The 288,044-nt window shown below is 43.1% G+C and overlaps 5 protein-coding genes, 1 long non-coding RNA gene and 1 other non-coding gene across 11 annotated transcripts in view; 3 read left to right on the forward strand and 4 right to left on the reverse strand.

Annotated features, from left to right (window-relative positions):
- The window catches only part of mfap3l (microfibril associated protein 3 like), a 23,048-nt gene extending 10,814 nt beyond the window's left edge, over positions 1-12,234 (forward strand). The window contains exon 3 of the mRNA XM_060940287.1: positions 10,435-12,234. Coding sequence (XP_060796270.1) covers positions 10,435-11,333 — 899 coding nt within the window. The 3' untranslated portion in view covers positions 11,334-12,234. The remainder of the gene's footprint in view (positions 1-10,434) is intronic.
- Positions 12,235-36,463: 24,229 nt separating this feature from the next.
- Positions 36,464-141,169, reverse strand: clcn3 (chloride channel 3). Of its 4 annotated transcripts, none has more exons than XM_060940482.1 (14): positions 141,086-141,169; positions 74,054-74,223; positions 73,332-73,431; positions 72,959-73,146; positions 65,971-66,093; positions 65,628-65,834; positions 65,423-65,503; positions 65,077-65,329; positions 59,870-60,162; positions 57,483-57,669; positions 53,773-54,171; positions 51,413-51,629; positions 48,048-48,123; positions 36,464-39,078 (listed from the first exon to the last, which is right to left on the reverse strand). In XM_060940482.1, the coding sequence occupies exons 2-14, from the start codon at positions 74,207-74,209 to the stop codon at positions 38,914-38,916; spliced, it is 2,445 nt and encodes an 814-aa protein (XP_060796465.1). In that variant the 5' UTR covers positions 74,210-74,223; positions 141,086-141,169; the 3' UTR covers positions 36,464-38,913. The 4 variants fall into 4 exon arrangements, with proteins under 4 accessions (XP_060796465.1, XP_060796399.1, XP_060796364.1 ...); XM_060940416.1 differs by lacking the exon at positions 141,086-141,169 and adding an exon at positions 133,512-133,693; XM_060940381.1 differs by lacking the exon at positions 141,086-141,169 and adding an exon at positions 108,943-109,224.
- Positions 141,170-141,563: 394 nt separating this feature from the next.
- On the reverse strand, positions 141,564-178,946 carry LOC132898942 (uncharacterized). Its single transcript, XR_009656610.1, has 4 exons — positions 178,685-178,946; positions 160,620-160,672; positions 156,868-156,953; positions 141,564-142,855 (listed from the first exon to the last, which is right to left on the reverse strand). It is a non-coding gene; the product is annotated as an uncharacterized LOC132898942 (long non-coding RNA).
- Positions 178,947-182,185: 3,239 nt separating this feature from the next.
- nit1 (nitrilase 1) lies at positions 182,186-204,673 on the reverse strand. Of its 2 annotated transcripts, XM_060940748.1 has the most exons (7): positions 204,473-204,540; positions 201,947-202,156; positions 198,204-198,434; positions 194,851-194,954; positions 186,855-186,991; positions 186,638-186,763; positions 182,186-182,599 (listed from the first exon to the last, which is right to left on the reverse strand). In XM_060940748.1, the coding sequence occupies exons 3-7, from the start codon at positions 198,431-198,433 to the stop codon at positions 182,339-182,341; spliced, it is 858 nt and encodes a 285-aa protein (XP_060796731.1). In that variant the 5' UTR covers position 198,434; positions 201,947-202,156; positions 204,473-204,540; the 3' UTR covers positions 182,186-182,338. The 2 variants fall into 2 exon arrangements, with proteins under 2 accessions (XP_060796731.1, XP_060796671.1); XM_060940688.1 differs by lacking the exon at positions 201,947-202,156 and having other exon boundaries at positions 204,473-204,673.
- Positions 204,674-204,904: 231 nt separating this feature from the next.
- On the forward strand, positions 204,905-224,475 carry pfdn2 (prefoldin subunit 2). Its single transcript, XM_060925351.1, has 4 exons — positions 204,905-205,010; positions 221,146-221,234; positions 221,656-221,779; positions 223,537-224,475. The coding sequence occupies exons 1-4, from the start codon at positions 204,936-204,938 to the stop codon at positions 223,723-223,725; spliced, it is 477 nt and encodes a 158-aa protein (XP_060781334.1). The 5' UTR covers positions 204,905-204,935; the 3' UTR covers positions 223,726-224,475.
- A 16,245-nt stretch (positions 224,476-240,720) lies between these two features.
- trnas-gcu (transfer RNA serine (anticodon GCU)) lies at positions 240,721-240,802 on the reverse strand. The gene has a single exon. It is a non-coding gene; the product is annotated as a tRNA-Ser (tRNA).
- A 646-nt stretch (positions 240,803-241,448) lies between these two features.
- b4gat1 (beta-1,4-glucuronyltransferase 1) lies at positions 241,449-247,967 on the forward strand. The gene is made up of 2 exons (XM_060925366.1): positions 241,449-242,873; positions 246,802-247,967. Exons 1-2 carry the CDS (start codon positions 241,767-241,769, stop codon positions 246,991-246,993), a joined length of 1,299 nt encoding a protein of 432 aa, XP_060781349.1. The 5' UTR covers positions 241,449-241,766; the 3' UTR covers positions 246,994-247,967.
- The last annotated feature ends 40,077 nt before the right edge of the window (positions 247,968-288,044 follow it).

A 288,044-nucleotide genomic window follows, 5' to 3' on the forward strand; every position in this document is an offset into this window, starting at 1 on the left:
GTCGCGGAGGCAGCAGTCTAAGCATGGAAGCCCAAACTTCCCTTTCCCCAGACACCTCGGCCAGCTCCTCAGGAAGAACACCGAGGCGTTCCCAGGCCAGCCGAGAGACATAGTCCCTCCAGCGTGTCCTGGGTCTTCCCCGGGGCCTCCTCCCGGGGGGACATGCCTGGAACACCTCCCCAGGGAGGTGTCCAGGAGGCATCCGAAAAAGATGCCCGAGCCACCTCAGCTGGTTCCTCTCGATGTGGAGGAGCAGCGGCTCTACTCCGAGCTCCTCCCGAGTGACTGTGCTTCTCACCCTATCTCTAAGGGAGCGCCCAGCCACCCTGCGAAGGAAACTCATTTCAGCTGCTTGTATCCGCGATCTTGTTCTTTCTGTCATTACCCAAAGCTCATGACCATAGGTGAGAGTCGGAACGTAGATCGACCGGTAAATTGAGAGCTTCGCCTTTTGGCTCAGCTCCTTCTTCACCACGACGGACCGGTAAAGCGACCGCATCACTGCGGAGGCTGCACCGATCCGCCTGTCGATCTCACGCTCCATCCTTCCCTCACTCGTGAACAAGATCCCGAGATACTTAAACTCCTCCACTTGAGGCAGGACTTCTCCACCAACCTGGAGAGGGCAAGCCACCCTTTTCCGGTCGAGAACCATGGCCTCGGACTTGGAGGTGCTGATTCTCATCCCAGCCGCTTCACACTCGACTGCAAACCGCCCCAGTGCATGCTGAAGGTCCTGGTTTGAAGAAGCCAACAGGACAACATCATCCGCAAAAAGCAGAGATGAAATCCTGTGGTTCCCAAACAGGATTCCTTCCGGCCCCTGGCTGCGCCTAGAAATTCTGTCCATAAAAATTATGAACAGAACCGGTGACAAAGGGCAGCCCTGACGGAGTCCAACATGCACTGGGAACAGGTCTGACTTACTGCCGGCAATGCGAACCAGACTCCTGCTCCGTTCGTACAGGGACCGGACAGCCCTTAGCAAAGAGCCCCGAACCCCATACTCCCGAAGCACCCCCCACAGAATACCACGGGGGACACGGTCGAATGCCTTCTCCAGATCCACAAAGCACATGTGGACTGGTTGGGCAAACTCCTATGAACCCTCGAGCACCCTATGAAGGGTATAGAGCTGGTCCAGTGTTCCGCGACCAGGACGAAAACCGCATTGTTCCTCCTGGATCCGAGGTTCGACTATTGGTCGAATTCTCCTCTCCAGTACCCTGGAGTAAACTTTCCCTGGGAGGCTGAGAAGTGTGATTCCCCTATAATTGGAGCACACTCTCCGGTCCCCTTTCTTAAAAAGAGGGACCACCACCCCAGTCTGCCACTCCAGAGGCACTGTCCCCGACCGCCACGCGATGTTGCAGAGGCGTGTCAACCAAGACAGCCCCACAACATCCAGAGACTTGAGATACTCAGGGCGGATCTCATCCACCCCCGGTGCCTTGCCACCGAGGAGCTTGCAAACCACCTCAGTGACTTCGGCTTGGGTAATGGACGAGTCCACCTCTGAGTCATCAGCCTCAGTCTCCTCAGTGGAAGACATGACGGTGGGATTGAGGAGATCCTCAAAGTATTCCTTCCACCGCCCAACAATGTCCCCAGTCGAGGTCAACAGCTCCCCACCCGCACTGTAAACAGTGTTGGCAGAGTACTGCTTCCCCCCTCCTGAGGCGCCGGACGGTTTGCCAGAATTTCTTAGAGGCCGACTGATAGTCCTTCTCCATGGCCTCCCCGAACTCCTCCCAGTTCCGAGTTTTTGCCTCCGCAACTGCCCGAGCTGCAGCACGCCTGGCCTGCCGATACCTGTCGGCTGCCTCGGGAGTCCCGGAGGTCAACATGGCCCGATAGGACTCCTTCTTCAGCTTGACGGCATCCCTTACTTCCGGTGTCCACCACCAGGTTCGGGGATTGCCGCCACGACAGGCACCGGAGACTTTGCGGCCACAGCTCCGAACAGCTGCGTCCACAATGGAGGTAGAGAACATGGTCCACTCAGACTCAATGTCCCCCGCCTCCCTCGGAAGCTGGGAAAAGCTCTCCCGGAGGTGGGAGTTAAAGACCTCCCCAACAGAGTGCTCGGCCAGACGTTCCCAGCAGACCCTCACCATACGTTTGGGCCTGCCAGGTCTGTCCAGCTTCCTCCTCCGCCAGCGGATCCAACTCACCACCAGGTGGTGATCAGTTGACAACTCAGCCCCTCTCTTCACCCGAGTGTCCAAGACATAGGGTCGGAGATCAGATGACACGACTACAAAGTCGATCATTGACCTCCAACCTAAGGTGTCCTGGTGCCACGTGCACTTATGGACACCCCTATGCTCGAACATGGTGTTCGTTATGGACAAACTGTGACTAGCACAGAAGTCCAATAACAAAACACCACTCGGGTTCAGATCGGGGAGGCCGTTCCTCCCAACCACGCCCCTCCAGGTGTCACTGTCATCGCCCACGTGAGCATTGAAGTCCCCCAGTAGCACAATGGAGTCCCCAGTCTGAGCACCCCTCAGTACCTCTCCCAGGGACTCCAAGAAGGCCGGATACTCTATACTGCTATTTGGCCCGTAGGCACAAACAACAGCAAGAGCCCTCTCCCCAATCCGAAGGCGCAGAGAGGCGACCCTCTCGTTCACTGGGGTAAACTCCAACACATGGCGGCTGAGCTGGGGAGCTATAAGGAAGCCCACACCAGCCCGCCGCCGCTCACCACGGGCGACTCCAGAGAAGTGGAAAGTCCAGCCCCTCTCGAGGAGCTGGGTTCCAGAGCCCAAGCTGTGCGTGGAGGTGAACCCGACTATCTCTAGCCGGTACCTCTCAACCTCCCGCACAAGCTCAGGCTCCTTCCCCCCCAGCGAAGTGACATTCCATGTCCCAACAGCCAGCCGCTGTGTCTGGGGATCAGGTCGTCGAGGCCCCTGCCTTCGACTGCCACCCAATCCACACTGCACCAAACCCCTACTGCTACCTCTGTGGGTGGTGAACCCACAGGAGGGGTTACAGTCTATCTTGCCAAATGGTAGTAGGGATCACTTTTTTTTTTTTTTTGATGGTCTTTGGTATGACCCGACCGCGAGTAGAACTAGCAATCTCCCAGTCGAGAGGTGGACACACTGACCACTAGGCCAACTCGTGGTTTGCGTGGAAATAACATGTTTTTTAAAAAAATATGCTTATGTAAATTGTCCATCATATACACAAGTTCGTTTGAATGAATCATTACTGTATTAATATAAAGTTGTGATTGGAAATGGAGCAGGAGATATTGTCAGCGCTGCTGTTAGAGAAAACGGGCCAACGCTTCCTTCCGAGTTTGAGAGTTAAACAGTGCTGTGGTGTGTATACAACATGCCGATTTAAAAAGCAAGGCAGTTTAACGCCTCAGGCTCATCACCTGTGAAGCACCATTGATGTGAAAGTATCTGGATAAGGTGAGACCAACATGCTCATGCCTGTTCTTAAACAATGCTATTAAGTAATAAGTCAGAACAAAACTTCCCCGCTTAGCCCTTTACGCCCATGCTGCTGTAGTGTGTTGTGTCCAACCTGTCTAAACTTGCTTTAGAAATGTTTCTCTGAGCACAGTGGAGATCACCATAAGAGCTGACTGCACACGTTATGCAGAACCAGCTGTGTAGCTCTGGTTTATGTAGTTGTGATGGATTGCCTGCTGTTTGATCATAGTAACGTTTAAATCCCACAGTGTAGTGCTGAGTACTTGTAATTCAGACCGTTCGGGTTTTCTAATGCAGGGTATTTGTTGGGTTTGTTATTCAGCAGTTGAGACGTTTTAGTCTGATCACGCCTGGTGACGAAGATTAAATGTGCTCCGTTTCAGCATGAGTACATAATGCATTAATTAAAAGCTACTTGCTGAGGCATTCGTTTTCAGGTCACGCTAAATGGACTCTGCTGTCCATATTAACGCTGGACTGCCTGCTCTGTGCTATAAAAGGAAAGTGGTATAGATTCAGAGCACATCAAACCTCTGAGCAAGCACAACCATAAGCTCAAGCTGTGCTTTATAAAGATCAGGGCTTATTTTAGATAAAGGCTACCCAAGTTTAAAAAAAGTAGAGGCTTAAATTGGTCTCGTTTCTGTACGTTTGGATAAAAGTGATCGTTTCCTTAAACTTGGATGTAGATGATCCTGTTTTAATATCGGAGGCGTACGGTTCTAGGGAACATGGTGTGTAGGAAAAATGCTTTTATATCATTAACCATTAGTGTTGCACTAAACAATCAGAAAAGTTTAAAGTAAAAAAGGAAGGTTATATAACTGTTCTCAGAAATGTGCTGATATGAGGAAGTTTGAACGATAATAGCACCATGTAATGGTTATTGTAGCACAAGGTGAACCTGTGAAAACTAAAATGCATAACTTGTTTTCCATAACCACGTTCCATGAAAACACAATTTTTCCCCGAAGAGAAGTTAATCTACAGCCTAAAGAAGTTAAAGGAATAATCCGGAGTGAAATGCTTTTTAGGGCTATTTTCGCATGATTGGGAGCGCATACGTTGAGTTGGTAGCACAATCACGTCAATCGGTTGTGTTTTGAGAGAGGTTTTTTTTTTTGTGTGATTTAAACCGAAAGCGCTAACATAGCAGTGCGAGGGGCATGTCATTTCACCGATACAAAACGCTGTTTTTAAAATCATTGCCAAGGTCCAAACAACATTACAGTTCAGTGGAAGTGAGTACAGGGTTCCTACACACAAACCGAAGTGTCCCTGGCTCTGTAATGGGCCTTTTCCACTACCCTTTTTCAGCTCACTTCAGCCCAACATGGCTCGCGTTTCGACTACCTCAGAGCAGCACGACTCGGCTCACTTCAGCCTTACTCAGCACCCAAAACTTGCACCGTTTTGCAGCGGGGCTGAACTGAGCCAAACCGAGCTGAGTGGGGCTAGGGGCGTGAGGAGACACTCCCCTGTGCACTGATTGGTGAGGAGGAGTGTCCTCACATGCCCACACATGCCCTGCGAGCACTCTGGGAACCACCTTCTGTAAACCCGGAAGAAGAAGAATTACAACAAATTATGCGCCTCGCCTCATCTATACGCTCTTGCTGGTATCTGTTGGCATTGTCGGTGACAACAAGCCACAGCACCAAGACCAGCAACACTAACGACTCCATGTCCTCCATGTTTATTGTTTACTATCCGGGTCGTGAGACTACCACTTAAAAGGTCACTGATGTCACTGTTTGCGCCGCCTAACGACATCACGTGACGTCCACCCACTTTCGCTAACTCCACCCAATGTGTCCACCCACTTCCAGCCAGCACGGTTCAGCGCGGTTGTAGTCGAAATGCAACTCCAACAGCCCCACTCAGCCCAACTCAGCACCGCATGGCTCAGCCCGACTCAGCCGCGTTGGTAGTGGAAAAGCACCATAAGTGTACGGACAGATCGTCTAGAAGACTGAATACAAAACGTGTCCCTTCCCGAAAGTAGTTGTTCTCCAGACGCCATCTTCAGGGTACAGTCCGTAAAAGCCGAGTGCAGAGCTAAATCCGCTGGAAATGCACAATTTCGTAGCATCACATGACCTCCCATTCAAAATTCCAACCCGCTTGGACTATAATGTTGTTGCATGCAGTTTCCTTTTAATTTCGAACTAAACACGAGACTGTTTCTCCATAAAATGCTACGAAATTGTGCATTTCCAGAGGATTGAGCTCTGCACTCGGCTTTTACGGACTGTACCCTGAAGATGGTGTCTGGAGAACAACTACTTTCGGGAAGGGACACGTTTTGTATCCAGTCTTCTAGACGATCTGTCCGTACATTTACAGAGCCAGGGGCACTTTGGTTTGTGTGTGGGAACCCTGTACTCACTTCCACTGAACTGTAATGTTGTTTGGACCTTGGCAATGGTTTTAAAAACAGCGTTTTGTATCGGTGAAATGACATGCCCCTCGCACTGCCGTGTTAGCGCTTTCAGTTTAAATCACAAAAAAACAACTTTCTCAAAACACAACCGATTGACTAGCCTGGCAAGCCAGACTAAATGTGAATATTTAGTCTGGCCTTGATCCGTAGACATTTCCGACGGGGGTAGGAGGAACAAACCACTGTCTTTCAAACTGTCTCTGTGCGTATAGGCCAACGCTCTGACCAATCAGCGCAACAGTGACTGTGACGTAGTCAGAGCGACAGAAAGCAGTGGGGGAGGCCTTGAAATAAATAATTTTTCAAAATGCGTATTAATTAATAAACAGGTTCTAGATATTAAGAAGTTTGGAGATGATGACCACAAGTTTGGAGTCTGTACCACATACACATTTTTTTTCCAAGTGTTTTTCAAGGGTTTGCTTAAACTGTTTTTGAGAGTTTTTATTTAGTGGTGTTTGGTGAAATAATTTCCCTTACATTTAAAATAACGGGAAAATAAGAAACAATCAAAAAGTAATGTTTCAAAGCTGTTTATTAATTCTTCGTACTGCACAAACTAGCCCCATCCTTTTGGCTACGAGCGGAGCCAGCTGGTAGATCAGACTTTTGCCATAGCCGGTCGGCAAAACGGCGAAAACGTCCTTCTTGAAAAGGAATGAGCAGAGAGCCCCTTCCTGCTCATGTTTCAACGAAAACTCCAAGTCTAATTCTTCTAAAACTGATTCCAAAGCGGAGTCAAACGCGCGCTGTTCACTAGCCTTAGTCATCTTTCCTGCTGTGCTTTCTCCAGCGTCGCGCAGCTTTGTTGTCACTCCTGCAAAAGCCCGCCCAAAGAATCCAAACAAAAACCTTGCGTTGTGATTGGCGGGCACGATTTGATGCCCGGGGTGTTTTTGTTTATATGGTGCGAGGCTAGACCCACTCGCTAGGCAAAAAATATTTTTGGCCGCTAGGCGGGTGGGTCTAGTTTACTAGGCTACCGATTGATGTGATTGTGCTACCAACTCAACGTATGCGCTCCCAATCATGCGAAAATAGCCCTAAAACGCATTTCACTCCGGATTATTCCTTTAATCTTTAAATTATATGACTTGCATAGCCGCCTAACCTCTCTTAGTACTTCCTGTTTTTGCGCAATAAACCCAAATAACTCAAAATTTGCCTGTGGCTGTAACCTGATTAGATTTCACATGCTCAGATGTAAAAGGAGAAATATTCATAATACAGAATGGGCCACTTACTGATGTGGTGATCAGTTGTTATTTATACTTTAACGGGGAAGCCATGTCATAATGGTTAGAGAAGCAGCTTTGGGACCAAAACGTTGCCAGTTTGATTCCCTGGACTGGCAGGAATGGCTGAAGTGCCCTTGAGCAAGGCACCTAACCCCCAGCTGCTCCCCAGGCTGCTCTGGGTACGTTGTACAGCGCAACTGGATAAGGGCATCTGCTGAATGTCAGTAATGTAAGTCTTGTTGACACAATATGCAGGAATCTCACTGAAATGTAACAATGGACATTCCTGGCACCATTACTACACTACCGTTCAAAAGTTTGGGGTCACCCAGACAATTTTGAGTTTTCCATGAAAAGTCACACTTTTATTTCCCACCATAAGTTGTAAAATGAATAGAAAATATAGTCGAGACATTTTTCTGGCCATTTTGAGCATTTAATCGACCCCACAAATGTGATGCTCCAGAAACTCAATCTGCTCAAAGGAAGGTCAGTTTTATAGCTTCTCTAAAGAGCTCAACTGTTTTCAGCTGTGCTAACATGATTGTACAAGGGTTTTCTAATCATCCATTAGCCTTCTGAGGCAATGAGCAAACACATTGTACCATTAGAACACTGGAGTGAGAGTTGCTGGAAATGGGCCTCTATACACCTATGGAGATATTGCACCAAAAACCACACATTTGCAGCTAGAATAGTCATTTACCACATTAGCAATGTATAGAGTGCATTTCTGATTAGTTTAAAGTGATCTTCATTGAAAAGAACAGTGCTTTTCTTTCAAAAATAAGCACATTTCAAAGTGACCCCAAACTTTTGAACGGTAGTGTATTTGGATTTTAAAAGCATAATTTGAACGCCGTAAGCGTTTCCCCTCTGCAATGTGTGTGTGGATGCTCTGTGACACAGGCAGTACAGGTCACACTGAATGAGGGACACTTTGAATGTGCTACAGCTGGTGTGAGCCATTACACGCCACGTTTAAACATTAATTTATTTTCACATCCTTGCAAGGCAGAATGTTGAACAAGATGTGTTAACTGTCTCCTGTCATATGGCCATAGTCAGATGATGAGTAGCAAGATCTCTTCGCAAACACAGAGAGAGAGAGAGAGAGAGAGATGATCGAGAGCTGTTCCTGCTTTGGACTTTGATTAATAGCGACTGCAAAGTGTAAACTTGAGTTTGACTGTGTTTACTGCTTACTCTGCAAAGCTCAGCCACTGAGACAAACCGCTACGCAAGGAAAAAAATCTCAGCTCAAACAGGCAGTGAGGAAATTACACGCTGCTACAACACATTCACTGTGATACCGGGCTAAAAATAGGGCACAGTGGCCTGTTCAAGCCAAGTGGGTTTTTATTCTCATTCCTTTATTTAGCTAGTATACATCAGAACAAAATGCAATTTCCCAAGGAACACGATGCCACATAGAACAGTACAATAGTACGATTCACAGGACTACATAAATTAACAGGGAGACAGATTGAAATTCAATGTGGAAAACACTCATAACCTGCAGGTAGTCACACACCTCCACACTAATAATTAATCTGACAGAAAAATTCAGAGAGCCTAATTGACTTTTTTTTAAATTAATTTTAATTTTTTTTTTTTAGTTTTTCAAATATTTTGAAAATATGTACAGTGTCTTGCAAAAGTATTTATCCCCCTTAGTGTTTGTCCTGTTTTGTCGCATTACAAGCTGGAATTAAAATGGATTTTTGGGGGATTAGCACCATTTAATTTATAAAATACGCCTACCCCTTTAAAGGTGCAAATTGTTTTATTGTGACACAAACAGTAAGATGAGAAAACAGAAATCTGGAGTGTGAATAGGTATTCACCCGCTGTCAATACTTTGTAGAGCCACCTTTTGCTGCAATTACAGCTGCAAGTCTTTTGGGGTATGTCTCTATTAGCTTAGCACATCTAGCCACTGGGATTTTTGCCCATTCCTCAAGGCAAAACTGCTCCAACTCCTTCAAGTTAGATGGGTTGCGTTGGTGTACAGCAATCTTCAAGTTATGCCACAGATTATCAGTTGGATTGAGGTCTGGGCTTTGACTAGGCCATTCCAAGACATTTAAATATTTCCCTTTAAACCACTCCAGTGTAGCTTTAGCAGTATGTTTAGGGTCATTGTCCTACTGGAATGTGAACCTTCATCCCAGTCTCAAACCTCTGGCTGACTCAAACAGGTTTTCCTCCAGAATTGCCCTGTATTTAGTGCCATCCATCTTTCCTTCAGTCCTGACCAGCTTTCCTGTCCCTGCAGATGAAAAATATCCCCACAGCATGATGCTGCCACCACCATGCTTCACTGTAGGAATGGTGTTCTCAGGGTGTTGGGGTTGCGCCACACATGGCATTTCCCATGATGGCCAAAAAGATCAATTTTAGTCTCATTTGACCAGAGAATCTTCTTCCATGTGTTTGGGGAGTCTGACACATGCTGTTGGGCAAACTCCCAACACGTTTTCTTAAGCAATGGCGCTTTTTTTTTGGCCACTCTTCCATCAAGCCCCGCTCAGAGATACTCCCATCTCTGCTGTGGATCTCTGCAGCTCCTTCAGTGTTATCTTTGGTGTCTTTGTTGAATCTCTGATTAATGCCCTCCTTGCCCGGTCTGTGAGTTTTGGTGGGCGGCCTTCTCTTGTCAGGTTTGTAGTGGTGCCATATTCTTTCCATTTTGCTATAATGGATTTAATGGAGCTCCCTGGGATATTCAAAGTTTGGGATATTTTTTATGACCCAACCCTGAGCTATACTTCTCCACAACTTTGTCTCTGACCTGTTTGGAGGCTCCTTGGTTTTCATGTTGCTTGCTTAGTAGTGTTGCAGAGTCAGGGTCCTTCCAGAACAGGTTGATTTATACAGACATCATGTGACACTTTGATTGCACACAGGTGGATCTTAATTAACTAATTATGTGACTTATGAAGTGAATTGGTTGGAGCAGCTCTTATTTAGGGGTTTCACTACGAAAGGGGGTGAATACATATGCACACTCCAGATTTCTGTTTTTTCATCTTCTTGTGTTACAATTTAAAAAAAAAACACCTTTAAAGTGGTGGGCATGTTGTGTAAATCAAATGGTGCTAACCCCCAAAAAATCTATTTTAATCCTTGCTTGTAATGTGACAAAACAGGGCAAACACCAAGGGGGATGAATACTTTTGCAAGACACTGTATTTATCCTTGTTAGAACAAGATCAAAGATGTATATATCCTGGAGTTTCAAGAGTTCACTCTACCTTGTGATAACTTTGTGCTCTCATTGTGACTCTCTCAGAGGGAAAATGGTGGCTTCTGGAGAACGGGGTCCTCAATATCACCAGCATCACGTTTGCAGACCGTGGCAAGTACACCTGCATGGCTTCTAATGTTCACGGCGTGGCCAACTGTACGGTCACGGTGCGTGTGGTCTTCACCAACGGAGACATGGGCGTGTACTACATGGTCGTGTGTCTGGTGACTTTCACCATCATCATGGTGTTGAACGTGACTCGGCTCTGCATGATGAGCAGTCACCTGAAGAAAACCGAGAAGGCCATCAACGAGTTTTTCCGCACTGAGGGAGCAGAAAAGCTCCAGAAGGCATTTGAAATCGCAAAGCGCATCCCCATCATCACGTCAGCCAAAACGCTGGAGCTGGCCAAAGTCACGCAGTTTAAGACCATGGAGTTTGCACGTTACATTGAGGAGCTGGCACGCAGCATCCCTCTCCCGCCGTTGATCATGAACTGCCGTACTTTCATGGAGGAGATCCTGGAGGTGGTGGGAGTCGAGGAAATGAGGCACACCTTTGTTCGGCAGGCGCCCGAAGGTCAAGAAGGCACTTCTCGTGCTGCTGGTGGGGCTGCCAGTAATGTTTTCACCATTCTGCAGGTTCGAGACCGAGCAAGAGACAGGGAGAGAAGCGGATCTCCTACAGCGGATTCAGATGACGCTTCACTGCACGAGCAGCCTCAACACATTGCCATTCAGGTCTCCGTTCACCCACCACTCGGTGAAGTAGGCTGCAGTGTCGAGGCTCCGCCCCTCACAGATACGGATGCCTGTCCCACTCCTTCAGCTCAGGTGAGTGTGGAGGCGGAGCCTGGAGAACAGGAGATAAAGGTGGAGATGGAGCCAGAGCAAGAAGCAGGAACATCTTCAACAAGCCAGGTCATCTATGAAAGTCACGTGTAATCTCCTAGAAACAGGATGATTCTCTTGCTATGCACTTCACTAATTAAAAAAAACATCAGCGTGTTTTGTCTCAAACTGTTACATGTTCACAATTATTCATCTCAAGAGAACACAGACATTTAAGTTTCCTTTTCCCAAGATGATTCATGTTGAATGTATTTTGGGAGAATGTATCAAGTGCTGGTTTTATATTTATGACTCTAGTAGAAACTAGGGCTAATCTTGGACAAATGGCTCTACAGGGCTGCTCCAGATGTACATGTAGATTGACCATTTCATAATCTGCTGATTGATGACATAACTAAACATTTCAGGTGTAGCGTATTCATCATCACTGAAACTGTAATGAGAGTGGGACTCCGTATGAGTCACTTTCTGTTTAATGCATGAGAAACGTTGAGTTCTGAGGTTTTTCTCTAAATGTTATCCACTGGGCAGGACACTGAAGACGATATTCTCTTTCTGTATTTACAGGGGAATAATTACTCTTTACACTGAACCATCGCTGTAGTCCTTATTTAATATAATAAGTATTAGTGGTTTTACTTTACGAAATGTGTTTTTCTTTTAGCTCAAATGCTCTTGTTTGGTTTTCCTTTTCATTACATCTGTCTTTTCACTTTTAGGGTTGCAGATGATTCTACATTTATTCCTTCACTAGAAACATCAGCATGCTTCCTAAAATGTTAATTTTGCAGTCTTAAATCTCTAATTTAATTTCACTTTCATTGTAGCCTCAAAAGCATTTCAATCCTCACTGCTTGTAAAAGAAATATTGAGCTGTGAAGAAAACTGAGAGAGATGAGTGGGCATTTGGATTTCTCCCCTCATCCGGTGCTCTTAGGTTTGTGTGTGTTTTTTTTTCTTTTTAAGAAAATAAAAGGCTGCTGTGTCATTCTCAGGTCTGAGTATGTGGTTCTTGCCTTTTGGTACCATTTTCAATTACGGTCCATGAAATGATCCGACCATCGCAATCCTGATTTATTCCCCCTTTTGCTGTTATAATGACCAACTGTTCTGGGAAGGCGTTCCCTAGATTTTGTTGTACGGCTGTGAATTATTTGCTCATTCAGCCACAAGAGCGTTAGAAAGGTCAGGTACTGATGTTTGTTGAAGAAGCCTGGGGTGCATTTGGCAGATTCCACCATAACCGAGGCCAGTTAAGTCCCATCTCCTTAAATTGCTGAATTGATTATTTTGATCATTCTATTAAGTTTTTCTAGTAGCATTTGGGGTCTTGGACATTCACAGTAAATTTTAGGACAGTAGTCCTGGTAACTAATTAATAAAAGTCTGACATGACAGACATGCTAAATGACAATAGAAACACATCGGTTTCTATCATCAAAATCTGACAGACAAACTAACGTCTACCATCATATTCTGACAGACACTCATAGCAACAAAACTGTTTCTTACATTATTAATCTGACAAATTTAGTAATAATATTAAATACCTCATCACTAGAACCAAATAATAAAATAAAATATTGAAATAAAAAAGAAATTTATTTTCAAAATTGAAATATCAACAATAATTGTCAGAACAGTGACGATAGACACGACTGTGTCACTTTCGCGGGGAAATAACACATTGAAATGGCCGGTCGGCTGAAAGGGTCCCAAATGGCTCTGATTTATCTCAACTTACAATAGTTTTCCTCCAGAAAAATTTTAAATATGAATGCACAAATATATTCTCAATGTTTCTATCGTCAAAAATTTCTATCGTCAGGATAACTGACTGAAAATCTTACCTTGATTTATTTGATGAAATCTAGCTGTCAGAACTCCAAGTCTTGCCCGGAAGTAAATGTCTGCTGTCACAAAAATCATGCGCAGTAGAATTTCCTCTTTGCGTCAGTCAACATGTGCGTGGTGAGGGCTTGAATTTTGCTATCGTCAGGTGCATTTGACTGACAATAGCATTTTTTTAAAAATAACTGTGGGCTTCTCTCGTGAACGAAATAGTTTTTTCGCTGTTGATCTATTTCAACTCTATCTGTTGACACCCAAAAATGATAAAGCCTGCTTCCACACGATAACTACCAAAGATCCATAATGGCGGAGTCTATCGTCAGGTCATCTGACAGAAATTCACTGACTATAGCAACAGGGATAATGAAAGGGATTTTTAAAATGGGAGTTATGTCTGTCAGATATGTCAAAGAAGTAGAACTTTATTCTTTAAAAATCTTTTATTGATATACTCAGTGTATTTTTAAATGACGTGCTGTTTTAGAAGACCAAATACCATATTTTCAATCTTGAAAATATTACCTCACTGAAAAAAGGACAAGAAAAATTTATTTTGTGGGCAAGTGGTTAATGGATCCAGTTACGGTAGAATCTGCCATTTGGCATTCCAGTTCAGTGGAGTTGAGGCCAGGGCTCTGTGCAGGACTCTTCCACTCCACCAAGTCTTCATGGAGCTCGCTTTGTGCACATTGTGTCCAACATTGTCAGCGGGTCTAGGCCTATTAGTTCCAGTGAAGGGGAAATTGTGATCTGACAACATACAAAGCTATTGTGTACAATTGTTTGCTTCCAACTTTTGTGGTAACGCTAATGAAGAAACACAGAGGGGTGTGATGATCAGGTGTCCACATACTTTTGGACATACAGTGTATATTTGACACTCCTGCTTTAAAGAGTGCTCTGAACAAAGGCTGATAGGACAATGTTAGGAAAATGAGAGGTTTTATGCAATATACATTTCTTTTAAGGGTGAAATGTTTCAAAACGGGTAAAAATGCATTAATTCAAATGCTATAATTGGCCATTTCACAGTACTACACAGCGCACTCTACAGGTGCAACGTTATATCTAAAGTGATCGGTGAGCAAATTAGGTGTGAATGGGAGACCACAGGCAGTGCACTGTTTAGCACTGTCACCTCACAGCCAGAGGGTTTGAACCTCATGGCTGCCTGGGATCTTCCTGTGTGAAGTTTATGTTCTCCTAGTGCTTCAGTTTCCTTTGGTTTCCTCCCACAGTCCAAAGACATGCAGATTAGATTAGATCAGCTGGCTACTCTAAATTGTGCATAATCATGAGAATGTCAGCATGAAACATTCATCTCTGTATTATCCCTGTTAGCCTTCTCTCAGTTAGTGTGTACCCCAGCTCTTGACTGAAATCATGGTCTAATGGTTAGAGAAGCAGCTTTGGGATGAAAAGGTCGCCAGTTTGATTCCCTGGACCAGAAGGAATGGCTGGAGTGCCCTTGAGCAAGGCACCTAACCCTCAACTGCTCTCCAGGCCACTCTGGATATGTTGTATGTTGCTCTGGCTAAGAGTGTCTGCTGAATCCTGTAATGTAAACGTAGAGTAAATACAGCTTACAAATGTGCAGCATAGAAAACAGATGGATGGATGTGTCTTGTGTGGAGGCAGAGTATTGAAAGAGCTGTTTGTGAGTTGACTGCAACCACAGTTAAAGTGGGACAGCAACTATCCCAAAAATAAAGTTTTATACTGCATAATATGCCAGAATATTAAGAAGTCAGTATTTTCATTTCACACCACTTTTTTTTTCTTTTCTCACTTATCCCCTGCCTCTTGTCCTGATTAGTTGGAAGATGAAAAAACACTTTTCTGAGGGGGAAAACTTATGGTATAAATACATTTTCCCCATTTGACCCATGCATTCAAATACATGTGTGGCTTTAAAATCCTTCCTCCAATGTCTCACTGCTACACAACATCTGCACAAGTCTGGACTGTAAAATAGCTAAAAAGACGACATTGAGTTATGGAAGTTATAACTGGCTATAGATCCAGATATAGTTATAGAGCCATCCAGGATCACCTGGAAAGACCAGACATGTACATCATCTTAGACTTCTGTTCAACCTTCAGCATGATTATTCCCAACTGACTGGTGTCCAAACGCCATAGCCTGGGCCTGAACGCAACTATTTGCAACCTGGACTTTTTGACCAATAGCCCCCAGACTGTCAGGTTAGGTAAATGTACATCCTCCACCCTCACCATGAACACTGGTGTTCCACAGGGATGTGTGCTGAGCCCTCTCCACCCATGACTCTACCTGTCCAAGCAACAAACACCAAATTCACAGCCAACACAACAGTCATGGGCCTGATCTCTAACACTGATGAGTCAGCATACAGGGATGAGGTGCGAAACATGATAGCCTGGTGTTCTGCCAACAATCTCATTCTTAACAAGAAGACAAAAGAGATTGTAGTGGACTTTAAGAAGATTAGAACCGATCCCAGCCCAGATGAGGCAGCGGAGAGTCTCTCTAGGTTTAAATTCCTGGGGAATTCACTGAGGACATCACTGAGGACTTCTCCTGGGCCATACACACCTCCATGGTCATTGGGATGGCACAACGATGCGTCTACTTTCTAAGGAAGCTGAGGAGAGCCAGACTGCCTCAGAACCTTCTTGTGAGCATTCACTCGTGTACAATGGAGCGCATCCTGACGTGCTGTGTCACAGCATGGTATGCCAGACCCACCAGGAAGGACCAGAAAGATTTAAGGGTGGTCATCAACTATATGGCTGTAGGTGCAATTGGTCTTAAGTGATCAATCTCATTAAATCAGTCTCATTAAATCAGTCTCATTAGTAATACCATTAATTTTGGTGCTTAATAATAAATTACCAAACAGCTAAATTATGGTATATTCCAAATTATTATGATCACTTACCGTATTACATAATTCATATGCACCTTGGAATTCTTTGAGATTGGATGACTTCAAAAATATGGAAGCAACACAGACGCAGTTTAACAATTAATTGAATTTATTATGACAATGATAAAAATGAAAAATGGCAGTTGAAATCTTCAGCAAACAGTGAGGTATGTGTGTACATGGGAGAGTGTGTGTGTGTGGTTTTAACTGTGGTTGCAGTCAACTCACAAACAGCAAACACAAAATGTGCTGCCTTTTATGAGAGACGAAGTGGCGGAAATAGGTGGTACAAATCCAAGTCTGATAAGCCCCGTCTTCTCAATAATGAACAATCCCATCCGCCTGTATGAACGTCATGAAACATATCCCTATCTAGGGCATAAATTTAATGTGGCTGGTGACTGGGAGGAACAAGTTGCGGAGCTGTGCCAGGAGTACACTCGAAGACTGGCACTGATAGATTCTTCTCCCCTCCCTATTATGATGAAAAGCGAGGCCATTAGTGCTATAGCAGTAGCTAAAATACAGCACCTTTTTCCCAATGTCCATATCGCCCAAAATACGCTGGCACTGTTAAACAACGAAACTGTGAGGCTGGTAAGAAAATGGATTGGACTAAATAGTCACACAACACGGGACATTATCTTCCAATCACGCAGAGACGGGGGCCTAGGTGTCCCGAATGTGGAATGGGTGTATACCTCTACGAGAATAGGTCATCTTATCAACATGCTAAACAATGATGACACAGCCGTCAGAGAACTGGCACGCAAATCGCTGTTGTTACATTTGCAGCGACGTAAAATACTGCCCGCCTCCTCAAATGAGCCCCAGTTTCTTGGTTTCAAACTGAAACACAATGGTAAGCTTGACATCAAGGCAGCTGGATTTGGGGTGCGCTCCAATTGGATAGATCTCAACGACCTTTGCCAACGTGTAGGACTTGAACTTTCCTGGCTGGGAATTGACAGAGCACCAGCAGCGCTTGAGGATATTATAACAAACCCCCATATTTCATCTTTAGTGGTTCTGAAAGAAAACAACACATTGCGCCAGTTGCAAATAAAGGACATCAGAGCATCACTTCTACACCATAAAAAAACCACAGGGTACACAGCACTGGAAAAGCCTAAAATTACAAGGGAAACTAGCGCTCCTACAGTCTGCTGACAAATCGGTGTCCCATTCAATTTTCAAAAATCACTCCATTCCAGAAGAAATCATTGTCTTTGCCATTAAAGCACGACTGCAATGCCTTCCAACGAGACACAACTTGGCAACTTGGTATCCATCAAAGCACGACCCCTTTTGTATATTACACACAAACCATCAAGAAAACGAAACAGTGTCCCATATACTGAATGGATGCAGTTACTATAAAGGACAGTATGTGGCCAGGCACGACCGTTTGGTTGATCTGGTTGCAAAGGACTTACAAAAAATAAACCAAGGACATGATTGCAAGTTTTTTCTACATAGTACTGTAAAAACGAACTGGTTTCAACATAACATATCTGATCGTGACTATTTTAAAGACATTCCAAACACACCGGATATTGTAATTGTAAATTCATCTGCGAATTCTGTATGCATTATTGAGGTTGGGTGCTGTTTCGATTTGTATATAGACACTTATTATTCCAAATTACTGAAATATCAGCCCTTATTAGGATGTATTCTGCAATTGGGATATGAATACAGGCTTGTAGTACTGGTTTTTGGAAGCTTAGGCCATGTACATAAGAATGTAGTCAGAGGGCTGCAGTTGGGGGGAATGCAAAAAAGAGGAGCAAAAAATTTGGCAAAGTTCTGCTCTGCCTCAGCTATTATTGGTAGTATGCACATATGGAGACGGAGATGTTTTGTTTATCCTTTAATGTTGAGTATTACATTAATAAGAGTACTGGTATAAGTGTGTAGCCTTTAAGATCTGTCATCCTATCAAAGACCTTTTCCAGAATGTTTGGATCTTTGTATGTCTCTTGGATCCAAATAAAAGTAATCAAATGTGTGTGTGTGTGGCCTTGTGGTCCCTTGAGACAATACAATTAGCCCTGGATGCTAATGAGACAAAAGAATTAGCCGTAGCAGCTAATTCCACTAGCTTATAACATTACTAAATCCACTGAAATCTTGATGAGGTCAAAATATGTGTAATGATGAAATTAAAGGTTAGAAAGGATAGCAAGAGCATGCAAAAGCCTATCTATTAACAAGTGAGAGATCAACACAAATAGAACAATAATCAATTCAACACCTTAAGTGTTTACAGTGTACACAATTAAACCGTTCCTGAGTTTAAATTCACAGTACTTCATAAAGCTAATTCCTAAGACTAGTCTTTGTGCCCAAAAAATGCCAGTCTTACTTTCCAGTATTTTGGCTCTGTGTAGGATACAGAAATGTTCCAAAATTTCTGGAGTCCACCGGAGCACGTGGGGCTTTCCGTGAAAGCAGAGGATTTCTTGGTCCGAACGCTTCGTGGTTCTTGGAGAAGTCGTCTCTGATCGAACAATGTGCACAGCGCTTTTAGTCAGAAGGAATCCAGTCGCTTCTAACTTTTAATTAACTGCTTTGGGCGGCAGTCATATGTTACTATAATACGAATAAAAAACCGGTTGTAACTCAATCTGAGTTTAAATCGCGTGATTCAAGTAGTTCTACCATGGCCAATGGTAAATGAAAATGAGCTGAATTCTTACTTGCAAAGCAGACGTCTGTATCTTGGATGCTCTGGTGAGCGGGCCTCTTTATCTCTGTAGAACGTGCCAGTTGCGACGAGATCACAGCACCAAAGAGACAGAACGGAAGTTTACTGAGTCACTTATAGCTTCATGGAGGATGTGACGTAGGTGATCCCGCCCAGGCGTGACGTAGGTCAACGCGGAAGTTGGTTGGTGGGATCTGTAGTTCTTAGACGGACTGTGGTTGAGTCACTTATAGGCTCATGGAGGAAGTGACGTAGGTGATCCCGCCCAGGCGTGACGTAGGTCATCGCGGAAGTTGGTTGGTGGGATCTGTAGTTTTAAAAGGGACTGTGTGTACCTACATGGCACAAAACATCATTGGGGACAGATGCTGGCAGCTGAGGACATCTAGTAGGCCTGATGTTAGGGTCAGCCCTCAATTCATTCGTGACCCAACCCACCTTGCCCATTACTCCCCTCTGGCAGGCGATACAGGTCAATAGGACAGTGGTTAGCACTGTCTCCTTACAGCAAGAAGGGCTCTGGCTTCGAGCCCAGTAGCGGGGGGGGGGGGGGGCTTTCTGGGTGGAGTTTGTATGTTCTCCCCATGTCTGCGTGGGTTTCCTCTGGGTGCTCTGGTTTCCCTCACAGATCAGACACATGTGGTTAGGTTAACACGGGGCAGCCATGGCCTGAGGTTGGGCTGAAGTGCCCTTGAGCAAGGGCACCTAATCCACAACTGCTCCCCGGGCGCTGTAGCATAGCTGCCCGCTGCTCTGGGTGTGCGCGCGCTCATTGTTCATATGGGTGTGCATGTGTCTGTTCACTGCTTCAGATGGGTTAAATGTGGTGGAGAAATTTCACTGTGCTTAAGTATGTGCTTGAGTGTACAGTGGTGCTTGAAAGTTTGTGAACCCTTTAGAATTTTCTGTATTTCTACATAAATATGACCTAAAACATCAGATTTTCACACAAGTCCTAAAAGTAGATAAAGAGAACCCAGTTAAACAAATGAAACAAAAATATTATACTTGGTCATTTATTTATTGAGGAATGTCATCCAGTATTGCATATCTGTGAGTGGCAAAAGTATGTGAACCTCTAGGATTAGCAGTTAATTTGAAGGTGAAATTAGAGTCAGGTGTTTTCAATCAATGGGATGACAATCAGGTGTGAGTGGGCACCCTGTTTTATTTAAAGAACAGGGATCTATCAAAGTCTGATCTTCACAACACATGTTTGTGGAAGTGTATCATGGTACGAACAAAGGAGATTTCTGAGGACCTCAGAAAAAGCGTTGTTGATGCTCATCAGGCTGGAAAAGGTTACAAAACCATCTCTAAAGAGTTTAGACTCCACCAATCCACAGTCAGACAGATTGCGTACAAATGGAGGAAATTCAAGACCATTGTTACTCTCCACAGGAGTGGTCGACCAATAAAGATTACTCCAAGAGCAAGGCATATAATAGTCGCCGAGGTCACAAAGGACCCCAGGGTAACTTCTAAGCAACTGAAGGCCTCTCTCACATTGGCTAATGTTAATGTTCTTGAGTCCACTATCAGGAGAACACTGAACAACAATGGTGTGCATAGCAAGGTTGAAAGGAGAAAGCCACTGCTCTCCAAAAAGAACATTGCTGCTCGTCTGCAGTTTGCTAAAGATTGTGTGGACAAGGCTATTGGAAAAATGTTTTGTGGATGGATGAGACCAAAATAGAACATTCTGGTTTAAATGAGAAGCGTTATGTTTGGAGAAAAGAAAACACTGCATTCCAGCATAAGAACCTTATCCCATCTGTGAAACATGGTGGTGGTAGTATCATGGTTTGGGCCTGTTTTGCTGCATCTGGGCCAGGACGGCTTGCCATCATTGATGGAACAATGAATTCTGAATTATGCCAGCAAATTCTAAAGGAAAATGTCAGGACATCTGTCCATGAACTGAATCTCAAGAGAAGGTGGGTCATGCAGCAAGACAACGACCCTAAGCACACAAGTCGTTCTACCAAAGAATGGTTAAAGAAGAATAAAGTTAAATGTTTTGGAATGGCCAAGTCAAAGTCCTGACCTTAATCCAATCGAAATGTTGTGGAAGGACCTGAAGCAAGCAGTTCATGTGAGGAAACCCACCAACATCCCAGAGTTGAAGCTGTTCTGTACAGAGGAATGGGCTAAAATTCCTCCAAGCCGGTGTGCAGGACTGATCAACAGTTACCGGAAAAGTTTAGTTGCAGTTATTGCTGCACAAGGGGGTCACACCAGATACTGAAAGCAAAGGTTCACATATCTGTGAGTGGCAAAAGTATGTAATATTGGATCATTTTCCTCAATAAATAAATGACCAAGTATACTATTTTTGTCTCATTTGTTTAACTGGGTTCTTTTACGTGGGGTGGCCTTGGGCTGAGGTGCCCTTGAGCAAGGTACCTGACCCCTGACTGCTCCCCGGGCGCTCTGGTGTGGCTGCTCTGAGTGTGTGATCTCCTTTGTTCATGCCATGATACAGTTCCACAAACGTGTTGTGAAGATCAGACTTTGATAGATCCCTGTTCTTTAAATAAAACAGGGTGCCCACTCACACCTGATTGTCATCCCATTGATTGAAAACACCTGACTCTAATTTCACCTTCAAATTAACTGTTAATCCTAGAGGTTCACATACTTTTGCCACTCACAGATATGCAATACTGGATCACGTTCCTCAATAAATAAATGACCAAGTATAATATTTTTGTCTCATTTGTTTAACTGGGTTCTCTTTATTTACTTTTAGGACTTGTGTGAAAATCTGATGTTTTAGGTCATATTTATGCAGAAATATAGAAAACTCTAAAGGGTTCACAAACTTTCAAGCACCACTGTATATGTGATAAATAAAGGCTTCTGGGCTTGGCTTATTCTTAAAATACATGCACCAAACAAGACTGAAAAACAGCTTCTTCCTCAAAGGTGTCAAATTGCTGAACAGTGCAATATGCCATACTTTATTACACTGTATTGTACTGTCGCTAAATGTCCTGCTAGTTGTTTATTTGCACACCAGTCTGCACGATGAGCACTGCTCTTTTTGGCTAGTTAATTATTATTTTTTTTATATTGTTTTATATTCAGGAAGTTCCATCGTAATCTCGTTGTATTGTCTTGCACAGCAGTACAATGACAAAGTTTCTCATGTCTGATGTCTTTGCAATAATGTCAGACATACTATTGTGTGAACACTGAGATAATTCACATATGACACCTCAGTGGAGTTTTCCTTCCCTCTGCTACTAATAATACCACCATCACCACCACCGGGTTTTCTATAGTTACTGGCAATGCAAAGTCATTAAAAATATACTTGTGAGTGAAATGAAATGTTGAGAAAAAAAAAACCACTCCCTAAAAGTACAATCAAAACTAAAGGCATTTGTCCTCAGCTGAAGAGAAATGATGGACTGATTTGCATAGCTGAAATATGTTAATACTTCATCTGACTGAAGTTAAGAGCCCGCTGAGCAAATATGGCCCCATGAGACCACAGTGTACATGGGTCAGCTCTGTAAATAGTCTTGGTTAGATTTTGATCATGTGACTGGACTAATGAAAGCAAGTTCCTAAGCCCTGAGGCCTCTCAGAGAGATAAGAATAACAATAGAAACAGTACAAGGTGATGGTTTTCATGCATGGAGCCACTGGTTGCATAAATTCAGGCAACTCATGGTCAGTGGCTCATGCTGATCTCATCAGATTGATTTACCAGCAAATGATGAATTATGAAATTAGAAACGCTGATGTACTTTTTAATCCAGTACGACATCCAGTGTGCGCGTGCGTGTGTATGCACGCATGCCCACTTTTTTAAGCAGTTGAAATGTAAACAAACTCATATAAAAAAATATTTGGACCTTGTTTCAAAACCAGGGTCCTAAAATAACAGAAATGGCATCACTGTGGAAACAAATGAGTAATTTGGAACTGGGGGAGACCATGCAGTTGCACCGTGTGGACATCAGGCATCTCATGGCAAACAGACCTGTAAAACACACCAGTATGGTTCAAGCGATTGGAGGTGGTCACTATAGACCTTGGGTTCTGCCTTGAAGCACCAGATGATCATATTAAATATTAGTTACTGTTTACTGTATAGAAGTGTATTGTGCCCACACACACAAACTGCACTTCACAATTATTGCCACCCCTTGTAAAAAAGATTAGTAAAAAGGCTTGGAAAAATTCCACCTTTTGGTGAAGTTGCTTCATCTACCGCTGAGAAAAATCCAACCTTTAATTGAAATAAATTTATTCAGAGAAAACAAATCCCTCATCAAGAAATAATTATTTTTCAACAATAACACACATAGGCGGCACGGTGGTGTAGTGGTTAGCGCTGTCGCCTCACAGCAAGAAGGTCCGGGTTCGAGCCCCGTGGCCGACGAAGGCCTTTGTGTGCGGAGTTTGCATGTTCTCCCCGTGTGCGCGTGGGTTTCCTGCGGGTGCTCCGGTTTCCCCCACAGTCCAAAGACATGCAGGTTAGGTTAACTGGTGACTCTAAATTGACCGTAGGTGTGAATGTGAATGGTTGTCTGTGTCTATGTGTCAGCCCTGTGATGACCTGGCGACTTGTCCAGGGTGTACCCCGCCTTTCGCCCGTAGTCAGCTGGGATAGGCTCCAGCTTGCCTAAATTGTATCCCTGTAGAACAGGATAAAGCGGCTAGAGATAATGAGATGAGATGAGATAACACACATGCCACTATTATTGACACTCCAGGAAATGATAGTGAGCACAATATACAGTGCCTTGCAAAAGTATTCATACCCCTTGAACTTTTTCACATTTTTCCACCTTACAACCACGAACTTAAAAGTCTTTTATTGAGATTTTATGTGATAGACCAACACAGAGTAGCACATAATTGTGAAGTGAAATGAAAATGATAAATGGTCTTCAAAATTTTAAACAAATAAAAATCTGAAAAATGTGGTGTGCATTAGTATTCAGCCCCCTGCGTCAATACTTTGTAGAGCCACCTTTTGCTGCAATTACAGCTGCAAGTCTTTTGTGGTATGTCTCTACCAGCTTTGCACATCTAGACACTGAAATTTTTGCCCATTCTTCTTTGCAAAATAGCTCAAGCTCAGCCAGATTGGATGGAGAGCGTCTGTGAACAGCAATTTTCAAGTCTTGCCACAGATGTTCAATGGGATTTAGGTCTGGACTTTGACTGGGCCATTCTAACACATGAATATTCTTTGATCTAAACCATTCCATTGTAGCTCTGGCTGTATGTTTAGGGTCATTGTCTTGCTGGAAGGTGAATCTCCTTCCCAGTCTCAAGTCTTTTGCAGCCTCCAACAGGTTTTCTTCCAGGATTGCCCTGTATTTAGCTCCATCCATCTTCCCATCAACTCTGACCAGCTTCCCTGTCCCTGCTGAAGAAAAGCATCCCCATAGCATGATGCTGCCACCACCATGTTTCACAGTGGGGATGGTGTGTGCAGGGTGATGAGCAGTGTTAGTTTTCTGCCACACATAGCGTTTTGCATTTAGGCCAAAAAGTTCAACTTTGGTCTCATCTGACCAAAGCACCTTCTTCCACATGTTTGCTGTCCCCCCCCACACACACACGGCTTCTGGTAAACTGCAAATGGGACTTCTTATGCCTGTCTTTCAACAATGGCTTTCTTCTTGCCACTCTTCCAAAAAGGCCAGATTTGTGGAGTGTATGACTTATAGTTGTCCTGTGCACAGATTCTCCCACCTGAGCTGTGGATTTCTGCAGCTCCTCCAGAGTGATCATGGGCCTCTTGGCTGCTTCTCTGACCAGTGCTCTCCTTGCTCGCTCTGTCAGTTTAGGTGGACGGCCATGTCTTGGCAGGTTTGCAGTTGTGCCATACTTTTTTCCATTTTTGAATGATGGATTGAACAGTACTTCTTGAGATGTTCAGAGCTTGGGATATTTTTTATAACCTAACCCTGCTTTAAGCTTCTCCAGAACTTTAGCCCTGACCTGTCTGGTGAGTTCTTTGGTCTTCATGATGCTGTTTGTTCTTCAGTGTTCTCTAACAAACCACTGAGGCCTTCACAGAACAAGTGTATTTATGCTGAGAGTAAATTACACACAGTAGGACTCTATTAACTAATTAGATGACTTAAGGCAATTGATTGCACTGGATTGTATTTAGAGGTATCAGAGGACAGGGGGCTGAATACTAATGCGCACCACATTTTTCAGATTTTTATTTGTTTAAAAGTTTGAAGACCATTTATCATTTTCATTTCACTTCACAATTATGTGCTACTCTGTGTTGGTCTATCACATAAAATCTCAATAAAAGACTTAAGTTCGTGGTTGTAAGGTGGAAAAATGTGAAAAAGTTCAAGGGGTATGAATACTTTTGCAAGGCACTGTAACTGAAGCATGTTTCCCATTTAAATTGTACATGTTTTGAGTGTGTAGGAATTTTCAAGCTGTAATCTATGACTTCCTGATTAACTGGGGAACAAATATGAGGTGACACAGAGGCCAAATTCCCTTAGTCATCCTTCACTGTGGGAAAGATAAGAGAGAACACAGAAACCAAATGAGGGCGAAGCGTGTTGACCTTCATAAGTCGGGGAATGGCCATATTTATCTCATCATCTCTAGCCGCTTTATCCTGTTCTACAGGGTCGCAGGCAAGCTGGAGCCTATCCCAGCTGACTACGGGCGAAAGGCGGGGTACACCCTGGACAAGTCGCCAGGTCATCACAGGGCTGACACATAGACACAGACAACCATTCACACTCTCATTCACACCTACGGTCAATTTAGAGTCACCAGTTAACCTAACCTGCATGTCTTTGGACTGTGGGGGAAACCGGAGCACCCGGAGGAAACCCACGTGGACACGGGAAGAACATGCAAACTCCGCACAGAAAGGCCCTCGCCGGCCACGGGGCTCAAACCCGGACCTTCTTGCTGTGAGGCGACAGCGCTAACTACTACACCACCGTGCCGCCTGGTCATATTTATATTAAAAAAAAAAAAAAAGCTACTCACCTCTCATCTCATTATCTCTATCTGCTTTATCCTTCTACAGGGTCGCAGGCAAGCTGGAGCCTATCCCAGCTGACTACGGGCGAAAGGCGGGGTACACCCTGGACAAGTCGCCAGGTCATCACAGGGCTGACACAGACACAGACAACCATTCACACTCACATTCACACCTATGGTCAATTTAGAGTCACCAGTTAACCTAACCTGCATGTCTTTGGACTGTGGGGGAAACCGGAGCACCCGGAGGAAACCCACGCAGACAACATGCAAACTCCACACAGAAAGGCCCTCGCCGGTCCCGGGGCTCGAACCCAGGACCTTCTTGCTGTGAGGCGACAGCGCTAACCACTACACCACCGTGCCGCCAGCTACTCACCTGAAAATGTCAATTTCTACTTTTAGGGCAATAATGAAAAAGTGAACGCCAACTGGAAAGTTCCATGAAAGTTCCTACACACTCAAAACGTACAATTTAAATGGGAAACATGCTTCAGTTATATTGTGCTCACAAGCTTGTCTGGTGTAGTGGTTAGCAGTGCCGCCTCACAGCAAGAAGGTTCTGGGTTCGAGCCCAGCGGCCAGTGAGGGCCTTTCTGTGTGGAGTTTGCATGTTCTCCGGGTGCTTCGATTTCCCCCACAGTCTAAAGACATGCAGTTAGGTTAACATGGGGTGGCCTGGGGCTGAAGTGCCCTTGAGCAAGGTACCTGACCCCTGACTGCTCCCCAGGTGCTGTAGTATGGCTGCCCACTGCTCTGGGTGTGCGCGTGTGTTCACTGCTTCAGATGGGTTAAATGCAGAGGATGAATCTCACTGTGCTTGAAGTGCACATGTGACAAATAAAGGTTTCTTCTTCTTCTTAAAAGGACCCGAGTTTATTTAGCCCCCATGTTCAGTAAGGAGGAGGGTAAGAGAGGTGGTTGTTTAAAAAAAAAAAATCTAAGGATCACTATTGGTGAATTACAAGAAAAAGTAAAATCTTGGGGTTACCAAGTCTCCAAACCCACCATCAGACTTCACCTCCATACCAACAGATTATTTGGAAGTTTGCCAGAAAAAGCCTTTTCTGTCAGTTAACCACAAACATGAGCACTTGAAGTTTGTGAAACGCTACTACAACTTTGACTGGAACCGTGTTCTCTGGTCTGATGGAACAAAAATGGAGCTTTATGACAATCAGGGATGAGAATGAAAAATATTAAAGTCTGAAAAAAGCCAGGGGTTTGGGGGCCACAGGCACCCAGTGGGGCCCAGGGGGCGGGAGCTAATGATTTCTGGCTATTTTTTTTTTTTAACCCCAAAACCATTAATTTTATCAGCAAAAAGTTGCAATTTATTTGGAAATAAATTCCCCTTCTTGGTGGACTACCAGGTGAAAATGATTAAAAACAAGTCTCTCGTACCATATTAATCAATTCACATTTGATGTCAAAAAAAATCAATGCACCTTTTAATATAAACGAGCTCTACAGTATTATATTTCTGCATTTTTGCTATTCATGTCTTTGAATACTCTAATCCTTTAAAATGAAGTGCAAGCCAGAAAAAAGTTCTATCATATAATTCTCTTAAGCTTTCTTCTGATGTTATCATGGTAGCAGGAGCTCTTGCATATTAAGCAGGCAACATTCAACATCACTCATCACTTCCCTTTCAACTGTTGTGTGTACTAACTAGGTTTTATCTGGACAGGATGTTGTGTAATGTAATGCATATACCATATGGTCAGATGGTGATTTTGAATTAAAGAACAGGCATGTACAATTGGCATTACATATTGGAAATGTTTTTAAAATCAAAAACTAAGTTCACCTCAGCCTAAAAAATTTAGGCAGACACTCCCCGTCCCCCTATGAAATGAGCAATAAGTAGGAGAGTTATACATGGTATCATACCTGAAATTTCATCAGAAATATAGATATGATACTATGATTCTCCCCAACATGCTACATTAGATAAGCTAACCCCATTTATAAAAGACACACCATGGCATTGAGTCGTGCGATATACATTATAAAAATAATGAATCATTGAACAGGCAAAATAATTTTCGCCTTACCTTTGTGTTTTTTGGTGTATATGTGAAGTTCAATAGTCCTTGCTCCTCTAATAGCGTAGTTTATCATCATGTCAGAACACAATGAGCAAAGTGCTTTTCCTGGGATGTCTATTTTCCGGATGTGATCACCGAGCTTCGTTGTGACAGTCTGCTTGTCGATCTCGACATTCAGTGTTCTTTCTAACCAAGCCCATCGAAAACAGTTCTTTATTCCTGCACCTTTATCAATCTCCCTCGCTTGATATTCTTCTTCTTATCTAGGACTTTTGCCATTGTCGATATGCTAAAATATCCCACCTGAATACATGTGCCTTTCCGATGTTACCAATGCGTATCGTCAAACAGTGTGTACGGTCGGTGAACGGCGATTGCAAGCCACGCGTGGAGAGCATGCACACTTGTGTTTATACACTGCACGCGATGGAATTTCCCGAAAATTCTACCGCAAATAAGTCGAACATTGTCGCAAAAGTGAATGTTAATTACGACATGTCGAAAGACTCGAGTGTGTTAACCCGGAGCCCACCAAGAATCAAGACGTTATAAGGTGACCACAGATTGTTAACCATACCCCCCCGAACATTTCTCAACGGATTTACATCGATCTCAAAAACGATCATTTTGGTCTGAAAAAGTCGGAAATCTGCCGATCGGCGGAAAATTCTCATCCCTGGTGTGTGAGAGAAATCAGTAACATCCAGCCAACTAGTACAAGGAAGAGTCTCACCTGACCTGGGGTGGGTTTCCCAATAGCATCGTAACACAAAGATCATTGTCAAATGATAGAGCAAGCATTACAGTGAACACTCTCTCTCCTAGTCAAGATGCTCTTAGCGTTAAGAGGCTTTTGGGAAACCCACCCCCAGTTCAGAAAGCTCCGCCTCATGTTTCAGGGGTGTGGCTTTGAATGAAACCTAATGGACTACAGTTTGAGCTTCTATTTACTCAATTCATTGACCATTTTTAAACACTAACCGTTCAACATATGTCGGGTCATATAGTACTGTGCAAAAGTCTTGGAACAGGCAAAGAAATTCTGTAGTGCAAAGATGCCTTCAAAAATAATTAAATGTTTCTCAATTAAAAAAAAAAGCTACCATAAAGCACAGTAAAGAGTAATAAATGAAGCAAAGTCAATATTTGGTACGAGATGAACCTTCGCTTTAAAAAACAAAAAAAGTAGTAGTTTCAGTTACAGTGAGTGCAGTTTTATGCGGAAATGAGCTGTCGGTTTTACTGAGCATCTTACAGAACCAGCCCCAGTTCTTCTGGACACTGACTGTCACACTCACTCAATTTTGCACCAAACCCCAGCAGCCTTCATTATGTTTTCTTTTGTCTGAAAAGTGTCTTATGTAATCCGCTGCTTTCTTTATCACAGGCAACCTTCGATCTTAAAGATCATGGTATACGCGTTCATGTTTTAGTCCTGATGAGTCCGCATATGGCCAAACAGTCCAATTCTTGAACGGCAGCGCTTGTTGCAGTGTTCACAAATAAACGCATCATCATTGACATCCAGATTCGTTAAAGGCTGCTTTCTTCTTGTCCTGTTCTCCTTTCTCTGTATAAGGGCTTGTTCATATCTCTTTGCTCCCTGTGTCACCTTTTCTTTCCAAGATGAACGTTGTGTTGCGCACTCCTCCCAGCTTTCTACAAACAATTTCATGTCACGCTTACAATTATCATGATATCTCAACAGCGGACGTCCTTGTTTCCTGGAGCCATCACGAGTTTCACTGAAAAGAATTGTCTTGGGAATACGGCCATCATCCATCCAGGGATGTGATTTGAGGCTGGTGAAATTATCTGAAAATTTTAGCTGGGGTTCTGGGGTTTTCTGACTTAAAAATTGTACTAAAATGGCAAGCAAACACAAAAGAAAAAACTTGTCATGATTGACAAATTCAAGCCAATTTAATGGTCAACATGCAACTCTGACCCCCTATAGTAAATTCAATGATTCTTAACTGACAAAAAGCCAAAACATGAAACCTAAAAATGTCATTCTAAATTAAATCATCTGCATTAGAATAAATAGAAAATTGTATAAGGAAAAACAAAAAATTATACTTTCAATTACTGTAGAAGTTGAACATACCTAAAATGTGCCTTTTCAAACAAACATGATGCAACATAAGAATTCATCCACAAGTCTTCAGGAACTCTCAAAGAAAAAAGATGCTAGCATCCATGTCCAGTTCCAGCAGATCAGTCACTTTTTTTCTGCAGTTTCTACTCTAGCAATGTCAACTTCATATACATAACACTATAGTGTTCACTCACCAAAGGATAATCATAACTCCACAGTGTTCACTCACTTAAGGATATTCAAAACTTATTGCAGTGTTCACTCACTTAAGGATAATCGTAACTCCAGTGTTCAGAACGAAATCGCTGAACAAATGTCTCTCAGTCTTATGTCCAATGTCTGTAGCAACCTCTTTCTCCAACCATTCCCAGCGGAACTTGTTTTTCACTATTCTGTCGATTTCTTTAACTCGATTTGCATCTTTATGCTCGATCACGGAGGCTGCCATCTTTCAACTCTTTGTTTGAAGCGAGCTTATGTACAGCTATCTAACAAGTGCGTTCGTTGGTTGTTACAGAGCGATGGGCCAATCACGTACCTCGTTTGAAACGAGGTACGTGATTGGCCCATCGCTCTGTAACAGATTGGGCAGTTTCCCGCCTAATTGGGCGGTTTTAAGTGCATTTCGGTGGGTTTTGAACATATTTTGGGCTGGAAAACGTCAGCAGTATCTGGCAACACTGCTCGTTTCATCTCAATGACGGAAAAAAATTTTTCTTCAAGTTTTGCGATGAAAAAATCGGAATTCCGCGAATTCGCGGAAAAATCACATCTCTGTCCATCCTTTTGATGTGCCCAAGCCATCTCAACCGTTTCTGCATTATTATAGTTCCCACGCGTGTTAACCCTAATCGCTTTAGTACCTCTGTATCGGGTATCTTGTCTTGCCATTTAACTTTTAACAGTTTTCGTAAGCATCTCATGTGAAAACTATTCAGCCTTTTAATGTTCCTAGCATACCGTACGTAGTCCATGTCTCTGAGCAGTACAGCAACGAAGAAAGCATGCAAGTTTCGTATATGCGAACCTTGACCTTGGTGGAGAGTTTATTTTCCCACGCTCGTTTCTTTAATAACCCAAAATTCACAGCTGCTTTGCCAATTCGTTTTGAAATTTCATCGTTTAGATCCAAGTTCTTTGTTATTGTGGAACCAAGGTAGCAGAATTTATCGACACTGCTAAGCCTATTTCCATCTAAGGTAATTTCAGAATTGAATCCCGTAGATCCCTGATGCATTATCACAGTTTTCTTTAAACTTATCTCGAGTCCAAAACTCTTGCATGACTCTGAAAATCTGTCCAAAAGCCTTTGCAAGGGTTCTTCACTGTGAGCAACTCGCGCCGCCTCGTCGTCAAAGAGAAGTTCACGCACAGTCGATTCTCTCACTTTGGTCTTTGCTCTGAATCTAGAGATGTTAAACAGTCTGCCATCATGTCTCGTTCTGAGATACAGTTGTGTTCAAAATAATAGCAGTGTGTTTAAAAACGTGAGTAAAGCTCAAAATCCTTATAATAGTTTTTATTTCCATGCATTGGGAACAATGCACATTATATTCTACATCAAAACATGAAGAAAAATGTATGAATATTTTAATTACTTTACAGAAAATGAAGAAAAATGAACATTGGGCTGTTCAAAAAAATAGCAGTGTCTGCATTTTTCATTACAAACCAAATATTTACTGTATAAACTGAAAAAATCTTAAGGATTTAGTATTCCTGTGAATCACTAAACTAATATTTAGTTGTATAACCACGGTTTCTGAGAACTTCTGGCACCTGTGAACAGGTATTCCAGCCCAGGATGATTTGACAACATTCCACAATTCCTCTGCATTTCTTGGTTTTGTCTCAGAAACAGCATTTTTGATGTCACCCCACAAGTTTTCTATCGGATTAAGGTCCGGGGATTGGGCTGGCCACTCCATAACTTTCATTTTGTTGGTCTGGAACCCTGATGCTGCTCGCTTACTGGTGTGTTTGGGGTCGTTGTCTTGTTGAAACACCCATTTCAAGGGCATTTCCTCTTCAGCATAAGGCAACATGACCTCTTCAAGTATTTTGATATATGCAAACTGATCCATGATCCCTGGTATGCGATAAATGGGCCCAACACCACAGTAAGAGAAACATTCTCAGATCATGATGCTTGCACCACCATGCTTCACTGTCTTCAGAGTGTACTGTGGCTTGAATTCAGTGTTTGGGGGTCGTCTGAAAAACTGTCTGCGGCTCTTGGACCCAAAAAGAACAATTTTACTTTCATCAGTCCACAAAATGTTTTTCCATTTCTCTTTAGGCCAGTCGATGTGTTCTTTGGCAAATTGTATCCTCTTCAGCACGTCTTTTTTTAACAGTGGAACTTTGCGGGAGCTTCTTGCCGATAGATTAGCTTCACACAGGCATCTTCTAATTGTCACAGTACTCACAGGTAACTTCAGACCGTCTTTGATCACCCTGGAGCTGATCATTGGCTGAGTCTTTGCCGTTCTGGCTATTCTTCGATCCATTCGAATGGTAGTCTTCTGTTTTCTTCCACGTCTCTCTGGCTTTGCTGTCCATTTTAAAGCACTGGAGATCATTTTAGCTGAGCAGCCCATCATTTTCTGCACTTCTTTACAGTATACGTTTTACCTCTCCAATCAATGTTTTAATCAAAGCACGCTGTTCTTCTGAACAATGTCTGGAACGACCCATGTTTCTCAGGTTTTCAGAGAGAAATGGATGTACAACATGTGCTGGCTTCATCCTTAAATTAGGGCCACCTGACTGACCTCTGTTTTTTCACAGAATGAATGACCTCACTAATTAAACTCCACACTGCTATTATTTTGAACACGTCCCTTTCACTTAATTATTCGATTACACAGACTCAGGAGCATGCATATCATGAATGTTGGGTCTGTTGGTTTTCTATGACTCTACTACACCTACTGGTAAATTATTTGCCATGCAGTAATATAATTTCCACCAAAAACAGTGACTGATCTGGTTAGTCATGTTGGACTGCTATTATTTTGAACACAAGTGTAGATCCCTTCATCATTTCCTTGGAATGCATGCCTTATTAGGTAAGAAAAAACAGGAGCTAGGATGCACCCTTGCTTTACTCCATTATTAACTGCAGATTATTTGGATTCTTGATTTGACTCTCACACTCGCTTAATTTTGCACCAAACCCCAGCAGCCTTCATTATAGGGGTGTTCACACAGCACATATTTGCATCGATGTATTTTTTTTGCGATATATCTTACACCGGTGTAAATTTTGTGGAGCGTTCACACGTCACAAACCTGCTTACTAGAGAGAAGCGTGTTAGCACCGGTGCAGCCCCACTTGCGTTCACACGGCAGTTTTTGCGACCGTGCTATACGATAGTAATAATGCGGAAATGAAATATGCGCACGCGTGAAAACGTACTTCCTTTTCCCGGTTGTCATGGCATCACCAAGCGCCAGGAAAACAACGTGGATGAAGACACCAGTGTTGCCAGATACTGCTGACGTTTTCCAGCCCATGTTCAAATGCACTTAAAACCGCCCAATCTGGCAACACTGGAAGACACGCAGTTCTGTTGTTGTTGATATTCGCCATTTTGGAAGCGCAAAATACCAGGATGCAAATTATGCAATGCCCGTATGTAATCAACTCTCCTCACGCATAGCGAGTCTACCCCGTAGCGTTCAGACGTCCCATTTTATATCGGTGCTGCCCCGCAAATTAGCATTTACTCCGGAGTAAATTTCTTAAACCACCTCCCGAGAAGGGTTAGATTTGCACCGGTTTAAGCAGCTTTCAGGGGCTACACCGGTATAACTTTGTACCGTGTGAACGCTGTACCGGGGCAGCCCCGGTGCTACACCGGAGTAAAAGTTGCTGTGTGAACACCCCTTACGTTTTCTTTTGTCTGAAAAGTGTCTTATGTAATCCGCTGCTTTCTTTACTGACACGCAAAACATTTTTCTCTACCAGCAATTGTGTGCTGGAAAACTAATGTTTGGAAACAGGAATGTTTTGTACGGACTTGATATAGAAGTCATAAGTAAATCCTATAGAGGTTTTCGACCTGACGTCATAGGGTCACGTGATACTGTTTACGCCGGCATTTTGGAGGTCAAACAAAGCCACGCTTATCAGCAAACAACGCTTGTAATATCCATCATCTTCATCACTTACTTTTATCGTAGAATGCCTGATACGTGTTGTGCAGTTAGCTGCCACAGCAGAAGAGGGGATAAACCTGGATTAACGTTCCATAGGTTCCCGGCCGATCGACAGCGTCGCGAAAAATGGATTGCGGCGATCAGGTGAGAGAATTGGCAGCCCACTGAACACACGCGTTTGTGTGGCGAACATTTTGTCTCGGGTAACTTTTCCAAAAGTTTAAAGATATCGTATACGAGATAAATGACAAATTATACATGTAGCCTAGGACCTAGCCTACACGTAAGCCCTGTTAGGCGGCGTTCAGGCTACCTGGCACCGAGCCCCACTAGTCAGGCTACGATGGTTTTATCTTTATACATCCGTGGTTTTATATACGTGAGACGGGGACCGCTCGGCCTCATCAATGGGGCGACCTGGCACCGGGCTTCTTACTAGTGTTTGGGCGGCTTACGTGTAGTCTAGGTTTAACATGCACGGTGCCCTCAGGCAAGGCAGAGCCATGTTGTTGGGTGGGTTGTACTTTTTAGATGTGAATATGCAATGGACAAAACTAGAATTCAATACTAGACATATTAATTATTATGCATTTTTCTATATGATTAATGTAACTCTCTCAACCTGGACACTATTTTTCTAACTGCAATGAATTTACTTTTATTTGGTATCACGTTGAAGTAGACTGTTATGGAATTTTTTTGCCATAAAATGTTGTTGGAAATCTTTGCATATGTTGTCATGGCAACCATTCAAACAATGCATGCTGTGAAAAGGGAAAATACATATTTTTTGACAAATCTCTGACGGCTAGCGGGAGTCACCATTGTTGTGACCGCCAAAATGGCGCCATCTACTTGTCAACATGGCAACAGTCACGTGGGTCGAAAACCTCTATGGACCCTTTTCACGTGGCATCACGACAAACGCGGCCGCCATTTTGGACATGTACTACCAGTAGTTTACCACAGCCAGCATTGAGGAACGGCAGCAAAAAAAGGTGTTTATTTTCAGCAAGACTTCCATCATGCCACTATATTGTTGTGCACCTGGATGTAGTAACCATCAACAAACAAGGCAAGGGTTATCATTTTATCGGATCCCGACAGAGAAGATGGATAGCGGCCATTAAAAAAAATTAACAGATTGGCAGCCCTCGGCATACCAGCGCTTGTGTAGTGACCACTTTGTTGGAGGTAAGACGAATAAAATTAGCCAGAAAAGGCATTACATTGCTGTTAACATTCTGTGGCGGTGAGTGTGTAACCAAATAGGCTAAAATAACCCACTGTAACCTCTTTGTTCTTCTGTAGTAGCTATTAGCTAACGACATTAGCTAGCGTTGTGTTCCTTTGCTGTTGGTAGACTGTAGGACAGATCAGAGGCAGTGTCCTACAAACAGCGCTTAATTTGAGGGGGAGCAAGCCGGAGCGCGCTCCGGAACCTCGGGCGTTGGCTCCGGCAGCTATTTACACTGGATCCAGTGATCCGACACCTCTCTTGACTATGTAACAAAAAAAAAAACAAAAAAAAAACAAATAATTAAATTTAAAAAATGCAAGTTTATTTAGTGTTAATGTCTGATTTTGATATCTGTCTTGTTGGTGATTTTCTCTCATGAAACGACATCCACAAAATATCTGCAGATGAACTTAATTTGCAGTGTTATTACAAAACATGCCCAGAAGCGCAGCGCAGCGCCCCGCCCTCTTTTTTTCCGCACCGGAGCCGCTCATCCTCTGCGCTCCGGGACCTCCCACTTTACAAATTAAGCACTGCCTACAAATAAGTGTTCAAAACAATAGGAGCATGTATTTGTCTCTTAAATCCAGGCCGTTCCCTGTAATCTGTAACACTGGGTTGGAGAAAGTAATGGCAAATAGTGAGTGCACAAGCCATAGAAGGTAAACTGTACACAGCGCCAGGGCAGTGTGATGGTATGCCTACTTTTAGATTGTGTTAGCTTATCAATGAACACACTCGTCACTCGACGAGTTTCACGTCTTTACGACGGATACTTAAATGTGTGTTAGGTATTATTGTTGCAGTCTAAGCAGTCATTGTAGCAGCTAGATGAGCGAGAACCGAAAGGGTCTGTGCCATAAACCGTTATTTCTGTACGGCGTTGCTAATGTGTCGTTACTGTTGTTATTTCTCCCTCTGCTCGCCCTGTAAATGCCCTACGTCGCTGGATAGCGAAGGTGTTTTCTGCATCTCGCTCCTTTTTCTTGTATGTTGTCCGTTTGTCGCCTTCCTCGCATTCAAACCAATTCGAGCTGAAGTCTGCTACATGTCCAAAATGGTGGTCGCGTTTACGAAGGTCACGTGACTGAAAAGGGTCAATAGCAAAGTTTCCACAAAATGACTCCCTGACCTTCAAGGTCCTGTATCACTACAAACACCCTGCAGTAACCATGCCTGAGATTTAACACCAGCCAAACAATTCATTTTAAACAATTTAATTTTACACCTTTTAAATGTACAATCAAACCATCAATCATATGCAACTGTACTTAAAATTTACAGTAATGTACAAATCTAGTGCTAATATAAATTAAAAAAAAATTGAGAGGAACATTGAGGACAGTCATTTTAGCTTTTTTTTTTCTCCTTCATAACCTGATGAACACAGACTGCAGTAGAGATGCGAGACTAACAGCTTAGCTTAGGATGAGGACATCAGTAGTATTTTAGAGGACGTAACCTTTTTCCAGAGCGCGGAGATGCAAAAACTGAATTGTTAAAAATGATTAAAGATAAACAATGAGACGCAGCAGTACTGAAGGAAGAAAGGACAAATCTGATGGTGAAAAAAAAAAAATCAAAACCCAGTGAAAATCTGCCAGTCCGCTGAGATTGTGCCATTAAACATTGGTTTTACCAGAACATTTAGAGCTTTCAGATTTACAAATGCACTTTGATTATGATTTTAAATAAAAAAAAAGGAAGCACAGCAGTGTGTGTGCTGTCAGAGAAAAACAATCAGGACCGATGCTGTGCTGTGACCTCACAGAGGAACTTTAGATCCATGGAGGAGTTTGAATGACGGCGTTTTCATCTTCCTGTATAAGGTTCCAATTAATCCTCAGGGACGAGCAGAGCAGACGGCTGGGCTTGATATCCTGATTTATTACACCACAGTACACTTTTCTGAGATGTCGTTAGCATCGTTAGTTATTTTACTAACTAACTGCACCGATACTCACCATAGCAAGCAGCTGATTTGATATTAAAAAAAGATTTTAGTGCACAGTATTACATTTTTCTACATTGTTGGCGTTTCTCATTTCAGTGTCGACAGAAACACTTTATTCCACAGGTCGTATGCTATTACCGTTGCTGGAAAAATATCCGGAAATCTAAATAGGATTCCAAACATCATGGATACAGACCAGTCTCTCTGGCTGACCAAAAAAAACAAGAGAAAAAAAAAAATAGCCCAAAAGTGTGGTGTTTTTTCTGTCTGCATCCTATACCAAATCTAAGAAACCATTTAAAAAAAAAAAAAAAAAAAAACCACCACCATACTGCACCTAGACGTGCTTCCTTTCTTTTTTTACCCTTGCCTTGGTTGTCTTCCTGTTTTGTAAGGAGCCAGGCTAATAAAAACACAGGTGTGTGTGTGTGTGTGTGTGTGTGTGTACACATATCTGTGTCATTTCTCATGCCACCACACACTTGCTCTACTCCCCACTCCGACTAGAGCATCTCTCAAAATCTCTCACACTGTCCAAAAAAATAACCGCTATTGCATGAGTGCTGTTGAGATTTCTGACTGTCAACTTTGAGCGTTGAATATTTTTATGATCCGATTCAAGATAAAAGCCGGGCTCAACTTTTACTCCGTTCAACACGGGGTCATTTTTCAAGCTGCAAAATAATAATAATAAGCAGAGGAAACATGCGCTGAGATGAACTGTGAATATTTGCTCCAGTTACACACGCCTGCCCGAAAGCGAGTGGTGAAAGTCGGACGCTGAGCCGGGAAGCGAGGGGACTTTCAAACCCGAGTGCAGCATCTTTAAAGGTGTCACATTTCTTACTAAAACTCAGAGGATGGACTTGGTACGTTAAACAATTAATAAATACGTCTAGCTTTTGTAGCAATACACATCCTGAAACTAAATTAAAAAAATAATAAATAAAAAGAACCCAAATGAATAGATAAGTACCAAAGAAACGTGTCAGGAAAACGGAACTGGCCTCCTGCCCTTATTTCCCTGACGATCTGTAGTGATGAAAATTAAACCGAGAACCACTTTAGGCAGCTTTGCACATGGTGATGGTGTCAAACTTCCTTTTGGAAACGGGATCACTGCACAATGATCAATCACGGTTTCAGCATTCACACACACACACACACACACACACACACACACACACACACACACACACACACACACCAGATGCTTTTTGTCTTGCTTCAGATGGAACACAGAGTGACATCCTGACTGGAATGTAGGGGAAATTCTCATTTTCTCACTCACTCACGCTCATGTGTTACAGGTAAACAATGTTTGCGGAGTCTTTAGTGGGAACGCAGCAGGGTTGGTTCAGGTGGCAAGAGTCAAAGTGATCAAAGTTTTATCCTCAAGGTCCCTCCTCGCACTTGTGCGGCTCATCATGACCTTTCACCCCACTGAGATCTAACAAGGTGAGACCGAGCCGGGTCAGCATCAGCCCATGTGCGAGTACGTTAGCATTAGTGCATTTATCATCATCAAGCTCTGGATTATCTTTCAAGCATTTTTCAGGGAAGTCCTTCTTCCTTCATTGTTTTCTTCTTCCTGAAGGCCTGGATGGAGATCTGGAAGATTCCACCAGTGCAGCCGGTCCCCAGTTTGGAGCCATGCGGGACAAGGGGGGTAGGGGGCAGGGCAGGACACAAACGGGTCAGTGGGACATATCGTCCAGTAATCGGACCTCCTCTTCACTCTCCTCTTCGGTGTGTCTGGTGTAGGAGGGCACTAGTTGAACATTATGGACTCGGGATCTTGGTTTGCCATCTGGGCCATGTGACGGAGGATATCTTTTTTTGTGATGATACCAAGGAGACGCCTGTGTAGAAGGAGACAGAGAAAGAAAAGGGGGGTGCGGGGGGGAGAAAGAAAGAAAAAGAACATCAGGAATGAACTGCAGATAAGAATAATCATGTGTGGAACAATTAAGTGTGGGTCTTTTTGTTGGCACAGAAATTTAAAAAAAATAATAAAAAAAGGAAACAAAAATAAAATGATCATATTAATTGAGATGCAGAATCAGATTTTTTTTTCCTGCCAAATCACACTGGTGGTGTAGAACAGTGCCAACAAAAAGAAGCCAGTGTCTATGTGTGACACACACACACAGGAAGATGTTAAAGTGATGATCAGTGACCTGCAGCACCTAGAGAGAACCAGAGAGGTGAAATGAAACACAAGAGACAGAGTGCACAGCGAACACACCACCACTCATCCGTGATTTCAGCCTCAAGAAACTGATGCGCGCACACACACTCGAGCAACACTGGTCAGCGTCTTCATCTGAATTCAAAAGCACATATGAAGCAGTTAGTGATCTAGGGCATTAAGTGTAATTAAACAATGTAATCAGTCTGAGATCTCATCATTAAGGAAATAAAAATGTGCTCTTGAATTGCATCATGAAACAGGCTCGAGGTCCACAGCTGTCCATGTGAAGGTGTAACAAGGAAGAGAAAGAGAGAGAGAGAAACTAAAAAGTGTTGAGAACAACAGAATCGTTTCTGAACAGTCTGAATCCAGAGTGACTCCCATGTTTTGGCCACGTTTACTAAACAATGTCCAGCTGTGCCAAGATGAGCAGTGACTGGACGATGCGACAGTACAAACACACACCACTTAATGGTTTTGCATCAGGCAAAAATAACTAATGTGCTTCGGTTAGGCTGCTTGTGTACCAGGCGTTTTTTTTTTTTTTAAAGATTTTTTGGGGGGCTTTTTTCACTTTTATTGGATAGGACAGTGTAGAGACAGGAAATGAGCGGGAGAGAGACGGGGAGGGATTGGGAAATGACCTCGGGTCGGAATCGAACCCGGGTCCCCAGATTTATGGTATGGCGCCTTATGCACCTGAGCTACGGCGGATAGAATAAAACAGTTATTCCACTCAATCTCGTCGTACACCGCTTATAGCCAACTCCGTGCTACGCGTCTCATCAGCCATCAGCTCATGTACGACTCGATTTCGTGGAATAACTTAAATATTACCTCAGCCTCCTTGGTGATGTTCTCAGTGCATTTCATTTGTCTGTGAGCTGGATTGTGCAAAACCTACCAACCAGATTTCCATGAAACTTGGTGGAAGGGTGTCGCTTGGGTCAAGGAAGAACCCAGTAAAATTTGGAGCAGATACGAGTCATAGGGCAGATCCAGGAGTTTAATTTTCACATGCTAATAATGCGAGATAGTGCATTTGGCCTTGACAGATGTCTGCACTCTTCAAATGCCCCATCAGTAGTAGTTGTTAATAATAATAATAAAAATCTGACAGTAGTTCCAACTGCAAAGTTTAAATACAGCCCCAATTCCAAAAAAGTTGGGACAAAGTACAAATTGTAAATAAAAACGGAATGCAATAATTTACAAATCTCAAAAACTGATATTGTATTCACAATAGAACATAGACAACATATCAAATGTCGAAAGTGAGACATTTTGAAATTTCATGCCAAATATTGGCTCATTTGAAATTTCATGACAGCAACACATCTCAAAAAAGTTGGGACAGGGGCAATAAGAGGCTGGAAAAGTTAAAGGTACAAAAAAGGAACAGCTGGAGGACCAAATTGCAACTCATTAGGTCAATTGGCTATAGGTCATTAACATGACTGGGTATAAAAAGAGCATCTTGGAGTGGCAGTGGCTCTCAGAAGTAAAGATGGGAAGAGGATCACCAATCCCCCTAATTCTGCGCCGACAAATGGTGGAGCAATATCAGAAAGGAGTTCGACAGTGTAAAATTGCAAAGAGTTTGAACATATCATCTACAGTGCATAATATCATCAAAAGATTCAGAGAATCTGGAAGAATCTCTGTGCGTAAGGGTCAAGGCCGGAAAACCATACTGGGTGCCCGTGATCTTCAGGCCCTTTGATGGCACTGCATCACATACAGGCATGCTTCTGTATTGGAAATCACAAAATGGGCTCAGGAATATTTCCAGAGAACATTATCTGTGAACACAATTCACCGTGCCATCCGCCGTTGCCAGCTAAAACTCTATAGTTCAAAGAAGAAGCCGTATCTAAACGTGATCCAGAAGCGCAGACGTCTTCTCTGGGCCAAGGCTCATTTAAAATGGACTGTGGCAAAGTGGAAAACTGTTCTGTGGTCAGACGAATCAAAATTTGAAGTTCTTTATGGAAATCAGGGACGCCGTGTCATTCGGACTAAAGAGGAGAAGGACGACCCAAGTTGTTATCAGCGCTCAGTTCAGAAGCCTGCATCTCTGATGGTATGGGGTTGCATTAGTGCGTGTGGCATGGGCAGCTTACACATCTGGAAAGACACCATCAATGCTGAAAGGTATATCCAGGTTCTAGAGCAACATATGCTCCCATCCAGACGACGTCTCTTTCAGAGAAGACCTTGCATTTTCCAACATGACAATGCCAAACCACATACTGCATCAATTACAGCATCATGGCTGCGTAGAAGAAGGGTCCGGGTACTGAACTGGCCAGCCTGCAGTCCAGATCTTTCACCCATAGAAAACATTTGGCGCATCATAAAACGGAAGATACGACAAAAAAAAAAAAAAAGACCCAAGACAGTTGAGCAACTAGAATCCTACATTAGACAAGAATGGGTTAACATTCCTATCCCTAAACTTGAGCAACTTGTCTCCTCAGTCCCCAGACATTTACAGACTGTTGTAAAGAGAAAAGGGGATGTCTCACAGTGGTAAACATGGCCTTGTCCCAACTTTGAGATGTGTTGCTGTCATGAAATTTAAAATCACCTAATTTTTCTCTTTAAATGATACATTTTCTCAGTTTAAACATTTGATATGTCATCTATGTTCTATTCTGAATAAAATATGGAATTTTGAAACTTCCACATCATTGTATTCCGTTTTTATTTACAATTTGTACTTTGTCCCAACTTTTTTGGAATCGGGGTTGTAAATGCACTTGTTCCAATATATTATACTTGGTGCAATAACTTCTATATACAGGGACTTGTATGGTAAAGGATATGCTTAAATTTATTTATTTATTTTTAAAGAAGTGTGTTCAAGTTTTCTGTGAGGAGCTGCTTACTTAGCATTTTTTGGAATGAGTGTTCAGCGTTGGGGTATTTAACAGGAACTTTAAATGTTCTGAAACAGGAAAATCTTCAAGATGGGGTTTAGCTGTTTCTCTTAATTAACATTTATGGCCATTTGTGAAGGCTGTAGTAAGCTTAAACAGAAAACTACCTCCTTTTTCTTCAGATTTCACCAGTCTGTAAAAACAGAGCTCCAATTTCTTGTTAATCTATTTGTAGTCAGACAGCAGCTCTTTCCCGTTTTAGATCTGTTTTTTTGTGTGTTTTCTCATGGCATTAGAGCTGTGTTACTTCTGCCTAGGGTGAAGTCATGTGAATTCCTGCTATTGTACGGTGCCCTCTGCTGTCTAAACACCATAATTACAGCTAGGAAAAACTAAGATTACATAGCCTGATAAAAATCAAGATTTATTTTTCATTTCATCGATTCGAATCACGAATTACCCTCACACAATATGCTGACTACTATACAGTATTAACCTTCTGCAGGCTCAGTGATGAGTCTTTTCTCTACAGGCTCTCGGTCCTTGCTGCTTTTTCTCATTTACTCAAGGCTTTTCTCAAGATGTGGCCTGATTGGCTGAGGAATGCAAAAGACTCTTGTCACATTTCTAAATTGAAGTCAAGCTTTTTGCTTTTTTCCTTTTTAGCTTCCCAGAATATTACATATAAAGCGCGTGCTGGGGGCTAAACGGAAAACGCCTGGTGTGAAAGCAGCCTAAACAGCTTCAGTAAATCTGGCACACGGCAAATAAAGAAACCACGCATGTACTGCATGTTACACTGCGTTTTAACCTGGGGGTCACTTTGTAAAGCAGACAGGAAGTAGCAGCAGCTGGCTCTGTACAAGAGACTGGACGGAGAGGGATTAGTACAGAGAGCAGGAGGAGCATGAATACAGTTGTGAAATGTTGGTGAATCGGCACAGACAGTCAGAGGAGGTGGAGTGGAGGGACGTACTGAGCGGAGGACGTGCTGGTTTGAGGATGGTGCTGCTACAGTAACGCTTATACACAGCCATGAACAAACCACCACACAACAGTCACCTTACTACTGACTACTGCTACTACGGAGGGCTCTACTCAGGTACAGGAATAAAAGGAAGACATGAAGGCAGAGAAGAAATGCTTAGCTACACAGCCTGTTACTCGCCAATCGTTTATGAGGCGGCGCTATGAGTGGGATCACACTTCAATCTGTTGCCCAGTGGATGCTGACCCCGAGCCCAGAGGAGGAATTTAGAAAATAAAGAAAAACAAACAACAGATTTAGATGGATATTATAGCCCAAGATATGTATCTGAGAGATGTGTGTGTGTGCGCACTTTAAGAGTACACATGCACAGGACACAAACCACTTGCTCTACTAAAGAGTAGGTGATACAGCCAGATCTATCATACTCCCAAGGTTTTATATCTCAGCGTATTTTTTGAAAGACTCTCTGCAGAAAAAGGTGGCTTTTCTCAATCCAGTGAGTGTTTCTTATGCCTCGGTCACAACCGGCCGTACGTGCTCCTACGGCCGGTCTACGTGCAAAAAACGCAAGAAACGCACGGAGGGCGCGTGTGTGACGTGCTGATTTTCAAGCCGTAGACTGGCCGCAGAGGTTCTTTGTCATGTCAAACTCACTCTACGGGCGCTTACGTTTTTTTCAGGTTGCAAGACAAACTTACGGCCAACGTGCGTCTTTCTCCACGAACAAAAAAAAAAAAAAAAACGCAGCAATTTGGGAAACGCCAAAAATTGTACGGCCAAAAAAATCGTACGTCCGGTTGTGACCGAGGCTTTACTTGACTGAAGAAATTGGATTAAAACCCCATCAGCTAAAGTCATGTGGATAAATGACAGATTAAACAGGAAGAAAAACATGGATTATTGCCATTTTCCCTGGTGTCAGGGAACATAGAGCTGATAACAAAATGTCCTCAAGTGTTTTATTCCCCTCATACCGCATCATTTTGACCGTGATCACATTTTTAAATGAAATAACAAAATGCCACACGTCAGTTTACAGTTACATTTACTGTTGAGCCAAACAAGTTAATTCCTGTTATCATTCACACTACAGCAGCTATAAACAGCCTCCATTTTCTTTCAAAATTTATTTATACCCCCAAAAAAAACAACAACACCCAAAGTCCTCAGTCAGAAAATGTAGTTACTGCTTTACCTCTGTTACCAGTGCTGACTCCTTCCATAAACATTAAATAGTCGTCTCCAAGCTTCACTATATCAATTATTCTATCCACATTCACTGGATATGAGCAATCGAGCGCTCTGATTGGCTACTCCACTACTAGGCTATTAGCTCATATACCAAGCCTATAGAGGCGCCTGTTTAACTGAGTTCGAGCATGTTTAAGAATGTAATTGGCATGCCAGCCTCAGGTAGCGATCCCATAGTCGCGGTGTGGCGCGACTGTGTACTGACTACGTAAGCGCCATGTTACATAACTTCAGTTCATATTACGTGGCCAAATGGTCTAGACTGCTGCTCAGGAAAGGAACAGATTGTGGAACGCTGGTTTGAATCCTGGCACCGACGCATTTCTAAGCAGGTTATTTTTTCTATTTAGCTTCCATCTCCTGATCAGACAAAGGCTGAGCTCAGACCTGCACAGGTCTCGTTCACAATCATTTGGTGGACGTTTTGTGTATACACTACCGTTCAAAAGTTTGGGGTCACTTTGAAATGTCCTTATTTTTGAAAGAAAAGCACTGTTCTTTTCAATGAAGATCACTTTAAACTAATCAGAAATGCACTCTATACATTGCTAATGTGGTAAATGACTATTCTAGCTGCAAATGTGTGGTTTTTGGTGCAATATCTCCATAGGTGTATAGAGGCCCATTTCCAGCAACTCTCACTCCAGTGTTCTAATGGTACAATGTGTTTGCTCATTGCCTCAGAAGGCTAATGGATGATTAGAAAACCCTTGTACAATCATGTTAGCACAGCTGAAAACAGTTGAGCTCTTTAGAGAAGCTATAAAACTGACCTTCCTTTGAGCAGATTGAGTTTCTGGAGCATCACATTTGTGGGGTCGATTAAATGCTCAAAATGGCCAGAAAAATGTCTTGACTATATTTTCTATTCATTTTACAACTTATGGTGGTAAATAAAAGTGTGACTTTTCATGGAAAACACAAAATTGTCTGGGTGACCCCAAACTTTTGAACGGTAGTGTATATATTAAAAGAAAAAAAAAAAAAAAAAAAAAAGTTTGTTATTCATTGAATTTCCAAAAAATAAAATTGCTCCGTTTCTCAAAATCCAGTGAAATGTGGATAGAATAAAACGGTTATTCCACTCAATCTCGTCGGATATCAGCTCATGTATGACTCGATTTTGTGGAATAATTGTTAAATTATACAGTTCTTCACACCATGGTTTATTTATTTATTTAATTTTATTTATTTATAATTGGTCATGATTATGCCTCGGTCACAACCGCCGGTCTACGTGCAAAAAACGCAAGAAACGCACAGAGAGCGCGCGTGTGACGTGCTGATTTTCGAGCCGTAGACTGGCCGCAGAGGTTCTTTGTCATATCAAACAAACTCTACGGGCGCTTATGTTTTTTTCAGGTTGCAAGACAAACTTACGGCCAACGTCCATCTTTCTCCATGAACAAAAACAAACAAAAAAAAAAAACGCAGCGATTTGGGAAACGCCAAAAATCGCACGGCCAAAAAAAAATCATACGTCCGGTTGTGACCTCGGCTTTACATGGAGCGTCCATACAAGTCGCTGTGAATTAGCTGCTACTATTTATTTATTTTTTTAAACCCTCTCTGATCTGTGGGAGTCCTTATAGAAAATCAATCAACAGTCAGATTTGAGACATCAGCAGCACTGTAGTACAAGACAGAGTACCGTATTTTTCGGACTATAAGTCGCACTTTTTTTCATGGTTCGGCTAGCCATGCGACTTATACTCCGGTGCGACGTATATATGTTTTTTGTTTTTTTTTTTCACCGCGGAATAACTGGAGCTGATGCTGAGTCTGACGACAGCCACGCAGAAGAAGATGAAACGGCGCTTCATCTGCCGCTGGAGGCAGAGCTGTTCAGAAGCGACACCGAGGATGAGGAATTCAATGGATTTGCTGATTTGGAGTGAAATCATCAGCTTGATAAACTTGATTGACCTGTGTTTTATTATTAATGATAGGCCTATAGTTATTTAAATAAGTTATGTAGTGATTTTAGGCAGTGCTTAATTTGTGAAGTGGGAGGTCCCAGAACGCAGGAGGTGGGTGGGTCGGGCGACTCAAAAAAAAAAAAAAAAAAGGCGGGGGATGGTTTACTATAACTTTACGCACACGCGCTTATTGTGTGTGTAAAATAATAATAATATCAGACATTATGATCTTAGAAAACACTTTAGTGACGAACAGTTACAGACAGTAATATGTCGTGATATGTTATAAAATATTATTTTTATTAGGCTCTATATTAAATTATATATTAAATTTATCTTCTAAAATAACAGACTACTCATATCACAACCGGTTTATTTCACCATTGGAGATCAGATCACACAAGACATGAGTTAAATGACTCTTTTTAAGGATTTAAGTAGGGGATTTAAAAGCGGTTGTTGTCGTTTTGTTTTTTTTCACTAGACGGTTGTCTTTGGAGATGATATACCTATAGCCTACTTGGCCTCTGATTTGATGAAATAAAATTCGACAAAAATGAAGAATGACACTCCTCGATGATGACTACAGCTTTAATAACACAGATGAAAGAGCCATGGGGCGATAATAAGCCCTACCGGTAAAAAATATTCTAAAAGCAAACTGATTAATGCATCAGTAATAGGCTACTAATATTAGTTATAAAAATAATAATATAGGCTATTAGTAATAACGATAGTGATAGTATTAAAGATAGTAGTAGATATTTAAAATAATCAGACTAGGCTACTTACAGGGCAAAGGGCGCGTTATCACTGCTCAGCTGTTCGTTTATTAAATAAACAATGCAGTCGCGCAGTAACCACGCGCCGCTTATCAGATACAATCACAGATTCTATGGATAGAATAACCCTTCAAAAAAGTGCGACTTATAGTCCGGTGCGACGTATATATGTTTTTTTCGTCTTCATAATGCATTTTTTGGCTGATGCGACTTAAACTCCGGAGCGACGTATAGTCCGGAAAATACGGTAACTAACATTCTGGCCAATCACATCCAATAATTAGGAAACACCCACATGATTGAGAAAAGCCCACTTTTGTTTTGCAACAAGCACCATTTTGGGGGCAAATAAACAAATTGCGTTTGTAGTTCGTTTCGTTGAGCTGAGATAGAAACCATGTACCCCCACCACCACCACTGGCTGTGCTCTTCTGCTCTGGTCAGGTATTACAGACTCATCACACTGTAGCAGTAATGATCTACACTGAAGGAACACCACAAGGTCAAAGCAGTGACGCTCGACAACCCGGTGTTGATCAATATATTCTCGTTAATCTGACAGTTCCCCAAACTTTCAGTCATGTTATCAGATATGTTCCTTGCACTGTGACCTAATGTGTAATACTTGCGAGTATCATGTTCCCAGACCAACATCGTATTCAGGGAAAGTGGCTGTAGGGAGCAGAAGAGCTACTTTCCGGGGAACTGCCCACTACTTTGTCTTTTGTTTTGTCCACTCAAGTTTCATGCATCCCTCCTAAGAGACGGGGCCTATAAGCTCAAGTGGGCGTGATATGAGTGGGGCTAATCACCAGGGGCTCCGTGTGCTGCTTGAGCTCCTCCAGATGCTCTAAAATATTCTTCTTAGTGATGATGCCCAATACAATCCTGCAACACACACCGTGGCGACCGTCACTTAGCAAAACACTCACACAGAGACCCAAAGAAAACAAACAAACCAAACATCCAACAGAAAATAAACACAGAACAGCAAAAAATACTCAAAACAACTTAAGATTAACAAAGAAATGAATACAAACACTTATAAATCTTTAAATTAATGAACAAAAGAAAACTGCCATGCTTGATGAGAAATTAAGGTTATTTTACCCAAGATGCTTGCATCATGTTTTCAAAGTGTACCTGAGCTTTTCCAAGATCTCTAATGCACGATATGGACACAAGGAGGCGCTCTATTGCACAGGGTAGTTGATCGGAGTCAAGACAGTGAGAGGCTATTGCGAATTGTGACTGGAAACCAGTCTTTCCAGTACAAGACTATGTGGCCTTCTGCGTTTCGCCTTCAAACCACACTGCACACTCTCAGAGGTCTGAGTTTAACTGGTGGAGGAGGAGGAAGTCACATGACTGAATTAGTGCCATGGAGGGACTGACGTGCGTGTGTGTGTGTGTGTGTGTGTGTGTGTGTATCCGTTAGTAGCCACAGAAAGGGGAAATGCAAAAAGTAGACAGAGCCGCTGTTTCTAAAATGTGTAGCTACATTTAATTCCCTGTGGCTCTACAGTAGTTTCTCTTGCACCCTGCAAATTCTGCCTCATTGTACCAACAAGTCCTTCAACCGAACCTGAGCCAAGTTTGGAAATGCTTGGTTCGTAAAAACATACTTTAACCAAACGGGTGCCGTCTCGTACAATTTCCAATCCCTCCACTGTTCTTTTGTGCTTAAGGAGCATTATTTGATTCTTAAATCTAAGGCTACCCGAAAAAACCCAGAACACAGGATTAACGGTTTAATTTATAAATAACACACTATTGTCTGACAGCACCACTGTGTTTGATGACAAGGTGCCGGTGCTCGTTCAGCGACCCACTGGGCTCCGTTTCCACTAGTTTGAGCAACAGAATATTATATAATCATGTGTGGGTGTTTACTAATAAACAGGATAAAAATAACCGTGAAGGACTGTGCAAGTGGTACTTATTTTATCATTAAAAGGTAAAATCCTATTATGTCTAAACACAACACAGGGAACAGTTACACACTGGGTGATGGACAGTTTTTATAAACTGATTTTAGTGCTTTTGAAAGAGAGTGTGTAGTAGGTATGAGTCATGATTTTCAAATGTTCAAAGTCATTAAATGATCATCTAAAAATAAAAATACCAAAAAGGAAAAAAAAAAAAAAAACCCTCAAAAATAGTTTGTGCCCCATCGTCTTTATAAAAACAAAAAGCAACCCCCCACACACACCAGTTTATATGCGCCTATCGTCTTTAAAAAAAAAAAACCCTGATAATGTGCCCCATCGTTATTAAAAAAAAAAACCACAAAATAAATAACAAAATCAAATCAAAATCAATCCCAAAGGAAAAAAACCCTCAAAAATAGTCTGTGCCCCTATTGTGTGTGTGTGTGTGTATATATATATATATATATATATATATATATATATAAAATATTAAAAAACCCACCCCACACACCAGTTCATATGCGCCTATCGTCTTTAAAAAAAAAAACCCTGATAATGTGCCCCATCGTTATTTAAAAAAAACCCACAAAATAAATAACAAAATCAAAATCAATCCCAAAGGAAAAAACCCTCAAAAATAGTCTGCGCCCCTATTGTGTGCGCGTGTATATATATATATATATATATATATATATATATATATATATATATATATATATATATATATATATATATATAATATTTAAAAAAAAAAACCACCTCACACACCAGTTCATATGCACCTATCATCTTAAAAAAAAAAAAAAATGCGCCCCATCGTTATTTAAAAAAAACCAAAAAAAAACCCCCACACCCACCACAAAATAAATAAAAAAATCAAACTCAATCCCAAAGGAAAAAACCCTCAAAAAGAGTTTGTGCCCTTATCAGTTTTATATATATATATATATATATATATATATATATATATATATATATATATATATATAAAACCCCTCAGTTTATATGCCCCTATTGTCTTTAACACCCCCCCCCCCCACACACACACACACACACACAACAAACCCCCCCCACAACCCCAGTTTATGTGCTCCTATTGTTATTTAAGGGGAGAACAAGGGGAGGGGGGAGGAAAAGAAAAAAAAGAAAAAAAAAAAAGGCTACCCCGAAATAAATAAATAAAGCAAGCCCTTAAATAGCTTATGTGCCCCTATCGTCTTAAACAAATAAATAAACCATCAAAGTTTGTGCCCCATTGTCTAAAAAAAATAATAAAATAAAAATTCAATAAAAAAACCCCACCAAAAATAAAATAAAACCTGAGTTTGTGTGCCGCCATCATCTTGTATATTATTATTTTTTACCTCCTCATTTTTACTGGCACCTGGTAATAAGTAATGGGCCACTACCCGCCAGAAGGTGGCAGTATCTTTGAAGAATGGTCCAATAATTGCCCATGAATACGGAACAGCATTTCTGCTTGAAAATGTCCATACCTCACGCGCAGCTGCTCAGATTGAAATCCTACAGCTGAGAAACAGTGTAGTTTTATTGCACTGCAAAAACAGCCGGTCGTTTATTCCTCAGACCACCAAATCAGCACTGCGGTATTTATTTAACAACTCTTTCAAAAAACTATTCAACAAGTTGGACGAGTTACCATTTCAGAAAAATTGCCGCCGCCCTGAACTCCGTGACATTGCTAGTTCTTAATGGTTCCAGTTTAAGCACCAGTTAGTGGGGAAAGAGCTACGAGGATGTGGGTTTTGAGTGAAATTTAGTACTAATCACCACCTGAGGCCTAATGATGTTCAGGAACACACTGTGAAACTGATCCATGCAGTATGATTAAGTAACTATTCTGTTGCTCGTGCTGCTTTTCTGGTAGTTTTCTAATAGTGACCAGATTTATATTATAAGCTCGGACGTCTTGCCAGTTATCATTTTCATTTGAACTGCTGACTACTCATCACAGTGGTTGTAAACGTTAGGAGTGAAATATGTCCCGGCTACTGGACAAGCACCATGCACACAAGCTGAACTTCACTACAGACACTGGAAGGGTGGAACTGGATTACAGAGGCAGCTTACTGACCACCTCCTGAGGCTGACATCAGAATTAACAGAGTGCATTCTAGCAGTTTTGGAGCTAAATCAATGACCAACCAAGCTGTAGGACTTGTTTGTTTTGTCCCCACACTATATGACGCGCGCGTGCGTGACCCTGGGTGTTTTCCGTGACTCACCCGTTGTGCGTGACGAGGCACTGGCGCAGGCCAAGCTTGCGGAAAATGTCCACGACGATCTCCATGGGCGTGTGGTCTGTGACGGTGAAGGGACTCATGTCCAGGATGCTGCGCAGCTTCAGAGGACGCGGGCTGTCAGCAGGAAGCGTTGGGGCGTGCTGCGTGAAATACACACGCGAGTTTAGCACGATGCCTTCCTGCTTCCTCCGTGCATTCTCTGCAGGAAAGAATGAGGGGGAAAGGTGTTTTTTTTTTAGCAAACTTTAAGTTAAAAAAAAAAAAAAAAAAGGCAGCACTGTACTACGCAAGGAAATGTTACCTTTAAATAAGCTGCATACAAAGCATTAGCTTTAAAAGTAGACGGCCTTTCGATTTCATAAAAATCGGTGAAGTTTAGTTCCCTCTGAAATTTGGTCATATGTTTATTTCTGTAATCTCACAAAACCAGGCCATTCTGTGGCTGGGAAGTTACTTAATTTGAGGGGATTCCTTAGCAAATAAATCTGCATGAAATCGCTCACTTCGCGCAGTCAAGCAGACAGAGGAAGTCCGTCTGCGCAGGTTTACCTTCATTGTGTGGATTTTTACAGGAGCTGGCATCCACAGTGTTGCATTACTGCCATCTACAGGTTTACCTTTGACCGTGCACTGACCTGACAGTTCCAACATTCCGCCGCTAAACGAACAGCTGATCACACCGAGGTGCTCGCTGACCGCCGATATTTATTAGTTTGGTCCCGTTTTTCCTTTCCTTCGCAACATGACGTCTTTTCTTCTCGCTTTCGATTACTGTAGTCGGTCTTTCACGTTTCATTCGCACACTCACGCCCTCCATTTTTCTCTCCTGTTTCCAATTTGTATCCCACAATGCCTTGCGTGAACAGGGAAAGCCCACCACATAGTATCTTGTATTGCGTCACGGTGAAGCAGGAAAAAAATAGCGGAGAATTTAGGGCCACGTGGCCCTAAATTCATTAATTGTTCAATTTAAAAAAAAAACCACCCTAATAAAATTGGGAGTCTGTGATTCAAATTCGGTAGCTTTCAATCCACTAAACAGAAATAATTGGGTGTCGGGGAAAATTCCTTTTATGACCCAAACTTGAAAAATCTGAAAGGCAGTCTACCTTTAGGTTAATCTGCTACTCATCTGCATTAGCTGCATCACTGGCTGCTACAAATACCCCTTTTCCACCAAATCAGTTCCAGGGCTGGTTCGGGGCCAGTGCTGGTGCTGGTTCACAACTCGTTCAACTTGCGAGCCAGCTGAGAACCAGTTTGCTTTTCCATAGCTCGGGGTGCTAAAGGAAGCCACGTCATTACGTCGCTGTCAGTTACGTCGCTACGTTTGCATAAACCTTGGCACGAATATTGAAGCAAAAACAACACAGAAGCAGTAGCAGCAGCAACAACAACAACAATAATAATAAATGACTTCATGTTTGTACAGCTGTGGCTTCTCATCGCTTAAAAATGGCGATCTTTCGTGGTCTTGTTATTGTTGTTGGTCTAAACAACTCCGCCCCCCGCTGACGTAAGCGGTTCTTTCCTCTGGCCCAGCAGAGAGCTGGTGCTAGCCTGGAACCGGTTTTTCTGGCCCCAGAGCCAGGTCTTTGTCAGTGGAAACAGAAAACCCGGTTCCAAACTAAGCACTGGCCCCGAACCAGCCCTGGAACTGCTTTGGTGGAAAAGGGGCAAGAGAGATTAACACGGGGGGGCAGGCGGCGTCCATTTCCCCCACTTTGTCTATTGAATGTGCCGAGGTAGAAAACACCAACCAGTGAATTACCATTAGGATCGAACCCATAATTATTTTACATAAAATAACGCTGCCTGTTCATCTTGGCAGTTGTTTTTTTTTTTTTAATGTGTGTGCTGTTTTTGAGAGTAGCGCAGGCTACAGGAGGAATATATCAAGTTAAGAAGGCTGTTTTTCCTTTGTATTGGTTTAAACTTTTAAATAACATTTATGGCGGTTTTAATCCCCCCACAATTTTCTCCCTAATTTAGATGTGGTTAATTCCCCACCCAGCCACATGACAGCTGCCAAGCAGGGAGGGTGAAGGTCACGCCAGTCAACCACATCTTTTTGAACTGCTGCTTATGCGATGTTAAAGCGCAGTGTAACACACTTGGAATAAAGTGCTATCCACGCACTTCCATACACCTGATTGGCGAGCGTCAATGTAATCGACACGGACGGAGCGGATTCTCTCTCACTCCTGAGAGCACAGGCCAACTTTGCACTCTTAGGCTCCTGTGGCATCATCGGGATTTGAACTAGAGAGCTCCAGATGATGTTAATGTCAGGATGGACTAAACAAAAACGACAGCTTTGCACACTACTAGCATCACCTTACCTATAGCTATGGTGATGTCCCTGCGCAGGGCGAACCCCACCAGTCTCTGGGACTCTTTGGAGACGATGACAGGGAAGCCGTTGTAGCTCGTATCGTTGATGATGGTCTGCAGTTCCCCCAGCGTCAGGTCGTCCTGAGTCAGCACTGCTAAAGGTGGCTCGTTACGTCGAGGCCGCATCACTTCACGCGCAGTCGTGGTGTGTGTGAACTCTTCTTTCGCGTCCAGGAACGGGTAGCCATTGAGGCGGATGTGCGCCTCGTAGATGCCCTCGCGCCCGAACGCGTCTCCCACCCACTTACTGGTCATCACTGCAGCCATGAGGGGCACGATGTACTCCAACCCGCCAGTCAGCTCGAACACAATGACCACCAGAGACACGGTCATCCGCGTGACACCACCTGAGATATACCACACAGCATCAGAACATCAACACGACCGTGCCTTTCCGGATACAAAGAGACATTTAACATCAGGTGTTCTTCATAGATGCAGCTTGTCTGGAGTAATATCATAATTTTACTGCAAATCCGAGCATTTCAGATCAGTTTATTTATTTTGCTGGGAATTAGCTATACTTTACGTTTCTTAAAGTGCATATTCTGGACCAATTTCGTGTTTGTTTTTTTAATATATATATGAAACAGGGTGCTTGCTCTTTTTCCAAATCAAAATTCCAGACTTTTTCAAAACTGATATTTTTATTCCCAAGACCTTGACGTTTATTGAAAATCCTGTCTAATGGCCACCCCACACTACAGGATAATCGTAACGATTTTCGTCCCGATCAAACCCTTGCGAGAGTCGGGGGTGGCGTTACCATGGCAGCTTGGACCGGGCCGATTGCCCTGTCTGGCCGAGTGTTCTAAGATTGAATCCTAGCCGTTCCAAAAGTGCCCGATCGTAAAATCGGGGGTATCAAACATGTTTGATATTTCAGGCTGGACATAGAACGCCGTCAGTGCAAGAGTCGTTCTATTTCATTCATGCCTGAACTGAAGGTCTATGCGGAGCAGCTGGCACACAGGACACTTTTGCACCACTGTGAAACACCTTTTCTAGTTCTTTAATAGCCTAATTTAAAATAAAATGCACCTTCGTTGCTTGTTTTGACTGTAGAACACGATAGACATCATGACTTTCACAGTCCTGATTGTTTCTTCGTCAGTTGCCTATTTAAAAATCTACTGTTGGCAAGGAGGGCAGATCTTATCATTGAGGCATTCCTATACAATATGGTTATGTTTTCCTCCGAAAAGAATGAAAGAAGGCAACGAGTGCATGAGCAACTATAGAAATTCGGAGGATTTATCTCCATATGCGCCCCGCAGGTAGCCGCTATTAGTATCCTGATTGTTATTTCGTCAGTTGCCTATTTAAAAATGTATTTGGACGAGGAGGGCAGAGCTTGTAGCCTGACAAGCCAGACTATAACATATAGGCTACGTCTAGATTTCTAGGCTACAGAGCTTGCTTATTTCACTGTGGTATTCACCTAGCCTACAAAACTGGAAATTCAGGGGAATTTCTCTCCATAGTTATGTGCCCCGCAGGCAGTGGCGTAACAGTGAAACCGGGCCCAGGTGCAAGTCTCTCGCATCGCCCCCCCCCCCCAACACCCGCCACCAGTAAACCCCCTTTCACGTCAGCTCAACAAAAGAACAACCAAACCAATATGTCTTTACTTCCCCTTTCAAACATCTGACATAGCTTGCTTATCACCAGCTTGTTAACAAACAGCGAAATAATTTGTAGACTGTATAGCCATGGTGAGCATGGACAGCCGATGCGCGCTACTAAACGTTTCATCAACATGCACCAACACAAGCAAATAGCAGCTACCAAACGCACAACACGAAACGCGGGCACAATCGCCATCCTCATACTGTACGTATATCAAGCAGTGACAGATGCTGCAGTAAGGCTATCTTGACTCGACTCCACAATAACGTTCGCCTATTTGATTACATACAGGAAAGCTGTCTGTAACTCACCCTTAGAAGTTCCCTTGTCCTTCCATTCAGCGAAGTCACTTATTTCAGGCTACATGTCCACATTGCGAACACCTCAAGATGGGGAAATATCTTCCCTAGATTTAATTTGCAGCAGCTTTTCCAGCTGCCTTTTCCTTTCTCTTCTGTGCGCAACTTCGTTTGCTTAGCATTAGGTTTCCAATTTTATTTTAACCTCATGTTATGTATGGCAGTGTTCTAGGCGATCTCAGACCTTAGCCTACTCGATTGTAACTTATGAGAACAAACGAAGGTCCGGGTTCGAGCCCCGTGGCCGGCAAGGGCCTTTCTGCGCAGAGTTTGCATGTTCTCCCCGTGTCCGCGTGGGTTTCCTCTTCTATCTGAAAAATTTTGATCGTTTTAGGCAACTTAAGATTATCCTATCAGAGTGCTAGCAGCAAATCACATGACCACCTGAGTGCTTCTGAAATTTCCAACAAAGACGGCGGCATCTCCGGCAGTGGCGTGAAGAAAAAAAAAAAGACAACTTGTATATCTTTTTACGCCGGTACGTTGTTGTGTAAACCCAAAGTGGTGAATTTACCTCATTGACCAACAGACATCTATTTTTATGAGCTCAGGTTGTAATCACGTCAGTGATTTTTTTTCAGCCAAGTGTAAACTGCCGTTAGCAGTTTTTGCTAACATAGTGAACTGAAAGTTATCACTAGCTGTGTAGGGATAACGTTAGCTCTCTTGCATTAAGTGATGCGCAGCCCCTGATTTTTTTTTTTGAGAGTTGCAATAGAGATTCTCATTCTCATCATCTCTAGCCGCTTTATCCATCTACAGGGTCGCAGGCAAGCTGGAGCCTATCCCAGCTGACTACGGGCGAAAGGCGGGGTAGCCATTCCCATTGGCTAACTTGTGTTTGACTGACAGCTACGCTCAGCCATTCCCTACTCGGATTCTGGCGGACTGTTTGGCGAGTGACCGATCCATTGACGGTAAACAAGGATCGAGTGGACTTCAGTGGCGACTATGATATTGAATTAATTCAACAAAGTGTAAGTGCGGGACAAATGTGTTGTATGTGTTGCAGTAGTACAAAATCCGAGTAGGAAATGGCTGCAACAGCTTCCGGGGGACTTGCTGAGCGGGCGGAGCTGTCAGTCAAACACAAGTTAGCCAATGGGAATGCATTCCTGGACAGCCCACCCACACGTCAAGTTTGTGCCAAAACTGCAAGCAAAAAGTCAGGGAGCGCAAACGAGAAAGCTGGAATCGCAGCCAAAATAAATTACGTCAAACAAAACTGAGAGACGCGGAACAAAAATAAAAGGTTTCTGAAGAGTAATAGACTGATATTTTGCACGATTACACGAATAATTTGTTTGCCAGTCTAAAAAAATTGACTTTTTTTTTTTTTAGTATTTTGATGTGTCGTTTTTGTTTGATATTTCAAAAGTATTGTATGAACATTTTGGCACAAAATTGATTCCATACTCTACTGCAAAGCCTTGAACAGATTATTCTGCCAGCTCCGGTCTGGAACACGTGATGTGCGTGAAAGTCTGTCAGACTCTACGTTCAGGTGTTTATTTGCATAATTAACTCTCCAGACAGCAGCTGATCTGATTGCGTGATCCGATTTATATTTTAAGGCCAAGCTTAAAGCTGAACAAATCTCACAAAGACGGTGTGAAACTCTAACAAGACGTTGTTCTAGATATCCTGAGCGCTCCTTCTCTCACACTTACCCAAGCAAGCTGCAGCTCCTACCATGGCATAGAGACCTGGAGTGATGCAATCTGCCCCCACCTCACACCACTCCTTAAACAGGAACCAGTCATGGTGGTAGTAAGCGAGCTGCTCCACAGCAATGCCCACAATACGACCCGCTATTGCTCCAATTGCCATGCTGGGAATGAACAAACCAGAGGGAACCTGTCCCAGGAACACAAATGCACACAAAAGCTTTTTTATGCAACCAGATTTATGTAATGACCATCAAAGAGCATGTGATCGTGTTCATCATAGTGATGCATATTACAGTCCCTGACAAGAGTCTTGTCACTTATCCATTTTGTAGAAACAGCAGCTTATAACCTGACTTTTAATTAATCCATTGGTTTTAGAAATGGCTCAGCTAAAACCCTCCCAAATTATGTTTAATATACTAAAATAAATTTGCTTCACTGAAGAAAGATTGATCATTTAATGAACACAGAAAGGTCAGATTTTGGCAAGACAAAAGTTTTGTCGCCTACAGAGAGTAATGTGAAAACTGAACAAATAATTTACTTCAAATACAAAAATATGTTGCATAACATCGCTGAATTAAGTAGTGGTGCTGTGAGATCCATATTTAATATATCTTGTATGACTTCCATGAGGGGGCGGCACAGTGGTGTAGTGGTTAGCGCTGTTGCCTCACAGCAAGAAGGTCCGGGTTCGAGCCCCGTGGCCGGCGAGGGCCTTTCTGTGCGGAGTTTGCATGTTGTCCGCGTGGGTTTCCTCCGGGTGCTCCGGTTTCCCCCACAGTCCAAAGACATGCAGGTTAGATTAACTGGTGACTCTAAATTGAGCGTAGGTGTGAATGTGAGTGTGAATGGTTGTCTATGTGTCAGCCCTGTGATGACCTGGCGACTTGTCCAGGGTGTACCCCGCCTTTCGCCCGTAGTCAGCTGGGATAGGCTCCAGCTCGCCTGCGACCCTGTAGAACAGGATAAAGCAACTACAGATAATGAGATGAGATGAGACTTCCATGAGCTTGAAGGACTGCATCCATGCGGTTCGACAATGATTCATGCAATTTATTGATGAAGTCATCAGGAATAGCAAAGAAAGCAGTCTTACATGCCTCCCAGAGCTCATCAAGATTCTTTGGTTTCGTCTTCCATGCTTTCTCTTTCATTCTACCCCAGACATGCTCAATGATGTTCATGTCTGGTGACTGGGCTGGCCAGTCCTGGAGCACCTTGATCTTCTTCGCCTTGAGGAACTTTGATGTAGAGATGGAAGTACGCGATGGAGCACCATCCTGCTGCAAAATTTGACCCCTTTTATGGTTGGGAATGTAAGAGGTAGCTAATACTTCTTGATATTTTAAGCTATTGATATTGCCTTCCACCCTGCAAATTTCTCGCACACCCCCATACTGGATGTAACCCCAGACCATGATTTTTCTGCCACCAAACTTAACTGTTTTCTGGGTGAATCTTGGATCCATGCGGGCTCCAGTAGGTCTCCTGCAATATTTGTGGTGGCTGTGATGTAATTCAACCGAAGATTCATTGGAGAAATCCACCTTGTGCCACTTTTCCAGTGTCCATCCTTTTAGCAGGCTGTGGGCCTTGGCAAATGCCACACGTTTTCATAATTGCCTTTTGTTTAGGGCTGGTTTCTGGGCACTGATTCGACCATGGAGGCCATTTCGAGACAGAATTCTACAAACTGTTCTGGTTGACACAGGGACTTGAGGTGACCAGGCGTGGTGGAGCTCTGCTGCAGTGGAAAAGGGGCTGGCCTTGGATTTTCGAGCCAACAAACGGTCCTCCCGAGCAGTTGTCTTGCAGGGTCTGCCGGACCTGGGCTTGTCAAAAACATCTCCAGTCTCTTCAGATCTTTTTCTTTGTACTTGACGCTGAGACACATTGAAGGTGTCAGCCACCTCAGCAGTGGATCTGGTCTTCAGCCTCTTGAAAATCAACGCTTTGGTCTCAGGGTGAATCTTAGGCATGTTGTCAGAGGTCAAGTTGCAGTTGATGTGAAGGTCTGGTGTGCTGGGGTTCTTTTTATACACACCCACTAATTGATTGATCAATTATTGATCACAGGTGAGGCTGTAATCTAGGATTGGGTGCATCATATGACAAGGCGACAAGACTTTTGTCTTTGCAAAAACTGACTCAGTGGGCTTTACCAAGCTGTGAACATTAGAATGCTTTTCAGCAGTTTCGCTTGGCACCAAAACATTATTTCAAAAGCTGTTGGGATTGAAATTAGCCATTTCTTGTAAAAAAAAAAAAAAAAAAAAAAAAAAAAATTGATTAGACATATATTTGAGGGGCACTTAAGGTTAACTTGTACCCAAGCGACAAGACGTTTGTCAGGGACTGTACATTCAAAAACACGTCTTTATCACCTTTAAGCCAAAGGTGAAGATGGTCATGATGATTTTAAAGATGAGCGCCAGGCTGAGTTGCCACATGGCGGAGTAAACTCCTGGAGTGGTGGTGGCCTCTGCGCCCTCTGAATACGCCCGGCTCCCGTTCATCTGGCTGCGATACTGGCACAGCTGCGACGATTCCAGCGGCCCACAGTCCGTGAACAGCTCCTTAATCAGCTGACTCGTGTTCTGCCGTGTGTACGGGTTGGGGAAAGCCACGATGGCTGTGATGGCTGCCACTGTGATCACCTCCAGGACTGGGTACTTGCCTGAAAAATCAGAAACGGAGGAACAGGTCATGAGATCAAATTACTGATCCACAGGAAAGCAACAGGCTTTCGAATGGAAAATAACCACAGGCTCCCATGGTGTTGTCATGATACCATTTGACTGAAAATTCACTTTAAAAGATCATTCAATGCCCCTAAACCCCACTTTTTCCCTTGTACAAAGCAACAATCATTATGTTGATTGACCGTGTGTTTTTGACCCATAGCTGATCCAAAAGGCCATAAAATGATGGAAAATCAATAAAATCAGCCAATTTCCATGGAATCTGCTGAGACTGAACCGGAAGATCCCGAAGGGCTGCATGACGTCATACGTGTAACAAAGATTCAGGTATCAATTTCGTTCCCGTGCACAGCAGTGGTTAAACTGGTCTCGATATGGAATCACATTTTGGAGAGAATTCTGATAGTGATTGGGATTCTTATTTGTCAGATGAACTCATATCATCTCTAGCCGCTTTATCCTGTTCTACAGGGTCGCAGGCAAGCTGGAGCCTATCCCAGCTGACTACGGGCGAAAGGCGGGGTACACCCTGGACAAGTCGCCAGGTCATCACAGGGCTGACACATAGACACACAACCATTCACACTCACACCTACGGTCAATTTAGAGTCACCAGTTAACCTAACCTGCATGTCTTTGGACTGTGGGGGAAACCGGAGCACCTGGAGGAAACCCACGCGGACACGGGGAGAACATGCAAACTCCACACAGAAAGGCCCTCGCCGGCCACGGGGCTCGAACCCGGACCTTCTTGCTGTGAGGCGACAGCGCTAACCACTACACCACTGTGCCGCCTGGGCAGATGATTATCAAGGATATTCCGGAGTAAACGGTTATCTTTTCAAGCCCCCAAGATGAGAAACTGCCAGTTCACGACAGTCCCGCTCACCGCCGATAGCGCACCACCAGCCAGAGAGAACTGGAAACACAGATTGGTTTGTGGATTTTTATTCTAAACTGGCCGCTGCAAAATATAGGGAAAATATTTACATGTAGCTCAATAAATGCAGAAATATAATCTTTAAACCGTACACTTATTCAGTGTAATTATTGAAAGAAAATATGAAGCTGGCGATAATAAGAGAAATCGACTAACTGTCCAAATGTCAGATCAAAACGTCATTTATTAAATCAACAGGTTTCTTTTTGCTCCAGTAATTCCCATGTGGTTGTTCTGGTGGTGACGAACACTTAAGGAATCAGATTTATTATTAGTAAGCGACACAAAATCTGCCCACTTTGTTTGCACAAACCTCACCCACTGTCGCTTTAGATTACTGTCATTTCTCGGAAATTTGTGAACTGAATGCCCTGTTGTGTTTGGATGTTCAAATCCATATACAACACAGCGCTTTCACATCGTTATTTTTGTAAGATTCTGACAACAATATCCAGTTTCAGCGAGTAAACAAGCATGGAGTCAGATGAACCGAAATGACCCAGATGACATCATGCGAGACTAGCCCTGAGGCAAGGCTGCCTTTTTCCGGAAGCCGCAATTTATCGATTATAAAAAAAAACAAAAACAAAAAACAAAAAACAAATAATTAATATTATCCCCCTGCTTTATTAATTCATTTTGGTTGTTACTAACGACGTATATTCATTTTAAAGCGTTACAATAAGACATTACATTCACTTTAAAGCCAAAAATAAATAAATAAATAAATAAATAGTAAGACCGGTGGACATTTTTATTCCTTTCACAAGCAAAATCAAGTGACATCAATAAAGACAAAACAATGCAAAGGATTTTGAAGAATTTTGGTCAGTGGTCTAGGAAGACAAGTCACAGATGTTTAAGTACTTGATACTGAATAGGAAAATGTATTTTATCCGCATTCAATGGATATGAGCAATCGCGCGCTCTGATTGGCTACTCTACTACTAGGCTATCCGCTCATATACCCCGAGTAGAGAAAAACAAAAATGGCAGAATGTGTTGTTGAACCTAGAGCCCTGCACTCCTGCGGGAATCGCAAAGCAGTGCGGCGCGGGACAAATTTTGAAAGCTCATTGCGGGCGCGGGCGGGAGCAGGAGTGCACATATGCGGGTGCGGGCGGGAGTGGGAGTGCACATATGCGGGCGCGGGAGTGCACATATGCGGGCGCGGGAGTGCACATATGCGGGCGTGGGCGGAAGCGGTGATAAGCTGCAGTCCCGCTAACTAAAAACGTGTTTAAAATAAAATTTATAAAATTATTAATTTATGTCCATCATATATAATTTGTGCTGGATATTTTATTTGGCATTAATAAAAACATTTTAAGATGCCTAAATTTGCAGAGAGAGTCAGATTGCCAGATTGAGTGAGGAATGGCATCTTAAATTTGCCATTGATCACTCTAATGGGCAATCCTTTGATCACTCTAATGACTCACCGTTCACACCCAGCCTCCAGTGACCCACATAACATGATGCCTCAATGACACCTTAGGCCAAGTTTACATTAGACCGTATCTGTCTCGTTTTCTTCGCGGATGCACTGTCCGTTTACATTAAACCCCCTGGAAACGCCGGGAAACGGGAATCCACCAGGGTCCACGTATTCAATCCAGATCATGTCAGCTCCGGTGCTGTGTAAACATTGAGAATACGCGGATACGCTGTGCTGAGCTCTAGCTGGCGTCGTCATTGGACAACGTCACTGTAACATCCACCTTCCTGATTCGCTGGCGTTGGTCATGTGACGCGACTGCTGAAAAACGGTGCGGACTTCCGCCTTGTATCACCTTTCATTAAAGAGTATAAAAGTATGAAAATACTGCAAATACTGATGCAAATACTGCCCATTGTGTAGTTATGATTGTCTTTAGGCTTGCCATCCTTCCACTTGCAAGTGGTAAGTGATCTGCGCTGGGATCACACACACAGCGGCTCAGTCCCGAATCACAGCTTGTGCACTTCACTCGCGCGCTCTGTGAGCTGTGCAAGGCCGGAGTGCGCACCCTCCAGAGGGCACTCGCTGTTCAGGGCGGAGTGATTTGGAGCGCAGGATGCCTGCGGAGCCGAGCGTATCCGTGTATTGGTGTTGCTGTGTGCATGCAAGTCGTGTATTGGTGTTGCTGTGTGCACACTAATCGTTTTAAAAACGTTAATCTGATGATCCGCTGATACGGTCTAATGTAAACATGGGCTTAGATGAGCTGGTCATCAGAATTCTGATTCTGATCCAGGAGAGGATAAATAACTCTCGTACGTTTCCGATTCCTTTCCTCTTCCGTGTTTGAGATCTCCGATCATGGCAGAAGAGCAGAGCTCCTTTACTGAAGTAGGGATGTTAACCGATGACCGTTTGACCGGTGGTTGACCGAATCAACGTCAACCGGTTAATTTTTTTTGGTTGTCGGTTAAAAAAAAAAAAAAAATCAATCGTTTTGAAGCTGCCGATTTTGGAGCGGACAGCTGACAAATCAGAAACACCCATTCAGTCATGTCCCGCCCCAGTTAAAGACAGCTGACAAATCAGAAACACCCATTCAGTCATGTCCCGCCCAGCTGCCACTCGGTGAAAGAAAAGTGTAGACACCGGCTTTTTAGCTTACAAATTACTATTTTTTTTTTTTTTTATTATTAGAAGGCACATGGAGTTTAGTCCTGCCTTGGCCAGTGCATTCTGAAAGTATGTTTCGGTCTGTAGCCAACAATGCATGTTATTGCAGATCATATCTCTCCACACAAACTAAAGGCGCAGATGCCGACTTTTTTTTTTTTTTAATCGCACAGATCCGTTTTTTTTTTTTGGGGGGGGGGGGGGGGGGGGCGTTGGAGTGTCTGATTGTAATTTCAAGGTGGATTCTGTATTAAAATTACTAAATAGGCGGGTGCCGTTGCAGTCCATGAGGCGTGGGGTGTGTGAAAGGAGGGCAGTGGATCGGGGGGCTGCGCGCGTTTGCGCGGAAGCTGTGTAATCAGTAGATCAGAATGCGCAATGCCAAACCACATACTGCATCAATTACAGCATCATGGCTGCGTAGAAGAAGGGTCCGGGTACTGAACTGGCCAGCCTGCAGTCCAGATCTTTCACCCATAGAAAACATTTGGCGCATCATAAAACGGAAGATACGACAAAAAAGACCTAAGACAGTTGAGCAACTAGAATCCTACATTAGACAAGAATGGGTTAACATTCCTATCCCTAAACTTGAGCAACTTGTCTCCTCAGTCCCCAGACGTTTACAGACTGTTGTAAAGAGAAAAGGGGATGTCTCACAGTGGTAAACATGGCCTTGTCCCAACTTTTTTGAGATGTGTTGTCATGAAATTTAAAATCGTCTAATTTTTCTCTTTAAATGATACATTTTCTCAGTTTAAACATTTGATATGTCATCTATGTTCTATTCTGAATAAAATATGGAATTTTGAAACTTCCACATCATTGCATTCCGTTTTTATTTACAATTTGTACTTTGTCCCAACTTTTTTAGAATCAGGGTTGTAAGAACACATCTATTTTTCAAGAATTATTATAGCATTTTTCACAAATTGCTACATAAACCACGCTACACTTCACCGGTTTGTTTACATTCTAAGCGGAAATTATTTTGTCTAACGTTTTGTATAAAAAGTTATTTATCGAATTTGCAAAAAGCAAAAAATAAAAATGCTCCATTTCTCAAAAACCAGTGAATGTGGACAGAATAAAACAGTTATTCCACTCAGTCTCATCATACATGGCTTATAGCCAAATCGGTGCTACGCGCGTCATCAGGTATCAGCTCATGTACGACTCGATTTCGTGGAATAACTGTTATATCTTCTCAAAGCCTGAGACAGAACTTGTAAAATCCATTAAGGCTGTTATGATGCTGTTCATTAATAAATTCCCACATTTCGTTAAATTACAGTTTATTTTTTGACGCAAATGTCAGTTAAAAGAGGCCCTTACCAAAACGTGTGGACTTGCGCCGGCGGCACCAGGAGATGTTGGCTCGGATAAAGAAGGCGCCCCACAGACCACCAAATACACCGAGCAGGATGAACGGGAAGAGCTCAAACAGGTACCAGGGTGTGTGGTACTCCACATAGAACAGAACCAAGCGGCTGTTCCCAAACGGGTTAATGGACCGAAGCACGAATGCTGCCACCAGGGCAGCGAAAAAGGACCGCCATAGGGTCTTCAGCGGGAAGTAATAACTCACCTGATACAGAGAGGAAAAGTTTATTTTAGAAGCCCCATGTTTGATATCAAGTCGTTAAATGATTGAAGTCTGTTAAAAAGTTGTTAATCTTGCCTCCTCGAGACTGAAGAGCACTCCTCCTATAGGAGCGCCAAACGCCACGGACACACCCGCAGCTGAGGCTGCAGACAGCACCTGTGCAAACACACACCGTGTTCACGGTCATGAGAAATACTAAAAATATTTTACCACCCGTAACCGTCACAGGAGAGTGCGAGACAGACGCAGAGATGACGTGTCTGTATGATCGGAGGGTTACCTCTCGTTTCTTGGCCTCATTCTTGCTGTACTTGGGGAACAGGTATGAGAAGATGTTTCCACAGCAGCAGGCCACGTGCACCAGTGGACCTTCTTTCCCCAGACTGAGTCCTGATGCCACAGCCAACACCAGAGTAATGGTCTTGATCATCAGGGTCCATTTGCCCAGGTAACCCCGGATTATAAACCCGCTCAAGATGGTTTTAATCTGAAAGTGAGAGTGAGGATGACGGAGAAGACTACTGTTAAAGGTCCAAGATGCACATTCACTAAAGAGGAGACTATACACCCTCTTGAGCCTGTTGTAATGAACGCAGAGCGTCTGTAACGTGTGGAAGACGTACCTCAGGGATCCCAGAGCCACAGGCGTACGGGGCAAACACTTTGACCAGAATAACCGCAAGGAAGGCAAAGGTCAGAGCCCAGTACGTGTACATGAAGTAGTTCATAATGTAGGAGCCAGGACCCTGAAACACATCACACACCAGAAGAGATCAGACTTGTCAAAGAAAAAAAAAAAATGTGGGGGGAGGAGGGGGAAAAAAAAAAAAAAAAAAAAAGCTTTATACATAGACAATTATAGCATTAAAAGTGTTATAATTCTCACTCTGTAAACAAATATTTACATTTTCAAGATTTCAGTTTAGTTCTAATTTAGTTTTGTTAGTTACCTTTTTTTTTTTTTTTTAAAGACACGCTAATTTTTCATACATTTTCATTTCATTTTAGGCTGTTTTAGTTCTTGGGACATTCTGAGTTAAATGTAAACAGCGAGTTAAAGGAACAGTCCACCGTACTTCCATAATGAAATATGCTCTTATCTGAATTGAGACGAGCTGCTCCGTACCTCTCCGAGCTTTGCGCGACCTCCCAGTCAGTCAGACGCAGTCAGACGCGCTGTCACTCCTGTTAGCAATGTAGCTAGGCTCAGTATGGCCAATGGTATTTTTTGGGGCTGTAGTTAGATGCGACCAAACTCTTCCGCGTTTTTCCTGTTTACATAGGTTTATATGACCAGTGATATGAAACAAGTTCAGTTACACAAATTGAAACGTAGCGATTTTCTATGCTATGGAAAGTGCGCACTATAATGACAGGCGTACTAACACCTTCTGCGCGCTTCGGCAGCGCATTGATATCTGAGCTCAGATATCAATGCGCTGCCGAAGCGCGCAGAAGGTGTTAGTACGCCTGTCATTATAGTGCGCACTTTCCATAGCATAGAAAATCGCTACGTTTCAATTTGTGTAACTGAACTTGTTTCATATCACTGGTCATATAAACCTATGTAAACAGGAAAAACGCGGAAGAGTTTGGTCGCATCTAACTACAGCCCCAAAAAATACCATTGGCCATACTGAGCCTAGCTACATTGCTAACAGGAGTGACAGCGCGTCTGACTGCGTCTGACTGACTGGGAGGTCGCGCAAAGCTCGGAGAGGTACGGAGCAGCTCGTCTCAATTCAGATAAGAGCATATTTCATTACGGAAATACGGTGGACTGTTCCTTTAAAGTTAGAGAGGAACACACACACACAGCACACCTTAGAGCAAGCAAAACATTGCTAATGCCCTCGAAGTTAAAAATATACGGAAGCCGAGAGAGGCCCTTCATATAATCCTTTTTTTTTTTTTTTTTTTTAAATTCACCTTGTTATCCCGAGATAACGACATAATTCAGGATCTCGAGAAAACAACACAACTAATTCGAGATCTCGAGAAAACAAAACCGTTATTCCGTGATCTCGAGTAAACAGCTGAGAAATGGTTCATTCAGGTGCGCCAAGAGACTTGTGATATGCTGACTCTGGGGTTATTTCTCATTCCGTATAGACGCAACTTTGGTCATTAGAATGTCTGGAATAATCTCCTCTGGGACCCCCCTCTCTCTAAAGGCATCGTAAAAAGCCATTTCTGCTCTGTTACATGTCTGCCAATTTCTAAGTCTTCGTTGTCTGACCCACAGGGGGCGCAGCTCTGCTAGAAATCTCAGCTGTTTTCTCGAGATCATGAAATAATTATTTTGTTTTCTCGAGATCCTGAATTAATTATGTCGTTATCTCGGGATAACAAGGTGAATAAAAAAAAGATTATATGAAGGGCCTCTCGCGGCTTCCGTAAAAAAAATAAAAATAATAATAAAAATAAATATTGGGGGGAAAAAAAAAAAACATTCACTATTAAGCTCATCGCCTATCAGCCGGATGAGCTATGCCATTGTGTGTTGTCCATCCGGCGTCGTTCATATTTCATGAAAATCCCTTCTCCCAGTTCTTCACTGATTTTTATTCTTTTTGGCAGGAAGGTAGATCTGCCTGAGGTGCATATAGCGTCTACCCAAATCTGCATAATTGTAATTAATAATGACGATATGGAGTAATTAAACCCTAAGGGTGGTATCTCACTGGGCTGCGACAGCCTGCGACTAGTTGGAGACACAACAATTGCGATAAAATATGCGAATTATCAACAATTTTCACTTGGAATCACACTGAATTGATATTCGCATACTTTATCGCAATTGTTGTGTCGCAGCCCAGTGAGATGCACTCGCACTTCCTGTCTCACGGAAACCGACTTGAGAAGGGTTCGCGACGGCTTTGCGACACCAGCGACGCGTTTGCGGCCGTTTTGAGAGAAATTGTGTCGCATGAATTTTTTGAACACGTTCAAAATTTCAGCGACGAAGGAGCGACACTTTGCGACTCATGCGAGGAAATTGAGAAGCCCCGCGAATGTTTCAAGACACTTCTGAAACACTCTCGCGAATGGCGTTCGCAATTTGTCACAGCCCAGTGCGATACTGGTTTAACGGGCAGTTTCCACACAAATCACTTCACTGATTTTGATTCTTTCTGGCATGAAGGTCGGGGTACCTAGGGTGCATATACAGTAACTTCTACCCAGATTTGCTTAATTATAATTATTAATGAAGTTATGGCCTAATTAAGCCTTAATGAGCAGTTCAACAAAAATTGCTTCTTCTCGGTCAATTCCTCGCCGTTTTGAGTCCTTTCTGGTAAATAGGTCGGCATTCCTAGGGTAGATATCACTTCTATATAGCTTGCATCATCTATTGCGCAAGGTGGCCTTCTTTAGATCGTTCCTTCTGGACTAGACGGAGCCGGAGTGAGCTACGCTGTCACTGACTGTCTCGTTAAATTTTAGATAGATAAATCAGTACATTTTCTTAAATTTACGGCATCTTCTGTTTTTTTTTTTTTTTGTTAACTGTACAGCGCCTTGCATCAGTATTCATCCCATTGAACTTTCCCACATTTTAGTGTTACGCTCTGTAAATGAAATAGCAATTATATAAATACATCTATAAGAATCTCTACAAAATGGCTGCTGTATTCAGACAGGATGCACCGTTTCCAGTCTAAATCATGGCTCCTGTTTAGTAAAATGATTTGTGAAAGGTTATTTCTGGATTTATTCCTTTTATATATATATATATATATATATATATATATATATATATATATATATATATATATATATATATATATATATATATATGAGTGATTCCACGCTTATGGGTGCTGAAATGGGGACATGAACTTATTTTTAAAAATTCACCTAAAACCATTTCTTTTTTTACCATCAGGTCACAAAACATGTAATCTTTAATGAATGATATGTTAAAAGATAACTTTAATTTTCTGAGATGTAATAAAAACATTTATATGCCAAAGTCAGAACGTAACAGAAGTGTTGTGGACATATAGATTCTCAATTTTAACAATGTAGAATTACTTTTTGAAACATAGGAAGGTGATGTTTTAGCAAATATAATTAATAAACATGTGTAGTAGAATAAACATACACATTCTTTCAATAAGATTAACATGGTATAGAGCTAGACTGTAATTAATTTGTAACAGACGCGAGATGGACAATCGTAACAGAAGTAATGTAACAGACATCATTTTGGAACTCATAGGCTTGACTTTGGCATATAAATGTTTTTATTACATCTCAGAAAATTAAAGTTAGCTTTTAACACATCATTCATTAAAGATTACATGTTTTGTGACCTGATGGTAAAAAAAGAAATGGTTTTAGGTGAATAAGTTCATGTCCCCATTTCAGTACCCATAAGCGTGGAATCACTCATATATATATATATATATATATATATATATATATATATATATATATATATATATATATATAAAATTTTAAAGGAACTGCACAAGATGTCCTTTTCCCATGTACAGCCCTAATAGCAGAAGGACATGCATTATTTATTGAATGAGTACTATTTCATGGGAAGCTATTACTACACTAGACCAAGTCTATTTTTTTCAACCCTTCCATCTATCCAGGTTTTCCTCAGTAAATAAACAAAAACGCACACCTAACCCAGGGGTTTTTCTAGAAAAATTTAGTATGAGGGCGCTCATCATGGTGAAGGAGCGAAGCGACTGGGGTTTGGGGGGAAATGATGGTGCCGGTTGTCCGTCCCCCCCGCCCCGCCATGCGAAGCCTTTGAAAAACTGAGGCTACAGTGGGACATTCTGAGGCCATCTGAGAGGGAAATTGTAACAAATTGTCAACATTGAAGAAGTAATCATCTTCTGCCCCGGACAGTCTTTGGCATTCTTCGTCATGAATAACGCTGCACTCGAAAATACAAAACCGAATCCTTTCGACCTAGTCGGAAACTAAGGAAGGTCTACTCAACTGCGAGTTCAGCGAGTGAAGTCAGATCAACAGTAAACCAAACAAACACTGACCATAACTACACCCTTCAGTGTACCGAGGAGGAAAATACACATCGCTCACCACAGTCAGCTGGCGAGCATGTCGAAAACAAAAGACAGACAGGGAGGTTAGCGCAGAGGTCTAAAATTGCATAACTCTGAGCTTTTGTTACAGTTTCCCTCTCAGATAGCCTCAGAATGTCCCATTGTAGCCTCAATTTTTCAAAGGCTTCGCATGGCGGGGTGTGTGCGCGCGCCGGTTGTCCTCCCCCCCGCCATGCGAAGCCTTTGAAAAATTGAGGCTACAATGGGACATTCTGAGGCTATCTGAGAGGGAAACTGTAACAAATTGTCAACATTGAAAAAGAAAAGTAATCATCTTCTGCCCCGGACAGTCTTTGGCTTTCTTCCGCTTCGTGCCGCGGGATGACATCTTTAAATGCCCAAGTGTCAACAAAAACAACTCGCGAACTACTTCTGTCAAAAGCTCCCGCGCCGGTGGGTGAAAGGTCATTCAGTCTCGAGAAATCTCGCTCTACAAGTCAGCTGACCTTGTATGTAACCCATGTCAAATCTCGCGAGCGCAGCCGCGACAAGTAAACAACAGTCTGGAAAACGCCAATTCGGATTGTTTTTGCACCGTCTGGCGGTGTATCTATTATGATTGGAATATTTTTGGAGTAATTATAACGTATTTGATGATCAGACACATTGTCACGTGGTGTTGCTGGGATGTTTTCACGGAGAAAAGATCGTTTTGAGAAAGACTGCATGTTGTGCAGTAACATAAGTGCATGGCCCAAGTGTGACTTGGGGTTCAATCGCAGGGTTCCTACAAGTTTCTTCAAGTCAAATTCAAGGCTTTTTCAAGGCTTTTTAAGACCAATAATCCACAAATTTAAGACCTTTATCGCAGTTCACCATAATTCACCGGAAACAAACATCTCAAGTTGTGTGTACTCGTTTCTTAGAAAAATGTGAAAATGCGCAAAGGATGATGTACAGAGTACTCACCGAACACCACCACAATACAAAATCATGTAATGTTCAGCAGACGATGCTTAATTAAGAGACTGTTATTTATTTTCGGGGTCAATGGAGGATGTCCTTTTGTGTGATAACTTTGTGTGACACCTTGCTGAATTAATTTCTGTCTCTAAGTTGTCTTTGACGTTAAAAGATTCTGGATATTCTGAGTCACTGATAATACATTGCATAGGCTTCACTTCCAAATTCTGTGAATGAAAAACACATTTAAGTTTACCATTAACAGATTTATTAAAATTATTAACAACAGTTATTAACAACAGTGACTTACCACAAGAGCTATGCCTTTACATCCATTCCTGCCTGCTAGTTTGTGCTTACTTTTAAGTGTGACAGAAGGTCTTTGGCGGTGGAATGACCCATGAACTGGGAGCCAAAATATCTGGACCTAACCTGTCCTTCTGACCAAAACCGCACATGGACGTCCAGCTGTTTTGTTTTCGTGGTTACATTCATGCTCTCGTCGAACATCAATACGAACGGCGATTGGTTGATTTTCGACACCAGCTCGTCCTTGATGTGAATGGCCAGCCCATACTTGGCGATGTAGGCCGTCTTGTCAGCACCACACCTGAAGCTCTGGGCAATGTCTGAATCCGGGAACATTAATTTAAATAGCTCGGAGACACCTTCGTTGCCATTGTAGGACTGGTGTTGGGCTACTGTGTGTAGCGTCCACAACACCTCAGCCTTCATCGTAGGTGTTGAACCGAGTGTTGTCCGCAAATCAACTCTAGTACTAGGGACTACTGTAGCGGCAACAGACTGGCCATCCTTAGCCGTGCTAGGTAGTTGGCTAGGTACCAGCTGGCTAACGTCAACAGCTGGCCGAAACACAGATGAAACAGACGGCGTTTGCCGTTTATCATTGAGAAGAGCCATGTGTTTTGAAGACTGCGCGTGAGAATCCAGCGCCTTAACGCCCATTGTGCCCAATTTAAACGTCCTTTTGCAAACTGAACAAAAAGCTGCGAATATGTCACCATCCACTGGTTTAACCCATTCTCGAAATGAACTATGATGTAGCCATAACTGGTTAAACTTACATTTGCCCATTTTTACACCGTCGAGTTATCGTTTAGCCTGCTTCCACCTCCCTGACTTTCCGAATTTCCATTAATCGCCAGCTGTAAACTATTAGCAGCTACCTCAGTCGGTGTGCGCGCGTAATTGTTCCGCCCACAACTCCAGTTCCACCACTATTGGCTACTTGGCCACTCGTGCCTCATTTACTAAAACAATGACGAAAAAATAACGCCTGCTGGGGTATTTAAGTAATGAACAATGCTAAAATACAAATTATCATCGGTGCACAAATTTAAGACCTACACATTAAAATTCAATGCTTTTTCAAGGCTTTTCAAGGTATTATTTCCAAATTCTCGAATTCAATGCTTTTAAGACTTTTTAAGACCTCGCGGGAACCCTGCAATCGGCATTTCGGTAAGAGGGCGCAGCGCCCCTGTTCCCCGGTTTAGACGAAAGCCTGCCTAACCGACATAAACATGTATTTATCAGCAGCTACCAGTGAACAGATTGCCCATATTTATTTATGCATTTTCTGTATTGTTTTCACCTCAGCCTGGCCCAGGATAAGTTCGGCCCACGTTTTCCATTGGGGACACTTGTCTCTCTCGGCGAATGTGGTCTCGTTGGAGCCCCAGCAGCACTGCTCATGATTAAACCACAGGGCACTGAGACACACACCCTCCTTCAGGTCATTCATCCAGTCAGCAGCGATGTCTATCAAACCCGCCAAGGCACCTGACACACACACACACACACGGAATATTTAGGAGCAGTACACCATTAACAAGCATGAGACCTGATCATCATGTGACAGAGCTTAAGTAAAGTTCAGCGAGTGTGAGAGTCAGTGCACCAGCTGCTGTGTGTGTTTGCATCATGGTTTCCAACACTAACTCCTTAGAGTACTCTGTGTGTGTTACCTGAAGCCAGCCCTGTTAATGTCACCACCAGCCATCCAGACCAGGCGTCGTACAGACTCTTTGTAAACTCCCATGCTGACTCCTTCTTCCTACTGTTAATCTACAGAGAACACACACAAAGTAAAACACACACAAGCAAATCCAATTATTTCTGCATGATTATGTTCAAGACTCTGATACCCCTTTTCCACCAAATCAGTTCCAGGGCTGGTTCGGAGCCAGTGCTGGTGCACAACTCGTTCAACTTGCGAGCCAGCTGAGAACCAGTTTGCTTTTCCATAGCTCGCAGTGCTAAGGGAAGCCACTTCATTACGTCGCTGTATACGTCAGTTACGTCGTTGTATACGTCAGTTACGTCGCTGCGTTTGCATAAACCTTGGCACGAATATTGAAGCAAAAACAACACGGAAGAAGCAGCAGCAGCAGCAGCAACAACAATAATGGACGACTTCGCGTTTGTACAACTGCTGCTTCTCGTCGCTTAAAAATGGCGATCTTTCGCGGTCTTGTTATTGTTGTTGGTCTTAACAACTCCGCCCCCCCCCGCTGACGTAAGCGGTTCTTTCCTCTGGCCCAGCAGAGAGTTGGTGCTAGCCTGGAACCAGTTTTTCTGGCCCCAGAGCCAGTTCTTTGTCAGTGGAAACAGAAAACCCGGTTCCAAACTAAGCACTGGAACTGCTTTGGTGGAAAAGGGGCATGAGGGACCCAGCATGGCTTGGTACCTTGCGGTGTCGCTCGCGGTCTTTACACTTTTCTCTGACCCAGTCGATGGTGTGGAAGTCATCGTAGGTGCCCACTCCCGGAATCGGCTCTTCCAACAGATCCAGGAGGTGGGTGGAGCTACTCACCCCTCCGGCTCCGCCCCCGCCGTTAGACATGTTGTAGATGGAGCCTGTGGAGTAACGAGACGAAGACAGAGCGTCATGAATAACGCTGCACTCGAAAATACAAAACCGAATCCTCTCGACCTAGTCGGAAACTAAGGAAGGTCTACTCAACTGCGAGTTCAGCGAGTGAAGTCAGATCAACATTAAACCAAACACTGACCATAACTACACCCTTCCGTGTACCGAGGAGGGAAATACACATCGCTCACCACAGTCAGCTGGCGAGCATGTCGAAAACAAAAGATGGACAGGGAGGTTAGCGCAGAGGTCTAAAATTGCATAACTGAGCTTAGACGTCCCACTTCTGAGGTCAAATGTACCATGTGTTTGTGTATGAGAGGGAGATTGAGAGAAAAAAGGAGCTTAAGGTAGGATACATGAATTTAAAAAAAAAAAAAGGAAGACATGGGGGAGGGGGGAAAAACAGGAAGGGAAAGCAGAACAGAAAAATTGCATGTTCTTAGAAAAAACAGAAATTCACTAAGAACAGTCTAAACAAGTGCTCACATGTAGGAAGCAGGAACAAAAACAGTAGGGATGTGAAAGTTCACTCGATATGCTTGAGCCTGCCAGCATTTCTACATCACTGTGTTCAAATAAACAGCTCCAGCTTTTCAGTCTCGGACTGATCAGTACACAGCTCACCACCATACAGTTTTCATTAAATTGCAAAATTAAAAAAAAAAAAGCCAGAATTTATTGCATGGTCATAATGATACATTTTTTTTTCGTGGTCCGGTTTCCATCAAATCCTGCACTCTGATTGGCTGGCATGCAGGTCTGTATCCTACGATACGGATCCCAGTTATGGACCTCTGGCGACTCGCTTGTTCACAACAACAACAAACATAGTAGCATTTTTGTCAACATTTATGAGATTAGGGCAATTCCATGTAAATGTCAACCTCACCATGCAAAAATAAAGCAACATGTAAAACATCGAAACCACTCCCAGAGATATCACCTAGGCCTGTATTTTACAGATGTGAATAAGTTGAACCAATTTGTAACCAACCTAATATGTCACTGTCAGTCTTTCTTTCTTATAATGTAAAACCCAAGCTAAAATCAACTTTGATCATGTACAATTCTATATTATTGCCACAAGCCACAGAAATGTATGCTAAAATCCACAAAACAGCAAAACAATAGCCATCCTAAATATTATTTAAGAACTTTGATAGTTTTAGCTGATATTTAGAGAGTTTTTCAAAGGGTTATGGTGGTTAAATTGCTGATTTTCTAAACATATGCCATGTCTATTTCAGACACGTCACATCCATAACGGAATTTCGTCACATCCATAACGCTGACTTTTCCTTCCGAAACTCTGCATGAAATACAAAATATTTTAAACAAAGATTTTTTAATATTCACCTTGGACCCCTCTATCAAATGGATATCTCCATTTCGACATTAGGTTTACAATTTCACAGAGTTTGATAAAAATGTACAGTCACCCAAGAAAAGTGATACTTTTTCTGTCACATCCATAACCCATCTTTTATTGGCGTTTTCTGGCATGCCCTAGATGTACTATGGGAATTGTTCTTGTTCTATCACTTCTCCAGTATGGTACAGCCTTAAAATATGCAACACCTGTTTAAATACTGGGAGACAATAAAACATGCACTGGGTCATTTGTTGCCATTTTGAGTTCAAGTGTCACGTCCATAACGCTGGAATTGCTCATTATCAAAAATCTTGTAAATGTTTGCCAGCATTTCTCAGGAGAATAACATTAATTTTACAGCGTGGATAGCGATAATGACCGTATTCACAGCGAAAGCGAATTTTACTACCCTGAGGAAGAAGAAATAAAAGAAAACATTACAGGAGAAAGCTAAAACCTGTAATTTGCTAACACCGAGCAAAAACATGGCTGAATCCTGAATGACTCCTATTTGTATAAATAGGGGACTACATAGGCGGCAAAATGTAGATTTTTCCTGCCATGGAAGTGCACTTGTATTACATTTGCATTACAGCCGTGAATGAGGATTCAAAATAGCATTAATTTTACAGCATGGATAGCGATAATGACAGTGTTCACAGCGAAAGCGAGTTTTACTCCCCTGAGGAAGAAGAAATAAAAGAAAACATTTCAAGAGAAAGCTAAAACCTGGAGGCTTCCGGTTGGGCTCCAGCTAAGATGGCCGCCTAACATTGAACTTGCAAGGCCACCTTCAATATTTCATTTTCAAACTGAGTCAAAAGTGCTTTAACGGCAATTCTATTTGTTGACAATTATAATGGGATCGGCGGAGAAGAGAACTGTGGAGGAGTTAGACCCCCAAACCCCTTCTCCGCTATCTAAATCGGCAAAGAAGAAAGCTAAGAAACAGCTCTTTGGTGAGCACACGGATTCCATTTTGGATGGCAGCGCTGAGAGCCCTGTGTTAGCCACGCTAATCTATGAGATGCGGGGAACTCTACGCGAACTTTCCCTTGATGTTAAAGCTATACGGGGTGATATGGACACTTTTCGAAAGAAACTCTCCAATGTGGAGACCGAGGTCTCAGCAATGAACGCCTCTTTAATGACTTTGAACAAGCGTACTGACATTATCCAAGCTGCCCAGCGCGAGGACAGGTCACAAATTAGGGAAGCTACCTCAACGATTGCTAAATTACAATCCAGCGTGGCGGAGCTGGAAGACCGAAACCGACGAAACAATCTGCGTCTTGTTAACCTTCCAGAAAATGAAGAGGGGGACGACGCTATTGCTTTTCTACAACGCCAGCTCCCTATCTGGTTCCCTTCACTGGCTGATCGAGGGATCATCGAAATTGAGAGAGCTCATCGAGTCTACAAGAGAGGTGAAAACTCATCAAGCAAGCCCAGAACCCTCATCTTCAAACTTCTGAGGTACAACGATCGCCAGGCTATCATGAAGGCGTACCGACAAGCAGGCACGAAGGCACAACATGGTCAGTCCCAGCTCATGCTATTTGCTGACTACTCCAATGCCACCGCCGCGAAACGCAAAGCTTTCTCATCCTGCATCGCTTCGCTTAAACAGAAAGGGATCCAGTTTTTCCTTCTCTACCCTGCCAGCCTGAAGGTAACATTCGACTCAAACAACACCCGCATTTTCTCTTCTCCCGAAGAGGCTCAGCATCACATTAAAGACATTTGATTTCAGCACTTGCCTCTCCTACGAAAACATCCGTTATTGCACTGGTTAGCGACCTGACTATACTGTATTTGGAATGCGGAAGTAACGTTGTCTTCAACATGGATTGTAACCTGTGTTTTTCCGCTATTGTACTCGTTGGGTCACTTCTTTCATAAACAATGACTCGTGTTAAAGCAACCAAACTGAACGTGGTTTTGCAAGACTGTCTTAGCTCGAATCCAAGGAATGATGATTACTTTTGTTTTGGCTAGGCCATGCAGGGATGTTAGTGTTTTTCCCTGGCAGGCTAGCAGCGTTCTTGTTCTTGTTTTAATGCAATGCTTCAAGCCTGGGGGGGCTTTTGCTCATTTTTACGTCAGTTACATGGCTGCATATTTTCATATGGCTACATTTTCTTTTGTCTTCAAATTATCATTGTGTATGCTCATAACAGTTAATAATTGACAACTATAATTTCATTTCATGGAATGTGCAGGGAGTTAATGAGCCTGTTAAGAGGGTTAGGTGCCTTGAATTTCTACGTAAGAAAAGAATACACTTTGGAATTTTGCAAGAAACGCATTTAAAGAAACAGGATGTGCATAGATTTCAAAATAAGCTTTATAAAATCCTTTCTTTTTCATGTGCCCCAAATAAAAAAGGGTGTTCTACTCTTAGTTGACAGAAAGCTAAATCTCCATGTTGATGAGCTTGGCAATGATTCTGATGGTCGATTTTGCTTTGCTTTGATTACCTTAAATTCAGTTAAATATTGTTTAGTCTCCATATATGCACCACATGTCTTTGAGCCACAGTTTTTTGATGATATCAAAGCCAGACTCATACATTTAAACGTTCCTATAATTTTAGGTGGTGATCTCAATTTAGCAATTGATATCCTGGATAGGTCCAACTCTGCCCCGCCTACTTTCAACCAGCTCTTGTCATCTAACTACATCACAGATTTCATGAAAGACTTGAATGTGGTGGATGGCTGGCGTATCAGGAATCCTAATGAAAGGGACTACACATTTTTCTCTTCACGCCATAAAACATTTTCTAGAATTGATTACATTTTTGTTTCAGCTGCCCTGCTGGAGTCGGTTTTAAACACAGAAATCCTACCTATGCTAATTTCTGATCATTCTCCTGTCAAAATCACTGTCAAAAGCTTACTCATCATCTCGTTTTAAGCGTTGGCGCTTTAATGTGTACCTGCTACAGGATGAAAGATTCCTAGAACATATTAGGAAAGATTTGGACGAATTTATCTCCCTAAACAATCCAGATGATGTAAACCCTCACGTTCTCTGGGAGACTACAAAATGTGCAATCAGAGGCAGTTGTATATCATATGCCTCCAAAATAGTCGCAGACCGTAAGAGGAAAATTTGTGACCTGGAAAAAGAAATTCAGCAGATAGAAATATTGCAGAAAAATAAGTATGATGCTGCCAGAGCTAGAGCAATGAATTCTTTAAAGGCACAATATAAGGATGTTATTAGTGTAAGGGCTGAGTTTAATTTACTTAGAACTAGGCAGCTTTATTACGAGCAGTCAGATAGACCAAATAGACTTCTTGCATTGCGCCTTAAACAGTCAGAACGTCTTGCCTCAGTGGATGCAGTAAAAGATTCTTCTGGCGTAGTCATTACCCACCCACCTCTAGTGAATAATGTTTTCAGGGAATTTTATTCTGAACTTTACAAGTCTGAAACACCGGATGACTTGACCGATATGCATGCCTTTCTTAGTCCTTTGGAGCTCCCGTCTCTATCAGCAGAGGAAGCTGACCAATTAGATGCCCCACTCACCTTAGAAGAACTTAGATCAGCAGCTGTTTCCATGACTAGGCACAAGTCACCAGGGTTGGATGGGATACCTCCAGAGCTATTTGTAGAACTCTGGGACTTGGTTGGGCCTTTGTTACTTAAATCCATCCAACATTCACTAGATGCTGGCTACTTTCACAGAGACCAAAGAACAGCTCTGATTTCCTTGTTGTTAAAGACTGGGAAGGACCCACTGGACTGTGGAAACTATAGGCCCTTGTCATTGTTAAATTCAGACATTAAGATATATGCCAAAGTTCTTTCCAACAGGCTAAACAAATACATCTCTCATTTAGTACATGAGGATCAGACAGGCTTTATCAGGGGTCGCCTGGCCTCAGACAATGTTAGACGGCTTTTGCATGTTATAGACGCCCCCAAAGATGAAGCTGACTCCTATGCAGTCTTTAGTCTAGATGCTATGAAGGCCTTTGATAGGCTGGAATGGCGTTATCTGTGGACTGTGCTTAGGAGATTTGGATTTGGAGACACATTTATCCATATGGTTCAAACACTTTACAATAAACCCACTGCGTGTGTCTCTACAGGTCATAAATTGTCTTCACAGTTCTGTCTGGAGAGGGGCACTAGACAAGGCTGCCCTCTTTCTCCAATTTTGTTTGCTTTATCCCTAGAACCCTTAGCTCAAGCAGTCAGGCAGAGTCCATTCATTTCTCCTATACACATTAAAAACACCACGCATCATATTTCACTTTACGCTGATGATATTATTCTTTACCTGTCTGATATCACTAACTCAGTTCCTCAAGCCCTAGCTTTATTCCAAAGATTTGGTTCTTTTTCCGGATACAAAATTAACTGGAGTAAATCTATATTAATGCCTCTTGATTCAACCCCTCCTCATTTTAATCCCCCTGTGTCTTCACCTATTCAGATTCAAACCTCTGGTTTCACTTATCTAGGTGTAAGTATTCATCCTTCCCTCACTCAGGTTTGCAAGCACAATTTCAATGTGATGTTACAAAAAATCAAGAACGATCTGAACAGATGGTCCCCACTCCAAATTTCTGTCTGCGGTAGGATTTCTGTGTTGAAAATGAATATTCTTCCCAGGGTTAATTTTTTGTTTTCTGCTATATCACTGACTCCTCCACCACATTTTTTTAGGGACATTGACAGGCTTTGTTCTAATTTCATATGGAATAACAAAAGATCCAAAATTCGTTTAAAGACATTGCAGCTTCCCAAAATTTATGGTGGTCTGGCTGTACCTAATTTTAAGCATTACTTTTGGGCTTTTCAGTTAAGATTTTTAAAAGTATGGTTTGATCCTTCTTCCAAAATTTCCTGGAGATCCATAGAACAAGGATTAGTTCATCCCCTCCGACTACAGGATCTGCCTTTTTCAGGTATCACTCAAAGAAGCTCATTACTACGACTGGGTCCAATTATCAACTGCTCTCTTGAAGTATGGAAACAGTCCTGTAAGTTTCTGGGTTATAATCATAAATTTCATAAATCCTCCCCCTTATGGCACAACAACCACCTCTTAACAGGCTCTAAACCTTTTGTTTCTCCTTCTTGGTCAGATAAAAATAACCATACTCTGAGTGATATATTTGACTCTGATGGCTTACGTTCTTTTCAAGACATTTGTAACTCTTTTTCTCTCCCTGGCACATCCTTTTTCTTTTACCTAAGATTACGCTCTGCTCTTAAGGCATATGGGGTTCCATGGGATAGACACTTGAATAATCATCCCCTTCTTGAACATTTGCAGAAATTTAAGTCAACCAAGGGTTTGGTGTCATATTTATATGATGTGTTTACTGCAGAAAAGCATCCTCCCATAGGTGCTGTTTTAGTTTGGTTCAGGGAGTTTGATAGATTTGGTGTGGAGCCTGACTGGGAAACTATCTGGACCAATATTTTCTCATCTTCTAAATGTCTGGCCCATCAGCTAATACATTTTAAGTTTGCTCATAGGGTCTATATAACTCCTTGCAGAGCTTATTTAATGAAATTAACTGATGATAAAGTTTGTAAAAAATGCACCACAGGCTCCATAGGGGACTATTTTCATATGTTTTGGGAATGCCCATCTATTGTCAAGTTTTGGAAACATGTTGTCAAAAAACTCTCTGAATTGTTAAGGTATGATGTCCCTTTATGTCCAAAGTTACTTTTACTTGCTGATGATTCTAATGTAATGTTTAGCCTTCAACAGAAAAGGATATTGATGGCGGCCCTGACTGCCTCAAAAAAGGCCATTTTGAAAGGTTGGTTTGAGTCTGACATAAATCTGGCAGCGGTTTGGCGTTCCTATATTTTGGACATTTTAATTCTTGAGCGTGCTACAGCAAGGTATCATAAAGCCACGCCACGGACAATTGACAACTGGTCAGCTGCCATATCTTTCTTTTCTTAAAATACTTCATGTATCTGATGTCATGATTTGTAGCCTATGTTTTGCTCTTTCCCTGTAACTACCTGAGTTTCAAGAAGTGTAACCCCCCCCCACACACACACACATACTTTTAGTTTTGTTTTTTGTTTGTTTTTTTGTTTGCTTGTTTGTCTTTTATACATTATGCATTGCTGTTTGGTGTGTAACAACGGTTTCTATGTGAAAGCAATAAAAATATATTAACAAAAAAAAAGAAAGCTAAAACCTGTAACTTGCTAACAGTTTGAGCTCATTAGTTAATGAGGCCCATTTTGGACCATGTTATCCTAATACATAATATTACGTTAGGTAAAAACTTTAAACCAGTACAATCTCTTCTTCAAATGGCCCTTTTCCACTACCCTTTTTCAGCTCACTTCAGCCCGACACAGCTCGCGTTTCGACTACCTCGGAGCAGCACGACTCAGCTCGCTTCAGCCCTGCTTAGCCCCTAAAACTCGCACGGTTTTGGAGTGGGGCTGAAGTGAGCCAAACCGAGCCGAGTGGGGCTAGGGGCGTGAGCAGACACTCCCCTGTGCACTGATTGGTGAGGAGGAGTGTCCTCACATGCCCACACACGCCCCGCGAGCGCGCTGGGATCTGTAAACACCACAAACCCGGAAGAAGAAGAATTACGAGAATTATGAAGCCTTATGTGCCTCGCCTCATCTATACGCTCTTGCCAGTATCTGTCCACGTTGTCGGTGACAACAAGCCACAGCACCAAGACCAGCAACACTAACGACTCCATGTCCTCCATGTTTATTGTTTACTATCCGGGTCGTGAGACTACCACTTAAAAAGTCACTGATGTCACTGTTTGCGCCGCCTAACGACATCACGTGACGTCCACCCACTTTCGCTAACTCCACCCAATGTGTCCACCCACTTCCAGCCAGCACGGTTCAGCGCGGTTGTAGTCGAAATGCAACTTCAATAGCCCCGCTCAGCTCGACTCAGCCCAACTCAGCACGGCACGGCTCAGCCCGACTCAGCCGCGTTGGTAGTGGAAAAGCGGCAATAGTTTCACCAAATGGTTTTATTTATGCAATATAAAGGTCATAATACTGTATTACTTTGGTCGAGCTAAAACATGGCTGAATCCTGAATGACTCCTATTTGTATAAATAGGGGACTACGTAGGCGGCAAAACGTAGTTTTTTGCCCTGCCATGGAAGTGCACTTGTATAGTGAGGAGAAAGCAATTTGCATTACAGCCGTGAATGAGGATTCAAAATGGCGGCTCGGCTCGGTTTTCCCTTTCGGGCGCTCTCGTTTTCTGATAGAATTTGGTAAAGAAAAAAATAAATATAATTATTTACCAGCTTAAGGTCGGTTCATATGGTGAAATACCGTGACATCGGCCCAGAGGGCGTCGCTCAGTACTTTCAAGACCTCTGTCACGGTATTTCACCATATGGACCTCCCAGCTGGGAAATAACATACTGTATATATATTTCTGATTTAGACATGACACAGTACATCATCTCGAATATCAACAGGAAAGAATCAGGTTGTACACGAGATGCAGGAGGTGTTCTGCTCCGAAGTGCACACTGGCTGCTGTAGCTCCATAAGCTCTGCGGTAATGAGCTTAAATCAGCTTTTCACCGCTCTCTGGAGCGACCATAAGAGCTGAAACACGGCCCTGCAGTTGTATTTCTACGACGCTTTTCATTACACTCAGCACTTCACAACACTGCAGTCTGATTTACTACTCAACATCTGTAGAGGAGTTAAAGCACTGTTTGCTTTGTCATGCCTCTTCAGATCGTGCGATAACCTGTCAGGCTTTTCAGAGGTACAAGTGAGAGACGCAGCAGCACCACATACATTTTTAATACTGAACGAGACATACTTGGTGTTTATCTGGACTTTGAGTGACATTTAATATTCGTGTCCATCACTAGTTATCACTCGAGAATATCCAGAGAAACTCTTCTTACTTTCATGAATAGGAGTTATGTGATGGGAACCCCCCACACACAGTAAGGATAAGTCCTGGGTATGGATCTGTTGTAGAATCATTCTGCTTGATGAAACACTAAAATCAAACTGGCTTTAAAAAAAAAAAAATCACCACACATCCACTGAGAAGAATGCAGCATCCAGACGCTCATAAAAGTCAATTTCAGCAGCTGTTTCCTCTCTGAGAAAAAGAAAAGAGGAAATGAATAAAATAAGCTGATGCAAGCTGCTTCTTTCAGATAGTGACGGAGGGAACACGACACTGTAAGCTGACGGTCTTAATCACACACACGCACGTGATCTGGCCTAAAGGGCTTACGCTGAATATCACGGCACTCAACAGAACCATGGCCATTTTGGTTGAGCAGCAGCTCCTTGAAATGTCTGTGTGCATTTGTATAAAAAGAGTCTCCGAGATGAAGGGGATGAGTGACACCCGCACAGAGTCCAATAGGAAGCTAGAAACCAATATTAAACTACAGCAAGATGAGATAGGACCCAACCGAGCAACCTGGAGCTGTGAGGCAGCGATGCTACCAACACCGTGCAGCTCTGAGCTGGGATTCCTGAATATGTGTGTGAGATTTAGTAGTGAGAAACAAAATGACACTCATTCATTTTAAAAATCACACACAGGGCTCGACATTAACGGTTGTCCGGGACAAGTGATGCTTTATGTCGGACAAGTTCATCGTCTCAGTTACTTGTCCGATCGAACAAGTGCCAAAATACGCCGATATTCAGGTTACAGATCAAATTTATCAGTTTATTCACATGATTTCCGAAGCATCTCACTCGACATATTGTTTTGATGAATGGCCGGATGTTTCTATTCGGAAAGAGTGATGTGCACATGCGCAATATTCCACTTGCGAAACTGGCCAATACCGCTTCGTGTATTTGAGCTGAAAAGTAAACGGTCGTTAATCGTGTCATACACGTGGATTTGTTGACATTTCTGTTGGCGGGATCATTATTCAACTGTGTATTTACGGTGAGTGTGTGGTAATTTCCAAATCTTTGAATTGTTGTTGATGGTGTTCGTTATATAGCCGAGCGTGTGCTGGCGGGGAATGTGCGCCTGCATGCGTGTGGATTGACAGGGAGTGAGGTAGGAGTGGGGAAAGTTATCTATCAAATATCAAGCTGTCAAATGGCTGCTAATTAGGTTACTGGCTGTATTAACTAATTAGTAATGGGAGTTTAGGGACTTGAAACATAGGGCTCTATAATTTAGATATAAATTATGGATTATTCGAAATTAATTATTTTTTTGACCATTAAATACCATACAGGAGCCACACTGAATAATTAGCCAACAATTAAATCAGTGGAGGATATATATGCTGCTTTTCCACTACAAACGCGGCTGAGCCAAGCCGTGCCGTGCTGAGTCGAGCTGAGTGGGGCTGTTGGAGTTGCATTTCGACTACAACCGCGCTGAACCGTGCTGGCTGGAAGTGGGTGGACACATTGGGTGGAGTTAGCGAAAGTGGGTGGACGTCAGGTGATGTCGTTAAGCAGCGCAAACAGTGACATCAGTGATCTTTTAAGCGGTAGTCTCACGACCCGGAGAGTAAACAATAAACATGGAGGACATGGAGTCGTTAGTGTTGCTGGTCTTGGTGCTGTGGCTTGTTGTCACCGACAACGCCAACAGATACTGGCAAGAGCGTATAGATGAGGCGAGGCGCATAAGGCTTCAGAAATTCTCGTAATTCTTCTCCTTCCGGGTTTACGGTGTTTACAGATCCCAGCGCGCTCGCGGGGCGTGTGTGGGCATGTGAGGACACGCCTCCTCACCAATCAGTGCACAGGGGAGTGTCTGCTCACGCCCCCAGCCTCACTCGGCTCGGTTTGGCTCGCTTCAGCCCCACTCCAAAACCGTGCGAGTTTTAGGGGCTAAGCAGGGCTGAAGCGAGCCGAGTCGTGCTGGTTTTTGGTAGTCGAAACGCGAGCCGTGTCGGGCTGAAGTGAGCTGAAGCGAGCTGAAGTGAGCTGAAAAAGGGTAGTGGAAAAGGGCCAATATATTCAAAGTTAATAATTTAAAAATGAAAATATATATAATTTTAATTTTCTGGTTTTCAGTTTCTCATAAATTAATGATTGATGGAGTCCAATTTTTTTCTCATAAGAAATATTTTGTTTAAGATATATTATCTTGTCATTTGATAACTAGATTTCAGTGTATAATAGTTTCATCTTCTCATCATATGTAGCCGCTTTATCCTTCTACAGGGTCGCAGGCAAGCTGGAGCCTATCCCAGCTGACTACGGGCGAAAGGCGGGGTACACCCTGGACAAGTCGCCAGGTCATCACAGGGCTGACACATAGACACAGACAACCATTCACACTCACATTCACACCTACGGTCAATTTAGAGTCACCAGTTAACCTAACCTGCATGTCTTTGGACTGTGGGGGAAACCGGAGCACCCGGAGGAAACCCACGCGGACACGGGGAGAACATGCAAACTCCACACAGAAAGGCCCTCGCCGGCCACGGGGCTCGAACCCGGACCTTCTTGCTGTGAGGCGACAGCGCTAACCACTACACCACCGTGCTGCCGTGTATAATAGTGATTTACAGTATTAATCAGTCAATTTTGTCATCAGTTATTTGTTTCTCTTGTCCAAACTAGTGATATCTCAAGTCATAAATTTTATGATAATGTTAGTTTTTGTGATATTTGTTACTGAACTGCAGAGTACTGATCTGTGTATATATAACGGTTAGTGTTTCTGGATCTCACAGTATAGATATTTTGTTCTTAAAATTTTATGTTCATAATTTCTACTCTATTGGGATATATTGCTTCTGAACTTCAGCAGAATAATTGGTGAATTATGGTATCAATCAGTCTGTTTTACTATATTTTTGAACTTTTGCCTCAGTATATCAAGTACTGATTACTTTTGATTCATAGATATTATGCACATGTTGTGAATTCGGAAACAAACGCCATAAAGATTGTTGGGTTACAAATAGTTTGTGGGTTTTTGTCCTCAAATATTTCTTCAGACAAGTCAACTTCACATTCGGACAAGTAAATTTCCTTTCAACTTGTCCGACAGGACAAGTGGTTTCAAAAGTTAAGGCTGACAACCCAGTCCTCGCAGATAGCGTCGCAGACAGTGTCTGCGTAGCCCCCCCACCTTCGCAGACGCTCTGCGCGGACCTCCCAAAAATTATGACCACCGCAGAAGCCTCGCAGACAGCGTCGCGGACAAGAGGGCTCCGATTGGTCCACTCTACATCCGCTGTTAGACTTGGATGTCTCGAGACCAGTCTCGAGACCAATTTATCGTGGTCTTGGTCTTGTCTCGGTCTCGCATCACTCTTGTCTTGGTCTCGCAGTTTCAGACCGATAGTGGTCGAAAAATTTGCAGCCAACAATATCCACAGTAAATATAATGTTGGATAATGCAACATTAATATTATTAGGCCTATTATTATTATTATTATTATTTTATTCCGCCTTTCTCACCCTTCATATAGGCTAACCAATCAATGTCATCCGTGTATTTTGTTGCGATTTAGATATTGGTGCTCACCCAATCAAAAGACTGCCACCAGCATGAAATGTTACGTGAACTCTGTCAGTCTCTCACACTAAAAGAGTTTTTCAGTCAGACATAGCCTACACAGTGATGTCCGCAAATTCGTGCATTATCAAATATGCATACACAGAGCACAAAGAGTTCCTCGCCACAGGTGGAAGGAAGAAACATTCTGCAAAATGCAAGTTTTGCAAGGTCTCGTTGACAGAGACAGCCGGGACAACATCTACATTCACCCGGCACCTGGAGCGGAAACACCCGGAGAGGTAAGTTAGCCAGATGGTACTGGCCTCAAACTCTTTATCTCACTTTTCAGTCTTAGACGACCAGATCATGTATGCGTGGTGTTTTTATCGTGTGCTCCCTCACACGCCCAGTATAGATTATTAGGGACGGATTTTTTGGCAAAAGACTTAGGTGCTAAGCTAACTTTTCTGGTGAAGAAGTGTAACTACATGCTAAGTACAGATATGCTAATTAAGTTTCATCTGTGGCTCTCGGCTACTTAAACATTAACAGTTTTCACCAACGTTGGATATTTTGGCAAGTTCATTGAACAGAAAATGTCGAAACCGTGTTAGTGAGCACTTTAATGGCTGGTGTAATGTGGTTTGTTGTCGACTTATATTTGGCATAATGGATGAGCCATTAAGGGTACCTAAGTTTAGGAGTCTTCTGTGTTGAACCAGTCCAGTGTGTAGGGACTACTAGCATGTTATTATGAAACACAATACTATTGTATAGCCTAGGTGTGAGCCTAATTACAGACTTAATTGAGTAGTTTTTTCTGTTCCATTTCTTGTCAGTACAGTAATGTGTGATTCCTGTGATGCTCTCATTCTGTCCCTCTTACTCTCTCTAATGTTTTGTATTATTGTTTTTGCCTTACTGAACAACAGGCTTTATATCACTAGCAGTGATGTGCACATTTCTTTATATTGTCGGTTACAATATTTTATTTAAATGATATTGTTTTACTAAATAAATGTAACCATTTACTTTTGAATATCATCTGCATATCAAGTTGTTTTGACTTCACGAGCCTAATCCATTTCAGGATTATAATTGTGTATCTTCAATTTAATCTACAAATTAAGCATAATTAAAATCAGCTACATATTTCCCACAGTTGTTGAAGGTGTTTTATCAGATGACTTTTGGACCAGTCAGTACCAGTCATATCAGTCCTCAACAGCACACAAAAGTACTATAAAGGGAGTGTCAATCCTCTAAGGCTACGTTTACATTACGTCGAATCAGCGGATCATCAGATTAACGTTCTTAAAACGATTCGCGTTTACACTAAAACCGTTAGCCGTGCACACAGCAACACCAATACGTGGATACGCTCGGCTCCGCAGGCATCCTGCGCTCCAAATCACTCCGCCCTGAACAGCGAGTGCCCTCTGGAGGGTGTGCACTCCGGCCCTGCGCAGCTCACAGAGCGCGCGAGTGAAGTGAACAAGCAGTGATTCGGGACTGAGCCGCTGTGTGTGAGATCCCAGCGCATATCACTTACTACTTGCAAGTGGAAGGATGGCAAGCCTAAAGACAATCATAACTACACAATGGGCAGTATTTGCATCAGTATTTGCAGTATTTTCATACTTTTATACTCTTTAATGAAAGGTGATACAAGGCGGAAGTCTGCGCCGTTTTTCAGCAGTCGCGTCACATGACCAACGCCAGTGAATCAGGAAGGTGGATGTCACAGTGACGTTGTCCAATGAGACGCCAGCTAGAGCTCAGCACAGCGTATTCGCGTATTCTCAATGTTTACACAGCACCGGAGCTGATACGATCTAGATTGAATACGTGGACGCTGGCGGATTCCCGTTTCCCCGCTTTTTCAGGGGGGTTAATGTAAACGGACAGTGCATCCGCGAAGAAAACGAGACAGATACGGTCTAGTGTAAACGTAGCCTAATAGTGCAGTGACAGCCATCATGCAATTGTTACACATTTATCTCACTCAGTCTGCGGAACATTTACAGTGAGTGAGCTCAGTCATACACATTCATGACGTGCTCTTCTCAGCATTGTCTGTAGTTAGAATAATACCTTCTTTTACTGAACCTCTGACCTCAGTATGCTGCTCTTATTCTATTAATGCAAGTAACATCAACACTAGTTTTTTTCCGGTCTTGGTCTTGTTCTCGTCTTGACTTTGTCTTGGTCTTGACTCGATCTGTCTTGGTCTTGGTGTCGTCTTGGTCTTGATACACTCTAGTCTTGGTCTTGGTTAAAGCAGTCTTGACTACAAGTCTATCCGCTGTACACGCACTTCCGCTTCCCTACTTTCCCGTTTTGTTTTGTTTTCACGACCGCCATTTTTAAAAACATGAGCAAAGATGGAGCAGCATGAAGAGCGGTTGATTGAGGAAGTACATTCATCTATACGACTCCAGTTCTAGTCATTATATAAAAAAAGTTCTAGTCATTATAAGTAACCGGAGGATAAACACTCCACTAACCACACCCACCAACTACTCCTAGCGACTTCGCGCCCCCTTGCGTTGTGCCGGTGAATAACATGGCGCACACCTATTACTCCCCGCTCAACGATAAATTACAACTGTCTGCGAAAAGCTATCTGCGAAAGCCTTGTCGCAAGAGCATCCAGAGGCCTTTAATGTACAGCCCTGACACACACACACACACACACACACACACAGCCGGCTCATGCTAGGATCAGACAACATATTTTTGTCTTTCACGATGGTCACCATGACGGATTAGTGCCAAAAATTTTTGCTGTGTCTTGGTCGGGAGACTGGCCACACTGCAAGTGTGACCCTGACCAATCATGGTGGTGTTGGAGAGGAGGGTCTAGAAACTGTCAATCATGGCTACAGAAGGAACACTTTGAAAAGAGATGTCCACAAGTGACAGCGACCGGTGGTTTTCTCCACCTACACAGATGGTCTACTTGATCCCAGAAGGAAAAGAAAAAACCCTTCCCTTTCAATGTTCAAGCGATTTATATCGTAAAATGTAATAAAGGCGCGGCACCGACTTGCGTCACTTATCAACACAAAGTCACATAAAATACTTTGTTTTGAAATCGATAAAACGAAATCATAACTCCACCTTACCTTTGAATAGTTTTAGACCAAACTTCATATCGTCTTTAGTGCTTTTAGGAACGGCGTTTACTTTCATCATTTGTAATTCTTCCTCACTTACAGCGACAAAGCGATTGGCCGCCATTTTGCCGAGTCGCTTGGGGTGATTATTAGTCTGGTTAACACCAGACCATATCACAAGTGCAATATGGTCTGGAATCCGCCTATTGAATTTCTCGTAGGGGAGGTGTGGTTTACGATTGTCAACGGCCGTTTATTGGATGTTGCGAATGTCTATCATTTGGCGTATACGTAGCCCATGGCCAATCATGGCAGTTGTACCCGGTGACGTAGTTAGAGCGACGAAGAGGCGAAGACAGACTGTAACGCCAAACGCTGTTCTTTTTTTAAAACAAACTTTCGCTCTAAACTATTCAGAACAGTGTCTAAAGCTTGATCGAAAGTTTGGTTCCTATCGCTCGCCGCCATGTTAAATGTGATCCGTAAACAGTCCCAAATAAACTACAAGCTTCCGTTTGTCGAGTAGTACGCGTCACCGTCTTTCCACCCCTCCCCACTCTCTGATTGGCTCCCTAACTCAGGCGAGCCTTTAGACCATAGTTTCCATGCTGTCTTTTCAGATCGGAACGATTGTGCAAAGCAGCATGGGATTTCCCAGGCTAGGTGATTATCAGGAAATAGTCAGAATTTCTCGTCCAAATCAGCGTGTGGGATTTTCCATAAATCACCTCCGTATTTATACTAAAACATAGCATGAGAACACACACTCGGACTCCTAAAAAGCGAAGCGCACGGAAGAGACACAAAAATCAAGGCCCTATGGTATGTACGGTCAGCTCCAGAAATATTGGCACCCTTGGTAAAGGTGTGTAAAACGGTTAGGAAAACTGTGTTTAATATAAATATGAACACCGTGACTACTGCGCTTTCCCCCCCGACGTTTCTCAGAGTATATTTATTTACTATGTGTGATTAAGCTAATTATCCAAAGACGGTATTCATAATCATTTTAGCACAGGTGCTCGTAACCCTACAGCCGATTATACACATTATTTTGCTAATAGAGCCGTCTCATTCCTTCTTATCGATTGCAGAATCTCCTCCAGTACTACGTCAAAATCAATTCTGAAAGGTCTGGCACACACGCACACACACACACACGCACACACACACGCACGCTAGCCATAAGGTTTAATTAAAGAGACAAACAGGTGGAGGCACAGAGGCTCGAGAGGTCATGGGTTCAGTCGCACCTGGTGCACCGTATCCTTGAACAAACGAGCTACTTGACCCTGTGTGGGTTTCCTTGAAGCCCACAGAACACGCTGTTATCAGAAGAACAGTAGAATACGAGAGGGGAACAGAGCGAAAGAGAGAACATCGACTCACAACCACACGTCTGTGTGAACATCCAACAGCGCAGCAAAATGAGTCACTGAAAATGACTCAGATCAATACGAGGTGCTTCACACCCAGACACTCGCAAAGCTGCAAACACTGACAGGGTTAACCGGGAGAGAAGAAGTGTAAGAGCTTACTACACACACACACACACACACACACACACACACGAATGCTTGAATCTGATTGGTCAGAAGGTGATGACATTATAAATTGCATCACTGATGAAAGCTATACTTGAGCTCACATCCTTTCATCAGGCTTTGCCATGCACACGCGCAATAAAACGTTTCTTCAGGAAGCAGCATCGTCATCTCAACATACCCTGATTGGTTTAACCTTGTCGAAGCTGATCTTTGTAGATAAAAATGCACTTTTTTGGCTTTTTCTATTCGACGGTCAGGGCTGTGAAATGGAAAAAGTAAACTCCGAGGGCAAAAATAAAATTAAAAAATTATAATAATAATAGGGCTGGGAATATTAACGCGTTAATCGCGATTAGATTAATGTAAATTGTGATCACGAATATTTTTTTTAATCGCGATCAGAGTTTACCAGCATTTTCCGCACTTCTACCATCCACATGCAGCTCCTCTGGTTGTATTAATTAAACTCATTTTCGGTTAAACGCGCTATTTCGAGTTTGCTAGTCTTTTGTTCCTTCTACGCATCCGTAGGCAGCTCGAGCGGAAGCGTGTGGTTTCCATCGAGTCGTTGGCATTGGCATGGAAGGACACGCTGTTGTCTTCAGTTTAGTCCTCTTTTGTGATGGATAAGCAACGGTTTTCTGGACCTCTGAATGGTTTGTTTGAATTTAAGTTATGAAGTGCTTTGTATGGTTATTTATTTTTTTATGGTGACATTTTATTTTTGAAGAAGAGAGTGGCCTGACATTACATTGTTCATAGTCAAATCTGAAGTAGAGACAAGTGGGTCTACATGGCACTTTTTCTGATTTTTTTCTTGTGTTCATTTATTTACAATTTCTCCAAAGTAGCCAGTCATTCATTCTTAATACTTGTTTTCCTTTCTCTACACTCTTTTTGAAATAAAAAAGGCCAAAAGATAAATTCTGTTTTTGTCTCTGTCTTCATTTTATTCCAATTTAAGACACAATGGTCAGAAATACTTTGCATTGTGGGTTTAACTTTAGATTCAAACGGTCTTACTGCAAAATATCAATTTTACACATGCAAAGTAAATCAAGATTAATCGCGATTAACTATGAAATTTCTGAGATTAGTTGCGATCAAGAAAATTAATCTTTTGACAGCCCTAAATAATAATAATGCAGGGGGTCTGGGGGGGTGGCTTTTACTGGTACCGATATATTTGGGAGCAAAATCCCTTAAGTCACATTATGTTCTTAATGCAAAATTAATCTTTTATACATCTGTGTGTGGGGCGGCACGGTGGTGTAGTGGTTAGCGCTGTCGCCTCACAGCAAGAAGGTCCGGGTTTGAGCCCCGTGGCTGGCGAGGGCCTTTCTGTGTGGAGTTTGCATGTTCTCCCCGTGTCCGCGTGGGTTTCCTCCGGGTGCTCCGGTTTCCCCCACAGTCCAAAGACATGCAGGTTAGGTTAACTGGTGACTCTAAATTGACCGTAGGTGTGAATGTGAGTGTGAATGGTTGTCTGTGTCTATGTGTCAGCCCTGTGATGACCTGGCGACTTGTCCAGGGTGTACCCCGCCTTTCGCCCGTAGTCAGCTGGGATAGGCTCCAGCTTGCCTGCGACCCTGTAGAACAGGATAAAGCGGCTAGAGATAATGAGATGAGATGAGATATCCATCTGTGTGTATGTATGATCATGCTAAGGCTATCATGCTAAATGCATTTACATGATGATCAGCATGCCAAATTAAAAATAAAACACTAATAAAAAGTATTATACATGAACAGACAAATATGAAAAGATATACAGTGGTGCTTGAAAGTTTGTGAACCCTTTAGAATTTTCTATATTTCTGCATCAATATGACCTAAAACATCATCAGATTTTCACACAAGTCCTAAAAGTAGAAAAAGAGAACCCAGTTAAACAAATGAGACAAAAATATTATACTTGGAAAACCCCGACTCTAATTTCACCTTCAAATTAACTGCTAACCCTTGAGGTTCACATACTTTTGCCACTCACAGATATGTAATATTGGATCATTTTCCTCAATAAATAAATGACCAAGTATAATATTTTTGTCTCATTTGTTTAACTGGGTTCTCTTTATCTACTTTTAGGACTTGTGTGAAAATCTGATGTTGTTTTAGGTCATATTTATGCAGAAATATAGAAAATTCTAAAGGGTTCACAAACTTTCAAGCACCACTGTAAATACCTGGTAATCTGTAATTTGACAGCTTTAATTTCACCAGTTTCTTTCCCTGCACATGATCGACCGGGCGCGTTCTTCCTCCTGATCCGTATTTTCCTACATCCTGATGGCATGACGTGCAGTACGCCTTGCCTGGTCCCTTGATCTTTCAGATGCGTTCATAAAGATATTCGCTTCTGACTTTAAATTCCACCCACCACCAATTCCACGGATTCTTTACTTTTTTCACATTGTACAGAGGGAGGATGGCGATAATGACAATGTGTCTCCGTGACACAGACATACCGAAAAAATCTTTTATCATCACTTAATCGCAAGCTATATTGTCAACACGTGTTTGAAAAGAGTAAGCCGAAAATGGTAAGAACGAAATGGCGCCGTCATAAAACGGTCTACGATGTCGTATATGGGTCTGTCTCAGAAACTGGGTACTGTGGGGGTACCCCACTAAATATACTTTTTGAACGGTGATGGTTTTAATTTGAAATAAAATGATGAAAGAAATAATACAGATAAAACTAAATCTTTGATGTGAATATTCAGAATTTGGCAAAAATTCTGCAAATTTGTGGAAAAATGGCGGCTTGATCTGGGACACGATAAATGGTCCACTGTAGTCCACTGAAAAGTCTACAGTTATCACTAATTGTATTTTAAAGTTGTAACGTTATACACCTAAGGATTGGTGCGCTCACAGAATAATCATAACCGTAATAAAACATCAGGCCAAATATTTCATCACCGTCATAACTCCATTTTCCGCAGACCCAAAACCAATACGATCGTGTGTTTTGATCTAAACGGAAAGCCTCAGGGTCGAGGTCACGACCTCACCAAAAGTAGTAACTTAAAATCACTACACCATATAAAAATGTAGTTATAAATCTGCGATTTTGTTTTTTAAAACGAAAGCTGAAAGTTAGATATAGAATATGTTTCTTACAGAATATGTTACCATGGTAGCTGGTCTTGTATAAATTTCTGAGCTATAAAATGAGTTGTGGTCTATTTTTTACCGTAGCGTGTTATTTGTGTGCGGGGAAGGACACACATTAACAATTTGCATGTGTAGAATGGAATTTTCCACTCCAACAGTTAGAAGTTGATCGTGCTTCCATTTGCGGTCTCTCTGTTACGCGGGTGATCTGTTCGGACGTTATCGCTGAAAAGGTGAGTTTTGACAGTTTTATTTTGTTTTAGTCTTGCAGTATAAGGCAATAGAATGTTTCTTTTCCATCTTACTTTTGTATTTCATAGTGTTTGCGTATTTTTGGCCAATATTTTGCAACCATGGTCAATTTAGATCGAACTTTTGATAGAATCTACGGCCAGTCATTTTGCCCCGCCCCCGCCTCGCGCTCCGTCCGGTAGTGATGCCCCGTTGCTCGCGCGCCGCAGCAGAGACCCGCGCGACCTTCAGCCGGTACAGTCGCTGTTCTTTTACCACCGCCGTTATTCTCATCTTTCCGGTGTGTTCTTGATTTTTCCATTGTGTCCTATTTCGCCAAATCAAATACCCAAACTGTATCATATTATTCATATTTAAAGTGCTGATGACACGTTTTTGACATCTTTGGCGATGTTTTATAACATAAAAAGTAATTCCCGATGATCCATATATTAATTCACGAAGGCGCCTATTTTACAAGTTATGATAAAAAACGCGGCTATTTGGGCAAATTTGACGGGGCTGCAGCACCCAGGAGACGGAGGAGGGGCTATATGACGTCAGCGAAAGAACCTTCCTCCTAACTTACCAGTTTGTTGTTGATGCGACAGGTGTTCAGTTTGTCATTATTAGTATTTTTATTATACATTATTATATACAGTTATTATGCCTTCGCGTTGTGTTGCCGGCTTTTGCTCCAAAACCTACAAGGATGGGGTAAGTTTATTCAAGTTTCCCAGAGATCCCGAGCTGCATGCGAAGTGGGTGAAGCAAGTCAGGCGCGCTCGTGACAAGTGGGAGCCCTCACCAACATCCGTCCTGTGCTCTGAACACTTCGATTTGGATTGTTTTGACACCCTTCCCAGCTTAAAAGAATCTCTTGGGTGTTCAGTTCAGCACAAATGTGTGCTGCTACCATCAGCAGTGCCTACACAGTGTTGCCAGATTGGGATTTTTCACTCCCAGTTGGGCGATTTCAAGTGCATTTTGGTGGGTTTTGAACATATTTTGGGCTGGAAAACTTCAGCAGTATCTGGCAACACATACTGCTGACGTTTTCCAGCCCAAAATATGTTCAAAACCCACCAAAATGCACTTGAAACCGCCCAACTGGGCGGGAAAAATCCCAATCTGGCAACACTGCCAGTATTCCGGAGGGGATCTACTAGTAGCTATGCCAGATCCAAAGACAGTCCTCCTGTCAGAACATGTGTTGTGAAACGACATAAGATAAAGGTACGTAGAGTTATAGATTCTACATGATGATCATAAATGTAATCATAAAGTCGGCGTGATATCAGTCATGTATTTGCTTGTGAAAGCTTGTGGCTTTCATGTAACTGCCGCCTAGCAACGAGAGGCAAAGGGTAAAGAGGGTAGGCTATCATAGATTCTATTCGGAAGAGATCAACACAATTCTAGACTCCCAGAAGAGGAAGAGCTAGCACTAGAGAGTTCACTGGCGTTTTCATGCGCCATTTCCATTGAGTAGAACCAGCAGAACAGCCAGTGAACCGCAGCGAGTTCTCCCGCTGATGTCACAACATGGCCGCAAGCCACGGACCCAGTTTTCTTGCGCTGTGCAATTAAAAGTTGGATATTTGCGTAACAACAGCTTCTTTTCACGTAATTATAACAGAAATCTAACATGTTTGCCATGTTGTATAGTTTATTTAAGAAATTGCATAGAGTCATGTTCGTGTCATCAGCACTTTAAGTGAATAATCAGTTCAGTCATCATAACTTGGCATTTTTAACCCAAGCAATCAAAAAGAGGAAATTTATTCAATATTTTCACTCATCTGTGAAGGAGGAGCTTTAATTCTTCATGATGTAGTTATTTTATATGGAAATCAATTTTACAAAAGCATTTGAATTGTAATTAAAAAAATAATAATTTCCACAGTGGAGGCCAGATAAAGCAAGATATTATCTTTATTCTTATTGAACATGACAAAAGAAACATTGAGTGTTTGGTAAATGCAAAAAAAAAAAAAAAGTAAAATTAGAAAATTTATTTTTTGACCATAATGTCCGAAATGAGAGACCAGTTTCTGAGACGGACCCTTATATAACTTGTATGATGATGTAAAATACAGAGACACCTGGCGTTAGATTGTCCCCTCTATCCAGTAAACAAACAACATACTCATCAGCAATTACAGTCCCCAACTGTTAGCAGAGTACCCCCACCGCCAACGTTTTTTTTTTTTTTTTGCGCAAAAATGCACGATTTACAAAAATGGTATTATTGCGATCAAATCCACGGAATTCCGTGAACCCACAGATTTTTCACAGCCCTGATTGCGTGCGACTGAGATAGACCAGGTCATGTGAAACACTTTCACAAGAACACACTTAAGTACATTTTTAAGTATTACTTTTTCCAAGAGCAATTCAGCACTGCATTTTGCAACATTCAGTATTTTCCAATCCCTTCCTTCGTATTTATTATTCTTATAAGAACAAAGTAAAAAAAAAAAAAGCGCACCTCCACAGAGAGGCTTACAGTAGGGCTGTGCAATTAATCGAATTTTGATCACGATTTCGATTTTTGTGTCAAACGATCTCAAAATTCATACATATAATCGAGTTGAAACGATTATTTTGCCATTTGTCGGGGACGCGCACACGCAATACATTTCCTTCCCGCGGGCCCATGTGCAGACTTGCCGACAACACTCACGCGGCGGAAGCAGTGTGTGTGTCTCTCCGGCTCTCCACTCACGCAGCTGAAAGGAGGAGAGATTGTGAATTGTTTGGCACGAGGTAGGCTCGCAAGATGACAGAAGGAGGGCAGAATCGGTTGGTCGACAAAAAGGGACGAAAAACGTCTGTAATATGGGATCACTTTGGATTCGAAGAATCCGACGTGGAACAGAAGCGCATCGTGTGTAATATTGGCAATAAGGTAGTACCGTATTTTCTGGACTATAAGCCGCTACTTTTTTCCTCGGTTTTGAACCATGCGGCTTATACAAAGGTGCGGCTATTCTGTGGATTTTTCTTCCACCGCTAGGGGCGCTCTAACCGGAAGTAGAATCAAAAATAAGATAGACGAAAAATCAATGCAAAGAAGAATTAGCAGATCTTTAGCAGATAGAACACGCACGACAAATTACTAACTGGTAATTATTTTCAAATCCAGCGAAGATGATTAAAGTGACTTGTGGTTTCAAACACAGGAGAAATGAAGGTAAATAAATAGCGGTTATTTTCTCTTGGTTCTGTTCCGTTTTAATCAGCAAAGTTGCTGCCGTGTTAAAAGGCACTGTTCGGAAAGAATCTGTTCAGGTACATACATGTACATTTACAGTACAAAATCGTTCTGTACATGCAGTAAATATCTAATTTTTCAACATAGATATCTGCGGCTTATAGCCCGGTGCGGCTTGTATATCTTTTTTTTTTTTTTTTAAAAATAGAGCGGATGCGGCTTATATACAGGTGCGCTCTATAGTCCAGAAAATGCGGTATCTGCGCCTCTTGGCAACGCTACAAACCTCTTCAACCACCTGAAACTGAGCCATAACGTTATGCACGACGAAACAATAAAAAAACAAACAAAGATAAAGCCGATGCCGCCACAACCAGCAAGACAATGCAGCCATCCATTTCAGCCACTCTCTACAATGCCACGAGTTCGGAGAGGCACAACGCACTCACAGCATCCATCGGATATTATTTCGCCAAAGACATGCAGCCCATCAATGCAGTAGAGGGTGGGGGATTTAAAAAAATGATAAACGAATTTGACAAACGTTATGCACTGCCCTCTCGACATCATTTTAGCAGAACGGTTCTGCCAATCATGTACGAAAAACGTCGAGGTGAAGTCGCAAAAGAAGTGTATGTTCAAAGTGGATGACTTCGCAGCGACGACAGATCTTTGGTCTAGCCGTACAGCAGAGCCATATATCAGTCTCACAGTTCACTTCATCGACGCAGAATTCAATTTGAAAGTGAAGTGTCTCCAAACGGCGTTCATGCCTGAAGACCATACCGGACAAAACATCGCGGATGTACTGAAGGAAGCTCTGGCGGAATGGAGATTAAATGAAGAAAAGTTGGTCTGCATTACCACTGATAATGCCGCTAATATGAAGCTGGCTACCGAAATCAATGGATTCTTTATATAAATAAGTACATTTTATTAATTTTTTTTTTAATATAGAGATTGTGGACAACTGGATAGAATGTACATTTGTTTTTCTCTGTCTTATGTCAAAAAATATTTTTATTTTGTTTTATACATCGCAAACTTAAGTTTTTCTAGACTATATTTATTTTCAGTTTGAAAGAAAGGTGAACGCAAATGATCAATAACAAAGAGGGGTTTGTTTTTTTGTTTTAAAGAGAAATGCTGAATAAATGCATTGTTTCAAAAAATCGTTTGAATAATCGTGATTTCAATATTGACTGAAATAATCGTGATTGTTTTTTCCATAATCGAGCAGCCCTAGCTTACAGTGATGATTTTTACTGAAGCAGCACTTTATCTGATTTTCATCCTGCATTAAAGACCCGAGGGGAAATCGAACGCAAACAGGTTTCACTTTTACAAATCAGCAGAAGATAAGATGGTGCTGCGAGAGTGACAGCAGGAGAGGAACGGCTCACCGCAGAACCTACAGCCTGAGACTCCACGAGGGTGAAGCCGAACCTGACGTGATCAAGCAAACAGCAGTGAAGAAATCCACACCGTCTGCATCTCAACACCACAACCCATTTTAGCAGCTGTTCTGAACGTTCTGGTTTAGAAGAACAGCTGGAGGTTGGAACGTGATCTTCGTGAGCTCTTTCAGTAAACAACTCATGTGACTGAAGACACACACACACACCAGGAACACGTAGATTATATCCTGCACGACAGCACAAACCTACAGTGCACTCTCCAAAAGTAAGTGCCCCCTCAGACAAGATACATGGCAGGATGACCGAACACTTAAGATTTTTAGATTGTAAAAGCTGTCCATATCTTCCACAGCCATCATTTTTACTCCCAGTCCAACCGACATTCAAATAAATCAAATCATCAGTCTCGCTTATTTGACAAATAACCCTCCTGAGCAAATCAACCAAGCAACACTGAGGATTGAAGAGTGCTGTGGGTTTTCGGCTTGACAACAGATCAGTGTGTTAGACAATGGCTTAGAAAAACCCTCTGGCTCGACGTCATCACCTTAACACCCAGTTCACACTGGAGACTGGAGGAAGTGCACAGTGGGGATCAGTGTGTTGGAGCCAAGTGTCAGATTCTGTGTATAATATATACAGTGTCTTGCAAAAGTATTCATCCCCCTTGGTGTTTGTCCTGTTTTGTCGCATTACAAGCTGGAATTAAAATGGATTTTTGGAGGGTTAGCTCCATTTGATTTACACAACACGCCGACCACTTTAAAGGGGCACATTGTTTCATTGTGACACAAACAATAATTAAGATGAAAAAACAGAAATCTGGAGTGTGCATAGGTATTCACCCCCTTTCATATGAAACCCCTAAATAAGAGCTGGTCCAACCAATTCACTTCATAAGTCACGTAATTAGTTAATTAAGATCCACCTGTGTGCAATCAAACTGTCACATGATCTGTCACATGATGTCTGTATAAATCAACCTGTTCTGGAAGGACCCTGACTCTGCTACACTACTAAGCAAGCAACATGAGAACCAAGGAGCCTCCAAACAGGTCAGAGACAAAGTTGTGGAGAAGTATAGATCAGGGTTGGGTTATAAAAAATATCCCATGGAGCACCATTAAATCCATTATAGCAAAATGGAAAGAATACATGTCACCACTACAAACCAGACAAGAGAAGGCCGCCCACCAAAACTCACAGACCGGGCAAGGAGGGCATTAATCAGAGATGCAGCAAAGACACCAAAGATAACACTGAAGGAGCTGCAAAGATCCACAGCGGAGATGGGAGTATCTGTCCATAGGACCACTTTAAGCCGTACACTCCACAGAGTGGGGCTTTACGGAAGAGTGGCCAGAAAAAAGCCATTGCTTAAGAAAACGTGTTGGGAGTTTGCCCAACAGCATGTGGCAGACTCCCCAAACACATGGAAGATTCTCTGGTCAAATGAGACTAAAATTGAACTTTTTGGCCATCATGGGAAATGCCATGTGTGGCGCAACCCCAACACCCTGAGAACACCATTCCTACAGTGAAGCATGGTGGTGGCAGCATCATGCTGTGGGGATATTTTTCATCTGCAGGGACAGGAAAGCTGGTCAGGACTGAAGGAAAGATGGATGGCACTAAATACAGGGCAATTCTGGAGGAAAACCTGTTTGAGTCAGCCAGAGGTTTGAGACTTGGATGAAGGTTCACATTCCAGTAGGACAATGACCCTAAACATACTGCTAAAGCTACAGTGGAGTGGTTTAAAGGGAAACATTTAAAATGTCTTGGAATGGCCTAGTCAAAGCCCAGACCTCAAGCCAACTGATAATCTGTGGCATAACTTGAAGATTGCTGTACACCAGGGGTCACCAAACTACGGCCCGCGGGCCAGATCCGGCCCGCCACCCCCCTTTGACCGGCCCCCCAGCCCCTCTGCCCCCCATCACTTGAACCGGCCCTATGATGCAATCCCCAAAAGTGGTCATGGCCTATTTTTTTAAATTGCTTTTCGGCAAATAATAACATGTCTGCATCTTGTATTTTGTTGATTTTATCAATTAAATTGATATTTAGTTATAAAATGAACTATTCATATTTTCCAAATTTTCGTCATATGCTCGCAATCAAGCAGTGACAGGCAGCGCACGCGCAGAGAACTGTCAGTGTTCAGGACAGCAAAATGGCGAGCGGTAAGCGAAAAGCTGACAGAGTGCAGAGTTTTTAAAGAACAGTGGACCACCGATTATTTTTTCGTTCAGTGTAAGCAGGGTTCGAATTATAAATTTGACCCTATGGGGGTCTCTATTTAAAAAAAAAAAAAAGCAATGCATACTCGCTCTCCTGGACCAGCGCACTTTTGCGCACTGCAGTGCACAGCTTTCACACACAGGCGCGCGCATGCACGCACACACACACACACACGGTGTTGCATATATATATATATATATATATATATATATATATATAGTTAAACAAATTATATATATATTGTGTATATATATATATAATTATATATATTGTTAAACAAAGGAAGATCGTTGTGAGATAGAGGACAAGTCTTCTTCGGACTTAACTTCACATTCGATTTCGCAGGCTGCAAATTTCAGTTTGCGCGCATAGTGGTGTGGTGGTGAAGTACAGCCGCACATGTTGCGGTTTAATAACACGTTCAATACAAAGTTATGGCTGCATGGTGATCTGAAATGATATAGGCTATTCAAGCTTATTATGGTGATATATGACGTATTTGAGAGACTTCCACAGAAAATTAAGTTTGCTTCTTTCATGGGAGCCTGAGGGAATGGGAGCTCAGCTCCCATTGGCTCCCACGTAATTCGAACTATGAGTGTAAGGACCGTGCAGTTTGTCTTGTATGTAAAGAAAGTGTGTCGGTTTTCAAAGAATATAATCTGCGTCGTCACTACGAAACCTGCCACAAAGAGTATGTTAGTTTGCGAGGGCAAACAAGAGAAGACAGGATTCGGAGGATGAAATGCGGACTGGCTGCACAACAGAATGTATTCCTTCGCCAAACCCAGATCAACCAGGCTGCTGTCCGAGCTAGCTATAAGGTAGCTTACCTACTAGCTACCCATGGAAAGCCGTTTACTGATGGGGACTTTGTTAAAGTATGCATGCTTGCTGTGGCCGAGGAGGTGTGTCCCGACAAGAAGGATGCGCTCAACGCGGTGAGTCTCTCCGCACCTACTATGACCAGGCGAACCGAAGATTTGGGGGACAACGTGTATGACCAGCTGAATGAGAAAGCGTCAGAATTCGAGTTTTTTGCTTTGGCCATGGATGAGAGCAATGACGTGCAGGACACAGCACAACTGCTGTGATCTATTGATCATATTATTATAATTTCACTGTTTTTTAAAATGTATTTATTTTATAGGCCTATTTATTTGACCTTTATTAAGTGCTGCATACAATTATTATTTATATTATTAATAATATCAACAGGCCTACCTACAATTTATAATTTTCCACTCATCTTTGCCAGTGTCAATCACCTCAACTAGGCAGATGTTTCTTACCTTGACAGCTTTGATGTTATTTTTATTAGAAAACAAATAAATGGAATATCTGTGGTATTTCAAATTAAAACAAAGTGTGAAGACTCAATTACTACTTTTGCAAACCACTAGTAAAGATAAACAAATATGTGCCAGGAATCAAGTGTTGATATAGTAGTGGGGGATATAGTAGTGGGGATATAGTAGTGTTGATATAGTAGTGTGGGTATAGTAGTGTGGGGATATAGTAGTGGCGATATAGTAGTGGCGATATAGTAGTGGGGATATAGTAGTGGGGATATAGTAGTGGGGATGGCCGTGCCAGGCTAGTAATCTCTACTACACAATGAGGCCTGCTGGTGGTCATATTTGTCTGGGTCATACAATTCTATGTGATATAGCTGACCTGACCCCGGCCCCCCATCACAGTCAGGAACGACAATGTGGCCCCCAGAGAAAAAAGTTTGGTGACCCCTGCTGTACACCAACGCAACCCATCTAACTTGAAGGAGTTGGAGCAGTTTTGCCTTGAGGAATGGGCAAAAATCCCAGTGGCTAGATGTGCTAAGCTAATAGAGACATACCCCAAAAGACTTGCAGCTGTAATTGCAGAAAAAGGTGGCTCTACAAAAGTACTGACTTTGGGGGGTGAATACCTACAGCCTGCACGCACCACATTTCCGTGTTTTCATCTTAATTATTGTTTGTGCCAGAATAAAACAATTTGCCCCTTTAAAGTGGTAGGCATGTTGTGTAAATCAAATGGTGCCAATCCCCCAAAAATCCATTTAAATTCCAGCTTGTAATGCGACAAAACAGGACAAACACCAAGAGGGATGAATACTTTTGCAAGACCCTGATTATATATGTAAACATATGTAAATGAAGGGATAACATGCAGAAAGGCTTGAGTGTGAGGTGTAACTGGAAACCAGTGTGTAACAATCCTCTCCTGCTGAAGGGCTCATGAATTAATGAATGCATGCAGACGCAGTGCAATGATTCAGTCATTCATTAAAAGGCTGGATTTGCAGGGGTCTTCCAGCACGGTCGCGCGCACACACACAGACAGAAAGAAAGAAGAAAGAGAGAGAAAGAAAAGAGAAAGAAAGAAAGGAGAGAAAGGCAAGAGAAAAAAGGAGAAAGAGGAGAGAGAAAAAAGAAGGAGAGAGCGCGAGGAAAGGAGAAAGAGGAGGAGAGAAAAAAGGAGAAAGAAGAAAGGAGAGAGAGAGAGAAAGGAGAGGAGAGAGAGGAGAGAGAAAAGAAAGGAGAGGAGAGAGAAAGAGGAGAGAGAAGAGAGAAAGGAGAAAGAAGGAGAGAGAGAGAAGAGAGAGAGGAGAAAGAAGAGAGGAAAGAGGAGAGAGGGAAGAGAGAAAAGAGAAAAAGAAAAAGGAGAGAGAGCGAGCAAGAGAGAAAGAGGAGAGGCGAGAGAAGAGAGCGAGAGCTCCTAGTCTCCCAGGTTGAGGCCCCGGGTTGAGGCCCCGAGTCGAGGCCCCGAGTCGAGAAAACAAGGCATGAAACCACTCATTACTTTAACGTGCGCGCCGATGCTTTTGCAGCGCAGGACTGAAACACCTTCAGGCGCTGTAACCTGGCGCGCGCACTGAATGGTAACGTAAAGGCGGCCAAGGTTAGTGAATTATTACCGCAAAGCTGCTAACGGCTACACTACAGCGGCTACACTACAGCCCCAACAGCGGCTACACTACAGCCCCACGACAGCCCCAACAGCGGCTACACTACAGCCCCGACAGCCGCTACACTACAGCCCCGACAGCCGCTACACTACAGCCCCACACTACAGCCCCAACAGCCGCTACGCTACAGCCGCTACACTACAGCCCCAACAGCCGCTACACTACAGCCCCAACAGCCGCTACACTACAGCCGCTACACTACAGCCGCTACACTACAGCCCCGACAGCCGCTACACTACAGCCCCGACAGCCGCTACACTACAGCCCCGACAGCCGCTACACTACAGCCCCGACAGCCGCTACACTACAGCCCCGACAGCCGCTACACTACAGCCCCGACAGCCGCTACACTACAGCCCCGACAGCCGCTACACTACAGCCCCGACAGCCGCTACACTACAGCCCCGACAGCCGCTACGCTACAGCCCCAACAGCCGCTACGCTACAGCCGCTACACTACAGCCCCAACAGCCGCTACACTACAGCCCCACACTACAGCCCCAACAACGGCTACACTACAGCCCCAACAGCCGCTACACTACAGCCCCAACAGCCGCTACACTACAGCCCCAACAGCCGCTACACTACAGCCCCGACAGCCGCTACACTACAGCCGCTACACTACAGCCCCAACAGCCGCTACACTACAGCCGCTACACTACAGCCCCGACAGCCGCTACACTACAGCCCCGACAGCCGCTACACTACAGCCCCACACTACAGCCCCAACAGCCGCTACGCTACAGCCGCTACACTACAACCCCACACTACAGCCCCAACAGCCGCTACGCTACAGCCCCAACAGCCGCTACGCTACAGCCCCAACAGCCGCTACGCTACAGCCCCACTACAGCCCCAACAGCCGCTGCACTACAGCCCCACCAGCCGCTGCACTACAGCCCCGACAGCCGCTGCGCTACAGCCCCGACAGCCGCTACGCTACAGCCCCGACAGCCGCTACGCTACAGCCCCGACAGCCGCTACGCTACAGCCCCGACAGCCGCTACGCTACAGCCCCGACAGCCGCTACGCTACAGCCCCGACAGCCGCTACGCTACAGCCCCGACAGCCGCTACACTACAGCCCCAACAGCCGCTACGCTACAGCCGCTACACTACAGCCCCAACAGCCGCTACACTACAGCCCCACACTACAGCCCCAACAACGGCTACACTACAGCCCCAACAGCCGCTACACTACAGCCCCAACAGCCGCTACACTACAGCCCCAACAGCCGCTACACTACAGCCCCAACAGCCGCTACACTACAGCCCCAACAGCCGCTACACTACAGCCCCAACAGCCGCTACACTACAGCCGCTACACTACAGCCCCGACAGCCGCTACACTACAGCCGCTACACTACAGCCCCAACAGCCGCTACACTACAGCCGCTACACTACAGCCCCGACAGCCGCTACACTACAGCCCCGACAGCCGCTACACTACAGCCCCACACTACAGCCCCAACAGCCGCTACGCTACAGCCGCTACACTACAACCCCACACTACAGCCCCAACAGCCGCTACGCTACAGCCCCAACAGCCGCTACGCTACAGCCCCAACAACCGCTACGCTACAGCCCCACTACAGCCCCAACAGCCGCTGCACTACAGCCCCACCAGCCGCTGCACTACAGCCCCAACAGCCGCTGCACTACAGCCCCACCAGCCGCTGCACTACAGCCCCGACAGCCGCTGCACTACAGCCCCGACAGCCGCTGCACTACAGCCCCGACAGCCGCTACACTACAGCCCCAACAGCCGCTACGCTACAGCCGCTACACTACAACCCCACACTACAGCCCCAACAGCCGCTACGCTACAGCCCCAACAGCCGCTACAGCCGCTGCACTACAGCCCCAACAGCCGCTGCACTACAGCCCCACCAGCCGCTGCGCTACAGCCCCAACAGCCGCTGCGCTACAGCCCCACCAGCCGCTGCGCTACAGCCCCACCAGCCGCTGCGCTACAGCCCCACCAGCCGCTACGCTACAGCCCCACCAGCCGCTGCGCTACAGCCCCACCAGCCGCTGCGCTACAGCCCCACCAGCCGCTGCGCTACAGCCCCACCAGCCGCTGCGCTACAGCCCCGACAGCCGCTACACTACAGCCCCAACAGCCGCTACGCTACAGCCGCTACACTACAGCCCCAACAGCCGCTACACTACAGCCCCACACTACAGCCCCAACAACGGCTACACTACAGCCCCAACAGCCGCTACACTACAGCCCCAACAGCCGCTACACTACAGCCCCAACAGCCGCTACACTACAGCCCCAACAGCCGCTACGCTACAGCCGCTACACTACAGCCCCAACAGCCGCTACGCTACAGCCCCGACAGCCGCTACACTACAGCCCCAACAGCCGCTACGCTACAGCCGCTACACTACAGCCCCAACAGCCGCTACACTACAGCCCCACACTACAGCCCCAACAACGGCTACACTACAGCCCCAACAGCCGCTACACTACAGCCCCAACAGCCGCTACACTACAGCCCCAACAGCCGCTACACTACAGCCCCAACAGCCGCTACACTACAGCCCCAACAGCCGCTACACTACAGCCCCAACAGCCGCTACACTACAGCCGCTACACTACAGCCCCGACAGCCGCTACACTACAGCCGCTACACTACAGCCCCAACAGCCGCTACACTACAGCCGCTACACTACAGCCCCGACAGCCGCTACACTACAGCCCCGACAGCCGCTACACTACAGCCCCACACTACAGCCCCAACAGCCGCTACGCTACAGCCGCTACACTACAACCCCACACTACAGCCCCAACAGCCGCTACGCTACAGCCCCAACAGCCGCTACGCTACAGCCCCAACAACCGCTACGCTACAGCCCCACTACAGCCCCAACAGCCGCTGCACTACAGCCCCACCAGCCGCTGCACTACAGCCCCAACAGCCGCTGCACTACAGCCCCACCAGCCGCTGCACTACAGCCCCGACAGCCGCTGCACTACAGCCCCGACAGCCGCTGCACTACAGCCCCGACAGCCGCTACACTACAGCCCCAACAGCCGCTACGCTACAGCCGCTACACTACAACCCCACACTACAGCCCCAACAGCCGCTACGCTACAGCCCCAACAGCCGCTACGCTACAGCCCCACTACAGCCCCAACAGCCGCTGCACTACAGCCCCAACAGCCGCTGCACTACAGCCCCACCAGCCGCTGCGCTACAGCCCCAACAGCCGCTGCGCTACAGCCCCACCAGCCGCTGCGCTACAGCCCCACCAGCCGCTGCGCTACAGCCCCACCAGCCGCTACGCTACAGCCCCACCAGCCGCTGCGCTACAGCCCCACCAGCCGCTGCGCTACAGCCCCACCAGCCGCTGCGCTACAGCCCCACCAGCCGCTGCGCTACAGCCCCAACAGCCGCTGCACTACAGCCCCACCAGCCGCTGCGCTACAGCCCCAACAGTCGCTACGCTACAGCCCCACCAGCCGCTGCACTACAGCCCCAACAGCCGCTGCACTACAGCCCCAACAGCCGCTGCGCTACAGCCCCACCAGCCGCTGCGCTACAGCCCCAACAGCCGCTGCGCTACAGCCCCAACAGCGGCTACGCTACAGCCCCAACAGCGGCTACGCTACAGCCCCAACAGCCGCTACGCTACAGCCCCAACAGCCGCTACACTACAGCCCCAACAGCCGCTACGCTACAGCCCCACTACAGCCCCAACAGCCGCTGCGCTACAGCCCCACCAGCCGCTGCGCTACAGCCCCACCAGCCGCTGCGCTACAGCCCCAACAGCGGCTACGCTACAGCCCCAACAGCCGCTACGCTACAGCCCCACCAGCCGCTACGCTACAGCCCCAACAGCCGCTGCGCTACAGCCCCAACAGCCGCTGCGCTACAGCCCCAACAGCCGCTGCACTACAGCCCCACCAGCCGCTGCGCTACAGCCCCACCAGCCGCTGCGCTACAGCCCCACTACAGCCCCAACAGCGGCTACACAAACAGGGCCGCGCCGGTACCTCTCATGCGGATCTCCTGCAGAGGAATCGTGTCCCCTCCGCCGTCGTAGGGTAAATAAGGGTCGGCGGACTCGTCCTCCATTACGCCGCCTGCAGCTCGCAGCTTACTCTCCTCTAGCAAACCTGCTGGCGGCCATGTTTACCAGCCGCAGTCTCTCTCACTCGCTCTGCCTCCCTCGCTCCCTAGTGCACTAGTTTCCTTCTCCTCACCAGCTGACGGTGATGATGTCATCGCGAAGAAAGGCTGTGTCCCAAATCGCGGCCCCGACCTAACCACGTCGCCAAGTCATAGTACAAAATGCAGCAGTATTTCAGTCTGTGAATATTACACACTTCATATACAACTTCTTTTTTTTTACACGCACGTGGACCTCCGTACAACTTCCACACACTCACTAAACACGGTAATGTGATTTTGAACAAAGCCAGAGATAAACCGGTTGCTATGGTGCGGGGGCTGATGGACGAGTCCACTGAGGAACAATCCGGCGGGGGGGGAGCGAACCCGAAACCCGTTTATTTTTGATTTTTTCTCCAGGCGACTGTCTAGTGACTAGTGTAGTTTGAGTCCGGCGAGTGTTCAGATATGCATGTCTGTATATATGAATGAGTCACTCTTCAAACACAGAAGCAATAAAAGCTTATCCAGAGCTCTGGGATTGGAACATGCCCTCTGTGTGTACAGTGACTTGCATTAGTAGACCATTCCTTAAACTTTTCCATAAATAATTGTCAGCATTATGTGTCATGAATCTACCCAAAAAAAACCCAGACATGATATTGAGAAGAAAAAAAAATATTAATCTAAATTATTTACATAAGTATGCTTTAAAATATTCAACCCTGTGACCATGAAAGGCCTAAATGAGTTGTGGTGCAGCCAGTTACCATCATAAATCACTTACTTAGCTGAATTTAGTTGGTGGTGTAGTGGTTAGCACTGTCTCCTCACAGCCATAAGGTTCTGGGTTCGAGCCCAGTGGCTGACGGGAGGTATTTCTGTGTGGAGTTTGCATGTTCTCCCCGTGTCCACGTGGGTTTCCTCCAGGTGCTCCGGTTTCCCCCACAGTCCAAAGACATGCAGGTTAGGTTAACTGGTGACTCTAATGGCCCTTTTCCACTTTCCTTTTTCAGCTCGCTTCAGCTCACTTCAGCCCGACACGGCTTGCGTTTCGACTACCAAAAACCAGCACGACTCGGCTCGCTTCAGCCCTGCTTAGCCCCTAAAACTCGCACCGTTTTGGAGTGGGGCTGAAGCGAGCCAAGCCGTGCCGAGTGAGGCTGGGGGCGTGAGCAGACACTCCCCTGTGCACTGATTGGTGAGGAGGAGTGTCCTCACATGGCATGCCCACACACGCCCCACGAGCACGCTGGGATCTGTAAACACCGCAAACCCGGAAGAATAATAATTACGAATTACGAGAATTTCTGAAGCCTTATGCGCCTCGCCTCATCTATACGCTCTTGCCAGTATCTGTCCACGTTGTCGATGACAACAAGCCACAGCACCAAGACCAGCAACACTAACGACTCCATGTCCTCCATGTTTATTGTTTACTATTCGGGTCGTGAGACTACCGCTTAAAAGCTCACTGATGTCACTGTTTGCGCTGCTTAACGACATCACCTGACGTCCACCCACTTTCGCTAACTCCACCCAATGTGTCCACCCACTTCCAGCCAGCACGGTTCAGCGCGGTGGTAGTCGAAATGCAACTCCAACAGCCCCACTCAGCTCGACTCAGCACGGCACGGCTCAGCCCGACTCAGCCGCGTTTGTAGTGGAAAAGCGGCATAAATTGACCGTAGGTGTGAATGGTTGTCTGTGTCTATGTGTCAGCCCTGTGATGACCTGGCGACTTGTCCAGGGTGTACCCCGCCTTTCGCCCGTAGTCAGCTGGGATAGGCTCCAGCTTGCCTGCGACCCTGTAGAACAGGATAAAGCGGCTAGAGATAATGAAATGAGATGAGATGAGTTTGCATGTGCTCTGTTTTTTCCTCCACAGTCCAAAGACATGCAGTTAGTTTAACTGGCTACTCTAAATTGTCCATCGATCAAGCTTGGAGAGAGATGGGCTCTGCCAAGTTTAAATGCCCTAGACACACTAATGATGGACTGTTAAAAGGTCATCAGTGGTGCCCCTACGGCCCTTGTGGGCTATGGGAAAGAAGAAGAAGAGTTGACAACAATAAGAAGCCTTTTCTTTATCACACAAGCACAGACTTAAAGGTCATAGGCAACGGTCGGAGGTGGAACGTAGAATCATTTCATCTCATCTCATTATCTCTAGCTGCTTTATCCTGTTCTACAGGGTCGTAGGCAAGCTGGAGCCTATCCCAGCTGACTACGGGCGAAAGGCGGGGTACACCCTGGACAAGTCGCCAGGTCATCACAGGGCTGACACATAGACACAGACAACCATTCACACTCACATTCACACCTACGGTCAATTTAGAGTCACCAGTTAACCTAACCTGCATGTCTTTGGACTGTGGGGGAAACCGGAGCACCCGGAGGAAACCCACGCGGACACGGGGAGAACATGCAAACTCCGCACAGAAATACCTCCCGTCAGCCACTGGGCTCGAACCCAGAACCTTCTTGCTGTGAGGTGACAGCGCTAACCACTACACCACCGTGCCGCCCCCAGAACGTAGAATATCAACTTTATTTTCTAGAAGAACGACCCAAAAAGCAAATTCAATCTTCCTGGTGTCTAATTTGAACCCTAAAATTGAATAAAACGGTTAAAATATATTGGTTTGCACAAGTTCCGAAGGTTTGTTTACATCTCACTTATGCACACTTTTACCGCCAGGGGGCAGTCGTCGTGACGTCATTCAAGGCAAACAGACTGGGAGCAGTTCTGTGTTTACTTGCGAACCGAGCACACGTGTACAGACTTTGGTCGTGAGAGGTTGTGTACTGCTTGATTTTGTGTTCGAATTTTGTCAGAACAGCGTCAGGTTTGAGCCTTCTCTGTCCGACACTGACACCTAAACTCTCCAACAGATGGGGATTCTTCACAAATGAATCGTTGTCGAAGTGATCAGCGCACAGAGTGGCGTATTTACTCAGCTGCCAAGCCTCTCGTTTCACGCGCACGGTCCACTCTCTCCGCCTCTTCTCCTCTTTTGGAAAAAGCCAACCCTCTTGCTTCACACGCACAAACCACTCTCTCCGCCTCTTCTCCTCTCTCAGAAAAAGGTTCTTCCTGAACCGGTCCCGTTGTTACAGTTCACTGCACAACAATAAGGCATGGGGTTTTTCTTTGGAAATTCCCGAACGCACATCTGCACTCAAGCCGAACGGCAATGCAAGTAAACGGAAGTGGACTCAACTCAAGCAATTTGTTTGTCTTGAATGACATCATGCGCCGAGTGGTCACGAAAATTGTCGAGCAGAAATTCGCCGCGATCCGCGCTAACTTATTTTAGTTATTACTAGGGCTGTCAAACAATTTAAAAAATTAATCGCGATTAATCTCAGAATTTCATATAGTTAATCGCGATTAATTGTATTTTTTAAAATCTATGTAAATGAATAAGGCTTTTAAAGTGAAATGTTACAATTAAAACGGTGAACACATTTTATGCTAAAAGTACTTGTTAAAAACTGCTGGGACAAGAGAAAATGGTAAGGGAGTTTATTCACTCATACACTAGGCAGTACTGAACATACAAAACACAAAATTGGATTTTGTGATGGATTAGGGAGCTGTAGTCTCAAATATAAAACATGTAGTCACATACTACTGTGTCTCAGTTCAGACATGTGTGACAAAAGAAAATAAAAATGAAATAAAACTTCAATTGTGCTGGAGTTGTATTCAGTCGCAGCCTGTAGGACTTCACAGTGCTGTGCAAACAAAAATAAATTGCAGTTGGACTTCAATAAAGACATTTAGTGTCATATCACAGTGCTACAGCATACTGAAATCTCACTTTACAAAAGTATTTTAGAACTGCAAAGTGCATACCAAAATCAACTCAATCACCATAGACATATAAACATAGACGCCGCATTGAGCTGGTGGCCCGTTGCTGGGATACGTCAGAGTGTCCGCCATATTGGATGTGGCAAATCTTCCCCGTAAACCAATGCAAGTAAATGGACTGAACTTCATAAAGCCCCTTTCTACAATAATATTTAACTCGAAGCCTTTTATTCACCCATTAAGACACACACGTATATATTTGGGAAACAAACAGGCATCAAAACAACACATATAACTTTTAATGTGATGGTTATAAACATACATGTTAACCTTTGGTCAATCAAACCTGTATAACCAACCTCCAAAATCCGTATTTCCCTTATAAAATCCGTATAAGATGCAAATTAAAATAATTTACCTAAAATTTGAATAATTAACAATGATATATCCCAGTTACTTTTTATTCAATATTAATAACAATAAACCTTCAGAATGAATACAAAGCTCCAATGTTTGACAAAAACACAAAGTGTTATCAGCGTAGTTACGAAGGAAATACTTCGTTGTTTGGAGACAGGTTTCACCGAGCGGCTATTATGCGCGAGACTTCATATTAGCCACAAAGTCAGGAAAATCTGTTCATAAAATTACGTTATAATGACCAAATACAATGAAAAGTATTTTTCCAGTCTCACCTGTGAAAGGTAATCCCATGTGATCTCGTTTGGATGGTAAACCTGTTGGTACAGTTAAACGCAGCACATGAATGAGGCATCTTTATTCTCGGCTACTGTCTAGACGCTATACCAGAGACGGTTGAAGAATCTCCACTTTGCCACATCCAATATGGCGGCGAGGATGACGTATGATTCTACGCAGAAGGCGTATGTTTATATGTCTATGCTCAATCACACTCTACTTTTGAAATGAAACTTCCCGTTTAACAGACCTTTCTCCATCACTCACACGTACTCTTATTGAAGCAGCACGCGACAAGCCTCAACAGGAACTACGGGTGACTCGCAGGGCCAAATTAGAATTTGCGTTAACGGCACTATTTTTTTTAATCGCGATAAATTGAGATCGCGTTAACGCGTTATTATCGTGTTAACTTCGACAGCCCTAGTTATTACTTATTAACAATACTCCTTGGGACCAGAAGAAAATTACAGAGGGTTTTTTAACATATAAAGTTTCAAATGTGCATAAATTGAAAACCTTTGTCTATGAGCTTTAAGCACAGTGAAATGTCTCTTCTGCATTTAACCCATCTGAAGCAGTGCACACACACCCAGAGCAGTGGGCAGTGAGGTGCCTTGCACAAGGGTACTTCAGCCCACATGATGTGGCAGAAACCAGAGCACCCAGATGAAACCTAAGCAGAGAGGACATACAAACTCCACCAGGAGACCAAACATGCAGGGACAACATCAACATGAGAACATAGAAAGGCCCCCATCAGGCACTGGGCTCAAACCCATAACCTTCTCAGTGTGAGGCGACAGTGCTAACCACTACACCGCCATGCCTCCCGGAAGAAACCCAGAGTTTGTAGGAGACCCTACTTAGATCTCACAGTGTGCTATTAACTCCATTATTTACTGAATGGAAAGAATATACACAACCCTCTGACTCCATCTTCAAAAAATCAGAAGCAACCAAACCGTACAAGTTGTTCTTCAAGTAAGCCATAGTATAACGGTTAGAAAAGCAGCTTTGGGACCAAAAGGTTGCTGGTTTGATTCCCTAGACCAGCAGGAATGGCTGAACTTGTCTTGAGTAAGGCACCTAACCACTGCTCTGGGTAGATGTTGTACGTCATTCTGGATAAGAGCGCCTGCCAAATGCCATGTAATACACTCACCTTTATGCCTTTCATTTTATTAGGAACATCTGCATATTCATGGAGTAAGCAGCACAATGCATAAAATCATGCAGATACAGATCAAGAGTTCCAGATAAGGTTCAATGAAGAACTCTGTGACTTTAACCATGACATGGTTGTTGCTACCAGAAGGGCTGGTTTGAGTATTTCAGAAACTGAAATGGTTTTGACGAGCCTGTGCCCATGATAGCCTCAGATTCCTGTTCTTGACTGACCGGAGTGGAACCCAATGTGGTCTTCTACTTCAAAATGTGATGTTTTGTGCATGCTGAGATGCTTTTCTGCTCACCACGGTTGTAATGAGTGACTATATGAGTTACTATATCCTTCCTGGCAGCTCGAACCAACCTGGCCTTTTCCTCTGACCTTTGTTATCAATAAAAAGTGTTTCCACCCATAGAACTGTCGCTCACTCATTGTTTACCATTCTGTGTAATCTCTCTAAAACCTGCGGTGTGTGAAAACCCCAGGAGATCAGCAGTTTCTCAAATACACAAACCAGTCCATCTGGTATCAGCAGCCATGCCATGGTCAAAGCCTTTTCCTCATTCTGATGTTTGATGTGAACCTTACCTGAAACTCTTCATCTGTATCTTCATGATTTTTATTGTACTGTGCTGCTGCCACATGATTAGCTGATTAGATAAATGTATAGGTGTTTCTAATAAAGTGGAGTGTATTTTGTGGCTTTTAATATTTATATTCATGATTATGGGACAAAAATTCACAAAATATGCTAAAAAAAACTCTGCTGTGAATATTCATTTATAGTGGCTTTGGGCACAATGGTGCTCAAAATCATTTAAAAGTAAAATACTAGAAATACAAAGTATTAGTTCAGTTCTAAAAAAAAAATACAACTTTCTCTGAGGATAATGAAGCACTAAGGATACAGTACATGTGTATTTCGAATATATGCATATTTGGTGCTCTGTAGTAAAATCTATTATCTCATCTCATTATCTCTAGCCGCTTTATCCTGTTCTACAGGGTCGCAGGCAAGCTGGAGCCTATCCCAGCTGACTACGGGCGAAAGGCGGGGTACACCCTGGACAAGTCGCCAGGTCATCACAGGGCTGACACATAGACACAGACAACCATTCACACTCACATTCACACCTACGGTCAATTTAGAGTCACCAGTTAACCTAACCTGCATGTCTTTGGACTGTGGGGGAAACTGGAGCACCCGGAGGAAACCCACGCAGACAACATGCAAACTCTGCACAGAAAGGCCCTCACCGGCCACGGGGCTCAAACCCGGACCTTCTGGTGCAAAAGTTGATTTAAAAAAAAAATTTCCTTACTTGTAGTAATAACCTGGAAGACAAGTAGAACACGATAAAAAAAAAAAAAAAAAGGATCAATATTTGGCCTTAGCAAAAGTTTATCTAGTCACTGGGAAATTTTGTTTGAGAAACTGACTTCTGGTTTGTGTTTGAATATGCCTTGTGTCAGTCATTTTAGAAGAAGAAGAAACCTTTATTCGTCACATGCACACTTCAAGCACAGTGAAATTCATCCTCTGCATTTAACCCATCTGAAGCAGTGAACACACATGCACACACTCAGAGCAGTGGGCAGCCACACCAGAGCGCCCGGGGAGCAGTCAGGGGTTCGGTACCTCACTCAAGGGCACCTCAGCCCAAGGCTGCCCCACGTTAACCTAACTGCATGTCTTTGGACTGTAGGGGAAACCGGAACACCCGGAGGAAACCCACACGGACAACATGCAAACTCCGCACAGAAAGGCCCTCGCCAGCCGCTGGGTTCTAACCCAGAACCTTCTTGCTGTGAGGCGACAGCGCTAACCACTACACCACCGTGCCGCCACACTAGACGCCGCCTAAGATCCTGTAGCCAGAGCGTCGTAAACATGGGTGGGAATGAGGGAATGTGAGCTCAAGGAGTAAAACAAATAATCATTCGAATGTTGAATTCACCGAACCATTAGAGACCTAATCTTACCTAATGCACCTTTAAATGAAGAAAATGCTGTTATTTGTCCTTCTGTTGTTGTTTTTTGGTCTTTTAGTTGTTTTCTATTCATTTTCATGCTAGCAAAATCCAAAGTGATTAATTTTTTGAATGAATCTATGATAAGTGGGATGAATAAACCTTTTACATCCACTAATACAAAAACAAAAGGTTTGTTTTTAAGATGTTCAGTTATTTGTGTGCTGCACATTACTGAGTTACAGGCTGCAGCGTTCAGTCACTTATGAGTCGAATAAAAGCACAAAAAGTTAACGTTCCTTTAAGTGTGTAATGCAACTGAAAATATTGTGGAACGTCAAAGAACAGATGGAGGATAACAAATGTACAAGGTGGTACAAGAAAGTTGTGTGTAAAGGGGATTATTAAACAACTCTACACCTTGAACAGGCATCTGTACTGTTACCTTAGTATTTACTGTACCTGTTATCTCTAACATGAGAGAGAGAGAGAGAGAGAGAGAGAGAGAGAGAGCGAGAGAGGCTGCATTGCTTTCTAATCTCAATAATGTCCAGAATTAGCGATATCCTACAGTGAAGCAGCATCACATAACTTTATTTCCAAAGCAGTCTCTATATCTTATGTGCCTTCTACCTAATTTAATATTCAGTAGCGTTAATGAATGAATATTCAATTAACTGCGATGAAAAATGTTGTCTTTAATATTTCAGTACTTTACTTTACTGGGGTAGGTTTCCTCGAAAGGAAATGTTGCCCTTCAGAGCTAAAGAGCGAGTTGAGAGACTCTCTTAAGCAATGAACGTTGTCTCTGTACGTGGTTTTCCAGAACTCACTCATAAAAAGGAGTCTAAGGTGGGGTTTACATTAGACCGTATCAGCGGATCATCAGATTAACGTGTTTAAAACGATTAGCGTGCACACAGCAACGCCAATACACGATTCGCGTGCACACAGCAACGCCAATACACGGATACGCTCGGCTCCGCAGGCATCCTGCGCTCCAAATCACTCCGCCCTGAACAGCGAGTGCCCTCTGGAGGGTGCGCACTCCGGCCCTGCGCAGCTCACAGAGTGCGCGAGTGAAGTGCACAAGCAGTGATTTGGGACTGAGCCGCTGTGTGTGTGATCTCAGTGCATATCGGGCATGCGCGTCACTTACCACTTGCAAGTGGAAGGATGGCAAGCCTAAAGACAATCATAACTACACAATGGGCAGTATTTGCATCAGTATTTGCAGTATTTTCATACTTTTATACTCTTTAATGAAAGGTGATACAAGGCGGAAGTCCGCGCCGTTTTTCAGCAGTCGCGTCACATGACCAACACCAGCGAATCAGGAAGGTGGATGTCACAGTGACGTTGTCCAATGACGACGCCAGCTAGAGCTCAGCACAGTGTATCCGCGTATTCTGAATGTTTACACAGCACCGGACCAGACACGATCTGGATTGAATACGTGGCCCCTGGCGGATTCCCGTTTCCCGGCGTTTCCAGGCGGTTTAATGTAAACGGACAGTGCATCCGCGAAGAAAACGAGACAGATACGGTCTAATGTAAACTTGGCCTAAAGAGCAACAGGACGAAGAGTGTCTTTGCAATGCGCATCCCTGATATAGGCATTAGTAGTTGCTAAAGGCAATTGTACTGTCGTTGCTGAAGGCATTATCCATCCATCCATCCATCCATCCATCCATTATCTGTAGCCGCTTTATCCTGTCCTACAGGGTCGCAGGCAAGCTGGAGCCTATCCCAGCTGACTACAAGCGAAAGGCGGGGTACACCCTGGACAAGTCGCCAGGTCATCACAGGGCTGACACATACGGTAGACACAGACAACCATTCACACTCACATTCACACCTACGGTCAATTTAGGCCCTGTCCACACGGCAACGGATTCAGGTGAATCTGATAAAATTGTTTATCGTTTCGGCCTGGCATCCACATGGCACCGGTGTTTTGGGTGCCCCAAAACGATATTTTTTGAGAACGGGTTCCAGAGTGTTAGGGTTTTGCTGGGATTCGAACCTGGTTCGTTGGTGTGATAATCCAGCAAACCCCCACTAGGCCACCAGGGGGATGACTCAAATGCAGAGGCGTGAGGCGGAAGTAGAAAAAGAATCAAAAGGTTTATTTAAACTATATACACTATATACAGGGCAAAACAAAAGACAAAAAAAAAACCAAAGAGTATAATCCAAAAGAAAAGCAAAGTGCAAAAATACAAAAGCTAAGAAGATCAAAAAACACAGTACAAAGGAAACTGGAGATAAACATAGCACAAAGACTCCGTGACAAGAGGACTGAACTCAGGGGTATAAATAGACAAACTAATTAAGGACACAGGTGAAGATAATTAGGCAATTAACACAAACACAAAACACAGGAACAGTGGCGGCCTCTAGAGGCCAAAATAAACACGACATGAAAAGGAAATAACAGCGGCCTCTAGAGGCCAAAACAGTCCTAGTCCTAACAGGACCCCCCCCTCTAGGAGCGTCTCCTGACGTTCCCAGGGCGATCCGGATGGGCCGAATGGAAGTCCCGACATAGTTCTTTATCAAGGACATCCCGAGCAGGAACCCAGCAGCGCTCCTCAGGACCATAGCCCTCCCAGTCCACCAGATATTGCAACCCGCCGCGGACCCGGCGGGAGTCAAGCAGGCGATTCACAGTGAACACAGTCTGCCCCTGGAAGATGCGGGGGGGTGGGGGGTTCCTAGGGGCAGGGGCATACGTAGACGTCAGTACGGGCCGTAACAGGGAAACATGGAAAGTGGGGTTGATCCTCAGAGTCCGGGGCAACTGGAGCCGGTAGGAGACAGGGTTCACCCTGCGCACCACCTTGAAGGGGCCAATGTAGCGAGGAGCAAGCTTGCGGTTCTCCACCCGCAGTGGAAGGTCCTTAGTGGACAGCCAAACACGCTGCCCAGGGCGGAAAGCGTGTGCAGGTCTTCTATGGCGGTTGGCCTGAGTCTGGTTGGTTCTGGAGGTCTGTATGAGGGTCTTCCTGACCTTGCTCCAGGTCTTGCGACACCGTCTCACATATTGGTTGACCGAGGGCACCCCCGCGTCCTCCTCCTGGTCCGGGAACAGAGGTGGCTGGAACCCGAATTGGCACTGGAATGGCGACAGCTTGGTGGCCGATGACTGCAGGGTGTTGTGGGCGTACTCCGCCCATGGCAGCCAGGTGCTCCACGATGTCGGGTTATCCATAGCCAGGCCTCGCAGGGTGGTTTCCAGGTCCTGGTTGAGCCTCTCCGTCTGACCATTGGACTGTGGGTGAAACCCAGAGGAGAGGCTGGCAGTGGCTCCGATGACCTTGCAGAACCCGTGCCACACTCGGGAGGAGAACTGGGGCCCTCGGTCTGAGACGATGTCCTGTGGAAGACCAAAGACTCGGAAGACATGATTAAACAAAAGTTTCGCAGTTTCAAGAGCAGAGGGGAGTTTGCACAGTGGTATGAAGCGGCAGGCCTTGGAGAATCTGTCAACTAAGACCAAAATGACCGTGTTACCTTGTGACTCAGGGAGACCCGTGATAAAGTCGACTGCCACGTGGGACCAGGGACGCCGGGGAATGGTCAGAGGATGCAGGAGACCCTGGGGACGCTGTCGTGGGTTCTTGGTTCTGGTGCAAACCTCACAGGACAGGACAAATGACCTTACTTCCTTCTCCATGTTAGGCCACCAGAAGCGTCTTTTCAGGAAGTCCAGGGTCCTCCGAGCTCCCGGGTGGGCGGTGAGAGGGGAAGAGTGACCCCACTGGAGAACCTTTGCCCGGGCTTGATGTGGGACGTACAAGAGGCCTGGTGGCCCCGTCCCAGGACCGGGGTCCTGGCGTTGGGCTCGTCGGACAGCCTCCTCAATACCCCAGCGGACAGGGGCCACAATCCGGGACACAGGGATAATAGGCCCGACTTCATTCTCCCTGTTAGTGGCAGAGAACAGTCTGGACAGTGCGTCAGGTTTGGTGTTCTTGGAGCCGGGGCGGTATGAGAGGGTGAAGTCAAACCGACTGAAAAACAGGGCCCACCTAGCCTGTCGAGGGTTCAGTCTCTTGGCTTGCTGGAGGTACTCCAGGTTCTTGTGGTCAGTCCAAACCAGGAATGGATGTTGTGCTCCCTCCAGCCAGTGCCTCCACTCCTCAAGGGCCAGTTTGACCGCTAGCAGTTCTCGATCCCCCACATCGTACCGGGACTCAGCAGGACTCAGGCGGTGGGAGAAGTAAGCGCAGGGGTGCAGCTTTCCTTCCGAACGTTGAGAGAGCACCGCGCCGACACCACTGTCCGAGGCGTCCACCTCCACGATGAATGGTTGGGAGGTGTCCGGGAGAACCAGAATGGGTGCCGTGCAGAAGCAGTCCTTGAGGTCTTTGAACGCCTTTTCTGCCTGAGGAGACCAGCCATAAGATCCACCTGTCCCTTTGGTGAGGTCAGACATGGGTGCTGCCACAGAACTGAAGTTCCTGATGAACTTGCGGTAGAAGTTAGCGAATCCTAAGAACCGCTGAACCTCCTTAACGGACTTGGGAGTAGGCCAATCCCGGACGGCCAGGGTCTTGGCAGGGTCCATTTGGAGTTGGCCTGTCCGTACAATAAATCCCAGAAAGGAGACCTCGGGAACATGAAATTCGCATTTCTGGGCCTTGGCGAACAGATTGTTCTGTAGCAGCCTCTGGAGAACCTGGCGGACATGGTGGCGGTGCTCCTGCACGGTCTTGGAAAAGATAAGGATGTCGTCGAGGTAGACAAAAACGTATAGGTTAATCATGTCCCTTAAGACGTCGTTGATTAGGGCCTGAAAAACAGCTGGTGCGTTGGTGAGTCCGAAGGGCATCACCTGGTATTCGTAGTGCCCAGACGGGGTGTTAAAGGCAGTCTTCCACTCGTCTCCCTGTCGGATACGGATGAGGTGGTATGCGTTCCGTAGGTCCAACTTGGTGAAGACGGTGGCGCCTTGGAGCAGGTCGAAAGCTGTGGACATCAGCGGAAGGGGATATCGGTTGCGCACAGTGATCTTATTCAGGCCCCTGTAATCAATACATGGTCGGAGCCCCCCATCCTTCTTGCCGACAAAGAAGAAGCCGGCTCCAGCAGGTGAAGTGGAGGGTCGAATAAACCCAGAGACCAGGGCATCTTTGAGGTATTCCTCCATGGCCTTGCGTTCTGGCTGAGAGAGTGAAAACAGTCTGCCACGAGGAGGGGTAGTCCCAGGGAGCAAGTCGATGGCACAGTCGTAGGCCCGGTGCAGAGGAAGAACGGCGGCCCTGCTCTTGCTGAATACCTCCTTGAGATCCCAGTACTCTGTGGGAACTTGAGATAACTCGGTGAGATCAGGGGGCTCGGCAGGAGACACAGGAGAGCTAGAGAGCAGACAAGAGGCATGGCATGCAGGGCCCCATTCCACAACCTGGCTTGTTACCCAGTCTATGCGAGGGTTGTGGCGAGTAAGCCAAGGAAGGCCTAGAATAACTGGGAACTCAGGTGAAGGAATCAGGTGCAGGGATATTTCTTCCTTGTGACCTTGAGACTGGAGGAAGACTGGAGAAGTAACTTGAGTGACTCTTCCATCACCTAACGCTTGGCCATCGAGGGCAGACACAGACAGAGGGACTTCAAGAGGTGCAGTAGGTATATTGATGCTTTGGGCGAAGTGAATATCCATAAAGTTCCCAGCCGCCCCTGAGTCTATCAAAGCTAGACAAGAGTGGACAGACTCACCCCAGGAGATGGAGACCGGGATGTAGATACCTTGGCCAGGGAGTCCGGGAGAGAGGGTAGGCCCCGTCACAACCCTCCCTCGGCTGGACGGGGCGGTCCTTTTCCCAAGAGTTCGGGACATGATGCTCGGAAGTGACCAGGCTTGCCACAGTAGATGCAGCACTTGTCCCTCCTTCTGCGCTCCCTCTCAGATGCGGAGAGGCGAGTACTACCCACTTGCATGGGTTCTGGACAGTCACTGAAGGAGGTAGACGGTCTCCAGGTAGAGGTAGGGAGGCTGGGGGGGCTCAAGGCTTGGTGGCGTTCTCTCATCCTGTTGTCCAGACGAATAGCATGTGAGATGAGGGTTTCGAGGTCACTTGGGCATCCAATAGAGGCCAGACCGTCCTTGATGGGGTCAGACAGACCATGGTGGAAGGCTGACACCAGGGCAGTCTCGTTCCATCCACTTACTGCTGCGAGTGTTCGGAACGAGATGGCGTAATCTGCGACGCTTCCTCCTTGCCGGATGGACATGAGCTTTCGGGCTGCGTCGGTACTGATGTCTGCCTGATCGAAGACCCGAAGCATCTCTTCAGAAAACAGCTGGAAATCAAAGCACTCAGGTCCCTGTCTTTGCCAGATAGCAGTAGCCCAGGCTCGCGCCTTACCAGCTAATAAGGTGATCACAAAGGCAATCTTGCGGCGATCCGTAGTGTAGGTGGTAGGCTGAAGCTCAAAGGTGAGTTGACACTGGGTAAGGAACTCTCGGCACTCACTGTGCTTGCCGTCATACCTCTGTGGTGCAGGAAGGCTGGGTTCGCGAGGTGAAGAAGGCAGCATTGCAGGAGGCACTGGAGCAGGAGTGGGAGCTGGATCAGGAGCAGGAACTGGATCAGGAGCAGGAGATGCAGGCAGAGATGTCAGCTGTGCCAGGGTTTTCCCAATTTGCTGAAGCAGTTCCTCGTGGCGAGCGAGGGCCTCACGTTGGCTGGTGAGCGTACGTCCATGAGCGTCCATGGTCGCTCCGAAGCGTGTCAAAGCTGCCATAATTCCCTGAAGGTTGGCCGGGTAGACAGTTGAAGCAGCCTCTGCTGAGTCGGTCATGACGGAGTCTTTCTGTTAGGGTTTTGCTGGGATTCGAACCTGGTTCGTTGGTGTGATAATCCAGCAAACCCCCACTAGGCCACCAGGGGGATGACTCAAATGCAGAGGCGTGAGGCGGAAGTAGAAAAAGAATCAAAAGGTTTATTTAAACTATATACACTATATACAGGGCAAAACAAAAGACAAAAAAAAAACCAAAGAGTATAATCCAAAAGAAAAGCAAAGTGCAAAAATACAAAAGCTAAGAAGATCAAAAAACACAGTACAAAGGAAACTGGAGATAAACATAGCACAAAGACTCCGTGACAAGAGGACTGAACTCAGGGGTATAAATAGACAAACTAATTAAGGACACAGGTGAAGATAATTAGGCAATTAACACAAACACAAAACACAGGAACAGTGGCGGCCTCTAGAGGCCAAAATAAACACGACATGAAAAGGAAATAACAGCGGCCTCTAGAGGCCAAAACAGTCCTAGTCCTAACACAGAGTGGAAAAATCTGGCAACGGCGCCATTGCGAAGTCGTCTGGATGAGTAGAACGGATTTGTTTACGATGACGTCACAACCACATGACTAGAACAAGCAGCACTCTCGCTGTTTTCTATGAACCACTGCATTGCATTCACTTTTGTACAGCTTTTCTTTTAAATAAACAAGTAACTGAACCATTTCTTGAATTTCTTTTTTTTATTGGATAAGACTGCTTTTCAAAATGTTCACACACAATATAAAAAGTTATATAAATTATATAAAAATGCTTTTCAAAATATTCACACACAATAAGAAAATTAAGTTATATAAAACTATGCACACTAATAAAACTAATTTGTACACACAGAAGGCACGATTTCCTCGCGTAGTCGCAGCCATCTTCTTCTTGTTGTTGTGTATTTGTTCCTGTGAGTGCTTCACGCCGGGTAGAAGAAGGGGTTTATGCGCATGCGTCCTACTTCTTCTATTGTTCTGGTGTCTCCGATGGGACCGTCTTACAGCGCACGTAGAGGTGTGGCATGTGTATTGCATCGTTTTCAGCAAGCGTTGCGTTGCCATATGTACCTGATATTTTACTGATCCGTTGCCCATGTGGACGCGATATTTTTTTAAATAAAGTCTCGTTGCCGTTGTCGTGTGGATGTAGCCTTAGAGTCACCAGTTAGCCTGACCTGCATGTCTTTGGGGGAAACCGGAGCACCCGGAGGAAACCCACGCGGACACGGGGAGAACATGCAAACTCCACACAGAAAGGCCCTCGGCGGCCACTGGGTTCGAACCCAGAACCTTCTTGCTGTGAGGCGACAGTGCTAACCACTACACCACCGTGCCACCCGCTGAAGGCATTAGTAGTTGCTAAATCCAGTCGATAAGGTCACATGGCGTTCGTTTTTAACCAAAAGCTAACGAAATATAAAGTGTTTAAAATAAGATAATATATAGTATCATACGGGCAGCACGGTGGTGTAGTGGTTAGCACTGTCGCCTCACAGCAAAAAGGTTCTGGGTTCGAGCCCAGTGGCCGATGGGGGGCCTTTCTGTGTGGAGTTTGCATGTTCTCCCCGTGTCTGTGTGGGTTTCCTTCACAGTCCAAAGACATGCAGGTTAGGTTAATTGGTGGCTCTAAATTGACTGTAGGTGCGAATGGTTGTTTGTCTCTCTGTGTCAGCCCTGTGATGACCTGGCGACTTGTCCAGGGTGTACCCCGCCTCTCACCCATAGTCAGCTGGGATAGGCTCCAGCTTGCCTGAGACCCTGCACAGGACAAGCGGCTATAGGTAAAAGTATCATTTGGAAGCATTACATATATAAATGTGGTAATTAATTAATAAAACTATTTTACAGTTTTGGGCATTTTTTTTTATTTCAAGCGTGTTTTTAATTAAATAACAAACATTCACACGAAAGAATGAGCAAATAATAAGCTAAATAATTAAGTACTGTAAATGTGTTTCCCGTGCTCGCTCATTTCACTGTTACACCTCGATCATGCAATCAGGATTATTTCAACTGTTATCCACAATGCCAAGTGGGCAATGTTCTTCCTTATACTGTAAGTGGGCGTGTGCAGAGAGAGAGAGAGAGAGAGAGAGAGTGTGTCTCACACACACACAATGTAAGAGGTGCAGAAATGTGTCTCATTTATGACACTAAATTAGATAATCACTCGCCTAATGGAGTTAAATTTGATTAAAATGTGGCAATATCAACGTGACATTCCGATATCCATCCGTAATTCCATAACATGTTGATTGAAAGATATTAATAATGTTTTTCGGATATTTATTTAATAATGAACTCAATGTCGGGGCGGCACGGTGGTGTAGTGGTTAGCGCTGTCGCCTCACAGCAAGAAGGTCCGGGTTCGAGCCCCGTGGCCGGCGAGGGCCTTTCTGTGTGGAGTTTGCATGTTCTCCCCGTGTCCGCGTGGGTTTCCTCTGGGTGCTCCGGTTTCCCCCACAGTCCAAAGACATGCAGGTTAGGTTAACTGGTGACTCTAAATTGAGCGTAGGTGTGAATGTGAGTGTGAATGGTTGTCTGTGTCTGTGTGTCAGCCCTGTGATGACCTGGCGACTTGTCCAGGGTGTACCCCGACTTTCGCCCGTAGTCAGCTGGGATAGGCTCCAGCTTGCCTGCGACCCTGTAGAACAGGATAAAGCGGCTAGAGATAATGAGATGAACTCAATGTAATTGCAATGTACAAGAAAAATAATTGAACCCCGGCAGCAGATTCAACACCAGTTTCCCCCGCTGACTGTGAGAGTCCCTCAGAGGTACAGCGCATTCTGTGTATTCGGCTGTGAGCGAGTCGCTCTTTGTTTTGAACGAGTGGTCTGGGTCTCTCATAAATTCCGAGCAAACTAAAGGACTACGTAGGCTACGATGTTTGGGAAAACCACGTTAGCTTGACGATGGATCTTACAAGGTAATTTTAGACTCTCTTGGCCTTAAGAGGCTTTCGGGAAACCCACCCCTGATTTATAAGGAACAAAACACTTGTGTACCTGTGAGAAAAATAATCAATGGAAGGGCGGGGTGCTGTAACATGTAGTTACTGTTACCACCCCGAAGTTGTTTATTTTCCTATAACAGCATGTCACAGAGTGTTTTTTTCCTCTTATTCCTTACAGTATAGCACAGCAACTGACCAGCACAAACAAATCTTTTACAGATTAAAGAACGACACTTTGTACTTTTTAGCCTGTTTATAGTCATGTTTTATGTTGGTGCACGAACAACAAACATTGTCAGTACGTTATAGCAGCTATAAACAGTTGTTCCTTCACTCTTTCTGCACAAACGTCTCTGAAGACTTTCCCGTGTTGGAAAACATAAAAGTTACAAAGTGCCGACACCTGACACAAAAAATGTCTCCTCAAAGAAAACGTTACCATATGAACAATTATGCAATGATGACTCCATTGATCTTTTATATTATAGCACAGTTGGTGTGCAATATATTATATGTTATCTGACACGTATATAGAGGATATTACATGGTTGCGTGAAGATATGAAGTTTATCTTCGACTGGTGAATGGATATATCATGAGTGAGTGAAGAGAACGAGTGAAAATATTTTCAACACAATAAGATAAACTTCATATCTTTCCACCACCATGTAATGTTCTTTATATTATATGGACACATCCACAAAAAAATTCAAGTTGATCAAAAGAATTTTAATTTTGTACCAGTTCACCATTTTAACAACGCGCGTCCAGTCAGCGGGAAAGCACTAGGAGTGACATCATCAGACTGAAATATTGGAAATTATTATACACACAGGACACTTTTTCCATGGAATAAAAACATATTGTTATAATATTGCACGTTGTCAAGACAACACGATGTCACATGTCAGAGCTCATGCAAACATCCAATGACAAAACTTTGCTCCTGTGCATGCACAGAATCATTTCTTTGTCGGCAGGGAAAGAGAAAGACAAGGTTAATCCAGTGCTACTGCTAGGATTAGCTATGCTATAGTTAAGTACTAAATAAATAAACTAAAAACTGAAACTGAAGATGCGCTGAACACCCGAAAGGCTATCAAAACGTCATTATATAATTCACGCATATTTACAAGAGAAAAACATACCAATGGACATTGAAAAACTGGAAAAGCGACACGTCGAAGATGTAAAACTTCCACGCTAGCAAGCGACTGTGACAATTTGTAAACAAACATGGCCGCAAAGTTTGTTTCGTTAAAAGCAGAAGATTTTGAGGGAATTTTGGCTGCCAGGTCGCTCTGTTGTGTGTAACTGCTGATGTTGATTTTAAAAGTAACTAAGTAAATTACACAGGGAAAATAATAATAATAATGGTATTCAGCTTGACTGCGCTAGCATTGGCCTTCGCTAACACTACACCAACTGGAAGGTAACTGGACTGCCGTGCTAACAGCACCAAGTTGTGGGCAAGCTTGCGTTGGCCTTCGCTAATGCTCCTGCTGAATGCTACACCGGCTCGAAGGTAACTGGACTACTGCGGTAACAGCACTAAGTCGCAGGTAAGCTAGCGCTGGCCTTCGAGAATGCTGATATGAAGAGAGTGTGTATGTATAATAATAATAATATTGGCTGGCTTTTTTCGTAGTCTATCAGATATATTCCATTCAGCTATTCGTCTTTAACTTGTTCAGTATCATGCTACTGTAGCTGAAGGGAATATATCTGATAGACCACTCAACACCAGCCAATATTATTTAAATATGTCACTCAGATCCGTGATGTATTTCGTATGAAAAATGCCAGTTTTTTCAACACAAGAAGATAAATTTCATATCTTCAAGCCACGTGTGATTTTCTTTTTATTATATTGACACATTCACAAACAAAAAGTTCCCAAATTTATCAAAACTATTCCTCGATTTCCTCACGAGTGACATATATATATATATATATATATATATATATATGTTATTTACCAGCTGGGAGGTCCGTATCGTGAAATACCATGACCGAGGTCTTGAAAGTACTGACCGAGGCCCTCTGGGCCGAGGTCACGGTATTTCACCATACGGACCAACCTTAAGCTGGTAAATAATATATTTATTTTTTTCTTTACCAAATTCTAACAGAAAATGAGAGCGCCCGAAAGGGACAACCGAGCGGAAGCGAGCCGCCATTTTGAATCCTCGTTCACAGCTGTAATGCAAATGGCTTCCTCCTCGGTATACAAGTGTACTTCCATGGCAGGAAAAAAACTACATTTTGCCACCTATGTAGTCCCCTATTTATACAAATAGGAGTCACTCAGGATTCAGTCATGTTTTTGCTTGGCGTTAGCAAGTTACAGGTTTTTAGCTTTCTCCTGAAATGTTTTCTTTTATTTCTTCTTCCTCAGGGTAGTAAAACTCGCTTTCGCTGTGAACACTGTCGTTATTGCTATCCATGCTGTAAAATTAATGCTATTCTCCTGAGAAATGCTGGCAAAAATTTATAAGATTTTTGATAATCTTATAAATAAATCTTATTAAAAAAAAGATAAATGTTGACAAAAAATTCTACTATGTTTGTTGTTGTTGTGAACGAGTGAGTCGCCAGAGGTCCGTAACCGGGGTCCATAACTGGGGTCCATACTGTAGGATACGGACCCGCTCGCCAGCCAATCAGAGCAGAGGATTTGATGGAAACCGCACCACGAAAAAAATAGAGATTTATGTCACGGTTTTGGTTCTCCATGTCCCAGATGGAGCGCGTATGAAAAATATGAGTGGTGTATTCCCCAGTAAAACACTCGTGTCTGTATATCATCAGCTGCCCTGTGTATGTGTTATATGAACTATCCATGAATAAGCATTTGGAAATGTCATAAAATAATTCAGGGTTATTGAAAACCAAAATCCGCCTCCCTATCTACACCTCTATACAGTTAGGTCCATAAATATTTGGACAGAGACAACATTTTTCTAATTTTGGTTCTGTACATTACCACAATGAATTTTGAACAAAACAATTCAGATGCAGTTGAAGTTCAGACTTTCAGCTTTAATTCAGTGGGTTGAACAAAATGATTGCATAAAAATGTGAGGAACTAAAGCATTTTTTAAACACAATCCCTTCATTTCAGGGGCTCAAAAGTAATTGGACAAATTAAATAATTGTAAATAAAATGTTCATTTCTAATACTTGGTTGAAAACCCTTTGTTGGCAATGACTGCCTGAAGTCTTGAACTCATGGACATCACCAGACGCTGTGTTTCCTCCTTTTTAATGCTCTGCCAGGCCTTTACTGCAGCGGTTTTCAGTTGCTGTTTGTTTGTGGGCCTTTCTGTCTGAAGTTTAGTCTTTAACAAGTGAAATGCATGCTCAATTGGGTTGAGATCAAGTGACTGACTTGGCCATTCAAGAATATTCCACTTCTTTGCTTTAATAAACTCCTGGGTTGCTTTGGCTTTATGTTTTGGGTCATTGTCCATCTGTATTATGAAATGCCGACCAATCAGTTTGGCTGCATTTGGCTGGATTTGAGCACACAGTATGTCTCTGAATACCTCAGAATTCATCCGGCTGCTTCTGTCCTGTGTCACATCATCAATAAACACTAGTGACCCAGTGCCACTGGCAGCCATGCATGCCCAAGCCATCACACTGCCTCCGCCATGTTTTACAGATGATGTGGTATACTTTGGATCATGAGCTGTACCACGCCTTCGCCATACTTTTTTCTTTCCATCATTCTGGTAGAGGTTGATCTTGGTTTCATCTGTCCAAAGAATGTTCTTCCAGAACTGTGCTGGCTTTTTTAGATGTTTTTTAGCAAAGTCCAATCTAGCCTTTTTATTCTTGAGGCTTATGAGTGGCTTGCACTGTGCAGTGAACCCTCTGTATTTACTTTCATGCAGTCTTCTCTTTATGGTAGATTTGGATATTGATATGCCTACCTCCTGGAGAGTGTTTGGTTGGCTGTTGTGAAGGGGTTTCTCTTCACCATGGAAATTATTCTGCGATCATCCACCACTGTTGTCTTCTGAGGGCGTCCAGGTCTTTTTGCATTGATGAGTTCACCAGTGCTTTCTTTCTTTCTCAGGATGTACCAAACTGTAGATTTTGCCACTCCTAATATTGTAGCAATTTCTCGGATGGGTTTTTTCTGTTTTCGCAGCTTAAGGATGGCTTGTTTCACCTGCATGGAGAGCTCCTTTGACCGCATGTTTTCTTCACAGCAAAATCTTCCAAATGCAAGCACCACACCTCAAATCAACTCCAGGCCCAATTGTCCAATTACTTTTGGTCCCTTTAAAAACAGGGTGGCACATGTTAAGGAGCTGAAACTCCTAAACCCTTCATCCAATTTTAATGTGGATGCCCTCAAGTGAAAGCTGAAAGTCTGGACTTTATGTCCATGTCCATTATATAACTATAACTTGAATATGTTTCAGTAAACAGGTAAAAAAAACAAAATTTGTGTCAGTGTCCAAATATATATGGACCTAACTGTATGAAATGTATTTACATTATTTTATTATCTCTTTTTTTATTACTTCAGTTTTTTTTTAACCAGCTGCCGACTCCCACCTGCATAAGAGTGAAAAAAAAATGTCACTGTCTGCAAAAAATAATCCATGACATGGTGTTTCTTTTTCATACTGTTTTTTCCTCACTGGGTATTTAAATATCTCTGCACCTCCTAATTTCCACATAAACCTGTTTACATCAGTAACAGTAGATACAACAAAATACATACATCATAACAAATCCCTATTCATTTCTAGCCTCAAAAGCTCAACCACACACTGAACTAGAAGGGCACTTGGTAGAGCGCGTACCTCCATCAAGCCATATATCCACATTTGCATCAAAATCTGATCAATTGTTCCCTGGCCCATGGCCCACCTTTTCTCAAAATGTCATCAAAATCCATTCACTACTTTTTGAGTTATGTTGGGAACAAACAAACAAACAAACAAACGGAGGCAAAAACAGAACCTCCTCCACCAAACTTTGCGAAGGTAATCAACTTTACAGATTGTTCCTCAAAGTATAAACACTGCTCATTTGTTGCAAACCTTGCTTATTAGGAGAAGTATTCACTTTTTAAGGAAAATACACCTGGAAATATTTATACAACAGTACAATTCTATCAAACCTGCACTGCAGCATTCAATATATTATATGGACATGAGTGTTTTACTGGGAAATACACCACTCGTATTTTCCATACGAGCTTCATATGAGCTCCGGGACATGGAGAAGCAAAACCGTGACATAAATCTCTATATGTGAGGAAATCGAGGAATAGTTTTGATAAATTTGGGTACTTTTTGTTTGTGAATGTGTCGATATAATAAAAAGAAGATCACACATTGGCTTGAAGATATGAAGTTTACCTTCTCGTGTTGAAAAACTGGCATTTTTCATACGAAATACATCATGGATCTGAATGACATTTTTAAATAATATTGGCTGGCATTGAGTGGTCTATCAGATATATTCCATTCAGCTAGCATGATACTGAACGAGTCAAAGACGAGTAGCTGAATGGAATATATCTGATATACCATGAAAAAAAGCCAGCCAATATTATTATTATAATAATATTACATTGGGTGTTCAATGTATCTTTCTCTTTCAAAATTCTCTCAAAATCTAACATATTTAACAAAGCAAATCTGGCGGCCATGTTTGTTTACAAATTGTCACAGTCGCTCGCTAGCGCAGAAGTTTTATGTCTCCGAAATGTGACGTCATGTTGTCTTGACAACCATGCAATATCGTATACCATATTCAACGCTCATTCTCCATTGGGCAGAGTGATGTAATACACGTAGGATAAGCGATATGCTAACAATATCGCATGCTCTCAAACCAAATGAATGAAACCTGCTAGAAGGGAATAGAATATGTTTTTATTCCATCGAAAAAGTGTCCTGTGTGTATAATAATTCCTGATATGTCACTCCCAGTGTTTTCCCGCTGACTCAAAGTGCGTTGTCAAAATGGCGAATCGGTTCAAAATTAAAGTTCTTTTGATTAACTTGCATTTTTTATGTGGATAGGTCTATATACAGTAATTATAAAGAATATTACACCACGGTGCCGTGAAGATATGAAGTTTATCTTATCGTGTTGAAAAATATATCACTTGTTCGCTTCACTCACTTGTGAATATGTTCACCATTCGAAGATAAACTTCATATCTTCGTGCCACTGTGTAATATCTTCTATTTCTCTGTCTGATTTTATGTTAAAGGACCAAAGACTTTTGCATAGCCTCTCGACGTCCTCGCCTTTACATTATATTTCTACAAACCAGACAAACCAGATAATCAGCCTTCCACGACTCTTAGCAATAAGCCTGTGGGGTGTGCATAGTAAAAATCACATAGCTTAGCCATTGCTTTCTGGTGATGTGCAAAACAACAATTTTGAAAATGTCAGATTCACAGCATTACTGTGAAGGGCGTGGCCTGCTGTCTGTCTGACCACAGTGTTGTTCATTAGCCCAAATATGTTCAAGTGATCCTCAGATCTCACCCGGATCGCACTAGCTGATCAGAAAAAGCTTCAAGGTCACTGATGTCTCCTAGAGAGTTAAACCTAAACTCAAACTGCTAAGAATGTTAGTATTGTGTAAAAGCATGCGTGAGGTCCAACCTGTTTAAACATACTCAAGGAAACTAAATCTTTCCTCTGTAGCCTTTTTTCTAGCCCTTGTGTTGCCAGGTAACTGTACTCTGGCAGTGATGTCACTCGTGACTTTGGCCACGTCTCAATCCAGCACAGCTAGTTCACCTTGAGATCAAGTGACACTGTGACTCACACACTCCAACACATCTGCTCTCATGCTTTCACTCACAAAACTCTCCACCTGCTAGTGACCACCCTGGACCCTACATGACGACAATGTTTAAATATAGCTATCAACAATTCTCACTCACACACACACCCTGTCTCACACAGTGACAGGTCAACCTTCTGGAATAAATAAAGCGAGCTGTTAAACAAGTGTGTCTTCAGCTGTCGTCAGTGTTACATACTTCTCTTGTGACACACAGTCTGATCCGTTCCATCACCCGTAACCATGCCACCGGTGACTTGCTTTCCTCCACATGTTCAGAAATCATCCCATGTTGTTTCTCAAATGTGTCCTTGGACAAAGTTTGGCATCTGGACTGAGACTTGAGTGCCTTGTCACACAAGTAAGCTTCCAGCTCAAGGGCAGCCAGACAGAATACAGCAAGCAGATAGGGCAGAGATTATTGAGTGACAGTGTAAGCCGACACCCATTGGTTGCGCAAGCATAAAAGAAGGCCGGGCCATGCCAGTGATCCTGTGAACAATGGCTCTGCTATGTGATCGTTGGTCTGCTGATGAATTATCAACTTAACAAGGAGCATGCAAAGCCAAGCCTTATATAATTTCTCAGGCATAATTGTACAGTTGGAAAAATACTTTGAGAGTGTGAAATTAATAATAATAATAATAATAATAATAATAATAATAAAAACTTTATTAGGCACAGGGTTTCAAAAGCTGCCACTTATTTACATGAAAGCTGTGCATAGCATAAACATAAATGAATGGTAAATACAGTGTCTTGCAAAAGTATTCATCCCCCTTGGTGTTTGTCCTGTTTTGTCGCATTACAAGCTGGAATTAAAAGGGTTTTTTTTGGGGGGGGTAGCACCATTTGATTTACACAACATGCCTACAACTTGAAAGGTGCAAATTGTTTTTACCTCGCCCGGGATGGAGTCCACCAGGGGGTGAGGTATTGTTTTCAGTGGGGTTTGTTTGTTTGTTTGTTTGTTTAATGATATTACGGGAAAATGGCTGGACCAATCTTCATGAAACTTTCAGGATAGATGGGCATTGGTCTCAAATAGAACCTCCAACATTTTGAGGGTCAAGGTCACCAAAAAGGTTAAAATCATTTTTTCGCGATATCTTCCTTTATATTCATTCCGATGTGCTGTGATTGGCTGAGAGCAGTACGGTGTGTTCTGCTTGGCTGAGAGCAGTACGGTGCGCGAATGAGAATCAGAATCATGTTTCTTGGCCAAGTATGTTCACACACAAGGTCAAAATCAAGGTCAAGGTCACCAAAAAGGTCAAAATTGTTTTTTCACGATATCTTCCTTCATATTCATTATAAGTGCGACTGGGCCAGGTTTGTTTTGCCTGGTAACACTTGTTTTTTATTGAGACACAAATAATAATTAAGATGACAAAACAGAAATCTGGAGTGTGCATAGGTATTCACCCCATTTTGTATGAAACCCCTAAATAAGAGCCGGTCCAACCAATTTACTTCCTAAGTTACATAATTAGTTGATTAAGATCCACCTATGTGCAATCAAACTGTCACATGATCTGTCACATGGTGTCTGCATAAATCAACCTGTTCTGGAAGGACCCTGACTCTGCAACACTACTAAGCAAGCAACATGAGAACCAAGGAGCCTCCAAACAGGTCAGAGACAAAGTTGTGGAGAAGTATAGATCAGGGTTGGGTTATAAAAAATATCCCAAACTTTGAATATCCCACGGAGCACCATTAAATCCATTATAGCAAAATGGAAAGAATATGTCATCACTACAAACCTGACAAGAGAAGGCCGCCCACCAAAACTCACAGACCGGGCAAGGAGGGCATTAATCAGAGATGCAACAAAGACACCAAATATAACACTGAAGGAGCTGCAAAGATCCACAGCGGAGATGGGAGTATCTGTCCATAGGACCACTTTAAGCCATACACTCCACAGAGTGGGGCTTTATGGAAGAGTGGCCAGAAAAAAGTAATTGCTTAAGAAAACGTGTTGGGAGTTTGCCCAACAGCATATGGGCAATAATTCCTGATATTTCACTCCGATGATGTCACTCCCAGTGTTTTCCTGCTGACTCAACGCACGTTGTCAAAATGGTGAACAGATTCAAAATTTAAATTCTTTTGAGTAACTTGCATATTTTTTTGTGGATGTGTCCAAACAATATAAAGAGCATTACACGGTGGTGCGAAGATAGGAAGTTTATCTTCGTGTTGAAAAATATATCACGCATTCACTTCGCTCACCCGTAAGTATATTCACCACTCGAAGATAAGCTTCATATCTTCGCACCACCGTGTAATAGCCTCCCTCTCTCTCTCTCTATGTGTGTGTGTATATATATCATCATCATCAGGAATCCCTTGAGACGAGTAAGATTGCCCAGTATAGGTTAATCCTTGTGCACTCTAAGGTGACGGACTAGTCCAATGCGGGATGCACAGACTCTTCTGCACGCGGCACAGATAAAATTGGCGGCAGCAGACAAAGGAACCCTTTCACGTTCCTTGTGCCATGAGTGCTTTTCTTCAGCTTTTCAGTGTCTCTCAAGCTCAAAACAAGCAACGCCTTCGCAGACAGCCCTTCGCCATCCTGCTCTGTCACGGGCAATATCCTCTCAGTTGTCAATAGTGATGCTGCATGATTTCAGAGAAGCTTTTAGACTGTCCTTAAAGCATTTTTTCTGACCTCCTCTGGACCTTGCCCCTGAGCCGAGTTGACCAGAGAGGACTTGCTTCGGAAGACAGAAATATTTCATTCTGATGACATGTCCTAACCAGTGGAGTTGACTTTGAATCACCATGGCCTCAATGCTAGTGCAGTTGGCCTCCTTCAGAATGCTGACGTTCGTTTGTTGATCCTGCCAGCTGACACCCAGGATACAGCAGAGATGGTACTTTTCAAGGGTCTTCAGATGGCACCTGTATATAGTCCAGGACTCTAAGCCATACAAGAGAGATAGCAATACAACTGCCTTGTACATCAGTATCTTAGTATCAGTTCTTGTGCCTCTTTCCTCAAAGATTCTGTCACGCAAAAAATGACTGAAAGCATAGCTGGCTGCCTGAAGACAATGTTGGCTTTCAGCATCAATGTCTGCTTTCACCGAGAGAAAGCTGCCCAAGTAGGGGAAGCTCCGACTGTTCCTCAGTACAGTCCTGTCAACTTTAAGAGAAGGACAGGCTGATACTTGACCAGGAGCTGGTTGGTAGAGGACCTCTGGCTTCTTCACATTGATGGAAAGGCCAAGTCTCTGGTGTGCATGATCGAAGGTGTTCAGAATAGCTTGAAGATCATCCTCTGCAGTGGCACAGAAACAGTTATCATCAGCGTACTGAAGTTCAAGCACACATGTAGTGTATGTCTTAGTTTTCACCTTTAGTCTCCTCAGATTGAAAAGGCCTCCATCCGTTCTGTAAGCAATTTCCATACCGTCTGGGAGTCTGTCCTTCAACAGGTGAAAGATAGTTAATATAAATATAGAGAACAGAGTGGGAGCGATCACACAGCCTTGCTTGACCCCTGTCCACACCTCAAAAGGCTTGCTGTCACCAGTGTTGCTGAGGACCTTAGCAGTTATGCCATCATGAAGAAGTCTAAGTATAGAGATAAACTTCTCAGGACAACTGTATTTTGCTAGGATTCGCCACAAAGCTTCCCGGTTGACCGAGTCAAAGGCCTTAGTCAGGTCTATAAAGGCCATATAGAGTGGCTGGTTTTGCTCCTGATGCTTCTCCTGTAGCTGGCGGGCAGTAAAGATCATATCGATCATTCTTCTATTGGGTCTAAAACCACACTGGGACTCTGGGAGAAGCTCTTCTGCATAAGGGTGTAGATGATTGTCTAGGACTCTAGTGATAATCTTAACAGCAATAGCAAGGAGGGAAATGCCACGGTAATTACAACAGTCTGATTTATCTCCTTTCTTGAATATTCTAACAATATCTGCATCTCTTAAATCCGGCGTTATCTCCTCTCTCTGCCAGATGAGAAGGATGAGGTGATGAAGACAATAAGCTAACTCATCTACTCCATGTTTGAAAATTTCAGCCGGAACGTTGTCACCACCAGGGACCTTACAATATCACATTTGACTGATTGCAGTTTTAACTTCGGTGAGACTGGGTTCCATACCCAGCTCAATATTTACTGATAGCTGGGGGATCTCCAGGAATAGAGACTCATCTACAGAAGAGTTGCGGTTTAGGAGTTCTTGAAAGCGTTCTTTCCAATGGCGGTTTATGCTGCCTGCGTCTCTCAAGAGAGTACCATCTTTATCCTTCACAGATGTTACACCACGAGAGCTAGGACTGAAGATTGCTCTGGTGGCATTGAAAAAGCCACGGCTGTCACTCTTGTCAGCAAGATCTTGTATCTCCTTGGCTTTGTTAGCCCACCATTGGTCTTTGATCCAACGGATTTGCCTTTGAACATCAGCCTTTATAGTCTGATGGGCTCTCTTTTTTCCCTCGTTGGCTGGGTCACACTACCAGGCACAGAAGGCTTTCCTTTTTTCAGTTATGAGGTCTCTGATTGCACGATCATTTTCATCAAACCAGTCCTGGTGTTTTCTGGTACTAAAGCTCATGGCGTCCTCACAGCTTGGGAGAATAGCCGCCTTGAGTTTGCTCCAAGACTTCTCAACATTATCACCTTGAACAAGAGAGTTTTTGGCGGAAATTGTGCTGCAGTAGCTCGTGTGTCTCAACATCTTTCAGTTTATCGACATTAAGTCTTCTCCGTGGATGTTTTGCCATCATCCGTCTCTTTCGATGGAGTTTAAGGGATACTATGGAACGAACAAGCCAATGGTCAGTCCAACAGTCATCTGCGCTAGTTAATAAGCACCTCCTTTGGTAATAAGCACCTCCTTCTGGTCACAAGCTCGGACTATGACAGAGTCAACCTGGTGCCAATGCTTCGACCTCGGGTGTTGCCAAGTGGTCTTGAATCAATTTTTCTGGCGGAATAGAGTATTGGTTATGATGAGTTGGTGTTTGGCGCACAAGGTAAGCAAAAGCAAGCCTTTTGAATTGCAGTTTCCTATGCCATCCTTACCAACTATTCCTTTCCAGAGCTCATAGTCTCTTCCAACCCTTGCATTGAAGTCACCTAAGATGACAGTCTTATCATCTTTGTGGATGTTTGACAGGAGAGTGCCCAGAGTTGAGTAGAAAATGTCTTTGATCTCATCTTCCACATCAAGGGTCAGAGCATAGGCACATATCACAGTAGCATGCTGTCTATGTGTGTGTGTGTGTGTGTGTGTGTGTGTGTGTGTGTGTGTGTGTGTGTGTATAAGTTAAAACCTGTTATTAGTTTGGTGATTTGTCCTGTAAACATTATTGGTATTGGTTTGGTTTTTGAGATATTAAAGTTAAAGCAGTTATATTTCAATGTCCATGGCATTCAACACAAAATTATACATCTAACCAAGTGAGTGTAATTTGTTTGTCTTGATTTTTTTAATCATATTACACATTCACACTCAGTGGGACAGTTAAGAATTGTAACACAGCTGCAACAAACCAGACGCTCGCGGATTATGAATGAACTCAAGGTTTTAATGAGCACAATGGAAAAAGACAATGTACAAAAGCCAGGCCAGGTCAATACCGAGAGATCAAAAACAGTAACTAGGGCTAGACAAATCGTGGTCAGGAAATGGGCAATAGTCCAAGAACCGAGAATCAGAAAAACACAGGCAATCTAAACACAAGGGCTAGGCAAATCATAATCGGAGAAAAGGCGAGGATCGAGAAACTGGGAAGCAAGAGAAACGAGCAAACAAACACAAGGGCTAGGCGAAACAGGAAAAAACCTGAAGGGAAAAAGGGTCATACACAGGAATACAATCAGGATAATAATGCTCAGTAGGCTCACGAAATGTACAGGCAATACTGTGCGATGAAGAAAACAAACAAAGGGGTATAAATACAAACGGAAACAAAAGGTACAGGTGATGGTGATTAGAACTCGGGGGAGCCACTCCTAGGAAGTGGCTCCGGGTTGGCTGACGAAGTGCACGTAGTAGTGACTGGTGTGTGAGGGGGATTGTGGGAAGTGGAGTCCTGAGTGTTGGGTGAGCCCGGGAGCGTGACAAAAATCCTCTATAAAACCTTTAAAAGATCTCCTACAGCATCAACTGCAGAGCCCCGAGGGCTTCTATGTTTAAACTTTTCCCCCTAAAATCATACCATTTTGTTACTTTTTAAGAGTTTAAGTTATCTGAACACTAAAATAATTCAATGTATTTATTTAGCTTTTTGCCATAGGAAGATATATATATATATGTACATACATCATGGCATGGGAAACCACAACAGCTTGCGCCAATTACAGTGGCCCCATTGTACCGAATCTGCATGTCTTTAAACTGTGGGGGAAACCGGAGCACCCAGAGGAAACCCACGCGGACACAGGGAGAACATGCAAACTCCACACAGAACGACCCCTGTCGGCTGTGAGGTTCGAACCCGGAACCTTCTTACTGTGAGGAGACAGTGCTAACCACTACACCACCGTGCCGCCTATAGGGTTTACATTCAGTTATATATATGTGTGTGTGTGTGTGTCTAGGGTTAGTCAAAATTATGTTAATACTAATGGATTATTTTTTTCCTGAATGTGTGGTGTGCCGTGGCCACTCCTGGTGTAATTGGGCCCGACTTTTTTGACACCCCAACAGTGACGTCAGACGTCTACTTACAGATGGTGCAGCAGTACGCCATTGATGAACTTCCACTACAGATCCGATTGGCGGGGTATTTCGAACAGGATGGCACACCACCGCATTTTGGCTGTACTGTTCGTGCTTATCTTGATCACACATTTCCAGGTCGATGGATAGGTCGTGGTGGACCATTGCCATGGCCTCCACACTCCCCTGATTTGACAACCTGTGATTTCTGGTTATGGGGTATGGTGAAGGAGCACGTGTATAGCAGGAAAGTTCATGATATCAATGACCTCAAGGACAGAATAAGGACTGTAGTATCATCTATTCCCTGCGAAATGTGTGTCTGGGCTTTAAATGGTACTGTTGCTCGCTGGTTTTTGTGTGTTGAACACAATGACGAACAGGTTGAAACCGTCCTGTAAATCATCTTACACATATGATGTACAGTATGTTTTGTGAATAAATGGTTTCTACCATTTAAGTTTTATCATAATTTTGACTAACCCTGTATATATACAGTAACTGAGAAACTTGACACAGGAAGTTTACTAATCCCATATCTAACACTTGTCCTCAGACATATGATTTTTAAAAGTAATAGTTTCAACTTGGTAACTTTCTATTCAACTTAAGCAGATGTGCTGTTTGAGGGCAACAAGGACACAATGTAGTCTTTTTCTGAGTGAATGTGGTATGAGGTATTAGTGTGGACACACACACACAGAGCTCTGTGTTTTAGGAAACACTGAATGAACACACTGTATATGTAAGAGAAGACAGAGGAGTCTTGTAGTCTAACGCACCTCAGCAAACTCAATTATGCCAAAAGAACCTTGAGCTAAACGAATCAATTATGTACATAAACACCAAACAAACTCACACAGCTACTGCACTGATAAGCACACACACACTTTCTGTCAGCAGTCACCCTAAATATTGTGACAATTTACCAGGGACCTGATGACGTGCAGGGGTGGAAAATGTTCAGACAAACTGTACTGAAGTAAAAGTATGGGTACTGTGACAAAATCTTACACAAGTAAAAAAGTACTTACATTTAAATATGTTCAACATACTCAAGGCGAAAAAGCAAATGTTTTACCTGATGAAAAGAGCTGATCACAAGTTTATCATGCTTTACCTTGCTTAGCTAGTAGCTAGCTAACTACGAAATCTGTCAGAAGGACAATACGCTGCTATCTCAGACAAAACTCAAATTTGTTAGCTAATGTTTAATAACTCCTTTGGAATGAATGCTAAGGTGTGTAAGCAATTAAAACAAAACTAATGTACAAAACTTAACTTGCTAATTTTAAAAAACAAAAGGCAATTTTTAAACATACGTCATCCTGGATGAATCGGTAACTCCAGTAAAAACACAATAGAAAAAAAGAAACGTCTCACTGAGATGTGTAACAAGTATTTTGAAAGTCAAAATGAAAACAGAGTAAACAGGTTTTTCCCCTCTTGCAAATGTACTTGAATAACAGTACAAATATTCAGTTTTAATCAAACCTGAGTGCAAGTGTTAATACGTCAGTCCAGTAACAAAGACATATTACTCAATATTTTCCACCCTTACTGAAATATAAATGTCAGAAAAATCTGACCTCAATCAAATTTCCTAGTAAGTGTTAAGTGTAAACAAAAGATATTGACATTTTATGATGCATTTGTCCTGTTCCCTGCTTTAGGCCAGAAGACTGAAAAGTAAACCAAAAAACCTGTAAAAGACCTGTAATGTTTACTGCAAATAAAATATTTGGATACTGGACAGTTCAAAAAACTGAGAAGACTCTAGTAATTTGAGCAGGAAAAGGGTTGCATGTGTGAAACAAGGAATCCAAAAGAAATCCCATGAAATTCAAACTCACAATATGGATGGAGGGATGGAAGGATGGATGGTGGCTTGTTGAATGGATGGTGGCTCAATGGGTGGATAGATGGATGAATGAATAGATGGATGGATGAATGGATCAGTGGGGGGTGGAAAGATGGATGGATGGATGGGTGGGTGGAGGGATGGACGGGTGGAGGAATAGACGGATGAAGGAATGGATGGGTGGAGTGGATGGGTGATGAGATGAATAGATGGATGATGGATGGAAGAATGAAGGGATGAACAGATGGATGACAGCTCAATGGGTGGATGAATGATGGCTGGATGGATAATGGATGGATGGATGGATGGATGGATGGATGGATGGATGGATGGACAGAAGGATGGTGACAATGAGTGGATGGCTGGATGGGTGGAGGGATGAACAGATAGAATGTGACTGGATGGATGGATGATGATGGTGGATGGATGGTTGATGACGATGGTGGATGGATGGGTGGATGGACAGAATGTGACTCGATGGATGGATGGATGGATGGATGGGTAGACAGATGGGTGGATGGATGGGTGGATGTGTGGAGGGATGAACAGAAGGATGGCGACTCAATGGGTGGATGGATGGGTGGAGGGATAAACAGATGGAATGTGGACTCAATGATGGATGGGTGAACAGATGGAATGCGACTCGATGGGTGGATGGATGAGTGGATGGATGGATGATGATGGGTGGATGGATGGGTGGAGGGATGAACAGATGGAATGCAACTCAATGGATGGATGGATGGATGGATGGATGGATGGATAGGGATGGATTAGAGTGACTGAATGAACAGAGGAACATGTGGCAGGCTCGCACCTGGTGAAGCGTCTCCGTCAAGCAGGTTGTCGTCCTCGGTGGTGTGGAAGTCCATGATGACACCGGCGCCATCGAGCAGCTCCTCGTCACTGCTGGCGCTGGTGATGCTGTTGTAGCTGTTCCTGCAGTAGCCTCTGTTGAACAGCTGCTCTGACTCCATTTAGATGTATTGTGCCCTGAGAACCCCAACACACACACACACACACACACACACACACACACACACACACACACACACACACACACACACACACACAGACATTTAAGATTTAATATATGAGCAACATTTAACAGAGAAGGGAAAGGTTGTCTTATGCTTTGTAAGGTGAAGAGCAGCTCTTACTGGAACAAAGCTGGCTAATTAAGATCCTTCAAACCAAAGCACATAAAGGAACTCAGTACAATAAGGTACTTGATACAGTTAGAGTTTTTCCCCACAGCTGTGAGAGTAAAGAGCTGTCATTGTGTGCTAAAGTCCCTTGATCCTCTATTTTATTCATATTGTTGAACATACACATACTGTAATCTAATCTGTAACGTGATTATCTATTCACTGATTTAAGCTCTTTCTAACGCTCGTCTGTGATAGTGTTTTGTCAGCATGAGTGACTGCTGACTCATTTCCAATTCAGTACATGATCAGCCATTCAACGTATGGAAGATACATTGAAAGCTGCTTAGGAAATAATACAATGCAGATGTTCTATATAATATGTACAGTGCTGTGCCATGCTAGTTTGTTCTGTATTATCTAACAGTTTAATTTTAAAAATTATTAGCTCTAAAGAGTGGCAGGTCACACTCCATTCATTAGGATTGGCAACCATATATTTTCACTGAGACTGACAGACACTTAGTAGACGCTGTTATCCAGAGTGACATACAATATACCCAGAGCAGCCTGGGCAGCAGTTGAGGGGTTAGGTGCCTTGCTCAAGGGCACTTCAGCCATTGTTGAAGGCCCAGGGAATCAAACCAGCGACCTTTTTGTCCCAAAGCTGCTTCTCTAACCATTAGGCCATGGCTTCCCCACCTCCTTTACTGAGACTGATAGGAACAGGGCCCATAGGTTCCTCTCAGGCCACATATGAGCCACATACACACACATAAAGTGTGTGAGGTTTTAACATGATCAAATGAATCATAATCTACAGTGCTGCAAAAAAGTGTCCCCCTGTTACCTTGCATTAAGAAGCACCAAACCTTCATGATTACTTCCCTGACAGACTTGTGTGTGTATATATATATATATATATATATATATATATATATATATATATATATATATATATATATATATATATATCTCACACACACACACACACCACTACAATCCACAGTAAAATCTGACCAAATTCAATGTAAAAAATGTGCACAAATTCAGACATATGGTGTGAAAAAACAGGCAAAAAAAGTAGGTACCATTCAAAGTTTTGTCCCCAGCCTACAAATTGTCCCAAAGTAACTTTATAGAAATCCAGATATAAATTTAGAGCCCTAATGAGCAATCATAAGGTGACAATGTCAAAGGAAAACATCCTACACAGTGACTGATAGGAACAGACACTACACCACCAGCTACACCACACACCTATGATACTATATAATTGTTGTCAGCTGTCCATTGCTAGTGATGATGACTGCTTCATTAGGCTGTGCAGAAACGCAGATGGGCCCCGAGGCCCGCACCAGAGTGACAGAGTCACCCGCAGCGGTGGCACAAACGGCCCGGCTGAGCCACCATGGAATATCTGGCCTTGTGAGCTCTTGTATGCTATTCTCCTCTCCTAACAAAGCGCCTTGCATGGTAAGGTAAGACAAATGATGTCGTGCCCCCATCGTGTTGTCTCTCTGGCCCTCCAGACCCGATGCCAAGTGGTGCACAAAAGTGCCACAGACCTGATGGGTATGGAAGTTGCCCCGCAGTGACAACTGACTTGCCGAGTGATGCCATCCATTGGCCATCTGAATGGCTCTTCCGCATGCCATCTGGTAGTGTGCCATTGACCCTTTTGGGTTCATCTGCCACATTGCACCGAAAAGCACCCTGCTGCCAGTGCCTTATTGGTGATGTACTATTTAACCCATAGCTGGAACCCAGGCAGGTGCTACCACTCCAGGTCAGAGCGGACCTGGGAGCAATGGTGATTAAGGGATAACTCCACTTTCCCCAATATTCAAGTCCACTCGGACCTGAGACTCACCACCGGTTGCAGTTTAAAGTCATACTCAGGACTAAATACCATATATACTATATAGGTGGATACTATATAATAGTAATACACTAATAACAGAGATGTACATCTTTATCACTGTGTCACTTGAATGAATGAACCCTTTATTGTCACTTAGTCACAAGTACCAGCGAAATTGGCCATCAACCCGTCCGTACATATACACATACATACAATTGACACAGGGGGAGTAGACAGGACAGGAAGACAGGGATGAAAAATACAGAGTAACATGAGGGGAGGAGAGGAGAAAAAAGTACTCCCCCACACTATGTTCCTGTAGGGAGTACAGTGTGGGAACATTAAAAAAAAACACCTCAGCACATAAGCACAAAATAACACAGTACACTTTACAACATGAAAATCGGGACTCCGGGGGGGGATCATGGTCAGTTGACCAGTTTCTTAGTGATCGCGTTCCAACTTTTTCCTGACACACACTGTTTTGTACTGAATCTGAATGTTTACTCCCCTGAATTAATCTGATTTTGATGAAGGTAGAAACTCAACAGTACCAACAGCAGAGCAATGACTCGACATCACCCCCTACTGGAGCTGGGATCAAATCTCACCTGAGCCTTTAGTGTCCTTCAATCGAGAGAAGATTGAAGTCTCTCTCTTTCTCTCTCCAAATATATATATATATATATATATATATATATATATATATATATATATATATATATATATATATATAACCACAGAAAAAACTCAGCTCTAATAGCAGATCATATTTCAAACGCTTATAAGTAAATTCAGTGGGCAGATGAAAAGTGCGTCAATATTCCTCATTAGATCTCTGTGCGGCTGTAATCACTCATCTTAATGCTCTCTGAGAACAATCTGCAGCCTGACTCTTGGGAGAAATTATTTCGCAAAGCCCCCTTCTATCTCTTTCATCCTTCTGAGGCATGGACCGTGACTCATCACATGAATCCTTACAGTCACAAGCCTTAGCTGGAACGAGTTCAATTAGAACGATGGAAATAATTACACCATGTATAGTGCCAACTTTTTGAACTTGATGCTTTCATGCAGATCTTGTGATCAAAATCTTTAAAAAAAAAAACCAAAATCTTTCTACAGTAGGTTTCTCTCAGTCCAAATATGAGCCACATACACTCAGAGTGTGTGAGGATTTAACATGATCTAAGGAGTCGTGTAATGTTTTAGCTATATGTAAAATGAGATGAAAAAAAGACACCTAAAGTTTCATTACCAGTTCAAAAATTTCAATTAAATTCAATTCAGTGTGATATTTATAGTGCTTTTAACAAAAAACATCACCACAAAGCAACTTTACAGAAATCTAGATGTACTGTATATTTAAAATCTTAATGAACAAACCAGAAGTGACAGTGGCAAGGAAAAACTCCCTGAGACCTCATGATGAAGAAACGTAGACTCAGAATGGGACCCTCTTCTGAGTGACACTGAATAGTGGGATTATAAACCTTTACAGTATACAGGTGTAGAGGAGTGAAGTCAGACTGTACTAAATCAGAATCAGAATCAGAATCAAGTTTATTGCCAAGTAGGTTCTCACATACAAGGAATTTGCTTTGGTGATTGGTGCTTGAACAGTTAAGATAGAAGAATTTAGCAAAGACAACAGCAGATATACATCGAATAAAAAATAAGAATTGAAAATGTGCAAATTTAAAAATTGGACATATTTAAGGGCATGAGTTGTTGAAGTCCAAGCTGTACAGTACGTCCCGGGAATGTGCAAAAATAGGTCACATGATGAAGATGAAGATAGAGACATGATATGAATGTGTTAGAGGAAGAGGATATGTGTAATGGATTAAGTCAATAACCAAGCTGTACAGTGTGTGCTGGAATGTGCAATAAAAGTTCACAGAAGGAAGATGTATGACATGACCATGAAATGTGCAAAATCGTAGTTCAGTAGAGGAAGTGCATGAATGTTACAGATTGGAAGTGTGAGGTCTGAGTGAGTGGGGGTCTGACCTTATTGACAAAGCCAGCTGCAGTGGGGAAAAAGCTGGCCTTATGGTGTGAGGTTTTGGTTCTAATGGACCACAACCTCCTGCCAGAAAGGAGTGGTTTAAAAAGTTTGTGTTCGGGGTGAGAGGGGTCAGCCACAATCCTTTCTGCTCTCCTCAGGGTCCTGGACTCATACAGGTCCTGAAAAGATGGAAGGTTGCAACCAATCGTCCTCTCAGCAGAGCAAATGATGCATTGCAGTCTGCCCTTGTCCCTGGCAGTGGCAGCAGTGTACCAGACGGTGATGGAGGAGGTGAGGATGGACTCAATGATGGTAGTGTAAAAGTCCGCCATCATTGTCTTTGGTAGATCAAACTTCTTCAGCTGCCACAGGAAGAACATCCTCTGCTGTGCTTTCTTGGTGAGAGAGCAGGTATTCATCTCCCACTTAAGGTCCTGGGTGATTATAGTGCCCAGGAAACGGAAATACTCCACAGAGGTTACTGGGGAGTCAAACAGGGTGATGGGGGAGGGAGGGTGTGGCAGAACTCCTCCTGAAGTCTACAGTCATCTCAACTGTCTTTAGAGCATTGAACTCCAAGTTGTTCTGCCTGCACCAGGACACCAGATGGTCAATCTCCCACCTGTAGGCAGATTTATCATCATCAGAGATGAGTCCAGTGAGGGTGATGTCGTCTGCGAACTTCAGGAGCTTGACAGACTGTTGACCGGAGGTGCAGCTGTTGGTGTACAGGGAGAAGAGTAGAGGAGAAAGGACGCAGCCTTGGGAGGGATCCGGTGCTGATGGTTCGGGAGTCCAAGACATGTTTCCCCAGCTTTGCGTGCTGCTTCCTGTCAGACAGGAAGTCAGTGATCCACCTGCAGGTGGAGTCAGGCACATTCAGTTAGGACAGCTTGTCCTGCAGAAGAGCTGGGATGATGGTGTTGAAGGCAGAACCGAAATCCACAAACAGGATCCTAGCATAGGTTCCTGGGGAGTCCAGGTGCTAGAGGATGAAATAAAGAGCCATGTTGACTGCATCGCCTGCAGACCTGTTGGGTCTGTAGGTGAACTGCATGGGGTCCAGGAGTGGGTCAGTGATGGCTTTAAGGGGGTAAAGCACAAGGTGCTCAAAGGATTTCATGACCATATAAGTCAGAGTGATGTGTCTGTAGTCATTTAATCCTGTCATCTTTGGCTTTTTGGGGACAGGTATAATGGTGGAGATGTTTTGAAATGTGTTGAAAGCGTGTTCAGTCGAAACAGAATGTGAAATGTGATGAGCCCAGGACAGTGTTTATGATCACAACAGCAGTTATTAGGTAAAAATCTACACTATACAGGTGAGATTAGCTCCTGAAGAGAATTTGGGAATAAACTGATTTAGGAAAGTACAAATCTTTAGTCTAGCCATGTGGGATCATCAGCATCACATACATTAGGTAAAAAAGACAAAGAAGACATGGCCTAATGGTTAGAGAAGCAGCTTTGGGACCAAAAGGTTACTGGCTTGACTCTCTGGATCAACAGGAATGGGTGAAGTACCCTTGAGCAAGGTGCCTGATCCCCAACTGCTCTGGATAAGAGTGTCTGCTAAATGCCATTAATGTAATGAGAGAGAGAGAGAGAGATCTATGGGCTGTTTCACAATCATGGTTGCCTTTTTGAATTGCACTAACTCCTGCAACTAGGTCCAGTGTATAAATATGCTGGAGTTTCTTATACCTTATTTTACAGGGACACACCAGCCTTACCTTCAGCAGTAATGTCTGTTATAAGTTCTTATAAATATGTTTCTAAGAGTCAAATAAGGGCTCAGTTTTGACCTTGTGTTGATTTCATTTAATTCTACTTTAATTATTACACTTAGATTTTACTGGTTAAATTCAGAATGACATTTTTTAGCACTAAGTTTTACTTTGGGACGTGTACTTAAACTAAGTGCCTCTGACAGCATCCTTTGTCCATCAAAAATGTCCTCTCTGGAAATCCCTCACCATATAAGAAGGTTGTAAATCATTTTTGAAGAAAATATTTGTCTCTTTTGAAGCAGAATTGTTCACTGTTCTCTGTTGTTGCACAGTAAAAACAGGACTTGAAACAGATCTAAGACACTATTTGCAGCAGAGCTTCACATGTGGTTGAAATATGAGTCCGTCTAAAAGTGTCCTCTCAGGAAAACCACAAGGATCGTCAGCATTTCAGTTGTTATTTCAGTTACCACCATGTACAAACAAACATCGCTGCACAGTACTTGAATATTTGTACTGAAAATCACATCCATTTCAACAGTTTTTCACTTTGTATATCTTGCTCTTGTGGACTATAAGAAAGTGGGCCAATTTTAGAAATACACAATATGCCATTTTCTCACCACAAGTAACATGCCCAGTATATGACCTGTAGCTCAGAAATTCTGCACAGTTCATTTCCATCTCAAAAGGTCATTTTTAGCAGCAGAGAAACATAAACATCTGAGGTTTGATTTCTGGACTATTGTGGACCTGAAAAGTCGACCCTGATTGTGAAACAGCTCCCATACACTTAGCTACAGTGATTTAGAAATGTGCTCTGTGATTGAAGAAATGTAAGACACTGGTCTATGGTCATCTGATAATGAAGTAATCTAAACACTAACAGTCTTTCTGTATGAGGGGACAGAAAATGAAGCAATTCATCCCAATTGCCAGCCCAAGTCTGACCTCAAATCACATCTCTACGTGCCCCATTACTCCTATGCAACAGGTGGGTTGCATCCGACATCATATCTACCTAATTAGATACGCAAGACGTGAAGTGGTGGTCAGCTAAGCTCACTGTTCACAAAGCATTACTATCACTGGAGTGCCTTGCTAGTCATTAAAATGCCCTACGCTTGTGTTGTTTTGCGCTGTTTGAATCAAACAAACCGTGAAACTGATAAAAGTTTCTTCCGGGTTCCCCGTGAAGTGATAAAGGGTGAAAGAGCAAAGGATTTTACCAAAAGATGATGAGAAAGGTGGCTCTTGAACCTTTCGCTGCGATGGAAGGGAGTGAAGTGGAACGCTTAAGTTTGCAGTGATCATTTCATGAAAGGTTTGTAAATTCCTCTGATTTATTTCGTTTGGATTCGCCATTTTCTAATGCCTTTTCTCGCCATTTTGTGACGTTATGGAGTTCAGGAGACGCTTCAGTCCTCGGATGTGTTTTTGTTTACTGTTTGATCGTGGTCGCCATATTATAAACTAACAAGCATGTTTTCACTTTATTTATCAGGATGTGCTAGCAATCTTTACAAGGGCAATGATATAGATTGGGCTCCTACGCTGAACTAGAGAGATAAGATAATCGAGACGATTCATGTAAACACAAAAGCAGAGCTCACGAGTTAACAACACGAAACTGCTTCCCCGGCCATGCAGTTACAGTGAGCCGTGATAATTTCTCTGTACTGTTTCACCAATCCCCAGGTCTTTAAAGGGGTTTCTGTGGATCTTTGTGAATGAGTTACCTAGAAGAGAAGAGCAGGAAGGATTGGGAATCGAGCAGCTGTGGTTTGTTTACACCCGATACTAAAACTTATAGCGTCCTAGCAACCGTCGTGAAGATGCATACAAAAAGCCCAAAATTCCTCCTTACCCAGGCATAAATGATACAGGATTTATCTTGTAGTGTCCTGATCCCCAGATCTTTAACCCAGCCACATATAAAAAGTTGTTCTCCTCCATGCTCTTCCAGGTTTTCATCTGTTTGTCCGTGTAGAACGATGTCTGCAGCACCAGGTAGTTTGAGATGTTGGGGAACTCAACAGATGGATAATTTTCCAACTCATAGGAAAAATCCTTCTTTACTAGTCTGTAAGCATCTAAGGATCTATTGGTAATTCAGGGGCGTAGCTAGGATTTTTCAAAGGGGGGTTACACACTGACTGGCAGCCTGAGTACATACTTGCAGGTTTGTAAATGAAAAAATACATTGAATACATTTGAGAAAATAACGTGGTCTTTGCATCATTCTTTCATCTCATGTTGCGAGCTGTTGAGATGTCGGACAATGATTAGGCCAAATCAGCTTTATCCGGCAGTGTATGGATAGCGGCTCAACATCTTACCCTCGTCAACCGATGCAGCTTGACCATGCTTTCTAGTGCGATCATGTTGCGCTTGCGCAGAACTGGGTTTCACGCCCAAACCACAGGAAGCCCGTACAAGGTTATAGAAACCCTAATGAGGCTGAGGTGACAATCTAGTTTAAAAAGAAATGTTAGAAAAATTACACTGGGTGCTTTTCTAATATTCTTACGCGGCTATTGAAAAAAATGTATGGTCCGACAAAGGGGGGGGGGGGGGAGGTCACGGGTACCACAGGACAAATCCCCCCCCCCCCGTAATTATTTGCTTCCGTTTCCGGTTGAGAGTACGCTGTGCGTATTCTGGCTGCCGCTTCTCACCGGAGCCTTTTATTTTATTTTCACTTTTGTTTTTCTTTTTTGTGTTTGTGTAGTTTGATGTTTGTTTTTGTTTGAATGTTTTGTCCACCGGTTGTGGTGTAGCTCCGGACCCAGTTTTGGGCGTCGGTTCCCTCCAGGCCTTTGTTTGCTGTTTGTGATGCCTGTGCTCCTCGCTATGGACTGCAGTGAGCTCGTTGATCTTTTAACATCGTGGTTGTCTAGCGCTTTGTACGGCGGTGCTTCTGTGCTTGGTGCAGTGTTCCGAGTGATGTTGCTCGGCGGCATCCCGGCAGCTGTGTAGGCAGTATGGGATTTATTTTTATGCGCCTTTTGGTGGGACTGTGGGTAGCTACGCCATTAGAATGACATCCTGACCTTCTTCTGGTGGACCTTTTTCCCCCCTATAATTGTAAAGCAACCTTAGGTATGAGAAAGGTGCTATATAAATTATTATTATTATTATTATTATTATTATTATTATTATTATTATCATCCCATCGCAACTTTCTGAAGGCATCTTGACTGTGCATTGACCTCTAAACTGTGAAAATATTCAGAGATGGTTTCACTAGCTCTCTGCATAACGCATGGATTAAAGCAAAAAAAATCATCTGACTGAAAAAAAAAGCTCCATGTCGTTGGCCCCTACCACATCAGCGATGCATCAAATTTTAAACGCCGTGTTGTCCATTATCCCCTAGGCCCCTACTTATAGTACATTTACATAATTTTAACAATGACTAAAGCTTGCCATACAGAAACGGGAACATTTGTACACGCACTTTGGGAATGTAAGTTGGTTAAGCCATTTTGGGAAAAAGTCATAGAACATATGGAGAAAGCGATGAGTATGACAATACCGAAATCTCCTAGATTGTGCCTTTTAGGGGACCATACAGAGCTGCCACAAGCATCAAAATATGACCTTACAGTGATAAAAGTGGGGGCTGTGACAGCTACAAGATTGATTTTGAGGGTGTGGAAAAGTACATCCCCTCCAGAATTTAGACAATGGTTACAGCTTATGTCAGAGATAGTATCATATGAAGTTATGTTATCAAGAGTCAATAATGAAAATGAGAACCTTAAGAAGTCACGGGACTATTTCTTTGCCTATGGTATTGTGGGGAGGTTGTAGACATAGAGATGTTACTATGGGTGCTAAATTTATTTATCATTTATGTATGTACATGTAGGTGTATGTGTATGTATATATATATTTATGTTAATTTTTTTTTTCTCTTTTGGTCTGGTGCTAGAGTTAAAAGGGACATGCCACTACAGTATATGTAGATACTGCCATGCTGTCTGTTCTATGTTACTGTTTGTCATTACATGTTTTTCTATAAATGAAAACCAAATAAAAAGTTAAATTACAAAAAAACAATGACTAAAGCTAAGGCAAGACTTTACCATTGTCATTACTGGCTATAAATGATGAAACATCAAGTTTTCAGCGCAAAGTGCAAATTTATTTCAACAATACTTTAGTAATGCACAACAGTGGTTCAGAGAAAAGTGCAAGTGCAGTCGGACTTGAACCATGCTTTCAAAAGAGTGGAACAGAAAGAACTTGCAAGAAAAGTAAAGTGAAAGTTCACTTTTTCTGCTTCTTCGCAGTGAAGCCAAAGGCATCTAGTTTTTTGCCATTGCTTCCATAGATTTTTTTTTTTTATGGCAAACTACACAAAAGCGCACACCTGCCATTTTCATCTTTTTGCACCATGAACTAAATGGCTTGCCATTATCGCCCATTTCATTTCGCCAAGCCCATCTCCACTTATTCTTTACCGTTTTGTCGATGTCTGACACATCTGTGCCTTCATTTAAAAGAAGCGCGTCCATGCTGGCAAAACCGAAAGTAATTTGACGCGCTCTAGTGATGGAAATCGAAGGGCCTATATCCGGTGGCCTTATACGCAGTACTCGAGTGTGTGTGTGTGTGTGTGTGTGTGGGGGGGGGGGGTGTAGAGGGAGGCATCCCCCTTCTGAAATAAAAATCTCAAATCATTCCCCTTATAAAACGGCCATCCCCCATCACATCCCTTGTGCCATTTTACCGATTAATGTGGAAATTAGCCTACTATTATTTTAACAAATATTACTACCATTTCAACATAAGAGGCTTTGCGCAGTGATAGCCTACATGTAGCCGGATAAAAAAAGACGCATATTTATTTATTCGGTTGCACCGCTCATTCACACCTATACGGAGGTTTCAGTCACTGAAAACAGCTACTTTCGCAAACTCTGGGCAGAGTGGAGATTTCTGAAAACTCCATCTTCAGACACTCGTGTAAATCGGGAAAACGAAGCAGCAGTGGGCGAGAGGGCGCGCGCGAATATAATGAGTCATAGGTGTGAATCTTTCACCGAATGCCAATTGTCCCGGTTCTTCATGAAATCGCACGCGCACGCACAAATTCATCAGGTTAACTTTCAAATAACTGTTCTTGTGCACTTGCGACACCGGAGCCACTTTCCTGAATTTTGAGCTTCTTTATCTATTTAATCAATTAATTTATTTGTCACATACATTAAATTACTAATGTAAAACATTAGTAGCCTATTTAAGCAATAGCTGTTTTCTCCACTGTTTTCCGACCTTTTGTGCTTAGTGAATGAGACACTTCATTACACTCCACTGACCGACTTCCAATTCCGGACTTTTTTGAAAATGTAAAATATAGGCCTACGAGATGTTTTTTTGGCACTTAATTCGCGTTGGTCCTTCACTATTAATTTTTGAGACTGACGAGGCAGTAAATACTGTGGAATTATTTTCTCCTTACTATGAAGTTTGGCATCTTAAACAAGTGTCGGGAAATCTTGCAGCCCGACTCTGCAGCCTCCAATGTTTAAGCGAACTGCTGAAACCATAATGTTTAAAGATTAAATCGTAGGCTAATCAAACCAAAGAAAAACAGCCTTTCCAGAACATTGTCTGCCGAAGCCTACAAAACGCTTAATAGCAAAGGTCTTGCTGCGGCTTCAACTTTTCACCTGATCACCTTTCAATAGGCAAATATCATTATTACTACTACTACAAAAGGCCTAGTATTAGTAGTAGACAAGTAGCCTAGTTGCCTAGTAGTAGGACAGCCAAATAGTTTCATCAGTGGCCTATGCCGAGCCTCCCCAGGACTAGACAGTAGCGGAGGCTGTATTTATTTATTTATGCCTATCTAGCGCAACAACTTACAGTGGTGGGCAAAAGTTTACATACCCCAACAGAATGTTTTGTTTCTTGGCTATTTCTAAGAGAAATTGAATGATAATACACAAAAACCTTTATTTCACTTGTGGTTAATGGTTGGCTGAAGCCATTTATTGTCAAGAAAATGTTAACTCTTTTTAAACCATTATGACAACAAAAAAACTACACAAATGACCCTGATCAAAAGTTTACATACCCCAATTCTTAATACTGTGTATTTCCCCCTTTAACATCAATAACAGCTTGAAGTCTTTTGTGATCGTTGTCAATGAGTCTCTTTATCTTTTCAGATGGTAAAGCTGCCCATTCTTCTTGGCAAAAAGCCTCCAGTTCCTGTAAAGTCTGGGGCTGTCTTGCATGGACTGCACGTTTGAGGTCTCCCCAGAGTGGCTCAATAATATTGAGGTCAGGAGACTGAGATGGCCACTCTAAGACCTTCACTTTATGCTGTTGTAGCCACTGACAAGTTGATCTGGCCTTGTGTTTTGGATCATTGTCGTGCTGGAATGTCCAAGTTCGTCCTATGCGCAGCTTCCGGGCTGAGGCCTGTAGATTTTCCTCCAGTATTTTTTGATGTGACTGCACTCATCCTGCCATCAACTCTTACCAAATTTCCAGTGCCTTTGTAGTTCACACATCCCCAAAACATCAGAGATCCACCACTATGTTTCACTGTGGGAATGGTGCACTTTTCATCATAGGCCTTGTTGATTCCTCGCAAGATGTAGCGTTTAGTGTTGTGCCCAAAAAGTTCAATTTTGGTCTCATCACTCCACACAACTTTTTGCCAGAAGGTTTGGGGTGTGTCTCTGTGCAGTCTGGCATATCGTAGACGGGCTTCTTTGTGGCATTTGCGTAGAAGGGGCTTTCTTCTGGCAACTCTCCCATGCAGCCCATTTCTTCTCAAGAGTCTCCTAATTGTACTCTTTGAAACATCCACATCAACTTGTTTCAGAGAATCTCGAAGTTCACCAGAGGTTATTTGGGGCTTCTTCTTTACATCACGCACAATTCTTCTAGCAGTGGTGGGTGAAATTTTTCTTGGTCTACCTGAACGGGCTTTGGTGTCTACAGAGCCCCTGACTTTCCACTTCTTGATTATTGTTTGAACAGTGCTGACTGACATTTTTAATTGCTTTGATATTTTCTTATATCCCTTCCCTGATTTATAAAGTTCAACTACCTTTTCACGCAGGTCCTTTGACAATTCCTTTGATTTTCCCATGGCTCAATCTCAAAGATGACGCGCAGCACTGGATGAGGGATAAAAGGTTCTCTCAAAAGTCCAGCAATTTACTGACTTTTATTTTCACCCACTAATTAGAAGAAAACAGATCACAGGTGAAGGTAGTTGCCTTTAGTTGCCATTCAGTCCTGTTTATATCAAATTGTGTACAGGTTTTCAGGCCAATTCACAGGGGTATGTAAAATTTTGATCAGGGTCATTTAGGTAGTTTTTGTTGTTTTCATGGTTTTCAAAGAGTAAACGCAGTAATGAATGCAATAAATAGCTTCAGCCAACCATTAACCACAAGTGAAATAAAGGTTTTTGTGTATTATCATTCAATTTCTCTTAGAAATAGGAAAGAAACGAAACATTCTGTTGGGGTATGTAAACTTTTGCCCACCACTGTACTTATTCCTTTACATACTGTATACTCAAACATAGCACAAGAAAGGGTTCAACAACAGGCAATCACAGCAGCTTGGTGAAGTTCTAAATTACATCGGTGTCAGACCTATGGGCCTACCCCCCCCCCCCCCCCCTTTTTTTCCCTTGGATCTGCATCACTCTCATTATTGACCTTTAGCGCTCCCAGTTGACGGAAATCCGTCGTAGCGACGGAAAACTTTAATCCATGATAACGGCAGCCAATTCAGTTTACCTGACCACCACTTCATTCGCCGGAAGTAAACTAGCAAGTAAAAGTCACGTGACTGAATACAACCTACTCATACAGACTTAATTACCATTTGAAAATTCAGATTCAAAATCACACGTCATCCTCCTCATTCCTTTCAACATTGGGGAAAAACAAGTTATTTTTCTGCTCACAGCCAAGACTAAGATGACAATATGTCATCAGCAGCAAACAATTCAGTTTTCTCTCATACTGGCTTTAGATTTGTGTTAAAACCATTCAAGCAGAAGATTGCTCTTTTTATCCTGTAGCTGTCTAACGCTAACACTGATGCTTCTTCTGATAAGACATTCACACTGCTGTACGTCGACATAACTAACAGTGCACTGTCAGCTGGCTGGCTAACTATAAACAAATAATCAGATACAGTAACTTCTAAATACCATTCATTTCCATAGACGTGATCTTCATGATTACTTAGTGTCCATGTGGTACCTTGTTATCTGTCGTTTTCCAGTCAATCCTCTGCTGCCTGCTTCCACTTTACATAGTGACCACAACACTACACGTATTCACATTTCCTGTGAATGAAAGACACTCTGTAAGATGAAATATAGAGCAATAACGAAGCCAATACATCATTCATTCATTCATCAGTAAGTGTACCCTAGTTAAGGTCGCTGTAAACAGTTTTTCTTACACTTACTTTTCTTCCAAAAGCAACACAATGCAAACGCAGAAGCCCATCTCAGTTACGAGCCTGAATTCAATCTAATCTTCATCACAGTTACATCTGCACAGTCATGGTTAACGCATTACAAAAACACAGATGTACAACTCATTACGGTCTTTCACCCAAAAGGAAATACACAAAAATGCAAATTATTTCAATTTATATTTAAATCCACACTTCAGCACAACATTAATTGTAGTTAACCCTTTGATGCAAAACATGGGTCAAAAGTGACCCGGCTGAGTTTTTATCTTCTATATCTTTGCAATAAATTAATTCCATCATTCAGTATTCAAGGTATTCCTCAATTAACTTGTTTTTGATCATCATACATCCTTATTTTATTTTTTCCTTTCTTATTTTTTGAATAAAAACCCTTTTTGTATCACTACCCTTCTAATGCACAACATGGGTCAAAAACGACCTGCATTCATTTTCCAGGTTATTTCATGTATGGCTGAGTGTTTCTATGATATACTTTTGAAATAAATTCATTTTGTCATTTACTTTTCCAAATATGCAGTAAATATCTTGTTTTTGTTTAGCACAAATCATCATTTTTATTTTTCCTTTCTTAAGTTATGAACAAGCACAGGTTTTGTAATTCTGCATCAAGTTTACACACATGGGTCAGAACCGACCCGCATGCATTTACTCCAGCGTTTGGTGGGAACTGTGAATTGTGCTTGTGTCAGACATTTCACAGCTCAGCACAGCGCCCTTTGCCCATCTCATACATGGAAGTAATCTTTTTCAATTGTTCTAACATTACCTTAGAAAAAAATTGATTATGTTTAGGTTACGTTGAGAGTGAGTAGATTACTTGTCCGAAAGTTACAAGTAATTACTATTAGCTACCGAGCTGTTGACATATTCTACTTTAGTTAGCTAATTTTATTGTAGTTGGCTTAGCTAACTACATAGTTAATAAATAAATAACTGGCCCCATTCACTGCTAAAGTAATTACTTGAAACAAATTATTATTATAGTATTAAGACATTTAATTTTAAATCACACTTGGATGACCCATGTGTAGTAATATAAAAAGTATTTTTGTTCATAAAGTAGGAAAGAAAAAATTAAATTAATGATTTGTGGTAATTAAAAACAAGATATTTAAAGAATACTTGGAATATTCAATCATAAAATAAATTGATTTCAAAAGATAGAGCAAAGAAAAACTCAGTCAGCATGAAATAACCTGGGAAATGAATGCGGGTCATTTTTGACTCATGTTGTGCATTAGAAGGGGTGTGCATATGTTTTGCATCAAAGGGTTAATGCTAATGCATTAAAACCCCGCTGTTGATTAGTTTCCTATGTAGGACTGGGTGACATGACAATATCAAATATTAATATTGTGTCACAATGCGCTTTTTGTAGTGTGTATATATTATGATAACTCTTTATTACATATTTATTACATTTTTCAAACCTTTACAAACAAACTGATGTTGAAATTTTGTGTTTCATGTTTAACAGATTTCTACTTTTTTCAGCATTTTTAAAAAAATAATATAAAGTACAAAATAAATGTCAATTTTTATTAATAAAAAACAAAAGTATTATTTACAAAAGTTAAAAAAATTAATTACATGTATAATAAATGTGTTTATCAATGATAAACAACTATATTATTATTACCTCGCCCGGGACGGAGTCCACCAGGAGGCGAGGTATTGTTTTCGGTAGGGTTTCTTCGTTTGTTTGTTTATTTGTTACTTGCGAAAATCGGAGGTTTTTGCAAGTATGCTGATCTGTCTGTTCGTCCGTTTGTTTATTTGTTGGTGCTCTAGCATCGTCATTTCTTGACCAACCTTTACCAAAATGCACAGGACAACTCATTAGGGTCACACAAAGACATCATTAGTTTTTGGTGGGTCAAGGTCAAAGGTCAAGGTCACCAAGGTCAAATCTTGTAAAAACACCTAATCAGCCATAACTTCCGTTTCTTTGTGATTTTCGCAAGTATCGTACTCTGCACGACTTTTCATTTGTTTGTTTGTTTTTGTTAACGGTATTACAGGAAAACGGCTGGATCAATCTTCATGAAACTTTCAGGATAGATGGGCATTGGACCAAAAAAACATTGAGTGAGCGACAGTTCTGTGGATAGAAACAAACCCCTTGTTGATACGAGAGAAGAAGAAGCCTTTATTTTGTCACATGTACATTCAAGCACAGCAAAATTCCTTCTCTGCATTTAACCCATCTGAAGCAGTGAACACACACATATGCATACATAAGTGAGCAACGAGCACACACACATACCCAGAGCAGTGGGCAGCTATGCTACAGCACAGTAGCAGGTAGGGGATTGCTCAAGGACACTTCAGCCATGATACAGGGGGAAGGGGATGTGCTGTTCATTCATGCATCACATTTATCCTGCCAGTCCCAGGAATCGAACCAGTGAACCTTTGGGCCCAAGGCTGCTTCTCTAACCTTCAGGCGAGAGGTCTGAGGGAAATGGCCAGATTGGTTCGAGCTGCCAGGAAGGATATAGTAACTCATAGCAACTCTTTACAACCGTGGTGAGCAGAAAAGCATCTCCTGCAACAGCAGACGACCACATTGGGTTCCACATTGACATCTCGGTGCAAACTGACCATTTCAACATAACACTTTTCCATAACAAGACATCACAAATCTCATCTCATCTCATTATCTCTAGCCGTTTTATCCTGTTCTACAGGGTCGCAGGCAAGCTGGAGCCTATCCCAGCTGACTACGGGCGAAAGGCGGGGTACACCCTGGACAAGTCGCCAGGTCATCACAGGGCTGACACATAGACACAGACAACCATTCACACTCACATTCACACCTACGGTCAATTTAGAGTCACCAGTTAACCTAACCTGCATGTCTTTGGACTGTGGGGGAAACCGGAGCACCCGGAGGAAACCCACGCGGACACGGGGAGAACATGCAAACTCCACACAGAAAGGCCCTCGCCGGCCACGGGGCTCGAACCCGGACCTTCTTGCTGTGAGGCGACAGCGCTAACCACTACACCACCTTGATATAAATCCAGTTAAAACGTAAAATCAGCTCCAGCTCCAGTCAATCCTCATTAATGCTTTATTGAAATCCACTCAAGGACACGAAGTTTGTCCTGCCACGTCTCTGTCTGATGTATTCACAGGACACATCACTGGCTCCAACCTGCACCATGAGTGATGATCGTTTCACCATGGCAACCCAGGAGCAGTGAGGAGGCGAGAGTGAGAAAAGGTGTGTAAAGGCATTGGAGAGGCGCTGGATACAGCAAGGCAACGTTACGCACTGACTGACTGAGCTACCTTCTCTTCTGTGCTGGAAGAACGCGATCATGTTTCACCCACTTTCTCGTAGGCATGTCATTAGTTGATACAAAGGAATGAGTCTGAGAAGCACACAGCTGTGTTTTGACTGTAATATGAGAATGCAGTTAACCTTTTCATGAAGTATTTATACTGTTTCCGCTAGAGAGGCTGATAATGTTGCAAAACATCACATGAAAACTGGACCCACCTCTTATCCCTGCTGTCATGGAGGTATAATCTAGATCAGAGATGAATCAGCATCTGAAACACACATCACCAGAACGAACGTGACTGTAACCACAGATTCAGGCAAGACGCTAGGAGTGTAAAGGGACACAAAATTCACATTTGATATGATTTGCAGTGGTGTCTTGATACCATATTCAGTACAGCAAAATAAGTGAACCCTGCCTGAATAAGTGCCTTCGGTGTCCATTTTCACCTGTTACAACATTCAGCTTTATATAATGATTAAACAAGAATGCTGTGCAGGAGACTGTAACTAAATGAACATGGCTAAACTTTAGCTCTCTGGCCAAGCTTTCACTGCTGCCCAGGGTTGCCAGATCTCAACAAAATGTCCATCTCACCCCAACTACAGTATCAATCAAAAGTTTGTACACCCCTACTCTACTCATTCATAGGTTTTTCTGTCTTCTGACCATTTTCTATAGTGTAGAACAATACTGAAGATATCAAAACTGTGAAATAACATATGGAACATATTATGTACTGATTGACTGATGGGAAAATATCTGGCTCAAGGTCATGCCATACGGACTGACCTAACTCAGTCAATAAGCATTTTATCATATGAGTTTTTTTTTACGAACATACACAGTGGAAAACAATGAACAACAGTGTGCGAAAAACAAACCAATCAATTTTTATTTGATTGACAGCAAACCATTTATATGTGATATATGAGCAGTGAGGAGGCAAAGTTAAGGAGAAGTATAGATCAGGGTTGGGTTATAAAAAAATATCCCAAACTTTGACAATCCCACGGAGCACCATTAAATCCATTATAGCAAAATGGAAAGAATATGTCACCACTAGAAACCTGACAAGAGAAGGCCGCCCACCAAAACTCACAAACCGGGCAAGGAGGGCATTAATCAGAGATGCAACAAAGACACCAAAGATAACACTGAAGGAGCTGCAAAGATCCACAGCAGAGATGGGAGTATCTGTGCATAGGGCCACTTTAAGCCGTACGCTTCACAGAGCAGGGCTTTATGGAAGAGTGGCTAGAAAAAAGTCATTGCTTAAGAAAACATGTTTGGAGTTTGCCCAACAGCATGTGGCAGACTCCCCAAACACATGGAAGAAGATTCTCTGGTCAAATGAGACTAAAATTGATCTTTTTGGCCATCATAGAAAATGCCATGTGTGGCGCAAACCCAACGCCCTGAGAACACCATTCCTACAGTGAAGCATGGTGGTGGCAGCATCATGTTGTGGGGATATTTTCATCTGCAGGGACAGGAAAGCTGGTCAGGACTGAAGGAAAGATGGATGGCACTAAATACAGGGCAATTCTGGAGGAAAACCTGTTTGAGTCGGCCAGAGGTTTGAGACTGGGATGAAGGTTCACATTCCAGCAGGACAATGACCCTAAACATACTGCTAAAGCTATACTGGAGTGGTTTAAAGGAAAACACTTAAATGTCTTGGAATGGCTGAGTCAAAGCCCAGACCTCAATCCATTTGAGAATCTGTGGCATAACTTGAAGATTGCTGTACACCAATGCAACCCATCTAACTTGAAGGAGTTGGAGCAGTTTTGCCTTGAGGAATGGGCAAAAATCCCAGTGGCTAGATGTGCTAAGCTAATAGAGACATACCCCAAAAGACTTGCAGCTGTAATTGCAGCAAAAGGTGGCTCTACAAAGTATTGACTTGGGGGGGGGGGGTGAATACCTATGCACACTCCAGATTTCTGTTTTTTGTCTTAATTATTGTTTGTGTCACAGTTAAACAACAAATTTCACCTTTAAAGATGTAGGCATGTTGTATAAATCAAATGGTGCTAAAGCTCCAAAAATCCATTTTAATTCCAGCTTGTAATGCGACAAAACAGGACAAACACCAAGGGGGATGAATACTTTTGCTAGATGCTGTAAGTCTACACAAAAGAACTTTGATTTGAAAACAAAATAGAGTCAAGTCAGCAGTCGAGTCATTAGGTCTGTATATGATAAATCATCTGGATAATCAAATCCACTTTCACTGTGCTCAGTTGTGTCGCTCGTTTTTCAAAGTAACAATTCAGAGCAAAATGAAAACAGTGGAAGTGAGGGAAACAGGTCCAGAACTGCATACATTTTTTTTTTCTGGATCAGATACAAAAATCCATATCTGCCAAGTCATGTGACTTTTCCAAATGGTTTTATTAAGAGCACGCATGGGTCCATACGGATCATGTGATATATGGAATTATGTGATAAACAAAAAAAAAGTGTTAAAAACCAAAATGTTTCGTATTTTAGATTCTTCAAAGTATCCAGCGTTTCCCTTGATGACGCTTTGTAGACTATTGGCATTATCTTAACCAGCTTCATGACGTAGTCACCCGGAATGCTTTTCAATTAAGAAGTGTGCCGTGTCAAAAGTTAATTAGTGGATGAGTTTCTTGCCTTCTTAATGTGTTTGAGATCAAACAGTAAATAGTAAATAATAAAAATACAGTAAACAGCCCAATTAAACAACTGTAGTAATCTATATCAAGAATCGCTCAACTAAGTAAAGAGAAACGACATCCATCATTACTTTAAGACATGAAGTGACTTTTAATTTATAAAATAAAGAAAAACCACTGAATTAGAAGTTGTGTCAAAACTTTTGACTGGTACTGTACACCTCTAAAACTGTACACAGAAAACCCCCATAAAAGTATCCCAAATATTTGGAAAAGGGGACTGGATTTTGCTTCTTTTTTTCCCCCCTAAATTGTCAATCGCAATTTGGCATTAAAAGAAAAACCCACACCCTGTGACCCTGAAGTCACACAGCTCTGTGTTGCTCAAACATGTTTTTGACCTTGCGTTCGCCTTTATACTGAGTAGAGTCTCATTTCTGCAATGATGACATTCACAGCCGCCAAGCTATCAAACTGAGAGTCTCGTATTGAATGATATGATATGCCGTATCGTCACTATGTTAAACAAGAGTGCTCTGAGGGCACAATATCCCCCGCTGGCAACTCTGCCATAACTCTGGTAAAATGTGACTGAATTGAACGAAACAAAGAATCCTGCCAAGTTTCATGAAATCCCTCCAAAAATTGTGAGAGGAGTTGATTTCAGAAGGTGAGTACCCTTCCCAGGCTCCAGCTTGCCTGCGACCCTGTAGGACAGGATAAGCGGCTACAGATAATGGATGGATGGATGGATGGATGGATGGATGGATGGATGGATGGATGGAGTACCCTTCCCAGGACGGACGGATGGACACTGCCACGACATAATCCTCCTTTGGGCCTTTCAGCCAGCGGGGGATGAAAATTGTGAGCGACGTTGATTTCAGAAAGCAAGCACACCTTGATGAAATTGCCAAAGTACAAGTTTGTTAATAATCAAGGGCATAACTCTGGTAAAATTTGCCCAAATTAAACAAAATTTTAATATGCATGTAACTGTCATATAACAAAGCCTTCTGCCAAGTTGGGTGAAATTCTTCCACAAATTGTGAGAGGAGTTGATTTCAGAAGAATGTACACCCTCATGAAATTGTCAAAGTACAAGTTATTTAATCAAGGGTCAAAACTCTGGTAAAATTTTCACAAACGAAATTAAATCGCAATATGCGTATTACCGTCATATAACAAGGCCTTTAGCTAAGCATCGAGAAATTCATCCAAAAATTGTGAGAGGAGTTGATGTCAGAAGGAAAACACACTCTCATGAAATTGTCAAATTATAATTTTGTTAATCAAGGGCTGTAACTCTGATAAAATGTGACCCAATTTAACGAAATTACAATATTCATACTACCGATATATAACAAAGAATCCTGCCAAGTTTCGTGAAATTTCTCCAAAAATTGTGAGAGGAGTTGATTTCAGAAGGTGAGCACCCTTCCCGGGACGGACGGACAGATGGATAGACGGAAATCACCATGACATAATCCCCCTTCGGGCCCTTTCAGCCAGCGGGGGATAAAAACAAACAAAAATCCCATCCAAAACACTTCAGCTGAAATCTGGAGAATTAAATAAACAAGATGACACACATGCATGAGTAAGAATTACTAAAAATGAACTTAAATATCACGAAAATTCAGTTTACCTTATATTGAAACTGCTGAGAAGCTTTTATAGCTTTTCTAATGATGATAATTGTATGTAATGCAGTAAACATATCCTTATGTGTTAGAATTCTCACCAGTGAACTTGTCAGGTCTGGGGTAAAGCTGTAAAGCGAAGCTTTCCACTACAGGAAAGTATTCAGAACAGAGGAGACTGAACTTTCTGGTTTTTCATATTGTTAATTAAAAAAATTGAAAATTATCAGGCTAGATCAACAACAAACATGATGGATGGGAGAAAAAGGGAATGAATCCAATCCTGCAACAAATACTAAAGTTTGGAATTGGTCTGATTAAAGACTCTTTGGAACTGGAACAATTTTTAAAATTATATTTTGTAATTTATAATTTAATTATGGCGGCATGGTGGTGTAGTGGTTAGCACTGTCGCCTCACAGCAAGAAGGTCCGGGTTCGAGCCCCGTGGCCGGCAAGGGCCTTTCTGTGCGGAGTTTGCATGTTCTCCCCGTGTCCGCGTGGGTTTCCTCCGGGTGCTCCAGTTTCCCCCACAGTCCAAAGACATGCAGGTTAGGTTAACTGGTGACTCTAAATTGACCGTAGGTGTGAATGTGAGTGTGAATGGTTGTCTGTGTCTATGTGTCAGCCCTGTGATGACCTGGCGACTTGTCCAGGGTGTACCCCGCCTTTCGCCCATAGTCAGCTGGGATAGGCTCCAGCTTGCCTGCGACCCTGTAGAACAGGATAAAGCGGCTAGAGATAATGAGATGAGATGAAAGATGCGTTGAACACCTGAAAGGAGTGTGTATGCATAATAATAATAATATTGGCTGGGTTTTTTTCGTGGTATATCAGATATATTCCATTCATCTACTTGTCTTCGACTCGTTCAGTATCATACTAGCTGAATGGAATATATCTGATATACTACTCAACGCCAGCCAGTATTATTTAAATAATAACCTTGACTTGGTCTCAATTGTTAAATGGTCTGAATTTCCTGACCAATCAGCACACTCAATTTCCTATAATCACCTGCGCATTTGTACTAACCAGTGTTATAAAATAGCTTTAAGTCTTTTTTGTCAAGAACCCTTGACTATTTTTTAGCATGACATGAAAAGTACAGATTTGCCAGTGGTGATTTTCAGACTGAGTGTAAATACGAGTGCAGAGACAGACGTAGAAGGATCTAGAAAGCTGTAAAAGCAGTGACATGGTAGTGTGTACATATATGTGGAGGATCATGTTTGTTATCTTGTAATTATCTCCCCAATATTCATGAATGTGCCGCCGTGTCAAAGCTTTCCTCTGTATGCACAAGATTTGAGCACATTTTGTTATACTGTAATCATCCATGTGTTGTGTTTGCTATCAGCGCATTACCTAAGACAAACTTTTTCTCCGGCAGAACATTAGCCATCTTTCCTCCGAGTACACATCCATCTTTTTCATATCTGTTTATGTGCGTTATATATCATACACCATCGATTACGTTTGAACACTTCAAAGCGCAACAGTAAGCAACATGGCTGCCTCAAAATTAAAGGTTGAAAGGTTTAGTAAGATCAAGAGCTAATATTTCATGATCCGCCCCAGACTTCCACTCCGGAGATTTATTATCTCCCAGCTCAGCACAATCCAGATCCGGGACGGGACTTCCATCTTGCTGGCATTCACTTCCTGGTCTGCTCTGCTGTGTATAAATAGGCCGTTCTCAGAAGGGGACTTTGCCAGAACGTCTTGTCTGTTTTTCACGTCGTCTCTGTGCCATTATTGCTTCCTGGATTTTTGCTCTCTGTTTTGCCTAGTCTTTGCCACAGTTTTTTTTGCACTCACGTTTTGTCTTTTCTTCATGTTTTTTGTGCCACGTTTTTTGTCTCCAGTTTTTGTCAGGACTATTTTTCATGTTTTTTCATACCAGCGTTTTGTCTTTGCCTACCTTGTTTTTGTCTGGACTATTTTGCTAATTTTGTTCATTTACTTTTTTGGACTTCAATTAAATCTTTTTTTCATTGGATTTTCTGGTTTGTGTTTCTGCTTTTGGATCCTAACTCACCACATCTCGTCATTCATAACAGTACGTTCTGGCCAACATGGATCCAGCGGAACTTAACCATCTGAGAACGGCTATGTAGCAGCAAGGAGCCCTCCTCGGGACCCACCAACAGGAACTCAGACAGATCACCCAGAACCTGGCCACCCTGTCCGACTCACTCAACCTCCTAGCCATACAACTCCAGCACTCCCAAGCTGTGCCTACCCCTGTCCAGCCATCTCTTTCTTCACCTCCCGCCACCGCCACTCTCCACGAACCAAGACTCCCTTCACCTCAACCCTACAGTGGAGAATCGGGTACCTGCAGATCTTTTTTGTCACAGTGTTCGCTGATCTTGGAGCTTCAACCTCTGGCTTTCCCCACAGAATGCTCCCGGGTAGCCTATACCATCACGCTCCTCACCGGCAAGGCCAGGGAATGGGCGACGGTGGTCTGGGACTCTGACGCGCTCTGTTGTTCCAGCTTCAAGGAATTCTCTGAGGAAATGAGGTGAACATTCGACTGTTCTCTGTCCGGCCGGGAGGCGGCAAGAGAGCTCATGGAGCTGCGGCAGGGGTCCCGATCTACCTCGGATAATGTCATCGAGTTCTGGACGTTGGCAGCGTCATGTGGTTGCAATGAAAGTGCCCTGGTCGACGCGTTCCTACACGGCTTATCCAATGCCATCAAGGATGAACTTGTCTCTTGGGAACTGCCGTCGGACCTCTCCAGCCTGATGGACCTTGCCAATCCCATTGATGCATGGGGTCAACAACGGAGAAGAGAGAGGACCCGCCTCAACTTCAACCCCTCTCCACCACCCGCCTCGTCCGTTGAACCCATGCAGGTAGATCGGGTACGGGTGTCAGTGGAGGAACGACTGCGCTGACAGAGCACAGGGGCTTGCTTCTACTGCGGTCAGCAGGGACACATCTGCCGAGCCTGCCTGCTAAAAGGACGAGCCCACCATTGAATCGAGGGGCCCTGGTGGGCAATGCTCGGAACCAGTCCCCTGCCGACCGACTGTTGCTCCCCATTATCATCACTCTCAAAAACCAGCATCACCATCTTCAGGCGCTTGTCGACTCGGGGGCGGACAGGACCCTGGTCTGCTCCGCCACTGCCAAGGATCTCGGAATCCCGTTACTCGCCCTCGAGGTCCCTCTCACCGTCCTGACACTCAATGGCACTGGCTTGACCACCATCGCTCACCTCACCACCCCGCTCACCCTAAGGATTTCAGGCAATCACTCTGAAACTATACAACTTTACGTCATGAACAACCCTCACATTCCCATTATTCTTGGATTACCCTGGTTGATGCAGCACAACCCCCACTTAAACTGGACTGACCACACCATCTTAGGCTGGAGTCCTTCCTGTCTGGCCTCCTGCCTGAACTCCGCTCTGCTTCCTGCCAAACCACCTCAGCCCTCAGCCAGCGAGTTTCCCGACCTTTCTCATGTGCCTCCAGAATATCTGGACCTCAAGCCTGTTTTCAGTAAGACCCGAGCAGTGTCCCTTCCCCATCATAGGCCCTATGACTGTGGTATCAACCTCCTGCCAGGGACGGCGCCACCCAAGGGATGTCTGTACTCTCTTTCCCCCGCCGAGAGACAAGCTATGGAGAAATACATCAATGAGTCTCTGCCAGCTGGGATCATCCGCCCTTCCTCCTCCCCAGCAGGGGCGGGATTCTTCTTCATGGAGAATAAAGACAAGTCGCTCCGCCCCTGCATTGACTATCGAGGTCTCAACGCCATCACGGTCAAGAACCGCTACCCACTACCGCTCATGACTACAGCCTTCGAACTACTCCAGAGAGCTAAGGTGTTCACCAAACTGGACTTGCGCAATGCCTATCACCTAGTTAGGATCAGGGAAGGGGATGAGTGGAAGACGGCCTTCCACAACACCACAGGCCACTATGAGTACCTCGTAGTCCCTTTCGGCCTGACTAATGCGCCCGCGGTATTTCAGGCATTGGTTAATGATGTCTTGAGGGACTTTCTTAACACCTTTGTCTTTGTTTACCTGGACGATATCTTGATTTTCTCTCGCTCCCTGGAGGAACATCAGGGTCACGTCCGGCAGGTTCTTCAACGCCTGTTGGAGAATAAGCTGTTTGTTAAGGCAGAGAAGAGCGAGTTCCACCAAGGCTCTGTCTCATTCCTGGGGTTCATCATTTCACCAGCCAAGATCCAGATGGAGCCCCTCAAGCTGGAGGCAGTCGCTGACTGGCCCACCCCATCTTCGAGACGAGAGCTCCAGCGCTTCCTGGGGTTCGCCAACTTTTACAGGCATTTCATCTGCAACTTCAGCATGGTGGCCGGACCTCTCTCAGCCCTGACCTCGACCAAGGTCAAGTGGGGGGAGGAAGCAGAGAAAGCCTTTTCCAGTCTCAAGCACAGGTTTACCACAGCACCCATTCTCACCATACCCGATTCTACCAAGCAGTTTATCGTCGAGGTCGACGCCTCAGAGTCAGGGGTCGGAGCCATCCTATCCCAGAGGGCCAACGACAAAGAGGTCCACCCATGCTCCTTCTTCTCCCACCGGCTATCTCCAGCCGAACGAAACTACGACATCGGCGATCGAGAACTACTGGCCGTGAAACTAGCCCTGGAGGAGTGGAGGCACTAGCTCAAGGGGTCTGACCTCCCGTTCGTAGTCTGAACCGACCATAAAAACCTGGAGTACCTCAAGTCTGCCAAATGTCTCAACTCCCGTCAAGCCCGTTGGTCTCTCTTCTTCTCCCGATTCAATTTCATGCTCTCCTACCGCCCAGGCTCCAAGAATGGCAAACCCGACGTCTTGTCCAGGATGTTCTCTTCCCACCAAGAGGAGTCCAGGTCACCCGAGACTATCCTTCCTCCACACTGCCTGGTGGGAGCCGCAATTCTAGAGGTTGAGACGCTCATGCAGAAGGCCCTGGAGCAGGACCCCGGTGAAGGTAACTCCAACAATATTCCTCGTAACCATCTGTTTGTTCCCAGTCATGTGCGAACTCAGGTGCTGCAGTGGGGTCACGGTTCCAAGCTGGCCTGTCATCCAGGAGCCGCCCGAACCCTGGCTCTCATCCAGCAGCGCTTTTGGTGGCCATCCATCAAGGAGGACGTCCAGGAGTTCGTGGCAGCCTGCAACACATGCTCCCGGCACAAGACAGCCAATCGACCCCCTGCCGGCTTACTAAGACCCCTTCCTACTCCGCATCGACCTTGGTCACACATCGCCCTGGACTTCATCGCAGGACTCCCCAACTCAGGTGGCAACACATGCATCCTCACTGTCATTGGCCGTTTTTCTAAGACCGTCTATTTAATTTCTCTGCCCAAGCTCCCCTCAGCCAAAGAGACCACAGAACTACTCATCCACCATGTTTTCCGCCTACATGGTTTGCCTACCGACATAGTTTCTGACCGGGGTCCTCGGTTCACTGCACAGTTCTGGAGAGCCTTCTGAAAACTCATTGGGGCCACCTGTAGTCTCTCCTCCCACAGACCAACGGCCAGGCAGAACAGGCTAACCAGGCTTTGGGAGGTTGCACTCAGGTGCATGCCGTCCAGGGATGCCAGTTCTTGGAGCAAGTACCTACCTTGGATCGAATACGCACATAACACTCTCCCTTCCTCTGCCACGAGTCTCTCTCCATTCCAGTGCTCACTAGGGTACCAACCACCACTGTTCCCCAGCCAGGAGGAGGAGGTCGCCGTACCATCAGCTCAGGCCTTTATACACCGCTGCAGGAGGATGTGGGCATTGGCCTGGAAAAGACTCAATCACTCCACACTTGCATCCAAGAAGCAGGCCGACAAACGTCGCTCCAAGGCACCCACCTACCGAGTGGGTCAATGAGGTATGCTCTCCACACGCCACCTGCCACTTAGGGCCATCTCTCGCAAGCTGGCACCCAGGTTCCTTGGACCCTTCCTCATCAAGAAGGTAATCAACCCATGTTCCGTTAGACTGGCATTACCACTCACGATGCGACATGTTCACCCTACCTTTCATGTATCACAGCTTAAACCTCTGGTTTCCAATCACCATCGATCATGTTTGAACACTTCAAAGAGCAACAGTAAGCAACATGGCTGCCTCAAAATTAAAGGTTGAAAGGTTTAGTAAGATCAAGAGCTAATGTCATGATCCGCCCCGGACTTCCACTCCGGAAATTTATTATCTCCCAGCTCAGCACAATCCAGATCCAGAATGGGACTTCCATCTTGCCGGCATTCACTTCCTGGTCTGCTCTGCTGTATATAAATAGGCCGTTCTCAGAAGGGGACTTTGCCAGAACGTCTTGTCTGTTTTTCACGTCGTCTCTGTGCCATTATTGCTTCCTGGATTTTTGCTCTCTGTTTTGCCTAGTCTTTGCCACAGTTTTTTTGCACTCATGTTTTGTCTTTTCTTCATGTTTTTTGTGCCACGTTTTTTTGTCTCCAGTTTTTGTCAGGACTATTTTTCAATATTGTTTTCATACCAGCGTTTTGTCTTTGCCTACCTTGTTTTTGTCTGGACTATTTTGCTAATTTTGTTCATTTACTTTTTTGGACTTCAATTAAATCTTTTTTTATTTCATTGGATTTTCTGGTTTGTGTTTCTGCTTTTGGATCCTAACTCACTACATCTCGTCATTCATAACATAATAAGTATTATATTCATGCTGTGGCTACAGAATTCAGTCTTAATCTCAGTCTCATGTGTGTTACTTGCTCGATTTCATCAACGTTACCAGGCCAGGTGCTGCGTTGTGTATTTCTGAGCTGTAAAGTGGCTTGTGCATGCACAAAAGCACGTCTCGATACTTGTATAAACCCACACATGAATCATGGACATTCTTATCCATTTCAGATATACAGTCAATATTGTCACAATATGCTTACGAGAATCATGCACCACACAACATGGTGTGGAAATTCAGCATCTTGTAAATCTGTCTAAAACATGAAAGAGCTGTACAAAACCACAGAACTACTGAAGCAGTAGTCAGTGATCTTTTAGAAATACAGTACAAAAAGTATGCATCACTGAATGTGGAAATGTGACCCCTCAATGGATGATAAATATGTTAAATAAAATAAAGCTGTAAGAGAACAACTACAGAACAGTCCGGAAATCTGATGACAAAATAACAATAAAAATCCAGACAGATAATGTGACTGAATAGTGCACACGGATGATAATATAAAACTAAAAGATCAATGGATGGATTTTTTTTTTAAAGAAAACCTGTCTAATTAGGTCAAGAGGTATTATAGTGGAGCTCTTCGTGCACACGGAGCAAAGCTCCACACTTAAGAGAATATGGTCATGCATCAACCTGATTTTTGATGGTTTTTGACCATACGATGTCTGAACGTACATATGAACAACATATGTGTACCAACACAGGGAACCTGACCATAAGTGCAAGTCAGTGTATCTCATCAACACTTGACCTCCAGACAATGAAATTTGTATATTTATTTACATAACATAGATGGGTTTTTATCTCGCGCATATTTGTTTAGAACCGTGACATCAGTAAAGTTTTTTCATCGGTTTTCTTCTGCACATACAACAACAACAAACCCTGGTTCACTGCAAAACTCAGGCAGCTTCGCCAGGCCAAGGAGGAGGCCTACAGAAGTTGGGACAGAGTCCTGTACAAACAGGCCAGAAACACACTGATGAAAGAGGTGAAAGCAGAAAAGAGGAGCTACACTGAAAGGATCAAAAACAGCCTTTCAGCCAACGATCCAACGTCAGTGTGGAGAGGCCTGAAGAACATCACCAACTACAGGAGAGCATCCCCCAACGCTGCAATAAACCATCAACTGGCTGACGAGTTGAATGTGTTTTACTGCAGATTTGACACATTCACACCTCTCCCCCCCCAGACATTAAAGACCCATTTACACCCCCTGCTATTCTGCCTCCTCTCGCCTCTGACCCCACACCAGCACTCAAGATCTGTGAAGAGGATGTTTGTCAGCTTTCTCGCAGACAAAAGATCAGGAAGGCACCCGGCCCAGATGGTGTGTCACCCTCCTGTCTGAAGGTCTGTGCTGATCAGCTGGCCCCCATCTTTACCCAGATCTTCAATAGATCCCTGGAGTTGTGTGAAGTCCCCTCATGCTTCAAACGCTCCACAATAATCCCGGTTCCCAAGAAAACCACCATCACAGGACTGAGTGACTACAGGCCTGTAGCCCTCACATCTGTAGTCATGAAGTCCTTTGAGAGACTGGTGTTGTCACACCTGAAGAACATCACAGACCCCCTGCTGGACCCCCTGCAGTTTGCCTACCGGGCAAACAGGTCAGCGGATGATGCAATCAATATGGGACTGCACTACATCCTGCAACACCTTGACTCTGCAGGGACGTACGCCAGGATCCTGTTCATGGACTTCAGTTCGGCGTTCAACACCATCGTTCCAGATATCCTTCACACCAAGCTCACCCAGCTCACTGTGCCCTCCTCCACCTGTCAGTGGATTATAAACTTCCTGACTGACAGGAAGCAGCAGGTGAGGCTGGGGAGCATCACATCCAGCACCCGGACTATCAGCACTGGCGCCCCCCAGGGGCGTGTGCTCTCCCCACTGCTATTCTCCCTTTACACCAACGACTGCACCTCAAGAGACCCGTCTGTTAAACTCCTGAAATTTGCAGATGACACAACGGTCATCGGCCTCATCCGAGATGGTGATGAGTCTGCATACAGACGGGAGGTTGAACGGCTGGTCTGTTGGTGCGGTCAGAACAATCTGGAGCTGAACACGCTCAAAACTCTGGAGATGACAGTGGACTTTAGGAGGAGCCCCCCCCCACCCCACCCTGCCGCCCATCACCAACAACATTGTGACTGCTATTGAAACCTTCAGGTTTCTGGGCTCCACAATCTCCCGGGACCTGAAGTGGGAGACCAACACAGTCACCATCATCAAAAAGGCCCAGCAGAGGTTGTACTTTCTGCGCCAGCTCAGGAAGCTTAACCTGTCTAAGGAGCTGCTGACACAATTCTACTCTGCCATCATTCAGTCTGTTCTCTGCTCTTCCATCACTGTTTGGTTTGGATCGGTCACCAAACAGGACAAGAACAGACTGTAACGGACAATAAGGTCTGCAGAGAAAATTACTGGTGTCAGCCTGCCCTCCATCCAAGACCTGTACCTGTCCAGAGTCAGGAAACGGGCAGGTAACATCTCTGCAGACCCATCACACCCTGGTCACAAATTTTTTAAACTTCTCCCCTCTGGGAGACGCTACAGAACACTGTACGCAAAAACAACCAGACACAAGAACAGTTTTTTCCCTCAGGCCGTCTCTGTGATGAACAGCTAACCGGACTCAAATATCAGTAACATCAACTGTGAAATATCTGCACACTCATACCGTCATTCTGTGCACACTGTATATTTATATTTACTAATTCATCCTTGCACTATACTGTCTATACATATATTTACCATTCGACATGTACATAGCTTTTTTGTTTTTGTCTACGCTTTTTATCTGTTTGTACTAAGACAGCGAAGTGAAACCAGAGTCAAATTCCTCGTGTGTGTTCACATACCTGGCAAATAAAGTTTTATTATTATTATTATTATTATTTTTAATTTGCTTTTTAAAAAATAATGGCGGCACGGTGGTGTAGTGATTAGCACTGTCGCCTCACAGCAAGAAGGTCCGGGTTCGAGCTCCGTGGCCGGCGAGGGCCTTTCTGTGTGGAGTTTGCATGTTCTCCCCATGTCCGTGTGGGTTTCCTCCGGGTGCTCCGGTTTCCCCCACAGTCCAAAGACATGCAGGTTAGGTTAACTGGTGACTCTAAATTGACCGTAGGTGTGAATGTGAGTGTGAATGGTTGTCTGTGTCTATAAGTGTCAGCCCTGTGATGACCTGGCGACTTGTCCAGGGTGTACCCCACCTTTCGCCCATAGTCAGCTGGGATAGGCTCCTGCTTGCCTGCGACCCTGTAGAACAGGATAAAGTGGCTACAGATAATGAGATGAGATGAGAAAAATAATGTGGGATTATTTACTCACATATTTTACAGAAAATATTCATGACCATTTCATATAAAATGAGTTAAAACAGTTTTATTAGTCCACTAGCTTGTTGGCCAGTTGACAGTTTCTGTCATGTAAAAGCATTAGACAGATGTAATTGCAGGAAGAGTTTTATTGAAATCCATGCTAGCAAACAGATCCAAAACGTAGACAAAGGCAGAGTCAAAAACCAGGCAGTGGTTGAGTGAGGCACAGACAGGATATCTGAGGTAATACAATATACAAAACTCACAGTCCAAAAACACAAACAGGGTCAAAACCAGAAAAGGAATACAAAATACAGGGCTTTTGCAAAGTTTGTGTGTTACTCAGGGTCCTTATATGTATACACTGTGATTCTGTAAAACATTCTACACTATATTCCATAACACATCTTCCACCATGGTGGCACCATGGTGTAGTGGTTCACACTATCGCCTTACATCAAGAAGGTTCTGGGTTCGAGCCCAGTGGCTGACAGGGGCCTTTCTGTGTGGAGTTTGCATGTTCTCCCCGTGTTTGTGTGGGTTTCCTCCGGGTGCTCCGGTTTCCCCCACAGTCCAAAGACATGCAGATTAGGCTAATTGGTGGCTCTAAATTGTGAGCATGAATTGATGTTTGTCTCTACGTGTCAGCCTTGCGATGACCTAGCGACTTGTCCAGGGTGTACCCCGTCTCACACCCATAGTCAGCTGGGATAGGCTCCAGTTTGCCCACGACCCTGCACAGGATAAGTGGTTACAGATAATGGATGGATCTTCCACCATGTTCTGTAACACTATAATATATTCCATATGCATCCTACACTATAACCGCAAGCTGGTGTAGTGGTTAGCGTGTCCGCCTCTCGACTGGGAGATCACGAGTTCTACTCGCGGTTGGGTCATACCAAAGACCATCATAAAAATGGTACCTACTATCATCTGGCAAGGCACGCTGGGGAAGTCAAACTCTCTTTTTTGTAACCATAACCCTATAATAGGCGAGAGGCAGAGGGCTATCAAAACAGAGATCGGTGCCACACCCATACGCCTTAAAGAGCTGGTTAGTACTGGGACAGGAGACTGCCTGGGAAGACCAGATCCTGGTGTGAGAGGGACTTTGACTTTACACTATATTCTGGAACACATTCTACACTATTTTCTATAAGACATACTCAAATATATTCCACGACACATTCTACACTATATTCTATAGCATATCCTACGCTATGTTCTATAACACACTCTACACTATATTCCGTTACACATTGCGTACTATATTTTACACATTGTACAGGTTGACCAAGAAAAAAAACCTGTCCTTGAATTAATGAGCTGACAGAAGTCTAAAGTGTGTTCTAGAACATAATGTTAAATGTGTTCCAGAATATTGTGTAGAATGTGTATGGAATGTGGCATCATTTTTTTTCATTAAAATTTTTTTTTAAATATTCTGAGAATCAAGTTGAATTGAATCGAATCAGGACACCAGTATCATGGCACAAAACAAATTGTGACCACTCCTACCTGTGGTTATTTACAGAAGGTAAACACGATGTAAACCTTCCAGACGTAAGGATATACCGGCTGTAAAACATCACTGACAATGGATTCAGATGAGAAATCCAAACTCTCTGAGATACTCCAAAAATAATTACATCACCGGAACCTCCCTATGTGAAACTAATCTAGCCTGAATATCGCTTAAAGCTAGGGTCATTTTGGAGAAATCAGAAATAAAGAGTAAGCTAGATTTTGAAAGTACCCAACTGAAAAATTCCTCCCCTCTCTCTAAAGCCACTCCTCCAAACCACATGAACGTGCACTGCCTGACTACTGCTGGGGGATGAGTCCATGAGAGATATCCATACTATCTCATGCCTCATTCACAAGTAAAAAAACAAAACAAAACACCTAAAACTATCATCCATGTATCCATCATCTGTAGCCGCTTATCTTGTCCTACAGGGTTGCAGGAGCCTATCCCAGCTGACTATGGATGAGAGGCGGGGTACACCTTGGACAAGTCTCCAGGTCATCGCAGGGCTGACACATAGAGATACACAACCATTCACACTCACGGTCAATTTAGAGCTACTAATTAGCCTAACTTGCATGTCTTTGGACTGTGGGGGAAACCAGAGCACCCAGAGGAAACCCACACAGACACGGGGAGAACATACAAACTCCACACAGAAAGGCCCTTGTCAGCCGCTGGGCTCGAACCCAGGACCTTCTTGCTGTGAGGCGACAGTGCTAACCACTACACCACCGTGCCACCCTAAAACTATCATCCATCCATCCATTATCTGTAACCGCTTATCCTGTCCTACAGGGTCGCAGGCAAGCTGGAGCCTATCCCAGCTGACTACGGGCGAGAGGCGGGGTACACCCTGGACAAGTCGCCAGGTCATCGCAGAGCCGACACATAGAGACAAACAACCATTCACACTCACAGTCAATTTAGAGCCACCAATTAGCCTAACCTGCATGTCTTTGGACTGTGAGGGAAACCGGAGCACCCGGAGGAAACCCACGCGGACACGGGGAGAACATGCAAACTCCACACAGAAAGGCTCGAACCCAGGACCTTCTTGCTGTGAGGCGACAGTGCTAACAATGAACATGGCTATTGTTAGCACTCACAGCTGTTGACTAGCTCGCTAGCTTTAGAAATATGTCTGCTTAGCCTTGTAGAAGACTCCGGTCACTGCGCAATGAGTGCATGGGCAGAGTGAGGGCAGGTAGACAGGCAGGTAGATCATCCAATCATTTAAATCAGACCAAATGAAATAACTAGACAGGTCTTTTCCAGCTCTGCGACTGCCACAAATGCCAGAATTTTTTTCTTTTTGTTGTCAGAGCATTTGATCTTAGCATGGAAAGAGAATTTTGAGAAATGTAACAAAAATGCTTCTGAAATAAACTACCTACCCCAGCTTTAAGTTAGTACCATATTGAAGCACTGACAGAGCACAGTGAAGATCATGGTGTTTATTATTTTATAACTTTAAATGAAAAAAAAAACAGAACAGTGCCCGGGGCGGCACGGTGGTGTAGTGGTTAGCACTGTCGCCTCACAGCGAGAAGGTCCGGGTTCGTGGCCGGCGAGGGTCTTTCTGTGCGGAGTTTGCATGTTCTCCCCGTGTCCGTGTGGGTTTCCTCCGGGTGCTCCGGTTTCCCCCACAGTCCAAAGACATGCAGGTTAGGTTAACTGGTGACTCTAAATTGAGCGTAGGTGTGAATGTGAGTGTGAATGGTTGTCTGTGTCTATGTGTCAGCCCTGTGATGACCTGGCGACTTGTCCAGGGTGTACCCCGCCTCTCGCCCGTAGTCAGCTGGGATAGGCTCCAGCTTGCCTGCGACAGGATAAAGCGGCTACAGATAATGAGATGAGATGAGATGAGAACAGTGCCCAACACTTTAAAACAAACCAAGGTGCATGGGTGGGTGTGTGTGTGTGTGTGTGGTGATCAGGTTAAACACACCTTAGATCTTAAAGCGTAATTTAAATCTTTATCTACAAAATATAACACGTCCCAGTGTCAGTTCACACTTTTCTGTTCACACATTAAAGTGCAGTGCTGTGAGGTTATACTGAAGTATAATGGTGTAAAACCAGCTCTATAACGTTATTATTACACACTTGTGTGAGCTCATGGCCTGATATCAACATGTAAACACTGCAGGTCTACTAACGTGGCGTGTTTTTTGTTTTATTTGTTTGTTTTTTTTTATTTCAACCCTGACTCTGTAAACCTGACAAACGTTTACAAATAAATATGACTGATAATTATACGCATGCGCATGCTTTACACTGACAGCTCAGCTAAACAAGCTAACAGTGACATTACAGACATGCACGCGCACGCGGGCGGGCGGGCGCGCACCAGCACATGCGCGCGCACACTAACTAAAGCGAGGTCGCGTGCACAACCAAATAAATATGCATGTTACCTGGACAACGCCTCGGGTTCAATCATGCTTTCACCAAAGCAAGAAACACACCAGCAGCCTCCTCTGAAACGCTGCCTGACATATTTTTTCCCTCCTTTTGGTGGTGATGCTGCTATGATTCTCCTTTTTTTTGGGGTGGTGGGGGGGGTCCGGCTGCTGTTAGTGACGTCACTTCCGGTGAGTTTTAACCTCTTCGCTTCCTCCTGTTGAAACGTTGGGCACTGTTTGTGTAATATGTTGAAGAATGAAACACTTCACAGGACAGTGCCGTTGCAGGAAAATAATCAACCACGTGATGGTGTGACGTCAAACAGATCAACTGTCACTACCCTGAAGATGATTCATTTCCTCTCCCAGCTTCTTCTTCTTTTGGCTGCTCCCGATTAGGCGTCGCCACAGCGGATCTTTCATCTCCATTGCTCCCTGTCTTCAGCATCCTGCCACCTTCATGTCCTCTCTCACCACATCCATGTATCTCCTCTTTGGCCTTCCTCGTTTTCGTTTGCCTGGCAGCTCCATCCTCAACATTCTCCTTATGCATCCAGGGCCGGCGCCCAGGGGCCCCATAGCGATGCCAATGCCGATGCCAATTGTGACATCAGAGGGCCTCTATTCTCTAGGATCTTATGACTACTTACACTGTTATAGGGCATATCTGAAGAAAACAGAGGGAAGGGGTGGGTTGGTGGGTGGCGGGGGACGGCAATCAGAGGGCCCCTGGCCCTGCTTTAGTGCCTCTCGTGAAAACTCCTGAGGCCGTAACGTCTGCCAACTAGGGGTCCAAGGAAGTAGGGGGAATGCTTTCAGAGGATCCTATGATTATGAAAGCCCCTGCTAAGTTTGCGACCTCAGTAGCCTTTGTGTGTGTGTGTGTGGGGGGGGGGGGGGGGGGGGGGGGGGGGCTTTTGCGAACTCCTGGCCCTGGGGCCCAGACCCCCCATAATCCGGCCCTGTCTGCATCTCTTCTCAGGATGTGCCCATACCATCTCCGTCTCATCTCTCTTAGCTTAATTCCCAAGCTCTCCACATGTGCTGTCCCTCATTCTGTCCAACCTCCCATCCTCAACTCCGCCACCTCCAACTTTGCCTCCTGTCTAAGGGTACGGTCTCCAATCCATACATCACAGCTGGTCTCACTACTGTCTTATACAGCTTACCTTTCACTATTGCTGGGACTTTCGAATCACAAATGACTCCCGAAATCCTTCTCCACCCTGCCTGCACTCTCTTTCTCACCTCACTATCGCAGCCCCCATTTTCCTGCACAGTTGACCCCAAGTACTTGAATTCACCAACTTTCTTTACGTCTACTCCTTGCATCTTCACTACACTCTCATCCCCATTCTCACTGATGCACATGTATTCTGTTTTGCTCCTGCTCACCTTCATTCCTCTTCGTTCCAATGCATACCTCCATCTCTCCAAATCCAACTCAACCTCCTTTCTACTTTCACCACATATCACAATATCATCCGCAAACATCATGTTCCCTGGTGACTCTTGCCTCACTTCGTCCGTCAAGCTATCAATCACTATGGCAAACAAGAAAGGACTCAAAGCAGATCCTTGATGAAGTCCCACCTTCACCTTGAACCGTTCAGTTGTTCCGACTGCACACCTCACTGCTGTTTCACTGTTCTCATACATGTCTTGCACCACTCTAATATACTTCTCATTCACTCCACACTTTCTCATACAATACCATAACTCATCTCTCGGCACTCTATCGTATGCCTTCTCCGGGTCTACAGACACACAATGCAGCTTTCTCTGGCCTTCTCTGTACTTCTCCATTAACATTCTTAAAGCAAAAATTGCATCCGACGTGTTCTTCCTTGGCATAAACCCGTACTGCTGTAAGATTGCTACCTCTCTTCTCAATTTCGCCTCCAATACCCTTTCCCATAGCTTCATGGTGTGGCTCATCAATTTTATTCCTCTGTAATTACTGCAGCTCTGTACATCTCCCTTATTCTTGTATATTGGGACTAGCACACTCTTTCTCCATTCATTTGGCATCTTCTCATTCTCTAGGATTCATTTCCTCTACCAGCACATCCCCTAAATGATTACTACCCCTCTTACACCATCAAGAAGAAGAAACCTTTGTCACATGCACACTTCAAGCACAGTGAAATTCATCCTCTGCATTTAACCCATCTGAAGCAGTGAACACACGTGCGCACACACCCAGAGCAGTGGGCAGCCACACCAGAGCGCCCGGGGAGTCGTCAGGGGTCGGGTACCTTGCTCAAGGGCACTTCAGCCCAAGGCCACCCCACGTTAACCTAACTGCATGTCTTTGGACTGTGGGGGAAACTGGAGCACCCAGAGGAAACCCACGCAGACACGGGGAGAACATGCAAACTCCGCACAGAAAGGCTCTCGCCGGCCACGGGGCTCGAACCCAGACCTTCTTGCTGTGAGGCGACAGCGCTAACCACTACACCACCGTGCTGTCCAGCTTCAGTTCATGTTCACTTCAAACATCAGAATGGGGAAAAAAAATGTGCCCTCAATCAAGGGCAGCACTGTCGCCTCACAGCAAGAAGGTCCTGGGTTCAAGCCCCGTGGCCGGCGAGGGCCTTTCTGTGCGGAGTTTGCATGTTCTCCCCGTGTCCGCGTGGGTTTCCTCCGGGTGCTCCGGTTTCCCCCACAGTCCAAAGACATGCAGGTTAGGTTAACTGGTGACTCTAAATTGACCGTAGGTGTGAATGCGAGTGTGAATGGTTGTCTGTGTCTATGTGTCAGCCCTGTGACTTGTCCAGGGTGTACCCCGCCTTTCACCCGTAGTCAGCTGGGATAGGCTCCAGCTTGCCTGCGACACTGTAGGACAGGATAAAGCGGCTACAGATAATGAGATGAGATTAGTTCACTAAATAAATAAATAAATAAATGAGTAACTTTGTAATGACCTTTCCAACCTTCAGATCTAATTTTATAGAAGGCTGTGTATGAGTTATAATACATTAGGGAGATACAAGATTAAAAAGAAAGTTTACATCACATTCAGAAAAGGAAATGTAATTACAGTATGTTAACAGATTTCTTTTTCATTATTTGTATAATAGTTGATAGTGATATCATCAGTAAAACCTAACAAGTTCACAGGGAAGACAAAATGATGACAGGTTACATAAATAATCTCATCTCATTATAACTATGTTATTATTAGTAATAAATAAATACATAAAAATAGTTGAAATAGTCTGTATGAGTTATGTGTCCTGAATTGTCAAAGCACATGGACATTCGTCACTTATTTTCTAATCTGTAAATTTGTGTTTTTCTTAAACCTGTGTCGATGAATTATTTACTTAGCTGGTGCAATTTGGCAGCGAACACAGAGACATGTTTGATGTCTAAAAGAAACGTCTGTTGAGAAATACAATCTTGTAGTTTAATGGGAAGTCTGTATTGCACAAGTAGTACAAAAGTAGGAAGCTGCAAACGTCAGGCTGAAGGAGCACAGAGTCGCCAACACAATGAAAAGAGTATCAGTGGATTTGTAACAGATCATTCAAACCTGCATGTTAAGTCATTTATTTTTGTGATTATAGACAGTACATTATAATTTATTCTGTATAATGTTGGATCTTCTAGAAGGTAAACGGACATAATGTTTCGTTTCACGTTATGATTTTGAGTCTCTGTTCAGTCCAGACCAGAGTAAAACTCCTTCTCCCTCCTGTGCTGCTGCACTGGCATGTCCCTTCTAGTGTCCTGTAGTCTGTGCACGTCAACCTCCACCAAAGCCACGCCCACATCCGTCCCCCCACAGTCTGCTACGACCACACCCCACGGGTCCACAGCGAGGGTGTGGCCGTATGAGGAGCGCTTTGCATGATGAGCTCCAACCTGAGCAGCAGCCAGGACGTAACACTGAGTCTCGATGGCTCTGGCCCGCAGGAGAACCTGAAAAAACCACAGAATCACAACGACAACTGAGCTTCATGTGCCAGCACGAGCAAAACATATCTTCTAATTGATTCAATTTTTTTTTTTTACATTTTCCATATCTGCGCCATATTCCCAATGTCCTGAATACAAGCTTCAAATCAGTTGTACAGTCTATCTGTAAAAACCTGTTCAGGTCGTTTATATGACAGGGTTTTCCCTGAAGCATCCTAGTGTAGCAGCCCAGCTACGCTTAATTTATTGATTGATACGCTTAGTGACATGCCGCTACCCATAAGAAGGCTATGTTGACCTTAGCAGGCGCTATAATTCAGCCCTACTATGATTATGCCTGTTGCTCTTGGTATAATGGCCTTACTAGGTATTTCAAGAACAGGCTCCAGACCTCACAAAATAAATTAGTAAGGACCATTTTGGATCTGCCCCCAAGAACTCACCTTGATCCTCATCATTTTAAGCGGCTGGGATGGTTGAGGGTAGAGGATAGAGTCTCTCAAATTGAATTGAGCATGGTATATAAGATTGTAAATGGAGATGTCCCTAAATATTTAAATAATTTTTTAGTAGAGTGAGGGATGTTCATAGTTACTTCACTAGGGGGTGTTCCACAGATTTTGTTCCTCCAAGAGTGCAAACTAAAATAGGGAAGGACTCCTTTTTATATATGTTGCAACTAGTCTGTGGAATAAGTTACCAGGTAATATTAAGGTAATCATTAGTTTGGATGGGTTTAAACGTGCTGTGCAAACATGGCTTAGAGATCAGATAGTGTAGGGCTTGCACTTATATAGTATGTATACAATGTTAATCTGATGTGTATACTGTCTATGTAATTTTGTTTTACAATTTTAGTAATGTCACAGCGCCACTCTTGTCATTTTTACATCTGCTGCCATCCAACATCAAAGGACCACAATGGAAATAAGCTTTCGAGCTTTATTGTGTTATCCTGACTCTCTGTTTTTAGTTTAAGTATGTGGTGTGGTTTATTTGAAACTAAATCATGCATTTATTTTTTATACAAGAACTGAGAATGTCAAATAAAAATCAATCAATTACACCGCTGCAGCGACGCTTCCAATTTAAGCCTACAGTATAAAGCTAGAATCAACCGGCATGTGTTTTGTAGCCTTTGAGCAGGTAATCAATCCAGTCCATACAAGCCCATGGCCCTGAACCTGACCCAAGTTCACAGCTGATGTCAGAGAAGGGTATTCCGCGCTGATTGGCTAAATGTGTGCGGTATCCTGCGTTGATTGGATGAGCAATGCATAATTAATATTTATAGGTAACTTGTACAAAAATGGCAGAGCCTTCAAGCCGGGTACAAGTAAGCAAAACACCAATGGGTTGTAGCTTAATTACGGAGTTTTTCCACAAAGAAAACCGCGGAAAACAAACAAACAATCTCGTAGTTGTGAGACTGCGACGGCCTGTTCGCCGCACGTTTCTGACCAGCTCGAGTCTGACAGTGAGAGGATTTAGTCATCTGCACTATTGTGGAAATGTATCGATCAGTATTTTGAACAACTCGTACCATGTTGCATCACCATTCACTTTGTTTAATGTGAAATAAACTGCAGTCTCCTTTGGAACAGGACACTGCTTGTGAGATGCAAGTGAGTATTGGACTGACGGTTTTTTTTTTTCTTCTTTTTAGGGTCAGTAAAATTATAAGTGAAATATACCCTCCAACATGTTGAACTGGTAAAAATCAGCTCTACATGTCACCAGAAGCCACGAAATTAACCCTTATATTTCAAAATTTTCCAGAAGCATGCCCCCAGACCCCCCTAATTTACACACCACCTATGGCAGCGTGCTCTTTGCACCTCGTTGCACTGGGAGTGTGTGCTAATCTTTCCAGTTTTCCTGCAAGATATACTGTATAATTAAAATGACTCAGTTTTGCTACATTTTTTCCTGACGTTTATTATTTTGAATAGGAGTCTGCAGTTATTACTACAAAAATTAAAGACAAGCAAGACAGATCTTCACATGCACCAAAGAATATTTGCATTAAATACTGGATTCAATTTATTAATATAGTAATGTCATTTTCAAAATTTTTCTGTGAGAATTTGAGGACAAACCAAAATAAGAGACTGCACGACACCATCCCAGCTCTCTCAGGGCCACAGATCCACTGACTACTGGGAAATACTGTATATATTATACCAATAAACTCTGTTTCATATAAGAGTCTTTTTTTTTTTTTACTTTTCTCATCTCTATAAACCATTTTGCTTTTTTCCTGAGTAAAAAGTGCAATTTTGTCTTCTTCTAGGATTTAGACATCACAATTCTTTTTTAAATAAAATAAAAGCTACAGTGGGCGGCACGGTGGTGTAGTGGTTAGCGCTGTCGCCTCACAGCAAGAAGGTCCGGGTTCGAGCCCTGTGGCCAGCGAGGGCCTTTCTGTGCGGAGTTTGCATGTTCTCCCCGTGTCCGCGTGGGTTTCCTCCGGGTGCTCCGGTTTCCCCCACAGTCCAAAGACATGCAGGTTAGGTTAACTGGTGACTCTAAATTGACCGTAGGTGTGAATGTGAGTGTGAATGGTTGTCTGTGTCTATGCCCATGTTTACATTAGACCGTATCAGCGGATCATCAGATTAACGTTTTTAAAACGATTAGTGTGCACACAGCAACACCAATACACGATTTGCGTGCACACAGCAACACCAATACGCGATTTGCGTGCACACAGCAACACCAATACACGGATATGCTCGGCTCTGCAGGCATCCTGCGCTCCAAATCACTCCGCCCTGAACAGCGAGTGCCCTCTGGAGGGTGCGCACTCCGGCCCTGCGCAGCTCACAGAGCACGCGAGTGAAGTGAACAAGCTGTGATTCGGGACTGAGCCGCTGTGTGTGTGATCCCAGCGCAGATCACTTACTACTTGCAAGTGGAAGGATGGCAAGCCTAAAGACAATCATAACTACACAATGGGCAGTATTTGCATCAGTATTTGCAGTATTTTCATACTTTTATACTCTTTAATGAAAGGTGATACAAGGCGGAAGTCCGCGCCGTTTTTCAGCAGTCGCGTCACATGACCAACGCCAGCGAATCAGGAAGGTGGATGTCACAGTGACGTTGTCCAATGACGACGCCAGCTAGAGCTCAGCACAGCGTATCCGCGTATTCTGAATGTTTACACAGCACCGGAGCTGACACGATCTGGATTGAATACGTGGACGCTGGCGGATTCCCGTTTCCCGGCGTTTCCAGGCGGTTTAATGTAAACGGACAGTGCATCCGCGAAGAAAACGAGACAGATACGGTCTAATGTAAACGTAGCCTATGTGTCAGCCCTGTGATGACCTGGCGACTTGTCCAGGGTGTACCCCGCCTTTCGCCCGTAGTCAGCTGGGATAGGCTCCAGCTTGCCTGCGACCCTGTAGAGCAGGATAAAGCGGCTAGAGATAATGAGATGACAGTGATGTGACAGTGCTAACCACTACACCATTGTGCCACCGAACCCAATTCATCACTCCTAAAAGTAAAAAAGATGATGCTGGAGACTATATAACCACATGGATCCAGACCCCACACACATTTTCTGGAAATACAGCCATTCTGGGGGATGTTCACTCAGCTCTCTGTGAAGTATTGGGTTATGTAATTCCTAAATCTTGTTTTGTTTTATACCTTGGACCAAGCACCAAGTCACAAACAATGGCTGTCAATCATAGATGATATACTTGTGATCTTATATACACAAGTGGAAAATGAAGGAAGAATTGTTTATAAATGGCTGGAGAAAAATGGTTAACATGAATAATATGGCAGACTTCTCTCAACACACAGGCTCTGTTCATTTGTTAAGGTTTTTTTTTAACTTATTTCTCTTGTATTTTTGCCTCCTTTGTTTGTTTCTCTTTTTACTCTTCAATTTTGAGTATATTATTTTTGTACTGTATTATAATTAAGGATAAAACTAAATACAATTAATAAAAAATTCTCCCACATCAAAACAGAGAAACCAGGTATTATTTTTCTTTGATTTGTCACCCATCTGCAGGCTCTTACCTCCCAGTGGGCGGTGCCTGTTGCCACGGTAAATGCTGATGGATAAGTGAGGATCTCCGCCCCGTGCCTCTGAAGAGCCGAGGACATCTCGGGGAAGCGCAGGTCATAGCAGATCCCCAGTCCCACCTGTACAACCAATGGACAGTCTAATAAACCTCACTTCTTTAAAAAAAATTAAATAAAACGCAAACTTGGATTCCTACAGAAAGCAGTGTACCTTTCCAACCGGGGTCTGAACAGGTGGCACTAAACTGGGACCAGGAATGGTGAAGACGCTCTCTTTTAAGGACACACCTCTTCCTGTCAACTCGACATCAAACAGGTGACCTTTTCTGTACACAGACACAATCTCACCTGCGGGAAATCACACAAAGATCATGCCGAGTGAGTGTTCAATTCACATTTACTGCTCAAATGCGTAAACTTTTAAATAAGTTTTGTTTTTATCATGGCCTCTTTTCACACATATACATAGGCAAACTAAATGGAATAATCTAAATTCAGTCAACACCAGCGCAGGCTCTGACCTGCAGCTCTCAAACACTTATGTGCAGTAGGTGGGGGTCGAATCAGTGCCAAATTCTGATCAATGTTGAGTCTGGTTTGGTGTAAAAGTCACCATCTGGATGTAAAGACAACTGACTAATACGCTATCTTCTTTATAGTAACAACAGAGACTTGTACAACAAAATTTCGATTTACAGTATACAGCGGGCAGCACGGTGGTGTAGTGGTTAGTGCCGTCGCCTCACAGCAAGAAGGTCCTGGGTTCGAGCCCCGTGGCCGGCGACGGTCTTTCTGTGCGGAGTTTGCATGTTCTCCCCGTGTCTGCGTGGGTTTCCTCCGGGTGCTCCGGTTTCCCCCACAGTCCAAAGACATGCAGGTTAGGTTAACTGGTGACTCTAAATTGACCGTAGGTGTGAATGTAAGTGTGAATGGTTGTCTGTGTCTATGTGTCAGCCCTGTGATGACCTGGCGACTTGTCCAGGGTGTACCCCGCCTTTCGCCCGTAGTCAGCTGGGATAGGCTCCAGCTTGCCTGCGACCCTGTAGAACAGGATAAAGCGGCTAGAGATAATGAGATGAGATCAGTATACAGCTTTAAAAAGTGACTAATTGTAGCATGTATGGAAGAACTCTCCAGTGCCAATGCTTGTATCAGTCAGATGTATAGCTCTTGTTTTAAGATTTCCAACACAGGACCTTTTTTTTTTAAGATGGAGGGTTTTGTGCTTCTCAATAACATTTTTTGTAATTTAAAAAAAAACCCACACACACACACACACACAACACTGATCACACCACCACTCTGTTACTGATTATTTCCTATACCAGCATGTTTCACGTGTTTTAGTACTTACAGGTTTCACAAGTTATGATGCTGTAATGCAAAATTACACTACCTTGCTTAAAAAAGGCAAGTCAAGTTTATTTGTATAGCACTTTTAACAATAGACATTGTCGCAAAGCAGCTTTACAGAATTTAAATGACTAAACATGAGCTAATTTTATCCCTAATCTATCCCCAATGAGCAAGCCTGTGGTGACGGTGGCAAGGAAAAACTCCCTCAGACAACACAAGGAAGAAACCTTGAGAGGAACCAGACTCAAAAGGGAACCCATCCTCATTTGGACAACAACAGACAACATGACTAACATTTTTAACAGTTTTAACATGAAGTCAGATTTGTTGATGGTGTAACTCTTCACTGATGGAAACTTGAGTGCAAAACTGTTCATGACAACTGCAGTCCTAAAGTTAGCAAGTCGACTGTAGTCCTCGGCCATAAAAGCATTACTGTAAGAGTCCAGAGTGTCCTCCAGGTGTGACTTTCAACTGTCCACATGGGGCCATCCTCTACAGGAGCAATGCGATGAGACTCCAACCAGACGTAGGGCATCAGGATGGATCAAGGCAGGTCCGAGGAGCAGAAGAGGTCAGCATCTTGATCTCAGGATTGACATGTAATTCAGAGGGATAGACGGGGGGGGGGGGACGGGGGGACACGATGACGACACAGGTTGTTGGGTATGCCCAGTGTCACCTGCATAAGTAGAAAACAGTATACATTTTGTGCTGAATGTAAGCAGGGACTCCGGCAAAACTATGACAGCATAACTAAAAGGGGAGAGCCAGAAGGTAACACAGGCATGAGGGAGCCCCGGGACAGAAAGCAGCAGCCACTACACCGTCAACAAACTCGAGTGAGCAAGCGAGTGGGGGACTGACAGCATCCATACATCCCAGTTTACCAAAACACTCTGTCTGAGGATCCTCCAGATCTACACCTTTACCTCATAAACACCATTAACAAAAGGCTTGACTAAACAGATATGTTTTCAGCTGAGACTTAAATGCTGACACTGTGTCTGATTCCCGAACACTACTTGGAAGGCTGTTCCATAACTGTGGGGCTTTGTAAGAAAAGGCTCTGCCCCCTGATGTAGCCTTCACTATACAAGGTACCAGAAGATAGCCTGCACCTTTTGATCCAAGTAGGTGTGGCAGGTCATAAAGGACCAGAAATTCACTCAGGTACTGTGGTGCGAGACCATTCAGTGCTTTAAAGGTCAATAGTAGTATTTTAATAATAGTAGTAGTTAAAAAAAAAAAAGTCACACATACTAAAGCTTGGACCACCTTTTGCTTTGATTACAGCATGCATTCGCAATGGCATTGTTTCAATATCACAACATTTATTTTAGTCCAGAGTTGGATTAATTTTTCACCAAGATCTTGTACTGATGAAGGGAGAGTCGAACCACTGCGTAAAGCCTTCTCCAGTACATCCCAAAGATTCTCAGTGGGGTTAAGGTCAGGACCCTGTGATGGCCAATTCATGTGTGAAAATTACAACCCCGATTCCAAAAAAAAGTTGGGAAAAAGTACAAATTGTAAATCAAAACAGAATGCAATAATTTACAAATCTCAAAAACTGATATTGTATTCACAATAGAACATAGACAACATATCAAATGTCGAAAGTGAGACATTTTGAAATTTCATGCCAAATATTGGCTCATTTGAAATTTCATGACAGCAACACATCTCAAAAAAGTTGGGACAGGGGCAATAAGAGGCTGGAAAAGTTAAAGGTACAAAAAAGGAACAGCTGGAGGACCAAATTGCAACTCATTAGGTCAATTGGCAATAGGTCATTAACATGACTGGGTATAAAAAGAGCATCTTGGAGTGGCAGCGGCTCTCAGAAGTAAAGATGGGAAGAGGATCACCAATCCCCCTAATTCTGCGCCGACAAATAGTGGAGCAATATCAGAAAGGAGTTCGACAGTGTAAAAGTGCAAAGAGTTTGAACATATCATCATCTACAGTGCATAATATCATCAAAAGATTCAGAGAATCTGGAAGAATCTCTGTGCGTAAGGCTCAAGGCCGGAAAACCATACTGGGTGCCCGTGATCTTCGGGCCCTTAGACGGCACTGCATCACATACAGGCATGCTTCTGTATTGGAAATCACAAAATGGGCTCAGGAATATTTCCAGAGAACATTATCTGTGAACACAATTCACCGTGCCATCCGCCGTTGCCAGCTAAAACTCTATAGTTCAAAGAAGAAGCCGTATCTAAACATGATCCAGAAGCACAGACGTCTTCTCTGGGCCAAGGCTCATTTAAAATGGACTGTGGCAAAGTGGAAAACTGTTCTGTAGTCAGATGAATCAAAATTTGAAGTTCTTTATGGAAATCAGGGACGCCGTGTCATTCGGACTAAAGAGGAGAAGGACGACCCAAGTTGTTATCAGCGCTCAGTTCAGAAGCCTGCATCTCTGATGGTATGGGGTTGCATTAGTGCGTGTGGCATGGGCAGCTTACACATCTGGAAAGACCCCATCAATGCTGAAAGGTATATCCAGGTTCTAGAGCAACATATGCTCCCATCCAGACGACGTCTCTTTCAGAGAAGACCTTGCATTTTCCAACATGACAATGCCAAACCACATACTGCATCAATTACAGCATCATGGCTGCGTAGAAGAAGGGTCCGGGTACTGAACTGGCCAGCCTGCAGTCCAGATTTTTCACCCATAGAAAACATTTGGCGCATCATAAAACGGAAGATACGACAAAAAAGACCTAAGATAGTTGAGCAACTAGAATCCCACGTTAGACAAGAATGGGTTAACATTCCTATCCCTAAACTTGAGCAACTTGTCTCCTCAGTCCCCAGACGTTTACAGACTGTTGTAAAGAGAAAAGGGGATGTCTCACAGTGGTAAACATGGCCTTGTCCCAACTTTGAGATGTGTTGTCATGAAATTTAAAAATCACCTAATTTTTCTCTTTAAATGATACATTTTCTCAGTTTAAACATTTGATATGTCATCCATGTTCTATTCTGAATAAAATATGGAATTTTGAAACTTCCACATCATTGCATTCCGTTTTTATTTACAATTTGTACTTTGTCCCAACTTTTTTGGAATCGGGGTTGTATTTCTCATGCTCCCTGAACCACTCTTTCACAGTCTGAGCCTTAATTTTATGCCCGTGCCATCAGGGAAGAAATAATCCATTGATATGATAATGACCTGGTCATTCAGTACATTCAGGTCATCAGCTGACTTAATTTTATTGCCCCATAATGTTACTAAGGCTACATCCACACGACAACGGCAACGAGATGTTATTTAAAAAAATATCGCGTCCAAATGGGCAACGATCAGTAAAATATCAGGTCTATATGGCAACGTAACGCTTGCTGAAAATGATGCAATACACATGCCACACCTCTAGGGGCGCTGTAAGACGGTCCCTTCGGAGACACCAGAACAATAGAAGAAGTAAGGACGCATGCGCATAAACTATTGTGCGCGAGACTTCATATTAGCCACAAAGTCAGGAAAATCTGTTCGTAAAATTACATTATAATGACCAAATACAATGAAAAGTATTTTTCCAGTCTCACCTGTGAAAGGTAATCCCATGTGATCTCGTTTGGATGGCAAACCTGTTGGTACAGTTAAACGCAGCACATGAATCTTTATTCTCCGCTTTGACCTATCCAATATGGCGGCGAGGATGACGTATGATTCTACGCGGAAGGCGGCGTCTTTAATGGTCCGGAATAAATTGAATGCTACACGTTGATGGATTAATTTGCTCTTCTACGCCCTTTTTGAGGAATGTATTGTAGGACTTAAACCAACATCTGAAGAGGTGAGATCGCTCCTTTTTTTCCCTATTTTTGCTGGCGGGATTGACTCTGCCCTAAGGGCTATTCTCTCTCTCCCTCCCTCTCTCTCTCTGCACCATTACACAATAAATATTCACAGTGAAAATATTTTGTAAGCGCGTTTCATGAACCAAGTTATCGGATTTGTTGACAACTCGCATTGAGTTCGTTACACTTCTACCCGGCGTGAAGCACTCACAGTCATGTGGTTGTGACGTCATCGTAAACAAATCCGTTCTACTCATCCAGACGACTTCACAACGGCAACGTTGCCAGATCTTTCCACTCTGGAACCCGTTCTCAAAAAGATTGCGTTTTGGGCACCCAAAACGCCGGTGCCGTGTGGATGCCAGGCCTAAACGATAAGCAATTGTATCGGAGTCACCTGAATCCGTTACCGTGTGGACAGGGCCTAAGCCTCAACCTAACCAACTGAATCAACCCCAGATCATAACACTGTCTCCAGAGGCTTGTACAGTGGCCATTATGCATGATGGGTGCATCACTTCACGTGATTCCCTTCTTACCCTGACACACCCATCACTTAAGAATAGGGTCAATCTGGACTCATCAGACCACATGACCTTTTTCATTGTTCTAGAGTCCAATCTTTATGCTCCCGAACAAATTGAAGACTTTTCTCCTGATTAGTCTGACTAACAAGTGGTTTTCTTATGGGCACACAGATGTTTAGTCCCAATCCTGCAAGTTCTCATCGCACCGAGTGTGGAAATACTCTTAATTTCACTATTAAACATAGCTGTGAGTTCTACTGTCAATTTTTTTTTTTTGCGATTCGACTTCACCAAGCATTTAAAGCTAGACGGTCTTTCGATTTCATAAAATCGGTGAAATTTAGTTCCATCTGAAATTTGGTCATTGTGATATGTTTACTTCTGTAATATCTCACAAAATATCAGGCCATTCTGTGGCTGGGAAGTTATTTGAGGGGATTCCCTAGTAAATAATGTGCATGACATCACTCGCTTCACACAATCAAGCAGACAGAGGAAGTCCGTGTGCACATGTGCAGGTTTACCTTCTTTTGAGTTTTACAGCAGCTGGCATCCACAGTGTTGCATTACTGCCATCTACAGGTTTACCTTTGACCATGCACTGACAGTTCCATCATTCTGTCGCTAAACAAACAGCTGATCACACCGAGGTGCTCGCTGACCGCCGATATTTATTAGTTTGGTCCTGCGTTTCCTTTCCTTCGCAACATAACGTCTTTTCTTCTCGCTTTCCGTTACTGTAGTTGGTCTTTCACGTTTCATTCGCACACTCACGTCCTCCATTTTTCTCTCCTGTTTCAAATTTGTATCCCACAATGCCTTGCACGAATGGGGAAAGCCCACCACGTGATGCATGACGTAGTATCTTGTATTGCGTCATGGTGAAGCAGGAAAAAAATAGAGAATTTAGGGCCATATAGCTCTAAATTCATTAACTGTTCTATTAAAAAAAAACTAATAAAATTGGAAATTTGCGATTCAAATTCAGTAACTTTCGGTCCACTAAAAAAAAATAATTGGGTGTCATTCTTTTTATGACCTAAGCTTGAAAAAACTGAAAGGCAGTCTACCTTTAAGTGATCTCTGATCATGGTCAGTCAGGATCTTTTTCAACCACATTTTTTCCACAAAGTTGATGGTTCATCACTATCCTTCCAGGTTTTAATAATGTGTTTTACAGTTTTTAACCCAATTCCAGTCATTTTAGTAATCTCCTTAGTTCTTGTCTTTGCTTGATTCAGGTCAATAAGTTGACCCTTCTGAAACACGGTAACATCTTTTACATGACTACAGTATACGTCTTCTGACATGGTTGTTTCGGAAATGAGAAGCTACTCACTGCATCAATTTGGGTTAAAAGAATTGTTGCCCGCTGAAACACATTAATCACTGCAGTAATTATCCAATCAAAGACTCTTATGTATTAGAGTCTTTAAATCCAAATGGCAACCTTTTTTTTTTTTTTTTGGCCAAAAAAAAAAAGGAAAAAAAAAAACAACCAAACAAAAAACCTTTATAGGGTAGTAACATGAGAGGCGGAATGAGCCAGAATGCTGTCGGAATGAAAATTCTTCGTATATTCCGGGATATTCGAAGTACATTCTAAAAATTCTGACTGCATCCTGAGTGCATTCCAAACATTCGGGCCCATTCTTGTGGCCGGCCTGAATGTTTTGCTCATGCTCAAAACATTCGACGTGCATTCGAAGAGGAGAAATATCGAACGGCATTCATTGAAGTGTATTCTGACTGCATTCTGAATATTCTTACGGCATTCCAACAGCATTCGAAACATTCTGATCGCGTTCGAGAGAAAAGTCAAAATGGCAAGCCGCTTCAAATCCTGCCAGAATGTCCCGAATGTGCCTCGAATGAGCCGGAATGCCGTCGGAATGAAAATTCTTCATATATTCCGGGATATTTGAAGTACATTCTAAGTATTCGAGCTGCATTTTCTTTGAATTCTTAGACGTTTGAAACATATTCGGCGGCTATTCCGGGAGCGTTCCGACCGCATTTGAGGTGAATTCGTACAGCATTCAAGGCATCTTCCAACCAGACTTAGGGTGGTATTCGGGCAGCAATCGAACCGCACTCGTACGGCATTCGAAGTGCATTCTTAATATTCTTACTGCATTCTAGGTATTCCGACTATGTTCCAACTGCATTCGAAAGCTAATACACCCGGAATGCGCAAGAATCATTCGAGGCAGGTTCAAAGCGCATTCTAAGTATTCGGACGGCATTCTTACAAAGCTGTAAGAATGTTGGTCAGTTTGAAATTCCTGCCTGAATGTGGCACAAATTTTGAAAAATTTTTCATTCCGGCTGGTTCTGCTAGATTCCTGCTAATTCCGAATAAGTGTGACGGGGGCCTTATTATTGTTTTCTACATTCCTAAGGTAAATTATTGTTCTATTTTTTTAAATAAATTAATCAGTGCAGTCATAACATTTACCATGTTTGTCCTTTATCTATTGGAGTTCATGGGTGGTGTGGTACCTTGGCCATTAATGATGACATGGCTGTTGTAGATGCGTCTGTCGTTCTCCCAGTCATGCCCTCGTTCATGGAAACCTCCCAGAGACAGCCACACTTTCAGCTTCCTTACAGAGACAGAGGCACTAAATCAATCCTACAGCTCACTTTGCCACACACTTTCATCATGAAAATGATATAGCTATAAAATGTACTGCAATACGCTTTAAGTGTGGTCCAACTTTTTTAAAATTACTATTATGGAATAAAAAAAGTCCTTTAAAATACACTAATGCATTACATCTTTTCATGAAACATTAATAAAGCTCCTGTTTCTTTATGCTATTGCTCTTCCATTGCCTTTTTGACATGTGCCTTCTAAAACTTTTTTTTTTTTAAAAACCCTTCGGACACAAGGAAAAATGCTATGGAACTTCATGTGTACATTTGTATACATTATGTCCAAAGGAGATAAACGGTAAATATGTAGCTGTAGCTACTGTATATATCCAGAGCCCCCTAAGGGTCATGGTGGGGATTTTTTTTTTTAGCTACTTTTGCGGTCCCTTGCAATACGTTTACATTAAAGTGCATATTCTGGACCAATTTCATTTTTATTTTAATATGAAAGTATGTCCCTTTACACACTCATCCAGAAGGGTAACTTTGCACAAGGCCATCTGTCTACAGCAGAAAAAAATAATAATAACAAAACACGTCGCGGCACGGTGGTGTAGTGGTTAGCGCTGTCGCCTCACAGCAAGAAGGTCCTGGGTTCGAGCCCTGGGGCCGGCGAGGGCCTTTCTGTGTGGAGTTTGCATGTTCTCCCCGTGTCCGCGTGGGTTTCCTCCGGGTGCTCCGGTTTCCCCCACAGTCCAAAGACATGCAGGTTAGGTTAACTGGTGACTCTAAATTGACCGTAGGTGTGAATGGTTGTCTGTGTCTATGTGTCAGCCCTGTGATGACCTGGCGACTTGTCCAGGGTGTACCCCGCCTTTCGCCCGTAGTCAGCTGGGATAGGCTCCAGCTTGCCTGCGACCCTGTAGAAGGATAAAGCGGCTAGAGATAATGAGATGAGATGAGATGACAAAACACGTCTGGAAAAATCCCAAGGGAGTCTGGAGCCAGATTTGTGACGTTATCTGCAGAAGCGCCAGCAGGCTGCGCGAGTTTTGCACGGTTTCAGTGCACAGCCTGTGTAGACCAAGCGCTCCCATTTCTCGCTCATGGTCCGGTCTTTTGGGAAACGATGAGTACTAATCCCATCAAGATTGGTGTTGCTACACCCTCCTACGATACAACTGTTAACCATTTTAATAATTACGCGATAATGTTGAAGAAATTTGCAGAAAACCACGAGGTTGTTTTCTCATAAACCAGCGCTGACGTAGGATTCAGAGGGAGGCGTCCCACACGCGACGTCACGAAAATCAACGTTTGCCGGGAAATTCAAATGCCAAGTATTTTCAGAGGCGGACCAATTCGCCTCAAATGGCTTGATTTCAACAGAATTTTTCTGGTATTGCACAAGGTAAAAAAAATTGCAGAGAATGCAGAATGTTACGGATATTTGACCAAAAGTTTAATATAAAATAGGAGAATTACATTGATCTTGCTCCTGAATTTACCCGTGATATGCACTTTAAGCCTAACCCTCTTATTGTGAGGAAACACAAGTATTGCTGGGTTGTCAGTCACGTGACTTTTCTTAGCGGTTTCACAGGAAGTGAAATAGCTGGTGGTCTAAATGGCTGTCATAATGCAGACAACTAGCGCTAACTTATCAGAGTACGCTCATAATCTAGATGCCACTGCTGGCTTTAGATATATTCAAAAGATTGCTATGTGCAATGGAATCGACCCCTACAGTCTGGGAAAGCAGGATTTGTCATACGATCTCGAAAACTACCCTTCAGTCGAGTTCCCCGACATCTCGAACTATCTGGTGTTGCAGACGTCCTTCTACACTGTAAAACAGATGAAAGCGTGGAAGAGTACGGAGGCTTACAACTTTTTTGTACGTGGCTGGGTAAAGGACCTCGGTACCAAGTCGCTGCTGAATGAATCCTGGATTGTTCTTGCCTGTGTAAGTATGTTTTTTTGTTTAAAGCTTTTTGTTCACGTCTTTACAACAAAACGCTACAAATTGAAGTATAAACAAACGGTTCACTTGATTCTCACTTGTGTTGGCTTTTATCTCTCAGGTAAATCATTCGCAAAGATCATCAGAAACCCCTTTAAAGACCTGGATCTTAGTTAAACAACATGGAGAAGTGATCACGGCGCATTGTAACAGTATGGCTGGGGAAGAATTTTGTCGCGACCTTCATGCATATGAACTTTGTGAGGAGTAAACAAAGAAACAGCTGGGGACTTTAGCACTTTGTGAGTTTAAAAAAAAAAAAAGTACCGTAAAATAATGACACATAGCAAGAAAAGTACTTGGAAAACACTAAGTACATACGTAGCTGAGAGGGGAATACAAACCTTTCACCAAGTGATCACTGCAAACTTGAGCATGCTTCGACTCGGCTCCCTTCGATTTCAGTCAGAGGTTCAAAACCCACCTTTCTCGACGTCTTTTTGTGAAATCCTGTGTTCGTTCACCCTTTTTTATTAGTTCATGGCGAACCCTGAAGAAACTTTTATCAGTTTCACAGTTTGATCGATTCGAACAACCTCAAACAACGCAAGCGTAAGGCATTTTTCATGCCAGCAATGCACCTTCTCCGTACAAACGCTTTGTCAACTGAGCTTTGGTAGACCACCAGCTAGAGTTTTGAATAATTAATGAGGTGGATGTGACGTCATGTGAAACCCAGCAAGGGACCACGAAAGTAGTCCCCACCATGACCCTTAGGGGGCTCTGTATATACATCGTGGCTGTATTAAAATGATAAAAAAAATTTCCTGTGATGAAATTAGTTCGTTCAAACATGCCTCAGTAATTGTACAGGCACCATGAAACAATTAAAAATGTACAAGTTATATTACTGATTATAATTAACCCCTTTAACGCTGACTGCTATATGAAGATTAGTTGCACGGTTGTGCATTATATTGTTAAAATGAAGGCACAATACTGTTCAATCCTGACCTCAAAATAATCTGAACTTGCTCTCATTGCCTGTGTTCATTTATTAAATCATTACAAAAGCCCTCATATATTGTTGTTTCTAAAACTGATGTGAAGCCATCACGTTATCCATCACCGTATGCAGTTTTCATTTCACTTTCCTGTTCCTAATCACACTATGGGGAGTGTGTGCATGCAAATAAGTCATGCTCACACTACAATCTGTCATGATAATCCTTCACCGCTGCCTTCGGTACATACTTCAGTAATAAAAAGAAATGTTTATCACGACCCCAGAGACCTGGCTAACTGGGAATATCTGGTGATGATGTCACCCTGCAGGCTTTCAGAGAGTTGCAGCGTCTCTTCTCGACTGGAGCCGAGGTAATCGAAACCCTCAGGGAGGAAGATCATGCTCGCACCACCTTCCTTGGCCTGCTTGATCAAACGTTTACACGTGGTGAAGTTTGCCTCCTTGTCAGGGGTGGACGTCAGCTGACACAGAGCTGCCACAGGATGTGATGTGGTCATTCTGGAAATAATGAGGAGTGCGTGTGTGAGAGAGAGAGAATTTCTTGGTTTAAATTTGTTAACCAGTTCATAGCTGATGACCACAATGTATGTGGTTTACATTCAGTCAGACCAGATGTGTGCGAGCATTTCAGTGGCTGAAAATGAAGCACATAGACCTGCATGAAACGAGCATTCACAATGGCAGCTCAGAATTTTTATTTGGTTCCAGCCACCACAACAAGAATTAGGTAACAAAGGCTGCAGCATGGCGATTACTTGAATGTGGAGTTTTGGTAAAATATGGACAGAACTACAATCCCAATTTCATAGAAGTTAGGGCGCTGTGTAAACTGTAAATAAAAACAGAATGCAATAATTTGCGAATCATGGAAACCCTATATTTCATTGAAAATAGTCCAAAGACAACATATCAAATGTCAAAACTGAGAATTGTTATTGTTTTTTGAAAAATACTTGCTCATTTTGAATTTGATGTCAGCAACACACTTCAAAAAAAAGTTGGGACAGGGGCATGTTTACCACTGTGTTGCATCACCTCTACTTTTAACAACACTGTAAACATTTCGGAACTGAGGAGACCAATTGCTGTAGCTTTGAAAGTGAAATGTTGTCCCATTCTTGCCTGATATCCAATTTCAGTTGCTCAACAGTTCGGGGTCTCCTTTGTCATATTTTGCGCTTCATAATGCACCAAATGTTTTAAATGGGAGACAGGTCTGGACTGCAGGCAGGCCAGTTTAGCACCCGGACTCTTTTACTACAGAGCCATGCAGTTTTAATATGTGCAGAAAGCGGTTTGGCATTGTCTTGCTGAAAGAAGGAAGGCCTTCCCTGAAAATGATTTTGTCTGGATGGCAGCATATTGCTCTGAAACGTGTAAATATCATTCAGCATTAATGATGCCTTCCCAGATGTACAAGCTCCCCATGTCATGTGCACTAACGCACCCTCATACCATCACAGATGCTGGATTTGTGGGCGAAGTGGACTGAGAGAGAGAGAGAGAGAGAGAGAGAGAGAGAACTCGCACCAGAACCAAAATTTGAATCAGTATTGTTTGCAGAATTATTTTGGAAGGAGACATAGTTACAGTGTCAGATATTCATCTTGCTAAAGAAATGAACTTTATTGAGCTCTACTGCCCCCTAATGGAACACTTTTTAAATCATTCAATTCAATTACAATCTAAATAAATAAATAAATAAGCAAGCAGAGAACGGGAACTCATATGGCTGGTTTTGGCCCATAGGCGATATATTTAACACCCCTGTTGCAGGCTAATCTGTATAGAACACTAAACAGTGCAACATTAAAGAGGTACTGTATATTTAAACGTGTTTTTGAGCTGTGAAGTAGTTGAGATGACTGTACTGTGATGAAACACATCAATGCTGGTGTTAATATTAACAAAATTACCATTTTATAAAAATCAGCATTTTATGGGGAAGCCATGGCCTAAAGGTTAAGGAAGCAGCTTTGTGACCAAAAGGTCACCAGTTTAATTCCCTGGACCAGCAGGAATGGCTGAAGGGCCCTTGAGCAAGGCACCTAACCCCCTACTGTTCCCCAGGCTGTGGGTATGTCAGGGCCCTGTTGTACTTTGCTCTGGATAAGAGTGTCTGCTGAATGCCTGTAATCTAATGTAATGTAATGGATTGAAAATAGCTCAAAAACACCATCTACCGGTTCAAACCATCCTGAACCTTGCAAGGCCGGTGCTGATGTAGAATCGACAGGTACTTCTCTACACCATGAAATTTTTCTTCCAAAAAAAAATGCTAACAGAGGTTGCCAGCCCACTTCCCCCAGTCCCCGCCCTTTAGTGGGAGTCTATGAAACCAAATCATTTTCAAATGCATGCTGATCGAGACTCATCCGGTTTCGTATGGTTATTCTGTTGTAATGGACCAGAACTGGCCCCAGCCGTCTCATTGGCAGCCACAATGAAAAACTCGTTGGAAAACGTCTACATGACACGTAGATGAAAAAAAGATGGGTTGTGAAGGGATCACTAATTAACAGTGAATTTGTAGAGGTTTTGCTGCACAGGAGAGCCAGCAGAGTAGTGTAAGGACCCCTTGCTGCAGCCTGTGGAACGGGGCGGGGCAGGACAAGATGTTGTGCACTTACCACATATGGGTCTATGATGTACAAGGGTTATGGTAATTATTCTTATATGGCAAGGTTATTGCTCCACCCAGATCCTACAAGCTGCACAATGACCAAAACAAAAGCAACAAACTGGATTCAGGGAAGGGTGAGTCAGCCCCTTTAATATTTATAAGCATCATGATCTTTGGTGGTGACCAAACAGTTTGCTGATAACTAGCTGGGATTGGCCTTAAACATGTAATATATGTCTGTTAGAATGAAACGGTCAGGTTCAAGCACTTAAACTGGTGAATAATAAAAAAAAAATTAAGAGAAGCGGGTTTGGGACCAAAAGGTTGTCGGTTTGATTCCCTGGAAAATCAAACACAGGGAGGGAATGAACAGTGTGAACAGTGAATTTCTCCTCCCTCTACATCAACGGCTGAAACGATGAAGGTACCTAATCCCTTAAAGTGCATATTCTGGAACAATTTTTTTTTTAATATATATATGAAAGTATGTCCCTTTACACACTCATCCAGAAGGGTTATTTCGCACAAGGCCATCTGTCTACAGCAGAAAAAAATAAATAAATAAAACGCGTCTGGAAAAATCCCAAGGGAGTCTGGAGCCAGATTCGTGACGTTATCTGCGGAAGCGCCAGCAGGCTGCGCGAGCTTTGTGCGGTTTCAGTGCACAGCCTGTGTAGACCAAGCGCTCCCGTTTCTCTCTCATTGTCCGGTCTTTTGGAAAATGATGAGTACTAATCCCATCATGATTGGTGTTGCTACACCCTCCTACGATACATCTGTTAACCATTTTAATAATTACGTGATAACGTTGAAGAAATTTGCAGAAAACCACCAGGTCGTTTTCTCATAAACAAACCAGTGCTGACGTAGGATTCAGAAGGAGGCGTCCCGCACGCGACGTCACGAAAATCAGTGTTTGCCGGGAAATCCAAATGCCAAGTTTTTTCAGAGGCGGACCAATTCGCCTCAAATGGCTCGATTTCAACTGGATTTTTCTGGTTTTGCGCAAGGTAAAAAAATTGCACAAAACGTGAAATATTTGACCAAAGTTTAATATAAAATAGGAGAATTACATTGATCTTGCTCCTGAATTTACCCGTGATATGCACTTTAAGTAAGACACCAAACCCCCAACTACTCTCTGAGTGCAGCTGCTCACTGCTCTGCATGTGTGTGTGTGCTCAAATACTTACTTTTGCCTTTGGCCCCCTGAGGAGCATAGGCCATCGATGATTTCTCTCCAGCGCACACGATTCTGGACCCTTCTTCCTATGTCTACCTAACTCAATCCCTGTCCTCTGAACTCATTTTCTGAATTTCTCCTGATGATTCGAGGTCACCCTTGTCTCCTTTTCCCATATGTGCTCAAATACAGAGCCTAATTTACCTTCAGGAATTAATAAATTCTTCTTCTTTTGGCTGCTCCCAATTAGGGGTCGCCACAGCGGATCTTTCGTCTCCATTGCTCCCTGTCTTTCGCATCCTTCTCTACCACGCCTGCCACTTTCACGTCCTCTCTCACCACATCCATGTATCTCCTCTTTGGCCTTCCTCGTTTTCGTGTGCCTGGCAGCTCCATCCTCAACATTCTCCTTCCCTTCAGGAATTAATAAAATTATTATTTTTTAAAAACCCACTACTCAAAAACATTATAATATGATCTTTGACATGAGCCCTTAGACTCTCGTGTATGACCTGTACAGTTATTTATTTTGTTCATTTTTATGTTTTTTTCCTTCATTAAAAAAAAAATCCCCCCCCAGTGATTTTTTTTATTTGGATTTGTTTATACAGTCATTTATTTAGATTGAATGCACTTTGTAGTGAGATTGTGATACGTCTTTAGCCTTCTGTCAGTAAAGAAGTGTTTGTATGTAAATCAGTTACTTTTTGTGAAAAGAAAAGAAAACTTGCGATTGTAGAACAAGCCACTCCCTGGGGGCAGGACATAAAGGTTTTAGAGAGCATCCAGAATTTTTCTGAAAGTGGTAAACTCTACAATTAAAACAAAAATCTCTCTTTTACCCTACCAAGACTTTTCTGAAAAGGTACAAAAAGGACATTGTGGTGGACTGCTCTTTTTGTCAACAGGCTCCAGAGGTCCTTAATCATTTATTTTGGTCATGTCTTCACTCTTGTATTTTTTGGCAAGAGCTTTCATTTGCATAACATTAATTTCCCAACATATTTTCTCTCTCTCTCTCTCTCTCATCTCTTTCTTTTAACAATGTATTGTTTGGTTATTTCTTGTACTCTGCGTCCAAATTCAACCAATTCTACATTATCAACTTTATCTTAAAGCGCACATCACGGGTAAATTCAGGAGTAAGATCAATGTAATTCTATTTTATATTAAACTTTGGTCAAACATCTGTAACATTTTGCACAATTTTTTTTTTACCTTGCGCAATACCAGAAAAATTCAGTTGAAATCAAGCCATTTGAGGCGAATTGGTCCGCCTCTGAAAAAACTTGGCATTTGGATTTCCCGGCAAACATTGATTTTCGTGACGTCACGTGCGGGACGCCTCCCTCTGAATCCTACGTCAGCGCTGGTTTGTTTATGAGAAAACGACCTGGTGGTTTTCTGCAAATTTAATAATAATAATAATAATAATAATAATGTTAAATTGATATAGCGCCTTTCAAAAAACCCAAGGACGCTTTACAATTATAGACAAGGAAAGAATAAATAAATAAATAAATAAATAAAAATATAATAAAAAGTAAAAAGTCCACCAAGTAGGGATCAGGATGTAATTCCCGTGGTATAGCAGCCACAGTCCCACCAAAAGGCGCACGAAAACAAGTCCCACATCTCCAGCACCGCCGCCGTGACGCCGTCAGCAACATCGCTCGAACACCACGCCGTGGATCCACACAGCGAGCAGAGAAGCTCCGCCACGCAGAGCGCTGGTGTGTCCCAAACCGCCTGCACAGCCGCTGCGACGCCACCGAGCAACATCACTCGGAACATCACGCCAAACGTTAAAGCGCAGAGCGCTGGACAACCACGATGTAAATTGAGCAACAGGCTCACTGCAGTCCATAGCTGGGAGCACAGGCATCACCCACGGCGAACCAAGGCCTGGAGGGAACCAACACCCAAAACTGGGTCCGGAGCTACACCACAACCGGCGGACAAAACACTCAAACAAACACCAAACTACACAAACACATAGGAAAGAAAAAAAAAATAGAAAAAGAAATAAAATAAGAGCTCCGGTGAGAAGAGGCAGCCAGAACGCGCAAGACGTACTCTCAACCGGAAACGGAAACGAAAAAAAAGCTAAAAACATTTCTTCAACGTTATCGCGTAATGATTAAAATGGTTAACAGATGTATCGTAGGAGGGTGTAGCAACACCAATCTTGATGGGATTAGTGCTCATCGTTTCCCAAAAGACCGGACAGTGAGAGAGAAATGGGAGCGCTTGGTCTACACAGGCTGTGCACTGAAACCGTGCAAAGCTCGCGCAGCCTGCTGGCGCTTCCGCAGGTGACGTCACGAATCTGGCTCCAGACTCCCTTGGGATTTTTCCAGACGCGTTTTGTTATTTTATTTTTTTCTGCTGTAGACAGATGGCCTTGTGCAAAATTACCCTTCTGGATGAGTGTGTAAAGGGACATACTTTCATATAAAAAAAAACACGAAATTGGTCCAGGATATGCACTTTAATAACAAAGGGATCAATAAAGTTCTATCTAATCTAATACCATAATGTTGTCCATAACACTCAGGAACAGGTACAAAAAGCTCTAAAACACCCATTTTGATTTCAAGGACACTTTATTTACCCGTTTTTACATATCACTTGGATTATATGTGTCTATGTTAGACATCTGCAAATACTGTTATCCTAAAAATAAAAAAACTAATAATGAAAATCAGTGTATGTGCTGCAATGCGCTACCTGTGTTGACTTCTCAGTGCCTCCAACCTCCAGAGGAAACAGCACTTTGGATGAAGCAGCACCTGCTTCCACACAGCCTGAGAGAAAAGCATGGACTCCTAGTGAACTCAACCAAATATGCTGTTCCTCATCGCACTTTGACCTTCATTCTTTATCACACTAAAGAATCATTACCACAGCTCATATTTACTTCTGTCTCAACCTGACCCTCAGGTATAAAACCATGGCAGGAGCCTGATCTGAAAAAATATATATATAAATATATATTTTGAAAACAGATTCTGATTATTGCATATTTTATTTCTTCGGCGTAAATTTTACCCCAGTGCGTGAGAAGCATATACTATTTCCTACATACTATATTTAAATATTATCGTCGTCTCTTTTATGAACAGGCGTTCGGTTAGGACAGCCCTGTGAAGGCGATGTAGAGGTCCTGACGGCTACAGCTCTTCATTTCAACATGGCGGCGAACAGCAGTAGCGGTACGGGGAATAAAAGCAGTGGAGGGAAGCAGTCTGGCCCCTCTGCCGAGCAGGTACATTTCAGTCGGGCTTCATGCGTAACACAGGGTTATATTTTATCTTTATATACCATGAGAAGATGTGTGTGAGGCATTAAACTCGGATTATTGCCGTGCACGATAAGCTAACCTGCTAGCACAGAGAGGCGTGAGTGTGTGTGTTAGTGGCTCCATAGCAAACGGCTCTTTATACAGCTTCTAGTGCACTACATAGGGTGTGTGAACCGTTATTTCCTTCCCTACTATTATAGTGCACTCAGGAAGGGAATGAGAAGTTATTTTACGGTGGACCTAGAAAGGCACATTGGCTCTGAATCGTGTTTTAGCAGCTACGTTGGAGCAGTGCACTAGTTCAAGCTATTAAATTAAATCTGAAGAAGAATCCCTGTTGAGTGTACAAGGGTTAAATTCAAAGAAACTGCAGTGTGACTGAGGAATGAGCTGAGTGCGCAGAACCCGGCTGCTATTTCTGCCAACAGATGCCATATATCTTCAGTATGGTCTGGTTCATGACCTCCTGAGGGTGATGAAGATAAATTAGGACATGGGATTTAGTCCTATTTCAGCATCATTACCATTTTAACACCAGACATTGTCACAAAGCATCTTTACTAAATCCAGAAATCTGAATTTAATAATGCCTTCATGGGCAAGCCAGGGGAGAGTGGCAAAGAACAACTTCCTGAGACCTCATGAAGAAGAAACATTAAAAAAAGAACCACGCTCAAAGGATACAAATAGGCTTTGACCCCATAGGCTGTTTGCACTTGGATCATGAATCTCCCATGATGCTCTCTGCATCCATGGCGACCAAGGAGAGTACATTGGCGAACTGTAATTTTTCGCAAATATATCACGAATTGAGTAATAGTGACAAGGTCAGATACAGGGAAAAAATAAAAGAATGTTCGGGGGCAGATCCGTCCAGCAACGCTGTAGAGTATCAGGGGCTTCAAAGTTTGGGAGAATAGCAGGGTACAAATAATTTACAACAGGGTATATATATATGAGTGATTCCACGCTTATGGGTACTGAAATGGGGACATGAACTTATTTTTAAAAATTCACCTAAAACCATTTCTTTTTTTACCATCAGGTCACAAAACATGTAATCTTTAATGAATGATATGTTAAAAGATAACTTTAATTTTCTGAGATGTAATAAAAACATATTTATATGCCAAAGTCAGAACGTAACAGAAGTGTTGTGGACATATATATTCTCAATTTTAACAATGTAGAATTACTTTTTGAAACATAGGAAGGTGATGTTTTAGCAAATATAATTAATAAACATGTGTAGTAGAATAAACATACACATTCTTTCAATAAGATTAACATGGTATATAGCTAGATTGTAATTAATTTGTAACAGACGCGAGATGGACAATCGTAACAGAAGTAATGTAACAGACATCATTTTGGAACTCATAGGCTTGACTTTGGCATATAAATATGTTTTTATTACATCTCAGAAAATTAAAGTTATCTTTTAACATATCATTCATTAAAGATTACATGTTTTGTGACCTGATGGTAAAAAAAGAAATGGTTTTAGGTGAATAAGTTCATGTCCCCATTTCAGTACCCATAAGCGTGGAATCACTCATATATATATATATATATATATATATATATATATATATATGAGAGAGAGAGAGAGAGATGCAAGTACAAATTTTTCATGGGGCGGGATGGTTTGGAACAGGTCATCTAAAATTGGGATAACATTTACCCGGGACGGGTATTTGAGGCGGGTCGTCTAGCTTAAGCTCGATTAGCGTTGTTACGCACGCAGTTTGTTTTTTCGAGCAGCTGTCAAACGCAGAGTCAACTTTACGATCTGCGATTATAATGTCTTAAGCAAGGCTGAGAAACGGTGGACTAAGACATATTTATTTTTCTATATCAACACAATGACAGAATAAATTTGCGTTCAAAACGTACTTACCTTTCCCTCTAGACCAGGGGTCGGCAACCTTTGAGACATCGAGTGCCAGTTTCAAATTTTCTAGTCAATGAGTGTGCCACTATCAACAATAATGGTAAAATGACACAAACTACAGGAAAATTTCCAACAAATTTGGAATTTTATTATACATAGGCATGCATATGAGTATTCCTTACAGATAAATAGATTGTTGTGCTCAGACACAATTTCACATTTTGCTTGTAGGCCTATAATCTGCTCCAAAATCAAGGTAAAAAAAAAACAGTTAACAGCAAAAAATACATCTACCAAAGACTATGATAACCAGATGATGATTGTATAACCCAAAATAGAACTGATAGTTGGATTTGTATTTTGTATTTTTTTTTCTCTGAATGTTTCAACTTCTCTGTCTCCGTTTTCTCCTCTGTGATGCTGAGGAGGACCCTCATGCACCCGTGTGTGTGTCATTATACATAGAATCTTACTGTATTATTCTTATAAAATTCGTCTTCTTATAAACATCTTATGAATCAACAATTAAAGAAACCTCTCATAAATCATTTTAACAAAGGCCAGTGACGCATAAAAATGCATCACAAACGAAACGGCCACAACGTTTTATATAAGCAAACATATTTAACTAATCAGTGTGGGCTGAGGCTAAAATGAATCATAGGCTATGCCTCAATTAATACATCTTGCCTACCAGTCAGTGTGATCCCTGTCCTTGCTTTTCTTGGCTGAGCTTTTTTATCTGGGGTTCGTAGTTTGTCACTTTTAATTGTAAACATGCCTCAGAATGGTGCGTCGTCAAATGGCTGCGGGTGGGGCTGAGCACGCTTTTCGTGTGCGAAAATACCTGCTCACACAGGCATGTTGAGCCGAACACTGACAAGAGGGCCAATGCAATGTTCTTGAGACAGCTGAACTTCTCTGGTGCACGTTTGATTGATTCGGCTCTATCGGCAGGGTCTTTATATGTCTTCTCATGTTTCGTCTCGAAATGCTGCTTAAAGGATATGGTACATGGATTTTTTTCTGGGCATAATTATGTATAAAGGACATAAGAAATGCCATCTAAATCACTGCAGGGCGTCAAAAATGTGAAAATCATCACATTATTCAACTTTTTTATACATCAGCGTAAAACAATGATTCGTTAATGAGCTAGGTGGTCACGTGACCCGTGACGTCACAAAAACTTTCCAAGGAGCCAGCGCTTGGGAATCTAATGTAAACAGGTTACCGAAATGGACACCATCGACAGTGACATTCCCGATGTTTCACAGAGATGTGAAGTTAGACCCTATCAATCGAACCGATAGCTGGAAATTCACATGAACATGGATCTTGTCTTTACTCTGACGGGTCAGATGATTCTGAGAGTGAGAGTTCATTCAATGCCCATGAAACTGAAAGCGGTCGGCTGGATAACACTTCCTGGTAAGTTAAAAACAATTCTGCTCAAAGGCTAATGATCTGTTGAAAGAAGTATTATTTTTGTATCATACATTGAAAGTTCATCATAGATCTAGCTAAAGTCCGTTGCAAGCTAGTTTTTTTTTTTGCTGATATTTTTCGAGATTGATTGAGATACAATGCTTCCAGAGTCTGAGATGAAAACATTCAAAATGGCGAAACGAGTCAGAATTATGATAATCAATAATTGATACACCCAAAATTATAATACTAATCCTTACCGCATGAGGCCCATGGTAAAACCACACTTCCAGGAGGGGCTGCCGTCTGCCTCCCAAGCCGGCCGAGAGCGCTCCTCGTCGGGCACGGCCAGGCGGGCGAATGCCCTGGTCTGTCCGCCCTGTCTAAAAATAATGGTACAACTCCGAGTGAAGGTATCAATGCGCTGTCGAAGCGCGCAGAAGGTGTTAGTACGCCTGTCATTATAGTGCGGACTTTCCATAACATAGAAAATCGCTACGTTTCAATTTGTGTAACTGAACTTGTTTCATATCACTGGTCATATAAACCTATGTAAACAGGAAAAACGCGGAAGAGTTTGGTCGCATCTAACTACAGCCCCAAAAAATACCATTGGCCATGCTGAGCCTAGCTACAGGAGGGCTGAAATGCCCTAGCTTTAATTTTTTTAGCCGGAGGCTCTGTCATCTCTGCACTTGTAACGCTATCAGGTAACTTTGATTTTGATGCACGCTAGGCTAATTTTACACATTGGTCTCTGGGAAAGTGGGCGGGAGCTGGGTGGAGAGCGCTGTGGAGCGAATGCGGTTGGAAGATCGTGCTGTCACTCAGAGATTTTTTTTTTTTGCTGATACTGGTCCAGTGTTGTGCGTGCCAGTGATTATGCCGCCGCGTGCCAGCAGTTGCCGACCCCTGCTCTAGACCTTTTTAGCCACGCATCCAGCATGGAGCCGCTTGCAACTCTCTTCATCGCCATTTGTGAGTCACATGACAGTATGAACCATTCACAATCCATGGAACACTCTAAGCCAATCAGAGTACGGCTTACATATGGCACAAGGGGCAGTAATGGCTGCACTCATGTCGAGGATGTAAACAAAGTTGACGCGGCAACGGGCATACATGACATAGTGAATGTAATTTACGTTCACAACTTTTTTTTGCCGTCAGAAATATTTAATATTAAATTTTGTGACTCGACTGACAATAGCCGGCGGCATAACAAGCCACAGACGGCGATTTGCCACCGGTGACCGGCTACTTTTGAGACCGCTGGAGTATGAAGACAATGTACGGATGTGGCCGAGTGTGAATTACACATGCCCCTTTTCCACCAAAGCAGTTCCAGGGCTGGTTCGGGGCCAGTGCTTAGTTTGGAACCGGGTTTTCTGTTTCCACTGACAAATAACTGGCTCTGGGGCCAGAAAAACCGGTTCCAGGCTAGCACCAACTCTCTGCTGGGCCAGAGGAAAGAACCGCTTACGTCAGCGGGGGGGGGGGGGGGGGGGGGGGGCGGAGTTGTTAAGACCAACAACAATAACAAGACCGTGAAAGATCGCCATTTTTAAGCCACGAGAAGCCGCAGCTGTACAAACGCGAAGTCATCCATTATTATTGTTGTTGTTGTTGCTGCTGCTTCTTCTGTGTTGTTTTTGCTTCGATATTCGCGCCAAGGTTTATGCAAACGTAGCGACGTAACTGACGTATACAGCGACGTAATGACGTGTCTTCCCTTAGCACCGCGAGCTATGGAAAAGCAAACTGGTTCTCAGCTGGCTCGCAAGTTGAACGAGTTGTGAACCAGCACCAGCACTGGCCCCGAACCAGCCCTGGAACTGATTTGGTGGAAAAGGGGTAACAGACATCCTGAATTACCTGGTGTTAACTACTAGCTTTGTTGCTGGGAAGCAGATGAAAGCATAGAAAAGTTTAGCGCAAGTTTACTGTAAGGATCTAGTAGGTTCCTGATGTGGGCAAATGTTACACAAAACACAAACCAAAAAAAAGAACGAACGTAATTATTGACGGCAACATTTTACCGAGCTCAACTACCTACGTTTTCCTGGGGCTCTGTGCTATGTATATCACTTACAGTATGTCGCATCTTTATATATATTTTGTTTATGGTTGACATAAATGATAGAAATATAAACTTACCCTTTACGAAATGATCTGCACATACTCGTACATATTTGTGGCTGGTCTCTTATGTCCGATCTGTTCAGATTTGCAAGCTACTGTCTCTGTCGTTTACGGGTTAGATCTTCCATTTGGGGTCTTTCTCGCATTTTAACAGCGGGTAAACTAAACAATCTGACTCCAGCCTTAGCAGAATAGTTTGAGCAGCCGATAACTGCACAAATTTGCGGCATTTCGTATTAAGGTACTTGTTGCTACGCGTGTTTATTTTTAACAGAGATGGTGGACACAGCTAAATCAGATAGGGTCATGGGACATGTGATGTCCTGTCCAAATGGTCTATCCAGGGGTAGATGTATAGGTCTGCGGAGGGAGAGAGAGAACAGGCATGAGAGAGAACATCTGCTCGGACCCTACACTGCTATAAAATGGCGTACGGTGTGTGAGGACTCGGGCAGTTAGCTACAACAACATAACTAATAAAAAGGAGACCCAGAAGTTAACATGGACATGAAGTGCCCCACCAGCCCTGTTTGAAAGGGATGGCCGGTTTTATAAAGAGGAGGACAGGGCGTGGAATTGATTAATGAAAATATCAAGTATAGATGTACGTGCACGCAAGATATACAGTACTGTGCCAAAGTCTGAGGCACTCTATTTTTTTTCATCCAAACTTTGTTATACAGTTCTGTTTTATGACTTTTACATTATCGAGCCAGTACAAAAACATTTTAAGAGTTCCAAACGTTCGTTTTCCAGCCCAGAATCAGAATCAGAAGCAAGTTTATTGCCAAGTAGGTTCTCACATGCAAGGAATTTGCTTTGGTGATTGGTGCTTGAACAGTTAAGATAGAAGAATTTAGCAAAGACCAAAAGTAAAAAGTAGCTATATACATAGAATAAGAAATAGAAGAATCTGAAATATACAAATTTGAAAAGTGGACATATTTAAGGAGGATGTGCATGAGATGTTGGAGTCCAAGCTGTACAGTATGTCCAGAATGTGCAAAAATAGGTCCCATGAAGATGGAGAAGAGAGATGATCAGAGTGTGTGAAAGGAAGAGAATATGTGTAATGGGTTGTCAATAACCAAGCTGTACAGTGTGTGCTGGAATATGCAGTTCAGAAACAAAGTGCATGAATGTTACAGATTGGAAGTGTGAGGTTCGAGTCAGTGGGGGTCTCTGACCTTATTGACAAGGCCAGCTGCAGTGGGGAAAAAGCTGGCCTTACGGCATGTGGTTTTGGTTCTAATGGATCACAGCTCCTACCAGAGGGGAGTGGTTTAAAAAGTTTGTGTTCGGGGTGAGAGGGGTCAGCCACAATCCTTTCTGCTCTGCTCAGGGTCCTGGACTCATACAGGTCCCGAAGAGACGGAAAGTTGCAACCAATCGTCCTCTCAGCAGAGCAAATGATGCATTGCCGTCTGCCCTTGTCCCTGGCAGTGGCAGCAGTGTACCAGACGGTGATGGAGGAGGTGAGGATGGACTCAATGATGGTGGTGTAAAAGTGCACCATCATTGTCTTTGGCAGATCAAACTTCTTCAGCTGCCGCAGGAAAAACATCCTCTGCTGTGCTTTCTTGGTGAGAGAGCAAGTATTTGTCTCCCACTTAAGGTCCTGGATGATTATAGTGCCCAGGAAGTGGAAATACTCCACAGAGGTTACTGGGGAGTCAAACAGGGTGATGGGGGAGGGAGGGTGTGGCAGAGCTCCTCCTGAAGTCTACAGTCATCTCCACTGTCTTTAGAGCATTGAGCTCCAAGTCGTTCTGCCTACACCAAGACACCAGATGGTCAATCTCCCACCTGTAGGCAGATTCATCGTCATCAGAGATGAGTCCAGTGAGGGTGGTGTCATCTGCGAACTTCAGGAGCTTGACAGACTGATGACTGGAGGTGCAGCTGTTAGTGTACAGGGAGAAGAGTAGAGGAGGAAGGACGCAGCTTTGGGAGGGATCCGGTGCTGATGGTTCAGGAGCCAGAGACGTGTTTCTCCAGCTTCACGTGCTGCTTCCTGTCAGACAGGAAGTCAGTGATCCACCTGCAAGTGCAGTTGGGCATGTTCAGCGGGGACAGCTTGTCCTGCAGAAGCACCGGGATGATGGTGTTGAAGGCAGAACTGAAATCCACAAACAGGATCCTAGTATAGGTTCCTGGGGAGTCCAGGTGTTAGAGGACGAAGTAAAGAGCCATGTTGTCTGTAGGTGAACTGCATGGGGTCCAGGAGTGGGTCAGTGATGGCTTTAAGGTGGTAAAGCACAAAGTGCTCAAAGGAGTTCATGACCATATTAGTCAGGGTGATTGATCTGTAGTCATTTAATCCTATGATCCTTGGCTTTTTGGGGGCAGGGATAGATGACTTGCAACCACGTGATCAAAATGTGCTACGTCATGAGTGTCTGCCGTGATGGTGGATATACAAAGCAACTAGGATGGCAGTCGCTGAAAGTGTGTCTGTAAACAATGCTGAATTTTCTCACTATTACCACGATTTGAATGGTCGAGTGAAGATAGATATGTGTGGTTTTGACCCATATTATTTAAAAAAGTCAGGCTTTTCTGAAGATAAGACGCTTCTACCGACGATTGAGTACGAATACAGGTCATTTCATCCCATGACTATTTCGTCCAAAGCCTTTTTCCTACACACCATCAGTTATTTTATATTTCAGGTATTTATTTGTTCGAAAAAAGGAGGAATTCTCAATGGAAGTTTACCGAAGCAAAACACATTTTTGTAAAGCAAATGAGTGCCATAGTATGGATTGTATTAAACACTCACACAGGGGCTTCATTTGCACATCCTGGGCCGAGGCATGGTCCTACCGACCCGAGACTGTGCGCTTTCAAAGGAGGAGGCTTAGAGGGAGCTGCCTGTAAAATTTGGCTTCTCTGCGAGCTCCATTGGCAGAATTATTATTTTTTAAAGCCGGCTGGATCATATTAAATCTTAAGGTGCAGAGCAGTGTTCTTGCAGTGCTTTCACTCGCAAACACCGAAATACCTGAAATGTAAGGCCATCCTTAAAAAAAAATCCGTTTCCTGTCCACCGGGTGGGCAAAAAAAATTTCAGTCGGGAGGGAGGGATTTATTTTATTTTTTATTTTATGATATATGGATGGATAAGAAATCGCAATGCTGTGTTTGCTTTTTCTTTCAGTACTTTTTTTTTATTACAAAAGCAGACACATTTAATAAAATAGGACCGTTAAATCAACTGAAACTTGTACAAAAACTTTAAGTTAGCATTTTAAATGCTGACTGCAACATTTGCAAAACTTTTACAAAGGTACTTAAGATTTCCGACACACGGACTTTTTGTAGTTCTAAATCGAGCGTTAGGCCTAGTTCGGATGAAATTACACTATTAAAATGATCACTGAATGATTTGTTTTTCTGAATCTTTACTATTTTGTTGTTCGCTAGAATACCATTTTGCGATTTCACACTTAAGCAAATGTTTGAAAACTCCGGATCTCCTTCCTTCATGGTGGCTGCCATTTTTTTGTGCCGCACGGCGCATGCGCAGAGCTGATTCGACAGGGCTTTCCACAAGCGCCGGCTGCCGGCCACACAATTAAGTCCAGCCGGCTACTTTAATGACTATTTTTGTAGCCCACAGGCTCTAAATATTAATTTTCGATTTTAATAAAATTAAATGTTTATCTAACGGACTGACAATAATGTCAAACTGAACCGTTGATCAAGGGAGAGTAATTCATCTGCGCCCCGACATGCGGTGTGCGCGCGCACTCGGCGGAGGCAGTAGTGGTCTAAGTGGGCTAAGCCCCACTGCAGACTGTTGTCGTTGTCAATTCATAGCATGCTCAGCTGCGTGAATGTGTCATGCACCGAAAATAAGAGATTTACAAGCCAGGAACGCCTCATGATGCAATACGCAAGAAAAGAAAGAAGATTTACTGCCATTTTATTTTGTATTTGAGTAAAGTGAATAAATAAATGGTCTGTGGAAAATACATTTAATCCTGGGAACTGCGTGCACAGGATCTTATTTTGTGTCCCCCCCCCCGGCTGGCTACTTATTTATCATGGCTGGCTAGTATGAGCCTTAGTAGAAAGCCCTAGGAATGCGTAAATATCAAGTTCGATTTTAGATTTACGCACCCGAAAAACATGTCGAAAAAATGGCGTTAAAAAAAAAATTTCACCCGCACAAACGGCACTCACCCGGCCGGTGGACCGGAAACGGAACATTTTTTAATAATGGCCTAAAATAATTGATAGTGCATCTGAAAAAGGCTTTGGACGAAATGTCTTAATTATTGGACGAAATGGTCATTGAATGAAGTGTCCTGATCCCCTTGTCTCCTCTCCGTACTAAGCCTCAGAGTTTCCTCTTTCTGAATCATGGACAGAATTCTAAAAAATCGGAACTTGCCACGATCACGAGTATGTACTGTTGTGACCACAACCATACAGCACAAAGATATGGCATAGCTAAAAGAACACTTAAAGCAGTGGAAAAACAAACAGAGTTGCTTACGCGTGACTGGAATGTCGCTTGAATGTATGGAATGTCGCTTGACCCCGCATTTGTATATCCACCAACAACATGGTTGACATCCGGGTTTCTATTTTGCTTTGACGTCACTTGCAAGTCGAGGATAATGGTGGAGGCCTTAACGCAGACTGGTGCATGGCATGTCTTCAGCAGTGTTGGGCACGTTACTTTCAAAAAGTAATTAGTTATAGTTACTAGTTACTTTTCCCAAAAAGTAACTGAGTTAGTAACTAAGTTACTTTGTCATAAAAGTAACTAATTACCAGGGAAAGTAATTATTCCGTTACATTTTGTTCCCCCTCAAAAAAAAAAAATCAAATTCAATTAGTGTAATCATAATAAAAGTGAATGTTAAATGTGTTTAATGACTGAAATGGACACTTAACAGAACCAATTAGTAACGTTATCTACACTATATTAATATTTTTGTGGGGCAATGTGAGATAAGACATCTATCAAATTTAATATATTTTTGTAGTTATTAAAATTATGTTACTAATTACTGGCCACTGACGAGGACAAACGCTTTGTTCCTCGACATAATGTGCATTGCATGTAGACATTTTTGCCTTTTATTTCAAGTAATGAAAAGTAATGGCTGTATTTCCAATGTGAAAGCGCAGTGCTGGGCTGACCGCTCGCCATCACTGTGTCTTCTGCTTGAAAGTGTGCGCAGTAGTACAGTAGACGTAGCCTACCTACGTATGTTGTCCAAATCTACTCTGATTGGCTTACTATGCCGTTGTCTCGCATCTCCCCCGCCCCTCACTAAAGCAGAGTAAAGAAAGGCTGAACGAGCAGCGTGCCAGATGAAAACAGCTTTAATAAAGTAACGCATAGTATTTTATTGTAAGTAACGGGAATGGCGTTATAACAATGTAAAAAATAGTTAGATTACTTGTTACTAAAAAAAATAACGCCGTTAGTAATGCCGTTATTCCCATCACTGGTCTTCAGTGAGGTGTTGAAGATGTCTGTGAACACCAGAGACAGCTGATCAGCACAGTGCTTCAGGGTAAATGGTGAGACTGAGGTGGTGTTTACATTAGACCGTATCAGCGGATCATCAGATTAACGTTTTTAAAACGATTCGCGTGCACACAGCAACGCCAATACACGATTCGTGTGCACACAGCAACGCCAATACACGGATGCGCTAATCACATGACTAATTCGGCACGTAAGTTGAAATGTGTCAGTGCGGCTCAGCGCTTCCTCCTCAGCGGCTGCGCTCCAAATCACTCCGCCCTGAACAGCGAGTGCCCTCTGGAGGGTGCGTACTCCGGCCCTGCGCAGCTCACAGAGCGCGCGAGTGAAGCGCACGAGCAGTGATTCGGGACTGAGCCGCTGTGTGTGTGATCCCAGTGCATATCAGGCATGCGGAAGTCACTCACCACTTGCAAGTGGAAGGATGGCAAGCCTAAAGACAATCATAACTACACAATGGGCAGTATTTGCATCTTACCATGAACAACATTAAGAATGACAAAGCAAAGCATTATATTCATACTTTTATACTCTTTAATGAAAAATAAAAAGGTGATACAAGGCGGAAACAATAGCAGGAAGTGAAGTCCGTGCCGTTTTTCAGCAGTCGCGTCACATGACCAACGTGGCATGAACAACGCCAGCGAATCAGGAAGGTGGATGTCACAGTGACGTTGTCCAATGACGACGTCAGCTAGAGCTCAGCACTGCGTTTCCTCGTATCTCAATGTTTACACAGCACCGGATCAGATACGAACTGGGTTGAATACGTGGGCCCTGGTGGATTCAAGTTGTTCCGCCTGTGGAGTCGTTTCCCGGCGTTTTAATGTGAACGGACAGTGCATCCGCGACGAAAACGAGACGGATACGGTCTAATGTAAACACCACCTGAGTCAGGACCTGCTGCTTTGTGGGGGTTCAGCTTGTTAACATCTCTCTCCAGAATGGAGAGAGTTGAGGCTGTGATGGATGGGCCTCTGAGGTGTGAAGTTGTAGAGAGGCCCTGGCAGCAGTCGAGGTGGAGGAGGTGGTGGGCTGGAGTTGGAGTGTAGAGTCATGGGGGGTGTTAACAGGACAGTCCCATTGTCTTTCAAAGCAACATACATGCCCCTTTTCCACCAAAGCAGTTCCAGGGCTGGTTCGGGGCCAGTGCTTAGTTTGGAACCGGGTTTTCTGTTTCCACTGACAAAGAACTGGCTCTGGGGCCAGAAAAACCGGTTCCAGGCTAGCACCAGCTCTTTGCTGGGCCAGAGGAAAGAACTGCTTACGTCAGCAGGGGGTGCGGAGTTGTTAAGACCAACAACAATAACAAGATCGCGAAAGATCGCCATTTTTAAGCGACGAGAAGCCGCAGCTGTACAAACGCGAAGTCATCCATTATTATTATTGTTGTTGTTGCTGCTGCTGCTTCTTCCGTGTTGTTTTTGCTTCGATATTCCCGCCAAGGTTTATGCAAACGACGTAACTGACGTATACAGCGACGTAATGACGTTGCTTCCCTTAGCACCGCGAGCTATGGAAAAGCAAACTGGTTCTCAGCTGGCTTGCAATTTGAACGAGTTGTGAACCAGCACCAGCACTGGCCCCGAACCAGCCCTGGAACTGATTTGGTGGAAAAGGGGTATCAGATTTCGTTGGCCAGGCGCAAGTCATTAACAGAGTGGGGGGCTGAAGGTTTGTAGTTAGTGATCTGTCTGAGCCCTTACTAGACAGACGTAGAGTCGTTGGCTGAAAACTGGTGTTGGAGTTTCTCAGAGTACAGATGTTTAGCTTCTCTCACCACCTTGCTGAACCTGTCTCTTTGAACCTGTCTCTGTCTCCACTTTTGAATGCTTCTTCCTTTTGCCGCCTTAGCTGTCTGAGCTTATCTGTGAACCTGGGTTTGTCATTATTGTAATTCACCCTGGTTTGTGATGGAATGCAGCAGTCCTTACAGAAGCTGTTGTAGAACGTCACAGCCTCTGTGTACTCATCCAGACTATTGGTAGCAGTCCAGAACACATCCCAGTTTGTACAGTCCAAGCATGCCTGGAGGTTCTCTGTAGCCTCATTGCTCCACATCTTAGGTGTCCTCATTACAGGTTTCTAAAACTTTAATTTCTGCCTGTATGCAAGAATCAGATGAACCATGGCATGGTCGGAGCGGCCCAGTGCAGTGTGCGGGACGGCGTGATGGGCATTACTGACTAGTGTAAATTATTCCAGGTTGGAAGAAGAGTGTTGCAGAATCACTGACGCATCGCTGCACCAGCTGCTATTGACACAAATCCAGATTCCACCGCCCTTTGTTTGACCGGTGAGATCCGTGTTACGGTCCGCTCTGAAAAGTTGGAAGCCGGCCAGCTGCAATGCAGAGTCTGGGGTGAGTCCGCATAGCCCTCCATGGAGCATAAACCAGAAGATGAATGAAAGTCCCTGTTTCTCCCCACCAGCAGCTGGAGTTTGTCCAGTTTGTTGCACAACGACCGCACATTGGAGAGAAATATCACAGGTAGCAGAGTGTGAAGTCTGTGCCGACAGAGGCGCACCAGCGCAGTTTCCTCTCCTCTGGCATCTCGCTGAGTGAGCAAAGGTGAGCGCACCTTTGGCCAGAATGTCCAGTATTTCCACAGAAGATGACAGGAAAGCTGGTAATAAGTCTGCTGGGGTTGTTCCCCTGGTGTTCACGGGCTCTTCTCTGGTGAGAGATTCTAGTATTGCAGCAGTGAACTGAGTTTACAAACAAAATAAGACAAAACAATGCACGCCAACACATTGAGGCAGCTATCCGTGGCACCATCTTGGATTAAAAGTTACAGAAAAAAAGTTTGTATCTGAGCAGCATATTACACAAGAGAGCACTTTTCAGATTAAAAAGAAAACACAATGAAGGCTGCTGGGTTTTGCTGCAAAATGAAGAAGTGTGACAGTCAAAGTGTCCAGAAGAACTGTGGCTGGTTCTGCAAGATGCTTAGTAAAACTTACAGCTCAGTTCCGCATAAAACTGCACTCATACCTGAGACTACTATTTTTTGTGGCTACTGCCTCATATAGAGGCTGGAGCCACTATGTCATCGTGTTGTAAGAATGAGTGTAACAATCACGCACTGTGCATACGCGTACATGTGTTCTGAGTGTATACAATTCGGTTCATCATTCGAAATAAATGGACTAGACTAAAGAAATTGCTATCAGACATGTTTATGCTTATTACCGAGGGAAAGTGCGTTCCTATTTTAAAATATACTCCAGGTTGTCCCCCTTTCCTCGCCCTCTTCGGCCAGTGGTACCATGTGCGATGTGGATGGATGGATGTAGGGCTGTGCGATATATCGAATATACTCAATATATCGCGAAAATTCTGTGTGATACATAAAATTATTATATCGTAACTATCGAGTATTTTATGGTCATCTTCCGACTTGCGTTTGTTTCGTGTTTGTTTAAAACCTTTCCCGGTGGTTTTCTCCCTGTCCCTCAGGCAGTAACGTGAGTGGCTGCATAAGGGTAAAGAAAACAATAACGTCACACACTCGCCAACCAATCCCGGGCGACATCTCGGTGCTGAAAGGAACTTCCGGGAAGATTTTCTAGTTTCGGTTGTGTTGCCAGATTGGGCGGTTTTAAGTGCATTTTGGCGGGTTTTGAACATATTTTGAGCTGGAAAACGTTAGCAGTATCTGGCAACACTGCCGGCGGGAAGATTTCCTGGTTCCGGTTTACAGCGCTGACTCAGTTCGTGCGATCGCTGGTGTTGCATAGGCTACCGTGTAAGCTCTGTCAATTTCAGCGACAAATTAACTTCCTAAAAGAACTAGTAGGGGGCGTCGTGGCTCAGGTGGATAAGGCGCCATACCATAAATCCGGGGACTTGGGTTTGATTCCGGCCCGAGGTCATTTCCCGATCCCTCCCCGTCTCTCTCTCCCGCTCATTTCCTGTCTCTACACTGTCCTATCCAATAAAGGTGCAAAAAGCCCAAAAAAATATCTTTAAAAGAACTAGTAAGGGGTCAGTCAACTGGCATTTTTTGGATATCGTGAGGAGGACGTGGAACAGCAAATGCCAGTTTGTAAAGTGTGCAAAAAAAAAAACTGTCATCACGAAAGGCAGCAGCACTACAAATATGTTCCATCACCTGAAACTCACCCGGTACAGTATGAAGAGTCTCTTAAACTCCGAACTACTTGCCCACGAGCTAAACAAATGACCATAGCGGCCTCGTTCTCCAAAGCCACCCCATATGAGAAAACGAGTCAGAGATGGAGAGCTATAACGGATGCAATCACTAACTTCATTGCCAAAGACATGATCCCAGTTAGTACAGTGGAAAAACCAGGCTTCCAAAAATTACTAAACACACTCAATCCCAAACATGAGTTGCCTGGTCGCAGACATTTTACAGAGAAGGCAGCAGCCGGAATTATACACATCTGAGAGGCAGAGCCAGAAAACATTCAGTTCAAAAGTGTGCAAAGAGAAAAATGATGTTTTGCAGATCTCTCTCTGCTCTCCCTCAATCTCTCTCTCTATTGTGAATGTTCCAGTGGTTCTCAGTAGTCAGGTTAATAGCTTGGAGATCTATTTTTTAAAATAATTTAATGAATGAGCACTTTTCTTATTTAGGCTAAATGTCTCTCAGTGTTAAGCTTGCACTTTATTGGTTTGAGCTCTGAGCAGCTCTGTACTGTGTTGCCCGTTTGTTGCAATTTTCAAGATTGTTTTTGCAGTTTGTGCCACATCTTTATTGAATAAAAAGTCTTATTTCAACTCAATTGTGATTAATCACTAACATGAAAATTTAAAATGTGTTGTTGAAAACCACCTCTAAAGTTAACCAAGAATGTTATTTAATCTGCAGGGATTGTAGTGAAAACAGTAAAGAGTAAAAGTTAGATTTCATGGGGTCCTTTAGAGGAGATTTAAATATATCGAGATATATATCGTATATCGTGAAATGGAGAAAATATATCGGGATATTCATTTTTTCCCATATCGCACAGCCCTGGATGGATGGATGGATGGATGGATGATTTGCAAATCATCGCATTCTGGTTTTATGTTTCACGCAGGATCACAGCTTTTTTATAATGAGCAGTTTGTGAGCGTCTTTTCGGCATTAGAGTAATGTGTGTGTGTTTGATGGTAGGTTGTGGCAACGTTCCAGAGGATGCGGCAGGAGCAGCGCAGCATGGCCTCAAAAGTGGCTGAACTGGAGATGGAAATCAATGAACACAGGTTTTTTCATTTTCACTTTCCACTACACTTTAAGGGTAAAATAAAGACAAATCTTCTGTATATGTGTTGAGCCTGAAATCATGGTTTTATTATCTAGTTACAGCTCAGGATATATTTAAAGAAGGGATAAATTGTTGATTTAAGAGAGTTCGTAAAAGGATCACTTTATAGACGTATCAAAATTGTGTAATACGATTTTGTGAGGAGAAGCAGCGGATCTCAGCCTGACCGGTAGTGCATGTACAGTACATAAAGGTTCAGTCCTGTAGCATGTTTGAAGAGATGTGTGTAAACTAGAAGCAACAATCTGATTGATGTAATGATGTATAGCAGTACAGGATAAGGATAATATTGTGTCATGTGACTCCCATAACTCACTTGTTTGACGGATGTGATGATTAACCTGAGTCTCTTTCCTTAGCCTGGTCATCAACACGCTGAAGGAAGTCGACCCCTCGCGGAAGTGCTATCGTTTAGTTGGAGGTGTTTTGGTAGAGAGGACTGTAAAAGAAGTGCTGCCTGCACTGGAAAACAATAAAGAACAGGTACGTGACATGCTGAGAGCCAGTCTGTCCCTATACTGGCTGTTTTATGTGTCTGGAAGATCTCATCTCATCTGTAGCTGCTTTATCCTGTTCTACAGGGTCGCAGGCAAGCTGGAGCCTATCCCAGCTGACTACGGGCGAAAGGCGGGGTACACCCTGGACAAGTCGCCAGGTCATCACAGGGCTGACACATAGACACAGACTCACATTCACACCTACGGTCAATTTAGAGTCACCAGTTAACCTAACCTGCATGTCTTTGGACTGTGGGGGAAACCGGAGCACCCGGAGGAAACCCACGCGGACACGGGGAGAACATGCAAACTCCGCACAGAAAGGCCCTCGCCGGCCCCGGGGCTCGAACCCGGACCTTCTTGCTGTGAGGCGACAGCGCTAACCACTACACCACCGTGCCGCCCTGTCTGGAAGATGAGGATGAAAACTGAACAGGGATTGTCTTAAAGTAAAAATGCAGGTCTAAATACACCAGAGACTTTTACAAGTTTTGATTCCTTGCTGTGGTGATGTGAAAACTGCCTGAAGCGTATGCTTTTCTGCATTTTCAGCTAAAGCAGTGGTCAGACCAAATTATAAAATGAAAGACCAAACTCATAAAATATCAATCCTCTGAAAGTAAAAGGATGCAGATTACCTCTGATAAGTTACTTTTGCTTTGTGCTGGATTTATTGAGGTGAATTTTGTACGATGTACAAGTTAGTTGTCAAGTTATGAGATGATTTTCATATTAACATGTGATCCAGCAATCTGATTTCAGTACAGCAAAAAAAAAAAGTCTTTGATTACAAATGTAAATGAATGTAGTGGAAAAAAAAAAACCTTCAGGATACGGATATAACCGGGCCTAAATAGAGTCCCAGTGGACATTTTTATAACAGCCAGGCGTGAACAGTGTCACAGTGGACGTTTTTTTTTTATAAACAACCAGGCGTGAACAGATTCACAGAGGACATTTTTCTCAACAACCAGGCGTAAACAGTCACAGTGGACGTTTTTATAAACGGGCCTAAACGGAGTCACAGAGGACATTTTTATAAGCAACTGAGCATAAACGGAATCACAGTGGACGTTTTTATAAACAACCAGGCCTGAACATATTCACAGAGGACATTTTTATAAACAACTGGGCGTAAACAGAGTCACAGTGAACGTTTTTATAAACAACCGGGCGTGAACGGAGTCACAGGACGTTTTTATAAACAACCGGGCATGAACGGAATCACAGAGGACGGTTTTATAAACAACCAGGCGTGAATGGAGTCACAGTGGACATTTTATAAACAACCGGACGTGAACGGAGTCACAGTGGATGTTTTTATAAACAACCGGGCGTGAATGGAGTCACAGTGGATGTTTTATTTAACTGGGCGTGAACAGAGTCACAGTGGACGTTTTTATAAACAACCGGGCGTGAACGGAGTCACAGTGGACGTTTTATAAACAACCGGGCGTGAACGGAGTCACAGTGGACGTTTTATAAACAACCGGGCGTGAACGGAGTCACAGTGGACGTTGTATAAACAACCGGGCGTGAACGGAGTCACAGAGGACGGTTTTATAAACAACCAGGCGTGAACGGAGTCACAGTGGACGTTTTATAAACAACCGGGCGTGAACAGAGTCACAGTGGATATATTCTTTTTTTTCTTTTTTTTTTTTATTGTTTAAACTGGATGTAAGCAGTCATTTATAATGCACAGTTTTTAAACTGATTTTTTCCCCCCTTCTTTTCTGACAGATATCAAAGATAGTCGTGTCTCTCAATACGCAAATGCAGTCGAAAGGGCGGGAGCTGACGGAGTACCGGGAACGTTACAACATCCGCCTGGTGGGCGAAGACGACAAACAGGGCAAAGGCAACGCAGCTCAGTCCAAAGAAAGTGAAGAAGGAGGATCTAAAAGCGGAGCTGGTGTTCTGGTTTCTTAGTCAGTGTAGCTGTTCACATAAACCTATAATTAATTGTCGGGTCTGAGAGCCTGAATATTGTGAAAATCACAATTTTACCTGTGAATTTTGTATATTCATAATATTGAGACGGTCTCCAATCTCTTCAGAGTTCCACCCTCGGATGCAGAACAGCACAGTTGATGGGGAATATTCTCACAGTAGAGACAGTAACGTTACAGTTATGGGTTTATTTTGAGTGCAGCCGTGACCTTTAATCCTTAATCCCTCTCTCCTTTAAATGCTTTGTGTAGAATCATGTAAATTACAGAATATACACAGCTCAGTGTCCGACATATCACAGCACATACTGAACAACTGCTTTTGCCTTTTACATTATAATGAAGGTTATATGCAACAAAAGAAACATACCTGCGTCCAATCTGTTACTCAGACACTTAGTATGTTTACCAGTAGGTGGTTAAAAGACTCAGACACTTTTCGTTAGCTAAGTAGTAAATGAGGCTAGACTGTAGAATTTCACTGTTTATTGCTATTAATATTCACGTGGAGCTAAATCATGTCCCAGGATTTTGAACCTTAAATTAGAGTGCATTAGTTAAGAAACAAATGTCTTGCCCCTCCCTTCCCTTCTGACTTTGAAATTGGAACACAGCCTGACCTGACAACTTGTTAAAAATGTACTTGCTTTGAAGATTTTTTTTATGTTTGTCTTGTTTGTTTTGATTAATGAATTAAAATGCCAACTTGAACATTTTTTCCCTAAAAGAAGTGTCCGTTCTGATTTTCTATGAGTTTGATGCTTATCACATCAAGTTAAGCAGGATTTAATGGTCATTCCTCTAGAGAGCTTGTATATGCTGAAATGAAATGATGTTTCTCCAGGAACACAACAGTACACAGAACTACATAAAGTACAAATACATATCAGTCGGATGTGCAAAAATAAACAGAACAATAGTACTGAATTATGTAACTGGGCTCCTGGTTTGATTCCCAACTGAGAATGAATAGTCGTATTATTAAAACCTGCAAATCAGCTTTTTACCACCTATATAATATTAGAAAGTATCTTAGAAGAAGAAGCTGCTTTTATTTGTCACATGCAAGCACAGTGAAATTCACCCTCTGCATTTAACCCGTCTGAAGCAGTGAACACATGCATGCGCGCACACACAAGTGAGCAATGAGCACATGCACAGAACAGTGGGCAGCTATACTACAGTGCCTGGGTAGCAGGTGCCTTGCTCAAGGGCACTTCAGCCCAAGGCTGTCCCATATTGACCTAACTGCATGTCTTTGGACTGTGGTGGAAACCAAAGTACCCAGAGGAAACCCACGCAGACACGAGGAGACCATGCAAACTCCACACAGAAAGGCCCCCATCGGCAGCTGGGCTCAAACCCAGAACCTTCTTGTTGTGAGGCGACCATGCTAACCACTTACACCACTGCGCAGTTATGAGATTGTGCAAATCTTAGTTAATGCCACCTAGATTACTGCAACAGTCTTCTTTATTGAGTTTATTGGATTGGGTTGCGCATGCGCATTCTGTGCTACACGCTTCCTGGTTCCCGAGTTGTTTGCGACGAGTCTTTTTTCCACGAGCGTTGGCGTTAATCACTCATCTTTTTTATTTTTTCTACAAACAATTTTCCAGTATCTTCATTTTTTATTGTACTTTTGCTTTCGCTTTTCTGTTTTTTCTCTCTTTTTTCTGAAAGAACGCCAAGACCAGAAGCTTTCTTTTTTTCTCCTCCTGTGTAAAGACCACAAGTGGAGGCCATCCACATCGGATCTGCTTAATATCAACAGATCTTCGATTAAGGTACGTGAATCCATTCATCATGGCACACCTTCAGCCTGATCAGTGTGCTGAGTGCAGGATGTTTAGTCATTCTTCCTCCGTCGCTAGCGATAGCTTTATTTGTGATAAGTGCAGATTAGACAGCTCTCTGACGGAGAAGATTATAGTGTTAGAAGCGTGTATCCAGGCTTTAGAAAGGCCAGTGAGAATGAGAACAGTGTAGTTTCTGTAGGGGAAAGTCTGGATGCTCTGGGTGGAGTTAGTAATCCCCCAACTCCGGCATTAGAGCCCTTACAGCAGGGCGAATGGGTAACGACTCGGAGGCATAAGTGTAGAGCCAAAGCTACCGCTGAGGCTCGCCCACGAGAGTACCACTCCTCTCCGCGTCACGTGTCAAACAGGTTTGCTCTCCTTAAGCCTCGGTCACAACCGGCCGTATGTGCTCCTACAACCGGTCTACATGCAAGAAACGCACGGAGGGCGCGCGTGTGACGTGCTGATTTTTGAACCGTAGATTGGCCGCAGAGGTTCTTTGTCATGTCAAACAAACTCCACGGGCGCTTACGTTTTTTTCAGGTTGCAAGACAAACTTACGGCCAATGTGCATCTTTCTCCACGAACAAAAAAAACGCAGCGATTTGGGAAACGCCAAAAATCGCACGGCCAAAAAATCGTACGTCCGGTTGTGACCTAGGCTTTAGTGATGCACCCACTGAGAAACCTGAAAGAGCTCTGGTTATAGGGGATTCTATCATATGGCATGTGAAATTAGCTCAGCCTTTAGGGGCACCAGCAGCTTTAGTCAGGTGCATACTGGGAGCCAGGGTGCCAGACATAGCAGGTAATCTTAGGGTCCTAGGCAAGCACAGGTTCTCAAAGATAGTTATCCATGCAGGAGCTAATGATGTAAGCCTTCGTTAGTCTGAGGTTACTAAGAGTAACTTTGTAGAGGTGTTTAAATTAGCAAAGGCGATGTCCAATGCTGTAGTATGCTCTGGCCCCATCCCAATGCGGCGTGGCGATGTAGCTTACAGCAGGTTATGGTCGCTGAACTGCTGGTTGTCCAGGTGGTGCTCTGAAAACAGTGTGGGCTTTATAGATAATTGGGCTAATTTTGAGGGCACTGCTGGCCTGTTAGGGCGGGATGGTATCCATCCCACTTGGGAAGGTACTGCTCTCATTTCCTGCAGCATAGGTCATGGTCTCAGAACAGGCCTAGTTAATTTATGACAATCCAGAGCCAAGGCCAGGGAGCAGATGAACAGGCTAAACCAACTGTCTGCTAGCTGCACAGAGTTGTCACTCAGGGTCCACTACATCAAGATTGTGTCTGTTCCCTGAGCTCAACAAAAAGGTAGAAATACTCAGAGAGTTTGCTCCAGTAACCTAATCAATATAAAATTAGATCATACTGACTGTACAGCCGCTGCCAGCACCTTTGATCTAAAGGTGGGGCTATTGAATATTAGATCTCTTACATCTAAAGCGCTAATGGTTAATGAACTTATTAGGAGTTTAATGTACTTTGTTTAACTGAAACATGGATTAAGCCAAATGAATATATAGCATTAAATGAAGCTAGTCCTCCTGGATAGAGTTATATACACCAGCCTCGTCTAACTGGCAGAGGAGGCATCGCGATTATTTATAATGATTATCTAGGTGTAACACAAAAACCTGGTTGTAAATTTAATACATTTGAAGTTCTTCATACTCATATAATGTATGTAGCCTCGAAAAATAGGTCTACCCAGTTAATTCCGTTACTTATTATCTACAGGCCCCTGGGGCCATATTCTGAGTTTCTTTCTGAATTTGCAGATTTTCTCAGATCTGGTTATTTCCTTAGACAAAGCTTTAGTTGTTGTAGATTTTAATATTCACTTCGATAACCCAGAAGACCCTTTGAAAACAGCGTTTGTGTTCATTTTAGATTCAGTAGGGATTAATCAGAATGTCATAGGACCGACCCATAATGGTGGTCACACCCTCTATCTAATACTAACATTCGGGTTAAACATAGAAAATCTAGTCATACTTCCACAGTCTTAAGTTATCTCAGATCATGATCTCATCTCATTCAAAATATGTCTGAGTAATAATATATGCACCTCACCACGCTACTGTATTAAACGTACATTCACGTCAACTACTGCACAGAGCTTTATAAATTATCTCCCAGAGTTGTCAACTTTGATTGGGTCACTATCAGCCCCTGCAGAACTTGATCAGGCAACTGAATGCTTAGAGTCAAAGTTCCGCTATACTTTAGATAATGTAGCTCCTCTTAAAAGGAAAATAGTCAGAGACAAAAAAAATTAGCACCCTGGTATAATGATGACACTCACACTTTAAAACAGACCACTCTAAAATTGGAACGTAAATGGCATCAAACAAAATTGGTAGCGTTCAAATTAGCATGGAAGGAGAGCTTTCTGAAGTATAGAAAAGCTCTTAGTGCTGCTAGATCAACATATCTCTCCTCCCTAATAGAAGATAACAAAAATAATCCTAGATTCCTATTTAATACTGTAGCAAAATTAGCCAGGAATAAGTCCACTATAGACACATGCACACCTGTAGTATGTAGTAGCAACGACTTCATGAATTTTTTTAATGACAAAATTGAGAATATCCAACAAAAAATTCAAAATACTAATTTAAGGTCAGACAATGTAAGTGACCCTGTAGTTAACAATATAACTATCAGTAGAGCTTGTAGGACTTGATGGTATAATCCCTTGAATAATCAGCACTGCTTCTTGCCTCTTGTATTGAGTGGTAAAAACTTCATTGGGGTCATCAGGTGGGCACCCTCCTTCCTTGATGTTTCATTGATTTAGACCCACGACACCTCCAGAGGGCTCAACGGCGACACCTGCCATCCCAGGTGTCCCCCCCTCTGTTTTTACCCCTCAATGGTCATCTCACAGCCCAGCTGGAGTCCTTCCTCTTGATCCACAGCCAGTTGCTGCTTCTCTCCGCAGCCTCTGAGAGTGACTTCACTGCTTGTCGGAAAGCCTGTCCTTTCACTTCCATTCTGTTCAGGAGCCTAGTTGTAGTCTTGGCAACAACCCCTCTACACCCAACTTCTACTGGGAACACCTTGGTATGCTAGTTGCATTGTTCTGCCTGGGCTGCTATTTCAGCATACTTCAGGCTTTTCCGCTCATATGCCTCTTCAACAGCAGCTTCCCATGGTACCATCAGTTCCAAGATGCATAGAATTTTCTGGGAAGTTGACCACAGGATGAGGTCTGGCCTGAGAGTAGTTGTTACTATCTCTGTCGGAAAGACAAGTTTATGGTCAAGGTCAACCTGCATTTCCCAGTCACGGGCTGAGTTGAGGAGGGTCGTGTTCACTCTTGCCAGTGATTTCACCAGACGTTCGCCTGCTTTCACGAAAGGAGTGATGCTTGATATTCCAGGCATTGGAGGAGGGAGGGCATTGGTGGTGGTTCTCCTTTCTTCTAGGGTAATCGCCAGCTGCTGCAAGACCTGGTTGTGCCTCCAGATGTAGCAACCTTGGGACAGGCTGGTTTTGCAGCTGGTAAGGACGTGCCTCAATGTTGCAGGTATTTGGCAGAAAGCACATGTGGGATCTTCTCCTATCCACTGCTGTAGGTTTTTGGGAGTAGGAAGAACATCATAGGTGGCTCTGATGATGAAGCTGAGTCTACTTCCTTCCATTTCCTAAAGATCCCTCCATGTGAGCTTGCGATGTTCCAGGTTGTCCCAGCTGGTCCACTGTCCCTATTTGGACTGTGAGACTGCCTTTGTACATTGCTCTGCCTCCTCTTGGCGCCGAACCTGCTCAACCACCAGCTTTCTTCTCTCAGTGGATGGAGCCTTGTGCCACATTGGTCGACTTGCACCAAAACCAAGCCCTGCTCTTCCCTGTTGAACATGTCCCACTATGTCCCCATGCCTGAGAACAGATTGTGCTTGCTGTACAGCTTCTGATGGGGTCCATTTCCTCCCAGTTGCCAGTCTGGGGGCAGTTGCTCATATTGCTGCATCGTGAGACTCAGTCAGAGTCATCTCCAGCCTCACTTTAGTACTTTAGTACTTTAGTATGAGCAACTGCCAGTCTGGGGGCAGTTGCTCATATTGCTGCATCGTGAGACTCAGTCAGAGTCATCTCCAGCCTCACTTTAGTACTTTAGTACTTTAGTATTCTTCAGTGAGGCTGGAGACAGGCAGTTCCAGAGCTCCCCATCCATACAACCCGATACTGCTGAGACAACGTGGGAGTCCAAGCCACTTCTTAATGTAAGAACTGACTGTCCTCTCCAGTTTCTCAACCTTGGTGATAGGGACCTCATAGACCATAAGGGGCCACATCAGATGAGGGAGTAGTCCAAATTGCAGACACCACAGTTTCAGCTTGCCAGGAAGTGGGGTCTTGTCTATGGTGGTAAGGCCTTTGATGGTTAACTCTGGTCTTAGTCTTTGAGGCTTTCATTGTACCACCGTCCCAAGCTCTTGACTGGCTGCTCTGACACCATTGGAATGGGTTTTTTTGCCAATGTGGAATCTCTGGTCTACGAGTTTTCCTCTGATGATGGAAATGCTTCTGGATTTGCTGGGTTTAAACTTCATACCAGCCCATGTTATATTGTCGTGAAGCTTTTCCAGCAAAAACTTGGTGCATAGGATGGTGGAGGTCAGGGTGGTCAGGTCGTCCATGTAGGCATGAATAGGAGGTAATTGCTGTCCATCCTGCAGACGTTCTCCTCTGACAACCCATTTGGAAGCCCGGATGATCACTTCCATCGCCATGGTGAAGGCTCGTGGGGAGATGGTAATCCTGCCATTATTCCCACTTCCAGTAATTGCCATGATGTTGTGTATTCTGTAGTTGTTATGCAGAATTGCAAATCTTGGAAGTAGTTTCTGGCCAGGTTTGTGATGTTCTTTGGCACATGAAAGAAGTCAAAGGCTAAACAGATGACAGAATGAGGGACAGATCCAAAAGCATTGACTAGGTCCAGGAATAAGATGTGCAGGTCTCTTCCTTCCTGTTTTGCAGACTGGATTTGATGCTATATGATGCTTGTGTGTTCTAAGCATCCTGAGAAGCCTGGTATCCCAACCTTCTGCACTGATGTGTCAATCAAGCCATTCTGTTTCAGGTAGGTTGTCAGTCTTTGAGCAACAATGCTAAAGAAGATCTTGCCTTCAACATTAAGGAGACTGATCTGCCAGAATTGGTTGATGTTAGAGGCATCCTTTTCCTTGGGTATCATTACACCCCCTGCTCTCTGCCAAACTTTTGGTATAGTTTGCTTTGTCCAAACCACCTTCATCTGCTTCCAGAGAAACTACAAAACGTCGGGAGCATTTTTGTACAGCCGGTATGGAACTCCATTTGGTCCAGGAGCTGAAGCTGCCCTTGCCTTCTTAATTGCCTTCTCAACCTCACTCCACCATGGGGGACTGTCATCCAGTAGATGTTCTGGCTGAGGTACTGGTGGCATGTCTGAGGGTATCTCCCTTCGTTCAAGTCTCTGGATGTCTGTGTATGTTTCTTTCAGGTGGTCCTCCAGCTCCCTCTTTGGCACCTTAAGAGACCCACTCTTCTCCTTTGTGAACAGACCTTTTACAAACCTGAAGGGATCTTTGTAGAAGGAAGTTCTTACTTTCTCCTTCCTCTTGCGTCAAGTTCTGAGGTTTTCAGCTCTTTGCAGGCTTGCCAGACAACCCTTAAGATCCTCATGCAGGAGGTCAGTGGCTTCTCTCTCCTCCGCTGAAGCTTTCCTCCATTGTTTCCTCAGCTGTCGTCTTTCCTTGACAAGTTGATCAATCTCTCGTTGCCTTCTGGACTTGGGTGAGGTCGGTGTTTCCTTCTTTTTTGACTGTTTTAGTCCAAATCTTTCTGCTCCATAGGAGTTGATAAGATCACCCATTTTCTCCAGCTTCTTCTCAGCTGTTCCTCTGAGGCTACTCAAGATGTTCATCAGGTCTGTGTTGATTGTTGCCCATTCTTTCTTGCTGCAGGATTTTGGCCACTTCACTTGGTCTCTGTGGCCTTAGATGTTTTTCTCCAATGCAGGCTGTGGCTGGTTAGGTTCCAGGTTGTCACAAGGTGTGCTTGAGTCTCTCTCAGTCACTGGGATAATGATGCTCGGTGGAATAGTTTGAAACTAGCAGTTATCAAACCCCTGATTAAAAAACCTGACCTTGATCCCTGTCAGCTGTCCAATTATCGGCCAGTATCAAACCTCCCCTTTATCTCCAAGATCCTTGAAAAAGCTGTGGCACAGCAGTTATGCTCATATTTACATAGGAATAACATCCATGAAATGTATCAGTCAGGATTTAGACCTCATCATAGCACAGAGGCAGCTCTGGTTAAAGTAGTAAACGACCTACTGTTGGCGTCTGATCAGAGCTGCGTCTCGCTGCTTGTGTTGCTTGACCTTAGTGCAGCATTTGATACCATTGATCATTCCATTCTTCTGGATAGACTAGAAAATGTTGTGGGAGTTAAGGGAATGGCCCTCTCCTGGCTCAGATCTTATTTAACTGATTGCTATCAGTATGTTGATGTAAATGGTGATTTTTCTAGACATACTGAGGTAAAGTTTGGTGTTCCACAAGGTTCTGTCTTGGGTCCACTGCTTTTTTCTTTATATATGTTACCTCTGGGTGATATTATTTGTAAACATTATATTAGTTTCCACTGTTATGCTGATGACTCACCGTTGTATGTTTCTGCAAAACCTGATGAGAGACACCAGCTTAATAGAATTGAGGAATGTGTGAAGGACATTAGACACTGGATGCTTATTAACTTCCTTCTGCTTAACTCTGACAAGACTGAAGTACTTGTACTAGGACCACATGCAGCTAGAAGTAAGTTTTCTGATTACAAAGTAACTCTGGATGGCCTTTCTGTTTCTTCACGTGCAGCAGTAAAAGACCTCGGAGTGATTATTGACCCCAGTCTTTCATTCGAAACTCACATTGATAACAGTACCCAGATAGCTTTCTTTCATCTCAGAAATATTGCTAAGATAAGAAATTTAATGTCACTACATGATGTGGAAAAACTAGTTCATGCTTTTGTTACCTCCAGGTTGGATTACTGTAATGCCTTACTGTCTGCATGTTCCAATAAGTGCATAAACAAGCTCCAGTTAGTTCAAAATGCAGCAGCAAGAGTCCTTACTGGAACTAGAAAATATGGCCACATCACCCCTGTCTTATCCACACTGCATTGGCTCCCAATCAAATTTCATATTGATTATAAAATACTACTATTGACCTTTAAAGCACTAAATGGTCTTGCACCACAGTACCTGAGTGAACTTCTGGTCCTCTATGACCCGCCATGCCTACTTCGATCAAAAGGTGCAGGCTATCTGCTGGTACCTTGTATAGTGAAGGCTATATCAGGGGCCGGAGCCTTTTCTTACAAAGCCCCACAGTTATGGAACAGCCTTCCAAGTAATGTTTGGGAATCAGACACAGTCTCAGCATTTAAGTCTAGGCTGAAAACATATCGGTTTAGTCAAGCCTTTTGTTAATGGTGTTTATGAGGTAAAGGTGTAGATCTGGAGGGTCCTCAGACATAGTGTTTTGGTAAACTGGGATGTATGGATGCTGTCAGTCCCCACTCGCTTGCTCACTCGAGTTTGTTGACGGTGTAGCGGCTGCTGCTTTATGTCCCGGGGCTCCCTCATGCCTGTGTTACCTTCTGGCTCTCCCCTTTTAGTTATGCTGTCATAGTTAGTTTTGCCAGAGTCCCTGCTTGTACTCAGTGCAATATGTATACTGTTCCTACTTATTCAGGTGACATTGGGCATACCTAACAAACTGTGTTTTCTCTCTCTCTCTCTCTCTCTCTCTCTCTCTCTCTCTCTCTCTCTCTCTCTCACCCCCCCCCCCCAAATCTGTCCCTCTGAGTTACATGTCGGTCCTGAGATCGAGATACTGACTTCTTCTGTTCCTCGGACCTGCCTGATCCATCCTGGTGCCCTGTGTCTGGTTGGAGTCTCATCGCATCGCTCCTGTGGAGAACGGCCCCATATGGACAGTTGAAAGTCACACTTGGAAGACGCTCTGGACAGTTACAGTGATGCTTTTATGGCTGAGGACTACAGTTGTCATGAATGGTTTTGCACTCAAGTTTCCATCAATGACAAGTTTATAACATCAATGAAACTGACTTCATGTTAAAATTGTTAATGCTATAGTCATGTTGTCTGTTAGCCCTGTGATGACCTGGCGACTTGTCCAGGGTGTACCCCGCCTTTCGCCCGTAGTCAGCTGGGATAGGCTCCAGCTTGCCTGCGACCCTGTAGAAGGATAAAGCGGCTAGAGATAATGAGATGAGATGTTGTCTGTTGTTGCCCAAATGAGGATGGGTTCCCTTTTGAGTCTGGTTCCTCTCAAGGTTTCCTCCTCATGTCATCTGAGGGAGTTTTTCCTTGCCACCGTCGCCACAGGCTTGCTCATTGGGGATAGATTAGGGATAAAATTAGCTCATGTTTTAAGTCCTTCAAATTCTGTAAAGCTGCTTTGCCACAATGTTTATTGTTAAAAGCGCTATACAAATAAACTTGAAACTTTATGGACTCCCAGCTTGTCATGTTAACAGATTAAAAAGAGTGTACAATGCAGCTGCCAAGCTTATATGTAATAACTCTAAATTAAATCACTCCCATATTAATGAGGTTACAGTGGTTACCAGTCAAATATAAAATATCTTTTAAATTACTTCTAAAGCTATCCATGGGTGTGTGCCAGGCTATCTTACAGAGCTCATTAATATTAAGCTACCATCTAGGACAGGGGTTCTCAACCTTTTCTGCTTTGAAGCCCACCTATTCATATTTGTAATGAGTCAAGGCCTATTAAAAAAGATCCCCAATTATTTTGACTCATCTATTCTATTAGAATCTAATAACCTATTGTAGTGTATTAATGGGATGCGGCATCACTCCCTGTTACAGATGAGAGCCCAGGATTTAAATAAATGCAATAAAAACAAATTGTTTTTAATTGTAGGTTTTGTATTTAAAACTGTATGGCTGTGCCAGAAGCCAAACCCTGCATGCAGGGCATTCTCAGTCAAAAGGGATTAATGATCCAAAAGTGGAGTCTGGGCGATTAACACAAGAACTTATTGCCATGTTTGTGTACAGAAAACAAGCAGGTTATTAAAACCAAGAAGTACACTCAAAAGAAATGGATATAGAAACCACTCAATGGGATTAGGTCCATACACATTAACAAAGAAGGATTTTTCCTATGAAAGAAAAATTTACGAGCTAAATTTGACATTAGTAGAATAAATTTTGATCCTATTGTAGCCATAACTAAATACAGACAATAGTTATTCATACTACTAATTAACTTAATGTGAAGATAATTATCAGATAATCAACAGATTTTTTTTAAGATTGTGTATATTTTTAGTCTTTTGAATTTGTAATTATTTGTATCTGTACATGCATGACTCTACCAGCTCTGCTGATCAACTTATTGTATTTAAATAAAGTTATTAATTCATTCATTATGAATTGGAAAATTATTCATCTGTTGAGTTCCTCGACATCTCAAACACCCTGGTGCTGCAGACATTGTTCTACACAGACACACAGATGAAAACCTGGAACAGCATGGAGGAGTGCAACTTTTTATATGTAGCTGGGTTAAAGATCTGGGGATCAGGACACTACAAGGTAAATCCTGTATCGTTTATGCCTGGGTAAATAGGAGTTTCTGGGCTTTTTGTACGCATCGTTGAGAAGGTTGCTAGGATGCTACAAGTTTTAGTGTTAGGTGTAAACATACCACAGCCACTCGATTCTCAATCCTCCCTGCTCTTCTCTTCAAGCAGGCATCACAGATCCATAGAATTTACCCACAAACGTATTTATTTATTCAGCCCCCTGCGCTCGCGCTCTCTCTCTCTCTCTCTCTCTCTCTCTCTCTCTCTCTGTGTTTGTGTGTGCGCGTCCGCACGGGTTAAATCAGACAAAATAAAGTTATTTTTATTTTTTATTTTTTATCAGACATCTAATTTTTGGGTTTGTTTACCTGACATGTTTCGACGTACAACTTCCGTCTTCCTCAGAGTGTCACCGGATGTTAATTGGTGACGCATCTTTTATCAGCTGCTGTTTCTGAAGGCGTGGCCTTCCTGTCTGGTTTGACAGGTCGGTCACGCCTTATACTGTCTGTTCGTCCCCTGCAAGATGTCACTCCAGGTATGGGAGAGCATGTATGCTCCCTCATCCCGGTTGATGGTCCTCGGGCTTCGCTTACGGATCTCTATGGCCTCCCTGATCCAGCGCTGATGTTTGTTATCTTCTGTGCAGATGACTCTGGCATTCCCCCAGTCCATAATGTGATTTTCCCTTTTACAGTGATCTGTTATAGCTGACTTATAATTTTCCTGTTGTGCCTTTTCTTTTATTGTTCGGGTTTGTCTTGTAGCTGTCTCCTTTTCGCACTCTTTCTTATGTTCATGTTTTCTTGTGTTGAAACTCCTTCCTGTCTCCCCAATATAAGTTTTATTGCATAATTTACATGGAATCTCATATATGGTGTTGCATCTGTTGTCCGGATGTATTCTGTCTTTGGGATGAACCAGGATCTGACGGAGTGTTGTGTGTGGTTTGACAGGTGTGTTAATGTTGTGTTTCCTCATTACTCTTTGAATGCGTTCAGTTATTCCCCTGATGTATGGTAATGTCACTACTCCCCCTGTGTTCTTGTTTGTTAGTTTGTTTTTTCTCTTTCTTCTGTGTTTTGTTGTTCTTAACCTGTTCCACCCCTTTGGATATTGCCCATTGTGGATATTGACATGCCTTCAGTGCGTGTTGTATATGTTGTTCCTCCTGTTCTTTGTCCTTTGATCAGAAACAGCAGCTGATAAAAGATGCGTCACCAATTAACATCCGGTGACACTCTGAGGAAGACGGAAGTTGTACGTCGAAACATGTCAGGTAAACAAACCCAAAAATTAGATGTCTGATAAAAAAGAAAAAAAAAAAACTAACTATATTTAATATAAGACATAATGAACGTAATCGACAGACAAAATAAAGGCTCGTTCTTGTCCACTTGAAAATTATATGGCAAACCAGCTACCAGATTTGGGACACTACAACATCCTGAACTATTTAGTATTTGGCTTCAAACTTGAACAAATTTCACGGCCCACTAGGTGGCGCTTCATGCCCCACTAATGGGCCACAGCCCAGTCGTTGAGAAACACTGATGAGCTCTTGCTTTAGACACCAACATTTCACAGCCTTAAAACATTAGGTGATGGGGCTTTCTGTGCTGCAGCACCTCAATTGTGGAACAGGCTTCCATTAAATATCTGTAGAGCCGAGCCACCTATAGCCTCGAAGAAGCTTCTAAAAATTTCTTTTTTTGGAAGCTTTTAGTGATTAGACAAGTAATTATCTTCAATCTATATATTTTATGCCTGCATTCTAAATTATATTTTACGCATATTTTTAACGTTACATTTTTTCCTTAATTATAGCATCCATTAATTTATCTACATATTTTTAACAGTTATTCCATGAAATCGAGTCGTACATGAGCTGATAGTCAATGAGATTGAGTGGAATAATTGTTTATTCTATCCACATTCCTCCTTCCTCTTCCTCCTTTTGAAGGCATCTGAAGAGCTTCCAACGAAACCAAACTCTGGATTTTCATGTCTAATGTGAAGTCTGTGTTGTTGTATGAGGCAGAGACATAGAGGACAACCAAGAAGTCCAGTAAGAAAATCCAGACATTATCAATAGCTGTCTGAGGAGAATATTGTGAATATGTTGGCAGGATAAGGTTACCAATGAGGAATTATGGAAGCAAGTGGTGGAAGAACCTGTTACATTACAGATAAAGAAGAGGAAATGGGAGTGGATCGGCCACATCATGCATAAGCCAGCAAGGAACATCATGCAACAGGTATGCAATTTCGTTCGGTGTACACTTGTTGCAAACTGAATGACAATAAAGGTTGTCTAAGTCTATTGGCCTAAAACCCTCAAGGAAAGAGGAAGCGGAGACAGCCACGAAACAGCTGGAGGAGAAATTTGGAGAAAAGTCTAAGGGAGAAAGGATTAAGTTGGACAGATGTAGGGAGAAGGGCCCAGGATCATATGCACTGGAAAAGGATCATCATTGGCCTATGCTCCGAAGGGAGCAAAGGGCCTAAGTAAGTATATGGTGATGAGCTCTAAGAAGAGATACAGGCTCAGATGAGTGTGAATTTTATTGAGATATTAAGGTGATATAACCAGAATATGTCCTACCTTGCTTTTGCTTATTTTTATTTATTAATTTGTTTTCCCCACCATTATTTGTTAAATTTGATTTTAATTATATTATTTTTCTTTTGGACAATTGGAATAAACAAGGAAGAGGTTCAACAGGATGGGGTTGGATGGGTAGAGCATAAGACATGTTCCAAAACAATTTTTTTTGTTGTTGTTACATTGTAAACATGTAATAATAATAATAATAATAATGGCTGGTGTTGAGTGGTATATCAGATATATTCCATTCACCTTGCATGATACTGAACAAGTCGAGTCGAAGATGAGTAGCTGAATGAAATATATTTGACAGACCACAAAAAAAGCCAGCCAATATTATTATTATTATTATCCATACACATTCCTTTCAGGTGTTCAACGCATATTTCTCTTTCAAAATTCTCTCAAAATCTTCCGTATTTAAAGAAGCAAACCTGGGCCCTGTACTACGAACGGAGGTTAACCTACCCAGAAGTAACCCAGGGTTCCCCCGCTAAACCGGGGTTGACAAAACCTGGTTATCTTGTTTGGGGTTAAACGGTACTACGACGCCAGTTATGAAGTTGATTTGTTGAACCTGGTTTAACCTAATCAGGGTTAATGCGCGTTCACGTTAAAGGGGAGGTTATCAGCGCAAATCCCCACTGTTCACAATGGCACGGCCGCCGCACTTCACGGAGGAAGAATGCGCTGTCAGAATGCAAAGCTACGAGGAGTTCAAAACAACATTAAGAGCAAAATCTAACACAGCGGCTGCCAGTAAGGAGCGGCAAGCATGTTGGCAACGAATTGCCGATCGGGTAAATGCGCAAGTACATTCTCCCTTCTACATGTTCCAGAACAGAAGTATAGGATGAGAGAAAGCTTCATGATCAATCACAAGTCACAGAAAATGGTCCTTCGACGTGGCCCCAGTCATATATAGCTTGTTTAATGTCCGAAAAATCCTGAATAAAATTTGGTATGGTAAATTCATGGAGTAGCCTACTTAAGCTGATATGTGCACAGTCACATGAATTAGGATGACTGACTGTTCAGTCCCTTTGACTAAGTTGGTGTCGGTCCTGTGAACATTTCAGAGGCAACAGCAGTGCCAAACGCACCTGGCAACAGGTGAAAATGAAATATAAAAACATCATTCATAATGGTGTGTGTGCGCGCAAGCAAGCATTCATTTGCCTTTTATTTATTCAAGTTTTCTGTTTGCCTAATAGTTCAAATTGTTTTGTATACAGTTTATAATGTTGTTGTGTGATATTAATGATAATATTGTGGGGAAACTACTTTGCACGGACGTTCATTTAATTTATTCTATCGTCATTTTGTTTGTTCTATTTTTGTGTATTTTATTTATTTATCTGTTTGTCTAGTTGTATCTATTTTTCTAATAATAATATATTTTTTACATTAATAGTTTGTTTTTTCCTATTAAAATAATCTTGTGTTCTTGTTATAACTTTATCTATTTATCTGACTGTTTAGTTGTATCTATTTTTGTTACAATTTCAATATTTTTAATATAGAAAGTTTGTTTTTTTCTATTAAAATGTTCTTGTGTGATAACTAGTTCTTGTGTTATATTTATTGTAGTTGTATCTATTTTGTATCTCAGACTTAAATATTTTTGTAAAACAAGTGTTTTTTTTTTTTATAAAATATTCTTGCGTTCTTGGTAACTATGTTCTTGAGTGGGTTCTTTTTTTTTTTTTTTTACAGAAAAGCCGTTCTGCATGGACATTCATTGAAGCCCTCATTGTTTTTTAATGGTTATTTATGAGCGTTTGGGTTACAATAATGTAAGTCTAGGTTGCTTTATATAAAAAGGTATGTCCAGAAATATTGATGTCACTGTCTAAGCAGAGGGATCTGGCTTCTTTAGACGCTGTCTTCTTAAAACTGAATAAATATTTAAAGAGCCAAATGAGCCAGTCTTTTGAACGGCTCTTTTCAAAGAACGGATCCCAAAGATGCGGATCCCATCAAAGAGCCATAAATCCCATCTCTAATCTGCGCTCCGATATCGCACGGGTCATCCAGGTACGCTGGCATTGTCTCTAGAGGAAATGTCGGTGGAGAGGTGGTGTTTAAAAAGTGTGTGGTTAATCGGAAACCTCGGGTTAACCAAGAACATAACCTGAGACGAGCAGGTTTGAGATGCAGCGTAAGTTGCCATGGCAGCATACCTCGGTTTGAACATAGCCAACTTTCGTAGTATGGGTTAATCGGGAAGTTACGCTGCACGTGATCAAGTTACTCTCGAAGTTACCCTGGTAAGCCAGAAAACCCGCTTCGTAGTACAGGGCCCTGGTGGCCATGCTTGTTTACAAATTGTCACAGTCGCTCACTAGCGTGGAAGTTTTACATCTCCAATGTGTGATGTCATGTTGTCTTGACAACCATGCAATATCTTAAACCATATTCAACACTCATTCTCCATTGGGTAGAGTGATGTAATACATATAGGATAAGTGATACGCTAACAATATCGCATGCTATCAAACCAAATGAATGAAACCTGCTAGAAGAGAATAGAATACATGTTCTTACTTCATCAAAAAAGTGCCCTGTATGTAAAATAATTATTTATATACTACCTTTAATGCATGAAATGCAGCTCAAAGTGCTTTATATAAGATATCAAGACAAAAATGAAAATAAAGCAGTGATACTCAGTAATTAAATGTTAAAAAATATAGATAAAACAAACAGAGAAAATAAAAGTATAAGAAATAAAAGTTGAAAAGAAGGGATGATAATGAATTTAAATGCAGTAAGAAAATTAAAATTATAAAATAAAGTAAAATTAAATTACAATTAAAAATGTAGTAAAAATGCTTATTAAAAATATTTATCACATTTAAAAATAATGACCTAAGATACATGACTATACGAAAAAGGTTATTTAATAGTAAAAGCTTTCGACGAGGATGGGATTCGAACCCACGCGTGCAGAGCACAATGGATTAGCAGTCCATCGCCTTAACCACTCGGCCACCTCGTCTCACACAGCACACACCGGAAATCTGCTGCTTTTAAAGATACGACAACATCATATTGTCTGATTTGGAAAGAATGAATTCAGTTTTATTTTTTTTATGCAAATATTGGCTCTGTCCCTGGATGACGTGATTATATACAAAATATAAAAATGTATATGTAGTTTAAGTATCCCTGCTGTATTTTAGATTAGTTTATTCAAATATTTACGGTAACAAGACGTCCGCATTTAACCCATAACGTGTCTGAAAACGTGCGTTCGGGTTCATTTTATCCGCTTAGAGTTATTGTTTGGACATTAACCCTGAGCTCATTGTGTGATTTCTTTATAGTAATGGATATTTTTATTTCATCTATACATTCATATGCAACTGTTAAACGGGTAAAATCCTAAAACAGTGCATGCACTACCTAGAGGACAGGGTGTGGTTTTGGACATGCTGCATCTCAAATTGCTTATTTCTACACCAAATAACAGTATATCAGAGGTCTGACCTCTTAATATTTCATTTACAAGCTTGACAACCATTTCATGGCTCCAGAATCAGCTGTTTTTTTTTTCTCTAAACAATGGCGACTGACGTCATAAACCTGCGACATGCCACGAAGGACCGTGCCGTAATGATTGAAGTAGAAGCTTGTAATGTTTACTAAAATAACAAGACGTGTTTATTATTTACACGAAGACAGGGTATTGTTCCTCGACTGGTAATGCTTGTGTGATGTTAACACATTGATTTGAGTCAGAAAGGGATGGACCTTTGTGCAAAATCAGCCGAAACTGGGGTAACGCCAACATCCGTCGCTATAGATACAGAAGGGGTGTTGATGGAGTTGGTGTATCTGTGCATCTGATATACTGCTGGTTAATGGTGCAGAAATGAAGTAGTTGTGCTACACGTCCCGTGAGCACCACAGATAAGAGTTTAATTCATGCATATTCTCTAGAAAACGACAAAGTTTTTGGAATGCATTTCTTCAAAAAATGCTCTGTGTTTAAAGTGGTGCTGAGTGCCTTGCTTATTGTAGCTCTGCTGCAGCTCATCTACCTGTCATTCCTGTCCAAGCTACACGGCAAACAGCAGCGCTACAAGTACTCAGAGCTGTTTGGCTCCAAGAAGAACGCAGCACAACCCAATGAGAAGAACTCTAAACGAGAACGCCTGAGATACTCCTTGTCCAGTGGAGGCATCTTCGACAGCAGTGGTCAGTACCGTGTGTACAAAAACCTCATCAAGAGCGACTTCTCCACCAACCAGAAGCTGGGCGCAGATCCAAGATCTCATCACCTCGCCTTGGCGACACACACAACCCTCAACAATCTTCGCCATTTGGATTCTTTGCTTGAACGCTGGCAGAATCCACTCTCCGTGGCTATTTTCGCTCATGGCCAGGATGTCAAGTTTGCCACAGCGATTGTCTATGCTCTCAGTCTCTTCTGTCCACGTGTCCAAGCCTTGGTGGATTTCCACCTGGTGTGCCACTCGGAGGAGATGGCCACCTTCCCCGAGCAAGACAGGGAACACTTTGCTGGACTTGAGGAACAAGGCTGTCCTGGTGTCTTTGCAAAGCTTGAATCCCACCAGGACAAGTACAAGAACTACGCTATGGGAAGAAACGTCTCCTACCCCAATAACCTTCTCCGCAACGTGGCCAGGACAGGCACAGATGCCGCGTACATCCTCGTCCTCGACATTGACATGGTACCCAGTGCAGACCTGCATCATCAGTTCGTGATGATGCTGATGAAACGTGAGCCAGCCCCAGATGAGGTTCTGGTCCTGCCTGTTTTTGAAATTAGGCACACGCGCAAGATGCCTGCTTCGAAATCTGAGCTTGCACAGCTGTACCTGGTTGGTGAAGTGAGGCCCTTCTATGAGGAACTGTGCCCACGATGCCAAGCACCCACCAACTACTCCCGCTGGATTAATCTAGTCAGCAAGAGCTCTGGGCCTCTGGAGGTGGCGTATACTCTGAACTGGGTTGACCCGTGGGAGCCGTTTTACATCGGACCTAAATCAGTGCCACTGTATGACGAAAACTTCAGACAGTACGGCTTCAACCGTATCAGTCAAGTGAGTCCCAATATCACCTGGAAATACAGTAGTAGAAACTATATTATATATGTTGAAAAGTGTCTGTGCTTGTTGTCCTCTCCAGGGTGATGTTTTAAATGTTTGAGAGCCAGTTTTCTATCACAGCATTTCGACTGGAAATTCAATGCTTAAGCATTTTTAAATCTATTCTTTAACGTCTACATCTGTAGAGCATCACTGATTAGTACTGACAAGAACTCTGATTTGTTTCCCTCTAGTGAGAAAACCCACTCTAAACTCACTCATCATGTCAAAGGGCAAAGTTGTTAAAATTTCCAACAAAAGTTTAAAATATACGATTATATAACTTACTGTACTTTCAAGCTACAGTAATTACATTTTAGCAGCAAAGGTCTAAGATGAAAGAGTACTTTTTCTTTTTAAATGTACAATCCTAAATCAGAAAAAGTTGGGATGGCATGGAAAATACAGATTAACAAAAGAAAGGCGTGATTTCTAAATTTACTTTGACTTGTATTTCATTGCAGACAGTATGAACCCAAGATATTTCATGTTTTGTCTGGTCAACTTCATTTCATTTGTTAATATACATACAGCCATTCCTGTGTTTCAGGCCTGCTACACATTTTAAAAAGTTGGGACGGGGGGAATTTAGGACCAGTAATGAGATAAAACAGTTAACTAATGACATGATTTGAAACAGGTGATATCAACAGGTGACTGTAATCCTGATTTGGTACAAAATCAGTATCCAGGAAAGGCTTTGCCTTTGAGGAGCAAAGATGGGCTGAGGATCTCCAGTTTGTCAATAAATGCATGAGAAAATTATTGAAATGTTTAAAAACAATGTTCCTTAAAGAAAGATAGGAAGAGATTTGGATAGTTTACCCTCTATGGTGCATAATATCATTAAACAATTCAAGGAATCTGGAGGAATTTCAGTGATTAAAGGGTAAGGGCTCAAGCTTAAGCTGAACACCTGTGATCTCCGATCCCTCAAACGGCACCGCATCAAGAACCGTCATTCATCTATCGCTGATATAACCACATAGGCTTGGGATTACTTTGGGAAACCTTTGTCAAGCTCTACAATACGGAGTTACATCCACAAATACCAGTTAAAACTTTACTGTACAAAAATGAAGCCTTCTGTAAACCGTGTCCAGAAGTGTGGTCAACTCCTCTGGGCATGGAAGCATCTGGGATGGACCATCACACAATGGAAACGTGTAATGTGGTCAGACGAATCAGCATTGCAGAACTTTTTTTTGTCAGACGTGGACACTGTGTGCTCTGGACCAAAGCTGAAAAGGACCATCCAGATTGTTACCAGCAACAAGTCCAAAAGCCAGGGTCTGTCATGGTATAGGGTTGTGTCAGTGCCCTTAGCAAAGGTAACTTACACTTCTGTGATGGAGCATTAATGCAGAAAAGTACATTGAGATTTTGAATCAACATGTGCTGCCTTCAAGACAACATCTTTTCCAGGGAGATTACAACAAGACAATGCAAAACCACATTCTGCACATATTACAAAGGCATGGCTGGAGAAGAAGAGTGTGTCTATCTCCTCTGTCCCCAATAGAGAATGTGTGGAGAATTTTGACGCGAAAAATACAACCCCAAGTCCAAAAAAGTTGGGCCGCTGTGTAAACTGTACATAAAAACAATATGAAGATTTGTAAATCATGGAAACCCTGTATTTCATTGAAAATAGTACAAGAACAACATATCAAATGTTGAAACTGAGAAATTTTATTGGTTTTGAAAAATATATGCTCATTTTGAATTTGATGTCAGCAACATGTTTCAGAAAAGCTGGGACGGGGCAACAGATGACTGAAAAAGTTGTGTAATGCTAAAAAAAACCCTAATTTGGTTAATTGGCAACAGGTCAGTAACATGATTAGGTATAAACAGAGCATCCCAGAGAGGCGGAGTCTCTCAGAAGTAAAGACGGGGAGGGGTTCACCACTCTGTGAAGGACTGCATGGGCAAACAGTGCAACAATTTTAAGAATAACGTACCTTAATGTAAAATTGCAAAGAATTTGGGGATCACATCATCTGTGGTTCATAATATAATTAAAGGATTCAGAGAACCTGGAGAAATCTCTGTATGCAAGAGACAAGGCTGAAAACTGACATTGGATGCCTGTGATCTTCAGGCCCTCAGGCAAAACTGCATTAAAAGCAGACACGTGTCTGTAGTGGAAATCACTGTATGGGCTCAGGAACACTACAGAAAACCATTGTCTGTGAAAACAGTTCATTACTGCATCCACAAATGCAAGTTAAAACCAGATATAAACAATATCCAGAAACACCGGCGCCTTCTCTGGGCCCGAGCTCTTTTACGGTGAAGTGGAAAATTGTCCCGAGGTCTGACGAATCAAAAGAAGAAATTCTTTTTAGAAATCATGGACACCACATCTTCCAGGCTAAAGAGGAGAGGGACCATCCAGCTTCTTATCAGTGCACAGTTCAAAATCCAGCATCTGTGATGGTATGAGGGTGCATTAGTGCACATGACATGGGTAGCTTGTACATCTGGGAAGGCATCATTAATGCTGAACGATATATACACGTTTCAGAGCAATATGCTGCCATCCAGACAAAATCTTTTTCAGGGAAGACCTTTCTTCTTTCAGCAAGACAATGCCAAACCGCTTTCTGCACATATTAAAACTGCATGGCTCCATAGTAAAAGAGTCCGGATGCTAAACTGGCCTGCCTGCAGTCCAGACCTGTCTCCCATTTAAAACATTTGGTGTATTATGAAGTGCAAAATAAGACAAAGGAGACCCCGAACTGTTGAGCAACTGAAATTGTACATCAGGCAAGAATGGGACAACATTTCTCTTTCAAAACTACAGCAATTGGTCTCAGTTCCCAAACGTTTACCGGGTGTTGTTAAAAGTAGATGTGATGCAACACAGTGGTAAATATGCCCCTGTCCCAACTTTTTTGAAATGTGTTGCTGACATCAAATTCAAAATGAGCAAATATATTTCAAAAAACAATGAAATTTCTCAGTTTCAGCATGTGAAATGTTGTCTTTGTATTATGTTCAATGAAAAATAGGGTTTCCATGTTTTGCAAATTATCGCATTCTGACTTTATCTACAGTTTACACAGCGTCCCAACTTTTTTGGAATTGGGGTTGTATGACAACGATGACCCCATACTGTTGCGCACCTTAGATTAGATAAAACTTTATTTACCTTAAGACCTGTTTGCAGGAAGAATGGGACAAAATAACACCTGAAACACTTCATCACTTGGTATCTTCAGTCTCTAAACATCTTTTAAGTGTTGTGAGAAGGAATGGCAACATTACAAAGTCGTAAATGCTTTACCGTCCCAACTATTTTGAAATATGTTGCAAGAATCAAAATTGAAATAAGTGTTTGTTTTGAAAAAAACAATAAAATTCATGAGGTAAAACAAGAAATATTGTTTTGAGTGGAATACAGGTCAAAGATTATTACATTTTAATTTCAATATACCGTCCCAACTTTTTCCGATTTGGGGTTGTAGTTTTATTCATCTTTACCACCACGGGTACAATACAGTACTGTATTTGTGCAATCGGACAGAAGCTACTTGAGGTACTTGTGTGTTAATGTGAACTACTGGTAACCATAACCACAAATTCTTCCTTCTGAAAACTATTCCCAGCTCTGAACGGTAGAGATTTAGAGTTTAATAAACTGAAGAAATTGTGAAGGCATTCCAAAGACTGCCGTTTACTGTGGAAACCTGATTTCTGTTCTGTTCTCAGTACAGTGTTATGTGGTGAAATTCTGGTTTGTGATGAATCACACACGAATTGTAGATACGACAGAATAAGATTAGGATGAAAACACATTGATTTGATTGATTCATTTTTTTTTGTACTTCCCTTCAGTCACTCTTGCTCTAACCTCTTCCTGTTTCTTTTACAGGCCTGTGAGCTTCATGTGGCAGGGTTCAGGTTCTCCGTGGTGAGTAATGCCTTTGTGGTGCACCGAGGCTTTAAGGTCCAGGGCGACTTCCACAGCCGCAAGGACGAGGAGAACCGTAGAAACCGGCTGCTCTTCCGCAGCTTCAAGGAAGGTCTGAAAAACAAATACCCCAACTCTCCTCGCCACTGCTGAGGCCTGGATCTCCTTACGAACATCCGCGCTCATTACTACAGTAAAATGATGAAGAAAAGGGTTACTAATGCTACACAGAAGTGCTGGGTATGATCTACGATACAAACTGGAAAATGAGTCTTTATTACTTACAGTTACTGATGTTCTGATGTCATGGCACACAATTTGGACTTGCATACTAACAGTATACTAAAAGTACATGACAATCCAGGTGTAGAAATTGTGACATGTCCGTTATTGATTATATTTAATGTATTGTTTATTAAAGTGTATTGTAGTTGTGTCACTACGCTGAACGGAGAACAGGGTGTCTATCAACTTAACACTGTAAATGAGACACAATGCCAAGGATATTATTCCACCAAAGTTATTCCACGAAATCGAGTCATACATGAGCTGACAAGCCATGCACGACAAGATTGAGTGGAATAACTGTTTTATTCTATCCACATTCACTGGATTTTGAGAAATGGAGCATTTATTTTTTGCAAATTCTATCAATAAAATCTTCATACAAAATGTCCGACAAAATCATTTCTGCTTAGAATGTAAACAAACCGGCGAAATGACAGTAGCAATTTGTGAAAAATGCAATAATGATTCTTGGGGAAAAAAAGATACGTTCTTACCATCAGATACTTTTATTCCATATTTTTTTGCTTTTTTTTTTTTGGAGTTTTGTTTTCGAGTAATTTTTATTCGTCCTTGGTTGGTTCAGCAATACGTTCCGCCATTTTGTTTTTCTCTACTCACGGTATATGAGCTGATAGCCTAGTAGTAGAGTAGCCAATCAGAGCACAAGATTGCGCATATCCAGTGAATGTCATCTCATCTCTCATTATCTCTAGCCCCTTCTACAGGGTCGCAGGCAAGCTGGAGCCTATCCCAACTGACTACGGGCGAAAGGCGGGGTACACCCTGGACAAGTCGCCAGGTCATCACAGGGCTGACACATAGACACAGACAACCATTCACACTCACATTCACACCTACGGTCAATTTAGAGTCACCAGTTAACCTAACCTGCATGTCTTTGGACTGTGGGGGAAACCGGAGCACCCGGAGGAAACCCACGCGGACACGGGGAGAACATGCAAACTCCGCACAGAAAGGCCCTCGCTGGCCACAGGGCTCGAACCCAGACCTTCTTGCTGTGAGGCGACAGCGCTAACCACTACACCACCGTGCTGCCCTCCAGTGAATGTGGATAGAATAATTATTTATTACATCTGTTTTACGAAAGTTCTACATCTGTGTCCGAAAGCCTCACTTGTGAAGAGAAATGTGAAAAGGTCCTTGAGTGTTTGTGTTTTTACTGTGGATTAAACATTCACCTTTTTTTCAAGCTTAGCTTATTTAATTTTTTGAATTACCCACTTCATCTTTAATCGCAGAAGTTGAGTCTGTCCTGCTCAGTGTGACCACTTTACAAGATCACAGTGAAGGTGTTACTGGTGATGATGCGTATAAACCATGAACATTGTTCTATTCCACAGCGATAAACACTTGTGGTGTAGGATAGGGGTGTATCCAAAGGTTAGAACACTAAATCAGAACAAAGAGAAATACTGAAAAGATGATATAAGTGTTGAGGGACTGTACTGGAGTGTAATTACACAGTACTGATACTGTAATCAGGATAATTTATCCCAAAGCTAAACAGTGAAGCTTGTGTGTGTAAGTAGGCTAACACTGTTACACAAAATGCTGTGAATGATATCGTACGTTTTACAAACTGGCTGTGTAAGGATTGTGTAATGTGTGTCTATATTTGCCTAGAATTATTCACATTAATAAGACTGAAAAAAAGACAACTTAAATTATGATTATTGTGTCTAAATGGTGTCATTAATTGTAACTTAACAGTAAAGATATGTAACTGATTAAAATCCTTTATTATTATTATTATTATTATTATTATTATTATGTATGAGAAAATACAGTATAGTGTTATACTAATTAAAATTGATATACAATTCATTGTTGCTGAGTAAGAAGAAAAGTCTTGATAGTTGCCATTTTTTCCCCATTATTAAAATCGTTTTTGGTAACATGTTTACAGTCCTTTTCTCACATGGACTGCTGTATTTCAGAACATATTCTCTGTCCTGTTCTGATTGTGGGCCATTCTCAGAAATGAGACAAATTCAGTTTTAAACATGAAGGTTTTTTTTTCTTCTCTAAAACCATTAATCCTGGCCCTCTATTGCACATTTATTTTAAGAAAGAATTTAACTGAGCAGTAAAAAAAAAAATATTGAGACAACTTGTCTGCATTTGCAAAAAAAAAATTACCCTAAATATACCAAAATGTCATTACTGCCATGTGTCTAAATGACAATGAATGAAATTTGAATGAAAATAATTTCTTTGTTTTTAATTTTATTTTCACTTTTCTTTCTGAAATATTACCTCTATACCTTCACTTTTTGTTGTGGAAAATATCATGATCTTTCCTTCAATAATTTTTGGTGTATAACCTAAAATATATGCACAACAATGTGTACTTTCTTGATGTCTTTACTGTTACCCAAATGGTAAAATCATGCTGTAACTCAGGGCTTTGACACTAGAGGGCAGTGCAGCTACATGAGGAAGGACCAGGATGTTAAGCAGCCATTTTGAAAAAAAAAATCACTGGTGCATGAATGTTGGAATCCAGGATACTGATCAGGTAAATATGAAATTTCGAGATGTCAGGGAAATGAGCTGTCTTTGCCGTTACCTCCAAATGATGATGCTGCATGTTGGAAAAACTTTAGTTAGCCAAGTAGCAAGTTAGGATGGCATAATAAGCGCATAATTTGTTTATCTTTTTTTCTGCGCTCAGTGACCCAAAAATGCCATGAGTTCTCTTTAAAGTTACCCAGTGTTGTCTTTACCGTTACTCTACATTTCCCCCCCATTATTAAAATCATTTTTGGTAACATGTTTACAGTCCTTTTCTCACATGACCCGCTGTATTTCAGAACGTACCCTGTAGGGTAACGGTAAAGACAACAACTGGGCACTAATTTTTCATAATAATGATATCTCTTGCTTTGTGAATTCATAAAATATGCTTTTTTGTCTATTAAATATATTTACATGTATAGTAACTAAAATTAGTGTATACAAATAAATATCTTTACCGTTACTCATCACATTTTCTGAGAATGGCCCTTGTACATATTTTTGTTTATTTTTGCAAGAATTCTTTAATATGTGTCTCAACTAATAACTTTTTATGATTTCTAACACTACCACCACTGTCTAAATGTTTTCTACTTCAACTGGACCTATATAATGAGGGCCAATGCACAGCCCCACTGTATGAACAGTAGGTAGAAGTGTACAGGAGCTGATGTGTGTGTGGGGTTTTCTCCCAGTGTGTTTGTCACTTTGCTTTTGTTTCTATTTGTAGCATTTCTGAAATTATTTTTGTTGTGTGATCATTTCTTTAATGCAGTAAATTATACAATGACACTATACTGTATGTCAGTATTTGAAGTAATGCTTGAATTGTAAGTAGCTATGGAATGTTTTATCATACAGTGATAAATGAGTAAATGTGTATAAGTATCATTTGGGGTTTAGCTGTGTGAAATTAAGCATAAGCATAATGTGGATTACAGTGCATGTCTTTTAATTAGTGTTTAATTGACAGGTTGTGACGGGACCAGCAGGGGGCAGTGCAGTAACATGGAATAGATCAGAAGAGACAAATAGAATATCGTTTGGCTTTTAGCTGTATCTTTGTAAATCCCTGTAAATTACAATGTTTGTCTTTTGGGTATCATTACTGCCTCAGAGCTCAGGGTTCTCTGGTTCAGTCCTGACCTCAGGTTACTGTCAGTGTGGATGATCCTTGGAAGGTTTTTGAGTAGGTTACATTACATTACATTAATGGCATTTAGTAGATGCTCTTATCCAGATCAATGTACAACATACCCAGAGCAGCCTGGGGTTAGGTGCCTTGCTCAGGGCACTTCAGCCATTCCTGCTGGTCCAGGGAATCAAACTGGTGACCTTTTGATTGCAAAAGCTGCTTCTCTAACCATTAGGTCATGGCGTCCCAGGTTTCCCCTGGCATCTCCAGTTTCCTCCCAAAACATGCCAATAGGTGGATTATCTACTGTACATAATCCCTAGGTTAGGATCCTGTTAGGATCTAGTTGGGGGTCCAGTGCCTTGCTCAAGGGCACTTCAGCCATTCCTGTTGGAATGTGTGTGCATGATGCCCTGCATCCGTGCATGATCCCATCTGTTATGTTCCTTGAATTGACTCTGGATACAATGTGATCCTGATCCTAACCAGAATAAAGCACTTATTGAAGATGAGTAAATGAATAGTCACTTCTGGTTGTGAGAAGACCAAAAGGTGGTGGTGAATGGAATCAAATAAAATTACTTTCAATGTACAAGCAAACTAAATTGGATTTGTGATGACTGAGCCTAAATGTTAGAGAAGCAGCTTTGGGACTAAAAGGTTGTCAGTTCAATTCCCTGGACTAGCAGGAATGGCTGAAGTGCCCTTGAGCAAGGCACCTAACCCCCAACTGCTCCTAGGCTGCTCTGGGTTTGTTGTACATCACTCTGGATAAGAGCATTTGCTACATGCATGTAATGTAATGAGTACAGGTAATTTTAAAAGGAAGGTTTTTAGATTAAAAAAATATATAAAAGCAACCATAATATTCATAAAATATGCTCCAGAGATTAATTTGTACATTTTGTAACTGACATTTTTTGGGCCAGCTTTGAAGAAAGTACTGTACTTTAGGATGTAATATAGATTTTTTTATGTAAATAGAAAAATATATGAAATTATATAATATTTAATGCATAGCTTATTTATGTGTCAAATGAGCATCAAAAACACGTTTTAACTGCGACCTATTCAGTTAATTATTAGACGTGCACACTAGTGACATCTGGTGGTCAAAGTCAGGTATTGCAGATTTTATTGTATTGCCTTCAAAACATGCTGAGATACGAGGGTACTTGAAAAAGTTCTCGGCCTCACTCAGAAAAAGTCACAGGAGAAAGATTTTTCTTGCATTATTTTTCAACATGGTCTCCTTTAACTTCAATGCACTTGGTCCACCGATGTTCAAGCTTCACTATTCCTTTACGGAAGAAGGTCACGTCTTGAGCCCCCAGACCCTCCTCAACAGCATAGATGACATCATCATCATCACTCTGAAAATGGTGACCACGCGAGTGGGATTTCAGTTTGGGAAACAGACAGAAGCCAGATGGTGCCAGGTCAGGTGAGTAAGGTGCATGGGGCAACAGTTCAAAGCCACATTTGGCTGCTTCTGCCACTGCCACCTGAAGAAGAAGAAGAAGCCTTTATTTGGTCACATACACACTCAAGCACAGTGAAATTTGTCCTCTGCATTTAACCCATCTGAAGCAGTGAACACACATACCCAGAGCAGTGGGCAGCTATGGACCCTTTTCAGTCACGTGACCTTCGTAAACGTGACCGCCATTTTGGACATGTAGTGGACTTCGGCTCAAATTGGTTTGAATGCGAGGAAGGCGACAAACATAAAAGAAAAAGGAGCGAGATGCAGAAAACTGTATTTACTAGTTTACTGTAATTATGATCTGGCAGCTATTTACACCGGATCCAGTGTAAATAGCTGCCGGAGCCAAGGTCTGGCCGGGCCGCGAGCGAGCGTGCGCCGGCTCCTTGGCCGCCGGCTCCGGCCGGGCCGCGAGCGAGTGCGCTCCGGAACCTCGGACGTTGGCTCCGGCGGCTATTTACACTGGATCCGGTGTAAATAGCTACCAGATCATAATTACAGTAAACTAGAATGGAATGTTAACAGCAATGTAATGCCTTTTCTGGCTAATTTTATTCGTCTTACCTCCAACAAAGTGGTCACTACACAAGCGTTGGTATGCCGCTATCCGTCTTCTCCGTCGGTCAGCGTCTACCGGGATCCGATAAAATGATAACCCTTGCCTTGTTTGTTGATGGTTACTACATCCAGGTGCACAACAATATAGTGGCATGATGGAAGTCTTGCTGAAAATAAACACTTTCTTTGCTGCCGTTCCTCAATGCTGGCTGTGGTAAACTACTGGTAGTACATGTCCAAAATGGCGGCCGCGTTTGTCGTGACGTCACGTGAAAAGGGTCCATACTACAGCACCCGGGGAGCAGTTGGGGGTTAGGTGCCTTGCTCAAAGGCATTTCAGCCCAAGGCTGCCCCATGCCTCACTGCATGTCTTTGGACTGTGGGGGAAACCGGAGCACCTAGAGGAAACCTACGCAGACACGGGGAGAACATGCAAACTCCACACAGAAAGGATCCCTTTGGCCGCTGGGCTTGAACCCAGAACCTTCTTGCTGTGAGATGACAGTGCTAGCTACTACACCGCCTGTGCTGTGTAGACGGGTGCATTGTCCTCAAGCAACAGCATGCCAGCTTGAAGCTTTCCTCTCCTTTTTTTTGTGGTTGCTTCTTTCATTTGAGTTCTTGTGTGCTGTGATATAAGGCTTTATAGTATACAGTTATGCCCCAAAATGGGAGTTACCATATGCCCCTTGTTTCTTGTTGAGGCCGAGAACTTTTTGAAGTACCCTCATAGATTTTAATTGTAAGCTGGCCTAGTGATTTGCATATCCGCCTCTCGAGCGGGAGATCGTGAGTTCTACTTGCAGTCAGGTCATACCAAAGACCATCATAAAAATGGTACTTACTGCCATCTGGCAAGGCATGCTGCAAGACAGATGTGAGTGGGGAAGTCAAACTCTTGCAGTTACCAGAGGACTGGCTCCCTACTGTAACCCTAGCTGTATAGGCGAGAGGCCGAGGGTTAAGGAAACAGAGATCGGCACTGCACCCATGCACCTCAAAGAGCTGGGGTGGGTTTCCCAAAAGCCTCTTAACACTAAGAACATCTTAACTAGGAGAGAAAATGTTCATTGTGATGCTCGCTCTACCATTTAACGATGATCTTTGTGCTACGATGCTTTTGGGAAACCCACCCCTGGTTAAAACTGGGACAGGAGACTGCCTGGGAAGACCAGATCCTGGCGTGAAAGGGACTTTGACTCAGTTTTTTGATGACAGCCAAGAAGTGTCTTACAATGATTTTCAAACATTTTTCCAAAATGAATACAGGACACGGATAAGACTATACTTTGACAATCTCTTAATAGTAAGCTTGTTTTGCAACACATTCACATTTAACCAAGTCCTAGTCCTTCACCTGCTGTTCCATCATAGTCATCACATCAGAGGTATAAATTTAAGATTAAGGTATAAATTTAATATAAAATTTAAGATTCAAGAGAGCTTTATTGTCAACATGTCCATATACAAGTATACAGAGCACTGAAATGCCATTTCCCTCAGAGTCCACATGCTCCATTTATAGGGAAAATAGAACATTACAAAATAAACAATGTAAATGACAAGACAAAGACAGGTCCCAAGTGGCAATTGTGCATTTGTGTGCAAATGTTCATTTTAGTGCAAAAATTACAAGAGAATGCAGTTCAGTTTGTTATATGTTATATATGTTCAGTTCATCTAATTTTGTAATTCACTAGTTTTTATTACAGGCATATTAATACAGCATTATATATACAATCCCGAGACTCACTGGTCTAATAACAAGAAGCTCTTTTCTCAGTCTCAGCCTGATTCTTTGATACACACACGTGTACTGTTGCCCTTTAGGATCTCTCTTAAATAAATGACACCAGACACCAGTGACACAGATCCCATTATCGGCTCTTACTGGCTGAGGAATCTGAATGACAGGTAGAAGACGTGCCAGTGGAATGCTGGCTGCAGACAGATACAGGACATGGGGATAAGCACCAGCATGTAAATTAATTTACTGATTACTTTCTATTTGGTACTGTTGTACATCACCTCATTTAAATTATCATTGCATTCTAAATGGGTAACATGTTCAGCCAAATACAAATAGTGATACTGATGGAATTTTAAAGCATATGCTCAGAAGTGTAATGAAGGTAAAGTTGATACAGAGAACAGCTATTAACCATACCTACACGTTCTCAGGTAACTACACCAGTAATAGTCCTGATGCAGAGAAAAGACTAGAATCCACATGTATTAAGATATCTCAAGATAACTTTGTCTATTCTCTTACTGGGTTTTATACCACAGCGCTGCTGAATTCTCAATTCTGCTTGCTCAGATCATTTTATATAACAAGTAAATCACGTGTTTGTGTTCATTATTAATACACAGAAGATGGTCCATAGAAATGGATTTTAAAAATGTGCTACTGTTGATATGTTGGATTTTTCTGTGAGGAAGCACAATCCCATTTCCAAAACTTTGGGACACTGTGGAAATTATATTTAAAAAAAAAACCAGAATGTGAAGATTAGCAAATCTTGGAAACCCTATATTTCATTGAAAATAGTACAAAGACAACATATATCACACGTTGAAACTGAGAAATTTTATTGTTTTTTGAAAAATAGATGCTCATTTTGAATTTGATGTCAGCAACACGTATCAGAAAAGTTGGGACGGGGCAACAAAAGACTGAAAAAGTTGTATAATGCTAAAAAAAACAAAGAAAAAACAAACAAACCTAATTTGGTTACTTGGCAACAGGTCATTAACATGACTGGGTATAAAAAGAGCATCCCAGAGAGGTGGAGTCTATCAGAAGTAAAGATGGGGAGGGGTTCATGGCTCTATGAAAGACTGCATGGACAAACAGTGAAATAATTTAAGAATAATGTTCCTCAATGTAAAATTAAAAAATTTTGGGGATCACATCATCTACGGTACATAATATCATTAAAAGTTTCAGAGAACCTGGAGAAATCTTTGTATGCAAGAGACAAGGCTGAAAACTGACATTGGATGCCTGTGACCTTCAGGCCCTCAGGCAGCACTGCATTAAAAGCAGACATGTGTCTGTAGTGGAAATCACTGTATGGGCTCAGGAACACTTCAGAAAACCATCATCTGTGAAAACAGTTCATTCCTGCATCCACAAATGCAAGTTAAAACCAGATATAAACAATATCCAGAAACACCGCCACCTTCTCTGGGCCCAAGTTCTTTTACGATGGACTGAGGCAAAGTGAAAAATTGTCCTGCGGTCTGACGAATCAAAAGTCTTATCATTCTCTAGCCGCTTTATCCTTCTACAGGGTCGCAGGCAAGCTGGAGCCTATCCCAGCTGACTACAGGCGAAAGGCAGGGTACACCCTGGACAAGTCGCCAGGTCATCACAGGGCTGATATATAGACACAGACAACCATTCACACTCACACTCAATTTAGAGTCACCAGTTAACCTAACCTGCATGTCTTTGGACTGTGGGGGAAACCAGAGCACCCGGAGGAAACCCACGTGGAGAACATGCAAACTCCACACAGAAAGGCCCTCGCCGGCCCCGGGGCTCGAACCCAGGACCTTCTTGCTGTGAGGCGACAGCGCTAACCACTACACCACCGTGCCGCCCCAAATCAAAAGTATCAATTCTTTTTAGAAATCATGGACACCACGTCCTCCAGGCTAAAGAGGAGAGGGACCATCTGGCTTGTTATCAGTGCACAGCTCAAAAGCCAGCATCTGTGATGGTATGAGGGTGCATTAGGGCACATGACATGGGTAGCTTGTACATCTGGGAAGGCATCATTAATGCTGAATGATATTTACATGTTTCAGAGCAATATGCTGCCATCCAGACAAAAATCTTTTTCAGGGAAGGCCTTCCTTCTTTCAGAAAGATAATGCCAAACCACTTTCTGCACATATTAAAACTGCATAGTTCCATAGTAAAAGAGTCCGGGTGCTAAACTGGCCTGCCTGCAGTCCAAACCTGCCTCCTATTTAAAACATTTGGTGCATTATGAAGCGCAAAATACATCAAAGGAGACCCCGAACTGTTGAGCAACTGAAATTGTATATCAGGCAAGAATGGGACAACGTTCCTTTTTCAAAACTACAGAAACTGGTCTCCTCAGTTCCCAAATGTTTACAGTGTTGTTAAAAGTAGAGGTGATGCAGCACAGTGGTAAACATGCCCCTGTCCCAACTTTTTTGAAAAGTGTTGTTGGGATTAAAAAAAATTCTCAGTTTCAACATTTGATAGGTTGTGTATGTACTATTTTGAATGAAATATAGGGTATCCTTCATTCATTAATTCCTTTTCTATACCGCTTATCCATTGCGGTTCGCAGGAAAGCTGGAGCCAATCCCAGTCAACATTGGGCGAGAGGCGGGGTACATCCTGGATGGGCCATCAATCCATTACAGGGCCAACACAATATAGGGTTTTTATGATTTACAAATCATCACATTCTGTTTTTATTTATAATTTACACAGTGCCCCAACTTTTTTTGGAATTGGGGTTGTATTTATTACCTTTTATGTAATGTAACCCCAGTGTTAGCACTTTATAAAAATCAGAGATAAAGCTGTAACTTTTACCTGTTACCTGTCTTCTGCATGCCGAGTGGCACATAAGGCCTCCACAGAGTTCCTCTAGTTCTTCCTGTCCGCCGCAGTTCCTTTTCTTGTTTTATTTTTCTTTAATTGTTGGGACTGCACCCTCTTTCAATACGGGCTTATAGCCAATGCTTCTCAACAGATCAGAGGTCTCGTATGAGTCTTCAGTAAAATGTGCAGAGCAGAAGAGAGACCACTTCGTAGCTGCCCAATGTGTCCGTGAATTTCTCACAAAATGCATCCAAATCTTTGCAGTTTGAACATTCTTGGGCCATGAATGCAACATAAATCCACCTTCTGTCATGTTGCTACACCAGCCAAAAACACATCTACATGGCATGGCGATAAATTAGCTCAAAATGGAGGATCGGAGTTGCAGTCAGCTCTGTATTTTGGTATAGCGGAAATGACTTCCTGCTGTGACGTTATGGACGTCAAGGTCATTCACTCAGACCGCTACCTATATAAATCATTTTAGTCATAAAAATTACTATATTAGATTTATTGTTAGCGCTTAAAACTATTCCTGTGCCATTCTTGAGGTCTCAAGGCATTTATAAACGAAAGTGAGGCCATGGCTCTGCATATATGCTTTAAGTGCATGTGTGATGAATAAAATTCTTCTTCTTCTTCTAATGAAGTTAGGTGTTCAGCAGGTCTTTCTCTTTCCCGGCGAACAAAGAAATGCTTTTGCAGAAACGTTTCTCATTGAATATTCGCATCAGCTCCGATGTGTGACGTCATGTTGTCTTGATAACCATGCAATATTGTAAACCATATTCAACGCTCATTCTCCATTGAGTAGAGTGACATAATACACGTAGGATAGGTGATATGCTAACAATATTGCATGCTATCAAACCAAATGAATGAAACCTGCTAGAAGGGAATAGAACACATGCTTTTATTCCAGCAAAAAAGTGTCCTGTATGTATAATAATTTCATATATTGTCTTGTGGGTGGCACAGTGGCGTAGTGGTTAGCACTGTCACCTCATAGCAAGAAGGTTCTGGGTTTGAGCCCAGTGGCTGGCGAGGGTCTTTCTGTGTGCAGTTTGCATGTTCTCCCCGTGTCCGCGTGGGTTTCCTCCGGGTGCTCCGGTTTCCCCCACAGTCCAAAGACATGCAGGTTAGGTTAACTGGTGACTCTAAATTGACCGTAGATGTGAATGTGTGTGAGAATGGTTGTTTGTCTCTATGTGTCACCCTTGCAATGATCTGGCGACTTGTCCAAGGTGTACCCTGCCTCTCGCCCATAGTCAGCTGTGATAGGTTCCAGCTTGCCCGCGACCCTGCACAGGATAAGCAGTTATGGTTAATGGATGGATGGATAGTTTCTTGTTAACACTGGCCAATTTTAGTACAGGACAAATTTTACAGTAATGCAATGGTACATTTAAAATCAGTGGCGATCCTTGAGTGATTTACTCCCCGGGCGAAACCCCCTGCTGGCGCCCCCCCAGCCCGTCTTGTTTTTTTTTTTTGGGGGGGGGGGGTTGGGGACCTTTTTTTTTTGGGACCGTTTTTTTTTTCGCGCCCGCGCTCGTGCCGCCCCCCCACATTAGGCTCTGTATTAGCCAACAGAATGTTAACAGCTTTACATGGTCGTTTAAACATTTCTCGTCGTGTGTTGTACGTCGCGGACACGGCCCGTTATAAATTTGCTGTTACCAGAATGGCAATGATCAAGTCGTAATGTATTACTTAAGACTCTGTGTAATGTCATAGTAGTGTAGTACTATGGTAGTAAAGTCTTTTTGATGACTAGTACAACGTTCCGCTGGCGGGATTGTGCATATTATGGGGCTACGACAAGTTAGGCACACACACACACACACACACACACTGATGACGTCACCTGCGCAACTTTGGTATTGGGCTTCCCCATCCAAAATGTTCACCCCCCCCCCCGCCCGTCTTGTTTTTTTTTTCGGGGGGGTTTTTTGGGGGACCTTTTTTTTTGGGACCGGTTTTTTTTTTTCCGCGCCTGCGCTCGTGCCGCCCCCATGCCCCACCCCCCCGCGATGCCGCCCCAGGCAGCTGCCCGGTCGGACCGCCCCCAGGACCGCCCCTGTTTAAAATATAAGTATTAGGCTACTATTTTGTAATTTTAAGTTTGACAACAAGTTTCCACTTAAGCTACAGTCTATCAATGTTGTACTTAGGACTATAGTGTAATGTTTTGATGAACTGACACAGTATGATGCCTGAAGGAATGACTATTAAAGATGTACAGACTGGGACTGTCTTACTAAATCAAATCCAGTTGGCTTACTGAGATGTCAGAATCAAAAACTGCAAATGAACCACCGTAGGAACTGAATGACTTGGAGGAGCGAACTGCAGGTGAACGAATAGCAACATATCAGTCTTTCCAGAAGTGTTAGCCTACTGAATAAATGAAATGAATGAATCTTTTAGACAAACCGAATGAAAAGAATTCCCATCTCTACTGGACTGGACTGCGGCATGTTGGCTGGACACCTACATGTGGTTTCGCAGTGATTAGCATACACTGATGAGATCTGCTGTAAAGATCTGACATTTAATTTTACCAGAGATCTCTGTCAGGCCTGCACATTCAAGCCATCAAGCCAATAAGCCAGCTTGTTCTTGACAGAAACTTTCTGAAATTCCCAGTCATCTTCATCACGGTCTAGCTTTATTTCCCTTTCTTTCTCTTTCCCTCCTCAGCCCCTTCTCTAAAAATAGGACCAGGAGGCATGTTGTGGAGGAATGGATGAAGGGAATTAGGGATATTGTGGATAACGATCCGTATTAAGCAGGTTTGGTGAGGCAAAGTGGGGTTTATCCTGGCAGCTTTGTGGACCAAGACTTACTTGGGTCATAGAGCTTTATGACACAAGCAATTAGCAACAGCTTCCCTTTGGATGTTAGCAGGAGGCAGCCGGCCCTCAGATTAGCTGATCTGAGCTGCAGGGGAGGGTAGCCTTGCCCATGGATGGCGGTCTTGGCCAGCTGTGACCTTTTAAGCTGGTCTTGGGTCAGTTTTATGGCTCAGTAAACTGATCAGTGTTATTAGGAGGCAGCATATAATAAAGCACTTTCAGGCATTTAGATCTAACAGGCGGCACGGTGGTGTAGTGGTTAGCGCTGTCGCCTCACAGCAAGAAGGTCCGGGTTCGAGCCCCATGGCTGGCGAGGGCCTTTCTGTGCGGAGTTTGCATGTTCTCCCCGTGTCCGCGTGGGTTTCCTCCGGGTGCTCCGGTTTCCCCCACAGTCCAAAGACATGCAGGTTAGGCTAACTGGTGACTCTAAATTGACTGTAGGTGTGAATGTGAGTGTGAATGGTTGTCTGTGTCTATGTGTCAGCCCTGTGATGACCTGGCGACTTGTCCAGGGTGTACCCCGCCTTTCGCCCGTAGTCAGCTGGGATAGGCTCCAGCTTGCCTGCGACCCTGTAGAACAGGATAAAGCGGCTAGAGATAATGAGATGAGATGAGATGAGATGAGATGACTACTTGTAAACAACAAAGTGTGTTTGGTTTACTCAACGTGACTACTATGTCTGATTAAAATGGAAATCCTACCCACTTCTTTAAATACTTAGTTATTCTCTAGTATGATGAAATGTTCCTGAATACAAGAGAAGGGAAGGGTAAATCCAGATTTACTATGAAGTGTTTCTGAGTATCTTTTAGCTGGGTTAATTTCGTGTTATAATTTCAGGTAATGCAAAATAGACTAAATACCAAGAACCGCCAGTGAGATTCTGCTTCACAGCTCTAACCTGAGGGTTATTTTTTAAAAATCGAATATCATCCACATAGGCCAAAAACCAAAGCAGGGAATCCACCAGAGGACCATGGTTCTTAAACATCTGGCTACATGGTTATTCAGGAAGCCATGGCCTAAAGGTTAGTGAAGCAGCTTTGGGACCAAAAGGTCACTGGTTTGATTCCCTGGACCAGCAGGAATGTCTGAAGGCACCGAACCCCCAACTGCTCCCCAGGCTGCTCCGGGTATGTTGTACATCACTCCGGATAAGAGCATCTGCTAAATGCCAGTGTGGACTTTCTATAAATGTTCTCCATGTGCATCTGGGTTCTCTAGTTGCCTCCCATTTTCCAAAAAACAGACTAGCTATAATAAAATGAGCCGAAGTGTGTACGAATGGACTTGTGTCCTATCCTGAGCCCTGCACAGGCCATGAGCTATAAATCATCTACTGCTTCTTTAAAACTCGTCTAGCTTTAAACAAAATATTGAATCTTTATTATCTGAGTCTTAAATAAAATCTACCTAGACTCTAATATCCAAGGTTGTGAAAAAAAATTTAAAAAATGAAGAGCTGTTTTAGGTCTGCTATGACACCTGAATGACAAGCTAACTAGCTAGCACCAGTTGGTACAGGGCTTTATTTGATAAATCAAGGTTGATAGTTGTAAACCATCAACCTTCTTGACGGTTGTAAACTTTAAACAGACGACACAATGGAAGCCCTTATGACCAAAATGTTGTGCTACAGTAATATTACAGGAGTTAAATCTTAGCTACATGTCTAGACGCACGGTGTGGCCTCTTTTCCATGACAAAGTATTAATGTACATCGCTGTTGGCTGTTTTGTGACAGGATTCTGCACTTCTGTTTTATTCCTTGTTAGGTTTTGATCTGTCTGTACCGAAGGAGGTTGAATTGACAAAGTATGAGCTAGGAATGTAGACCTCTGCCACCTAAGAGATTCTACCTCATGGATCGATCCGGGAACAGTCACTAACTCAGACACAGCTGCTCAGAGATGTTTCTCAGTTTATTGTAGGACAAACCTGAGTATATATTCACATTCAAGAGTGTGTTGTAGCAATGTGATTGGATGATGATGATTTAATCGATGAAGCTAAGCTATCTATGTATGACAGGGTAACGGAAATGGGTGATGAACCATTACATCACTAGTTTAGACTACACTACTGTATGAAAGAAGAGAGACATTATGTATCATTACATCACCCGTCAGGATCATAGTCTTATGAAAAGAAGAAAGACATTACTGGACAACATAACCTTCATTAAGCAGAGAACAGATGTACGAGCAAAGATAAATCTCAAGGATTTAACTAACCAAAACAAGGAGCAATCAGACCAGCCTGTACTAGTTTCAAGCATAATAAACATATATTTCTATCATTCCTAAAAACATGTTGACTAACAGAGGAGTTTCACAGAAAACACATTTTACTGTCACAAGAAAAGCATCTTTCTGACCTTTAAAAAAACAACAAATAAAAAAAGTTTCTCAAGAGTTATTTGGGTAGTTTAAGGATTCTTAGCTCTCTAAAGCATGGTGGTGTAGTGGTTAAAACTGTCGCCTCACAGCTAAAAGGTTCTGGGTTCGAGCCCAGTGGCTGACGGGGGCCATTCTGTGTGGAGTTTCCATGTTCTCCCCGTGTCTGCATGGGTTTCCTCCGGTTTCCCCCACAGTCCAAAGACATGCAGTTTGGTTAACATGGGGTGGCCTTGGGCCGAAGTGCCCTTGAGCAAGGCACCTAACCCTCAATTGCTCCCTGGGTGCTGTAGTATAGCTGCCCACTGCTCTGAGTATGTGTGTGTGCTCATTGCTCACTTGTGTGCATGTGTGTGTTCACTGCTTCAGATGGGTTAAATGCAGAGGTTCAATTTCACTGTGCTTGAGTGTGCATGTGACAAATAAAGGCTTCTTCTTTTTCTTCTAAAGAGGTCAATCTTGGAATCCACTCTGAAAGAGAAACACTGTATGTATAAGGGTTCTACTTAGAATTTTAAGCATTGTCCAAAGGGACAAAGTAAAGAACCATTGATTGGTCCTGGATTTAACTTTTAAGGTGATGATACACGGGGCAACTTTTTGGGCAATGTTTCTGGGTAATGGCGCTTTGACACTTTCCCACTGAGATTGGGAATTTTGATTTTGATTGTCAAAATCAAAACCAATTTTGATCATTTTGTGCAACTTTTTAAGATCATTCAATCAGAGTGCTAGCAGCGAATCACACGACCACCTAAGAGCTTCTGAAAATTTCAACAAAGATGGCAGCATCTCCGGCAGTGGAGCAAAGAAAAAGAGAGACAACTTATATCTGTTTATGCCAGTATGTTGTTCTGTGTAAACCCAAAGTGGTGAATTTACCTCAGCAAATGCTTAGAAAACCAAAAGACATCTATTTTTATTTTTATGTGCTCAGGTTGTAATTAAGACATTGATTTTTTTTTCAGCTAAGTGTAAACTGCCGTTAGCTAACCACCGCTCCAGAGAGATTGAATGGGATTTAGCTAACTAGTGGTGGTTTTTGCTAACATAGTTAGCTGAGAGTTATCACTAGCTATGTAGGGGTAATGTTAGCTTTCTTGCGTCAAGTTAAAAGTGATGGGCAGCTAAAAGTGACAAAAGTGACAGCTGCAAATGTTTCAGTGTCCATTTTTGTGGTGTCTGTCTCCCTGGCAATAGATTTGCTCTTATCTGATTGGTTGTTGCCAATTGTCTGTTGACCTAATTAGTTGCCCTGTGCCTCACCTGGTTACCCATTGCTGGGAACATTGCCCAAAAAGTTGCCCTGTGTATCATCACCTTAAATGGTCCAGTGCAGAAGATATAAACAAAACCCAATCAGCCTATATCTTAGTTTTGAATGATGGTAATCTTGAAGACAAATACTCAGATCATTTGGCATTATCTTGTGAATGATGATCAATTATAATTTCTTATTAATTTCCTCATCCTGTTATTCACCTTTTACTACCCCATCTCACTTCACCAAGTTAGGGCTTAGTGGTGTTGGATGCCAGCATTTGGAGCATGAGATCTGCTGTGTGCCCTCTAAAGCTGCAGCAGAGACACCTGTATCAATGGGCCAGTAAAACGTATGGCCTTGGAAGACCTGCTAAGATGCTACCTTCACAGGCAGCTCTAATGAGCAACAACACTTTAAACAGTGTAGACTCATTTAGTCGTCACTTTAATCTCAGCTCCATGTCCAATGATTTCCCATAAGACCAAGACAATATTGGTGTTTTGTTTTTTCTTGTCACAAGAAAAACATGGACATCCATTTTACTAAGACAAGGGAACAATATTATATAGACATATTACCTTTAATTATAATTAATTAAAGTGTACTACTTATTAAGTATACATGTATACATCTCATCTCATTATCTGTAGCCACTTTATCCTGTTCTACAGGGTCGCAGGCAAGCTGGAGCCTATCCCAGCTGACTACGGGCGAAAGACGGGGTACACCCTGGACAAGTCACCAGGTCATCACAGGGCTGACACATAGACACAGACAACCATTCACACTCACATTCACACCTACGGTCAATTTAGAGTCACCAGTTAACCTAACCTGCATGTCTTTGGACTGTGGGGGAAACCGGAGCACCCGGAGGAAACCCACGCGGACACGGGAAGAACATGCAAACTCCACACAGAAAGGCCCTCGCCGGCCACGGGGCTCGAACCCGGACCTTCTTGCTGTGAGGCGACAGCGCTAACCAGTACACCACCGTGCCGCCACATGTATACATTTCTTAGTTATTAAATTGGTATAACAAATGCCTAGTAAACTCACAACTCAGTGTAAATTGAGTGAAACTTAAGTATATTTACATTCACCAGCCACTTTAATTGGAACAGCTATACAGCTGCATATTCATGCAATTATCCAAACAGCCAATCATGTGGCAGCAATGTAATGCATAAAAAAACAGCCTCAATGGAGCTGTAGCTCATACTGGCCACTATTGTTGTGTGCATGACTTTGAAATCTGATCAAGCCTGTGGGAGGAGTAGCAATTTTTGTCAAATTACATATGACCCCTGTGTAGCCGTAGCCATAGTAGTTGGCACCACCTGGTGAACAACTCTTGTTGGAATATGTCTTTAGAGTCTTCTGGGTGAGTTTCAGTGAAAATGTCCCAGCAGTTTACGAAGAGTAGCATTTAATGTGATGAGTCACCCAAAAATTTCAGATGCCCATAAAATTGTAAATATGACAGGTGGCACCAGCATCTTGACAATTTTTATGCACATCCACCTGGGGAACATTGTATGTGAATTTGATCAAAATCCAACCAATCCTGTAGGAGGAGTAGAAATTTTTGTAAATTGTGGACGGATGACGACGACAGATAACGTGTGATCACAAAAGCTCATCTGGCCTGGCCTGCAGCCAAATGAGTGAATAATCATGCAAATACAGGAGTGCTTCAGTTAATGTTCACATAAAACATCAAAAAGGAGAAAATCTAGTCTCAGTGAATGTTTGTTGGTGTTAGATAGGCTGGTTTGAGTATTTCAAAAACTGCTGATCTCCTGGGATTTTCAAGTAAAGTCAAGTCAAGTCAAGTTTATTGTCAAATATGCTATACATGCTCGACATACAGCACAGATGAAATTTCAGTCCTCTCTGACCCACGGTGCAAACAGGCAATGCAATAAATAAAAATAGAATAACTGAAATAAACAATATAATATATTGTTTATATATATATACACGGTATATATATATATATATATATATAAATCTCCTTCTCACCCCCGGCGGGGGGTGGTATCCATGTCATCCTCAAGCTCGGGTCCTCTACCAGAGGCCTGGGAGTTTGAGGGTTCTGCGCAGTATCTTCGATGTTCCTAGGACTGCGCTCTTCTGGACTGAGGCTTCAGATGTTGTTCCTGGGATTTGCTGGAGCCACTCTCCCAGTTTGGGGGTTACTGCCCCAAGTGCCCCCACTACCACGGGGACCACGCAACCCTTGACCTTCCACATCCGTTCCAGCTGCTCTTTCAACCCTTGATACTTCTCAAGTTTCTCATGTTCCTTCTTCCTGATGTTGGCGTCAGCTGGGATCGCCACATCTATCACCACCACCCTCTTCTGCTCTTTGTCCACCACCACTATGTCCAGTTGGTTAGCCAGGATCTGTTTGTCAGTCTGGAAGCTGAAGTCCCACAGAATCTTGGCCCTGTTGTTCTCAGCCACCTTCTGTGGTATGGCCCATTGGGACTTGGGTACTTCTATTCCATACTGGTTGCAGATGTTCCTGTATACTATCCCAGCCACTTGGTTGTGCCTCTCCATGTACGCTGATCCAGCTAGCATCTTACACCCTGCTACTATGTGCTGGACTGTTTCAGGGGCTTCTTTGCACAGTCTGCATCTTGGGTCTGATCTACTCTGGTAGATCCTGGCCTCTATGGCTCTTGTGCTTATGGCCTGTTCTTGTGCTGCCATGATTAGTGCCTCTGTGCTGTCTGTCAGTCCTGCATTATCCAGCCACTGGTAGGATTTCTTGATATCAGCCACTTCCTCTATCTGACGGTGGTACATGCCATGTAGGGGTTTGTCTCTCCAGGTTGTCTGTTCCTCCTCCTCCTCTGCACTCTCATCAGGGTTCTGCTGCCTGAGACATTCACTTAGCAGTTCATCCTTTGGGGCCATCTTTCTGATGTATTCTCGGATTTTCGATGTTTCATCCTGGACCGTGGTCTTGACGCTCACTAGCCCTCGGCCTCCCTCTTTCCGCTTAGTGTATAGTCTCAGGGTGCTGGACTTGGGGTGGAACCCTCCATGCATGGTGAGGAGCTTTCTAGTCTTGATATCTGTGGCTTCTATCTCCTCCTTTGGCCAGTTTATGATACCAGCAGGGTATCTGATGACTGGTAGTGCATACATGTTGATGGCTCGGACCTTGTTTTTACCATTCAGCTGACTTTTCAGGACCTGCCTTACTCTCTGGAGGTATTTGGCTGTGGTTGACTTCCTTGTGGTCTCTTCATGGTTTCCATTAGCCTGTGGGATGCCAAGGTACTTGTAGCTGTCTTGGATATCACCTATGTTGCCCTCTGGTAGGTCAATCCCTTCAGTCTGGATCATCTTGCCTCTCTTTGAGACCATCCGGCCACACTTGTCCAATCCGAATGACATCCCTATGTCATCGCTGTAGATCCGGGTGGTGTGGATCAGCGAGTCTATTTCTCGCTCGTTCCTGGCATACAGCTTGATGTCATCCATGTAGAGCAGGTGGCTGATTGTTGCCCCACTACGGAATCGGTACCCGTAGCCGCTCTTCGTGATGATCTGACTGAGGGGGTTCAGGCCTATGCAGAACAGCAGTGGTGATAGCGCATCTCCTTGGTATATGCCGCACTTGATGTTGACTTGGGCAATGGGTTTTGAGTTGGCCTCTAGGGTTGTCTTCCACATTTCCATTGAGTTCTGTATGAAGGTCCTTAGGTTCCTGTTGATCTTATACAGTTCCAGACATTCCAGTATCCATGTGTGTGGCATTGAGTCATAGGCTTTCTTGTAGTCAATCCAGGCAGTGCACAGGTTGGTCTGTCTCTTCTTACAGTCTCGGGCGACTGTTCTATCGGCCAGTAGCTGGTGCTTGGCTCCTCTGGTGTTACTGCCAATTCCTTTCTGTGCCTCGCTCATGTATTGAGCCACATGCTTACTCATTTTTGCCGCAATGATGCCTGACAGGGCCTTCCATGTTGTGCAGAGACAGGTAATTGGCCGGTAGTTGGATGGGATGGGTCCCTTCTGGGGGTCCTTCATGATTAGGACTGTCCTGCCTTGGGTTAGCCATTCTGGGTGGGTTCCATCCCTCAGCAGCTGGTTCATCTGTGCTGCTAGGCGTTCATGGAGTGCAGTTAGCTTCTTCAGCCAGTACGTATGGATCATATCGGGGCCTGGTGCTGTCCAGCTCTTCATCTTTGACACTCTTTCTTGGACGTCTGCCATTGAGATGGTTACTGGTTCTTGTTCTGGGAGGTTGCTGTGGTCAGCTCTTAGGTCCACTAACCATTGGGCATCGGTGTTGTGTGATGCCTTTCTTTCCCATATGTCTTTCCAGTATTTTTCCACCTCAGCTCTTGGTGGGTCTGACTGGTTGTTGTTCCCCTGCCATTGAGAGTACACCTTGGCTGGTTCAGTGGAGAACAGCTTGTTTATTCTCCTGGCCTCTCCTTCCTTGGTGTATCTCCTCAACCGGGTGGCCAGAGCTGTTAGTCGCTGTTTGGCAGTTTCGAGTGCCTCTGGTATGGAGAGTGAGTTGTACTTCCTGGGCGCCCCTTTATTCACCATGTTCCCTTTCTGTAGTTCAGAAATATATATATATATATATATATATATATATATATATATATATATATACACACATATAAATTGGAGCAAAAGGACATAAAATAGACAGTCAAGGGCACTTGAGGTATAGCAGGTAAACATGAAATAAGCAGTATAAACAATAAACTAATAGCTGTTAAGGTGAGGTAGTGCAGAATGGTGCAAATGAGCGAGGTAAAGTGAAATGTGCAGTCCCTGAGTTCAGTGTGCGAATGAATGTTGAGAGTAAATGTATTGTGTGTGTGTGTGTGTGTGTGTGTTGGGGGGGGACTGTGAGGGTCACTTGATGTCAGGTGCTGAAGGGGGGGTAGGGGTGTGTGCGGGCAGAATCTGTGGCAGGGGGAGGAGGGGCAGAACAGGGAGGGAGTTGAGCCTCCTGACCGCCAGGTGAAAGAAACTGTCCTTGAGCCTGCTGGTTTTGGCCTGGAGACTCTGCAGTCTCCTCCCTGACGGCAGCAGGCTGAAGAGGCTGTGAGATGGGTGGGTGGGGTCATCTGCAATCCTGATGGCTTTGCGGGTGAGGCGGGAGTTATAGATATCCATAAAAGAAGGGAGAGAGACACCAATGATCCTCTCAGCTGCTCTCACGATGCGCTGCAGAGTCTTGCAGCAGGACATGGTGCAGGCGCTGTACCACACGGTGATGCAGCTGGTCAGGATGTTCTTGATGGTGCCTCTGTAGAATGTGTGCATGATGGGGGCCGGGGCTCTTGCTCTCCTCAGTTTGCGGAGGAAGTGCAGACGCTGTTGGGCTTTTTTGGCCAGTGATGCAGTGTTGTTGCTCCAGGACAGGTCTTCAGAGATGTGCACACCCAGAAACTTGGTGCTGCTCACCCTCTCCACTGCAGCACCGTCGATAGTTAGTGGAGCATGCTGGGTGTGCTCTCTCCTGAAGTCCACAACAATCTCCTTCGTCTTCTTCACGTTCAGGTGAAGATTGTTGTCCTTGCACCACATGGCCAAGCGGCTCACCTCACTCCTGTAGATTGTCTCATCGCCATTGTTGATGAGACCCACTACAGTCATGTCGTCTGCAAACTTAATGAAGAGGTTGGAGCTGGATGTTGGTGTGCAGTCGTGGGTCAGCAGAGTGAAGAAGAGGGGGCTCAGCACACATCCTTGGTGGGCCCCTGTGTTCAATGTGATGGTGCTGGAGGAGTTGCTGCTGACCCGTACAGCCTGTGGTCTCCCTGTCAGGAAGTCCAGCAGCCAGTTGCACAGGGAGGTGTTGAATCCCAGCTGGTCCAGTTTATGAATGAGCTGCTGAGGAATGATTGCGTTGAATGCTGAGCTAAAGTCTATGAACAGCATTCTGATGTACGAGTCTTTTGTCTCCAGGTGGGTAAGGGCTAAGTGGAGGGCAGTGGAGATGGCGTCATCGGTTGGACTGATATGCAAACTGGAAAGGGTCCAGGGCGGCGGGGGGGGGGGGGGGGGGGGGGGGGGGGGGGGGCAGACTTGATATGCCGCATGACTAGCCGCTCGAAGCACTTCATGAGGATGGGAGTGAGTGCGACCGTGCGGTAGTCATTGAAGCAGGAGGGAGATGGCTTCTTCGGGACCGGGATGATGGTGGTGGCTTTGAGGCACGTGGGGACAACAGCCTGGCTCAACGAGATGTTGAAGATGTCTGTAAAGACATCTGTGAGCTCCTTGGCACAGTCTCTCAGGACACGACCAGGAATGTTATCAGGACCCGGGGCTTTCTGTGCATTTGTCGTCCTGAGAGCTCTCCTCATGCTGTCTGGGGACAGCGTCAATACCTGGTCGCTGGGAGGTGGTGGGATCTTCTGTGCCGTGGTGCTGTTGTCTGCCTCAAAGCGAGCGAAGAAGTCATTCAACTGATTCATACACAACAGTTGAATTTACACAGAAAGGCGCAAAAAAACAAAAAAACATCCTGCAAGTGGAATTTCTGTGGGTGGAAATGTCTTATTGATGAATGAGGTCAGAGGAGAATGGCCAGACTGGTTTGAGCTGACAGGATGTTGTCTATGGTAACTCAGACAGACATTCTTTACAACTGTGGTGAGCAGAAAAGCATCTCAGACCTTGAAGTGAATGGGCTACAACAGCAGAAGACCACATCAGGTTCCATTCCTTTCAACCAAGAACAGGTAGATTCACCAAAAATTGTACAGTTAAAGAAAATCTGTGTCTGGTCTTTTTCAAACCTGTGCTATATGTTGGTATGTTGCTCAATGGATTGGAATCCTTGTGTTTATTATGAATAGTAATTTATACAAGTGTCTCCCTATTCTGCTTACATCAGCAGTGAAAATTTTTGTATTTTCTTTTCTCTAATGCATCACCCATAAAGCTATATAAGTGTTTGAAAGCCTGAGGAAAAAATTCCGGTACAGTGCCCTCCACAATTATTGGCGCCCCTTGTAAAGATGAGTAAAAAGGATTAGACAAAATCCACCTTTTGGTGAAGTAGCTTCATCTCACACTGAAAAAAGAGAAAAATCCAACCTTTAATTAAGTTTATTCAGAGAAAAAAAAATCACTCATCAAGAAAAAATTATTTTCAATTATTATCATCACCCCTGCATTTAATACTTTGTACACCCTCCTTTTGCCAGTAAAACAGCACTGAGTCACTCCTATAACATTTTATAAGGTTGGAGATACAGAGCAGGGCATCTGAGACCATTCTTCTTTATACAATCTCTCCAGATCATCCAGGGTCCTTGGCCCTCTCTTGTGCTCTCTCCTCTTCAGCTCACCCCACAGGTTTTCACTGGGGTTCAGGTCAGGAGACTGAGATGGCCAGGGCAGAAGCTTGATTCTGTGCTCAGCTAAGCATTTTTTGTGCTGATTTGGACATATACTTCCTGCTGGAAGATCCAATGATGACTCAGTTTTAGTTTCCTGGCAGAGGAGCCAGATTCTGAATTAAAATGTCCAGGTATTTCATGGAGTCCATGATGTCATGTACCCTAACAAGGTTTCCAGGGTCTTTGGAGGAAAAACAGCCCCAAAACATCACTATATTTTACAGTTGGGATCAGGTTCTTTTCATTATAGCCATCCTTCTTTTTACACCAAACCCACCATGAGTGTTTATTGCCAAAAATCTCCATTTTTGTGACATCAGACCATAGAACACAGTTCCAGTCAAAGTTGTTGTAGCGTTTCGCAAACTTCAGGTGCTTATGTTTGTGGTTAACTGATAGGAAAGACATTTTCTGGCAGATCTTCTAAATAATCTGTGGTTTTGGAGACTTAAAAAACCCAAAATTTTACTGTTTCTTGCACGGTAATTCACCAACAGTGATCCTTGGGGATTTTTTTTTTGCCTCTCTTACCCTCCTCCTCACTGTACATGGGGGAAAAATAAGCTTGGGTCCTCTTCCAGGCAAGTTTGTAACAGTTCAACTTGGTGTCCACTTTTTTCTTTTCTTTTCTTTTTTTTTATTGCCCTAACAGTAGAAATGAACATTTTCAGGTGAGTAGCTATTTTTTTATATCACCATTCCCTGATTTATGAAGGTCAACACACTTCTCCCTCATTTGGTTTGTGTGTTCTTTTATTTTTCCCATATTGAAGGATGACTAAGGGAATTTGACCTCTGTGTCACCTCATATTTGTTCCCCAGTTAATCAGGAAGTCATGGATTACAGCTTGAAAGTTCCTACACACTCCAATCAACTCAAACATGTACAATTTAAACAGGGAACATGCTTCAGTTACAACCCCGATTCCAAAGAAGTTGGGACAAAGTACAAATTGTAAATAAAAACGGAATGCAATAATTTACAAATCTCAAAAACTGATATTGTATTCACAATAGAACATAGACAACATATCAAATGTCGAAAGTGAGACATTTTGAAATTTCATGCCAAATATTGGCTCATTTGAAATTTCATGACAGCAACGCATCTCAAAAAAGTTGGGACAGGGAGGCTGGAAAAGTTAAAGGTACAAAAAAGGAACAGCTGGAGGACCAAATTGCAACTCATTAGGTCAATTGGCAATAGGTCATTAACATGACTGGGTATAAAAAGAGCATCTTGGAGTGGCAGTGGCTCTCAGAAGTAAAGATGGGAAGAGGATCACCAATCCCCCTAATTCTGCGCCGACAAATAGTGGAGCAATATCAGAAAGGAGTTTGACAGTGTAAAATTGCAAAGAATTTGAACATATCATCATCTACAGTGCATAATATCATCAAAAGATTCAGAGAATCTGGAAGAATCTCTGTGCGTAAGGGCCGTGGCGTGCACAGATAGACACGAGGTGGTGCTCAAGCACCTGCCCCTCTGCCCTCTGTCCAAAAAAGTACCCTTTTGAATTTTTTTTTTTACAGTTTACTGAGGCCAATGTTGGTCGACATGATCTTTTCGAAAAGCCGCGGCATTAAAAGCGTGTGTGAAAATAATGTCCTGATGTGTGCCCCCTCCGCACACACACCGGACCTCTGTCTCTCTTGCTCTGTCACGTGAACAAGCGTGCAGTGCATTCAATGTGAGGTTGCAGCAGCATAGTGTCCTGGAAGCCACGGCCTTGTCGTAGCGCAGACAACACATCGGGCAGTCAGTCAGCTCTTCCCCTGCCCCACCAGCCAGGTAACACATGAATCGAGTGAAAATGTATTGTTTGCCCTCTAAGCCCAAGCTGTAATTATTTTGTCATGAAGTAGCATACAGAAACAACTGCACATAAGTATTATATTTTTTGCTAGACCATTTTCAGATTTAGGAAAACAAAAATTTCTTTTTCTATTTTGTTCAACTAGAGATTCCTGGCAAAGTCAAAATGCCTTGATGTAATAAATTAACATGAAGTGGTTGTTTTACACCTTTAAAAACTAAAACGGGTCAGTGGCGACCCGAACACAAGAGGAGGGTTAAATCTCAGACTTTTATAATAAGGTGTTCCACATGCGCAAAAAAGTGCCCTTTTTCCCCCCAGAGCACTTGCCCCCCAAAATGTCTGTGCACGCCACTGCGTAAGGGTCAAGGCTGGAAAACCATACTGGGTGATCTTCGGGCCCTTCAATGGCACTGCATCACATACAGGCATGCTTCTGTATTGGAAATCACAAAATGGGCTCAGGAATATTTCCAGAGAACATTATCTGTGAACACAATTCACCGTGCCATCCGCCGTTGCTAGCTAAAACTCTATAGTTCAAAGAAGAAGCCGTATCTAAACACAGTCCAGAAGCGCAGACGTCTTCTCTGGGCCAAGGCTCGTTTAAAATGGACTATGGCAAAGTGGAAAACTGTTCTGTTGTCAGATGAATCAAAATGTGAAGTTCTTTATGGAAATCAGGGATGCCGTGTCATTCGGACTAAAGAGGAGAAGGACGACCCAAGTTGTTATCAGTGCTCAGTTCAGAAGCCTGCATCTCTGATGGTATGGGGTTGCATTAGTGCGTGTGGCATGGGCAGCTTACACATCTGGAAAGACACCATCAATGCTGAAAGGTATATCCAGATTCTAGAGCAACATATGCTCCCATCCAGACAACGTCTCTTTCATGAAAGACCTTGCATTTTCCAACATGACAATGCCAAACCACATACTGCGTCAATTACAGCATCATGGCTGCGTAGAAGAAGGGTCCGGGTACTGAACTGGCCAGCCTGCAGTCCAGATCTTTCACCCATAGAAAACATTTGGCGCATCATAAAACGGAAGATACGACAAAAAAGACCTAAGACAGTTGAACAACTAGAATCCTACATTAGACAAGAATGGGTTGACATTCCTATCCCTAAACTTGAACAACTTGTCTCCTCAGTCCCCAGACGTTTACAAACTGTTGTAAAGAGAAAAGGGGATGTCTCACAGTGGTAAACATGGCCTTGTCCCAACTTTTTTGAGATGTGTTGTTGTCATGAAATTTAAAATCACCTAATTTTTCTCTTTAAATTATACATTTTCTCAGTTTAAACATTTGATATGTCATCTGTGTTCTATTCTGAATAAAATATGGAATTTTGAAACTTCCACATCATTGCATTCCATTTTTATTTACGATTTGTACTTTGTCCCAACTTTTTTGGAATTGGGGTTGTATATTGTGCTCACTCATAATTTCGTGGAGTGCCAATAAAAGTGCCACCTGTGTTTTTGTTGAAAATAATTATTTCTTGACAAGGGATTTGTTTTTCTCTGAATAAATTTATTTCAAATAAAGGTTGAATTTTTCTTTTTTTTTTCAGTGTGAGATGAAGTGACTTCACCAAAAGGTAGATTTTTTCCAAGCCTTTTTCCAAGGGGTGCCAGTAATTATGAAGGGCACTATACATATCCTGGTTCAGGACCAGAATTTACAAGCACTGCATTTGCCTTTTGGTGTTATATTCTGTGCTCAGAAAGGAACATACTGGAAGGATTATGTTGAAAGAACATGTAAACAGGTAGTGATTATGTACTAAAGATATAATTAGTAACCTAATCTTTTTCATTACACAAAAAAGTGTAATCTAATCTGATTAGTGCTATTCATCAACCAAGGACATGGTATTTGTTTCATGAATCATCGGATGATGTTTTTCCATAAGTACAGTGAGCAACACCTTTCCACAAACCAATTATTAATGAGTTACTTTCAGGTTTTTGTTAAAAAAAAAAGAATTTTGGCATCTCTTAATAGACATGTAATCCTGTGCATTGCTCCAAGCACTACCTGTATAATGCATTTCTTAATGCTGTATTGTCCAAATTAATCATTTTAACCAGATTTGAAATATCCCATTGATCTGTACAGCTGTCTACAAACCAGGCTTGTCCGACTCGTGCCCTAATTTTAAGGACTCATGACTTGACTTGGACTTGAGCACTGATGACTCGGACTTGGACTCGGACTCATGCATTAACTGCATTTGGACTTGTAAATTCGAGATGAGGACTCAGATTTTTTCTTTATTTTTTGTAACATGCCATAATAATTTGGCATAAGATATTTATATCTATGCGGCACGGTGGTGTAGTGGTTAGCGCTGTCACCTCACAGCAAGAAGGTCCGGGTTCGAGCCCCGTGGCCGGCGAGGGCCTTTCTGTGCGGAGTTTGCATGTTCTCCCCGTGTCCGCATGGGTTTCCTCCGGGTGCTCCGGTTTCCCCCACAGTCCAAAGACATGCAGGTTAGGTTAACTGGTGACTCTAAATTGACCGTAGGTGTGAATGTGAGTGTGAATGGTTGTCTGTGTCTATGTGTCAGCCCTGTGATGACCTGGCGACTTGTCCAGGGTGTACCCCGCCTTTCGCCCGTAGTCAGCTGGGATAGGCTCCAGCTTGCCTGCGACCCTGTAGAACAGGATAAAGCGGCTAGAGATAATGAGATGAGATATTTATATCTACATTAATTTTTGTACTAATTTCGTGCAAGAGTGTCACACCTGTGTACCTTGGAGCGTGCATCAGATAGACTCTCAGGCGTGCTCCGGACAGTGCATGCGCCAAGTGGATTCTCTCACACGTGCCATAAACGACTCGCACCTGCACAGGATTAAGGCGCAATCAGTACACCCATATAAAAACTGTGAAAACACACTTAGTTTACGAAGTATTGAGTTGCACTGCTGACACATTCATTCTCATCTCATTATCTCTAGCCGCTTTATCCTTCTACAGGGTCGTAGGCAAGCAGGAGCCTATCCCAGTTGACTACGGGCGAAAGGCGGGGTACACCCTGGACAAGTCGCCAGGTCATCACAGGGCTGACACACAGACACAGACAACCATGCTGACACATTACCGAGCCTTATTTCCTTGTTTGGTTTCCTGAGCCCTGATTTCCTGTTTCTCGTCTTTGATTCTGCCGAGTCTACAATAGCCTATTTGTGCCTCACTCTTCCTATTGCCTGTTTCATTGTTTTACAATTTTGCCTGCCATTCTGGATTATTTACCTGTCTTCACTTGTATTAATAAACACACCTTCTGCACTTACATCCGTCTCCCAACCATCTCTGAAAGAACATTTTACACTCCCTGACAAAGGGAAGCACATTCACCTGTTCATACATCATGTTCAGGAACAAACTAGTGTTAATGGCGCTAAAGCAGCCACCGTCAAATGGTGTGGTTGGAGTCTTGTTCTCGGACTCGACTTGAACTTTTTTTTAATGACTTGGACTTAACTCGGACTTGAACACTGGGGACTCGAGACTGGACTCGGACTCAAGGTTTAGTGACTTGACTATAACACTGATAGACTAATAATTCTCAGTTCTGACTAGTCAGAAGGTGTTGATGAATTTTCGATAACAGCAGCTCTGATAGTAGTTTCAGGTCACAGGTTATTATATTAATGTGCTTGTTCTAATATACGTTTTTGTTTCTATTGTAACCACTCAAAAGCCTGAAATTGCTCTGTGGTAGTCCTGAGATTTAAATCTACAACAGTCATTAGCGCTAACCTTTACTGAATTACTGAAAAAAAATTAAACATCAAACTCAATTAAACCTTTAAGTGCAAAATCTGAATAAAATTATTCTAAAATCATTGTTGCTTGTGTCAGTCCATTTCCCACACATTCATTATCATTGTAACAAGTAGTTAGGAATAATTTTAACTCTAAATTGTCCGTTTTTAAAATATCTAATACTGTGTGTATAATATAACACACATTTCAACATAGCCTTGCTTATGTTTCAACACAACCCAAACAGATTTCCTGTTTTATATACAATATACATTACGATCCTGTGCATGTCAGTGATAAACTACAAATCATCAAATATACCACACAAACATCCTGTTTCATGGTTATTCCTGACTGCCCTCCTGATCCACCGCCTCCTTTAGCGTTCTCCTAATATTTGTTTCTGCTCGGTTTACTTGTTTACTGTCCTGTCTGCGCAGCCCCCTTCAGCCAGGCTCAATCAGTTTACCTTTTCTTTTCCACACTGTAACAATAGGAGGGGAAGTGAAACAGTGCTTTAGAGAGTAAATGCCATTCAGTGGGGCTCTGCTGGGCATCACAGGAGGTATTACAGGCTGAGAGAAGGCCCTCATTCAGATGCAAACGAGTTTGTGATTACCTCTTTGCAGAGTATTACAGCATGATTGGGTGTTAGCATCTTCACGGTGTGTGTGTCAGTGGAAGAGTTTGTAATTGTGTGACTCCCTTGAATCAGAAATAGGAGAAGCCTGGGTGATAAGGAGATAACGCTAATTAGTTCTCCTCCCAATGGCTTGTTAATCTCAGGTTGGGGTAAAACCACTTCACCCCCACTAGACGTGATTCGCCTGGTGGCAATACTAACAACTCATTTAAAAGCAGAAAGACCTGAATTTAAGCCTGTTTTATTGAATTATACAGGTGAGGGGGAAGGAACGTTTCAAATCTCACTAACAAACACAAAATCTTGTGTTTCAATCACTTAAATCTTTCAGTTTACACAATGGATCATTACACAGTGTTACACAATGACCACCTGGGGCAACATGTAGTATTATTATACATACCGTACAGGATGCTTTTTCGATGAAATAAAAACATGTATTCTATTCCCTTCTAGCAGGTTTCATTCATTTGGTTCAAAAGCATGCAATATTGTTAGCATATCGTTTATCCCACATGCATTACATCACTCTACCCAATGGAGAATGAGCGTTGAATATTGTTACAATATTACACGCTGTCAAGACAACATGATGTCACACATCGGAGATGTAAAACTTCCGTGCTAGCAAGTGACTGTGACAATTTGTAAACAAACACGGTTTACCAGGTTTGCTTAATTAAAAATGGAAGATTTTGAGAGAACTTTGGCTGCCAGGTAGCTCTGTTGTTGATTTACACAGGGAAATGAATACTTAAGTCTGAGTGAAAAATACTTGGCGAACATACGTGGAAGAAGAGTCTGGAAACAGAAATCTTAGTTTCTCGGTCATTAGCCCATACTAGGAGCGCTCAATAGCACTGGCTTGACTGCGCTAGCGTTGGCCTTCGCTAACACTATTGATGAAACACCAGCTGGAAGGTAACTGGACTGCCACGTTAACAGTACCGAGTCACGGGTAAGCTAGTATTGGCCTTCAGGAATGCTGACATGAAGAGTGTGTGTATGTATAATAATATCGTCTTTGACTCGTTCAATATCATGCTAGCTGAATGGAATATATCTGATATACCATGAAAAAAAGCCAACCAATATTATTTAAATATAACACTGTAACAATCTGTACAATTTGTACATTATTAAACTGAATAAACAAAAAGGGTATAGACCATAACTAACTAACTAACTAACTAACTAACTAACTAACTAACTAACTAACTAACTAACTCCTTGGTAAAATATTTACTAATATTATTTATTTAAAAGAATATTATTTTTAGATAATTTATAGGAATACATTAAATTAGATTTATTAGTTTCATATATAATGCATTTATTATTATTATTATTATTATTATTATTATTATTGATTTTAGTAGTAGTAGTACACAACTGTTCAGCAATTATATTTATGCTACTGATGTAAAATTAAAATATATTTTAAAATTATAAGGTTTATTTGAATTACTTACACTATGATCTATCTATCTATCTATCTATCTATCTATCTATCTATCTATTAGTGGGAGATCAGTACAACTGAAAAAGAAAAACAAGCATGAAAGTGATTTGACCCCTCTCTTATAAAACTAGACTTATCAGCACAAGTATTCACCCCAAAAGGGCGACCTTTCCACATGCTGCGCTGCGCGTGCGCACACACACACACACTCTCTCTCTCTCTCTTTATAATGATATGATTTTAGTGGCTTAGGAGCAGTTAAGCAGATTTAGACTGAAGTTCTCAGTTCAGTTTTGTGTGTGTGTGTGTGTGTGTAAGAGTGAGTGAGAGAGAGATATTGCATTGATGTTGCTATCTAAATGCATTCGCTCATATTTATTTACTTGCAGATGCACACTACAGAAATGCAGATGATTAGGCATAAAGCTTTAGAATAATATGCAAATGTATTAATTTACCAAGAGCTGTCCAGAGAAACACATTTATACTGATCATTCTTTTGTCATCTGATAGGATGCATATTCATTTCTACATATAAACCAAGGTGTGTGCCTGTCTGTCCTCGGGCTTTGATGAGGTTTATGAACACATGCAGAGGGTTCTGTGGATATTAAACCTTCCCCAGACTCACAAACCCTTCACCTGGCTGTGACCTTTATTTCCATATAGTCTCTGATACCATTGGTAACATATATTTGCATCTCAGTTTTTATATTTTCACCAGTTCTATATTTCCTAACTTTCACAACATAATATGTTTAGTACAGTGCACGTTATTTGTACTCTGTATTGAGTATAAAATAGGTGTTTAGGAGTCTAGACAGGTTATATACAGTTTCCACCCGGATTCTGAACCATTGATCATTACCAGTACATCTCAGAGCAGGGTGAACAGATTCCTGATGCTGCATCCCAAACCAAAAACCAACCGACTCAATAGTATGCTAAAGTAAACTTAATAGTAAGCTATAGGTGATCAGGTACTATAGATGATATACGGTAGAAACTGTAACTTTGACATACTATTGAGTATGTTATGCTGGGAACAGACTACATGAATTGAGCACGATTTTGACGCAATTTTGTTGTGGTTGACAAATTTCCAGCATTGGGCCTGAGTATAAACAATGAGAATGACAAACAGGCCTTGTAATGTGACATAATTAAAAAGCACAGATGTGGCATCTGGGAAGTCACATGATACCCCAATGAAAAGTCTAGCATGTTAGAATTTTTTGTATTTTCGTACCTAGTTTGACAACTCCTACGATGTGTCCTTGATGTTCCTTCTGTAACCATGATAGACAATTTCATGACCCTTACAAAAAAGAAGTTTATTCAAGTGTGCTTCTAGTATACTTCTTTTAAACTAAAAACAAGAGTATGCTTTCAGTTTACTTTTTATTTATTTATCAGAGATATACTTAATAAATGTATACATAAGTATACTTGGCTTATACTGAAAAGTATATAAAAAGTCTAAGTATATTAAGACCCTATGTCTTGGACACTCGGGTGAAGAGAGGGGCTGAGTTGTCAACTGATCACCACCTGGTGGTGAGTTGGATCCGCTGGCGGAGGAGGAAGCTGGACAGACCTGGCAGGCCCAAACGTATGGTGAGGGTCTGCTGGGAACGTCTGGCCGAGCACTCTGTTGGGGAGGTCTTTAACTCCCACCTCCGGGAGAGCTTTTCCCAGCTTCCGAGGGAGGCGGGGGACATTGAGTCTGAGTGGACCATGTTCTCTACCTCCATTGTGGACGCAGCTGTTCGGAGCTGTGGCTGCAAGGTCTCCGGTGCCTGTCGTGGCGGCAATCCCCGAACCCGGTGGTGGACACCGGAAGTAAGGGATGCCGTCAAGCTGAAGAAGGAGTCCTATCGGGCCATGTTGACCTCCGGGACTCCTGAGGCAGCCGACGGGTATCGGCAGGCCAGGCGTGCTGCAGCTCGGGCAGTTGCGGAGGCAAAAACTCGGAACTGGGAGGAGTTCGGGGAGGCCATGGAGAAGGACTATCGGTCGGCCTCGAAGAAATTCTGGCAAACCGTCCGGCGCCTCAGGAGGGGGAAGCAGTACTCTGCCAACACTGTTTACAGTGCGGGTGGGGAGCTGTTGACCTCGACTGGGGACATTGTCGGGCGGTGGAAGGAATACTTTGAGGATCTCCTCAATCCCACCGTCATGTCTTCCACTGAGGAGACTGAGGCTGATGACTCAGAGGTGGACTCGTCCATTACCCAAGCCGAAGTCACTGAGGTGGTTTGCAAGCTCCTCGGTGGCAAGGCACCGGGGGTGGATGAGATCCGCCCTGAGTATCTCAAGTCTCTGGATGTTGTGGGGCTGTCTTGGTTGACACGCCTCTGCAACATCGCGTGGCGGTCGGGGACAGTGCCTCTGGAGTGGCAGACTGGGGTGGTGGTCCCTCTTTTTAAGAAAGGGGACCAGAGAGTGTGCTCCAATTATAGGGGAATCACACTTCTCAGCCTCCCAGGGAAAGTTTACTCCAGGGTACTGGAGAGGAGAATTCGACCAATAGTCGAACCTCGGATCCAGGAGGAACAATGCGGTTTTCATCCTGGTCGCGGAACACTGGACCAGCTCTATACCCTTCATAGGGTGCTCGAGGGTTCATGGGAGTTTGCCCAACCAGTCCACATGTGCTTTGTGGATCTGGAGAAGGCATTCGACCATGTCCCCCATGGTATTCTGTGGGGGGTGCTTCGGGAGTATGGGGTTCGGGGCTCTTTGCTAAGGGCTGTCCGGTCCCTGTACGAACGGAGCAGGAGTCTGGTTCGCATTGCCGGCAGTAAGTCAGACCTGTTCCCAGTGCATGTTGGACTCCGTCAGGGCTGCCCTTTGTCACCGGTTCTGTTCATAATTTTTATGGACAGAATTTCTAGGCGCAGCCAGGGGCCGGAAGGAATCCTGTTTGGGAACCACAGGATTTCATCTCTGCTTTTTGCGGATGATGTTGTCCTGTTGGCTTCTTCAAACCAGGACCTTCAGCATGCACTGGGGCGGTTTGCAGTCGAGTGTGAAGCGGCTGGGATGAGAATCAGCACCTCCAAGTCCGAGGCCATGGTTCTCGACCGGAAAAGGGTGGCTTGCCCTCTCCAGGTTGGTGGAGAAGTCCTGCCTCAAGTGGAGGAGTTTAAGTATCTTGGGATCTTGTTCACGAGTGAGGGAAGGATGGAGCGTGAGATCAACAGGCGGATCGGTGCAGCCTCCGCAGTGATGCGGTCGCTTTACCGGTCCGTCGTGGTGAAGAAGGAGCTGAGCCAAAAGGCGAAGCTCTCAATTTACCGGTCGATCTACGTTCCGACTCTTACCTATGGTCATGAGCTTTGGGTAATGACAGAAAGAACAAGATCGCGGATACAAGCGGCTGAAATGAGTTTCCTTCGCAGGGTGGCTGGGCGCTCCCTTAGAGATAGGGTGAGAAGCACAGTCACTCGGGAGGAGCTCGGAGTAGAGCCGCTGCTCCTCCACATCGAGAGGAACCAGCTGAGGTGGCTCAGGCATCTTTTTCGGATGCCTCCTGGACGCCTCCCTGGGGAGGTGTTCCAGGCATGTCCCCCCGGGAGGAGGCCCCGGGGAAGACCCAGGATACGCTGGAGGGACTATGTCTCTCGGCTGGCCTGGGAACGCCTCGGTGTTCTTCCTGAGGAGCTGGCCGAGGTGTCTGGGGAAAGGGAAGTTTGGGCTTCCATGCTTAGACTGCTGCCTCCGCGACCCGGTCCTGGATAAGCGGAAGAAGACGAGACGAGACGAGTATATTAAGCTTATACTTATACTTAAACTTTTGATCAAGATATAAAGTATTAAAATATTTGTGCCTTTTGTTTAAGTGGACTTGCCCTGTAGTTGTGCTTCAGCATCGTTGACTCTTGGGTATGTCTATGGTTCCATATAATTAAAAAAAAAAAAATATTTCTCCTGAGTGGGATAATTAAATTTTTTTTATTTATTTCTTTTTCTTTAGAGCTTGGATGTCAATTTCAGTTGTCATTGCCTTGTTTTTATACTTTGGCATTTAATACAATGTTGCTTTAAATTTTGATTTTTAAAGAAAATGAATATGTTCTTAATCCTGAGTATCTGTTGTTATTTTGTGAATTCTTACCTTTATAACTTCATTGTAACTTAAGGTACAAAACACTTAAGTTGTCTACTGGTAGTGTACATGAGGTAAGGGTTAGGGCTAGAAAACTAATAGTATACCTAGAAGGGTAATTGCAGTATACTTCAAAACTAAAAGGTGGACTAGATGTATATAAGCAGTAACTAATAGTATATTACCAATATGCTATAAAGTATACTTTTATAAACTAAAAAGTGGACTAAAAGTGTGTAACGAGTGAACCAATAGTATATTTCCATTATACTACAAAGTATACTTTAGTAAACTAAAAAGTGGACTAGAAGTATAAAAAGTAAACTCAGTATATTTCCAGTATACTATGAAGTATGTGTTTGTAAACTAAAGAGTGGACTACAAGTATAGAACTAGTAAACTATTAGTATACAAGTTTACTTGTGGTATACTTGCAGTACAAAATAAAAAATACTAGTTGTATACTCAAAGTTTACTTCTCTTAGACTTAAAGTATACTTTTTATAAACTAAAAGTGGACCAATTTAGTCCCAAGAAGTATTAGATTAGTTTACTTACAAGTATACTTTAAGTACATTGATATCAGTATACTTGATAAACAAAAGTATACTTAAATAAATATAATTTAACTTTACTTAAGTATACTTAATAAAATGAACTTGAAGTATACTTCTTTTTGATAAGGGGACCCTCCTCCAATGTTTGGATATGAACGCTGATTGGTCAAGATCAAACTTGTTGCATTGCCAGTCTCCTGACCAAGACATAGCAAGAGTTTATGGCACTATGATCACTTTATCTGACATGGTGACCCTTGTGAAAGACAAAAAACTCATGGAGTCTGATCCCGGCATTAGTGTGTGCTTTGGGACGTAGCCATGTTATCCCCACAGCAAGTGCACAGATGGGTTTTATCCTGTTTCAGGGCAGCTGAGGACATGGTGTAGCTTAAAGGGTGCAGATTAATTTACACAGTATTAAGCAGGCAGGTAAAGGAGGAATCTGGGCCACTTTAACCAACGTGTATCTCAAAGGAGCAGCTCTGCAATTTAAACAATGCAGTTGAAAAGCAAAGCCCAATTAAAGATGACCGATAAATACTGGGAGTTTTAATAAAACTCTCAACTAGTATGTAAAGGATTAGACAAAATATACGCCCTGACAAATAATGAGTGATCTATTCAGGATTGCTTCTCCAAGATTTCTTTCATCCAATGAAATAAAGTAAATAGTTTGTAGATTATGTAGTCTCTCAAGGCCTATGTGGAATGCTGAGCTTTTCCTACACTAAAAACAATCATTTTTGACACATCTTGTGCAATGTAGTAAATATAAAGTCAGAACAACACTGTATACTGTAGAAAGAAAAGGCCCAGTCTCTGCCCTCCTGTCAACGACTTTGCATTTGTCTAACAGGTTCAAGTCTCTCTCAGGCTACGTTTACACTAGACCGTATCTGTCTCGTTTTCTTCGCGGATGCACTGTCCGTTTACATTAACCCCCCTGAAAAAGCGGGGAAACGGGAATCCGCCAGCGTCCACGTATTCAATCTAGATCGTATCAGCTCCGGTGCTGTGTAAACATTGAGAATACGCGAATACGCTGTGCTGAGCTCTAGCTGGCGTCTCATTGGACAACGTCACTGTGACATCCACCTTCCTGATTCGCTGGCGTTGGTCATGTGACGCGACTGCTGAAAAACGGCGCAGACTTCCGCCTTGTATCACCTTTCATTAAAGAGTATAAAAGTATGAAAATACTGCAAATACTGATGCAAATACTGCCCATTGTGTAGTTATGATTGTCTTTAGGCTTGCCATCCTTCCACTTGCAAGTAATAAGTGATATGCGCTGGGATCTCACACACAGCGGCTCAGTCCCGAATCGTGGCTTGTTCACTTCACTCGCGCGCTCTGTGAGCTGCGCAGGGCCGGAGTGCGCACCCTCCAGAGGGCACTCGCTGTTCAGGGCGGAGTGATTTGGAGCGCAGGATGCCTGCGGAGCCGAGCGTATCCGCGTATTGGTGTTGCTGTGTGCACGGCTAACGGTTTTATGTAAACGCGAATCGTTTTAAGAACGTTAATCTGATGATCCGCTGATTCGACGTAATGTAAACGTAGCCTTAAGCTGTTCAGCTAACAAACAATTCACAGATAGATTCTAATACAAATTGCCCCTACGGTGGCCCTAAAGGGCAAATCACAACCACAAATCACAAGGACATTAACTTCTACTGGAAATAGTAGGAACGTGCTATCGACAAAGCTCATCACTAATTGGACGAGCACATTGTCTGTCTTGTTAAGCAGAAGGAAATGCGTCACATGTCATTTGATCCCAGGCCTTGCAAACAGTAAAGCAACCAGGAAGCGTGAAGAAGGAATACTGACAAAGAAGTTCAATGTTAATTTCTCGAAGCCCCTTGCCACAACCACTGTAAAAGTTTGGCAGTATGTGTTCTGGGATTATCTTCCCACAATTATGGCAATACAAAAGTCTGGAAACTTACAGTAATGCTTTTGTGGCTGAGGACTACAGTTGACTTGCTAACTTTGGGACTGTGGTTGTCATGAACAGTTTTGCACTCAAGTTTCCATGAATGAAGAGTTATAACATCAACGAAACTGACTTCATGTTAAAACTGTTAATGTTATAGTCATGTTGTCTGTTGTTGTCCAGGTGAGGATGGGTTCCCTTTTGAGTCTGGTTCCTCTCGAGGTTTCTTCCTCGTGTCGTCTGGGGGAGTTTTTCCTTGCCACCGTCGCCACGGGCTTGCTCATTGGGGATAGATTAGGGATAAAATTAGCTCATGTCTTGGGTCATTCAGATTCTGTAAAGCTGCTTTGGGACAATATCTATTGTTAAAAGCGCTATACAAACAAACTTGACTTGACATCTCAATATCAAAGAGTAGCCTCTGACTTATCTAAATAATATTGGCTGGCGTTGAGTGATATATCAGATATATTCCATTCAGCTAGAGTTGAAGACGAGTAACTGAATGGAATATATCTGATATACCACAAAAAGCCATTATTATTATTATTATTATTATTATTATAATACATACACATTCCTTTTGGGTGTTCAACGCATCTTTCTCTTTCAAAATTCTCTCAAAACCTTCCATATTTAATGAAGCAAACCTGGCAGCCATGCTTGTTTACAAATTATCACAGTCGCTTGCTAGCGTGGAAGTTTTACATCTCTGACGTGTCTCTTTTCCAGTTTTTTGATGTATGTTGGTATGCTTTTCTCTTGTAAATAGGTGTGAAGAATATCTAATGAAGTGTTTCAGGTGTTTCTCTTTCTCTTTCCCAGTGAACAAAGAAATGCTGCTGTACATGTGCAGCAGAAAACTTTCTCATTGAATATTCGCATCGTCTCTGATGTGTGATGTCATGTTGTCTTGACAACCATGCAATATCGTAAACCATATTCAACGCTCATTCTCTATTGGGTAGAGTGATGTAATACATATAGGATAAGCAATATGCTAACAATTTTGCATGCTATCAAACCAAATGAATGAAACCTGCTAGTGGGGAATAGAATACATGTTTTTATTCCATTGAAAAAGTGTCCTGTATGTATAATAATTGTTAGTATTCCTTCTTCCTGCATCCTGGTTGCTTACTGCTTGCAAGGCCTGGGACCAAATGGCGTGTGTGGCACATTTACTTCTGGTTAAAAACACAGACAGTGCATTCATCCAATCAGAGATGATCCTTGTTGATAGCACGTCTCTACTATTTCCGGTAGAAGTTAATGTGGTTGTGTTTTCAGTTTAGCTGTTGTGTTGTGTAATTTGTTGTGTTTTCCAATTTGTGCTTGTGATTTGCCCTTCAGGGCCAACCCCCATTCTCTATTCAACAGCCAACAACAAACCATCACACTCCACACCCCAAGAGCCTGACAGTCTCTCCTTACTTTCTAAAAGGACACAGAAATCATTCACTTCTACAACCCTGATTCCAAAAAAGTTGGGACAAAGTACAAATTATAAATAAAAATGGAATGCAATGATGTGGAAGATTCAATATTCCATATTTTATTCAGAATAGAACATAGATGACATATCAAATGTTTAAACTGAGAAAATGTATCATTTAAAGAGAAAAATTAGGTGATTTTAAATTTCATGACAACACAGGGGCGTATCAAGCTTTCCAAAAGTGGGGGTGTTCTGGAATGGAGAAACCATATCATTAGAAATCGGTTTATGGCTATATACACACCCGGCGTGTACACTGTGATGTACTGTCAATGACTGATATGGAACTTTTTCATACCCATGGTCCATGGATGCAAATGAAAGGGAGGACAGCAGAAAGCCTACAAATCCAGTTGACTCCAGCCAAGTTCTGCATTTCATGCAGAGATCTATCATGTTGGGTTTGGGTGTTGTTACTGCCAGGGCTATGTAATTATTCAGTAAGTGAAGGCAAAAAGTATTGAGTAATAATTCTAGGTAACAGGATACTGTTCTATAACAGAGACGTCAGTATTGCTGCCTACACTGGTATACACTGATATAAACAAAACCAAAAACTTCACATAGCCCAAGAAGTCATACAGTGTATAGATCATACACCATCATGCATAACAGTTTGGACTGGGATCGCTTTGTGTGAGCAGGAGGCATGGCTAATCAGTTCATGTTGGAGAAGTGCAGCATCCTGGAAGGACCTCTTTAGTATAGCATTCAAATAAGACGGGGCAGTTCCTGCTTTTAATGTCTTTAATTATTCAAACTCGTGTACAAAACTTGTTTGCATCATGCATTACATCAGGTTTAATGCATAAAATTAGAAAATGATGCAACAGACTACACATACAACAAACACTTAATGGCCAAATAACATTACTGTACAA

The sequence above is a fragment of the Neoarius graeffei genome, chromosome 1, assembly GCF_027579695.1.
Source record: "Neoarius graeffei isolate fNeoGra1 chromosome 1, fNeoGra1.pri, whole genome shotgun sequence".
NCBI lineage: Eukaryota > Metazoa > Chordata > Actinopteri > Siluriformes > Ariidae > Neoarius > Neoarius graeffei.

Excerpts from the sequence above, each read along its gene's own strand:
- clcn3 (XM_060940381.1), bottom strand. The coding sequence starts at position 109,024 with ATGGAGGACGAGTCCGCCGACCCTTATTTACCCTACGACGGCGGAGGG. Across the intron at positions 57,670-59,869 it reads TCTTCACCTTTGGCTTAAAG|GTTCCCTCTGGTTTGTTCAT; the intron begins GTGATAAAGACG and ends TTCCTGGGACAG. Across the intron at positions 39,079-48,047 it reads AGCAGCACACGGAGCCCCTG|GCGTCTCCTTGGTATCATCA; the intron begins GTGATTAGCCCC and ends CCTTCTACACAG.
- nit1 (XM_060940688.1), bottom strand. The coding sequence starts at position 204,564 with ATGCTTTTCTCTCAGGCTGTGTGGAAGCAGGTGCTGCTTCATCCAAAG. Across the intron at positions 198,435-204,472 it reads GCACTGAGAAGTCAACACAG|AATGACCACATCACATCCTG; the intron begins GTAGCGCATTGC and ends CATTATTTCCAG. Across the intron at positions 194,955-198,203 it reads AGATATTCCCAGTTAGCCAG|GAAGCTGAAAGTGTGGCTGT; the intron begins GTCTCTGGGGTC and ends TGTCTCTGTAAG.
- pfdn2 (XM_060925351.1), top strand. The coding sequence starts at position 204,936 with ATGGCGGCGAACAGCAGTAGCGGTACGGGGAATAAAAGCAGTGGAGGG. Across the intron at positions 205,011-221,145 it reads CTGGCCCCTCTGCCGAGCAG|GTTGTGGCAACGTTCCAGAG; the intron begins GTACATTTCAGT and ends GTTTGATGGTAG. Across the intron at positions 221,780-223,536 it reads TGGAAAACAATAAAGAACAG|ATATCAAAGATAGTCGTGTC; the intron begins GTACGTGACATG and ends CTTTTCTGACAG.
- b4gat1 (XM_060925366.1), top strand. The coding sequence starts at position 241,767 with ATGCATTTCTTCAAAAAATGCTCTGTGTTTAAAGTGGTGCTGAGTGCC. Across the intron at positions 242,874-246,801 it reads GCTTCAACCGTATCAGTCAA|GCCTGTGAGCTTCATGTGGC; the intron begins GTGAGTCCCAAT and ends TTTCTTTTACAG.